General features: G+C 40.6%; 3 protein-coding genes across 42 annotated transcripts; 2 read left to right on the top strand and 1 right to left on the bottom strand.

Moving 5' to 3' along the window:
* The first annotated feature begins 3,155 nt into the window (after positions 1-3,155).
* TNFAIP6 (TNF alpha induced protein 6) lies at positions 3,156-22,837 on the top strand. Of its 2 annotated transcripts, XM_054209153.1 has the most exons (7): positions 3,156-3,323; positions 7,554-7,719; positions 15,930-16,067; positions 17,371-17,532; positions 19,491-19,719; positions 20,756-20,796; positions 21,864-22,837. In XM_054209153.1, exons 2-7 carry the CDS (start codon positions 7,626-7,628, stop codon positions 22,025-22,027), a joined length of 828 nt encoding a protein of 275 aa, XP_054065128.1. In that variant the 5' UTR covers positions 3,156-3,323; positions 7,554-7,625; the 3' UTR covers positions 22,028-22,837. The 2 variants fall into 2 exon arrangements, with proteins under 2 accessions (XP_054065128.1, XP_054065127.1); XM_054209152.1 differs by lacking the exons at positions 3,156-3,323; positions 7,554-7,719 and adding an exon at positions 9,818-9,967.
* Positions 22,838-25,264: 2,427 nt separating this feature from the next.
* On the top strand, positions 25,265-56,322 carry RIF1 (replication timing regulatory factor 1). 4 transcript variants are annotated; one of them, XM_054207854.1, is made up of 35 exons: positions 25,265-25,447; positions 26,848-26,926; positions 27,604-27,700; positions 28,494-28,624; positions 29,069-29,163; positions 30,445-30,634; positions 32,738-32,830; positions 32,929-33,067; positions 34,378-34,529; positions 35,317-35,437; positions 36,486-36,659; positions 36,891-37,001; positions 37,253-37,315; positions 38,255-38,355; positions 38,769-38,855; positions 39,253-39,326; positions 39,436-39,616; positions 40,628-40,735; positions 40,977-41,126; positions 42,559-42,658; positions 43,811-44,075; positions 45,810-45,852; positions 46,155-46,357; positions 46,545-46,644; positions 46,989-47,132; positions 47,570-47,712; positions 48,178-48,267; positions 48,349-48,403; positions 49,022-51,811; positions 51,954-52,094; positions 52,333-52,410; positions 52,503-52,618; positions 53,077-53,233; positions 53,508-53,616; positions 54,510-56,322. In XM_054207854.1, exons 1-35 carry the CDS (start codon positions 25,341-25,343, stop codon positions 54,728-54,730), a joined length of 7,008 nt encoding a protein of 2,335 aa, XP_054063829.1. In that variant the 5' UTR covers positions 25,265-25,340; the 3' UTR covers positions 54,731-56,322. The 4 variants fall into 4 exon arrangements, with proteins under 4 accessions (XP_054063829.1, XP_054063831.1, XP_054063830.1 ...); XM_054207856.1 differs by lacking the exons at positions 25,265-25,447; positions 26,848-26,926; positions 27,604-27,700; ... (2 more) ...; positions 32,738-32,830; positions 32,929-33,067 and having other exon boundaries at positions 30,531-30,634; XM_054207855.1 differs by lacking the exons at positions 25,265-25,447; positions 26,848-26,926; positions 27,604-27,700; ... (2 more) ...; positions 30,445-30,634; positions 32,738-32,830 and having other exon boundaries at positions 32,927-33,006.
* Positions 56,323-56,462: 140 nt separating this feature from the next.
* NEB (nebulin) lies at positions 56,463-183,649 on the bottom strand. Of its 36 annotated transcripts, none has more exons than XM_054207815.1 (159): positions 183,526-183,649; positions 182,707-182,811; positions 182,094-182,159; positions 177,642-177,686; positions 176,065-176,268; positions 175,026-175,133; positions 173,321-173,425; positions 172,913-173,017; positions 172,705-172,809; positions 171,861-171,965; positions 169,952-170,056; positions 169,648-169,755; positions 168,779-168,895; positions 168,023-168,124; positions 167,833-167,940; positions 167,634-167,738; positions 166,885-166,983; positions 166,305-166,409; positions 166,095-166,202; positions 165,113-165,424; positions 164,774-164,980; positions 163,999-164,103; positions 163,529-163,636; positions 162,391-162,702; positions 160,990-161,196; positions 160,646-160,750; positions 159,486-159,593; positions 158,348-158,659; positions 156,559-156,765; positions 155,713-155,817; positions 155,460-155,567; positions 154,758-155,069; positions 153,822-154,028; positions 152,170-152,274; positions 151,248-151,355; positions 149,487-149,798; positions 149,139-149,345; positions 148,572-148,676; positions 147,756-147,863; positions 146,635-146,946; positions 146,239-146,442; positions 145,791-145,895; positions 144,886-144,993; positions 144,200-144,511; positions 143,295-143,498; positions 142,837-142,941; positions 142,634-142,741; positions 141,135-141,446; positions 139,871-140,074; positions 139,412-139,516; positions 139,209-139,316; positions 137,711-138,022; positions 136,806-137,009; positions 136,347-136,451; positions 136,144-136,251; positions 133,527-133,838; positions 132,622-132,825; positions 132,163-132,267; positions 131,960-132,067; positions 130,714-131,025; positions 129,809-130,012; positions 128,942-129,046; positions 128,132-128,239; positions 127,295-127,606; positions 126,683-126,886; positions 124,558-124,662; positions 123,950-124,057; positions 122,708-123,019; positions 122,093-122,296; positions 120,926-121,030; positions 120,644-120,751; positions 119,954-120,265; positions 119,378-119,581; positions 119,079-119,183; positions 117,347-117,454; positions 116,859-117,170; positions 116,172-116,375; positions 115,873-115,977; positions 115,624-115,731; positions 115,136-115,447; positions 113,876-114,079; positions 113,553-113,657; positions 112,922-113,026; positions 112,518-112,829; positions 112,129-112,233; positions 111,781-111,879; positions 110,582-110,683; positions 110,284-110,391; positions 109,119-109,430; positions 108,878-108,982; positions 108,689-108,793; positions 108,004-108,108; positions 106,919-107,026; positions 106,718-106,831; positions 105,895-106,092; positions 104,917-105,021; positions 104,251-104,355; positions 104,055-104,159; positions 103,466-103,573; positions 102,666-102,779; positions 101,999-102,196; positions 101,218-101,322; positions 100,827-100,931; positions 100,407-100,514; positions 100,015-100,122; positions 99,009-99,116; positions 98,254-98,358; positions 98,058-98,162; positions 97,762-97,860; positions 97,421-97,531; positions 97,169-97,273; positions 96,362-96,466; positions 95,830-95,934; positions 94,603-94,707; positions 94,184-94,288; positions 93,622-93,726; positions 93,020-93,124; positions 91,464-91,568; positions 88,660-88,764; positions 88,393-88,500; positions 88,088-88,192; positions 87,348-87,452; positions 87,121-87,225; positions 86,740-86,844; positions 86,506-86,616; positions 85,901-86,011; positions 85,325-85,426; positions 85,102-85,200; positions 83,576-83,674; positions 80,351-80,461; positions 80,117-80,221; positions 79,227-79,331; positions 77,835-77,939; positions 76,887-76,997; positions 76,321-76,431; positions 75,588-75,701; positions 75,345-75,449; positions 74,882-74,986; positions 74,153-74,257; positions 73,492-73,584; positions 70,986-71,078; positions 69,430-69,522; positions 68,878-68,970; positions 67,578-67,670; positions 66,971-67,063; positions 65,686-65,778; positions 64,813-64,905; positions 64,100-64,192; positions 63,445-63,537; positions 62,829-62,921; positions 61,766-61,858; positions 61,390-61,482; positions 61,047-61,139; positions 60,233-60,340; positions 59,734-59,917; positions 59,193-59,285; positions 58,386-58,535; positions 57,982-58,091; positions 56,463-57,323 (listed from the first exon to the last, which is right to left on the bottom strand). In XM_054207815.1, the coding sequence occupies exons 3-159, from the start codon at positions 182,124-182,126 to the stop codon at positions 57,150-57,152; spliced, it is 22,098 nt and encodes a 7,365-aa protein (XP_054063790.1). In that variant the 5' UTR covers positions 182,127-182,159; positions 182,707-182,811; positions 183,526-183,649; the 3' UTR covers positions 56,463-57,149. The 36 variants fall into 36 exon arrangements, with proteins under 36 accessions (XP_054063790.1, XP_054063792.1, XP_054063791.1 ...); XM_054207817.1 differs by lacking the exon at positions 91,464-91,568 and adding an exon at positions 90,712-90,816; XM_054207816.1 differs by having other exon boundaries at positions 182,778-182,811.
* Between the last annotated feature and the right edge of the window lie 18,341 nt (positions 183,650-201,990).

Genomic DNA, 201,990 nt, shown 5'->3' with positions numbered 1-201,990 from the left:
AGAAGGCTCTGGGGAGACCTTCCAGCCCCTTCCAGGCCCTCAAGGGGCTCCAGGAAAGCTGGGGAGGGACTCTGGAGCAGGGAGGGGAGCCATGGGACGAGGGGGAAGGGTTTTACACTGCAAGAGGGGAGATTGAGATGAGATGTGAGGCAGAAATTGTTTGCTGTGAGGGCGGTGAGCCCCTGGCCCAGGTTGCCCAGAGAAGCTGTGGCTGCCCCATCCCTGGAGGGGTTCAAGGCCAGGTTGGCCGGGGCTTGGAGCGACCTGGTCTGGTGGGAGGTGTCCCTGCCCAGGGCAGGGGCTTGGGACGAGATGATCTTCAAGGTCTCTTCCAACCCAAGCCATTCTATGATTCTATGACTCCAAGGGTTGTCATTTCAGAAGCAGTAGGAATAATCCATGCCATTATAAAACAATTTCCAGCCAACTTGTGCAACTGGGCACTTCCAGGATTATGACGCAATGTCAAGAATATTAGTTAGCACTGTACTGAATTCTGTAATCGTGGTATTGCATGCGTAAGGCAATGATCAGAGACACCAGCTTGTTTCTCTTGAGCTCACAGGATGTGAATGGTGCCCACGCATATAAGCAAATCCATAACCTAACTCCCCACAGAAGGTTAGAAAATGTGTGACAGAGATCTAATACATCATACTAAATGAAATAAAATAAAACACAAAAAAAGCTGATAAAATACTGAGTCACCATGGCATTAGGAAAAGACAGAAAATTGATTTCCTCAGAAGCCGAAGCAGACAGCAGGAGGGAGGAGAGAAAATGAATGTGCAGTGGGGTAGGAAATGAGTGTTGCAGACATAAAGGGACATCTTAAGCAATGACTGCTGAGACTAATCCACTGAGTATGTTATCACCATATTCATCTATCTGGGTTTCAGAAAGGAATTTAGCATAAAACTGCAAAGCAGATTAATGTGTATGGTCAGCTTTTGTGGGACCGGAGGTACTGCCCTTGAGCTAACGAGGCGCCTGTGAGACCACAGGCAGATTCTGCCGCTGCCATGCCAGTGTCCGGGATGGTGAGCTAACATTTGGTTTACCAAAGGACATCCCTGTGGAATATCTCTGTATTCAATTAGAAAATCTGACATACCACACAAAATGAGGACTGAGGTAATAAGAAAGCAAATGACAAGTAATAGAGGGAGAAGTAGGGAGAAGGAGTAATAATGGCTGATGGCTTTTGGAAACAGGAATGTGCAGAACGCTGAGGCTGTCCAGATGAGAGACGGGGTTTGACTCCAGCGCGTATCTGAAGGGAGTACCAGTGCCTGGGGAGCCTGGCGATGGGCTTCCTGGGAAACCAGCCTGGGACACAGCATGGAGAGAGGTTTGTCCCAAACCATAAACATCCTTTTCCAGATCTAGGGCGTTAGTCTGCAGTTCCAAGCTTGTGACCTCCATCCAGTTGGGACTCACAGCGTGGGGGGACACCCTGGGCACGGGTATGCGAGCTTCTGAAGAGGAAAGCAGACCTTAGCCTGGTTTTTGTGAAACGAGCGGCTGGCGGTGCAGTAATGCTGCAACCTGGGGCAGCAAGAAGGCATTAGACTCAAGGAGTCTGAAGGAAGTAGTGGAAGAAAGAGCCTGAACAGGTAGCCCCTAGTGAATTAGGGATTTTCCCGTTGCCTTGGATTCTATGCCCTTCCCCAGACCCTTTATGCATTTTACATAGCTGTATTTCTGTAGCCACTGGATAAAACAAGTGACGAGTTCAGTGGCCTCCAGGTTTTCCAAAGTGCTGAGTTTAGGGAGGAGTGAGGCAATGCTGGGCTATTCACTTCAGTTCCACCCTGGGTCTAATAAATTCCTTTTTAAATCTGTCTACCAGGAATATCGATCAGAAACAATGCATCAAGAGCACAGAGCAGGAGACATTTTGATGACCGCTTATAAGGCCCATTTTTCCAAAGTATTTAGATACCTGGCAAGATTTTCGGAAGTATTTGTGTGCAAACTCATGGGAGTATTTTGCTTCCGAAAATTCACTGCCTGCCTATGTACATCTTAGGGTACGAAAACAACTTCTAAGATCTAAGATGTTATGAGATGGACAAATGAATGGGGTTTAAAGTAAAAGAGGTGAAAACCAGTGGTCAGATATTCAGCATGTATATGCTCTGAATGCCCATTAGAGGCTCACTTAATGGAAAGGCTCTTAATTCACACACTTAAATTAGATGCTTGGAGTTAGATAGTGTGAATAGCTGTGCTATATTGTAAGCCAATTAAATAATTATAAACATAGGAGACTAAAACAAGCCCTTATGAATGCTTATTTACTTTAATTATGAGGAAAAAAATAATTAAAATAGTGACAATAAGTGTTTCCTTTGTAGGCAATACTTTCAATTTTGCAACAACTTATTTGCAATAATTTGCAACTATGCAAGATCTCACTGAAAATGTAATGTGAGTAACATGAATTTTTGCTGTGTTCTTTAATTTAGTTATTAGTTCATTGTGTCCACTTGGTGTATTTTAACTGTTGCCAGGACAGGGATCATTCTCACAGTGCCACAAAACTGAGTAGTCACATAATTAGTGTAAATACATAAACCGGCAGAGAGAAAAAACATTTTTTCCTTTTTGCTGAAGTAATTATTCACTGCAGCTTATTAACTGCCCTTGGTAGGCATAAATAATAATCACTGCTATTTCACACATGGTAGGATTTCTTAGAATTACCCATTTTTTAAAGCAAATAAGCTTACAGGAATGTTTATTTCCCCGAACTGCTCGAACACAGTCTTCCATGCAAAAATTGTCTCCATGTGGTTGAATGAGCACCAGCGATTTGGCTCTCATTTTGCTTTCACCAATGTAAAAATAGTTAATATACAATGTTTTTAAAAAGCCTTGTAATGTAAATACTAGATGTTTCATATAAGTTTGCCAGACACTAGTATTTTTATGGACATGCTTACTAAAAAGAAGCACATCATCTTTTAAACCTCTGATTATTAGGTCTTTTATGTATGTATTACAGGCATGTATGTATCCTTAAAATCTTCTTAATGTCTGAGCACATCCTGGTGCTCAGCACAGCATAAATGTTGAGTTGATGGGATAAACCAATATTTTGGTGGGCAGGTTTTCTTCTGGGAACCAAAATATTTGTCTTTTGAGGTCAGATGTGACTTCAGTGTGACCAGCTGCAGGAACACGGAGCAGCAGAACCCTCCCCGGGATCTTCTTCTGAAGCAAGTTTCGTTTCCCAGCAGGCAAGAAGACCTTTCTGTAGTGGCACCACTGGATAACCGCTTCCGAAACATAGGTGCAACGTTTTCATCTGCTTGAAGGTATTTGAACCTACGCAGCTTAGCCACAACGGCATATGCCAGTCAGCAGTCCGTAGATATATTGTGGTGATTCTCTCTTAGCGTTTCCCTTTAAAGCTGCTCCACTTTGCCTAGAAAACTAAACAGTCCTTCTATCCGAGAGAAGGAAAAAAGCGTCATTCTAAGAACGCTGGAAGAACAAGGCCTGGGTCAAGTTTTTTACTACATTGGCTGTTTGATACGTGGTATTCAGTGGACAAAACTCAAGTGTTTTAACTATGATACTGAGGGACCAAATTCTGTACATCTGACTCTTCGCATACATTAATTTTGCAATTGAATATTAATATTTTCACATACACACACACGTACACCCCAAAAGTTGTTGCAGTTTGCTTTGCGATGGCTGGAGTTGCAAGGTATTTTTTCTTTTAGGAGTTTCCTGGCAATCTTTGGAGCCTGTTTGTCTTGGCGTCCCCCTACCATATTACCCATTCTTCAGTATCAGATTCTAGAAACTGTGTTTAAAATATTTTGTGATTTTTCAATATATTTGTGTAGTCTAGTAAAATGTAAACATAGAAGAACATAATGAGACACTTTTAAATTTTATATCTGTATATATTTTTAATTTTGATAGATTCAACTGTTTTATTTAGAATTACTGTCACTATAGGATTTCAACTGACAAATATTTTAACTTGGCAAATGTTCAGATTTTTTATAAGTGAATCCATTATACTCTCCTAACATCTGCTTTTAATAATCCCAAATGTTTTTGGTTTGTTCAACTTTCACATGAAGTTTTTTCTTTGCTTTTTTTTAACTAAAGCACCATTACACAGCACGGTTGTTTCTTATCTCATTGATGTGCTGATAAAAATTGGCATCGATTTCAATGAGAATTAGACCAGAAGACAAAGGAGAGTAAGTTTTAAAATAGTTATAAGACAAAATACTCTCTGAAAGGTTAACTTAGCACTGTGACAATAAATAGTAAAATCATTGGCCAAATAAGTTCTCACGTTATAAAATTCTTCTAAAATTGCATCATCTGAAGCATATAGGGGAGACAAAAAGTTAGGAAATGTCATTAGAAATTCCTTCCGTCTTTAAGTACAACAAATGTGCGACAATTTAGAAAACCTGTTTTGTAAATTCATCATGAAGTGAGTTTCTCACTAGTCCAAAACATAAATCTAAGAGTTCCCTCAACTCTTTTCCACAATACACCATTTCTGTAACACTTTTCAGCTTTCACTGAAAGAAACAGAAAGCATACAAGAAAAGAGAGGTTGGAAAAGCGGATTAATATACCCAGGTAGGCCTACCAAATCTCATCGGTTCCTTTCATTTTGGCTGCATTTTCACACTTAAAGCATCTTCTTTTCAAAGGCATTTTGCATGAAATAGGTATTTTTAAAAACTATTTATTTTTAAAGGAAATTTCACTAACAGCAAACGCCAAACTAGGATTTTGTATAAACCGAAATGCCATCTGGAAAATATATGACGCAATTCTGCGCTATCTGACACGGCAGAGTCTTTTGTTGGAGTATTGTGTTTAGTTTTGGCATGACACTTCAAGAAGGATGCCGGCCACCCGGAAGGAGTACAGGGGAGAGGAACAAGAATGATCAAGAGTCTAGAAAATATGAGCTACAGGAAAGATGAGAAGAAGAGCCTGTTTATTTTTCAGGAGAGACCTGAAGCGAGGTAGAGTAACAGTTGTAACATAACTTTCCTGCTACAAAGAGGCGGTAAAGAATCCACGACTTTAAGTCTGCTGAAGCAAAAAGAAGAAATAGGCCAAAGTCGCAGCAGGAAACATTTTAGTTAATACAAGATGTTTTGATTAAGGATGGTATTTAAACTGTTAGGAAGAGTTAAGCCCCAGGAGGCTGTGGAATTGCCACCACCGCGGGTTCATAAGAACAGGCTACGCAAGTATCTGCCAGGAATAATTCAGGTGTAATTATTTCTGCCATGTGGCAGATGGTTGGGATCTGATGGTTCTTAAGGTCCCCAAGGAGGTTCTGGAGTATGGGACAATCCTTCAACTTGTACCTTGACAGCTTCAGTTCATGGAAAAAAAGAAGTTTAAAATAAGATTTATTTAAAATGAGCTAAAAATAAGATAGCGCTGGGAGTGGCCTTCTTTCAGAGAACACCATCCAAGCTCCTGCTCAAACATCATCTCAAAATAAGTTAAGTGTTCTGTTTGTTTGGCTGTTCTGAAACTTCTCTGGTCTTACGGATTGAAATTGACTTCTGCTTTTCAGCCTAAATTTAACTCTATATGGGATGAGATGGGATGATATTGTTGTTGGGCTAACGTTTTCCTTTCTTTCTTTAGGTTAAATAGCTCTTCTTCCATTCTCAGGTTTCCCAGTAAGTAAATTCAATCAGTGTGGTCATATTCCCCCTTTCACATCAGCTATTTTAGGTTTTTTTCTCATAAGAAAAACCTAGCTTTAATTGTTTTGCTATCTTTTTCCCTGCATCCCTTTTTCCTACACTTTCCACCAAGTAATTTTTTCTGAATGAGATTACAGTTTCTTGCAAAAGACCCCTCCCAATGAAAGGCTCTTCCCTGCACGCCTTTCCATTTAAATACGTCATTCTTGGTGTCACTCTCAAAGCTATAAACACTATAATTGTAATGTATTCTATATCACTGATAGTAATATATGAATCTTTGAATACAAAAGCTAGAAATATTTTTACCATTTTTGTTCATTTATAAATAGAAAAGTGAAAAGTTTAGGTGCTTAATATTTAAATTAATGCAAAAGAGATTCATGACCCACGTAACACTGCTGTTGTTTTTTTTTAAATTCCTTCATCCTCAGTGGTTCATCCATTAAGCTACTGGATTGTTTTTCCTTTGTGTCATTGCAATTAGTTTTATATCGCTGCGGGCTTCCCATCACAGTTTGAGAACTACCAAGTTAGGGCTTCACTTCCAACACCAGTCAAAACCACAGAATAACTTTCAAACTGTATTTCTTAACACATGTGTGTGTGGAAAGAGTTAAGGAAAGCCATCTCCCTCTCCCCCCACAATTTATATAAGATTTGTCTGGGATATATTTAAATGTGGAAAACTTGGAAGAAAACTTAAGAAAATACTGTCAGATGAATGTCTGGAAGTGCCCATGTACAGCTGTGGAATATCTTCTTCTTGGTGAGGGGTTCTGCTAGGATTTGCAGATGAAAACTTTCCTTTCCAGCTCACTTGGGAGGCAGATGTGTAGGACTCAGTGTCTGAATGTGTTACTTTATTGACGCTGCAAGTTGCACAGACTTATGCCTGGGCTGAATCTGAAGCATATGTCTAATGTTACTACAACACAATAGCAAACATTAAGTTGTTTCCTCAGGTATGAAAATATTCACCCTACCCAATTACTCGTCACTATAAAACATGTACTGAACCCTGTAAAGCTTTTGTCACCGTCCCACAAATTAATTTGAGGGATTATTCAGAGGATATTACAACAGACATCTGAATTCTGGCTTCAAGATTGGGTGACCTCTCGTGATCCTCAGTTATTCTGTGATTCCGTGATTCATAAGCCATTGTATTTCTTTGGACTTATTAGACAGTCTTGTTCCTCCGGGGAGGTATGTATTCAATCAAACATTAGACCCTGTATAAATCAAGAGATGCTGTCAGGCGCTGTCATTATTAGAACTGTTTGTTACTTTATGTCCTTTATTTATTAAGTTGCTTTTTCTAATTGAAGCCTTTCACCGTTAGCAGTTAACTTCAGTAAAAAAATATTTTTTTATTCATTATTGCATGAGTGTCTTTCTCAAGAATTTCAGTATGGTAGTCCATCACAAATCATCTCCAAGTTGGTGTTCACTCCTTGCTTTTATGAGTTAGTCACTACTAGCACATTTTTGTGATCTTGTGGGATTGGGACGCGCCTACCACAGAACAGAACAATCCCCTGTGGTGTAGACATCTGGCTCTGATAGAAGATCGTTAGGCTATCAACTCACGTTGCAATATCATCCAGAGGAATTTGCATGGAACGGCAGAGAGAAAAGGTGGCCTGTGCAGCGATAGACATCCATGTCATACTTCTTCCAGAAAGAGAAATCTTCGCATCAGCCTAAGAGGATTCTCTTTGTCTGAATCAGTAGTTTGTCTTTTTGGATTACCAGTGAATTATATTGCTGTTGGATTTTCACTTTCCTTTGGTTTTCGTTGCTTCCCTCATGCCTCTTTATTGTTTTTAGGTTCCCAGAAGATACCATGAATATGTCACAACTCCAAACCAGCAAAGGACAAGTGCCAGTCTCCTTCAGCTAATGAGAAACGAATGCTCCAGAGCAACACACTCAGCACTGTCTCCTCAACTCACCACCACCCCATCGGTTTATACTTATGTAACTCCTGTCCCAGGTAACCTCAGATACATGTCTGGGATGTTGATGTTTAGAAAGCAACAGACTTCTATCAGAATGCTTTCACAGAGTAATGTCAAATTAGGTCTCATACAAAAAGCTTGGACTCTTATCTCTTGGGCATTACCATAGAAAACAAGTACAAATAAAGCACCAAGCCTTGTACCTAGAAGGAAGAAATGGAGTAGGGCTCCTACCTCTATGCAATGAGACAAGTCATTAGGACAAGAGGAAATGGCCTCAAGTTGCGCTGGGGGAGGTTTAGATTAGATATTAGGAAAAATCTTTACACTGAAAGGGCTGTCAAGCATCGGAACAGGCTGCCCAGGGAAGTAGTGGAATTGTCATCCCTGGAGGTATTAACAAGCCGGGCAGACGTGGTGCTGAGGGTCATGGTTTAGTGGTGGCTTTGTCAGTGTTGGGTTGATGGTTGGACTCAAGGATCTGAAAGGTCCCTTCCAACCTAAACAATTCTATGACTATGATTCTAAGTCTCTGAAGTGCTTTCTTGTTTTGGTGACAGAGGAGCTGTAACATATGGTGCGACAAGCAGTGTGGTGGGACCATCAGTGTGGTAGAGACTCGTGAACAAACTGGCAGGCAATGTCCCTGGTCCCAGCATCCCGCTCTGTGATAGCTCACCAGCACAGGAAAGAGGACAATAAGCCACTAAGCCCGGAATGTCCCAGGCTGGTCAGAGAGAACCAGCAGGCTGTCATCAGCTTTCTGGGATACCTGAGTGGAAAGTCCCAGTACCAGGCCGTGACACCAGTGCACATGAGCTTTGCTGGGCATGAGAAGACACGTATAGATTGTACACCTACTGCTGCACACCGCAGGTTCAAACCGAGTGGGTAAGGCATACAGCAGGAATGTATGATAGGTGAACTTCATTGGAAGAACGGGTTTGCTCTCATCAGTGAGTGCTGAAGAGTGACAGGTCAAGACATCGGTACTTTGGTGGAAGATGCCTTGCTACTGCGACGCAGGGGAAGGGCTCTCTCTCTCAACTCTTCTTCCCCACAGCTCTCCCCTTCAGCAGCTGCCTGAGTTGTAGGTGGGAGGAATACGTGTGTGTGTGTGCCTGTGTATGCAGCGTAGCTAGGCATTCATCGCTTTGTGTTCAGACTGGTGTGGTGAAGAATATCTTCCTCATTGGTACAACAGTCATCTATGTAAAATATTTTTGAGTAGGCACAGAGTCCTCCACCCTTTCCTTTTCATTTATTTTAATTTGATTGTCTTCATGGTCATGAGCACAACTTCTTCTGTAGCTCCTGACTCAGAAGTTACGAATGTTATCAGAACTGGAGAGCAGAGTCTTCCAATGGCTGCTCGGGAGCGTGGAGCACCAGACCATTTTCCATCCTGTCATCTTTCCCCCTTTCTACTCTCCCACTCATCCACAAGGAGCAGCTGCAGTATTCACTTGCAGCCAGAAGGGAAGACCGGCAGACAGCTGTCACGCTATGAATCAGATTTTAAACTGTGGTTTGGAGGGGAAGATTTTAGCTTTATTTCCCACTTGCAGAACAAAGAGCATCTGTTTTTGACACTTGCAGTTTTATGCTGATCTGGGAGTTTGACTTGCAATTACAGATTCCATGTCGGGAAACTCAGTTCAGATAGCCAATGCAAAATATTCTCCTTACATTTTTTCATTGATTAGTCACTGTGAAATTAAATCCAAATTATACATGAAAGAACAGAATGCTTAAATGAGAATAAGAGGTAGTATGTGTGATTCTCTTCAGTCCTGTAAATGGTGTGACTAGAAACTCTATAAGCAGATAGACTGGTTATTAGTTTTATTGTTTTATGGAATTTGAAGACAGTGAGTGCTGAAGAATGAACAGACTTTGGCTTGCAAAGTGTTCATGTGTGCTGCAGTAGTGAGGGATAGAACGGTTTCTTGGACACGCTGGGAATGGAGGGAGCCAAAAGTGAGTCACATGGACGACTGCAGACATCACATTTAATTGTGTAATAATACTACAGCAAGCACAATTGGAGCAGGCTTGCTGACCTCACAGCTGAAAGCACTATTTAAGATCTGGCTACCAGATGTTCCAATAGGATCTAGCCAGCAGCTAGCAGAGGTTACCCTGAGTGTTTTAACAGGGAATATTTACAGCCTAATAGTTCGGAAGAGATGATTGCACTAATTTTCGTTTCTGCCCTGCTGTGGGACAAGGCTCAAGCATGGGGATTCAAGGACGGAGTGCTGCATAACTCCATTTGGTTAGGTAAGAAATACTTTAATCATGAATGTTTTGCTGCAAAAGTCACTGTGTTTGCCTAACAGTATAAAGATGAGCACCTAGCAGTACAAAATTGAATCCTGCATTAATATTAGCAAAATCCTTTTGTTATTTTATCTTTTTTATCTGAGTAGCGACTGTAAGTTTTGTCCTTATGAGCTTACTATTTTTACTACTTCTCTGAAGTGCAGGGAAAAGTAGTTATGGAATATTTCATCTGAATGTATTTTCCTGCAGCATGAGGTAAAGTGAAAACAGCATTAAATAGTAGTTGCTTCTAATGAAGGAAAATGGGTATGAAAAGAAACATTTGCCAAAGGAATGAATTACTTTCTGCATGAACATACTTCAAATGCCTGGGGTCCTACATATGAAACTAAATGATCTGGAAATAATAGCAATAATATTTCCTAGGTTTCCAGGAAAGTACAAAAATGTGTATGTTTTGGCCGTTGGTTTGTTCACATCATTAAACAGTGGAGAGAATATTCCAAAAGGGCTATAGAAAATGCTGTGGGAATAGTTTCTTATACTTCAAGTGGGTTTAAATAGCTCTTAGAGTTCCTTTATAGGTCTTCATAATTATCCAATGCAACAGAAAAACATATCCAGAATATAGTCACGTAAAGGAGCCAAAACAAGAACATACACTGAGTGCTCCGTTTTATAGACAAATATTCACAAACTCCTTTTACCTCTCTAGGATGTTGTGTATTTCTTTAAGGATTTTAAGGAACTCCTGTAGCCGGTACTGTTTCTGTTGTGCTTAGATGTTTCGTGAGGGATTGGGGCCACGCTCTATTAGCTGGTGCAGCAACCACGTGACTCCGGTCCCTTCTCAGAGGACCACATAAACTAACAGGAACATAAATGAGAAGGAGAAGTGATCTATATTGTTTTCCATTTGACTGCACATTTTTAACGACTTCCCTTTCCTTCTAAACTTGGAACGCGCCTGCTGTGTCCCATAGTTGTGGAAGGTGCTCAGGTGGGGGAGAGCTCCGAGGGAGGACAGCTTGGCAGCTTCGTGCGCCGCCACCTCAAGGGGCTGCTATTCAAAAAAATGATGACAGAGAAGAGGTTTGCGCGAGAAGCAAGCAAAGCTTGTATTTTTGTCGGGAATAACAGGAAAGAGACACAGAAGATAGGTAGGACTGAGGCTGTGTTAAGCCCTGATGGTAGGAGCAGACAAGTTGAATTTAATACGGGCTGTGATGGGTGCTCTCATATGGAAGGGATGTGGTCGGAGCAATGAGCAAAGGGGCTTGCTGGCTCAGGCCGTGGTTTTTCTGTAGCTGGTACAGGCTGTCCCTGCACAAGTAGTTGGACTTGATGATCTGAAAGGTCCCTTCCAACCTAGACAATTCTATGATTGTACGATTCTAAGTGAGGAGTACATGGCCAAGCACAGGTCTTGTCTGTGGTTTAACCATCCTCACGCTCCCTGGCACAGTTTTGCCCCGAGCCAGCCACTGGTCTGCTAGAGAGTACTCCAGTGCAGCGCCAGGGAGAGCTGGACCACGGACTGTCCCTGGATGAGACCCCCCCGATGGTGGGGAAGGGAGCTCAGGCACACGCCGTGCCGCTTGCACTCATGGCCACAGAATGGGCCCTGCGTGTTTTATTTGCAAATATTGGCATATCCACGTGAGCGCGGCAATCAGCCACCCTGGATGTCACCTTTAGGGGCTTCTACAACGTAAATGCGAATTTGTGATAACAGTGATCATTTAAGCAGTTTTATGAATTGAAGTCAATTTGAAGAAAAAAATTGCTATTTCTTTAAAATGAAGAAACAGAGTGCTAACTGGAATGCATAACAAAATTATGCTTTTCTACACCTTTAGCATTTACCATGAGAGTAAATAAAAATAAACCCTGGGGTAAAAACTGATGACTAGCTCTAAATAAACAAACACGTGCAAAATCTGGAAGCGCAGTGTGCAACTTTGAAATAACCACTCCACTTTCTTATCTCCAGGACTCTCTTGAAGCTCCTTTAGAAATGCACCATTGAGTGTAACTACAGCAATAAAGTTATTGAAACAAAGCTCAAAATGCAGTTAATTGAATTACCAATGGAATTCAATGACATTATATATAAATATATGAAGAAAAATTTGGCAAAATCACAGCCATGCAATTACGCATCTTTGTATTTAAAAAAAAAAAAAAAGGTGTAACTTGAACAATAAACCCAGTAACCCCAATCTCATACTCAGCATGCATGAGTATTAAAGCAAGACCCTCTCCCCTGAATAAAATCTAGGAATGCGCAGCAACATCCGAGCTTTGCTTATCTCCTCTTCTCCTGATAAAGCATTATCAAGGCCAAACTGAAAATGAAGGGAGTTTTCCATTTTAGCTTTCTTCCTCAGGAAATCATTAGCACAAATATAAAATCTTCAGTTAATGCCAGTCAGAAATGCTCGTGTCTTTTACTTTTTGTCTTGTTACAAAGCATCTTTTGTTTCCTCAGTGAGCATGTAGCGCTGCTGCAGCTCACTCTATTGCCTTCCTGTTAGTGTCTTTCCTGTGTGAATGGAACTTCATTATTGCTCATTTTTGACACAAGCATATTATAACCGAAGGTTTATTGTGAACTGATGAGAGGATCAGAACAGTCTTGCCCAAATATGCTCGTATGTTTAGTCGAGTGCCAGTTCTTAGTGCCACAAGGTAGGTTTCCCAGGACAGCTGCTGTGCTTTTTGTGTTCCGAATTTCATCCCCGTTCGCACATTCCCGTGCGTCAATGCGGTTTAGAGGCCATACCTACTCCATTTGGTAGGCGGTTGGAACGAGATGATCTTCAAGGTCCCTTCCAACCTAAACAGTTCTATGATTCTATGATTTGGTGGAGTACTCCGAGTATCACTGTGTGCGTCAGCAGAGGCCCGTGCCAGTAACTCTACATGGCCATCCCCTGCTTAACAATTAAATATTTCTTTTTATTTAGTATTTAGTATTTGTGTCATGCATATTGAGGGAACTGTATTAGGCCAAATCTCATTCTTACTGTGTTTGTGCAGAAGAGATTGGCTACCTATTACCATCTCCCATGCTGTGGGTGAGTAGAGGGTCACTGTCCTTGCAGGATCCTGCTGCCTCTGGTCTTCAAGGAGAGATTTTAAGAAATGTGAGTTGGAAGAAACATGCCCTGTCAGCCAGGTAACCCATGATCTTTTGAGTAAGAACCAAAGAAAAAAAAGTGGGTGGAGAAACCCCTGAGACAACAGTCCCAATACGCAGGTTTTCAGGCAAAGAAAGAACAAACTTTGCTGAAAGTTCTCCCTGTTGCCCAGGAGGAGATTTCCGGCAGGTCAGATAAAGAGAGCAGCCTTCAAGCAGAGTCCCCATCAGAGAAGATGCCGCGCTGAGGCTGGGGCACGTCGTACTCTGTAGTGTTGGCCCCACGGTGTATGAACGGTCACTGCATTTACAGTGGTAGGCACGCGCTTGGGCTCGCAAGTAAAAGCAGAATTTCATGCAGGTTTATCTACACGGCCATGATATCGCCTCCATAAAGACTTGCAGTAATTTGTGTGTGTGTGTGTTCATGTATGACTGTGAATATTTGTATATATGTATACAGATATATAAATATGTGAATTTATATTAATTGTTAATAAGTGCAATGCTTTGACCTAGGTCTGTTTTTGCTGGTGCAGTTTATCTTTCTGCACAGCCCCTAACGTAATTAAGAGGGAGGGGAAAAAAATGCCCGGCCAGTTAGATACAAAAAGATCTGATCAGTTAATTAGGATATACTGTTAGGGAATACTGTATCGTTAAACTGTGACACACCGAGCCAGCATCAAATCGTGAAGCTTGGCAGAGTACGTGTGTGTGGTCTGTATGTTTCCAAAGGCTACTTTTGTCACTTTACAAAGGGGTGAGAGAGATACAGATTGGTCATTGCTCTCAGCAGGGTAATGCCACCCACCAAGACCTTGCAGGAAGACTCAGTGGTGCTGCTGTTGGTAGAGCAGCCCTTGCAGATGCTGCGGAGAGCAGATTTTCCAGCAATATTCTGTAAAACGTGATGCCTGTCCATACTGGCATTTTAGCGTCAATAAGCGGGGGTGGATACCTTTTGAGGGATAAGATTTGAAAACAATATTGCCAGGTGAAAAAGTCAGGAGAACAACTGAAAATGAGAAGTTTTTACTGTCAGCTCCAAGAGTGATGAGTCTAAGCAGTGGCCGATCCCTGGTGGCACGTCCAGCAGCACTTCCAAGGAAGGGACGGGGTGGGTCTCGCAAAGGTGGCTGCCGGAGCGATGGGAGCTTTTACCAGCAAACATCACTGACAATAAGCTTTGAGGCTGCTCTTGCTTTGGCTGTGGCTGGCCACATTTGCAAAGGTGACAAACCTTAGAATTCAGCTGCCATGAATTGTCAGTTCCAGGTTGTCCCCGGAGCGTGCAGTGAGGCTAAATGGTGCGCTCTTTTCTGTAGTACTCAGATTTTCAATTCAGGCACACCGAATCCAATACAATCGTAGTGTAAAGAAGCAGTGAGTGGATTTACCAGGTTAGACACGGTAGACTACTGAATGAATGAAAAATAATACTTCCTATGAATAATTTTTTAATTAAAATAGATTTTTTTTTTTTTAATATGACATACAATTATTCCACAGCTGTTAATTTTTGTGACTCTTCTTTGCAACAGAGCTGGCTTCTTCAGAAAGATTAAGATTTTTCCTGGGGCTATATGTTATCCCATGCCTATGCCAGTGACATTCCCAGTGATGTTACAGAAAGCAGCTCTCCGTCTCCGAGACTCTCGTCAGCAATATCATTTACTTCACTGGGCATGAGGCCAGTGACTGTGTGGGTCCAAAAACTACATTGGCAAACGTCATTCTATATCTAGCAAGGGTTCTCACCATTGCTAACCACAATTCAGTGGTGACTTTATTTTTTTTAAAAAATATCCTAACCTAGCCAAAACTACTGACTCTAAGTATGTCCCTAGAAAAGACATTCTTTTTTTCCCATGATACAAATAACTACTGTGAAAAATGCTTCCTGTTTTGCGTCTTTTTTCAGCCATTTTGTCTAGCGATAGCTACAGACAACCATTTTTCTCGGATTATACTAAATATAAGAAACATCTAAACAAAAATGCCATTCAGATTACATATGCAGATTGGTTCTGAGACAGATTTCCATACATATGGCATCAGACAAGCGAAACACGAAAAGATTATGAAACTTGCAGTAGTACTGACAGTTTCTAGTTTTCCCTGGAAAGCTGCTTTATATTGTACTTGCAACAGCAAGGAAAAAAATAATGAAAAAAGTGTATTAATTTTCTGTGCAGCAAAAATGTCAGCCAGCAATTGTTCTGGTCCTGCCCTTTGTGACACAAGCTCAGATATTTTTATTTCACATTTTTATTCTCATCGGTTTCTGCCTCTCCTCTATCTAAGTAGCTCTGATTTAACTCCTCTGGAGATTCAAAACAAAGCTCTGATTCATCTTACAAAGGCACTTATAGTTACATCCAAAAGAATGCTGTGGTAGCAATCCAGAAGGAGCTTCCCCTGAGTCAGGACACACAGAACTAGTGATGCTGACACCAGCCGATCGTTCCCATAACTACTGCCTTCTGAGTAGTCCTAGGGGAGTCCTTCCCTGCATTTGTTGATTTTCTGTTGTTCAAAACCTCACCAAGCTCTGACTAGCTCTGTTGTTCAAAACTTTTCCCAAAAAAAACATACCTTTGGGTTGCAAAAACATGTCTTTGGGTTGGGAGGGACATATTTTCCTGACACTTTCCAAGTGGCATAGCCACTAGCTGAACGTTTTGTTTCTCATCTCATCTGGGCAGTAGCCCAAAGTGCAGGTCTGGGGGAAACTGCTGGAGGCGGTGAGAGCACGCCAGGGGATGGGCCAGCTGGGATACCATACTGAAATCATTTATTGCTTTGGTCCCACAGAACGAGCAGCTGGAGTGTATCACAGGGAGGCACGATCTGGGAAGTACCAGCTCACCTATGCAGAAGCAAAAGCCGTCTGTGAATACGAGGGAGGACACCTAGCCACGTATCAGCAGCTGGAGGCAGCAAGAAAAATAGGTTGGAAAAAAATCACGGCTGTTTGCTTTTCACCTCGCTCGTTCATAATGTTGCCGGCCTTGTATTTTCATGAATGCTGTGAACTCTGGGACTGGGAGACTTGTAAACTCCCTGGATTTTTGCCCAAGTTGCATGCAGTTTCCCCCCTCAGTAACAGAGCATGACTGCGCTACCTACGGAGCTGTCGGGGATAACGTCTGCACACACTGCATGCCCCTGAGCTCTGGGTGCAGCGCAGTCCCGGAACCAGTAACACCCAGCGGAGAGCTGTTTGGCTGAGCTGGGAAGCAACGGTACCTCCCCAGGTACAGCACCTGGGGGCTGCAGGGGAAGGTGTTTATCCCCAGGGAGTTTCTACAGTAAATGTGCATTGCTATTTTTCATATCATCAGTCAAGATGTTGTCATAATGTTTATTCCAGCTGTACTTGCTCTGAGAGTGGTGTGCTTGAAGCGAAAAGCGGAGCTGAGTGAGGGCTCTACTGTATTCCTATCTGATTCCTAATAAGAAATTATGAATTCATTCAGAGCATTGGGAAAACAATGGAAAATATCCTCCACTCTAGAAATTTGCAGGCTGCGCCGTTGAGTCAGAAGCTGGCTCTCAGCACCAGCACACATGTAAAAAGGGTACTTTTGTCTTTTCTGAGTAGCTCATAGTCCTAGGGCGCCACAAATATGTTCCAGTCCGTCTCCGTGAAAACATTGAATTGGTCTCTATCAGACAGCAAATAACATTGCATTCTTTGGCTATTGTTGTTAAGTTCTCAGCCACAAAATGCATTAACAGGATCTTTTTGTTTAGCAAGAAATACTTGAGGTATTTCAGGTATTTAAATTTAAAGTGTTTTAAGTAAAAACTTTGTTTTCTTAGCTCTCTTTCGTATGTAGTATTTTATTCACTCTCAGAGCTTAATGCTGCAAACTCTTGAGATAGGATGACTTCAAAAGGGAGCCAAAGAACACACTTATGTAACTCATCCAGCATATAATTTGATTACAAATGCTGGTACAGCACTTAAAACTCACTACCCGGGAAAATATATAGTCCATCTGCATCTGATTTCTGTTTTCAAATGAAGTACCAATAATCATATTGTGGAGAACACAATGCAATTTTATATTCTGTGTTTAAAATTATCCTCTCACAGTACTGTTCTTTCCTGTAATTCAATTTCTATTAGGCCAATTACACCCAAGTCATTGATCAGCTTGAGTAAGGCTTTACCTACTAGAATAAAAAGCAGAGTTTCTTGCCCAGGACCCATTTAGAACATCCATGTCACGTTTTCTCCCTGTTGCAGGTTTCCACGTGTGTGCTGCTGGCTGGATGGCAAAGGGCAGAGTTGGTTACCCCATAGTAAAAGCTGGTGCCAACTGTGGCTTTGGAAAAACGGGTATTGTTGATTACGGGTTTCGCCTCAACAGAAGCGAGAGATGGGATGCCTACTGCTACAACCCTAACGGTGTGTTTAAAAACAACCCATTGCTCTTCGGGTCTAAGATTATGACTACACTCCATGCTATCTGGCTGCGCAAAGGCACCCCGGCTCTGCATGAATTAGCTTCAATGCCATAAATATGCTGTCTGAGGAGGGGGGTGTATTGATAGAAATGTATTTGGAGCCTTGCACCAAGCCCCCTCTGCCGTTACCTGCAGCTGATCTGGCTTGCTCAGCACTCCGTGTCCCTGCGCTGCATTGCACCACATGTAACTGGGCCTAAGCAAAGTCCTTTCAGAAACTAAAAATACAGTGATATGCTGTTGTTGATTAAAAAGGTAAGTAATATTTCCACGTGATGTGTGAATGTGTTGTTTTCTATAAGAGTGTTTACAATTAGCCTACAACTTCATCTAAGTAATCTGAATTGTTTAACATAGGAACCATTTTCCAGATATTTTGCCTGTAAACAGGCTAAATTTAGCGTTAACCCTTATTCCTTCTTTCTTGTGCCCGAGATAGAACAACTTTTGAAAATGCATGCTATGTCTGGGACTGAAATACCTGACAGATCCAGCTCCCAGCAGGTGTGGGGGGTTGTGTGTGGGGGTGCGGGGGTGTGTGTCAACTCTATGCGCTGCTTGGCTCTCCTGCTCCTCCAAGCGCACTGCCCTGCCTGGCAGAGCCAAAAGCTGGAGTTGTCCGTGACGTCTGTACAGCTGTGCACATTTTGTTTGTGCTCAGAAGGCTGAAGCTTGTTTATGTTAGCGGGGCAGTTGTTAATCAAATAGCTCTGTGGGGTGGGGGACGCTCACAGATGTTCAGCATACAAAGAGAACTGCAAGCGGGACTACTGCATTCGCTATTACTGCATGTAAGCTGTCAGCCCCACTTTCTCCTTTGTCAGCCTCCTCCTCTGGGCTGAGAGGTAGTTACTTTCCAAACGCACTGTTTGGTTAGAGGACAAAAGGAAACCAGAACTGCCAACACTCAGCAGCTTGAGTCAGCCCCATGAAGGATATGTATTCACGCTTGATGGACAGCCTGCTAAAAAAAAGCCTGGCAGAGTTGTCTGCTTTGCAGGTGGGAGACAAGTAGCCTGGGGGAACAAAGACAAACCTCGGCTTGAATTGAGCCGGTGCTCTTCTCTAGGATGCTAAAGATGTCAAGAGGAACTTGCGGAACTGTTTGCGTGTTTGAAATCTACATCCAACCTAGCAATGATCTGCAGCTGAAGAGTACAGGACAATGTACAGACTGAGGTTTAATCACACTATCCAGCCTAAGGGACCCAACTCAGGAGCCCTGGATCACCCTTAGAAAGTATCTCCCCCTCCCCCAGGTCTGAACATAGGCAACTATGACAAATCCTAACGTCAGGCCGTGTGAGGTCCCCAAATTGGTTTGTCCCACCATCAGGGAGCTGTTAGAGTTCAAATGGCCACTGAATCAAACCAGAATGAGTGTTTTTCGTCCCAAAGGAGACATTCCAAAGGGAGTGAAGAGCTGCAGCAATAACAGGAGTACAATGCAGTGTGTGAGATAACTAGCCTTTATACGTTTTCTTGAGGAAGACACACTTTCAGGAGGTTTTTGAAGAAGAAAGGATGAAACTGAATGGCAGGGTGACTTGGAAATACAGCTGTAAAGCTTACAGTTTGACATAGCCAGAAACCCCAAATGCCTTTTTCATAAAACACTTAGCTCTGGCCCAAAGTCCACTGGAGTCCATGAAAGGTTTTCCTCTGAATTGAGTGAGTTTTGGATCATGCCTCTTGTTTCCAAGATACCAGCTCCCAAAAGCTAGCAATGACTGACGTTTCTTGTGAATGCTGGCTGCTTAAATATATGAAAAGTGCAATCACCCCAGATGTTCCTATGTGATTTTCTAGGGATCTTCTGGGTCAAAGTGCACAAAGATTTAAACCATAGCCATATCCAGCATGAATGCTTAAGCTATGATGTTTTTATTTTTCTCTCAGGAAAAGAATGTGGTGGAGTCTTCACAGATTCAAAACATGTTTTTAAGTCACCGGGCTACCCAAATGAGTATGAAAACGAGCAAATTTGCTACTGGCATATTAGAGTAAAGTACGGACAACGTATTCATCTACAGTTTCTAGAGTTTGATGTTGAAGACGACACTGCTTGTATGGCTGATTTCTTGGAGATCTATGATAGCTATGATGATATCAGTGGCTTTGTGGGCAGGTAAAGCAATTCCACTTTTAATATGCAAATAATCAAATTATTTGATTTTTTTTCCCAGAACATTACTTCAGAAGAACACTGTATTGCCTTATCCAATTACCACCTCTGAAATGCCCATAACACTTGTAGCAATAGCGCCTGACGTATCTTTCCTGGCAATTTACTGTCATTAACACAGGCCTGGAAAGAGTTTCAGAGAATTGCACTTTGCCCTTTTCTGCTTTGTTAAACGACATGGAAGAAAACTTTTTGCTTAACTGCTTATCATAATTCTCTATCATTATACAGGAATAACTCCTAGCGATCTCAAACAGTATTTTGTATTTGCTTTAATTGAAAGGAGGGAGGCAGGGTGTTAAACTGTTCGCAAAAATGTATTTCATTTAGATTACTATTTGCTACAGAAGTATAATATTTTCTAACAAAATTGCAACAGAACAAGTGTTATATATCATCTCTCTTACTAGATTTAGTTTCCCTCTTTGCTTAATTCTCACTTTCGTTTTTTCAGTGTCATCTTTCTGCTTGTTCTTTAGCAGTCATGTTTTGGTACGAAGTACCTCAATTTTCCAGAACAAAAAGTAAACCAGAAAAAGTGATAATAAACACTTCTCAATTCCTGCCACTTTTCACATCCTCTCTACAAATCATGTGTAGCAAAGCAAGGATATAGTCCATTTGTTTTGCCTTTACAGATAAATTTGACAATGTTTTTCCTTTCTTAGCCTTGGGCCATTGCTCTTTTCCTTAGCGCCTTGTTAAATTGCTCTTTCTCTTGTTTTGCATCATTTACTTCCTGCATATATTGAAAAATGTTTCCTGCATTTTTCCCTCCCCTCAACCTTACTATAAGATAATGACAAAAATACATTAGGCAATTGCTTTAACGTATAGCAGAGAAGTAAAGACACTGCGTACCTGTAACCACTTTAGCCCCGGAAGCCACAGCTCCAAAGCAGAGTACAGCCTGCGAGCCACCAGGGCTGTGGCAGATTTCCTGCGTTGTTTAGTCGTGACCATTTCTATTTTTTCCCAGGTTTTGTGGAGATGAGTTGCCAGACGACATCATTAGCACAGGTAATATATTTGCGCTCTTTATGGTTAAAAAAAAAAAATCAGCCCAAAGCACCTTTTCTCCCTCCTTTCTAATAATATATGGTTAAGATGCCCATAGACACAATCTCTGCTTCCTGTCATAAATGGCTATTCAAAACTGCCAGCGTGCTCTTTCATCAGTGCAATTACTTCTAAATAAACGTAAAAGTAAAAAAAGCCTAGTTAGAAGATAACCAGGGTGCATCCTGCTGGCCTTAGGGAGGTAGTGCATCTACGCACGTTCCTGAGCTTTCACACCGCAGATCCGGCATTAGTGACGGAGCCCACCTATGCACACAGCCTTCATGCACCAGTTTTTCCCATTTCAAGAGCAAGGATTGCAAGAACAGTTCCAAAGCCGGTTATAGACATTATTCTTTGTGTATGTTTAAACAGCAGGTCGAGGTCTGATTACATGTAAATCGAAGCCACTTTTACCTCTCTTTGCTCAAGCATCACAAAGTCGCTGTAGCACAAATGTGACGCGAGCCACCCATGTGGGGAAGCAGCCGTGTTCCCTGGGACAGTCTACGGACAGTCTGCGCTGAAACTTGCGTTACCACACTCCAGCCACAGCTGTAATCAGCAGAAAGAGAATAGAAAAGTTGAATTGTGCCATCCCTGATCTCCCCGTTGCCTGGTGGAGACGAGCAGATGACACTCGCGGGAGAGCGATGCAGCAGCTGCACCGCTGTGTCACCTAGGGATCCATGAGGCTCTGTGCCAGCTGTGTCTCACACACGGAGTGTGACATTTCACAGGTGGAGTGAAGCAGAGCAGCATTTTAAAGAACAGGAGATGCTTTGCAGAAAGCACTGGGTACAGCAAAACTTTATCAACCTCTGGGTTCTGCAAACAAAGAAAACTGATGGGAGTCTGCCTGGTTTTCCATGGGGCTAATGGAACCAGAATCCTCCCAGCCGGGAACTAGGCAGACCAGGCAGATTGCGCTAAAGGTCTCAGAAGCAAGCAAGCAAGAGCACTTTAAAAGTAACTCTGAAATATGCCACCTGAAAACCTAACCTTTGTTTTTCTTTTTCTTGTCCCAGGCAATGTTATGACCTTGAAGTTTTTGACAGATGCCTCAGTGACTGCTGGTGGTTTTCAAATTAGGTATATGACTATGGACATGCCTTCAAAGTTAAGTGATGGGAAGAATACAACATCCCAAGGGAAAACAAACTTCTTATCTGGGAAATTTGGTATTATGTGAGCAGAGTAATGAGATACGCTCAATAAGAAACATGTTTTAGAACTCAATTCAGATTCCTGTTTCTTCAGATAAGACATTTTCTTCATAACTTTCTGACTTTTTATTTTCTGCTTTTATATAAGTTTTGTTAATAAAGTATACTAGGAAATAAATTATAAAATATACTTACATGAATAATAGAAGACTATTTTTTCATTACAAGTACTGTAAAAATCTGAAGAACTCATTGTTACCAAAGATTTTAAAAGTATTTTTCTATATAAACTGCTCCTTCTCCTCATTTCTTGCACCATTTGATCAAAATTTTTGTGTGACTGTTTCAATTTTTTTTTTAAATTTAATTTGCTGTTCTATCCTTATTTTCCTTTAGAGTAAGCTTATTTTTAAAATACATAAATTCACCTTGTGGATGGCCTAGAAGCCACCCATGTGATTGTCTGAAGTCAAAAGACTGGGAAGCAGCATGAAAAGCACAGAGTCAATTATATTATCATCATAATTTTGTTGTGAGATGAATCAGAAACTACTCAATTAATTTTGTCAGGGTTTCCTCATCCAGAGAAGAGATGTTCAAGTCCTTTTACTTCTCTGATTTCACTTAGTAAAGAATCAAATGAAATCAAATGAAATTGCATCAGAAGCAATTGCTAATCGAGTACCAGCAAATCTGTTCGGAAGATCCTGTCGAGATGCTGTATGTTGTTTACACGGGTTTTAAAAAGGCTGTACTATTTTGAATTGATGAGCATAAATCATTCTCCGTATGTTTTTAACTTCAGTTTAAATTCCTCAGTCTGAAGCAGCATTAAAGCTACCTCTGTTTTAATCGTGTCCTGAGTTTCCAATGAATTCTTTTTATTTCTTGAGAACTTTTCAGACTTTAAAACATTTTTCTTGATTTAAAGCAGTAAATAGATTTTAAGAGTTTCTTTCTCTCGCTCTGGATGGTTTCCTGACCCCAGATCTGCTGAAGTCTAATGCCCGCTGAGAATCTCCCTGTGAATTATATTTTTGTTTGGAGCACTGGGAATTCCTCAGACAGAGTTTTGCACAAGAGGGGGAGAATCTTAAGCTAGTAAGACCCGTCTTTGCTTTATTTATTCTAATTCTCAGTTCTTTAAATTTATTTCATCTTTGAGATTTTATTGTTGTAATTTCACTGGGAATACGATCCTGCTTCCCAGCTGTACTGGAGAGCAATGTTGCCGTTTGCACTGCAGCTTTTCTCCCTGCCATTTCCAAGAATTTATTAATGTTTTATATAATGCTATTATTTCCTGTGAGCGCCAGGAAATAAAGTTCATATCACTAGGTTTAATGGGATCATGCTGCACCTACAATCTACTGGCGCTTTTTAATCCTGCCACCAGGTGGACTGAATAAACCTGTTCACATCCTCCCGTTATAAAATGTCATTCCAAGATCAGCAAAAGTGTTTGTTAATAAGGAAAACACATGAAGAGAACTGTTAACATTTTTTTTATGACCTAGGATGGTTTTTTCATTGGTTTTGGAGTTGTTCTGTTGTTTCTTTAATTGAGAAGCAACAGGTCTTGAACGGATGTGGATCAGAACCAAAGGGTGTAGAGGGAATATCTGCCTGTCCAGAAAGCCCCATGGAGCCGGAGTGGTGACGCTGTTTGGGGAAGAGTTTCTTTCCAGGACAGGCACTCCTGCTAAGCATCTCCAACGCCATGACGAAGCCCTGCGGATGACTAAAGACTCAGCCATTAACGTTAGTGCTCAGGCCCATCACTACCCCTGAGAAAACGGGCTTCTCCGCACTTCAGATTTGCTGCCACTGCCATTATTTCATACTACACCCACAAATGCCCTGAGGTAATTCACCACACGTCCGTTACTTGTCCCCTCTCAGTGGCTTTACCTACCATGAGGTGGGAATTACCGTGCACAGCCAGGCACTAACGTCTCCCACCCGGAGATGATGACAGCAGGTATTGGGCAGCGTGTGGTGCTGCAGCCATGGCAGGGAGCGAAGACCCAAGGACACTTTTCCCTGACATTCGGAAACCCTGCACCTACTTGGGGACCAAAAAAATCCCAACTGGAAATGGCTGTGGGGCGGTTTCTGCAGAGCTTGAGCTCCATTCTAGCTGCTGAGCAGCTCTGGGAGTCTAGAGACTATATTCCAGTCACAAATAAATGATTTGGCTGGGGAGGTGGGCACATGCCAACCTCATAAAGTCCAACAAGGCCAAGTGCAAGGTCCTGCACGTGGGTTGGGGCAATCCCAAGCACAAATCTGGGCTGGGTGGAGAATGGCCGGAGAGCAGCCCTGAGGAGAAGGACTTGGGGGGGCTGGTGGATGAGAAGCTCAACATGAGCCAGCAATGCACACTGGCAGCCCGGAAACCCCCCGCAGCCTGGGCTGCATCCCCAGCAGCGTGGGCAGCAGGGCCGGGGGGGGATTCTGCCCCTCTGCCCCGCTCTGTGAGACCCCCCTGCAGCGCTGCCTCCAGCTCTGGGGCACCAACAGCAGAAGGACACGGAGCTGTTGGAGCGGGGCCAGAGGAGGCCCCGGAGATGCTGGGAGGGCTGGAGCCCCTCTGCTGTGGGGACAGGCTGAGAGAGCTGGGGGGGTTCAGCCTGGAGAAGAGAAGGCTCCGGGGAGACCTTCCAGCCCCTGCCAGGCCCTCAAGGGGCTCCAGGAAAGCTGGGGAGGGACTCTGGAGCAGGGAGGGGAGCCATGGGACGAGGGGGAAGGGTTTTACACTGACAGAGGGGAGATTGAGATGAGATGTGAGGCAGAAATTGTTGGCTGTGAGGGCGGTGAGCCCCTGGCCCAGGTTGCCCAGAGAAGCTGTGGCTGCCCCATCAAGGCCAGGTTGGACGGGGCTTGAAGCAACTTGGGCTGGTGGGAGGTGTCCCGGCCCAGGGCAGGGCGTTGGAACCATAAGATCTTTAAGGTTCCTTCCCACCCAAACCGTTCTACGATTAGCACAGACAGAGCGCTCCTGTCAGGGCCGGGGCCTGACGGCCGCCGGAGATGCGAGACGGACAGCCCCCCGCGCCCACTCCACCAATCAGCGACGAGGGGCGGTGCCCGCCGGGGGCGGTGCCCGCCAGGCGCGGGAAGCGATCCATCGCTCGGCGCTCCGCCGCGCGCGGAGAACGCGCGTGGCGCCGGTTCGATGTCCTCCGGTTCGGCCGCCGGCCCCGCCTCCCCGCGCTTCCCATTGGCTGGACCGGCGCAGCCCGGGCTCGCGCGCCGCGAGTCCCGCCCGCCGCCATCTTAGCCCGGGAGGCGGCTGGGGTCGGTGCTGGCGGCACTGAGCTGCTCGGCCCTCGCACCATGAGCGCTCCCGCCGCCTGCCCCGGCTTGCAGCCGCTGCTGGAGACCCTGGAGGATCCGGCCGCCCCGCTGGGGGACCTCACTGACGCGCATCTCACTATCGCCAAGTGAGTGCGGGCCGCCGCCTCCTTCTCCTGTAGCGTGAGGGGAGCGAGGGGGCCCGCGCCTCCTGAGGGAACGGCGGCCGCCCTCAGCCTGTGTGGCCCCTCGACGGCGCGGAGGGAGAGGACGGTGTGCATGCCCGGGCCGGCGAGCTCGGCCCACGTTGGCCGGGCCGCGGTCGGAGAGAGGGAGCCTAGGGCAGGCGCTGGTGCCGTGGCGGGGCAGGCAGGGAAGCCTCTGCCCGGCCTGAAATTCGCGTGGTGGGGAGGGCTGCAGGGCTCGGGACTGCGTGGCCGCCGGCTGTAGGTCGTGGGAAATGTGCCGGCATGGAGTGGGGGAAGGAGAAGGGAGGGAGGGAGCGCGTCTTCTGCGTGTGTGCTCATCCGAGAGCCTCCTCTTACATTTCCTGGGGAAACTGCGGAGATTGTGGGGAATAGTAACTTTTTCCCTCCTGAAAGAAGACTTGCATGTCAGCTATATGATTGATAAGGTTAGATTTGTTGTGTTTTGGAATGATCGCGTCTTCTCTTAGTTGCATTTCCTTCTGGAAAGTATGTCTTAACCATGAGGTTCTGCTTTTACCTGGATCTTTTGAATTTGTTAGCATATATGTGCAAAGGCATTATGTCTTTCTGTCGGTATCCCCCTTGAGTTCCTGCCTCTCAGTTTTGTAGTGACTTTTAAAGTTCTAACTGCTTAGATGTCAGTGATACTGATCACACTGTAAGATTTTACAGGCTTCTAGTAGTAACTGCCAAAAAAACCCAGTATAACTTAAAAATAGTATTAAGAGATTTCTCAGGTTGTCTTCTGGATGATTGCACTTAGTATGGTTGGTTTTTTGCTCTGTGAAACTAATAAGTTCACGTTTTACAGGACAAGTACAGCTTTTCTGTATGGATGTTCTTCAGATATATGCAAAGTCATCGCTATTAGTTGTCAAACCAGAATTTTCCCAGAGTGGGGAGCTTGCACTCTAGAACTACTTTTGAGGAATGTGCTTTTTAAGCTTATATATTTCTGTGGAAAGTATATCTAATTTTCATCGGTCCTTTAGAGTTTGCATATTAACTTTTAAACCTTTTTATAAAAAATGATTAAAAAAAAGTGAAAGCCCATAATGTTTTTTACAAAGACACAAAATGGGTCATTAGTGACTTCATTTTTTCCAATATACTAGGACGTGCGTACTTTATAGTACAGCGTTTTACTGATACGTCAGGCGAACTGCGGTCACTGGCATTTTTGCTCTTAAACTTCTTCAGTGTTGTATTTTAGCTTTGTAAGGAAAGAAATGTCTCCCTGCTAGGTAGTGAATTTTTTTTAGAATAGAAGTTTAAAGTTACGTCAGTTATATCATGTTTGACCTGTGAATATTGCTTTGTTTCCCTTCTGCAACTCGAAGTCGCTTGACGGGTGAGGAAGGCAAAGAATTCACTGCAGATGTCAGAAAACACTTTTCTCAACTTTGCAAAGTGTTTAAGGTACGTCTTTTCCATTTAATTTTTTATACTTTGGTGAACAAAGATATGTTTAGGTGGTCAAGCTTAGTGGCCATTGTAAGACTTGAATTCAAGTTCATTTCATAAGAATTCAAGCTAGTGACATAGCAGTAAGGGTTTGTTGGCAAAATATATCTTCCATGTTACTAGAAAATACTACAGAAAAAATAAAATACAGGGTCTCAGATATGTTCAGGCAGTGTTAGGCAGTCAAATCTGATCTTTCAGACAAAAGAGAAAAAGTGTGTTCTGTCCACCTTTAGAAACACTTTGTTGAATCGGAATATGCAGTAAATGTCAAATTTTTTTGATCATTAAGGTAGAGACTGTTCTTAGCCATCTCTTTTTCCTGTCTTAGATGTTTAAAAACAATGGGGGTGTGAAGTGGTAGTATGCAGCAAGTGAAGAAGTAAAGAACTTCGGATGTTTAGAAGTTACTTCAGTAAAGATGTCTAATTACAGAGAACAAAAATGTCTTCAGAACGTCAAACTGTTTTACTGATTTGGAGTGTATGTAATTAGGAAGAGTTTCCTAAATGGGTGCATTTTTCAAGTGTGTGTGTTTGACAGCTCTCGCTTCATTGAGCAGAAGTGTTGGTATTAAGACCATACTTCACAGCTACTTCTGTAACCCGAAACTTTGTTTATGGTTTTTTCAGGCACACATTTCTAATCAAAACTCAGAGCTAAGTAATGCAGCATTACAGGCATTAGGATTCTGCGTTTTTAATTCAAACATTACATCTGGATTATCTGGTAAGCAAACAAACTTCAGTGTGGATGCCGGTTGTGTGTATGTGTATATATAGATCAAAGTTCTTTCTTTATGTCTTTGTTAGCATATACTTTAATTTTGACCAAGTTCACTGTTCCCAAGTGGTGCAGTGGTTTTGTCTCTACTATGAGAAGTATGATCAGTTCATTATTTCCATCTTGTACAAAAAAAACTAGTGTTTTTTTTCATGCTGTTATACTAACACTGTTTTACTGACTTCTAATTTCACTAAATGCTTTGGTAGCAGTTAGGTACTGTAATTAGTTTTATGGAATTTGTAATAAAAAAACAAGTCCAGGCAGAAAAACAATGAAGAATGCTTTCTTGTTTGTGGAATTGGGGTATGATGGTAGTGCTTATCAGTGTTTTTCAGCCTTTACCTGGTGATTCCTGGTTGTTACATTGATTCATAGAATCATAGAATGGTTTGGGTGGGAAGGGACCTTAAAGCCCACCCAGTGGCACCCCCTGCCCTGGGCAGGGACACCTCCCACCAGCCCAGGTTGCTCCAAGCCCCGTCCAACCTGGCCTTGAACCCCTCCGGGGATGGGGCAGCCACAGCTTCTCTGGGCAACCTGGGCCAGGGGCTCACCACCCTCACAGCAAACAATTTCTGCCTCACGTCTCATCTCAGTCTCTCCTCTTACAGTTTAAAACAACTTCTGTTTGAATGGATCTTTAGTAACGTTAACTGAGCAAAATGACCCAAAACTTGCTAAGACGCTGATTAGAATTAAATGAACAGAATTTGAGTGCTGTGTATTCTGTTTTCAGCAACTGAAATACGAGACTTGCTTTCAATGGTGAACAGTGTTGCTGTAAAAACTTCAGACAAAAACACTCGCACTCGGGCACTTTGGGTGATCTCTAAGCAGGCGTTTCCTTCTGAAATTGTTAAAAAGGAGGTAAGTTTCTTTGCTATTTTTTGTGTGTGGCCTCTTTTCCTAGGGAGATGAGACTTGTGCAATCTCTTGGTCATTCTCCACTCAGTAGGTTTTGAATCTGAAGATCGTTTTCCATCAGATTTGACAGCCAAGTGTAGGGCCTAAGTTCTTGGAAAAAATCTAAGGGCAGCTACAGAGGGAGAAGAGCCAACAAATTATTGCATCTCTTGAGGGAGAAGCTGTGGTGTGAGCAATTCTGTTAGATACAAGCGAAGCAGCATAGGGGAGAAATGTGAATACTCAAGTTTGATCAGACTTACTCAGTTTGCTGTAACCTTAAAACTAGACCAAGCATAATCCAAACACAGGGCACAGTCCTGGGAAACATAATTTCATAATTTTGGCTCCTCGTGGAAATAGTTGTATTTAGATGCACACTCTAATGTTGTCGTCTTATTTCCTCAGGTGTCCAGTATAATTTCTACCCTGGAAACAATACTTACTAAAGGAGATGTACAATCTATGGTGGTTGAATACGAAGCACTAAATGTTATTATACGGTACGTGCGCTGCAATTTTGTTAAAATAGATGCTTGGGTTTTGGGGCAAACTATTGAAACAGTGTTAGTGGCACAAAGTATTCTAAAGAAATATTTTTTGAATGCTCTTTGAACTGTTCATTATGTTCAAGACTGTTTCCCCACAGAGTTTTGTGTTACAGTCAGTAGAAAGAACAGAGTGAAATGATGTAAACTACCATCTCTGTTTCTGTCTATTCACCAGCGGTTCTCCTGAACCACTTCATTTGCAAAATATGCCATTAATGATAATATGACAAAATTATTCTGACACCGAAAGTAGTCAATATTCAGATAAACTTCCATTGCTTTAATTTTTAATGGCTTATTAGGAATTACTACCAAAGTCTCATGTGTGCTTCACAAGTCACGTTCTTACATTCTAGCTTTCATTTTCAGCATCTACCCAGTTGAGAAATTCTCGGCCATTATATGGGTTTTTATTTAAAAATGTCCCAGTGGTCATTTACAAATTTTACTGCAATGTTTCTTGTAACACTACTGAGGGTACTTCTTAGGACCAATACCAAGAATGCGTTGTTTTGGTTATCAGTGCTAGAATAGTCAGATTTTATCTTTACTTAGTGTTAATACTTATTATTAATTTCATTTCTTTATTAGTAAATATGTTGAGCTTATATCTTTACTCTTATTTAAGTGTTCTCTAAGCTTGTTGGCTTCTGTGTGTGATGGTGTAAAGATATGGAATTGTTTGTTATACTGTGCTCTAAGAGCTCAGGAGCAGAGGGATAAGGTAAGAACACTTGAGTAGGCTAACATCCATTGAGCCTGTGCAAACCTGTGCTGCTTCAGGGTTTGAGGAGTTTTTCAAAAGCGGGCATATATTGTTTTCAGCAAACATGGCCTGTTGGAGCTGGTCTGAACCTCTAAGAACACACAGGGCATGGTTAATATGCAAGCTTTGTACTTGGTCACTGATAAGGAAGTTATGGTGTGTTTCCTTCAGGCTCTCAATTCAGCTCATTTGCCCAAAAAGTTGTGAGAGAATGGAAAGGACAACTGTAAATGTCAGTCTTTTCTGCTTTTGGAGGGGTTTATCTGAAATAACACTTCAGCATTGCGGTTTTCAGTGAACTGTCAAAATACAATTGTTTAGAAAAATAAAAAAAATTATTTAGAATGGTTTCCTGTAAATCATAGGTTGGATTAGAGCATTTATTGGTGAAACTAAGATTATCTTCCATGTCTAAGCAGTATGTCTGTTGGAGATCTGTAATACTTATGTTTGTTTTTTGGATCTAGCTTGGTGGAGCAAACTCCAGCCCAGATGGGAGAGGAGGCTGTGAGGTGGGCAAAACTGATCATTCCTTTGGTCGTCCATTCAGCTCACAAGGTGCAGTTACGAGGTGCCACTGCTCTGGAGATGGGCATGCCACTGCTGCTCCAGAAACAGCAGGAGGTAGCGGCTGTCACTGAGCACCTAATGACCACAGTAAGTTTTTTCTAGAGGCAAAGTCAATTTTTCTACTGGCAACAGGAGTAGTAATCAGGGTTGTTGGTTGGGGGTGGTTTAATTTCATTTACAGTCTAGATAGTGGCAGCAGAAAGTTACTGTGCATTGACAGCAACTTTTGATGGCTGCAGTTTCGACAGAAAAGTTAATGTAACAGGAATGTAAATACAGGACAACTGTATAAAAAAAATAAAATTAAGCTTCTGACGGGAATCATTGATCAGGAAAATAACTTGCTGTTTTTAAATGACCTTTATGCACCTGTCTTGATAGCATTAACTCATAAATATCATTAAACTTTTATTGTCTCTTAAAGAGGACTTGCTTACTGAACTAGAATCAGTAGAACTTGGTGTGGCAGTAACTCGCATCATCTAGCTTAGCACTTCCTTCTCAAAACAGGGCTAGCTTCAAAGTTAAGGCCAGGTTGCTCAGGGCCTTGTCCAGTTGAGGTCTGAATATGTTAAAGGATGGAGATTCTACAGCCTGTCTGGGCAACTTGTTCCAGTGCTTAACCACCCTCATGGTAAAAATAGGATTTGTCTTGTTGAAACCTGTGTCTGTTGCCTCCAGTCCTTTCAGTACTTCTCTGAAGCACCTGGGTTCTTCCTTGTAATCCAGCTAATAAGTAGTGGAAGGCTGCAATTATATTCCTTCCACTCCAAGCTAAGCATGCCTAGCTCTCGTCATGAGGTCTGTCCCCCTAACCATCTTAGTGGTGACCCTCTGCTGGATTCACTCCAGTTTGCTGGTAGCTCTGGTACTTCAGTGTGGCACAGTATTCAAGAGGTGGTCTGATGAGTACCAAGTAGAAGGGTCAGTTCTTTTGACTTGGTTCTTGTGCTTCTGCTAGTGCAGTCCAGTATGCAGGAGCACATTACTGACTTCACATTAGAATTCTTCTCTGCCACTTTTTTTTTCTGCAGATGGTCACATAGCTAGTGAGTCCTCAGTGGGTACCAGGACATGGGGTTTGTCTGTCCCAGGTATAGGCCTTTGCCTTAGAATTCTGAGGTTTCTGTCAGTCCATTTTTCAAGCTTGTAAAGATCACCATGAATGGTAAGCCTTGTCCTCCAGCATATCAACCAATACTTCCCCCCGATCATTGATTGTGTTAAATCGTATCAGCCCTTATCAACCCTTCGCAAATCGCATACATAACCGGGGCTCTGAACTGCTAACCACCAGCCTTTGAGCCCAACAGTCCAGCCACACACCTTGTAATCTTAACTAGTTTGTATCTCCCTAGTTGGGCTACAAGGAGACTAGAGGAGACTGTCAAAAGCCTTGCTAAAGTTGGAGTGCAGAACATCTGCTGCGCTCCCTACGTCTGCAAAACCAGGCCTTTCCTCGTAGAAGTCAGTCAGGTTGGAAAAGCGGGTTTTGCCCATGGTAAAACTATGCTGGCTGTTGGTAAGGACCTTCTTGTTCTTCCATATGCCTAGAAATAGCTTCCGAGGGAATTTGCTCCATAATTTTTCCAGGCATGGGAGGAAGATTGGCTAGCTTGTAATTCCCCAGATCCTCTCTTTTGCAGGTTTTTTTGTAGGGTTTTGGGTTTTTGTGTGTCTTGCTCTACCCTGTCATTGGGCATCTCTACCGGTTGCAGTGACCTCCCAAGAAATAAGAGTGTGGCTGTGTTGTGTCATGAGCGTTTTTGATGAAGCTTTTCATGTTTCCTCTCACTTCCATAACTGTAAGCTTACTTATTTTGCCTTATTCACTGCTGAAGTGAAGTATCTTTACAAAGAAACCCACGCAAACAAGGTGGTTTTTTTAGGTTCACAGTGTGTTTTTGACTTGAGAGTTAGAGAGACTACAAGTATTTAAGTAAATGGATTTTGATTTGTTGGTTGCCATTAGCAGAATAATTGAAAAATGAAAATAATTGAATAATGAGATGGTAGCAACATTGGACTGATTTACCAGCAAATATTATGTGGTACAGAATTAGATCCTTTTAATCTAGAAATAGCATAGTTCCAGGTTGGTTGTGTCTGCAAACATTGGTATGAGTATGTAGTTTTTTAGAACACTTTGAATAGATTTCTTGTAGAAATTATGTTTCTTTCTGTCTGCAGAAATTAATTTCAGAACTTCAGAAATTGTTTTCTGCAAAAAATGAGACTTACGTGCTAAAATTATGGCCGCTGTTTGTCAAATTACTTGGAAAGGTAAGCAGAAAAGCAGTAAGTTTTACAGTCATGAATCTTTAGGGAAGGATTTTTTTTGACAACATAAATATCTTAATTCTGAACTTCTTTATCTTCAGACTCTGCATCGTAGTGGCAGTTTTATCAACTCATTGCTGCAACTGGAGGAACTTGGATTTCGTAGTGGCTCACCAGTGGTAAAGAAAATAGCCTTCATTGCGTGGAAGAGTCTAATAGATAATTTTGCTCTAAATCCAGGTAGATTTAAAAAAGTTAACCTGAATTGTTTTGACTACTGTCACTTTACAGAAGTGGAAGAGAATATTCTGTCTAATAGTGGTCAATACTATGGTACATACCATTGGATATACACATAGTATGTCTGTGGTATGTACACAGTGGTGTATACTGTGTGTATATACAAAAGTAAAACTCAAGTTTTGTGTTTCTGTTTTTTTTTTTTTTTTAAGGAAAAGTGACAGTTTGATCAGTAGCTTCGTCTTAATTTTTCTGCTAGGAGAAATGAATAGAATAAAATTAACAACTTTTGTTTTGTAACGCTTTAATTGATCCAGACAGCAATGAAGTAGAGAGTAAAACGTTCTGTAGATCTTATTTTGGACTGTGTGGATTAATTGGAGAAGAGCAATGCTTGAGGATTCTAGAGGTGTTAAAAAAGATACCTTTAAAGGTATAACTGAGACGTGAACAGGTCTTTTAAGTGCAGCCTGTGTCAAAGCACACAGTATTATTTTTTTTTTTTTGAACCTTGATTGTGCTTCTCCTTCATGTGTATCCTAAAGAGAAAGCTAAATGTGGGCATTTCTTAGTTGAGCTGAATTTAACTTAAATAGTGATTTTAATTTGTTTCTTATCTGGTCATGTGTTCTGATCATTGTTTCCCATAAATTAAATAACAAAGAATTTGACTCTATCAGAAAATAAAATCCCTGGCATAATTGGCATTTGCTGTGCGTGTTCCAGTATGGCGAAAGCAGTCTCTGTCAGCAGTTTCTTACGAATTGCAGGTGGGCAGGTTCTGATGCTGCTGAGCTGGCTAAAAGTTGTTGTTTTCTTATTTTCTAATGCTTGCATAGACTTGAGTAAACTTGTGTCCAGGCACACTGTGCTATTGCTGCTTCAGTGGGAAATGATCATTTGCAGCCTCAGAATACTCTATTTAAGATCATTTATTCTCATGCAGTGGTAATGCACATATTGTGAAGTGTTTGGTTTTTCTTCTGCTGTGGCAGGTAGGGCTCTCTAACATAGCAAGCAAGAGTGAATTTCTTCCTGTGTATGTTGGTGTTCAGTAGATTTCATTTCAGTCTTGGTACTGGAAAAAAATACTTGCTATTTCCAGGATGATTCTAGACAACAATTAGAGCACTAAAACAAGTCTGAAAGGTTCGTGCATTTACTATGTGTTTTAGTTCTACAAACTGTTAATTGCGTTTTAAGCTAAAATATATTAGGAAAAAATCGTTTAAAAGTTTTCCTTTTTTTCTTGTTCTGTGATTTAATTATTTAATTCTGTTGCTTAATAATATGCTCTTTTGGTCTTCAAGATATATTGTGCAGTGCTAAAAGGCTGAAACTGCTAATGCAGCCGCTGAGCTCGATCCATGTGAGAACAGAGGCTTTGGCACTGACAAAACTGGAGGTCTGGTGGTATTTGCTCATGAGGCTAGGACCTCAGCTGCCTGCAAACTTTGAACAGGTAACACAACTGAAAATAGCCGTGACATCGTTAGCCTATCTTAAGTGCGTGAAGCCACGTTTCCTCTTTGTTACTGTAACTTATTCTGTACCTGCTTTGTCCTTCTCTAGTTTATTATTAAAATAGAACTGTCTTAAGGAACCAGATCTGACTTACCTATTTGCATGCTCTGTGTGTGTGTTGTATATAGCAAGAGTGCTTGGGACTATGTGTGCAATCTTTTTAAAGTTCCGAAAGATTTGAGAGCACATCTGCATGTCACGTGAGCATCTTGGAGAACATCTCCGGTGAGAGCACAGCTATAGTAAACATAAGCACATTGTATACAGACTGCTTTGTCCTTTTGCTGTGCAAGTGTTGCTTTGGAAAGTCTGCTATAGGGAAACGGATCACAGAATATTTAGAAAGATGCATAGAGAGAAAAATGATCCAGGTGTTTCGTTACTGCACACATTGTAACTGGAATGAACAGTTTCTGTTAGGATTGCAAATTTCATTTAATTAAACTTCAGGATGGGAGTAAAGGAAAAACAATTACCCTTTTAGATATGGTTCAGTTGGCTCATTCTGACATGAGTTATTGTTTGATCTAGCTGTTTCTAATTCATGTCTTGGTATGCATGTTTTATACAGCATCTTAAAAATATTGTTAAAAGTACCCAGAAGCTCTGAAACACTGATGCTGTGAACAACAGTGCAGTCCATGCAATACTTGAAATATGTAGTTCTTTGGGGCTTATGGTTTGTATGGCATACCTATTTTCACTGTGGTTTGATATCTTTGCAGGTTTGTGTACCGTTAATCCAAAGTACTTTAAGTTTAGATTCTTCTGCTCCATTGCAAGGAACTCCCTCGCGTGTACCAGCTAACCAAAATTTAGCCTTGGCAACCCCTACACCGAAATCAGGTACTAAAGTACAAGCCTGTTTCCAACTCTATTCTAGATACAGCAAGTAATCTGTTCTGTTTAATGTGTTTATGCTTTTTCTTTTGCAGTATATTATTACTGAAAACAGTCATTTTTCTGCATGTTCATTGGAGAGCTCAGAGGTAGAGATTTACATTGGGTAAAATTAAGCTGTTGCAGTCAGTATTTCAAGTTTACAAAATCGTGCTAGTCAAATTGTGTTGAGGACCAGTTTTAATGTCCTGAGTTGTGTTCTTTTTTGCAAGGGAGCATTGGTTTGAAACCTACCACATAGATGAATACATGAAAAACACTTATATATGCCATTCTTATTTCTATAGCATTTTTAATTTCTGCCTGAACAGTAACCAGTGATCATAATACAGTAATTCTGATGCTTTAACTACATGTGAAATAGCACCTATTTGAGCTTTACATCTAAATGCCTGAGATACGGGACTGCCTCTTTTTCTTCTCTGTGTGGAAAGCCTAGCGCTCACAGCTTGTGTAATTCTAGACTGCTGTAATTAGAAGCTTCAGGTATGTTGTGGAAGTGTTCTAGACACATAGATCTTCATTTGTTCCCTTTTTTTTTTAAAAAGTTCATCTTAGTTCTGTGAGATCATAACTGAGGTTTGCACATGAGGCCTCTTAAACTTGTGTTCAATGTAAAAGTTTCTAATGGAAACTCTCACAGCAGTAGTTACTATGCAACTAGGCTATAGTGTAGCATGTGACTTCCTCTATAACCACAACTTGCATGGAGGCTTTTGTTGCCAAAGTGAAGTTTGGCATCTGAGACTTTGCAGTCTTTGGAAGATAAGTATTTTAGCTTTCAAAATACATGGTTATGACTGTGATATTAAACACTGCATAATAGGAGTGCGTGCTAGATGCCTGTCTGGCTGTTAGAGGTCCCTTTTAGCCCGTGCTCTTCTATGATTCGTGCTTTTCATGTTGACTTTGGGATTTTGGTCTATTGGATCTTTCCTTTTGCTTGATTGCAGGTGAAATATGAGGCAATGTAATTTTTCTGCCCTTGCTCTAGGTCCTTACCCGTTTGCAAGTGCGGTCACACCAAGGATGAACTTGAATTCTAGTACAGCAGGAGTGGTGGTGTTACCTTCCATTCAGCTTTTGGGAATTGAAATGCTGCTTCACTTCTTGATGGGACCAGAAGTTGTAGATTTTGCTAAGCAAAACAAACTTGCACTTAGTTTAGGTATGTGAGTTACATTTTTTTGGAAGTACTTTCGTGTAACTTTAAATCCAACAATGTTGGTAATTTCAAGATGTCTACTAGCATTAAATGCTTTAAACATTTAAAACTGTAAGTTGTCATCTTTGATACTAGAAATTTTTATGTTAAATACTTGATTAATTTTCTAAGGCTTATCTTGCCGGTAGACTGCAAAATAACAGATTTATAGAACATGTTTTTTTGTTCTCCTAGAGCCTCTCCAGTACCCACTGATCAGTAGCCCTTCTTTTTTTTGTAAGCATGCCAGCACACTTATAAATGCAGTTCAGGATGGCTTTATTGCAATTGGAAAAGAAGTTCCTGGTAAGAATTTAGTGGTCAAATTTGATTTCTTTTCTGGAAAATAAAATGGGGGAGGGAAATCTGATTAAAAATATCCACTTTCTGTAATATTCCAGTGTTGCCATTAAACAGGACTGGTCTGACTTGGTTTGAAAGGTTATGACACTCTGGGCTTACGTCAAAGTCTGTGTTTAAGACAGTTTGTATTTTAACTGCATTTGTGTTTAGTGTTTTTATTACAAACTGAATAAAAATGTTTTGTTATCTTGTAGATTGTATGCTGAATGTTATATGGAAGGACATAAATGGATATGTAAAAATGGCTATTGAATCAGGTAAAAAATGTGGTTTGTTCTTGATCTGTGGGGTTTTTTTTTTTAATTTCTTACTGCTGATCAGTTAGAGGGTTTTTTTTAAGACTAGACCTTAAGTATTACTTGCTTCGTTGCTGGTAAAACTTGGTTTTAGGCATCATCAATAGTTGTTTTTGAGGCAACAACTGATGTTTTTCATGATGCCTGCATCTTTGTGTGACAAATACAAAATCATACTGATCTGATCCAGTGAGGCTTAACGGGGAGGGCAGAGTAGTATCGGACTGCAGGTGGATTGCATGTAGCAGTAAGACATGAAAGCGCTTTAACGGCTTTTCTTGCTGAAGAAATCTTTCCATTAAAAAAAAATAAAATCAATTCCACCTCATCTTTGGTATTGAGAAATTGAGACATTCAGTGTATTACTCAAATAAGTATAAAGTCTTTGTTATGTGACTGTGACTACCTTTTTTTATTTAATTAAATTTTATTTCATAATAAAGCATAGTGTCTTTACAGATTTAGAAAAGATGTTTCCTATTTAAAAAAGTCCATTACTCTGTACAGGCTTTGAAAGAACAGAATACTCTTAAAAATGAAGCTTTAATATTGAAAGATCTAACTGAAAAGCATAAGAGAAATGGATTTTGCATTGCTTGGATGAACACAAAATTTCACAACTTTTCTTAGCATGTCAAAGTTAAGGTTGTTAATGATAAAAAGGTGCTTCCATTTTACTAATGAAACAGAGGGGTTTTTTATTTGAACTTCTCAGTTTCAGTTACACTGTTCTTCAGAGCAGAGACTTGGTATCCAAATATATTAAGTATTTGTTCTATGACTATAAACATACACAATTTTTTTTTTTTGATCTTACGGTGCATTATATTTAAGTTTTGAATGATGGTCAGAGTCACCATTACTTTGTTCTGCTCTAACTGCGAATATTTTTTGTTCTAGGAAATAAGAAAGAAAAGCAAGGGTCAGAAATACTGACTATGTTGCTCCAGGCCTTAAAAAACACTGTTAGATCAAATTCTCTTCCTGTGCAGAAAATACTGGTAAGTTGGATGGATTTGTCTTGTTTTTGAGATCTCATTTCTTTTTGATGGTCTAGATTCTGATTGGTAGCAGGCGTTTGCATCTAACTTACCAGAATGGTCTCTTTAAGAGAAACAACTTTTTTGGTATAAATTAAGTTATGCAATTCTCATCAGGTGGTGGAGTCTTGCTTAAGGGTTTATTTCTCTAAGCGTTCTTCAGATTTATCAGCAGTGTTCAAATAATTGGGTATATGGTTCTAGTACCAGAACCTTCTGCTTCCAAGGACAATTACTTTTATGATGGATTTTTTTCTTTTTGCTAAACAGAAACAATTGTTACAATTTTGCTTTTATTTGTGGTGTTATTTAAAATATTAGGACACTCGGGGGAAAAATGTTTACATATGTTTTTCCTCTTTTCCCCTACTTAGTCTCTCATTGATATTACTGTTAAGGAATTGCCTTCAAAAGTATTGGGATCACCAGCTTATCAGGTTGCTGATATGGATCTTTTAAATGTAAGTCTGACTTCATTCCAGAACTTCCTTTATGCTGAAATGTATTAGGATGTCATATTTGTACCAACATACAGAGCACTTCATAAGTCGTTAGATCCAGACCTTTCAGGAAGTTGTATTATTCCATGTTCCAGAATGCAGACTGTTTCCAGCTCTCCCTTCTGATGAGTAATCTACCTGTCTATAGCTAAAAACAATATGCTGAAAGTCCTGTAATAATGAAAGAGGATTTTTATTTTGAAGTGTTAGAATTGAGAGTTTCTGACAACTTTTAATAGTTGCAAATTTCTGATTTAGAGCTAAATGTAATAGATAGATAAGCACACGTGTGGGGGAGGCAGGTGTTTCATTTGATCAGTGTGTGTGTTGTTTTGACCTCTTAAATTTCACTTACCAGGGAACACCAGCTCTGTTCTTAATTCAGCTGCCTTTCCATAATAACCTCTTGGAATGCTGTGTAACAGATGAGAGGTATGTGGTGGTGTGTGTTTATTATCAGCTTCCCATAGGAGACTTCATAGAAGTTTTTTCCGAACTTCAGCTGAAAAAATTATCTTACCTGTTTCCCTTTCTTCCCTAGATTCTTTGTAATTCTAACAACGCTCGTGGGTTTTGTTTTGTCTGGGCCTACGTCTCCGCTGGCTTTCAGTGAATCTGTGATCGGCATTCTTAATCAGAGCGCAAAGCAAGTGGAAAATAAAGAGCATCTTTGGAGAATGTGGAGTATTGTTGTTAATCCGCTGACCGAATGGATTAATCGGGTACAGTGGCTTTTTGTTCTCTTCCCCATCCTCCCCCGAAAAAAAAGCCACAGGAAAACTTTGTGCTGATCTTTTATCTTAATGTATTTTTAGGAATTACATGCCTTGAAGTGATAGTAAAATTTAAATAAGCCTTTGTAGTATTTGTGAAACTGGAAGGTGTGCAGCACTTTTTTAAAGAGTCTCTAAGTGGAGTATGAACATTTGCAGTGAGGTAGATGAAGGGCGGTAGTGGAGTAGTGACAAGAGTGTGTTTTGTAGTCATTCCAGTCAGTAAGAATGGTCACTCTGAAGTACAGCGTCGGGAATGTTTTTCTCCTTTTTTAAGATCATAAGCATGTTTCAGATGTGCTTCGAGCCTTTACTCCTTGGCATAGTCTTGCTGCTACCGAGGATGGGAACCTGCCCTCCAGGACCTGTTAACTTTTAAATACCAAGAGCCTTGTTTACTTTATGTGACAATACAATAAATACCAAGTCGTGATGTTCAGGACGTAATTAGAACAGTGTTTCTCACTAATGATACACTTCTTGATTGGAAGCTCTAGTGAAAGCCATATAAATGTAATATTCAACAGGTTCTGCAGATTATTTGCTAGAAGTACATTGACTGTAATGTCAGAGCTGTTGAACTAATCCTCGTACAATTATTAGACCTAAAAATCTTAGAATTTGTGAAGAAAGCTTTAGGTGCTCTAAGTAGGTTGCTGTTGTCACTTATTGCAAGTGAAATATTGGTACTGCTTCAGTAGAAAATACATGACACATTCGAACTGATTGTTTTTATTCTTGGAATTAAACTGTTTGAAATTTAGAAACAGTGCTTTTTGTCTCTTTAAATAGTAGGATCAACTTGAACTCTTCTAAGAACTGAAAATAGCTAATTTCAAAATGCCACTGGCAATTTAGCTTGCGCAGATCTTATGTACAAAGTAAATGTATTCAGAACAGCCTTATTTGTCATCTAAATTTTGCAGCTTCATTACTCAGAAAATTGTTTTCTCATTGCAGACTAACGAAGTAAATCAGGGTGATGCACTGGAACACAACTTCAATGCTGTTTATAGTGCATTGTTGCTACCAGTATCGCATATCTTCCCCATTAAGGAATTTCCACAGGTAATAGTGAATGCATAATGTCGATTAGAAACAATGTGGGGTTTATAAAAACAACTGTGAAGTACTATCTGATGGTCTCGGAGTAGAGTTTGTTACAAATATGTTTATACGTTGGCCCACTGCTCCAGGGTTGGAATTCTTGAGTTACGTAGGTTTTGACACAAGAAGAAAACTTAAAGCAAGTTTTTCTCTCTATGCACAGACACTGATATTTATAAACTTTTTCTTTCTGTTGTTAAAGCCAACTATGAAATCCTTGTTGCGCACTTGGTCAGACCTGTATAGACCATTTGCTCGCTGTGCTGCTTTAGTTGCAACAGCAGAAGAAAACCTATGCTGTGAAGAACTTTGTGCCAAAATAATATCTGGGCTAGAAGGTGAAACTCCAGTAGTGAGTATAAACCAGTGATATTGAACTATATAAGTACTTTAGCAGATAAATTTTAAAATTAGATATAAGAACCTATTGTAAAGTCTAATGTAGTACTTTCTATAGCATAAAGTGTTTTGGGTGAGACTTAAAGCTGTAACAAAATTCTTTGTACTAACAGCAGTTGGAGTTAATCTAGAAATGGATTGGAAGAAGGGAGTAAAAATAATTATAAAGCTTAAATACTAAAATAGCAGTTAAGCAATCTTTGGATTTGTCTTCTAACTATTTAAGTAATAATGGTTTAGTGAGTGTCATCATCATGTTAAATATTTGTCTGATTGAAATGTGTGTGTGTGTATATTAAGTAACTTCAGGTTGAATTACATATACTCCAAAACTAGGCATTTGGATTAGGAAGGTGGTTAGAGTAGCACTGTAGTATTCAGAGGGTGTAACTTGCTGTGTTCCTGGAACTGTCAACCTTGTACGCTAAAATATAAAGATTTTTCTCTTTTATAAAGCTTTAGAAGTAAGCTTTTGAAAGGGGAAGCCTTACTGTCTCAGTCTTGCCTGTTTGCAAGCCCACATCATACGGGCAGATGGAGTGTCTGTAGGTGTTGGTGAACGTTAGCTTTGGAATATAAAGTCCTTCATGCTTCAAAGTTGACTATCTTTTGAAAAAATACTGTGAAAGGAACAAATAGATGAGAAAGAGACGTGGAATCTGGAGAATTACACTTTTATAACTTGTTGTATCCTGATGATAAACTTCAGTTTTCAAAAATGAATAATTATTAAGCATGCCAAGTTTAAACCATTTAGAGCTTCAGTATGTAAGTTATATTGAAATTAAACTCTTTTTGGCCCACGGTATCAGTGTTCCTTTTAAAAGCAAATTGTGTTTTATTTAGAAGAATTTATGATGGGTTGGGGGAGAAAAAACCCACCCTTGAGCCATCTTTTTGAATGTCCTACAAATGGATGGTGCTTCCTGAATGTTAATGACAACCTTAGTGTTGTGCCCACAGTGACTTTTCTGAAAATCAGGCTTTGGTACAGTAACTGAACTTAAGCACACACTGACATTTGGTAACATGTTTTGTAGGCAGCTAGTGCATCAAACCTTAATACTTTTGATGCATCTTCTTAAACTGAACACCTTCTTACAGCTGCCTGTTGCTGTTTTGCTTCTTTAGATAGTGTAGATGCTTATGTTCTATTTGTATAGTGTGGGGAGACTCAATCTTCAGCTTCTGTAACTGTGTGTGTTTTGAAATGTAAACTTTTCTGCATTTTACCTCATAATACAGACGAATTTCATCCACTTTTAAATTTAAAAGTTGCTTGCGTTGCTGTCCTGAATAGCCAACTTGATGGTGTTTTTTTTTTTTTTTTTTTTGGTCACTGTTGCTTTTTTGGGCTTTGCTGATGACTTCTGTTTCCTCCTCAGATGTTATCAATGATGGATGGTCTCACCCATATTATATCAGTTATGGTTGACTGCATCAACTTTGCACCATATGGTACTAAATATCAGCCAAAAAATAGATGTAAGAAAATACTTGAATGTTGAGCGTTTCTGTCTTTCTTTCAGAGCTGGTTGAAAATTAGAGTTGTAGATGCAGAAGTGATGACTGTAGGATATCAGTGGCCTGTGCATGCTACACATTCCAGCTAAGCACTGAAGGCGTTGACAAAAAAAATCATAAAAAGGAGCTAAAAATATCATCCAGTACACTGAGTATCAGATCTCTTCTACTCGTTGAGCAGTTGAGTAGTTACTGCACAGCCTGACAAAATACATGTGAAATTGATGGAAATGTTGAGGCCGCTTTACTATTCAGTCCACTGTAAAACACAGCTGGTTTCTGAAGTTGTGTTTGATATTTTGGCTATGATTCCATTTTTGCATGTGAAATCTGCTGCTCTTGCTTTGTTCAGACACAATCCCAAGCAGTAATGCTTGACCATAATCCACAGTCTAAATACTGTGGTAAACCGATGCCTAAAACCAACGGTAAACTGGGAACATGATGTTTGCAAAGCTACTGCTCCTGAAGCTGCTTTGCATAAAATAGTTGAGAATAGGTTTAACAGAAGACAAAAGGTCATTGTATGTAAAATGTTCTGTGTTTTGTTTCCTCCTCCCACTTACAACTACTAAAGCTGAAGAAATAATTTGCAAAATAATGTAATTTAGTATACGACTTGAAGTATTTCTCTGCCCCATATGAATTTGTTAAAGTAGTAAGATGTTGTGTTGGACTGCTGAAAGAATGAAATGCTGTAATTGGAAATGTTAATGAGGAAAAGCATGATGGAAACTTCACTTATAAATAAATGAACTAATAGAACTTCCCCTTCCCTCCTCACCTGGTCTGGAATTTATGGGTAGCAGCCAGTACCTGTAGAGTTGTAGCTGTCCTTTTGCAAGTAGGCATTAAAGATACTTAAGAGCAGAGTCATTTGTATGACCGACCATAAATATAAATAAGAGGAATAGGAAACATATCTGTACTGGAATGATAAAATTATGCATTAAAATGTATGTCTTCTGTTAGATCTGTTTTTAAACTATTTATGCGTAGATGTAGTTTGGGAATCGGAGTTCTGTTTTTCCTGTAGACAAAGTTCAGATGTCTTTTGTTATGTGTGTGGTTAAATAGCAAGAAGACTTAATTTATTTTCTTTTTTAATGTTAGCTCCACAGACACCTACAGATTGGTCTAAGAAGAAAAAGGAACCCCTTGGAAAGCTTGCCTCTCTATTTAAACTCCTGGTGATGTTACTAAACTCTTTCCATGTGTTCAGTTCCAAAGAAATCTGTTCAGAAACATTGGTCTCTGTTGGTCCTTCAATTATTGCTATTCTTCACAACATCATCAGCCACGTTTCATTGCCTTCAGTGATTGGGACTATGTTTGCAATTTTTTCAAAACCCCTGGCAGTGTTTTATGAAAAAACAAAGTAAGTACTTGAAGAATGGTTGGAAAACTGGATTCATTGTATTGCTGCATATTGGTGAAATTTTGTGTGCTCTGTAGCAAGCGGTGTATTTGAATATAGCTCAGGTTTTTTCAGAGTTTTGGCACTAGTATGCTAAGGATTTTCAACTCCTGCCAAGCCTCTCGCTTTGAGAGCACCATGTATTTTACTAGATTCAGCCTAGTTAGTAGGTATTATTTTTGTAGTGCACCCAGACACTGCAGAAAGAATGGGTCTGTAAGGCAGAACTTGCTGTTTTCTACAATTCCTGCAAAAAACCTGGGTGCTGGGACTGAGCGTGGGGGTGCCTGAGCTGCGGTGACTGCATGGAGCTGCCAACCGGTGCATCGCAGCCCTGCCCTCCGGGAGTTCGTCGGGACTCAAAAACCCGCACATCTGAGTAGCAGTCTCCGTTGTCATGCTCTGCTTTAGAAATAAACCCGCACTACCTGGTCACACAGGAAAGGAAACCTGTAGGACTTCTGAAGGCTTGGTATTTAAAATTGGTGTCTCTTTAGAGTTGAGTGTATTCTCATCTCTGCAAGTCTGAAGTGTTTTGCTGTTTTCACTGCAGTGAAATTACTAAGAGTAATTTGGTTTCTAGTGGGCAGGAACTGCGTAAATTTTTGTAGGAAAAAGAGAAATCGTAATTATTTGAAGTGCACCCTGTAAGTTTTTAAGCAGAGGGAAGTACCGAGAAATGCTCGTCTGTTGCTATGCATGTTTTTATATGGCTTTGCTTTTTTATTTTTTAATTATTGTAGGCTTCTCTTCCCGGGACAGGATGGAATTATCAGGGGCTTGGTGGGAGGGGGCCGGCAGAGACTTGTCTCCAGTTTGTTGATGGTGCAGGAGATGTACCCTTGGCTCAGGATAAGGAAAAGAGGTGGAGCGCAGCTTTGAGGGCTTTGGGAGGAGAGGATGGGGTAGGACGCAATGGTGCCAGTCAGCCCATAAACATTTTCTTGAAGGTTTTACTGAAACTTGAAGCAGGACTGTTACCACTAATGTAAAATTCATCAGGAGTCCCTGTCTCGAAGGCAAGAATCCGCTTGTTCCTGTGTAAGGTTGAGTTGAATGCCACCTCTCTCCATCTCCCATCTCATCTGCCTTTGTTTGAGCATTGTCTTTCTTAGGATAATTCATTAAAAGGGAGAAGTGAGTGTTGGATATACATTTTTAAAGGTAGGCATATGCAAACAAATACAAGTTTGGGAACCTCTTCAGGCTGGAGGTCACAGGCTTATAAAATGGAATGACTAAACGCAGTTTTCTCACATTTTTCAGGATGATGTGGGTACCTAGGGATTTATAGACATGAAATTGCTTAGTTTAGGTGGTACTTCAGCTTTTTAATGTGTATTTTTCTGGGGCCTGGGAAATCTGCTCAGTGAGAGGGTTAAGCACAACACAAGGCAGTTAGAAGTTAATTCCTAAGTAAACCTTTAATTTTAAGTTTGTAATAATTACTACTATTCTTTCCATTAGTTTCTCTTAAAGTTAGCATGTGAGCGTCAGTGGGGGTTAAAGGATAGGCTGACTTGAAACTTCACATCAGGAATCTTTTAATTGCCCAATGGGAGGCTTGTTTCACAACATTATTTCATCCAGTCGTATACTAAAACTAGTGTGCGGTGCTCAGTGCGTTATGTGTTTAATTCTTACACTTGGGATAAGTGAGGCAGCAAAACATAACTTTTTTGTTTGTTTTGACAGGCTTGCTGATGTACCTAAAGTATACAGTGATCTTAACAACAAGGTAAATTTGCTAGAGAAATAGCTGGGGTTTGGGAAAATGTGTGACACTAGAGTTTTGCCATTCATCCTGTATTCTAAAAAAATATTTTAAAAGTAATTAAGGTAGAGATTTGTTTTCAAATTATTTATTTTTTACTAAAAGGGTAGCTAAGGGGAGGACCACTAGGCTTAGCTATTAGACTTTTTGTATGGTGTGGCGCTTAAACTTGTTTATTCAGGCCATGCTATTCTATGGGATAATAATGTTTTAAATAACATTTTAAACTTCTGAATAAAACCCCTCTTGTTTCTTCTCTCCCTCAGCTTGAAAAACTCCTGTCCGAGATCATCCAGTGTTTACAGTCTCACTGCACTGGCTCGTATGACAGCGATCTGCTAGCGCAGCTTTCTCCGTTGCTCTGTGTAATATTTCAGCACAAGAGCAAACAGATACGCAACCAGTGTGCCCACTTCTGGAACGCGACATTCGCTAAGACGACGTCATTGACGTACCCTGAAGAGTTAAAGTAAGATACATATTTTTTCGTATTTATTTATTTTTCAAGGAAGAGATTTTGGGTTATGTGCAAATGAATTGATGTTGTTCTGGTTACTATTTGTATTCTGCTTTTTGTGCAAGCTGGGATATCTGCTGGTCTTGTTGTGTACCTCTCCCCCTCCGCTGTAAGTTTAAATTTCTTTTTTGTTGAGCAGGTCTGTGTTAAGCCAAGCCAAAAAGAAAATCCCACTCTTGCTGCCTGGTTTTGAAAGCATGGAGATAGCCGAAGAATGCAGTGGCCCGTTCTCTGATGCGGTAAGGATTTTGTTGACCCCAATGGGCGCTTCACGGTGTAGAACTTCATGTCAGTTTTGATTTTTACTGTGACCGGCCTGCGCTTGCTTCATGTTTGGAATGATAAACTACGCTGGGAAAGCATGTCGGAAGACTGAGCAGGTTCTGAACAGTTTATGCATTTTAAATTTGGGGGTTCTACTAGCTTGTTTGAAATAATTAAATTTTTAAGTTGTCCTCTACGGAATTTAGAGGAAAAAGGGAGTGTGGGACAACTTAGTTGTCGAAATTAATACGTCTCAGGATGGGTTTGTTAGCTTGGTGTTTTTTCGTACGGTGCATTCAGTGTATTTTTATTTGACTAGATGGAAAACTCACAGCTGGATGCAAGGATAAGTGGAATGGAGGTAAAGTTGGGTCAAAAACGAGACTCTATATTGGCACAGACGAATGAACTAAAAAATGAAGTAAAAGACAAGTCCAGTAATGTGCAAGTAACATCTGCAAAGGTAAGATTACAGATAGGTGTGATAAAATCAAATCCATTCTGTTCTGGAGCAGAATATCTAGAACGGTGCTGTAGATTCTCAGGAAAAATGAACGGGCTTTGTGATGCTGGAATGTTTTTCTTTCAAACGTACGCTGTATAGCACACCAGTTCCTCTGCTAAGCTTACGGATTGGTGAGCTTTAAGGGGGGATGATGGGGGGCTGCTCGACGGGTGGGAGGAGCAATTCGCACCTCGGTGTGTTTGCAGGTTGGGACAGATTGAGGTGCTGAGGTCTGAAAAGTGCAGCCCTTGGAAGTGCAGAACCTGACTTCAGGGCAGGGAGGAGGGGTTGCAGCATCTCCTGGGTGGTGTTGGGGTGTACCTGAACTACGAAAGCACTTCCAGCTCCTCTGTTTTGTTTGTAATCCAGTGGGGTTTTCTTTTTCCTTTCTGTAGTTGAAACTAGAATTTTCATCTTCGAAGACTAAAAGTGAGAGACTTCTGGAAGAGGAGCAATCTGTTGACTTTGTGTTTATTCCTCCAGAAACAAAAGAAAGAATACTAACAGAACATCAAAAAGAAGTGCTTAGGTCAAAGAGGTCTGTAATTTATTGTTTTAAACTTAATGTGAAATGTCATTACAGTGAGCCTGTTGGAATGGCATAATTTCAATTCCCATATCTCAGACTACTAGAGGCAATTAAAACTAAGTCTTACTCTTCCAAGCAAGTTATAAAGTTTAAAGCTAACAAAGCTCCTTGCTTTATTATTTTAATGCAACAAATTATTCTCTGATCAGCATCTCCTATTTTGATTAAATATACTTGTTATGTGTTTGGAGTTTGGTAATTTGGAGTTAACATTTTACATCGTGACTCTGACTTGCAGTGTGACATGGAAAATGTTGTTTTTCTTGAATCATTGAAATCAAAGGGTTTTTTTACCTGGAGTTCAGTCCATTTCATACAAGTATCTGCTCTTTTGTGATGAATGCATTGCACTACCCTATCCTTTTCTTTTTTTTTAAAAAAGAATCTGCCTTACCATTTCTGGGTTTGTTTCAGAGTTGATATTCCTGCAATGTACAACAATTTGGACGCATCGCAAGATACTACCTTATTTTCTCAGTATACTCAAAGCCAGGAAGATTCTTTGTGAGTAAAGGCAGCCACTATATACAGTAAAGGTGTCCGTCTTTTCTGCTACACTTCTAATCTGAGGAACTTCTATTTTAGGGGAAAATCACCTGTAATAGAAAATGCAAAAGAAGATACTAAAACCAAGCCTCAGGTAATATCTCCTTGTCTAATGGTAATTAAGATATCAGATTTATAACGATTCCATTGATGTCTTCTTCATATTAGTAGCTCTGGTAATAACGGCAAAATGCTTTGATTACCGTATATGATATGGCTTTAAGGTTGATTTGGAAACTGTTCAAGCCAAAAAAAAAAGTACCGCAAGTGTATCAGCTCACAGGAATAATTTATTTTCGTTGTATTGATTGAGCTGCAAGAGTCTTTAATTTGTAAGTCCTAAACGTGGATCTGTTCAGTTTTGGAGAGGAGTCGGCTGCACAGCTTGCTTGAGAAACTGCAGTGCTGAACAGGCAGTAGGTAAAATATGAAAAACCTTCTATAAAAACTGCTTTAGTAATAGGTTTGTTTATGTCTCTTGCAAAACTCAAAATGTTTTTGCAGTTCTTTGTGTTTTGAGATTAGATGACTTTTAAAAAAATAATAATCTTTGCCTTTTATAACTACCAAAGAACAGATAATAAAATAATTTGAAGGAAGGGTGGTTTGAAAAACCTTGTGGCTGTGGTGTTTTCTATTCCACCAGAGCCGGGTTGGTATGTTATGTTCATATCAAAATTACAATCCTTTGCTGTTCATATTTTTGGGACAGGAAGAAAATGCAAGGAGTGAAAGACGCACCAGCAAATCGGATGAAATCGCAGAGGACTGCAAACCAGATAATCCACTGGAGAATGCTGCCTGCGTGGAAAAGTCACCCGTTACTCACATCAAGGAGAGCTCAACTTCCAACAGTGAGGGAGAGTCACAAAGGGATGTGGCTGAAGCAGCTCCGGAGGAGCCATCGGTTGGAGAGGGATTAGAAAAAAGTACTGTGGAAGCAGCTTCAAAGGAGCCCTCAGTAGGGAACAAAAACACTTCAAATGTCAGCAGCAGTTCAACGTCAAGTGACATCATTTCCGGAACACCGCAGCCCGTGAGCCGACGGCAGTCTTTTATTACTTTGGAGAAATTTGGTAGTTCAGAGAACAGACCCTTTAGCATTTCAGCATTAAACAGTTTCTCCGAGATGTCTGGAAGTGCTTCTGTGGCAGGGAAACAGGAAAACACAAACGTATGCAAGACTGGTGCTAAACCAGAGAAATCTGGAGAAGATAAAAAGCCTTCAAAATTTGAGACTGAACAAATAGTTACTGCAATACGAAGGCTGACTCGCAGGCAGAGTAAAATGGAGCACCAAGGAAATAAGCAGTCCAAGCTGTTGGTTAGGTCAGAACAAGAGAAAAGCATGCAAGAGTCTTCTGCTTCCAGCAGTATGGAAAACAGTCCTGAACTCTCTTCTACAGTAGAAGACGTGGAACATGTTCTCCTTGCTCAGTCCCAGGCTCTCCATTCGACAGAAGAAGAAATTAAAAAAGTTGAAGATACAATAGCGGAAATAGAAAAGGTCCGGGTGTTAGATATGGATTCTAAAGAAAATACACCCCCAGAGACGACCGTGTCACCTGACCAGGTAACAGGGGACGATAGTCAGGTTCCACATGTGTCTCCTAATCAGAAGATACCAAGACGTTCTTCAAGACGACGGTCAGAAACCGTAGAAAGTACATCAGGCAGTCAAGATAAGGAAGATGGCCACCAAAAGAGAGACAGACGTAAAGACGATGAAAAATCTGGGCAAAAGAAGGTGCCGCAGGCAAAAGATGATGTATCCCAAAAGCAGAAAGCAGTTTCTGGGAAAACTACAGAAAATACAAATAAAAAAGAAAGCAAGCTACTGGAGAGAACTGCTGCAGAGGACATAAGCTCAAAGGAGTCTCCTGCTTCAAGGGGCCTTGACGAGGAAGTGAACAAAAGTGGTAGGAGGTCAGAAGATAACTCGAAGACTGACACAGAAGGTCAGGACTGTAGCTCGAGCACAGTAGATCAGAGGAAGATGGAACGCCCGCGATACCACACAAGACGAGCTTCACAAGGGTTGCTTTCCAGCATAGAAAACTCGGAGGCTGATGGCTCCGAGACCAAGGAAGAAAGCACGAGGAAGAAAAGATTGGCAAAAGCGAAGAGCAGAAGTGATTCTCTTGAAGGTAAATTGAAAGATCCACAGCCAGGAGGCCGCAGCCATGAGGCGTCTTCCCACAGAAACGAAACCAAGAATGTGTTGGAAACAAATGAAGGTGAACTAAGCCCTGAAGTCGGCACAGATGCTGAGTTGACCTCTGAAGTGTGTGAGCCAAAGCACCAAGAAATGCCTGCAGATCCTGTCAAAGCTGTGGCATCTGCCAGCTCCAGGGATTCGTCTGATGCACAGAATGCAGATGTGGAACAAAAGAGCAGTACATCGATGGAACCATTCCCCAACCCCTGTGTATCTGATCCGGATTTGAAAGCACCAGAGGAAAATAAACCTGTTAAGAAGCAAACAAATTCAGAAGACAGTTGTCCAACTGTTCTGCCTCAACAAGTACCAGGAGGAAATGCTTCAGGTGGTGATCTCTCTTCTTTGCAAATACCTGAGTGTCAGCACAAAAGAAGCAAAAGGGTAAAAAGACTAAGGAACTGTGATTGCTGTAGTACAAAGCCAAAGCAGCGAGTAATGTCAGTCGCTGAACCGAAAAATGAGAACACTCTTGAGCTGAACGAGCCCCAGGCCACCCCAGTTCAGACGCCTGTCAATACATCGGAGGTGTCTGGTAATTCCAGTTTGGACGAGAGCTTGTCCATGGCACCGTGTGCCATGAGCACTCCATTGCACCTTCCTAAGGAACCCAGGGCCTTTGACTTGGAAGGAGAGAGAACATCTGAAGATGATCTGCAAGGAAGTAGTGTTGTAGCGCAGGAGGGTGTAGAGAACCCAGAGCATACAGCAGGTGAAATTACCGACTCCGTGGTGGAAACGAGAGAACCTGCTGATCAGAGTGACCCAACTGAGCAGCGTCTGTCTGAGCGTGGTGCAGAAGAGCCTGGTGACAGCTCTGTGCTGGCAGGGAATTGCAGCGAAGAACCATCGGCTACAGAAAAGGAAGAAATAAGTCAGAGTGAACAACTGGAGGAGATACCTGGGGCACTGATTGTTGCTATCAAACCTGAGAAAAATCAGGTGGATGAGCTAGAAAGCAATCAGGGTGATGAAGAAGCAGCTGAGAGTACTGTAGGAGAAACCTGCGTTATCCAAGATATAGAGATGAAGGAGGAATTGGTGAAAACTGAAATCACAGTGCCTGAAAGTGCAGCTTTAGACAAAGAAGATGCTGTAAAAAATAACAGTGTGGATTCACCTCAAAAGCCGGAAGACCACAATTCTTTAGCGTTAGTTAATGAAAGCCCCAACGGGATGCAGGCTCGCTGCACGTGGTCTCCCTCAGCTTCTCCATCCACTAGTATTTTAAAGAGAGGAGTTAAAAGAAATCAAGATGATGATTCCCTGTCACCTGCTAATAAGGTATTGCGATGCGGTTGTGTGTTCGTAACGGGGAGGTGTAACGGTGTCTGTAGAGTTCCAGATGTGTTGGATTACTGGCTGTATTTTTCAGTCACTGGTGGTTTGAGTTCATACTATAAAAACTGCTTCTCTCTAAAACCAGATTCGCCGAGTCTCTTTTGCAAACCCAATTTATCAAGAAGGACTGGCCGATGACATCGACAGGAGGAGTCCTGTCGTTAGGTCCCATTCTTCTTCACCATCTTCCCGAAGCCTTAAAATTTTATCTAATATTCAGGCTAAGGTAAGTTCTGTTACGTATATTCTGTATGCCCTGAGCACTCGCGGTTCTCGCTTAGCGTCGGTCACCTTGTGTCAGTGTGTGTTCAGCCACTCGCAGAGAACCAGGGAGCGTAGAAAGGGTTGTCGCGGGCTTAGCCTGGCTCATTCTGTTGCCCTCTGAGGTGTAGGTCGGTAGAATCTTGCCGTTAACTGAATTCCTACGATCCTGAGAGATCTTTTTTTCCTCTTTTTCTATCCAGCATATTACCACTCCAACCAAAGGATTTCTGTCCCCAGGATCTCGTAACCCTAAATTTAAGAGCTCAAAGAAGTGTTTAGTAAGAAGTGCTTTGGTTATGTATCTCTTATTTTTTTTTCCTGTATTCAGTTGTGTGATAGTTAGTTTAATATTTTTTCTGTATTATTCAAGATTACAGAAATGGCGAAGGAATCGCTGCCTTGCCCTGCGGAATGCGTGTATCCCGCCTTAGTTGGCTGCAAAGCACCGGTTGACGTCATTCTACCTCAGATCACATCGAACATGTGGTAGGTGGATTGGTGCGCTTGAAGGTGACGTTTTACCAGAAACTGAATTCTTTACGCAGCCCGCAGAACCAAATACTCAGATGCAAAACGTGATGACTTGGAGACATTTTTATGCCACAAAGGAGGGAGGTTGGTTTGGTGGGGGAGAGACATAACTTTTTGTAAGGCTATGGAAAGCTTGCACCTGGAACACGGGGTGCTTTCTCCGTTTGACGCGGTGGAGCAGACCGATCTTAACGATCTGTGACGAAGCTGTTGGAGCTTTCTGTGTATTGAAGACAAAGTGGGGATTTTGGGGAAAGAAAAAAATCTACATTTGAAATGTACGAAGTGTTTTTCCTTCACTTATGTGCTTGTGAATCAGCATTTATGTAGGATTTCTGTCTGCTCCGCCGTGCCAGGCAGAAAGGACGTGAATTCTAGCATCATAAACCATTTTTTTTTTTTCCTCCCTGCAGCAGCGCCAGAGGCCTGGGGCAGCTCATTCGGGCAAAGAACATCAGGACGGTGGGTGACCTGAGTACTCTGACAGCATCCGAGATCAAAACCCTGCCCATCCGCTCTCCGAAAGTTTCCAATGTTAAAAAAGCCCTGAAAGGATATCATGAGCAACAGGTAACGTTTAACTTTCGTACCCAAAAGGCCAATATTAGCCTGACGAACTGCTAACGTCCAGCGTGAGGAATAATGGGGCTTCTGTTTTTCCCCCGTTGAAATAGCGCTTTAAAACATAATCTCTACCTGTCAGAGTAACGCGGGAAGTCAAGGTAGGGATGTGACTTAGCTACAATATTATTAACAGGGATAATGACTGTATTTATTATGAGCTTAAAACATGTCCCACCATGCAGTCTTTTTTTCCTCTCGTTCTCTCACAAAAACTCTTCAGGTAAAATCTCGAGGATTTGAGGAAATGTCAGCGCTTGAGGATGCAGAAAAACCTGTAAATAACGTAGAGGATAAATCTCTTCCTGTAGATGAAGAAAAACTTGCAACAGGTACCCATTGCCCGCTTCCTGCTTAGGCTGCGGTTTCGCTGCTTTAATTCTCCCCTCGTGGCAACACTTGGTCGATTTTATTTGTTTTGAGCGTTATTAGCTATACTGGCACAGTAGATGGGTGATTGAGTCGGCCACTTTATGAAGCTCTGTAGCAATGGATTTTTAAAACTTGTTGCGTATTTTGAGGGAAAGATGCTGGTTTTCCCTGAATCAGCGTGCGTAAGTGCGTGAAACACAGATTCAGCTGGGCTCCAAGTACTTATTTCTCAGTCTCAGCCGGGTTTGTCTCCGGGGCCGTTCAGCCCCGCGCGGTGGGTCTGGGCACGCACAGAAACGAGCAGCATGACGCAGAGATAGCAGGGTGGCGCCTCATCCTGAGGCGGGTGTGGGACAGAGCGGGGACGATTCCCTGTGTATTTTGGATTTGGGTGCCTCAATTTTAATCTGAATTCTGTGCGTTTGGGGAGTTTGGCCTGGTGGGCTCACCCAGGCATCCATGGTTGTTCTTCCTACGTGACTCTTGAAGCATTTGCTAAACTGGAGAACAAAGAACCCAGGAGTAACTAACTTCTCAGTTGTCCCATTTAAAAGTTGGGCTTTGGGATAACACATCTCAAAGGACAGTGGCAGAATTGGAAAAGGATCGAATACTTTCATTTCTGTCCTTAGTTTTATTGTATGATCCTGATGAACTATGATGGAAGTCACCCTAAAGAAGGGTAGCATGGAGTTCTGAGGGCGGCCTTGGTCAGAAACTCGTGTCATGTGGAACAAATACTTTGTAGACTTTGAATACGTTGTTTTGTACAAAAGCAGCGGGAACACACCTCTGCTCAGACTGAAACCCGCACTCAGCCTGCCCTGCCCTGCCCCCTTTCCTGCCTTTCCAGATCTGCTGGAACCAGTTGTCCTGAACGCGGATGAGCAGCCGGCAGCAGATCTGCTGAGCCAGATCGACGCGCTTGCGGCTCAGCTCGCCTCCGAAGATCTTCACGGCTATTCGGGAAGCCAGCTCTTTGAGATGCAAGAAAAACTCATTGGGATGACGAACTGTATCATGAAAAACCTGCAGTCCCGCTGGAAATCGCCACCCCGTGAAAGTTCCGATTAGTTGCTTATTTCTAAGTAAGGAGGATTTTGTTACAAATTCCCCAAAACCTGCTTTTCTTACTGATGAATTATTCCTTAAACTGTGCATTTTGTACTATAGAAGATTTTTTTAATATCTATATGAGCAAAATGTATTGTGGTTTCCTCCCCCCCCCTCTTTTTTTTAATTCTAATTTCTGGGAATGCGTATTCCCTGTTGGAGGTGTTTGTACCGTATTGCTATGCATATTTCTTTCAGGTAGTGAAAGAAAACTTGGATAAAGTTGTGCAATAGCAAAGACTGTGAAACCAAACCGACACAAATTTTATGGTTGTTTTTTTTTTTTTTTCCAAATCCAAAGTGTTCTTAGTGCTGCAGACTCTTATCTCGCAGCTCTGCTCCGCCGCTGCCCCCCTTCCTTTCCTCCGAAGCTGCTGCCCCGGACAGACTCTCTCCCTCCCCAGCACCGTTTTCTACGGAGATAAACTGTGCTTAATTCCTTCCAGCAGCGGCAGCTCGGGAAGCTGGTGTTTGATAACTGGATGCCATCTGTTTTTGCATGTAGTTTTGTAAGAATTGCACCAAGAAGCTGATAACACACGGCTCCCGCACCGGCGAGAGGCTTCCCGAAACTTCTCAGGCTCTTTCCCATCTCCTTTGTTTGCAGCAGTTCTTCTGTGGAGAGGAGTTTTTTCCTTGGGGAAATGAATGGATTTGACGAGAGCTCTTTGTATATTATTGTACAGACTTATCATGGCAAATGTGGGTTAATAATTTATGATTTTGAGTTTTAATTGCATGGAATGCATTGCTGCTTCTCGGAGACCTTCAGATGAGTTCTCGGGTTTTACTCTGGAAATGGAATTTGTATATATTGGACTGTAGCTATCAACACGGACATTTATTGAAAGAAATTGCTGCAGGTGGTTTTAGAACTTACACATGGACAAATAAACCAGCAAATAGTTCCCAGATTTGTTCATGTCCTTGTGGTTTGGTGGGTTTGGGGTTTCCCCCCCCCCGCCCCCTTGTGATGTGTTGAGCCCTCCTGCAGCTTGGCTTTGGATGCTCAAGGTTGGGAGGGACCTTGGAAGGTCATTGCTGCTGCGTGGTCCTCAGGGCCATGGGAGTGCCTCGTCAGCAAGACCTGAAATACTCTAAATATTCTTTGCCCTCATCTCTCGTGAAGAAAAAGGATAGGACAGAGGTGTCTTGGAGCAATAATGTCAATGGCGCCAGTTCAACTCCTGCACCCTGTGCCCTGCGCAGCCGAGGATGTTGCTAACGCACCTCAAAAGGGTGTTCACATCCAACCACCACCCTTCAGTGCTGGCAGTCCCGAGTCCTGCTCTGAGGAAGGACGTGTCCCTTTCCCGCTGGCTGTGCCCACCCTGAGGCGCTGGGCATTCCCTTTCAAGAACGCCCTCGGGTTAATGCTGCAGCTCCTGCTACGTTCACTTGGTTTTAATCTTTGGTCTCTCTGGGACACAGTATCCAGGGGTTTCTTATTTCCTCCTTTCTTGGAGACTGGCTGGTACCAGGCGCTTCAGCAGACGAAGCAGAACCCGCTGTGTTCAGGTAGGAGACAACCTGTGCGCTTCAGCCACAGCCCCTCGCGGTCGGACCTCTCCTGGGGCCGGTGCATCTGCTGTCGCTGTCTGGGTTCTTGCCCTTTCTCAGTAACGGTTTTCTGAACAAAACCACTTTGTGACGGATTCCTGCCCTTCCGCCCGAGTCAATACATCAAACGTGCTGCAGGAACATCAGCTTTATTCGGTCACTAATTTACAAGTAACAACAGCTTCTGACCCAGGACAGGTGCATGAAAAACACGTGCGGAGCAGCTCAGCAAGCGGCAGGAGAGGCCTTTGGGTTTGTGGGGCTGGGTTTGCCCCTCCCCAAGCTAAACGGGGGTTTGAAATACTAAGCCTAAATATTGCTTATATGGGAAAGAAGTGAATGCATTCAAACACTTTAGAATGTTTGAAAAATACTCCTGTTGAGGGAGAATGAATAAAGTAACAGCTGGTGGTCGTAGTCTGAAGTACACGTATAGAACTTCAGCGAGGCTGAACTGGGTTGCAGTTCGAGCACCGTTAAACATTGGGATGGGACGTTGAACTGTTTGAAAATCCAGGCAATGTTTAAAAAAAACTTTTTTTTGGACTCTGGAAGAAACACAGCTCTCATGAGGAAGGCCCAGGACTGTGTTTACAAGAAGTTTTCAAAAATCTTTTGAAAGAGTGTTTCCAGAGTATTTTACTCTGCAGTTACTTTCCCCCCCCCCCCGCCCCCTCATGGTTCCTAAGGTGCTCTCAGCATGGGAGACGATACGGCACTTCAGAAAACGTGTTACAAACCCTTTTCTAAGGGTTACGTTTTGAGAAGTGCCGGCAGGTCTGTACCACACAGACGGACCTTAGGCAAAGCTGCGCTCTGGTTAGACGGCCTCCACGTAGTTGGCGGGCAGCATCCCCGTCTTGCCGGTTCTCTGGACAGTCCCGTACATCCAGCCTTCATCGATGGCCTGCACGTTCACTATTGTGTCGCCATCTTTGAAGGACACCTCATCAGCGTCGGCTGCCATGTAGTCATACATGGCGCGGTAGGTCTTCTGGCAGTGTGAACGGGGAGGGAGGCAAAGAAGAGACACGTTCATACCCCTGCGCCCACTCGGGCTGACGCTCAAGTGTAACTACCGCTGTTTTGACTCATTGCAATACCCCATTGCATTGCCTGCTCTTTTAAATCTGGTTTTTAAATGTTTTTTTTAAATGTCTCTTCTCAGTAACTAAGTCCCTCAGTTACCCACGTCCACAGGACCTGAGTCACAGCCTGGCTCTCGGTGACACTGAACAAAGTGTTTCCAGAGTGTATTTGAGCAGCATCAGCTCCAGGTGGCTCCAGCCATAACTTTAAGGTGGTGCCTCCCAGGGGGTGGTGTGGGGAGGCGATGCCATGCCCATTGGTGTATCTACTCTAGGATCCAACCTCAGGAGGAGGAGGAAGTGTTAAAAGTTTTCAATTATAGGCGAGGGCCTGTCCCCCTGCAACGGATCTGTGACTCCTTCCCCTGGTTTTGCACCAAGCTCCAGCCCAACAGGAGGACACCCGACCACCTCACTCCTGGATGAATCGGCTGAAGCGTGATGGAGCCACACGCCGGCCCCTGCTGGAGCCCTCCCGCGCTCTGCTCCTTTGGCAGGCGGCCAGCTTTGCTCCTGCAGCAAGTTTGGGATTGTGTCTTACTACACGTGATGCGTGTTACTTACTCCAGCAGTAGAGGGGTGAGAAGGAACCGATGACACCGTGGTTTGCTGGGTGGCAACTGACGATGACCGTTGTTGTGGTAACTCTATGGTTTTAGCGTGTTTGTAGCCCACTGCAAAAGGAAAATGTATTGTTTAATGCAGACTTGGCAATAGGGTTAGAGTTGCTCTGAGTAAAGCTCATGCGACAGGTCGTGCCGTGGGTTGCATCTGCCTTTCACCCACTGAAATACAACTTTACATCTCTTGGTTGTGTCCATAACTCAGTGTTTCCCAGGTGTGTTTCTGTGCTTTTTCCTGGCTGAAGGAATTGCTGACCGTGAGCCCATGCCCAGCACCGCCCCGAACAGGGTCAGGACACCATTTGTCTCATTTGTGAATAAACGGCACTTCTGTTCTCCCCGTACCTGTGGTGGTGGTGGTGAAGAAGCCCCCGTTGCTGTAGTAGGACAAATGTTGATCCACGGCGTCCGAGGGTTCGGATTTTTCCTCGCCGCCACTGAGGCTCAAGGCACTGGCGGAGCGGGAGTGCTCCCGGCTGCGGCGCTGGGCTTGGACTGCGAGGAGAGAGCAGCGGGAAACCATTTACGTCTTTGTTTTGTAAGGAGAGGCACGCATGAAAATACGTTTAAATATACACACCCACCCCCCCCCACACACAGAGGTTACTTCATACGTACACACATATGTGTGCGCACACACGTTCTGTGAAAACACCCGAAGTGCTGTACCATCGTTACCGAACGCAGCCACGTTGTGCTCGTCTTGAGTAGAAAAGTGACGGAGCTAAGCACAAGTGGTCACTGTATTTTACAAAGTTTATGGGACAAAGCGCGTGAATTCATCAGTCTGGTTTTATGGTTACTCAGTGGCATTTGCCAGGGCTTTCTTAACATATTCTACAGACACCGTGCTGACGTTCTACTCAAAAAGGCAAAATTATTATGTCCCTTTTATCTTTAGAATATTTTTTTTTTCTTTCTCCAACCTCCCTCCCTTTACTGCTGGCTACTTCTAAAATTTTGATTCCAGTTATCCCATGCTTTCCTTCACCAGCTGCCAGAGATCTGAGCCGTGCCAGGGACCGTGTTTCTCTCATTCAGGAGTTTAAAAAGAAAAAAAAAGGGTAAGTGAGGGACAGTTTTAAAAGGAAGCACACGTTAGTATCCCCAAGCTGCCGGTTTTGCAGACACAGTGCAGCGTGTGGCACAGACCAGAGATCATGTGTAAGCTTCTGGACTGAATGTTGTCTTCTGCTGGGTCGTAGTCAAAGACTGAGCCGGGGTTTGTGCGCCACACGCGGAGACCTGCAAGAGAAAGAGCCTTTTCTGAGGAGAAGCTGTAGCTCAGGCGCCTGTTAGAGAGCGGGAGCAGCAGGCGTAAAGGAGCAGGAGTGAAAGCGCATCTGAAAAGGGCAAGTAGTATTTCATAGACCTGTGTTTCCTAAATCTATAGCACAGATGAAAGTTATACAAAATAAAAGCCTAATCTACATCAGGTGAGCTAAGGTATTTCCCTAGGATGCCTAGAGATGAAGTTAAAAATGTAAGTAAGAAATGTAAATGTAGAGTTACATTATGAAGGCGGAGCACAGGTGACTTACAGCTGCTGCAAGAGGATGTTTTCAGAATGGTCTGATGGAAACGTCACATCCAAGGAATGACAAATTTGAGTTGCTGTGGCTGAGCTTAAATAAAGCAGCTCATCCAGGTCGGGCTGTGGTTTGTGTAAACGAAGCACTGGTGTTCTGCTCACCTGTGAGAGTCTCTTGATCCTGGTCCACGCGCTTTCGCTCCATTTCTACTACTCGCCTTTGAATGCCCCTGTAGCTGATGTCGCTGAAGTCCTGCATGTTCTTTTTCACGCGTTCTGTAATGGGGTCGGTAACTACAGGTGTGAAACTACCTTTGCTTTTCTCAAAATCTTCGTGGTATTTCACCTGCAATTAAAATGAAATGTCTGTTCTCCGCAGCTTTGAGTAACTTCCATCCCTGCTTACCTCAGGTGAGTTCTAGCGGAGGGGTCGCTGCTGGTCTCGACTTTGGCTTTCTCCACCCCAAGGAGCAATGAGAGAGCACCTGACCCCAAACGTGCCTTTCCTGCAGCCACTTTTGCCTTTAGTATTTAAGAATTTGGGTAACCAAATTTGGTACATGTACATCCTCCTTGAGCTGCCCACCCCGGAATGTCTCAGCAAAAAGGTTTTTATTTAAATCACTTGCCAAGTTAAAAATACATCTATAAATGCTCTTACTGTAGAGATATGTTTCTGGGTCTCTCGGACACGCCGCATTTCAGGTGTATCCAGTACATACGCAGCTTTGCCTTGCACTTGTTTTCGGAAACTGTCTGAATAAAGCACCTGCAGATGGGAAAAGGCACGTGAGCGCAGGGCACAGAGCTCCTCCGGCGGCGCGAGCAGGGGGCTGTACCCACACACCCTGGCACAGACGGGAACAAACAGGCGGCAGCAGCTGCGTCGGTGAATAACATTAGAATGCAAAGCGAAATTCTTTCTCATGAGACACGGACAGCTCTGGCCTTGATCCCAAAGGTTCCTGTTCTTAACTAAAAGTTCCTTACCTTTTTTTAACCGTGTAACGACAGGCGGAGGCCGTGCAGTGGCCTGAAATGCCCCTCACTGACTTTGCTGAAGTTATCAGTCAGACACACCGTGATTACACCTGTATTTATTGCTGAAATACTACATTTTTTGCTGTATGTACTGTTACTGGAGAATGGTCATTTTGTATCTCCTACGGTATAAGATCAGTAAAAACAGAAGATGTTTGCCACTGACTCGAAGGCAGCATATGTTATTTGAAATCCAACTGGTGTTTATAAAACAGCCCCCAATCTAAAGCAGCGACTCACGCGAAAAGAAATACTCAATTGCAGCAGAAAGTAAAAAGCAAGAATTAAAGGATTGGACTTTAGTATGGTCACTGCCTACTCCCAGCCTAGCTAGCTAGGTAGTTAACATCTGCGCTGTTAATTTGAGACAGGATTTCGGGGACTGAAATGGTACTTTTTAACGTATTTTCATTTACCGGCTGAACAGAACCTACCGAGCTGATGTTTTCTTGATTGCGTTTAGCTCTCTCCATCTCCGGAGTCATTGGTGTTGGAGTTCCTTTTGCCAGATGTTCCTTGTACAAAACCTACAAAAAGGTGTCCATAAATCAGAGCGGAATAAGTCAGTGACGGTGTTAGTGTTTAAGCATACTCATCACTGCAGGGGTGGAAAAGATCTCGGGAAATAAAGCATCTAAAAAGTTATTTGCTAGAGCAGAAGGTAAAAATCAAAGGGAAAAAAAATAGGCAAAGAAAGGAAGGAAAACTGAGAAAATAAGGCTCAATTAGAAGTGGAGGTTATTTTTAGTAGAAGGCGGTTGTCTCGTCTTTCAATACCGAGCTAATGTGTTCTTGATTGCGTTTGACTCTCTCCATCTCGGGAGTGACCGGGGTGGGGGTCGCCTTCCCTAAGCCTTCTTTGTACCCAACCTACAGATCACAAAGTAACCCAAAGTCACAAATGAACAATTAAAAACTGCAATGTTACTGGGTTTAGAGTAAACACCACCCATTATGAAACCGAAAAAATAGGTCAGAGGAAAAATAGTATTAAAATGTTAATTGACAACAAAATCTTTTAAGTACGATAATTTTAAGAGATGATTTTTCTAAGTTTGAGGGGAAAAATTACAGGGTTAAATAAAACCAGGCAGACGTTAAGTTATTAAAAAAACTTCTCTATCACATCCCCTCCACTTCTTGCAGACAATACCGAGCTAATCTGTTCTTGATTGCGTTTGACTCTCTCCATCTCTGGAGTGATTGGGGTGGGGGTCGCTCGCCCCAGGTTCTCTTTGTACAACACCTGTGGGATACAGAAGATGCATCCGGCATCTTAAACCCCCCCCAAATCCGAAGGATTCAAACACAAATTCTTACTTTGTTACCACATTTCAAAAAAGTCACTACTGATTATGATACGCAGCACTGCACAAAAGCCAAACATCTACTGCTGTGAGAAAGGGTAAGAAAAATAAACTGTAAAAGAAAAGCTTGTTATTTTTCTGGTTAAAAAGAAGGGCTCTATCCAGCTCCAACTGCGCCGCCGGCGCCACAGGCTGGGGAAGCTGCCTGTGCCCCGGGAGAACTATCTATTGAAAAATGTTTTAGCCACTGTTTTATCTGTATTTGAAGAAATCTGTGGCCGTGTTGGGAGGGAGGAGGCAGTTTTGTTGCCACACTGACCTTGGGCAGCCAAATAAAGGAGGGTGTCGAGGCCGGGCGTCCGGTATCGCTGCACCATTACGCCCACTCACCTCCCCGGGCCTTCGGGACACCTAAAAGCTCCTGCTGATGTGCCGCCCAGAGCAGGAGCGGCCGCCTGCCTTTGTGTCATTCTAAGGCCTCCTAAGTCACCCGCCACAGCGACGCCACCTCCCGTGGGTCAGAGGCGGGACTTCTTGGTGTGCGTGCGTGGGTTTCTTGCTGCTTTGGTTTTTTTTTTTTGCTAAAGTCAAATACCCCCGAAATGCCAATGAACGCTTGAACACTAAGCACAGATTGCTAAACACAAATACCTTCACCACAGGATGCTAATCTCTTACGGCTGTCTGGACAGAGCCCCCAGCGCTACGAACTGAGCAGCAGAAAAGGCCTACACGTCTGGATCAGACTGTTAACACCAAAGTCATTTTATTTTAGAAGAGGAGCGATTAATTTGCAGAAACAAGTATTTCCAGTTTTCAAATTAAAATCAACTTTCAGCAGGTAGTTAGATTGTTACTTTATTAAAATATAAGCACAAAGGCAAAAAAATTAATCTGTTTTTAAGGTACCGAGCTAATGATTTCTTGATTGCGTTTGACTCTCTCCATCTCTGGAGTGATTGGTGTTGGGGTCACTTTCCCCACATTTTCTTTGTACAAAACCTACAGGATACAAGGGAGTATCCAAATGTCATTAAAAAGGCACCACAACCAAAAAAAAAACCCCAACACAAAAAACCACCCACAAAACCAAACCAACATACAATAAAGCTTTTGAACCATGACGCTTAGAGGGCATTAGCTCTGGGGCACACTGCTGCTCCCCAAAGGAACCACGGGAGCTTTGCCGTTAATTTACTTTGGATGCCAAAATGACCCCCGTATGGACTCAACACTGCACGAAAGCACAACAGTAGTGAGAAAGGGTTAAAAAAAAAAAAAAAAAGGCAAAAAAAAAAAGCAAAGAAACAACATCCACCAAACCAAAGGTCAAACCTAGCTCTAGTAACATCCCGCTTCAGACGGTGTTAAACAGAAGATCCTACGATTTGTTTGTAAGCGGAGAAGGGGGGAAGTTTATGGCAGATTCAGTTTATAAAGTTAGAAAGCAGCGACTGCTAAACTGCTACAGTTACGTTACACACGTCAGTCAGAGCTTTGGGAACGGGTTTCCTGTTAAAAGTACCGAGCTAATGATTTCTTGATTGCGTTTGACTCGTTCCATCTCGGGAGTGACAGGTGTTGGGGTTGCCTTCCCTATGTTTTCTTTATACAACACCTGGGAGACATAAGAAAGGAGCCAAAGAAAGGACAGTAAATAAAAAGCTGGTTGGAGAATAACTTGAAGCCTAAGGCATTTTTTTTCTTGTCTTTATTTTCTCAGGGCCCAGGTTAAAGGCGGCACTACCAGAGAAGCAGGGTGTGGCGTACTGGCTTTTTAACTACAGGATCACTCATAATAAACAGTGTAAGTACCACGTAAATGAGACCACAAAATACCATAGTGAGGGGCTGAGAGTGTTACAAACATGTAAATTATTATTTTTTTTTTAAAAACAGAATGTCAGCATTGCAGAGAAAATGAGTGGAGGCTGTTAAATGTTTTTAGGATTAGAATGGGGCAGTAAAATCACTCTTAGAACCCAATAAAAATGGTAACAAGTTAAAGTCACCACCGTAAATCTCAGTCAGACAGAGTAAAAAGTCATCACGTGTGTGAGCTGCTTTAGAGCTGGGGTCGGCATTATTTTGGAACAAGCGTTACAATGTCCATTCACTAAAACTGTTAAAATGTTCCTTTAAATCGAGTTAAAGGGAACTTTTTTTTCTTAGCAAAGTACCGAGCTACAGATTTCTTGATTGCGTTTGACCCTCTCCATCTCTGGAGTGACAGGGGTGGGGGTTCCCATCCCCACGCTCTCTTTGTACAACACCTGCGTAGGAACAAGAAGCACCCAAAAAACATCATCACAACTCAAGAAGAATTACATCCGACATAAATGCAAATATTATTTGAGTCTGCTGGAGCTCAGCCTGCTCTGATCTGCCCTAAAAGCTCCCCCAGGAAGCAACGGAGACTGGATTGCACTGGGAGGTCTGAAGGCCAAGAGGTCTATGGCTTTCTCTTCGCAGGTGTGGCAAATCCAATGCAGAAGCCTCTTACATCAAATACATTTTCCTGGTGGAGGGCAGCTTTTTGACTAGCCCTGAAGCCTGCCAGAAAGGCAGACCCTCCCTCTTCTATAACAGCGTCAAAACAGGAAACCGAGAGGATTTAAAAAACCCAACAAAACAAAACACCACCACATATAAAAGGAAAAGGTTGGAACAGGGAGCAAAATGGTTAAAAATATTTAGGATAATGTGAATAATTAAATATATGAGGAAGTGGTAGGTCAGTAACATTGGAAAATATAGTACAGTGAAGAAGAAAGGATGGTTTTATAAGTTGATTACGTGGAAGTAAGGAGTGGAATCGTTCATTTTTAATAAAGGTTAAAAAGTTCTGTTTAAGTGGAGTTAAAGGGAACACATCTTTTCCTCCACAAAATACCGAGCTAATGTGTTCTTGATTGCGTTTGACTCTCTCAACCTCAGGAGTGACAGGTATTGGGGTTCCTGTCCCCAGCTCCTCTTTGTACAACACCTGTGGGGTGACACGTATTAAACAAAGGAAACGGCAGCAGCACACAATCCAGCTCGCTGAGAGAACAGACCCACTGATTGTCAAGGACGCTCCGAGCCAAGGCTTGGAATAAAAGAGAAAAATTACAATGCTCCTCAAAACTATAAAGCTGAAGAGTAACACGCTGCAATGACCTCTGGCAGAAAGCTAGAATACCTCCCCTGGTCGCTTCTCGGGAGCTACAGAGGAAAACTGTCTGTGCAACAGCAGATCATGAAAGACCTCCTAAAGGCAGAAAATCTCAAATACAACACAAAAGGAACACAGAAATCAGCTCTGTTTCATGTACCCACTCCATAAACATCACCGCAGGTTACACTGGCGTGTGTTAGTGCACGGTTACGCTGGGGTCACTTCCCCAGATCTGCATCAGGTGCTGAACAGTTTAGTTTTCATGTGTAAATTAAGTAAACTCAAGAAAAAAGCCCACCACTCAAAACAGAACAAGGATTGTTGTGATTAACAAAAGGAAAAATGGGGTCTTTTTGAAGAATTAAAAAATAAAAAAAGATAATCAGACTCAAAAGAAAGGTGGAATTAAAAGTTATTATTAAGAGGACGTAATAAAAAAGAGGAACAAGAATGTAAGTAACAATTATGGAGGAAAAAATCTCATAGGGACCAGGATATTATTTTTGTGTAAGTTGATTATAGGGGAACAAGAATTTTTTTTCGGTCTGTGTTAAAATTATTTTCAAATAGATTAAAAGGGAATTTTCTGCTTTTCAAATTAAAAAATACCGAGCTAAAGTTCTCTTGATTGCGTTTGACTCTCTCAATCTCAGGAGTGACAGGTGTTGGGGTCCCTGTCCCCAGCTCCTCTTTGTACAACACCTGTGGGGTGACACGGCTGCGTTAAACAAAGAGCAAAGAACAAGCAAACAACAGGAACGCTCTGTTTGCTGAGAGAACACACAGAACATGGGATATTTTTCTGAGCTGTCCTCATTTAAAAAATCCGTAAAAATAAAAAATAGTTTAAAACTCCGAAGACAAACACTAATACACCGGTATGGCGTCTACCAGAATGCTAGAATACCTTCCTGACTTGGTTAAGTGCTTCTCAAGGTGAACATTTAAAACTGGTGAGTATTTAGAAGATTAAGGTCTTATATAAAGTAAAATAAAGCATATTATTGTCTTTTTACCAGCAGTGAGGTAAGCTTTTTCCTGACTGTACTTGAGTCACTTGAAGGTTTTTCGGCACACACACCGCGCTCAGCCAAGAGCCATCCACTCCCAGAGTGAAACGCTACACACCGTCCAGAGTTTAGCAGCAAGGAATCTACCTCGCGAATGACAGGAAGGACGCTGAGACGTGACCATAATACAGGCGTACGTGTGAAAATGGTACCTGAGGAATTAGAATTACCGGTGCTCTCCTCTCTTACGTGACACTTACCTCACCCTGAGAAACGTCCTAACGCTACAAACTTTTTTACCCTGCAAACCTGTGCTTCCAACGTCTCCAGAGCAGTTTACACCCGCTGGAGATTTGGGCCACTGTCTCTGTGCAACAATATTAAAGACTTCCTGAAGGAAGAAGGCGGCAAATACAACGCAGAAGGAATAAAGAAATCAATTCTGTTTCAGTTACCCATCCCATAAACATCACAGCAGGTTACACTGGTATCACGGCACTCTTAGACTGGGCTCATTTCCACAGATTTGGATCAGGCTATAAATAGTTTAGTTTTTATATGAGGTAACACCAGGAAAAAACCCAACAAACCAGGGATTGAAATGATTAACAAAAGGAAAAGCACATATTAAAGAAGAAAAAACTACGTTCAGAGTCAAAAGAAAGATGGGAACAGGGAATCTAAAAGTTATCATTAGTATGAAGATCTAATCAAAAGAAAGTAAGTCACAATTATGGAGGAAAAAATGTCCAAACATGGGGGATAGGGTATTCTTTTTTGTGTAAATTGATTACAGGGAAACACAAGAATATTTTTTTGGTGTTAAAATTATTTTTAAATAGATTAAAAGGGAATTTTCTGCTTTTCAAAGGACAAAAAGATACCGAGCTAAAGTTCTCTTGATTGCGTTTGACTCTCTCAATCTCAGGAGTGACGGGTGTTGGGGTCCCTGTCCCCAGCTCCTCTTTGTACAACACCTACATGGTAACACGGGAGTTTTAAAAAAAAGTTAAGAACAAAAAAAGCCCCTGCTTTTGATGGAAGTAACACATATAATTTTTATGCCCACTAAATATAGCAGAAAGCAGGAAAAATTAGGAAGTATAAAAGAGTTAACAATTGTGATAAATTCAGATGAAATCTTCTGATAGCTAGAAATACTGCATCCTAATTCTCAGATACGCTTCAACAGATAATAAAGCATTACGGGAATGGAATTTAGCAAATAAAAAACACAGTGTTTTTTAAAAAGAAAAATACCTTAAGCTTCACAAAAAATGCTTTAAAAATTAAAGGACATGAAGCATCAAGTGTTATTATTAAAAAAAATCTTTTTAAAAAAAAGGACATAAAATATCACTAACAATGACTAAAAATTTTAATAGCAGGAAGGGGCCGTTTCTATGTTTGTAAGTTAATTAGAGAGAGCAGAAACTTTACAAGTGTTAAATAGTTATAGGGAATCCTTTCTTAAATTACAAAAAAAAATACCGAGCTAAAGTTTTCTTGATTGCGTTTGACCCTCTCCATCTCAGGAGTGACAGGCACTGGGGTGCCAATGCCCAGCCCCTCTTTGTACAACACCTGTGTGGCAACAGGGAAGCATTAAAAAAAAAAAAGGAAGGGAAGGAAAGGAAAAGAAAGGAAAGGAAAGAGGAAGACAGGGAGGAGAGAGAGAGAAGACAAGGAATTTAATATAGTGAAACTTCAAAGTAGGAAAATTGAGTTTTGTCAGCCTTGTTCAAAGGCTAGCAAAAAAAAATAAATAAATCACTGAAAATAACCAGCTAATATTGTTACGAGGTTTGTGGTCGTCTCACCTGGGTGCATGTAAGTAACGCCAAGAAGACCAGCGGGGGTGTTGGTGCAAGCACAGCTTGTGCCAAGTTACCCCAAAACCCTGCATTTATGTCTTTTTGCCCAAAGAAGTTTCCTTACTCAAACAATAGGCCTTGAACGAGCAGCTTTGCTCTAAGATTTCCAAATAGGCTCACCAGCGGGAAAGAGAGCCCAGGCGACCTCACAGACAATTACATGGAGCAAAAAGTTTAACACTGTGGCTTCTCTGAACTGTCCTATTAATCTCGTCAGGATTGAGTTTCGTATCAGTCATGTCTGAATTGGGTCAGAGTGAGTCAAAATGAGTGCTAAGCTGCGCTAACTGAAACAGAAATATAGAACAAAATTATGACATAATGGTGATTTGACTGGAATGCGTCAGGAGTAGAAACAATCTGGACAGAACGTCATTACTACAGTAATTTTTCCTTACAGATGTCATTTTTGTCATTTTTTCATATGGCGGTGATATGGGCATGCCACCCAGGTTTTCTTAGAAAGACCTGCAGGATATAAGAAAGCATCCAACACAGCACAACCAGGAAAAGAGACAAGACAGGCTGCTTTGCATTAGATGGGAAGGGTTAGGAGTTCATTTTTCATTTGCAGCGCAACCAGCGTGGGGAGTCTGAGGACCATTAGAAGGATCGACTTTGTTAATGAGGAGGAGAGTGAGATCACTCAGACTACTACGATTTCATTGGGAAGAAAAATAAGGCACTGCTTCACTGCTTTAAGGAAATGAGGTTAAAATCTCACAGCTGGAATGATTACAATTAAGTTAGACTGAGTGAAAAATCAAAATATAAGGATACTGAGAGGGTTTTAGTGATTTGATTAAGAAAGGGTTGTTCAAAGTTCAGCAAAGAACTGAAAGAAAAATTTAATATGGAGGAGTTAAAGGGATTTGATTTGCATTTCAAATGGTAGGGTGTGTTTTATTTAGCAATACCGAGCTAATGTTCTCTTGATTGCGTTTGACCCGCTCCATCTCTGGAGTGACCGGTGTTGGGATGCCAGTCCCTAAGCCCTCTTTGTATAACACCTGTGAGGTACAAGAAAGTTTCCACAAAAAAAGCACTCAACACAGGCAAACTCATCAAATCTGAGTGTTTTGTCAGTTACGTTTAGCGTTAGGATTACTTTTCAATTAATTTCACACTTGTTCTAGAGGCAAATATTAAGGAAGGGGCTGATGGTTGGTTATTCTGTAAATACATAACTACAGATACTAGAAGATCAAGGGTTAAGATAAAACAAACATGGAGAGAAAAAACATGTTAATGTCACAGCTTACTTCCAGTTTGGGTTCTTAAAAGAAATGCATGTAAAGTTGTAAATCACCAAAAAAAGTTAAAGCACAAAAAGGTGGACTATAAATGAGTTAAAAATATTGCCAGGGAAAAGACAGGATCGGGGTGAGATTCTAAACCACTGAAGAAAACAGATTATATGTTAGGATGTTATGCAAAAATAAGTTGTTATAATTTTTTTTTTTAAATACCGAGCTAATGTGTTCTTGATTGCGTTTGACTCTCTCTATTTCTGGAGTGACAGGTGTTGGGATACCTGTCCCTACGTCCTCTTTGTACAGTACCTGCAGAACACAAGCACCCAGCAAGGTGAGAACTTCATATTCCTTTCACAAATACAGTACATTCGGATAGTTAATTTACCTGGTTTATAGGTAAATATAATCTGAGATTATAAGTAAATACGTGCACAATTTCTTTTCCTCAGTGTGCATCTTTTTAAGCACAGTCACCAGCTCAGCAAAGTACTTAAAGTGGATGTTGAGGTGCTTGAACCCATTGAAGCCAATGGAGTACTTCACTGGAGCAGGAGACAACTTCAAACACTCTGCGGACCTGGTGTCAGAAGTAGGTACGTTCTGCTTTTCATCTTAGTTTAGGAAATGGAACAGTTTTATTTTTCAGGCAGTCAGCATTCCTGAAGGGTTTTTTTTATGGTGCTAACAATCAGCTGAACCTTCTACAGACATGTTTAATATGAAAATACTTAGTTGTGGGCTCTATCTTATTTTGATCTCTGTGACTATTTGGTTGGAATTTTGCTCTGTTTTGTCTCTAGTAAGAAAAACAACTGAGTTTTAGCTCTCGTATCATTAGATTTAACTGAACCTGTAGTTGTCTGATTTAAAAAATTGCATTTTTCATGAAAGGCCTTGCATAGGAAATGCCTGGGTTGGTTTAAAACCTAATCATGTAGAAATACATTACAAATGCACTACCAGTTCTTCTTGCATCTAGTAAAATACTTGCAACAAAAAGAGCTAACAAAAAAAAAAATTCACTACTTTATGTCATTGAAACAATGAAAAAATACAAAAATAAAGCACTCACAGCAAGGGAAAACCAATTATGTAAATGAAAAAATGAAGAATCATTTGAAAAAACAACTCAATTGTGCAAAAGTGAGCTGTAAAAAACATTAATATCATAAACAGCTCAAAAAGGAAATAGTACTTACAAAAACAGGAATGGAAGATCTTAAGGTACTCGTTACGTGGCTGTCACTGCTCCTCGGCGTTGTATAGCAAACAGCCGAGGTACCGACCATGACAAGACCATATCCTGCCTCAGTTCTGTATGCAGAGAGCAAAGTAAAGCAGCAGCGGCTCAAAACCAGGAGAGCACGTGGTGGTTATTTAAATCCGTACTTAACTAGATCGGGAAGAGCCAGGTACTGTTTCCACTTAGAACCATCACTAGGTTTTGTGACTAGAAAAAAGGCTGCAATTATTTTTTTCCACAAAGCTCTCTCTAGCCGATCCATTTTTTCTCCAGACTAATTGTAAGACACCATCTGGGTGTTCTTTGTTTCTAGTTCTGTGTTTAGAAAAGATCACAGAAGTAATCCAGGGAAGTGGCTGACTGTAATGGTCACTGCAAAATTCAGATAATTGAACTTCCCGCTGCTGCATATAGGGATTTTAGACATCTGATCTCTTTTCAACAAAAAATACCCACAAACATTACCAAAGTTTGGAGCTTGAGCTCTGCATGAGTATACAGGTAAATCGGAAATATTGGCCTTTACCGAACTGATGTGCTTCTGCGTCTCCTTGACACGCTTCACCTCTGGGAGATCAGGAATTGGAGTGCCTTTCCCAATACCCTCCTTGTACTTAATCTACAAAGATGCAGAAAAAAGCAAAAGGACTTACATTAAAGCACAGCTGATGCAGGCACGAGTAAAAGTCCCATGAGTAAAGAAACACAGCTCCTTTACGCTTTACAAACTCATTCAAATCTCAGCTACTAAGTGTATTCTCAGAGAAGGAAATCATCAAGGAACCTGTTACAGAGTGATGATAGCTAGCCTGCCACACTTCTACAAAGCAGTTTAACGAGAACTCAGCTCAGGGAAAAAGGTAGTGTCTTGTTTGAGCCAGAATTTTTCAATTGAAGCTTAAAATTTGGGTATCTAACATCTCCCAGGAGCTTTATTTCAGCAAGAACCAACCCCCTAATTTATAACAACTGAACCATTTCAAGGTTTCTTACACCAAGTTCCAAGAAATTGCGATATTAAAAATTTAAAGTAATTTCTAAAAATCTTAGCCTAATGTGAAATAGGCACCTAGATTCATACGTGGATATAGAAAGAGCATTATCCTGATCTCGAGAAGACTGAAAATGTAAAAGACCTCATTTAACACGAGCAGAGAGCTGCTGTTAAAGCATTCCCATCACCTTTGCAAGCAACCCGTTAGAGGGTAACTTCAGCTGCTGCTGAGATGGCACTGTTTGTGGCACTTCACTGAAAGCGTTTTCTAAACACAAGTACAAATACCTTTAACCTGACACCATTTGGTCTTTTTACCAATGGAAGAAGGATTCTGTAAAAATCTATCATATTCAACAAAGGTGGGAGTCATCGCACAACATTTTAACAATTACAGTGCTGCGTGCATTTCTACTTTAGCGTAACAAAAAAAAAAGGCACAGCATTTCACAAGAACATATTTAACACACTATGCATGAAACAAATTGTGTGAAAAGTTAATATTTTTTACACTAAAATGATGTTAGCGTTCAAAAAAGCATGAAAAAAGATTTACAAGTTTCAAAAGAAAAGTAATACACACAATTATTCCCATTTTAGAGTGTTACAATTTTTTATGTACTATAAAGGCTTTACGAGACATGCTTTAGTAAGGCTTTTGACACCGTTTGCCCTGGCATCCTCAGAGACAAGCTAATGAAGCATGGGTCAGATCAGTGCACAGGGCCAGGGACTGAAAACTGGCCAAACGGCTGGGCCCAGAGCACTTTGACCGGTGGCACAAGGACCAGTCCACTGTGGTGTATCCCCAGGGGTCAATACTGGGGCCAAAACTGTTTAACATCCTCGCTGCTGACCTGGATGCCAGGACACGGTGCACCCTCAGCAGGATTGCAGATGACACAAAACTGGGAGGACTGGCTGATACACCCAGGGGTTGTGCTGCCACCCAGAGGGACCTCGATGGGCTGGAGAAATGGGCTGAGAGGTATCTCCTGAAGTTCGAGAGGGGGAAATGCAGTCCTGCACCTGGGGAGGAATAACCCCAGGCACCAGTACATGCTGGAGGCTGACTGTTTGGGAAGCAGCTTTGCCGAGAAGGACCTTAGGGATCTGGTGGACAACAAGCTGACCACGGGCCAGCAATGCAGCCTCATGACAAAGAATGCCAACAACATCCTCAGCTGCATTAAGAAGGGCACTGCCAGCAGGTCCAGAGAGGTGATCCTTCCCCTCAGCACTGGTGAGGCCACATCTGGAGTTCTGCGTCCAGTTCTGGGCTCACCAGTACAAGAAACATACGGACTTACTGGAGGAAGTCCAGTGCAGGACTACAAAGATGAGTAAGAGGAGCTTCTTTGGGACGAGAAGAGGCTTAGAGACCTGGGAGTCTTCGGCTTGGAGAAGAGTAGGCTCAGGAGGAACTTAACAAAGTGTATAAATACCCAGGGAGAAGGAATGAAGAGGAGGGAGCTACTCTTCTCAGTAGGGCTTGGTGATGGGACAAGAGGTAATGGCCACAAATTAAAAAAAACAGAAAATTCAATCTGAACACAGGAAAACAACTTTTTTTTTACCATGAGGCTGGTCAGACACTGGAATAGGTTGCCCAGAGAGGCTGTGGAGTCTTCATCCTTCAAGATATTCAAAACTCGACTGGACATGGTCCTAGGCAACCTGCTCTGGCTGATCCTGCTTGAGCAACAGGGTTGGAATAGGTGATCTCAAGAGGACCCTTCCTACCTAAATGATTCTTTGATTCTGTGATAAATACACTATGTTTGTGAGGAGATTAAAAATGATGGCAAGAGCTTTCATGTTTTAGAAATGGATTGTAAGTAACAAATTGAATGTTAATCATTAGAAATATTACTGTTTCAATGACAAGAATAGGAAAAACTCCTAGAAAGTAGCCCTTAGATGCATAGATTATTGCCAATCCGCTGTTAGCAACATTTAAAGAAATGAAGGGTAAAAAAAAATGTTATTTCAAGTCGAATTAGCACTGGTAGAGTATTAAAAATGAATTCTTTTGTACCGAGCTAATTGCATCCTGGGTTCGTTTAACTCTCTGCATCTCTGGTGTCTTTTCAATAGTAGTTCCAGTCCCAATATCTTCTTTATATAAAATCTTAATATTTAGAATGAAGACAACAAGGTTAAGCATATAAAACACAACATTATTTCTTCTAGAGAGTGAATACGGACTCATGACAGTGATTTGCAGACACCAGTGTAGGCGGAAAGCCGACTTGGAGGATCATCTCCAGACACTGCCTCATTGCCTTATCTACGGTCTGTCTGTCCTGATACGAGTGCCATTTGTGCAAAAAAGGGCCTGATATTTTATATTTGTAGTAATGCATTTTAAGTAGAATGTCAAAACATTTGTAGGCCACTTCTAGGATTGAAGACTAGTATTTGTTTAAGTACAGGATTGATTGTTTAACTGTATCACAGCTACGTGCCTGTGAAAGAGTGCCATCAGGGCACTGCACAAAAAGCAGTAGATAAAAAGGGGTAGCAAAAATCAGCTAAATCTACATTGAAAAAAATTTTGTTTGCAAAAGTTCCTATCCACTTTTAAGCAGATCAAGAACATAAGTACCTATAAGATAAAAGCCAAAAATAGTTATTTGATTGAACATACTAAACTGCATTTTTTTGGAATGAGAACTGAAAACAGAAAATAACTATACCGAGCTGAAATTCTTCTGGTTTTCTTTCACACGCAGCATTTCTGGTGTGTCTTGTACAACTGTAACTTTTCCTTTGCTGTTCTGTAGGTCCCACTGATACTGAAGCTGTTGAAAAAGTTAAAGTAAACCGTCAAATGTTGACCCTATGCCATAAAAATTTACTGACAGAGTTTTCTTCAAAGATGAGAAAAAAAATATTCAAGTATACCTTACAAGGAGGTCATTTTAACACCACCATTAGTGATATAAAGATGCATCACAGTTACAAGTAATCTCATTTAAATTAGCAATAGGGGATCTTTAACTAGATTCATTGCAAGATCTTGACAGGTGCCAGTTTGTCTCTAAAACAATTAAGTCTCAACAATGAAAGGTGAAGATTTCAAGTCAGATTGTGTTCTCTTACTGACCATATACAGTCTCGCAGGTGGCCCCACTGACAGCAACAGACAACTTCTGCAAGTATAATTCTCTACTACTTGCAAAGGAATTGTCAAAGCACTGCAGCAGAAAGTTTATTTCAAGAAAACTATGGAATCATTCTGGTTCCCTGTGTAATACCCAAGTGGGCTGCTGCATACATAGCAGACCCTCCAACTGAAGATCCCTGAGAATATAAAGGCAGCCTAGTTGGGGTTAGAGTGTGACATCGGGACCTTATTAAACGAAAAAAAAGCTTAACATTTTTTATTATTTGAGAGTAACAGTGTTTATTACTTATATACATACTGTGCTAAAGTTCTTTTGATTCTCACGGACTCTCTGCATTTCTGGGGTGTCTGCTACAGGCACGTAGTATGGCATGGTCCTTTCTGCATCTTCCTTATATTTTTTCTGATAGAACATATAAAATGTATTCCATTAATACAAAAACAGTAATAAACAATCTGGTATTACTTATTGTTGTATAATGCCCATCTTTATGGAAATGCGAGTACTGTGTCTGATACAAATTCAGATTATGCTTCTGTGTAAGATTTATTTTAAGATTTACTTAAGATTTATTAAAATAAATTAATTTCAACATTGAAATGGAATTTCAGAGTAAAAAATGCAACATCACAGCTCTAGAGGAATTTGTTTTTCTGGGGTATCTCCTGACTGTTGTGACAGGTAGTCATTTAGGTGCTCCACATTAGTATCCACTCAAGATTCCCACCTGAACAATGATTAAATTGTTTCATTCAAGTACCTGGCTTGAAAGATTCTTGACCTGCTGGGCATGAATAATCTCCGGAGTATCGACAACACTGGTGTAGTTGGCTTTCTCCATTTCTGCCAATTGTTTGTATTTGATCTGTTGGGCAAAGCTCACATTTAAGTGCCTGAATCATATCTTGACAATAATTTTCATTTAGTTTAATCAGAAAAAAATGTTAATAAATTTTCCATTAAAGAAGACATCTGATGCGATATGTAAGATATTCACACAGACCTGGCTGGCAATGTCAGTGGCATTCTTTGCTCTCACAAAATCTGGTGTCTCCAAAGCCAGTTCTGTGAGACCTTTTCCTCTGATTTCTAAGTCCAAGGCTTTTTTGTACTCTTTCTGCAGATGAAGACGGTAAATAGATACTTTGTCAATGTGAATGCAATACTCTTAGCAACTTCAGATAGTTTCATGACCACACCAAAAAACAGGGATACTACTAATACAAATTCACAATGAAACACAAAAATTATGTCATTAAAGTGTGTACTTTCTGACTTAAATCTTGAAAACGAACAGCCCTACGCCAGCAGTAAATGGAGGACACAACAGGCCAGCTGTATTAAGGTCACTCTTCCTTCTCCCACCAGTAATCTCAAAGTGTAAATTTATTAAATATGAAATATTTATTGTACCAGTCCACCACCTCAATAAAGTAGCTGTTAGGTTTGCATTCTGACTGTCTGCTGGCCACCTCTTTCCATCAAAGTGGGGAAGACTGTCTCGGCCATCGGTCCTGCAGCTGCCAACTGGGCATCAGCCTGGGGCAGGGGAAACTGTTCAGGAGCACGGCTGGTGGTTCTGACTCACCCATCACGCATAAAGCGTTCAAAAAGGGCACAGCACGTCTCCCAGAGCACAATGACAAAGTTCAAACTAGTGTCATACAACCACAAGCATTTATCAGTTGGAGGCTGTTACATCCATTCAGGTATTTTCCAGATAGCTTTTGACATACCTCGTTCAGGATTTGAGTTGCATTCTTTGCTCTTAACATGTCTGGAGTCTCCTCTAAAGCTGTTAGTCCTTTACCTCTGACACCTTCCTCCAGATCCTTCCTGTACTCTTTCTGCACAAGAAAGAAAACGAAAACTGCAAAGCCAGACTAAAGAGAGTTTTTCACTCTGCAACTTTGTTCAAAAATTCAAAAAAAAAAAAAGAAGAAAAAAACTCCAAAAGCTCCAAAAGAAAAAAGAATTTTTTAAAACAACAGAAAATATTGCATAGGGCTATACAAGAACTACGGCAACAGAGCAGAGTATAGTAATTATTGTTCAAGGTAAAATGCAAAGGCTCACACACACCCCCCCTGCCATGGAATGTCAGAAAGGGGTACACTAAATACGAATACAGTTAATGAACAATGAAATAAATGTCCACAACAAATTAGATCGCAATACAAAATATATGTAAACATGCTTAATGTGAATGGTTAGGAAAATGAAAATGTGAAGAAATGCTGCTGAGAACACTTAGTGGAATTATTTAACTCAACAGAGGAAATAAGCACAGAATAACTGCTACCTCGCTTGCTATTTTGGTTGCATATTTGGCATGTAGTAAGGATGGTGTAGTCTCCAAGCCAGTAAGGTTCCTGCCCTTAATGGACTCTTCAAAGTCCTTCTTATATTCTTTCTAATGAGAGTAAGAAGAAAAAAAAGCAAAATAGCAAATATTTATTACATTATTTTTAATTGCGTGAAAAACTACAGGGAGGATGGAGCAGCAGTTTGATATTGATGTCGCAATGATGATCTGCTACAGTCAGTGGGCACCTAAAGCAATAAATCCTGTTTCTACTAAAGCCCATGAAACAGCTCATTACTTTCAATGGAAATATAACCTGACCCTGCCTTTTTTCTTTCTTTTTCTACTTATTTGTATATGCAGGGGAAACATTCAATGGAACCGCTCAAACATAATGACTAGTGGCCTTATACAATTGTTTTTCAGCATGTGTGACAAAACAAGATTACACTTCAAACAACCAGAAAAGTACTGCTTGAGGAAAAAGACAGGTCAGTGAAGAACACTACGACAGTGGAGAGAAACAGGAAATAAATGGGTTTCTCAAAAAGAGAGGTCTGAGGTGAAAAGACTAAGCAGGGTGCTTTCTATGGGCTATGATAACTGACACACATACTCTACTTGTGTTACAAAAGTTTAAGTGAAATGTATTTCATATTACACTTCTTCTAAAGACTTGAAGACTTTCTTAAGCTTCATTGACTGATAACCTCTTGATGAAAAATTACAGGTAATATACACTTCATCGTGACACAGGAAAGCTTCATGAATTTTAAATGCAGTATTTCATAACCAATATAAAGAAATGTGATATAGCTATAATTTTTCAGTCTATCAGCATCCACCAGATGCAAGTATAACTGCCCGTCTAAATCACTGTGAAAGTTTAAGTACAAAAAATAAATTTTAAAGTTTTTTATCTATCAGCGTGGATTTTAACCGTACCTCACTCTGCATGAGCTGAGCTTCCTTTGCAGTAAGGTATGTTGGAGTTTCAAAGTCCAACATAGGTTTTCCTTTTTCCTTCTCGTACTTTTCTCTGTATTTCACCTGAGAAGAAAAGAAAACAAGTTACCCTCCTAAATAATCAAGGAACCAATTCATTGACTGGTATGTGCCTACTTTGGCCAACAGATCTGTGGTAAAAATTGAATGTCTAATACTGTTTACCTCCCTGAAATCTGTATATTGACCATAAAATATAAAATCAAAGGTCAGGCTTGCAGTAAAATGTGTGTGGCCTACTAATTTATTTCCTGTTTCTTATTCCTGAGAACAAGCAGTGTCAGCTCAGATTTCAAGAATTTCCTGATCACAAGAAGGAAGACGGGTAGCTGTAAAAATGGAACTTGAAGGCACTCAGGCTGCTCGTGACCCTGGCTGAGTTCAGCCAGTTACACGTTAATGGATCGCTGGAGTGTTAGTGGCAGGGCTTGAAAAGCTGCAATTTAGCGACTTGCTAACTAAGTCTGTGCGTGAGTGTCCAGGAAGTAAAATGTCCGCAAGGATGAAGATATTCTTGTTTCAAGTTATAATATTCAGCCTTTAGGGCACCAATTTTCAGACTGCTGCATGAGGTGATGCTATGCCTTTGGGTGAGAGACCTGGAGGTCAAACTGGAGCAACAAGCACCATCTTTAACTACAAACTGATTAACAACCGTTTTTCTAGTCTTTGCTATGTAACCTTTCTGCTCTCCCACGCCATGCAGCAGAACAATAACTATGGCCCTTTGTGTTCTAGCAGTAATTTCTTTCTGGCTTTACAGTCACTAAACACCTGGAACAGAAAAGATCAGAGACCAAATTGGAGTATGGATTTCTCTGGAATGATCACCCTTTGCTGCATTCCAGAGGGAAACGACGTCAGACACATTTAACAGCAGCAGTAGGTATCGTTTCGGTTAAAGCAATTTTGGATGCAGAAAAAGAGTGGCAGAGCCTTTCTTTGTATCACTTGAGGCTAGAATGGATAAAGCAGTTGAAAATATACTGTCAGCAACAACCCTACTTCTTTCAATTTCCAGTTTCTGTGATTACTGTGTCCTTTTTTTCTATAGACAAAATCACCCTGATAAATGTATTATACTGTGTAAAGAGATCCATACACAACAGACGTAAGTAACTCTGAGGTTTCCTCTAGAATGAAGAAATCATGCAGATGTTTTATAGATGTTCTGATCTTGCAAATATTTCTCATTGACTTGTTTACTCAGGTGTGGAGTGTTTATAATACAGATAGAGATTGTTATACACTGGAGAATCTGCAAGAATGACTTCAGTGATGGCGACCAGCACGCAACGAGCGGGGTTAATGAGAAACACACGAGCAACTTACGTGGCTCTGTAGTTCTGATGCCTCCCTTAGATGAACCTGTTCAAGATTATCTGGCACCACATGGTAGTGACCCTTACTCTTCTCATATTGCTTCTTGTACTGGTACTGAAGGGAAAGTGTCAAAAATCATCTCAATAAAAAAAAAAATCCCTCAGCAAATTTACTTCTTAGGTCCAATCAAAGCAACACTTCAATGGAACATCAAAGAGAAATTAGAAATACAAAAAGCAAAACAAAATCAAGAAGTTTAACTGCCAGTATCAAGATACCACTTCTAAAGATGTGCGTGAACAGGGGTTTTTTTTGCCAATTTTGATTGCAACAAAGATTTTTTTCAAAACCAGTATTCAAAAAGAAAAAGAAAAAAAGAAAACACAGTGGATACATGAAAAGGCTGCAACAGGCAATAATTCTTCTCTTTTCTCAGAAAAATTATTAATTATTTTGTTAAGCATAATTCTGTATATCTACAACAGGGCTATGTTAAACATAAACATGAAATGAAAAAAACCAGACAAAACCAAAAATTTTATATACAGTAAGCGTAAAGAAAAAAGTAAAAAAAGAAGAAAATGGTATTTGTTAGTGTAATGCAATCAGTTAAAATGTAATAAAGAAACAATCCACCAAAAAATTATTAGAGGATTTAAAACATTAGCAGTTCTACAGCTAATAAGGATTTCACTTCCCAGAGGACAAATGTGGCAGAGGTGCTAGTTCACTAGGAAACAGTCATTAGAAAGTAGAGGAAGAGATCACTACCAGGTGATGGCCCATGAACAATAACAGAGGGAGTAATTGTTACAGAAATAGTTAGCAGAGATCAGTTCAGAATGGAATCAATCGGAACGGAAAAATCAAATGGATCTGGGATTAGTTAACGAGCTTACAGCACTGGCGAGCTGGCTTGTGCTCAGGACATGGTTCATGATCAGCGATTCAGACATGTCTGTGACAGGCTTATGAAGTTTCTTTAAATCCGCCTTGTATTTCACCTGCAGGTAAGAAAGGACAAACAACAATAAAACCTGTGATGTTGAATGTATTAATAACATAAAGGAGGTCTTCCTTAAAGAAATGTGAAACTTTTAATTTCCCTGGAGGAGAAGCATAAGTAAACATACCTCACTAGCCATGTTGTGAGCATCTTTCATGGTCTTGTAGATTTTAGCCTCCTTTAAATCATACTTTGGCTTTTTACCCAGCTCTTTGGAAAAATTCTCCTTGTACTTCACCTAAATGAAAAACAACCAGGTATTACAACTGTTCTTGACTACTCACTTGCTGGCTGCACAAGGCAAAGAGACCCTGCTTCAACGCTGATGGTAAGCAGCAGAATGAAAATGTGGTAACTTGAAGGCGTCCCCTGGAATAAAGGCTATTTTAAAGATGACCTGACATGGAAAGAAAATATACATCTGTATTTACAAAATAGCACTTGCAATTTTTCTTTCAGTGCACAGGTGATATCTCCTCATTTTAAAAATAACAGACGTAGTCAAGAGAAGTATGTTGACAAAATACAGCTAAATTCTGACTCTCAGAGATGAAGAATTTTTCACTTGATGGGAACTGTGCATAGATAAAAGATATCCAATTTCACAAAGAGACAAAAACCGACACAAGCGCAAAGAGTATTTAAAAGAACTTTTTACGTACTTCTTGGAGAAATATGAGCTTTACAAACTACCTCAAGACATACGAGCACCACAGAAGATGGCAACGTATCAAATACTTTTATGTATACTGTTATAAACATATTGTGTTCTGTATAAATCGGAGATGAAGAACGATGTTAAAAATCACAAACAGAATAGTGACACGATTAATTACTAGGAATTAGATTATGCAAGAGGCTTAGTCACACTTCCAAACCACATTAGCATCAGCAAGGCAAACCACAGGCATGTAAGCCATAACACTCCAGCAGACCCAGGCTGAAGGCACAGAAACGTTGGTAGCAATAAGAGTTTTGCTAATGACTTAAATGAGGGCAAGCCCTTCTTCCATCATGACTTGTCCCGTCCCACTGCTGCAGGTGCAGCTAAAGGCTAATTCCTCATTATTTCTTGGAAACCTACAAAAGGGACAGTTTGAGTAGGAATATTTTGGTTTTATTACTTTGCATAAAATTGTTTCAGAAGAGTTACCGAAGAGTGCAAGAAAAACTCGAAGTATTAAAGATTAAGTTGTGGCTTATCTAACTGGATCCCATAGTTAGTATGTACGCCCATCGCCGTTAGAGTAAACATCAGTAGAAAAATTCTAAGGATTCTCTTATCTTTCTACTACTAATATTCTACCAAGTCCATGAACAAGTGAGGCAACGTTTCTTTCTGTTTACCACTCCACATTTCCTTGGAGATACTTTATAGGAAATAAGCTAGCAACCCCCCTCCCTCGTCTAAAGAAGAAGAACTGAACAACGGTCATCAGCCTTTCGGAAAGAATTTGATCTTGTACAGGACCAAGATAATACTTACAAAAACATGCAGAAAATATAAGACTGTGGCTGATGAAGTAAAAGGAGTAATGGTTCTTCAGGAAAAAAAAAAACAATCTCCCAAGCAATATTTACGTGAAAATTCAAGTGAAAGAAATAAAATACTGAAGAACTGATAACTAAGTTGAGGAATGGCTGACTCATGCTAGGGTTTTTTTAATGACGATTACAGAAATGTAAACAGATAATGTTATATTAGTAAAAGAAGAAAGACGATTGAATGCAGTATTAAATCACATTCCACAATCACATTTTAGATTTGAATTCGTTGCCATATTCTTGTCCATACAGCACCATATGGTTCATGCTGGATACCATGGTTGCTTTTTGCTTTGCAAATTACGGCAACGTTCAGCTAAAACACACAGTGAAACAGGCAAATCCACAAATTATAGAGCTGCTGTAAGAAAACAAAGAATATTAACATTTCTGACATAAAGGAATCAGTATTGGTTCTAACCTCACAAAAATTAAAATCAAGCAGAAGTATACTAGAATCTGTTAAGTTTTGCAAGCTACACAACATACGATGAAGATCAGACCATCATGCCAAAGAGTTCACTTTTATGCCCAGAAGAAATGTTACTGGAAGATCTATGCAAAATTAAAAGCAAGCATGTCAGACAGGAAGATGAAATACAACTGAAAAAAGGCAAGTGGATAAACAAATGGACATGAAGTTTTGTAAAGAAGAAGTTTATGTGAAGAAATGTCTATGGAAAAAAAATGTTAAAGATTATGCCAATTATTTTTTACTCCCTTACTGCCTCTACAACAGTTAACCTTCTCTCAGGACCAAATCAATCTCATCAAAGAACGTTTGTAAGACCAAGAGAACTGGCTAACATTGGAGAAAATGCACGGAAAAGGAGGATATCATCACTGAATGCAATTCTTCTTTTCCTTGTCGTTCAATTGTTCAGTTTAAGAATCCTTGGTTCTTCTGAAAAGATTCTTGTTTTTCCTGACAAGCACGATGGCTGATATGGAAACATGCGACAGCTACATGCAGCACTCATGCCTAGATGTGGAAAAACCATAATCCCCCTTTTTTTCATTTGGAAATACATGTAAAAAACTGAAATGGCACAAATCTGTTTGCTGCCACTTCAAAAACTGCTATGCAGCCATTGTTTTTTCTATTTTCCAAAGGTTTTGAAATGTCAAGAAATATAAGAAACTACCTGCCCTCCAATCACTACAGACTACACTTCTCAGAGGCTCGGGGGCTGATTTCTGTCATACACTATGCTTCCATCTGCCATTCCAGCACAATGTAAACAGAAGAGTTTAAATGAAGTTTAAATAGAAGTTTAAATTGACGTTTGAATAGTTGAAAGGAAGTTCTAGTGCGAATGGCATGCATATGGTATGACTGTTCACTAAAAATTACCAGCACCATTGTTTGGGTCTGTCACACACACATATTTCTGATTTTTGCACAGTTTCACGAAAACCAGCTCAAACCGATATGTCTGGTTTTAGGTTTTGGGGTGAAAAAGGTGAGTTTTCACATTGCATGAATGCATCGGAAAATTTGATTAAAAACACTGGAAGCTCCAAAACCATTATGAAGGGCACAGCACCATTGCACGTGGCGTTTCTGAAACAGACAAATTCCCCACGTGCAGAATTCCCGTGCACTGTCTTTCCAGAGGAAAAAAAGGAGGTCACATCCAAATGAGCAGTCTCACAAATTTTGCCACATTCAAGACCTTTGACACAACATCAGTGCAACTGGTGTATCATAAACCCTTTAACAGCTTGGAATCGTAAGATGATATGCAAGCAAGAGACAGATGCACAAAAATGGCATTCCCAGATGTGTCACTTAAAATTATCTTACATGACTACTTAGCATATTAGCTTTCTTAAAGGTTCTCATCCATGGTGTATCATAAGATGCAGCTCCATGCCCTCTCATATGCCGTTTGAGGTACTCTGCCTATAATGCGTAGCAAGAAAGCAAGATCAGAAATTCAAACAATTACAGGATTAAAGCACGAATGGGTCAGAAAGAATCAAGTTGAACTGAGGTCCTGGTGGAAAAAATTAATACAGGAAATAGGGAGCATATACTTCAAATTTGACCATTGCATTGAAGAAAGCAAGCTTCTATTAATACAGCATATTAACTTCAAAATAGAAGATTCTTTTAAAGGCACAAAGTAGAAAGAAAGTGGCTGAAAGAAACTGAATGTCCATCTCATAAGTGATGGATGATAAGAGTTAGGTAAAAGGCTGCTTCTTTTAAAGCCAATACCCAGAAAAGATTAAAAAACAGAGAACACGGCTAACACTTCAGCCTTAGTATTTAAAAGATCTTGTCATGGCATCGTTTTAAGGAGATTCTATACCTCCATTACTGACATTTAGTAAGTCCATAGAAAAGTTATTAAAAATCTTTAATGCAAGAGAATTCCGTTTGTATGCAAGTGCCTATTTTAATTTAATTTCTTCAAAATATACCACACAAGTGAATAAGCAACATATTTGTGTCCACTTTACCAGGACAGGTACTACAGTTTCGAGGCTTCTTAACACTTCTAATTCCAACAATCCTTCATTTTCAGGCAACCCTTTTCTGAAAACCATCAGATTGCTTGCAGAGGTAATGACTGTCCTCAGTTTTAATCTTTAGGACATACAGATTTACCCAACTACGCAACTGTGAACCAACAGCGTCTTGTGAGAAGGCCAGTTTAATTCTCTGCACATCAACTGTTTTCAGCATTAACAGAATATATAAATTTGTAAGCGACAAAGATATTCAGGTACCTCTATACTTCTACGTTTTAACTTTCCATATTCCATAAACATTGGAAAGTGGACATTGTAGAATTATAAATGACATTTTTAAGAACACGGAAACATAAGATTTTAGAGATGACAGAAGAATTAAAAGAAACTGAGTATTAGAAAAGAACACAAATAAAATTCAGAGGAACTACATGTCCCTTCTCCCCACTTCTGTGAATCCTCTCTCCAGCCGGTACAGAGGGGTCACTTCTGTTCCCACTGAAACCCGCCCCCAGGCACCACTGTCTGCCAGCCCAGTCTGTGGGAAAGCGACTGACCAGTCTTGTACGCATTGCACCGCTATAAATGACCATAAGAAAGTGGTGAATCACGTCTGACATAGCTGTAAGCAGAATCAGACTCTCAATTCAATGTTTATTTAACAAAGAAATACCTTGCATTGGGATTAAATTTTTATTTTAACAAGTTCCCTTTCAAATGTTTCCTTTAAAATATTCCCTTATCCCCTAATCTAGAAATAATTTCAGTTATAATACCAGTATTACTCTATATGTTAACATCATGTATGATTTCTCTTACTCTTTCAAAGTTTCACAAACTTTTCATTATTACCTGGCTAGTTAGCTTGGACACTTCCTTTGCCAGCTCAATATCTGGACGTCCCAGCATGGTCACACCAATACCAGCTTCTCCACGCTTTTTATATTCAATCTAACAAAGAAAAAAATATATAGTTTAGTAGTGATGACACTCCCTTTTAATTATTTTACTGACAGTGTTATTAATAGTAAAATTACTGATAAAGAATTACACAAAAGTTTTAAAAATCACTTACATCACTAATTAACTTGGCAGCCTGAGTTGCTTTCTTAATATCTGGTCGATCCGCTATAGGTGTGTAGTGGAGCTTTGACTTGGCATCTTTCTTGTATTCAATCTAAACCATAACAATAGGCACAGGAAAGAAAATCACTGAGGTGTGTTCATGAGGAATATACCTAATAAGGTCACAGCAATGTTGCTGGGAAAGCGCCTGAGATTTTTTTAAAATACAATTCACAAGGAATGGATTTGGGAATTTGCTTGTGCAAGATGTCTACAAATGAAAATATGCGCATGTGCAATTCCATCTGTATTTGAAGGAATGAAAAAAATTATTGTGTGATTTGCATTAGATGACTATAAGTCTTAGCATGTGACTAAACAGAAATATGATTTTCAGAGAAATCCTTTAATTCAGTGTAATGTTCAATTTGTAAATATTTGCAGCTCTATCTTTCAGAATTATACTTGATCATGGAGGCTGGGAGGAAATCCAGAAGCATCTGAACTTCTGGTGTTGTCAGCTGACGGTGACTGAATTTGCTTACAGAAGCTACTTAATTCATGAAAACACACAAGCCAAACTTACTGTACTCTGTTTTTTAGCAACTTCCATGGCATGTTTCACTTCGGGAGGCTCCAGCATGACAGAATAATTAGACTTCCCTTTCTCCTTCACAAACTTCTTTTTATAGTTTGTCTGTTAAGAGCAAAAAGAACCATGTGTGATTTTTTGATTTCACATGGAGGTAAATGCTACCAAAACTTGGAAATAAGGCCACTGAAACAGTTAAGATAGATAAAACGCAGTCTATTCAGTCTCAACATGTATGGTCCCCAGCTTGTTTGTCATCATTTGCACTTCAGATTACAAAAGCTTGTTAGTTGGAGATAATGATTTGTGTTTAAACTGTGTTCCGTGAAAAATAAAATCTGAATTAAGGGCACCCATCAGCACTCCAGACTTTTCTCTACTCACTTTTCTCCAGCGTATTTCAACAGATTCCCAATAAAACACGATTAGCTCTTTGTTAAAGTCTCATTCTGGTAGAAATTAATCTTTTCTGACTCCTTGGGCATTTTATGATGAGACTCTAAATGTGCTGCATGTGTACTAAAACATGCGACAGTCTAATCAATTACAGGCAGCAGGGAATAATCTCACCATAAATCGCTACCACACTGGTTACTTACCTCACTGACATTCTTGGTCACCTCCTTCACATGCGCAGTGTCTCGTGTCTCCGGCAGGGTTGTGTAAGACCCGTGCGGGAGCTGCTTCTTGCTATGTTCTTTGTATTTATTCTGAAAGCACAGAATAACAATTGGTAAAAAACAGCAATGCAAGGTCCATGCCCCGTTCTATGATTCCCCCCCAGTATTAAAAGTATGTACTTAAAAATAAGAAGTAACTGTCCGATGTTTTACCTCAGATACAAGAGAGCTAACATTCTTAGCCAGGAGGATCTGAGGTGTATCTGGAACGACATGGTACGTTCCTCGAGCTTTGTTGTGCTTCTCTTTGTATTTTATCTAGCAGAAAGAAAAGATATCATTTTAAGCAATGTGTATCTTGTCTTGTGGCAATTTAAAAATAAATTACTATAGTTGTGCCTGCTTGTTAGTGCAAAAGTTTGCAGAAAATCCCACATTTCGATGTTTTCCCAGATAATTAATTCCAGTTTATTTATTCCTATAGCTGTAACTTGGAATTTTATTTCCATTATTGGAATATATTATTCCAATAAAGTAGTTTACGTAGTAAGTAAAGTCCTAGCAGAACAAACCAGTCAGTGTGCAAGTACTTACATCACTCGCCAAAATGGCATTATTTAAGGCCAATACTGTGTTTTTATCATCTGTGACAGAGAGTTTGCATCCCTTTAGGAATTCCCGGTCCAGTTTGTATTCATACTGCAAGAAGAAAAAACAAAGATAAAAGAAGAGAGTCTCAAATCTTCTACAATCTTTTTTTTTCTATTCTGAACATAAGAGATGTGAGGAAAGGGACTATTCGGTTGTTCTGATTTTCTTACATCACTCTGCTGCAGAGATGACTTGGCTGCTTGAACAAAGTCAGGTCTATCAGCAATCCAGTGCCAATGAGCTTTGGCTGCTTCGTATTTCTTCTTATAATCCAGCTTTTTATAATGAAACAAGAAGAAAAAAAATAAGTTAATTGGAAGTCGTGTACTTTACACATGACATTCACACAGACGCAAATTCTCTTTCAATCTGTACCAATGAAAGAGAGAAGAGGTAAGAAAGTGCATCTACATCAGAGTAGGGCTTTCCTCTGAATCATGTACCATCCAGTGGGAGTCCATTTACTCCAGTTTTTCCATAGCTACGTGAAGAATGGAATATAAATGACTGAAAAGATGGTGTGACTTTGAAGATGAGTGCTTTCAGTTCCTTGCCAATTGAAGTGAATGTTGGGGCACCAATAATAGAAGAGCTTCCCATGAAGCGCTCACTTTGTCTACAAGAACATCATCACAGAGAATTTCTGGGACAGATATGTCTCTGTCAGGAAAACAGAGGGGGACTAGAAGAAGAGTAGATGTGTGACATACAAGGAACCTCAAGTGACCTCAAGGACACCTTGCAAGAGTGAGCACTTTAGTATGAAATAAATTAACATATATTTTATTCAAGCAGCAGAAGAATTAGAAGCAATGTCCAAGCTCAAAAAATTTCAATGGAACTCAAAATCACTCTCGTGGTCTCCACTGCCAGTCCCAAACCCGTAATAACACTAAAGTACTGAACTCACGTTGCTGTTCAGCTTGTAAGCATGCCTTGGAGTCTTAATATGAACTGAATCTGCTACGACATTGCAGTTAGATTTATTCCTCTCATACACTTCTTTGTATTTCAGCTAGAGAAAGACAAACATAAAAAATGTTTACAGAGATAATATCATCATCAACAAGAAAGGCATCAAAATATGAAAAACATAATACTAAAAATTGCTCCTGTCAAGATAAAATTTTAACAGAAGAAAAAGAAATTATATCAATAAAACTTGGTAAAAGTTTTAAGAAGTAAAAAGTAAAAAAACAAGGATAATTTACTTACATCGCTTATTCTGTCCTTGACCTTGCGCACATGCAATAACATAGGTGTATCATGGATTGTAGTATAGCCTTTAGGCTTCGCTTTGTTATATTCCAACTTGTAAATAATCTGAAGACAAAAATTATAGATTATATTATTTCTTGACATTATTGGTGTCAATTGAAAAAAATCATGATGAGAAACATTAAAAATGCCATATTCTTAATTATCACACTTCAAAGGTCAGAACTGAGAGGAAGAGGAATGCTCGAAAGGGACCACACTTACATCACTAATCTGTTTGTTGACTTTTGTAGTCCTTAAGTGTTCTGGAGTATCCACAACTGTAGTATATTTGTCTTTCTTCTTTTCATAGTCCTTTTTGTATTCAACCTGGTGATTGGGAAAGAGCGTATGTTAACCACACAAACCAAGACAAAACACCTACAGGAGATATGCTTATATTCACGCACAAAATTGCAAAATCCTTCCACCAAAGCCAATGGAAGCTCAACATGCACAATAAGTTAAACTTTTCAAACCCTTTATTTGCCTACGAGGCTGCTCATCTATTTGCGTGATTAATTTTACATTTATTTCACTGAGTGTAAAAGCTTCACTCCTATCCTAAATCTCCAAGGCTGAGCTAAAAAAGCAATCTTGGCAGATTAGTGACTTTTAAAATTTGTCACTGGACAATAGCTCATTTTTAAATATTTGTCAAATCGAGAGAAACGTAAAACGTCTTACACAGTACAAGAAAAAACATCCACTGACTATATCACAATGCCAGGCAATTTTAAAGGCTTTGATATCAGAATTTGTACCTTCATAATTTCTTTCTTAAAGATCCCCTTGCCCTACTCAGGACTCTAAGCCTGTTTTCACAGAATTCAGTGAGAACAGACTGTACACCAAGAACGATAATTCACTGTAGAAGCCTGAGGGCAGGTGGAAGAGGTTAGAAAACATTTTTAAAAAAGAACTTTCATGCTCATCTCGCATCAGAATATAAACCCATGCTTTTGAAACAGGACTACGACAGACAAAATATAAAAAGTTATACACAAACAACAAATCATAACATGAAGTCAACTCAGATGAACATGCAGGTCAGGCAGAATGCTATTTTTTTTCTTCAAACATATTCAAACTTACCTGCAAGGAGTATTTAATGAGATAATAGAAATCCACGGATAAATTGAACAAAAATGTCTAGTAAGAATCTTCAGTACCTTATTACTGAAGAATTTTATTAACTGTGGTAATAGTTACAAAGAACAGCCCTCTCCCTCTCGTGTAACTGTTTTCCACTGTTGCATTTCCAGTTTATAATTTAAATGTTATATGCCAGTTGAAAAGAGTAAGGTTACTGCTAGCAGCTGTGATTCCAGAGCAGAAATAAATATGTATAAGATATTTAATAAGCCACATTTTTATCCAACTGGTACAACCAAAATATATAATCTGGAATCCAGATTAAATGAAGGTAGAATATGGAAAACTAATGCTTCACAGTAATATCAGAGTCACCACAGGCTTTCTTTTACATCATCAGAAATATAAATGTTATACTCTTTGTTTTGTATGAAAAAATAGGTGAATCATACTCACTTTCTACCTTCTGATTCTTATTAGAATTGGCAAAAGGAGAGAGTGGGTTTTTTTCATAAATTGTATTATGTGACTGCATGGGGACTGCTTTGTTAGCCTTGCTTAAAAGCAGAGGGTAGAGAAAGAAAGGGATGAAAACATGATTTACTGACCTGTGCACCTATACCTTTCTAAGAGCACTCAGCAGTGAGACATGACTCTGCTCTAGGCACAATCTGACACCGTTCTCAGATAGTGGTAGATAAATGTTGTAATCTACTCGCCAAATTTCTTAATCATGTTCATACTGAATTAAGGGACTTGTGTTATGAGAGGTGGTCAGTCCAAGAAATGGTGGCAGAATGAGAATTTGGTTACGAAAATATCAGGAACAGCTAACATACAATATCTCAAATGTATGGAAAATTGCTCCTCATGCAAGTATGTGAATTATTATATGGAAGTATATATAACAATTACGTATAACAAAAGGAGAAAATGGAGGCAAAATCAGCCTAAGCTGAGTGAAGTCCAAGTTACAGTAAATATTGTTTCAGATATTCTGTTTTCAAAAGTTTTCTATCATAGCCAGCATTCAGCATATCAACAAAACTCTGGAGTCTGATATCCGTAGAAATTTAGAGACCTCCCAAGCATTAAATATTAGAAGTCCAAGCAGCTAATTTGTATATATATATATATATTTGTATTTATAATGTCTCCTACAGCAGCAGTTCTTCGTATTACCTGGCTCCATAAGTATGTGTTGTAGAGTGCTGTCAGCATATCTGGCCTCAGAATTTCATTACATCCTTGTTGCAGGAGCATCTTGGCAAGGCATTTATATTGTCTCTGTTCATGCAAATGGCAACGAAGCACAGAAGAGACTTATGAACACCATAAACAACAACACTGCTCTAGATCCCAGGCACTTTGAGAGTGGAGAGATTTAGGCAAGGCACCATATGTATTCATTCAGATGTGCATACAACTTACATCTATATAATTAAGAATGTCAAGAGTATATATTAAAGGATTTATATACAATCCCATTAAGGAAATTGTGAAATTTTGGGGGGGGAGAAAAGAGTAAATTATAGACTAAGGTGAGACACTCAAAAGCCAAATATGTTACTGTTGCTTGAGTAATGACTGAGAAGATAATGTTTGTAAAGGTCATTAAAAGAGAGGTTATAAAAGAAATGCATGATACAACATGCATTTTTTAAAACCTCTCCAATGACTTCAAGAGGCACGAGATTTCTGATGTCAATTGATGCACAATATATGAAAGTACATACAGTAGAGATTAGCTCACTCAAAAAGTAATAATTCTTTTTGGGTGGCAAAACAGAGACTGTCTGATGAAGTGAACTAAAACATCAGAACATCACAGGTGAAACCCGTGACACCGCTAGCTAGAGACACGTCACACAGATGGAGTAGCTGTGAGTGAACCAGGCACTGTCTGGCAGCACCGGCTCGTGCTCCTACAGTACCTGACTGCTCAGTGTAGTCCCCCACTTGGCCAGGAGGTTCCTAGGGTCATCCACAATAACGCTGTACCTATCTTTGAGCTTCTCATAGGCAGCTTTATATAACTTCTGCTCAGAATGGCATAATACAGTGTAACAAATTAAAAGAGAGTGAAGACACAGAGAGATCATAGTTCTAACCATTGAAACCTCTTTACATGGACTATTTTAAGGCCAGGATTGAAGTTCAGACCCAAAAGAGAAAAATATGTTAAAAAAATAAAACCACAGAGAGAAAATATTTCCAAATAGCATATACATTTCTACATTTCCTCTGGAAGGCCTAATCTACAATTTAAGGATGTCTATATTCTGTCTCTGCCACTCTTCAATAAGCCGTTTTATGATGGACTTTCTTCGTGAAAAATAACTGCTGAAGCAACTCTGTACGGAACGAGGTTCTTGATTTGAGTACAAAGAGAACACAATGAAATGCAAGGGTAAAATAAAAGGTTATATTATCATCAGACATTTTGTAAGCAAAAACTATAATCCCTCAGCGTAAAAACGATCACAGAAGATACTGAGGCAAGTTCATTTCAATGTATGGAACCCCCATTGCTAAAATTTTACTCATTTATGTTTCTCATGTTAAATTTTTCCTTATTTGCTCTACCGAACAACAAGAAGACTGAATACTAACAATCTTCTATAACAAATTCTGGCTCACTGCTAATCAAATTGAGCATGAAATTATAGCAACGGTACTGGAACCGTTGTGAAACAGTTTTTCTTACCTAGGACAGATAATACTGTGATACATTTACTGACAGGTAAACAATTTAACATAATGTCTGGTGAAAAGGAATAAAATACCAAGATCTGAGAGTCTAAATATACGCTGCTATAATGAAAAGCATCAGAGTCTGGTGTGGAACGCCAGCTCTAAGCTGATGAGAATTCATGTAGCACCCAGTGCTTTTCAATGGGCTTCGTCTCACGACAAACTCCAATCACCAAACTCCATTGGTGATTTTAATCTTAAACCCGCGGGCATTCACCAGCCCCCTTTGCTACTATGAGGTGTTTATTGTTTCTTTAGCACTGCAGGAGAAGAGTAAGAAAAATTAAGTAGCAGAGTGGGAGAATTCAAGGCAAAATATCTGAAATGAAACGGAGCTACGGTAACTTCAGACATAACATTACCTTTCTAACACTGATGAAGGTTTTTAACAATGTTTCAGGAAAGCAATTGTGATTCTCTCTATACCTTTTTCACATGACAATCAACAACCAGTGTTACTAAGCGAGCAGCATTATTTAAATCAGCAAAGAAATTTCTTTGCAATGACAAAGTAATGGAACAGGGGTCAGGATTTCACTTTTTAGTTACTGTAAACCTGCCCTAATACTCAGACAATAACAACAACCTTGTCCTTCATTATTTTAGTCTGACCTTAAGACACCTTTAAGCCTGAATGTATTTTGATTTCATAAGGAAGATCAGCCTTCAAGTCGGTATTAACATACACACACTTACTACTTCAGTATGAGACTCTACAGAAATCTTGAACACTTACCCCATCCATCAACTGAGTTGCATATTTAAAATGCTGGTTAATTGGAGAGTCAGCTACATACTTAAAATGAGACTTAGTCTTCTCAAATATCTCCTTGTACTTACACTAAGAAAAAAAAAAAACAGATACAAAAAAATTTTCCAGTGTTAATCCAAAGAAGGGTAAGGCAATGCAAACATAAGATTTTTAGAAATAATCTGCAGCAAAACCATGGCAGAATTATTGCATATGTGCATTTAACATATCCATAAAGAAAAAATAGTTGTAAAGGCAGTAGTTTGCAGGATGGATCTACCACATCAAGAAAGCAATGGAAATTTCAAATCTTCATAATTTTAAAGCTAGAGTTAGAATCACTAGAAAAAGTACTATGGAGCTGATAGCTTTGCAAAGAACAGAGGGGATAAGTAAAAGATCATTTTGCCTATGTTTTCTTTTATAGTAAGAGTTTAAATTTTATATGCTATACATTAAGTTCTACCATGAGTCATTTATATCGAAGTCTAAGTCAAAATTGAATTCTCCTGCGAAAATTCTCCTTACCTACAGCACAAGCAAGCGTCAAAAGAACATTTAGCAACAATTCCAGACGTTTTACTTACCCCACTGTAGAGCACCTTATTCTTTTCTGCCAGAGCAAAGCTTGGAGTATCCCATGCATAACAGCCAGTGCCCCTGAGCCATGTCAAGTCTTCCTTGTATTTAACCTTTAGAAAAGAAGTAAAAGGATTCAGTTTTAAGCAACACCAAGCGGTAAATTACAGTTATTCATACTTTTCTGATGGACTTAGATTATTCATATACCTAATCTATCATTAGCTATCAGAGTCCCTGATTGAATTAAAAAACATTTATTCTTGTACAATTAAGGGGTAATCGTATATGTACAGATATGTACAATTAAAGGTTGTTAAAGGGTTAAGAAACACATCTAAGCAAATGCAACTGAAATGCACTAAAACTGTTCTGTTAATTTCAAAAGGAGATGGGCTGCAATTTTAGCCATCTGATTTGCTCTGTCATTTCACAGATCTGCCAGGGGAAAGTGTAAATCACTAAAAATTTCAACTGCCTTCCCTTTCTCAAGAAATAAGACTTGGTTTTCATGTTGGAGACCTACTTACAACTTTCAGCCTCTCACATCCAGGAACTATTTGAACTCACATCACTAATAGCATCCGTGACTGCACGATGATGGAAATGGTCCGGACGGTCTGGGATCGATCTCCAGATTCCCAACTGACTCATATAATTTTCCTTGTATTTCACCTACAAAGAAAATCGAAGAATGAGGTAAAACAATTTGAGAAGAGAACACTCTAGACCATACAGTTTCAAGACGTTCCTTTTTCTGAAACGTCCGAACTAAAACAGTGGAAATGAGATTAACTTGCATTCACCTTTGTAACATCAAAGGTAACCAAGTGTATAATATTCCAGAGAAGGAAAGAAGTTAATATTAATAGTGCTGATCATATTTTTCTAATTATTTGACACACTTAAATAGAATGATAGCATAAATGGCATATTCTAGGTTATTAAATGACAAACACTAATTAGGAATGAAAATGTTGTATACATACACTGCTAATATCATCGGTGACCTTTCGATGATAGACAATATTCAAAGCATCTTTCACTGTGTGGTATTTGCCCTTGGCATTCTCAAAGGTTTCTTTGTAGCGCAACTGGTAAGAAAAATATCATATAAAAGAATATATTATATTTATCTGTCAGGAATTGTTTTAGTTAAATTTCCTGCCTCTTGGGAATGACATGCAAGGATATGTTACTGTCCAACATCCTAATGTAAGGCCTGAGGAATTCTAAGAAGCTGCAATTGCCTACAATCAATTGTAATTTGACTGAGACTTATGGTGAAAATTAGAGAGAAAAGGAGCTGGTACCTCTAAAGCCACATTTCACCCTATTCGCTTTCAGACTGAAGACTGAGGAAAAAACATCCATGAATCACAGGACTACTCTCTAGAATAGCAAAAGTGACACTTTTGGCATAAAAAACCTATTTATGCCTTCTTCCATGTCCTGGTCTAGAAGAAAGCAGGAAGATCATTCCAGTCTTTGCAGAAAGACTTTCTCAGAAGAAATTCAGATGTGCAAAAGAACTGGGATGCGCCTTAGCAGTATTTAAAAATCATTCTTACGAGAGCAGTAAGACTAATCACTAGAACAAAGCACCAGCCCAGCACATACCCTTTCAGGATACAATGTGCAATCTGAAATACATAGCAAAGGCTCATGAATGAGTAGAGGACTCTTAGCCACTGTCTGAGATCACAAATCACTATTCCGCTTGAAGGAAAAATCAATTTCACCTTAATAACTTTATGTGCAGCAGCTCAGATAATTTTTCTCTCTAATATGAGCACACTCTCTGTGACATGCAACTTCACTTCTAACACAAAACTGAGATGAAAATATCTGATAAAAGATGTTCTATCCTGGCTCCGGCATCAATCATATCACTCTGCACTATTTGGAGATTTCACGTGTAAGCAAATTACTTCAAGTCTATTTTTTCTTTGTTGTAAGACCACACTTCAGCACAATGGGAAATGAAAATTAATTATAATAAATGCGAAAAGCACTACAGTGACAGACATCAAGTAAAAACTCAACAATTGCTGTAATATCAAATGGAATTGTACATGCAAATGGGGCGACCTAGTTTATGACCCACACTGAGATACTCTGTGCTTTGCATGCTTGTTCCCCATTGATCCTTTTCCTGTTCTTTTCCCAAAGAACGCAAGAAAAAGCAGCAGTGAAAGTGTTCATAGACTACATACATCACTGGCATTCAGGTAGGCTCTCTTGGCTCTTATCAAGACCGGTGTGTCAGGGACTGGCGTGTATTTGTCCTTCATCTTCTCATACTGGGTTTTATACTTTTTCTAAGAGGGACAACAAAAAGGAAAAGTTATATCTTTAACCTTAGAAGCATTTGCTAATCTGGCATTATGTTAACAACCAGGGGTGCTACACTAAGTGCATAACGGCATTCTTGCAAAGTGCTTCTGTCAAGGCTTTGGGAAACAAGCTCAGCTGCTCAGCTCTTTCTAGGGCTTCCTGGTCTTGCAGCCAGTGTACCTCAGACTGCAGACACTTAGAAACAGGTATCTTATAGAATACTAAAACTTATTTTAAAAGTGTACTCTTTTAACACAACTTATACAGCAAATGTGGAACTTAAGCATAACAGACAGAAAACTAAATGACGGGTAAACAGATCTGAGCCTTGAAACCATCACTAAAATTAAAAATAAAGCTTCTAAACAGTTTGGCATGGTGGTACCAAACAAAAAAGCCCACATATCTTACCTCACTGACCATGTCCTTTACGTGCCTTGCATGTGTAAAGGCTGGAGTCTGACTACCAGCATGATGATGGGGTCTCTCTTTTGTGGCAAGTTCCACATACAAATACTGCAGTAAGAAGAAAAGAATCAAAACCCATCCATTTCAAGTACGACCTACTTTATCTCTCTGAAAAATGTCTGTAAATTCATATCGTATATATAACCACACGATTTACCCCAGAAAAAATAATGTGGCCTCTCCTCTTCCCTACTACCTCAGTTCATCTTTCTCTGTCAGTACTCTTGATATCCCGTAACTGCCAGTACCACGCTCACAAACCAAGAAGTCAAATGCATGTGACATTAATGACCTCTCTGCCCTACACTCAGACCTAGCTTTAGATAGAGGCATCCATAAGGTCTGTTTTTCTCTGGTGAGTATCTTCATTTCGTTCTGCAAGTTTAAAAATTCCACAAAATTTGTAGCTAATAACTCAGATAATGAACTACTATATTAATAAAGAAATGATGATGAATAAAAATAGATGGATAAAATTGCTCATTCCTCTGATGAAGACGTTCAGAAAATTAGAGCGTAACTGTACCAGAGCTCAATGCTCTATTTCAGATGGACAAAGCTGAACACATCCATTACAGACACAGTCAACACAAAAATTCATAGCCACTTAAAAATGAGCAACAGTCATTTTAAACATCCTATCTAGGAATTCTACATTGCTTTGAAATGGCCTGGAAAGATTTTGCTGTACTTCAAGAGTACATTAAGAGGGATTCCCTGATTGCTTTTCGATCAGTACAAATTTTTCACCTGGCTCTGTATTTTTTGTCCTTCCTTGGCTCTTAAGAAGTCAGGTGTGTCAAGGACAGAAGTGTATTTTGTCTTCAGCTCCTTGCCTGCAGCTCTGTAAACCAGCTGGAAAAAAACAGGTCCATGAATTATTTCTTCTGTTACAGATGTTCATTTAGCAGCTGAGCAGCTTTGCAATTATAACATCTCATGCATTTCAGTCTGAGCTTAATTATGGCTAACAAAGATGTGCAAAAATAATAAAGAACTTACTTCACTCAAATGGGTTTTTAGTTCCTGAACTGCTCTGTATCCAGGAGTATCCAATACCACATTGTATTTAGGCCACATCTTCTTTGCAGTATCGGTGTATACATAATTAGACTGCAAAAAGAAAAGCAATATTACTTAGGAAGCTTTCCTTATTCTTAGTAGTGAAGAAAATTTTACAGTGTAACCTAACAGTGCTTTGAAACAACTAACTAGCTGCATGGCAAGAAATTCTGTCATAAGTCCTTACTCATTTTCATGTACTTGACTTCCTGGAAGGACACAGCATGCACGTAAATAAATCAATTGTTGTTATACACCGTTCTCAGAAAAAAAAATCTTACCCAAAGCTTACGCAGGTGACGAGCACGGACCATATCAGGAGTATCATACAGGAAGCAACCCAAGCCCTTCAACCACTTCAGATCCTCTTTGTATTTATTCTATGAGGCAATCAGAAAAAGAAAACTCAAAAGTTAACTTTTGGGATAGTTTCATTAATCAGTCCCTAAACACAGTTACAAAGCATTTATCTATTACAGACTAGAACGCAAGCAAGAGAAGCCAAATTCCATTTTCAGTATAAAAGCACTAGGCCTGTTGTATTCAAATACCAGGTCTCTTAACAGAAGTCACTTACATCACTTGTGATGTCCCCAACATGGCGGCAGTGCAACACCTGAGGAGTGTATGGCAAGGAAATCAAGTGTCCCTGCATCTTAAAGAAATCTGACTTGTAGATCAGCTGAAAGACAAAGAAAAAATAGCATTTCACATGTCTGGTCATGCTGAATATTCTAAATCTCTTCTGCTTTTTATGTTAGGAAGACACATACATCACTGACAGCTTCCTGTGTCGCTCTGACTTGACGGATCTCCGGTGTGTCTGGAGTGGTATGAATCTTGTCCTTGTACTTGTGGTATGTTGCTCGATACAGCCTCTGTATCAAAGGAACAGCATTCTACACGTTAAAAACTTAAAATGGCAAGCAGTTTGGCAGAGTGTAAGCACTTCTCTTTTAAGGGCAGGTTTTTTGCTAGGTAGTGCTTAACTACCAGAGAAAAGGGAGCAAGCATACTATTTTCTAATCAGGCAAAGACTTTCCACAGTTGTTTTTGATAGCGGTATCTCTAAAACATGGCGAATCAGAGACTCTAATCCTACAAATACATAAATCTGTATGTTTAATTTTCATCCTACTAAAGCCAATGACCAAAGAAGTGAGTACAGATATATAAAACCTAAAACTATCGAGACCCAGTGTCATACAGATACAATATTTTTATGCAACTTTAATCAAGTAGCATCAGATCGGTTAATAAAATTGGGCTGCAATTGATTTTATATTACGATAACAATTTTACAGGATTACAGAAAGTTAGGGTTATCAAGAACCTTAAAAAGCCATACAGCCCAACTCCAAGCCTGGATCAATGATTCCCTTGCCATTCTTGATGGATATTTGTCTAAAGTGCTCTTAAAAGCCTCAAAGAACAGGGATCCTACAATCTTCCCAGTCAACGTACTCTCATCATTTGTATCTTGGGCACTACAAATACAAGCGAAAGCAAATACATAGATTTACTGTACCTCATTAATGACTTGATTCACTTTCTTCACATTTACAAACCCAACATCTTTAGGTCCCAGGGTGTAGCCTTTAGCTTTCATGTGTTCATAGGCTTCTTTATATTTCAGCTACAAAGTGAGAAAAGGAACAAATCCAAACAGAAACTAAGTTTGATTGTGATTCTCCTTACCCAGCGGTGCTGACAGTAATTCATGCAGTATAAAGATCCAGATTTTTAGAGATAAACAAGTGAGATGTAGCTATATCAGAGTTAAATACACTACACATCATCTGTATTTTTACTGTTATCATGTGGCCCAAGATTAATAACATTTTAAATTTCTCTTGCATCTAATAAGGTATTCGCGTCTGCCTGGGGAAATTTATATTTTGATAGCAATTACTTCAGAAAATTATTTGGTTTGGTAACATTTAAATTCTGCTAAGGCAAACATTATCAATGTTTGGGCTTGCATGCACTAATAAGTTCTAACTGCCCTGACCCGCCACACCTGGGACATCAGGCCTTGCCTGAGCTATGCTGTAAGCGCATCTGTCTTCAGCCCTCTCTCTGCCCTCATTTCCTGCATGGACACTGGTCCTATGTCATTGGTAACTTGTCTCTAGCCCTGTCTCCTGGATTTATCTTGGACCTATATTGTAGGTAGCTCATCTCCAATCTCTGCTCTGTTTCCTACAGCTCATGCCTGGATCCCCCTGGCTGGACCTCGGCCCTGGTTTCTCACCTTGTCTGGGACGATACAAGCTGCTACCATCCCCCTGCTCTGCCGACCCCATTCAGGTACAGTGTGACTTCACCCTGGATGATGGACCACCACTTATATCGTGGTGACCCTCAGTTCCTGGCTCACGCATCCACATGGAACTGCCCCGCTCTTGTTGCTCTCTGACAAGCAATCTCGTATCTCAGAAATAACTTTCTCACACAATTGCGTGCTCATACAGGATGGGCATCAAATATTCCCTTGTAACTCGTGTTGTACAAGGATGTAGTACGTTACTTACATCACTGCCGATGTACTGGACTTGTTTAGCATGCTGAAAGCTGGGGGTATCTGTGGGAAGGCTGTAGCCAGTGGGTAGAGCATTCACACCAGCCCAGCGATACAAATTCTGCAAGAGAAGAGAGAAAGAGAGAGTTTGTGACAACTGTGTGCAATATTTGCGAGCATTCATTAGCTGCATAGGAAATCTCTTAATCGTAATTGGCAAAAGATTTCCCCCACATCTGCATTATAATGCATACTGATAGCTTAAAGGAGGGCATTTTCCCACTTTCATTTCAGAGCTGTGAAATCTAGCTTTTTTATCTGAAAAGCTAAAGACAAACATTGACTTTATAAGAATTTGCTTTTTGAATATCAGAAACACCATGGACCCAAAAGTTTTATACTTACTTCACTCTGTATTTTGTTTGCATGATATGCCCGCTCCAAATCTACTGTTTTATCAGTCGGAATCATTTTGCCTTTAACATTGTGCTTATATTCACCACGATAGACAGCCTGAAGAAAAGGAAAAGTAATTAGAGGAGAGTCATAATTGTGATGTTCTCTCACAGTATGTATTGTTTGCATACATAAGGGAATTTCTCTTCAAAAAAATGTATGAAAGTTTTTTGGAATCAGGCAATTAATGATTTTCATGATTATGTTCTCATATCTTAATAAAGGCATAGGCAATGAGTTGTAGATAACCAGCAATGATTAAATGATTAAAGAGCAAATTATTAAAAAAATATTAAAAGTCACATTTCTAGAACTTGTGAGGTGATGGCATATGCGATATCAGAGGCGAAAGGTGATACAAAAACTTACTTCACTTAAATTCAAGCCACTGAGGACATTCTGGACATAGACAGGAGTGTCCATGACCACAGTGTAGTCATTCTTCATTTTTTCTGCCTTAGATTTGTACTTAATCTGCAGAGAGAAATTCAACAGCTCTAATTAGCACGGCTAGTTATTGTCAATTGAATTTATTATATTATTATATTTACTGTATTTACTATTTATTTTATTACTGAACTATTCTATTAGCAAACCAGCATTTAAACAGAAAGTCTATTGAAATTATATCTACTTCTAGAGCAGCAAAGTTTAAATAAGCATACATTTTCCAGATTACATCTGGAGTAGAATAAAGCTATGCCATCCTTTTATGACAATGGAGTGAAAAAACTAACAAGCAAAAGCAGTATCCACTCACATCACTGCGAAGATCATAGGCATGTTTGGCATGGAGAATTTCAGGAGTGTCCCAAACAAAGCAGCCAATGCCTTTCAGCCAGTTGAGATCATCCTTGTACACGACCTAAGGTAGCAGAGAAAAGAAGCAATCTGTAAGACTTCCACTGGGATCTAACCCCTTATTGCTAAATCAGTCTCAAACACAACTGTCAAACGATGGCAAGTAAGGTTTCCAGTATTTTGACTTTTTTTTTTGTTTGAAAAAATCGTAACAATTCCTTTTGGAATGTAAATATTTTTTCTTCCTTGCTTCGATCTGGCTAATAAACAAAAAAAACCCAATTATTTTTAAAAAAACTATTTGCATATCCTACTGCACAATGATTTACTGAGAGATCGCTGGCCTACTCCTGGGGTGACCTAGGCAAGGCAAATGCATAGCAGCTTTGCACCATCAGGATTTTCTCAAACTTCCAAAGTTTCCACACCTTATGCAAGCAAATAATAAAGGACAATTTACAGACAGAGTTGCCCGAACTGGTAGAACTGTAATGTTATGACCCAATGCCTACACTGATAACACTGAAATTATGCACACTAAGCCACATCTCAGCTACGCACTTATTGCCAAGTGTTATGAAAACATGATACAGCTGCTGTTTAGCAATGCGTAACACAACGGATTCAAGTGGCAACTTCAGAGTGCTCCGAAGTTTTTCCTAAATTATTTCCTCTAACAGAGCATAAATGCAAAAATCTTTTTAAAAAGTGAGCCATGAACACGTGATTTGTGAACTTACGTCACTGAGTTGGTCAGTTACTTTTCGAACATGGGCATTGATTTGAAGATCTGGTAGACAGATCCATTCATGAAGATGGGTGCGGTAATCAATTTCACTGACTTTCTTCTGCGCATCCTTAGCAGAAATTATGTCTACCATGTCTGGAATAATGTGGACTTTGGCTTTATTCTTTTCATAGACTTCCTTGTACAGACGCTGCAGAGTTAAAACAGCACATTAATAATGCTCACAAATAGTCTGAAACATTAACTGTTGATAAATTTGAAGCAAAATTGTTGATATTTTCACAGAATGTTAGTGGGAGAGCAATCACTTTGTCTATGACTAAAATTTACATCTTGCCTGCTCAAAAAATAATTTGTAGAACCTGATCAAGGGTGATAAAATACGATTTGTCAAATTTTCATTGTACTCACATGGTAAAAGGAGGCAGACTACGTAGTGCTCCCTTTTATACAAAAACATACTCACTAAAGGTTTAGCCATGCAGGCAATTTAACAGTTGAGTCCCAAGCCTGAAAAGGCATTCGTAGGTGTATTAGAAAATTCAGCAAGTGCATGTGAAATGTGGTATCTGAACGAAGGCATGTGGATTCTTTGAGCAGCCTCTTCTGAGATAAGCATGATTTTATCAGGGAAACACACATCAGAAAACAACACTTACATCAATATTAAGCTTTCCAACTCTAAGGCACCTTGCTGTATTGGGATCATCCTCAACACCTCTGGGTAGTGTGTAGAGTGCTTTAAACTTGTCATATTCTTCTCGGTATTTCACCTAAGCAGACGCAAAGAGAGGCAACAAATAACTGACTCCAACGAGTCAACTGTATTTTTGGAACAAAATTCATCCGTAAGCAAAATACGTAGTCAAGTTCAACAACCAGAGAAAGTCTTTGAAGCAGGATCTTTGTTTTCTATTTTATTCTAAGTAGCAAAGAAAGCACATCGTAACTATGATGTGAAAATAATGACAGCCGATGAGAAGACTTTAAAAATAAATAGACGTAGAATAAACTCTTTATTTATTGTTCCAGTTCTTTCATTTAAAGATATCCATGAAGAGAGTGATCTCTCATAAGCCTCAGTTCACTAAAGCATAAGATTATGTTCTTCCATACTCGGTAAAGCATCATTTAAAGACATTTGGTGTTTTTCTGACCTGGATGCTTATGCAATTTAGACTAAAAAAACCCACCTAACCAGACATTTTCAAGAAACTGTTACTACAAAACGTGACCTTTTTTTCCATGAAAAGAAGCAGCAAAGGACTATCTATCTGTTATCCAAATGCTTATCACAGAAAAGTGATTATCTACAGATACTTATCATATCTAAATTAAAAATGGAAGATAATTAAAAAAAAAAGACTTTTTTACACCTATAGTGTGTGCAAGGCATGAAGGATTTCATTGCTAGAATTGATGATCTGATAAAAAAGAAGGAAGTATTTTATTCACTTACAATACTAGCGTTATGCTTCAGTTCTTTTGCACGTGCTAGGGATACAGCATCGGAGGGCAATATATAGCCAGTAGCTTTCACTTTTTCCCAGGCTTCCTTGTAGAGATTCTGTGGGGAAACAGAAAGCTTCTGTGAGTGGAAAAATTATTCTCCTGGATAATAACCAACAACCAGTAGAAATCAAAAGCCCTGCTGTTTTTATTTACATGCTGTAACTATTACTCAATATCAAGAGGCTGTACACTAGTTTAATCTTGAGAGTGCAAATAAAGGGTGACAAAAATGCGTTCTACCTATTCATGTCCCATCTCTTAATTTTAATTAAGGTCTTAATTTTGTTCAGGTGGAATTTTCTTCAGGGAATCCGTTTATTAGTGCATGTATTTTGACACGACTGGAACTACAGTCAGAAAACACGTCCTCCGCATGAAATACAGCATCTTTCCCACACTCAAGCAATGTGGAGGACTAACACTGCTTTTGATAAGCTCAATGCTTGGACGGTTATCTTCAGAGTGAACAAACAAAATAAAATAAAAATCCCACACAGTAGTCCCTTAAGAGAAAAAAAATGTGTAGAAACACTTACATTGCTAAAGAGATGTTTCAAATTTTGAACTCTTTCAGAATCGACTGTTTCAGTCACAGTTGTATACTTGTCCTTAGTTTTGTGGTAATCCTCCTTGTATTTCACCTGGAAGATGAAAGACAGACTTAGTTAACTTCTTTCAATTCTCAGAAGCAGCCGGGGGAAAAGCCTGAGTAGAAAAAGCGGGGCGACGTACATCACTAGCGTTTATACCACTCTGCAAAGCAGTCACGTAGAGAGGAGTGTCAGTAACAACGCCAAAGTTCTGAAAGTTCTCTTTTCCTGCAGCTGTATATTTTATCTAAGGAAACAAAACAAAGCAAAACAAAACAAACATTAATGCTGAAAATGACCAGGAATTCCCTGCCAGCTTCCTTTAAAATCAGTTCTACACAACTGAAGCCCAAGATTACAGCCCAGTTAAAAACTACTTTAAAAGTGACAGGCCATAGAAAATAAATACTGAATATATAGCCAGTATGAACTAAGGAATAATGAAAATTGCACAACGCTGTATAGCATCTAGTAGGCTAAGAGCACAATTGGCAAGGCAAGAGACACCATTTTCCCAACATAACTGTCTCACTGAAGTATCTTGTGCACAGGTGGCACACAGAAAAACAAAGTGTTATCCTCTCGCTGTCAAAACCCACAACCTCGCTGTCCTTCCTAAGCTTTCTGTGCATTCAGTAACAAAGGCGATCATGTCTCCACAAACGGAACTGAAAGTGTATTGTAACAGTTTGAACAAAATATTTCTGGTGTAATAGGAATTAGGACAGGTGTGGGTTCCAGTGAATCACAAATGGAAGAAAAAAAATAATCTTACAAATATTTCCTTATTTGAGGAAAACATGCTTACTTGGCTCTGGAGGTCATACGATTTTTTAGCATGCAGGATTTGTGGAGTATCCCAGACATAACAGCCAATTCCCTTCAGCCAATTTAAGTCATCTTTATACACCACCTGGAAGAACACAGACTATTATGTTCGAAAGGAATTTGCCTTCTGCTTGAAGAAAGTAGTATTTGTTTCTTCTCTATATTCAGTATCTTCCACTTGTGCAAACTCAATGCAGAGGTTACCTGTGAATCTGAACCAGGCTCATTCAGTAATTCCCATTTATTTGGAAGTTTCGAAGACTAGCCCGTTTCACGGTTTGACTGAATGATTTTTACCCACAGGATTTGCCAGGGAAACTAAACCAAATAATACAGCATAGTAATAGGGCAGGCAATTTACACATCATCAAATTTTATTAGGAAGGTTGGTTGGCCCAAGTTGAGATATTGTTGACTATGTAACATGAAAAATTGTCATGGTTCAGTGTGCCATTCACTCAGCTCAGACTCTGGGGGCTGACAGAACCCCAAATGAAGGAAGAGAAGTCTTTTCCAGACCCACTGGATCCAGGAGGATTGTGGATGCTGTCCTGGCCCCTGGGCAAATTACAACATTCCCAATTGCAATACTTGAGGATCACTGCGGTGCAGAACATTCTGATTGTACCACGGTACATCCACGTCTCGTCTCTGCTTTCTATACATCTCACCCAGTTGAAAATAGATTTTGTGTTGATAGCAGTGACCCTTGGGAAGGTTTCATAAATGTTAACTTAAATTTTTTCCAATTTACGAGTGAATAATAAATAACCCGACCATTAAAATGTCCCAAAGAAAACTGTAAAAATGTAATTTCTGGTACTATGCTACTAAGCAATCAAAGACCATGGTTATCAATTTCATATATAAATACCATGGAAGATATTTGAAAGTATTTTATATTTAAATACCATAGAAAAAATTACTAAAATGTCAAACAAATAAATGAAACACATACATCACTCAAAATTTCCTGGGCTCTTCTGGCTTGAATAACATCATTTTCTTCAGGGGAACAACTCCACTGGTGGAAGTAAGTTCGGTATTCAAGATCGCTGAGGATATACTGGCACTTCTTGGCTAGTACATGATTCATCATGTCACTTGGAATATGAACATTTGCTTTGGTGTCTTCATAATTCTTTCTGTATGCCAACTAAAAGGGAAAGGTTGGGGAAAAGGTGAGAAGAGAGAATGGTGGTTTTTTGCATATTTTTTACTCTAATAGGCTACAGGTTACAGCATAATCTGAGGTCTGCTTTCTAGATTTAGTGGCTAAAATCCCATGGGACTCAACAGGATGAAATCTCAACTTTCGTATTAATCGCTATTTATTCTGATATGTGGGATTATACTAACTTTATGCCCTGCATGACATGCTACATGTACAGTGGTGACAATAACAAAACACCAAATGTGCCTTCACTTTTCCAGCTCTTCAATTCCTATCTCAACTCAAAATTAACACTTTTTTTTTTGTAAAGCAAAAGAATCCCAAGTCCTGTAGTATTTCTTACTGTTCAGGTTCTTAAACTGAAATAGAAAAAAGTTCTTTTTCCCTATTCTAATATGTCTAATAGCTAAACAAATCCCTTTCTAACCTCCTAAATCATTTCAAGTTCAATTATTCAGCCTACATACAAAATAACCATTCAGGAAATAGAACCATGTTGAAAACAGTTTTACTGATATTATTAAGCATTGCATTATCTATGTTTAAATATGTGACACTAAAATAAAGAAAATGGAAAATACCACACCAAGACTAATCCTTTCCTTACCGCACTCCTTATTTTCTGGAATGCCAGGGAATGAACGACACTGGGGAAATCACCAATCTCTTTTCCAGCCAGGTAATGGCCTTTCAGCTTCTCATATATTTCCTTATATTTAAGCTGCAAAATAGCCACGTGGAAATTTTAAAGTTCATTCTAACAACATACAGGGGGAAAAAAGAGGAAGAATGGAAAATTCATACTAACCTCACTATTTATGTAGTTCGCATGCTTTGCTCCAACAAGTGGAATATATTTCTCATCCAAATTGTACCCAATGGGCTTGCTAATTTCCCAAGCATTTTTATAAAGTTTCTAGAAGAAAAAAAACCCACATACAGGTTTTGGTAAAAAACACATTATACTTTCCAAGAAACCTGTCTCTGCCAATTATACACATATGGAATATGATTCCTTTTATAAAGTAGTTCCTTATGCCATGAATTGTCCCAATAAAGAAAACAAAGAATGTTCATTTTGAACTCTCGTTCAGCATAAGGCAAATGGAATAAATGTTCCAATTCAGGAACGCACCCAAGCACAAATTTGCGGTGATCTCTGCTTTCTTTACTAATTTTGGAATTCAACATTTCTCATCCAGAAGAGTAATAAAAATATCCAAAATGTAGATATGAACTCTTGTTTAAAAGTGCAGTATAGAATTGACATTGATAATCTTACAGATACATGTGCAAAATTGTGAAAAATCTCCAAGTAATACTATTGTTATTTATAAGAGCATTAACTGTGTCAGTGGCACTTTTCTAATACATCATATTTTGTTAAAAATTAAATATATTTACCTTCAGACTAAATTATGAAGCGCCTATTTGTTTGAATGAGTAGTCACTTACGTTTTCAAAAAATACATATCCCATTAAAATTAGTGAGGCTCTTCAAAAGTAACTGCTTAATAATGTAAATTGTCTACAATTTTCCTCTCTTACACAAAATAAATGTAAATTTTATCAGGAGTCTAGGAAGATATTATTGGATGGAATTATAAAGTGGTTTTGTCATACAAAATCTACTGCTACTACGACTACGGTATTACTACTTCCAAGCACCCCACAGCAGTGCTTTAAGATCAGTTCAATAAGAAAAGAAATTATCCTTATGCCAATGATTCAAACTGGGAAAAACTGAAACACAGAGATTAAATAACTTTCCCAGTGCCACCAGTAGACTAATGACAGAAACTGATATAGAATAGTTTTCTGAAGTCCACTCCACATTCTGTTGCTTTCAAAAGAAACAAATTAAAGCTTAGTTAGATATTTATCGAATCTTACATCGCTGTATAGTAAGGACATGTCTCTGGCGTGGTTCAGCGCAGGAGTATCATCAGACCCAATATACTGGCCTTTCTCAAGGTTAAATGTTTCTTTGTATTTTATCTATGAAAGAAAACAAACACAATATTAATTCCACAGGAGAAATAAATTATCCCAGCTAGTCCATCCATTAGAAGTAGACATTAATTTTCGGTTACGCTATCATATCTTCAGTAATGTTGTGTAGTACATTCCAACCAGTATAATACGCAGGCAAATGTCATCAGCACATCACACTACACAATCCACACCATCTTCTAGTGAAATTAAACGTACCGATCAGCAAATACAGGTTAGCAGCAACACCAGGAACTCCACTAGGACTATACAACTAACTGCTGTTCACCAAGGACAGGACTCAATTTTAAACTACTATAAGCAAAATCTATGTAAACTTGAAGTAAGGGACATGCTATATTCTACAGAAAAATGCAAATTATTTTGGATAGCAATATTGTGTTTTTCATTTCTATCACTTCTTACTAAACTTATTTACCCCGGTAAAAGTCTACTATTAATGAAGCATGCATATGCGCACACGCACACATGCGTAAGGCTAAACACAGTATAGTTTAGCAAAAGCAATTATGTCATCTACTAATTCTAGCAATAGAACAGTTTGTATTTTAAAAAAAGTACATACATCGCTCTGATTGACGGAGTTCATCTTTGCCAACACAATGTCGGGAGTGTCAACCACACTGGTATAATTGGAAAAGTTATCAAGGGCTTCTTTCGTGTATGCTCTCTGCAAAGAGATGAAATATTTTCTTAAACACCGTGCTTGAGAAAGAGGAGCTAATCGCAGAACTGCTCAAATATTTTCTCTTACCTTATTTATCAGTTCTTGTGCATTCTTAACTTTCTTATGCTCCACCGAATCCAGAGGAATCCAACCACAGCCACGAAGCCATTCCAAATCAGATTTATAAATATTCTAAAACATAAAAGATAATAAAAAAGGAAAGAAATTATTTAATTCAGGGTGACATTTTTCAGTCTTACGTAATATGGACAACATACTTAGACGAAACTAAGTGGAAATTACATAGTATGTAAGTAACATCACTTACATCACTTTGCAGATCGTAGGCCTTCCTTGCCTGAATACAGTCATTCTGGTCGGGATGGCACGTCCATTCATGCAGGTATTGGCGGTAGTCAATATTGCTGACCAAGTTCTGACATTCCTTTGCTGCTACAACTGCCACCATATCCGGAGGGATGTGAATTTTGGACTTTGTTTTGTGATAGTCTGATTTGTACAACCTGTCATTCTGGATCTCTCCTGCGTGCTCAAACCACACCAGTTTGGGATCGTCTCTCATACTGGCAACTCCAACATAGTGACCTCTTTGTTGGATGTAGTCGGCTTTGTATTTAAGCTGATGGAAGAGGGGAGAAATACACATAAAATCAACACTGATTCTATCTGCTCTGTTCTTAACCTGTGAACAGCTATGGTTTCATCAACACAAAGAACAGATGAAACCGGGAGTTGTCAACTGCACTCTTAGGTTTTCAGGACATGACCAGATAAAAATATGACACAAACAGTAATGTTACTTTGCATAGTCCTTCTACTTCAAAATCTATAATTTTCTAAATAAAAAAAAAATAATTTCAGTAAACAGTATTTTCAACATAAAAGGAAAGCCTTGTCAGAAAATGTTTGCTAATAAGCATTTTGCCTCATTTTTTTAACATATCTTTGTAACAAATTATTTCAGACTGTCTGAAGAGTGGATGCTTATTTAAGGTACCTACATCACACTGTTTTGATAAAATGTATATTCAAACTAAGAGACATGTAATAATTTCAACATCCATTACGCAGAAGTTTAAAATGTAATGTGCATACCATCTTACAGTTTTTCAAGGAGGAAGCCTCTGTAATATGCCCAAAAGTGAAATCAGAGCCATTTATTATAATCATAATATCACTTCATTTATTTAATGTTTATAAAATATGGAAGTCCACCTCAGTTGATTTTGAAAGGACTGTTTGTGGAGAAAGTGAAGGTGGAAGGATAATCTCACCTTTCAGACTGGTATCTGTAAAACCCATAATAACAAAGATGGCTGAATGTCTGGAGGACAGTGGACTTCATGGGCCATGAAAAGTCTCCTGGACGTTACCCCTAATGGAAAGCTTTCTATACCTGCTGTTGAATTTCCAAGGCTTTTAACATTTCCAGACTTCCAAGCCCTTGCTTTCCTAATGAGAAAAAGTATTACCTCACTTTGGACATCATTTGAGCGTTTGGCATGACAGATCTGCACAGTGTCAGGAGGCAAGAGGTAACCAGTGGCTTTTTCTTTCTCCCAGCCTTCCTTGTATAAATTCTGTAGAAAATGAAAGTGAGGAGGAATTCAACACTACTATAATGATAGTTATTACCATGTATATGTAACCTATATTAGAGTAGAAGAATAAAGAATCTTTCCTTTAAGACATTCTTAATAGGGCAAGTTTTCTAAATTCCTCAAAAGAGTTATTAATGTGAGTAGAAACTGCCAAGGAGAGATCACGTACCTGATTAAGAATTCTGGCTGCCTCTCGGGCCATATCTAGCTGTGGGGTATCTGTGAGAGTATAATTTGACTTGACCTCATTCCATTCTTTGTGGTATTTAATCTAGAACAGAGAAAGAAATTACTACCTTGCAGCACCATCACAAAACTGTGAAAACATAATAGCAAGACCTGTATTTTATGCATGAAATAATGTATAAACCCCTAAATTTGCAAAGCATTTAGGCATGACATATTAAATATACATCCAAATGGGTATTTTTTAAAAAAAGGAAATTATACAAGACAAGAAATTACAAAATTTTTCAGAGAAAATTTTGAAAACTTCTTCCAAGGCAGCTGGATGGACAGGGAAGAATCGTCAGAAGTCAAAGTTATGCCACCTCTTTGGTCTACAGGGATGTACAGCCAACAGCCAAGCAAGAAGTGTCCAAACCTGGGCAATAGATTTTAAGCTTTTTAAGAGCAATTCTCTTTATTCAGCATGATCTCTATGTGAATGCAGCATTTGAGCATCTCCCAACCACAGACACCTACAGAGTCATGTTCCCAAACGTGTGTATGTGGTTGCATGGCAGTATGCCATTCAACTGTACCATTGTTACTGCCAACCTTTCACCACTGTTTGAGTTCATGTAAGTGCTCAGCTTGGCCTGTCTCTAACAGAAGCACATAGAAAAAAAGAAACAAACTCAGGAAGTGAGAGGAGGTCATGTCATTTCATCCTCACAGACCAGCTCCTCACAGACTAGCCTCAAAAACATATAAAGAATGGCAAACTGACAGCACACCAGTTTTGCTCATGTTTATTGTTACACGGTAGTTAACTAAAAAGTGCGAACTCATATTGGTGTAAGTGAGAAGGATTAAACATTATGGTTGACAGAGTGCAAGTGGCTATTTATGTTCGTGTTGTCAATGATCACCAATGAGATCAGCCAAGACTGAAAGAAGGGCCTGGTTGCAGAACTACCACTGGCTTTTCACATGTCTAGGAAAGATGTTATTCTGCTTGAGGAGCTTCTTCCCTCATAAGTGATGGAGATGAGCTAGTGAGGTCCTGTTCGTATTTATGTCATACATTCTCAGAATTCCCAGAGACTGACCAGGAACTCTTTTGCATTTTTTTTAAAAGATAAAATCCTACCACATAACTATACAGACCAAGTTAACAGCCCGGAAACACGCTAGCAAACTTACATCACTAAGAATTTCACCGCTATTCTTTGCTGTGATATAATCAACTCTGTCTGCCACTGGAGTAAATGGAAGAGTTTCAGCTTTTGTACGGTACTTTCTCTATACAAGAAAAAAGATGAACAGTCAGATTAGACTGGGATATTTCATTGCTAACACAGCAATTCTGAATACATAGACAAGACAAGAAAGTTTACACGGGAAGAAAATCTCTCCATAGACAATGAATGCTGTTGAAATACTCCAGTTATATTTTTTATTTTAAAAAATATTGATGTATTCAATCATTAAAAATACTTTGAATTACAAATACCCTTAAGAAAATTTTAGCATGGGAAAACATTTTGTTACCTCGTTCAAGAGATCTCCGGCATATTTGACATGGTTGATTCCAACTGAATCATTTGGCAACCATCCAATTCCCCGTAGCCATTCTAAATCAGATTTGTAAATAGCCTGGGGAAATAAATAGGGTCCATGCTGTTAGCTATAGTTTCCTGTACAATCCAGCAAGATTCATAAAGGCACTTACTTCTACTGGTTAAAAGGAGAGCAGTTAATTCCAACATGAGCACTATATCTGACTTTATCACACTCCAAACTTGGCAATATGTAACAGTGGCATATACACATGCATTCCCAATAAACAGTAACGCCAATTCACTGAATTCAGCAGAGATTCCCACTACTTAGAGCTGAAGCAGACTAAGAGGAGACAATACAGTAATAAGTTAACTTACATCACTCTGAAGATCGTAGGCTTTCCTAGCTTGTATGACATCATTCTGATCTGGAAGACAGATCCACTGATGCAAGTATTGACGGTAATCAACATCACTGACCAAAGACTGACCATGTTTAGCTGACAGGATAGACAGCATGTCTACTGGTAGGTGGCACTGTGTCTTCCACTTGGCAAAGTGTTTCTTGTATTCTAGTTCGCTCTGAACTTTGCCTATGCCAAGGGCAAACTGCATTTTCGTATCTTCTTTTGCATTTGGAACTCCAACATAATGTCCTTTCTGCTTCTCGTGTTCCAGTTTGTATTTATACTGGGTAAAGAGCAAAGAGCACCATTACTAACAGTTATCACGAAATAGCTCTTAAACCATGTGAAGAGCTCAATGCCTCTTTTGGCACTTACGTCACTAGCAATTTCCCTAGAAGCTTTGGCTGCCTTGATTGGGATTGCATCTGCTCTCAAATCATAACTCATCTTCACCTCATCCCAAGCTTCTTTATACAGTTTCTGAAAAGATAAAAAAAGTCACGCATATGTTAAATACTCTGGCATTTGCCATTAAAGAAACACATAGTTTACTGCCATTGGTTTGCTGTAATACCATGAGAATCTTTTGTGCATTACTCCTGCTCCTAGCCATAAATACTGCTGCAAATCTTACTGCCTTTCAAACATGTACAGTACCTGCAACACCTGTTTTGCAACCTCTACAGCATAGAAAGATATTTGTAAAAGTTTAGAAAATATTTATATGCCTTGGGCTCTCATCCATTTCAACAGAATATCATCTCAGTGGGGCATGATATTAACAATTTTTAAACAACTGTATGTAAGCATTTATTTTAAAATGTCTGAATATTTTAAGAATACTCAGCAGAGGGAAGGGAATGTTGCATGCCCTGTACGAGGACAAACTTCAATGAGACTTATATCACTTAATCTTCAACTTTGTTAGAAACATCTTAGAATGTTAAAATTCACTGGATGGACATACTAGTTTATAGAAATGTAGAAAATAGAATGATAGGCATACCTGGCTATAATTAGCAGCATTAGTCTTGGCTAGGTTGATTTCTGGTGTGTCTGGCATAATATGGATCATAGTCTTGTCCTTTTCCCAGGCTTCTTTGTATTTTGGCTGTTAAAATAGTTCATTTTGTGATATTGTAATTATGGATTTTCACTTGTCAAGAACATAAAATCCCATAAATCTCTCCTGAATTACCATCTCCAAAAAGTAAAATGGCTGGAAAAGCATTAACTTAAAACACCACTGGTCAATTTTATATTTTAGCAGTGAGATTTGTCTTTAACCATTTATAGCCTCCAAACAACTTTAAGAACATTGTGACGTACAATGCTGACTTGTTCGGCATTCGCTTTAGCCAGAATAACGTCTGGGGAGTCAACAATACTGGTGTATTTCAGGCTTTCAATAGGCGTACGATACACATTATCACTCAGGAGATCCTGGGCATGCTTCACTCTCTTAACTTCTGGAGACTCATTCGGCAACCAGCCAATTCCACGGAGCCACTCCAGGTCTGACTTATAGACAGCCTGTATCAGACATGGTCAGAAAAGGACAACATTGTGTTTAAAATGCCTGTCAATTATTTTAAACTATACAAAGCAGTTTATGTTTTAGAAAAAGTCAAATCAGCTACAGCTAGATTAATCCTTTTTATATACAAGAAATGTTCAGTGTCATAAGTGAAACACAATCTGGGAACCAGGTTTTAAGTAGTTCATTTCTTACACAATACATTCTAAATCTTGTGCAGTTAAATAGAGGGGAAACAACTGAACAGGATTGCCGTTAATGATGATGAGTATTAAGATCTGAAAAGAGTCTTCCTGTCCCATCCAAAATACTTATTCCTCTAGTCACTTCGACAATTTACAAGTCCAAACAAAAAAATCAAGCTGCCTACCCAGAAATTTGACAAAAAGGACAAAAAAAAAAGGTAATGGGGATTGGAGGAAACTAGCAATAACTCCTGAAGTGGTATCAGGCAACATTATTAAGTTTTAATCAAGCAAATCCTTCAGCAAGGAATGTGAACCTCATCTCAAAAGCTCGTAATTGAAACAGAGGAAAAGTGACTGATACTGACTGATAAGTAGCAAAGCCAAGTCAGGAAATCAGCTGCACTGATGACTCCTGCTTTGAAATCAGCCACTAAAACATCCTAACTGCTATCTTACATTGCGTTCTTTCAGTTAAATAATTTTCCAAGTCGTCTCAGTTATACATATGTAATAAAAGCCACCTGATCCCAAAGCAATAAACCGAAGTTATTTCATAAGTCAGATCAAAGTAAGAGAGACAAATCCCTCATCCTCTCCAAATCACAACAGTCCAAAGGCATATGTAATATAGCAGTTTCAACAAAAGCTGTTATAAAATTTAGAGGTAAACCCAATACTTTTAAAAGACAAAAAGAGCAGATCATAGGAGTAACATGAAAAACTGAAGAGTCTAAAGATAAATCTTTAGATATTACATAATATATATTAGATAGACATATATTAGATAATATCAGGTCATCAAAATAAGGCTATAATATATTAAATAGCAACAGTAGTAACTACCACATCACTACTCATACGCACATCACTCTGTAGGTCGTAGGCCTTCCTTGCGTGGATCACGTCATTCTGGTCGGGCAGACACGTCCACTGGTGGAAGTACTGGCGGTAGTCAACATCACTGACTAGCGTCTGGCACTCCTTGGCTGCCTGCACGGACATCGCGTCGACTGGAATGTGGACCTGGGCCTTGGAATCATGGTACGCCTTCCTGTAAATGCGGTCGTTCTGCAGCATCATGGCACGCGCAGCCCACGACAGTTTGGGATCCTCCTGGGCAGTCCGGCACCCAATGTAGTGGCCTTTCTGCTTCTCGTGCGTTTCTTTGTACTTGTACTAGAAAAGCAGAAACAACGTAAGTAGCCACACATTGCTCACCTGAACGTGATTAATGAACAAAAAAAGCTCTCAGCTTCCTAAGCTGCAACCCTTTGAACTGAACTTCACTCGCTTCTGCTGAGCAGGACACAGGGAGAGACAGACACAGCAACCACATTAAGAGAAGACTGTACCTCACTGGCAATGTCTCGGGAAGCCTTGGCGTGTTTGATGGGAATGGCGTCAGCTCTTATGTCATAGCTTTTCGCCTTGGCCTCATCCCAGGCCTTCTGATAATGTTTCTGCAAAGGAAATTAATCACCATTGTTACATGCAGTCAGGACTCTGATACTAATGTCTTTTCCTAAAACCTACTCTGGAAGAGCAATTGTCACACTCTTGATTTTGTAACACTTCACATGCATATCATTTTATTCTCTTACGTTGCTGATGTTGAGAGCATTGACTTTGGACTGCAGCATCACAGGAGTATCAGAAGGTATGGAAATCTGCGTCTTATCTTTATCCCAGGCTTCACGATACAGACGCTAAGGAGAAAGGAAGCACAATGACATTTCACTATGGCCTGAACACTGAGAGAACCTCACCAACAGGAATTCTTAGCTAATTCTGACTTGAATTAGTTTCCAGTCAGCCATTCCCATGGCAGAAATTCTACTCCCCATCACAAAGAAAAGAAACACCATCACACAAAGGAAAGGTACGGGAAAGGTAAGCTTACGTCACTCATCTGCAAAGCATTGATCTTGGCCTGGACAACGTCTGGCGTGTCAGTAATGCTGGTGAATTTCATCTCATCTGGCCGCGTGCGGTACAACCTCTCATTCAGGAGCTCCTGGGCTTTCTTTGCTTTGACCACATCTACAGAACCTTCTGTCAACCAGCCGATGCCTCGCAGCCACTCCAGGTCTGACTTGTACACGTTCTACAAATAAACCAAGGGTTAATGACGTTGCAGAGACAACTCTATGTGCAGAGCGGGTTTGTACAAGGCTTTCCCCAAGCTCCTTCTCATACAGCTACACAACAAGCAGCGAATGAGACTGTGGCGTGCCCAGCCCTTCCCACGCACAGCTAAACCCCTATTTTGCACAGCAAGGAAATTACCGGTCTTTTAAAGATACTTGCTACATGCAAATCAATGGTGCAATCTGCAAGCATACATTCAGCAACAGACCAAAAAAACATCAGAAACATATGCTTTGTTTCCCTTCCATGCGAACTGCCTGGAGTACTTCTGGAGCCCAAGCTGAAAACACTACTGATCTGGAAAGGATCATCCAGATGAACTAAAATGAACATACTAGGACCGACTGCAGGCTCATGAACCTGCATTTGAAAAGATACTTGCGCAGTCACTAACAAACGGAGCCTGTCATAAAGCTTTTCTACAGTTATTCTCACTCACATCACTCTGGAGGTCGTAGGCCTTCCTTGCATGGATCACGTCATTCTGGTCGGGCAGACACGTCCACTGGTGGAGGTACTGGCGGTAGTCAACATCACTGACTAGCGTCTGGCACTCCTTGGCTGCCTGCACGGACATCGCGTCGACTGGAATGTGGACCTGGGCCTTGGAATCATGGTACGCCTTCCTGTAAATGCGGTCGTTCTGCAGCATCATGGCACGCGCAGCCCACGACAGTTTGGGATCCTCCTGGGCAGTCCGGCACCCAATGTAGTGGCCTTTCTGCTTCTCGTGCGTTTCTTTGTACTTGTACTAGAAAAGCAGAAACAACGTAAGTAGCCACACATTGCTCACCTGAACGTGATTAATGAACAAAAAAAGCTCTCAGCTTCCTAAGCTGCAACCCTTTGAACTGAACTTCACTCGCTTCTGCTGAGCAGGACACAGGGAGAGACAGACACAGCAACCACATTAAGAGAAGACTGTACCTCACTGGCAATGTCTCGGGAAGCCTTGGCGTGTTTGATGGGAATGGCGTCAGCTCTTATGTCATAGCTTTTCGCCTTGGCCTCATCCCAGGCCTTCTGATAATGTTTCTGCAAAGGAAATTAATCACCATTGTTACATGTTACAGGATTCTCTGATACTATTGTCTTTTCTTAAAACCTACTCTCAGACTTAACAGCTTGGGCACTCTGTTGGCCCACTGTAACTGTCAGCATTACAGTAATGATCCTGGCAAGTGTCTTAATAGAAAAGTCATGTCTTTTAGTAGGCGCAAAATCTAAAACACAAAGAGGTGCCTGAAATATTCCTGAAAACACATCACAAGGTCCCTTTTAACAGACTGCTGCAGACCACATGCATGAGCTCCCAACACAGGCCCCAGACAGGGAGTCCAGCTGACAGAGTTTACGCCTCCATGATCAACACTGAATTCTGCATGACCCTACAACAGTCAGACATTCTGCTCACACACACCTGATTGCAGGATCATAGCTACTGGTGACAAAACATCTGTTCTACCGACAAAACGTATCCAGACCCTACTTAAGTTATGAAGCCTCCTGACAGCTGCTAGAGACTTCTTTCTTTACCAACGTTTTTTAGCCCTACCAAGAAAGTGAGTGTAGGCAGAGAGGCTCAGGCCATCGGTGAGACTGAACAGAAACCAAACTGCCTTCATGTGTCTAGAGACACCCAACCTGTCCAGGACATCAAGCCTAAGAACATGAGAGCTCCTTCTTTAGCAGCACCTGGGACCACAGAAGCTTGGTCAGCCCACTGGGTCAGCCCAGTTATCATTAGTACAGGTGGGTAAATGAAGTGATTTTTAGTTCATTTTTGATGACCGTGGAAATTCAGAAACTGAATGCTATTGCAGGTCAGACTACAAGGAAATTAGAAAAACGCAGTAATCAAAGCAGGAGCAAGACAAAAACAGGGTAAGTGAAATGTCTGTTTCAATAACACTGGAAATATTCACACCTAATTCAATCACATGAGGTATTTTTGAAAAATACTTAACATACTATCAACATCAAGAAAGGCTGGGAGTAAATACAGTTTCCAGGCAAAGCCCTAGACAAGTCCTGCTGAAAATGCAAAATGGGAAATGTTTCCAGCTTTACAGAACTCCCAGTGTGTTAGTCCCATAAAACTAGTGAGTGAAACAACAAAAATCTGCAAAACATGGCAGGGTCGATGAGTCTACAGACTCCAACAACAACTCCAGGGAAAGTATTTGCCAGTTTTTGTCAAAGGGAGGAGGAGTTGTGTGGAACTGCACACCGAACTTTGGAGTTCGCTCGCGAACACACAGCCTATCAAGCAAGGCAGGAAGCTCCATGAGTCACCCTCTCAGGAATCTGCACAGTTTAGGACAAAAGAAGAAAGTGCTGCCACATTCCATGGAAGCAGTTCCATGAATTTCACATTCACACAGACTGAGAGAGGATACAATGGCATGGATTCCAGAACACCACCTCGGGCCTCCTTGCATAATGAATGTCTGGTCCGTAAACAGTGGTTCATCAACAACACACACTGCCTAAATAGCCCCTAGATGTAAGGGGGTCGCTGTTTACAAGCACATTACAAGACGGTGTTAGTACACCAGCATTTACAGCAAAATCTAAGAGACACAGGCCAAACACTGGAAGAACAATTGTCACTCTTAATTTTGTAACACTTGACATGCATATCACTTTATTCTCTTACGTTGCTGATGTTGAGAGCATTGACTTTGGACTGCAGCATCACAGGAGTATCAGAAGGTATGGAAATCTGCGTCTTATCTTTATCCCAGGCTTCACGATACAGACGCTAAGGAGAAAGGAAGCACAATGACATTTCACTATGGCCTGAACACTGAGAGAACCTCACCAACAGGAATTCTTAGCTAATTCTGACTTGAATTAGTTTCCAGTCAGCCATTCCCATGGCAGAAATTCTACTCCCCATCACAAAGAAAAGGAACACCATCACACAAAGGAAAGGTAAGGGAAAGGTAAGCTTACGTCACTCATCTGCAAAGCATTGATCTTGGCCTGGACAACGTCTGGCGTGTCAGTAATGCTGGTGAATTTCATCTCATCTGGCCGCGTGCGGTACAACCTCTCATTCAGGAGCTCCTGGGCTTTCTTTGCTTTGACCACATCTACAGAACCTTCTGTCAACCAGCCGATGCCTCGCAGCCACTCCAGGTCTGACCTGTACACGTTCTACAAATAAACCAAGGGTTAATGACGTTAAAATAGGCTAAACCCCTATTTTGCACAGCAACAAAGATACCTTTAAAGATACTTGCTACACACAAATCAGTGGCACAATCTGCAAGCAATCTGCAAGCAAAATGCAAACAAACATTCTACAGTGGACCAAAAAACCAGGGCTTCTTTCCATGTGAACTGCCTGGAGTTCTTCTGGAGCCCAAGCTGAAAACACTACTGATCTGGAAAGGATCATCCAGATGAACTAAAATGAACATACTAGGACCGACTGCAGGCTCATGAACCTGCATTTGAAAAGATACTTGCGCAGTCACTAACAAACGGAGCCTGTCATAAAGCTTTTCTACAGTTATTCTCACTCACATCACTCTGGAGGTCGTAGGCCTTCCTTGCATGGATCACGTCATTCTGGTCGGGCAGACACGTCCACTGGTGGAGGTACTGGCGGTAGTCAACATCACTGACTAGCGTCTGGCACTCCTTGGCTGCCTGCACGGACATCGCGTCGACCGGAATGTGGACCTGGGCCTTGGAATCATGGTACGCCTTCCTGTAAATGCGGTCGTTCTGCAGCATCATGGCACGCGCAGCCCACGACAGTTTGGGATCCTCCTGGGCAGTCCGGCACCCAATGTAGTGGCCTTTCTCCTTCTCGTGCGTTTCCTTGTACTTGTACTAGAAATGCAAAATGAAGTATTAAAAGAGGTAGGGAATCTGGGATGATTTTCCCATAATTTCACATTGCTACTGATCACGAATATATTTTTTATGTTATGAAATATACTCAGTAAGAGTTTAGAAATGTCTAACACATTCTTTCTCCACAGTTTTTGTTTGGTTCATTTTTTTTAATTTTCTAATATATGCTTAATGTCAGGATTTATAATTCAATGTTCCTTTTGGAAACTGTTGCCATTTTCTCTCTGCAGTGAATTCATTTCAGCAGGCTTTCAAAATGAATCTGAACTACCCTGGGTTTTATATTGTACATAGCTTAGTACTTCATTCTTGTTTCTCAAGATAACTGAAAATAAATATAAAGGAAGAACATACGTCACTCGCAATGTCTCTTGATGCCTTTGCGCTTCGGATTGGAATTGCATCAGCTCTCATGTCATAACCCTTCTTTTTGGCCTCTTCCCAGGCCTGTACATAAAGTTTCTACACAAAAAAAGACAGAAGATGGCTTCTCAATATTCTGAAAAACAGAATTTCTACCTTTCATAATTATTTCTTTAAATTTTCATGATTGTGTATTTTAGATGTTTATGGTTAACGAAATGCTTACTTAACTTCTGAATTTCCATTATTTAGTATATGTTTAAACATTCTTACATGGCTAACATTAGCTGCATTGGCCTTCGCTAACAAAATTGTCGGTGTGTCAGGCATGACGTGAATTGTCTTTTTGTCTGCATCCCAGGCTTCTGTGTATAAACGCTAGGAGAGAGGAAAACACATTCCTTTAAAAAGTTTCTTTACATATGTGATGATGGAAAGACTGCAAATTTGAAAGCAGTATTTAACAAAAATATATCCATGCTATAAAAGTAATCTTGAAGCAGAGCAAGATACATATAAGCAAACTAATATATTTGTCCAAAGAAAGTATTTCACAAACTGCAAGTGGTAGTTCAAGCAAGCTTTAAATACCCTGACTTAGCAAAGCTTCTCACTGAACAGCTTAGGAAGAAAACTCTGTCCTTCCTCCTTATTCCTCAGGCTAAGTTGGCACAGCAATTGATCGATTTAGGACTGCTGTAGGAGGAAAACTACATTCCTTATTCTACCGTATCTGTATGAGTTGTTTGATTGATGTTTCTTATTAAAGAGGAGTAGGCACTTTGCGACTTTCATCCTCCAGGTCTGAGATAAACTGCAGAAGCCTTACTTCCAGAGAACATAAGCTATTTCCTCATAACTTCTTCATCATAGAGTACGACATTCAGTCAACAATACGTTACTATAGCAGCTGCAGTAAAAGCCTCAACATTCCACTACTTTCTATTTCATAGCATGGTCATGGCACCGCCACCGCTGGACATACCCTAACACCTTTCTGGAACATCACTTCAGCAGATTTCACAGCATTGTCTAAGAACTGCAAAAAACTTTAGCCTGTTCTGTCAGAGATGAGCTTTGTGTAGTGAAGTAGCAGTAACAAAATAGAAAAGCCATACCAAACAAATATTTAAAAGTAGGATTTTAGCTGGGATGGGAGAAGAGGGAAATTCACCAAAATTTTTAGTATGATTCTTGAAAAATATGTGCTTCTGGTGAATTTTTTTCTTGGCATTTTTGCTAAGTGTTTAGTTCAGACAGAGTCCTGAGATAAGAGCTTTTCTGTGCAAAGGCTGAATTTAAACATTAATTTTCTCTATGTCTACAAGAAAAGTGTTTAGTCTTACTTTGCATTTTGTATTTTTCACCTCATGAACAAGTTCTATTAGCTAGTGAGCACACTAGTGATTTTGAGAAAAAACAAAACACCACAAATCTCACCTTGTTCATTATCTCAGCATTTTGCTTAGCTAAGACCATGGCCAAGGAATCTGTCACACTAGTAAATTTAATTTGGTCTGCTGGTTGACGATACTTCCTTTCACTCAGGATTTCTCCAGCTTTCTTAGCTTTCTCAACATCCATGGAACCAATAGGAACCCATCCGATACCTCTCAGCCATTCCAGGTCTGATTTGTAAACAGCCTGAAAAGATTTGGAAGTTCATTATATGGGTGCAAATGTGATAAAATATTAAAATAATTATAAATCAGGATATCCAAGTCTATACAAACAATTGTATATATTTATACATAGTAGCAGAATATGGTTTTTAAAACATATGGTTATTTTTGAAGAGCTAGTAAAATAATTATTAAGTAACAAAAGCGACAGAGTTATTGAAATACTCCATTAATACCGGAGTTAGACACAAATTATAACTCAAGCTAAGGACTGAGAAAATAGGATCAAACATAAATTTGATGATAGAATATTAAACATTTAACCTCTATCAGTATGACTGATACAAGCAACTAAGGCATATTATATATATTTTAAAAATTATATTGTACAAGACCCAGTGTATTTGATTATGTACTATAACAATTTACTCACATCACTCTGTAGATCATAGGCCTTCTTAGCATGGATAACATCATTCTGGTCCGGCAGGCAGATCCACTGATGCAGATAGTGGCGGTAATCAACGTCGCTGACCAACTCCTGACATTTCTTGGCCAACACGATTCCCAGCATGTCCACTGGGCTACTGAAGTGCGTCTTGGTCTTCTCAAAGGCTTTCTTGTACTCTCTGTCACTCTGGATCTTGGCTACGTGCATCGACCACATCATCTTGGGATCATCCTCTATGTTGCGGGCCCCTATGTGGTGGCCAAGCTGCTTGCGATAGCCTTCTTTGTATTTGTACTGAAATAAAGTATATTCATATTCACACGGTACGTTTTTAAATTAATAAATAATTCACATAGTCTAAAATAACCATTAATATTTTGTTTAGAGAAAAATATGGTTCAAGACTTTCTACTGTTCTATTATTTTCCACATAAAAGGGATTTTTATTACAGATATCATTATCTCTGATTTTTTATATAACTATATGACATTTTCAATTACCTAAAAATTTAATGTCACATACTTCCGAAAATGTTTAGTATTCCACATTCTTTTAATATTAATATTAAAATGTAAAGATTAACTTACTTTAAAAGCTTATTACAAAACACCTAGATGAAGACAGTCTGAGTTGGCCTTAACACTAACAGTTGAAACATCAATCTTCATAAAAAAACAAGGAGCACAAAAAACTTATCCTTTGTCTCTTAGTGATGTTTCCTCATCCCCAAAGCAAAACCTGTCATTGCATTTTTTTCCTATTTTTGTATTCGGACATCTTACATTTCAATATGACACTTCAACAGAACTATTTTTTTCCTTGGGAAAATACAATGATTTAGAACTTTTAGAATTCATTTACTAATATATTTATTTTGGGGAGAGATTTTAAAGTATTTCCTATTTTGAATTAGAAATTATTTTGACTTGTACGCCTTATTGATCATCCTACTTGAACATCCACGGACATCAGTGGAACTATTACATGGGGCATAGATATAATCCTCACATTATTTTATTTATTTATGACTGCGATATATACCTCATACATAAAAACAACGGCTATCCATTCCTTTCACGTACTAAAGGCATGCAGTAGAAGCACTGGTTTTCAGCATTATCTATTCTATAAACTCAAGGTATTACATTAACAAATAACGGAACGAACATTCTGATTGTTCTCCATTACCAAATCCATACAGACAGATAAAAAAACCTGCTTACATCACTGGCAATCTCCCTGGATGCTCTGGCAGCTTGAATAGGAATGGCATCAAAACGCAAATCATGACCCTTCTTCTTCGATTCCTCCAAAGCTAGTTTGTACATTTTCTATGAGAAAAACAGTCACATTTTTGTTTCAAAAACAGAATCACACTTCAGTTAGCAGAGCTGTGCAATAAAGCACATTAAGTCCTTAAACAATATTGTTAATATTCAGACAACATAAATATCTGAACACAGCCCTATCTTCTCTAGAAAATAAAAAAATGCAGATTTCAAAGGTCTTGTAATTGTGTTGTAGATGCTTGGAAATTGGAAATCATATAGGGAAGGCAAAGAAAGGAATATTCTAAGAGTTACATTATTTATTTCCATACCTTGCTATAGAAATTATTTCTCATTTATGGCAGATAATATATTTTAAAAGCCCAATTACATACCCAGGAGGTAAATTCTAGCAAAAGAACAACTCCTATTTTAGCAGTGGAGTGGGCAAATTGTGAAACTAAACAACTTGACAATATAATAATATTAATTAAAAGTCAGAGATGACAAAATTGTACTTGTCAGAAAACCTTTAATTCTCTTAGCTCTTCAGTTTTACTCACGTGACTGTAGTTTAATTGGTTTTGTTTAGCTAGCAGGATTTCTGGTGTGTCAGGCATGACATGAACCATGGTCTTATCTTTATTCCATGCTTCTGTGTATAAACGCTAAGAAAGAATATAAGAAGAGATTAATATTTCATTACAAAACAAGTTAATACCTAATTATTCAGCTAAAACATAGAGCGTATGGGGTAAAATTATAGGAAATACAGCACGGATAAACTGTTACGTATTTAATCATGTTGGGATACCATTATTAAAAAGAGAATTTATCTGAGGAGATTTAACAACACTTAGAAAATTGCCACATTACTTAGAATAGTGAATAACCCAAAAGCATTATCACTGCTCACTGGACAGACATGTCAAAGAAAAAATTAAAACATAATATACAGAATATCATCACCTGGGCCCTGACGGGATGCACCCGCGAGTGCTGAGAGAGCTGGCAGATGTTATCGCTAGACCACTCTCCATTGTCTTTGCAAGGTCATGGGGAACAGGAGAGGTGCCTGAGGACTGGAGGAAGGCTAACGTCACTCCAATCTTCAAAAAAGGCAAGAAGGAGGACCCAGGGAACTACAGGCCGGTTAGTCTCACCTCTGTCCCTGGGAAGGTAATGGAGCGACTCATTCTGGATGTCGTCTCCAAACACATAGAGGAACAGGAAGTTATTGGAAGTGGTCAGCATGGATTTACCAAGGGCAAATCATGCCTGACCAATCTGATAGCTTTCTATGATGTTATAACGGGTTGGCTGGATGAGGGGAGAGCCGTAGATGTCATCTACCTTGACCTTAGCAAGGCTTTTGACACTGTCTCCCATAACATCCTCATTAGGAAGCTGAGGAAGTATGGGCTAGACGAGGTGACAGTGAGGTGGATCGAGAGCTGGCTGGGTGACAGAACCCAGAGGGTTGTGATCAGCGGCACAGAGTCCAGTTGGAGGCCTGTAACGAGTGGTGTCCCTCAGGGGTCAATACTTGGACCAATTTTGTTCAATATATTCATTAATGACCTAGATGAGGGGACAGAGTGTATCCTCAGCAAGTTTGCTGATGATACCAAGCTGGGAGGGGTGGCCGACACTCCGGAGGACCGTGCTGCCATCCAGCGTGACCTGGACAGGCTGGAGAGCTGGGCAGAGAAGAACCTAATGAGGTTCAACAAAAGCAAGTGTAGGGTCCTGCACCTGGGAAGGAAGAATGCCAAACACCAGTATATGTTAGGGGCGGACATGCTGGGAAGCAGCTCTGAGGAGAAGGACCTGGGGGTCCTGGTAGACAGCAAATTATCCATGAGCCAGCAGTGTGCCCTTGTCGCCAAGAAGGCCAATGGCATCCTGGGCTGCATAGGGAAGACTGTGGCCAGTAGGTCGAGGGAGGTCATTCTCCCCCTCTACTCTGCACTGGTGAGGCCACAACTGGAGTACTGTGTCCAGTTCTGGGCTCCCCAGTTCAAGAGGGACAGGGAACTACTGGAGCGAGTCCAGCGAAGGGCAACCAAGATGATTGTGGGACTGGAGCACCTCCCTTATGAGGAAAGGCTGAAAGAGCTGGGACTCTTTAGCCTGGAGAAGAGAAGGTTGAGGGGGGACCTGATTAATGTTTACAAGTACCTAAAGGGTGGGTTTAAGGAGGACGGAGCCAGGCTCTTTTCAATGGTTCCCAGCGACAGGACAAGGGGCAATGGGCACAAGCTAGAACATAGGAAGTTCCGTTCAAATACACGGAAAAACTTCTTTACGGTGAGGGTGACAGAGCACTGGAACAGGCTGCCCAGGGAGGTTGTGGAGTCCCCTTCTCTGGAGATTTTCAAGACCCGCCTGGATGCAGCCCTGAGGGATGTGCTTTAGGCAACCCTGCTCTAGCAGGGGAGTTGGACTAGATGATCTCTAGAGGTCCCTTCCAACTCTGAAGATTCCGTGATTCCGTGATTCCGTGATCACAAAGTTGAGTCTTCCATTACACGGCCTAATAGTTTTGATGGAAACAAACCGAGCCCACAATTTGGAAATACATTATCTCTGAACTTTAGCATTACTTGTGATCATTGTATTTCTACTCCTGTTTCCAGGGTTTGGGCAGAGACTGCTGATGTGTTACTTAATCGAATCAAGACTCACCTTATTCATTGTCTCTGCATTCTGCTTGGCTAAGACCATCTCTACAGAATCAGTGACGCTAGTAAACTTGATCGTGTCTGGAGGCTGACGGTACAGTTTATCACTCAAGATCTCTCCTGCCTTCTTGGCTTTTTCAACTTCCAAGGAACCAATGGGGACCCAACCAATGCCCCGCAACCATTCAAGGTCAGACTTGTAGCAGTTCTATTACAAAAAATACACAGGTTATTTTAGTAATAATAACCCAGTTTACATGGCGCATTTTTTCACAGTTAAGTAACCTACCTATCAACTTTTCATTCAAATAAACTCAAAACCCTAGAGAAAATCTTAGAAAAAATAACTGCATTTGATCTACATTAAAAGTGAAACCATTACCCAAGTTTCACAGAATGGCAAATAATAAAAAGCCCAAATTTTGGTATTACAGAATTTAATTTAAATATCAATTCGTTAACATATCCTATTGAAGACGTAAATTTCAGTTAGCCACAAAACTTAAAAATAAGACTTGAAAATCTGGTTCTACCACACTGGTATTTGATGACCTGGTCCACCTATGTAAAATATCAAATACATTCCTCACCAAAAATTAAATCAAAAAGAACTCACATCACTCTGTAGATCATAGGCCTTCTTAGCATGGATAACATCATTCTGGTCCGGCAGGCAGATCCACTGATGCAGATAGTGGCGGTAATCAACGTCGCTGACCAACTCCTGACATTTCTTGGCCAACACGATTCCCAGCATGTCCACTGGGCTACTGAAGTGCGTCTTGGTCTTCTCAAAGGCTTTCTTGTACTCTCTGTCACTCTGGATCTTGGCTACGTGCATCGACCACATCATCTTGGGATCATCCTCTATGTTGCGGGCCCCTATGTGGTGGCCAAGCTGCTTGCGATAGCCTTCTTTGTATTTGTACTGAAATATAAATCAAGATACTATATTTCTGTATCACCTCTAAATATCGCTTACTCGTATTAAATACTTGTAATAATAAACTCTCAAAATTTCTCTATAACCTACAGTCAAAAACCCCAAACTGTTAAAGCAATTCTGGAGCTTATAACCATTAAATTTTTGAGATATGAGTTAGAACCAAAACAGAGATTTTTAAGTAACTTTTTTGAAAAAACACTCTCCACTAATATCAGTGAGAAATAATTATCTCCTTATTAAATATATTTAGTTCATATTAAATATAATAATACACATACTGTTAATATTTAATTAATGATACAGGTTTATGAGCTATAAAATATAAAACTTCTCAACATTTAATTTTCACAATTAAGTCTTTAAGCATATATAATAATTTGCTTCCAAAAATCCATTATTTGAGATCACAGCTTAATTGAAAATGCCTTTTACAGAATTCAGTTGATGACTTTCAGGTTGCCGAGATCAGATGTTGCCACACAAAGATACAAAAAAGTATTTTCTTACATCACTGGCAATTTGCCGGGACGCTTTGGCAGCTTGAATGGGGATAGCATCACTTCTCAAATCATAGCCTTTCTTTTTGTCTTCTTCCATGGCCTGTTTGTACAGTTTCTAAGTGAAGAATAAAAGAATGGGATTCATGTCAGTAAGTTCCATGTATTACATTCTATACAAAACAAACTGCTTGTGAGCAGATGTTAAAAATTATGCTAAGATTTATCCTAACTCAGCTTTATCTAACTTTCTTAACTCAAAGCCCCAGATCAGTAGCTGATACAAATTCATATCAAAGGAACGCCTTTGCTAAACACATTAGCTAATGATTTTTTTCTTTCAATACTTTAAATAAGATAACATTGACTACAATTTTAGAGATAACTACTCTTCTATACAAGTAGAGTAAAACTTACTTTTTGAAGCCACCCCTTACCAATGTGAATTTATTTGCTTAAACTAACACTGAACACTGGGCTCAAGAGCTCTTCAGAATTGTGCTAGAAATTAACTTTTTGGTATTTCCAATGTTGGAATTAATTTTGTGCCTTCCCAACAGTATGCACGCTGGCAGAAATTACTCCTAAAATCCACTGGGACGCACAGCTTTTCATGGAATTTATTCTCAACAGTGTTCACTGACGTATGTATGCACTACCGAACAAATATGCAAACAATGTTTTTAAAGGCACAATTTTGAGGATAAATATTGGGAGTTACTTAAAGAAACTGATGGTATCATCTATATAAGGTTTATTAGAATACTGATGACCCAGACATGAAACACAGCAGTTACACTTGGAGAGCTAACACACTTACCACGCTGTAGTTTTGCATGTTCTGTTTCGCCAGTGTGATTTCAGGTGTGTCAGGCATTATGTGGATTTGTGTCTTGTCTTTATCCCAGGCCTCAGTATATAAACGCTGCAGGAGAAATAACGTATGTTAAAGGTGGGGAAAAAACAGTGACTACTTGGAGATGTCCTAAAACATAAGAATTACAGATCTGTACTCTAAGTTAAGTCTAAAAAATCCTTATTCCTTATATAGCAATGAGATTTTATATTCAATCCTCTAGATACTTAATGTCCAGGTTAAGAATAGTAACCTCAAAGAATTCTGTTAAAAAAATGTTTAGAAAGATGCACAGAATGCTAATCAGACACATAGAGATCTAAACTCTAAAAACAAGGCCTGTTTGAAAGAGGAAATGTTTTTATTGACATAAGTAGAATTGAAACGAGGGCCACAGATTCAGAAAAACTCTTACATTTTAAGTACTACGCTGAATTGTTTAATATATGGCTATTTCAAAGACTACCCTAAAACAAGTAGTTTATTAAATACTAGATTAATAGGTAAACTTGATAAATTATTAGACTTATTAGACAAATTGTTATACTAAAAATTAGATGAAAGTTAGGTAACACATCACTAGATATACAGTAGGGTATGTGGAAAGCTTCACGACTGATAATTCCAATTTAACCTGGTAACTTGGAAGATATTATTAAATTAGCACTTGCTGAAAAGAAGTTACCTGTTGATTACCAACAATGTAACTTACACTTTTAAAGTCTCGCTGTGCTGAAATCTCACACAGCAACCACACATCTGTGTTTTAGCCCTGTCTGCAGGGTTTGGGCAGAGACTGCTGATGTGTTACTTAATCAAATCAAGACTCACCTTATTCATTGTCTCTGCATTCTGCTTGGCTAAGACCATCTCTACAGAATCAGTGACGCTAGTAAACTTGATCGTGTCTGGAGGCTGACGGTATATTTTATCACTCAAGATCTCTCCTGCCTTCTTGGCTTTTTCAACGTCCAAGGAACCAATGGGGACCCAACCAATGCCCCGCAACCATTCAAGGTCAGACTTGTAGCAGTTCTATTACAAAATATGAAGACAGCTGTCTCATTAATATTGCCAGTTAAATATATCATATATACCATGCAACTAATGCTTCCTTTCTGTAAATTGTCTTCCTCCTAGTTCAATCTGCAAAACAATTTCTGTTAGCAACCTAGATTCAGACGCCATATCTGTATTCAAGAGGCAATCATTCACCCAACAACATGTCGGGGAATGGTAAAGAGTAATGAGATTAAAACAAAACCCTGAAAGTCAGTATAAACTTTTCCTGTAATGTTTATTCACAACAAATAAATGGTCACGGACTAGGAACAGAGTGTCTTAATTTAAACCATTTTCTCCAACATAGAACAAAGGAATTATCTCCACTAAATTCAGGCAACGAAAAAAAAAAGTCACACATGGCATTTCCTCTTCATATGCAATTAATCTGCATATAAAGGTATTAGGATTGTCTATTATGAAGGACTATATGCAGCTAATTCTACTATTTGTCTAAATGATTAGCTGTACATAAACTCTCATAATACACAATGATCCTTACACACAGATTCATTGACTTCTAAAAAACTTACAACCTTGCTTGGTACAGGTAAAGAAAAACACAATGTGAAAAACCACTATATGAGAGAGACAGTTCTAGCACCTTCTATAGCTTATACGCGAAGGAAATTACATACACTTTGGAACACCAACGCTTATCAGCAAGTACTCACATCACTCTGTAGATCATAGGCCTTCTTAGCATGGATAACATCATTCTGGTCCGGCAGGCAGATCCACTGATGCAGATAGTGGCGGTAATCAATATCGCTGACCAACTCCTGACATTTCTTGGCCAACACGATTCCCAGCATGTCCACTGGGCTACTGAAGTGCGTCTTGGTCTTCTCAAAGGCTTTCTTGTACTCTCTGTCACTCTGGATCTTGGCTACGTGCATCGACCACATCATCTTGGGATCATCCTCTATGTTGCGGGCCCCTATGTGGTGGCCAAGCTGCTTGCGGTAGCCTTCCTTATACTTGTACTACAGGCAAAAAAAAGTTCAGTGAGTATTAGTTGAGTTTTCTTTATATCCCTACCACCCCCTGTGACACAACCTCCAGAAAACTTAGTATCTAAAACCACAGCGACTTCAGACTAAGAAAGAATTCAGCTGATGAACTGCAGTGTACGGCTACAAAAGGATTCATATAACATTATCTGCCTGATATGACCTTCACATTCTTGAGACACTCCCTGGCCTAAGAGCTACTACTCAGTAACTGAGAGTAAAAAAAGTCTCCAAATTATGGCAGCAATACAAAAGGCCCAAAGTTCAATAAATATCCACTACATAAAGAAACAGAAGTGAACTTCAAGCACAATAGCCAAATAAATTCCCATTCAATCTACTGAGGTTATAAAAACCGGAAGAACATAGAGACAGACCGAGAAGTTTAAACAGAGACATCAAACGCATATATGGAACAAATTTCGATATTAATAGCAAATAAAAATAAAAAATTTATTTACTTTTACACTGCCTCTATTTATACACAACACCTTGGTTTCTGTTTCCTTTCCTCATGTCCAGCTCAGCTGTGGAGCTGCAACATCAGGGCCATGCAGACTGGCAGTTCGGGGGCAGCACACCACCTCAAAAGTACAGGCTGTTGCACGAGGAGATGCCGCCACGAGCCCAGCACGGACACCGCTTTGGAGGATGTCCATCACGCAGCTCCCACACTTACACCCTACACCATCTACGCACGCCCTCGCAACAACACACACCCATAACGTGCAGGGACAGCTACAGGAAGACCCTCCAGAGCCAACACATTTATGGACCAGCTGAATGGCTATGACAGGCAAGTGCTTTGTTGCCTCCATTGGGCTGAGGTTGCAAACTCCGGGCTTCACCAGCAACCGCCTGGAAACTGTGCAACACACTGTGCCACCAAGGGCTCCTGCCTACTTACATCACTTGCAATATCTCTGGAAGCTTTAGCAGACTTGATCGGAATGGCATCTGCCCGCATGTCATAGCCCTTTTTCTTCTCTTCCTCCATCGCAAGCTTGTACAGTTTCTGAAAGAAAAACAAGCATTCCCCTCAAACAACACTTCTGCCTGGGCCATGGCAGTGTCCAGGGAGCAACACTTAACCCCAGCTCAAACACCTACCTCACTGAAGTTCACTCTGTTCTGCTGGGCTAGCAGAATACCAGGTGTGTCCGGCATTATGTGAACGCTGGTTTTATCCTTCTCCCACGCCGCTATGTACGAGCGCTGAAAAAATGAGAACAACGAGAAATAAGATCTCGCAAACACAGGGAAAGAAACTCCAAGAGCAACCTAGCCCACGGAACTGAAGCAATGGGCCTCTACTTTGCACCGACTCAGGAAAGCCTTTTCTTCTCCCCAAACCTTCCAACGGTTCACCCTTTGCTTCTACACACTGCACCCAATCACTCACACAACCACACAAAAGAGAATTTGATCAAAAGCAAGGAACACAAATCCCTGATGCAAGAGGACACAATACACCCCTTGCAAAACCCCGGCCCTGGAAGGAGAGGGCCCAACATCCTGGGAAAGGAAGGCGCTCGTTTCCTTCACATGGCAAACACAAGGCAATCTCACCTGGTTCATGATTTCAGAGTTGTGCTTTGCCAGAACCATAGGCATCGAGTCAGGAAGGCTCGTGAATTTGATGGTGTCTGGGTGTTGTCGATACTTCTTGTCACTCAGGATGAGGCTCGCCCTCTTATTCTTCTCATCGTCCAGCGAACCACTTGGGGACCAGCCAATGCCCCTCAGCCACAGCAGGTCGGACTTGTACACATTCTGAAAGGACAGGCAAGGACACAAAACACCTCAGCAACCTCTCTCCTCCATGCAACCTCTCCTCCTACCAAGGGAAGCTCTGCCAAACAAAACACATTCCCCTCTGTTAACTCACCAGCCACCATGAAGGCACTCCCAGTAAAGCTAAGCCCCCTGGATCCCAGCTCCCCATGCCTACAACAGCACAAGCAGGTGCCAAGCAATCCACAAAGCCTTCCCTCCACCATCTTCTGCATATAAGCCTTAGTGTCCCTGGGATAGAGCGACCACAATCAGCAGTCCCCAGCTGGCAGTGGTACGGGAAGAGTCTTATACCTCACCACATAAGGCTCTTCATACCATTCACAACTGCACACACGGCTTGCCTTTGCCCACTCTCAGTCCTCCAAAAGAACATATTTGACTCCATTGCTCTTCCCCTGCCACACAGAGCTCTAGCCACCTGCAGCAACCCTCCCACCAAGTGCTCAAGGCAATACAGGACTCTTCTGTGACCACAAAGTATGACCACATGCAAACTTCATTCCTGCCCATTCATGACACCAACTCTCAGCAATACAGCATGGCCACAACACAGTTGCAGTCTCACAGAATCAGCCCAGACTTATGCTCCCCACCTGGACTTCCCCCAACAAAGCAACAGAACACAACACCACAAGAGAGACTTCTGGCTTTCACACAGCCAGTAAAGAACAACTTACATCGCTCTGAAGGTCATACACTTTCCTGGCTTGGACAACGTCATTCTGATCGGGCAGACAGGTCCACCGATGCAGAGGGTGCTTGTAATCCACGTCGCTGACCAACTCCTGACATTTCTTGGCCAACACGATTCCCAGCATGTCCACTGGGGTACTGTAGTGCGTCTTGGACTTCTCAAAGGCTTTCTTGTACTCTCTGTCACTCTGGATCTTGGCTACGTGCATCGACCACATCATCTTGGGATCATCCTCTATGTTGCGGGCCCCTATGTGGTGGCCAAGCTGCTTGCGGTAGCCTTCTTTGTATTTGTACTGCAGGGTTAAAGAAGCTCAGTAAGTGTCAGGACAGCTGTTCTCCCTTCTGACACTATTCTCCAGCAGCACCTGGGAGCAAGCGCTTTGCTAATGGAGCCTGGCAGGATCACCATGGGAAGAGGTGTCTAAGCACAGCATATCCTTACTCTGTCCTACACTTCCACCCCACACTTACACTGGGCCACAAGAGACACATGGAGGCTCACCCAGAAAAAGTGGCACAGCAACCTGCAAGCAGTCCAGGAAACTTCTGGAGTGCATTGATGACTACTTCCTAGTACAGACGATGGAGAGCCTGACCAGAGAAGAGTCACTGATGGACCTGTTGCTCACTAATGAGGATGAACTTATCGAAGAAGTCAAGACTGGAGGTAGCCCGGGCTGCAGCAACCATGCCCTAGTAGAATTCTCAGTCTTGAGGGGTACAGGACAGGTAAAAAGTAGAGTCGGTACCCTAAGCCTCAGAACGGCAAACTTTCAGCTGGTTTGGGCACTAGTGAGTGGGATCCCTTGGGAAACTGCCCTCAGAGATAAAGGAGTGAATGGGAGCTGGGAGATGTTTAAAGACATTTTTTTTAGGGCACAAGAGCTCTCAATCCCAACATGCAGGAAGTCAGGCAGGGGAGGCAGGAGGCCAGCTTGGCTAAGTCAAGACCTCTTTAGCCAAACTAAAACACAAAACCAAAATGCAATGGCAGTGTAGGCAGGAATACACATCCTGGGGAGATTATAGGGATATGGCCTGGGAGTGCAGGGAAGGGATCAGGAGAGCAAAGGCACAGTTGCAGCTGAACTTGGCTAGGGACATAAAAAATAACAAGAAGGGTTTCTTCAGGTACACAGGACAACAAAGGAAGATAAAGAAAGTGTACCCCTAGGTCTCCCCTAGTTTCACCATGATGAGCCAAACGGGAGACCTGGCTACAACTGACATGGAGAAGGCTGAGATACTCAACAACTTTTTTGCCTCGGTCTTCACCAGCAAGTGCTCTAGCCACGCTGCCCAATTCACTGAATCCAAAAGCAGGGACTGGAAGAATGAAGTACTGCCCACTGTAGGAGAAGATCAGGTTCAAGACTGTCTAAGGAACTTGAATGCGCACAAGTCCATAGGACCTGATGAGATGCATCCGCGGGTCCTCAGGGAACTGGCAGATGAAGTTGATAAGCCACTATCCAACATATTTGAAAAGTTGTGTCAGATTGGAAAATGGGAATTGGTCGACAGCTGGATGAATATGAGCCAGCAGTGTGCCCAGGTGGCCAAGAATGCCAGCATCATCCTGGCCTGTATGAGGAATAGTGTGGCGAGTAGGACTAGGGAAGTGATCATCCTCCTGTACTCAGCACTGGTGAGGCCTCACCTTGAGTGCTGTGTCCAGTTTTGGGCCCCTCACTACAAGAAAAACATTGAAGTGCTGGAGCGCATCCAGAGAAGGGCAATGGAGCTGGTGAGGGGTCTGGAGCACAAGACTTATGACAAGCAGCTGACGGAACTGGGGCTGTTCAGCCTGGAGAAAAGGATGCTGAGGGGAGACCTTCTCGCTCTCTGCAACTCCCTGAAAGGAAGGTGTAGTGACGTGGCGGCTGGTCTCATTTCCCAAGTAGTAGCTGATAGGACAAGAGGAAACATCCTAAAGTTGCGCCAGAGGAGGTTTAGACTGGATATTAGGAAAAATTTCTTCACCAAAAGGGCTGTCAAACATTGGAACAGGCTGCGCAGGGAAGTGATGGAGTCGCCATCCCTAGAGATATTTAAAAGATGGGAAGATGTGGTGCTGAGGGACATGGTTTAGTAGTAACTTGGCAGTGCAAGGTTAATGGTTGGACTTGAGGATCTTAAAAGTACCTTCCAACCATAACGATTCTATGATTCCATAGCTGCTTTCCAGTATGTAAAGGGGCCTACAGAAAAGATGGGGAGGGACTCTTTATCAGGAAGTGTAGCCATAGGACGAGGGGTAATGGTTTTAAACTGAAAGAGGGGAGACCTAGATTAAGTATGAGGAAGAAATTCTTTACTGTGAGGGTGGTGAGACACTGGCACAGGTTGTCAAGGAAAGTTGTGGTTGCCCCATCCCTGGAGGTGTTCAAGGACAGCTTGGATGGGGCTTTGAGTAAGCTCATCCAGTGGGAGAGGTCCCTGCCCATGGCAGGCAGGTTGAAACTGGATGATTTTAGGATCACTTCCAATGCAAACCATTCTATGATTCTATGATGATATGACTTTTTCCACTGCCTCTTTCTGAAAGCTCAAGTAAGACTGAGGAGAGCATGCCTCCAAGGGCTCCTGCGTACTTACATCACTTGCAATATCTCTGGAAGCTTTAGCAGACTTGATCGGAATGGCATCTGCCCGCATGTCATAGCCCTTTTTCTTCTCTTCCTCCATCGCAAGCTTGTACAGTTTCTGAAAGAAAAACAAGCATTCCCCTCAAACAACACTTCTGCCTGGGCCATGGCAGTGTCCAGGGAGCAACACTTAACCCCAGCTCAAACACCTACCTCACTGAAGTTCACTCTGTTCTGCTGGGCTAGCAGAATACCAGGTGTGTCCGGCATTATGTGAACGCTGGTTTTATCCTTCTCCCACGCCGCTATGTACGAGCGCTGAAAAAATGAGAACAACGAGAAATAAGATCTCGCAAACACAGGGAAAGAAACTCCAAGAGCAACCTAGCCCACAGAACTGAAGCAATGGGCCTCTACTTTGCACCGACTCAGGAAAGCCTTTTCTTCTCCCCAAACCTTCCAACGGTTCACCCTTTGCTTCTACACACTGCACCCAATCACTCACACAACCACACAAAAGAGAATTTGATCAAAAGCAAGGAACACAAATCCCTGATGCAAGAGGACACAATACACCCCTTGCAAAACCCCGGCCCTGGAAGGAGAGGGCCCAACATCCTGGGAAAGGAAGGCGCTCGTTTCCTTCACATGGCAAACACAAGGCAATCTCACCTGGTTCATGATTTCAGAGTTGTGCTTTGCCAGAACCATAGGCATCGAGTCAGGAAGGCTCGTGAATTTGATGGTGTCTGGGTGTTGTCGATACTTCTTGTCACTCAGGATGAGGCTCGCCCTCTTATTCTTCTCATCGTCCAGCGAACCACTTGGGGACCAGCCAATGCCCCTCAGCCACAGCAGGTCGGACTTGTACACATTCTGAAAGGACAGGCAAGGACACAAAGCACCTCAGCAACCTCTCTCCTCCATGCAACCTCTCCTCCTACCAAGGGAAGCTCTGCCGAACAAAACACATTCCCCTCTGTTAACTCACCAGCCACCATGAAGGCACTCCCAGTAAAGCTAAGCCCCCTGGATCCCAGCTCCCCATGCCTACAACAGCACAAGCAGGTGCCAAGCAATCCACAAAGCCTTCCCTCCACCATCTTCTGCATATAAGCCTTAGTGTCCCTGGGATAGAGCGACCACAATCAGCAGTCCCCAGCTGGCAGCGGTACGGGAAGAGTCTTATACCTCACCACATAAGGCTCTTCATACCATTCACAACTGCACACACGGCTTGCCTTTGCCCACTCTCAGTCCTCCAAAAGAACATATTTGACTCCATTGCTCTTCCCCTGCCACACAGAGCTCTAGCCACCTGCAGCAACCCTCCCACCAAGTGCTCAAGGCAATACAGGACTCTTCTGTGACCACAAAGTATGACCACATGCAAACTTCATTCCTGCCCATTCATGACACCAACTCTCAGCAATACAGCATGGCCACAACACAGTTGCAGTCTCACAGAATCAGCCCAGACTTATGCTCCCCACCTGGACCTCCCCCAACAAAGCAACAGAACACAACACCACAAGAGAGACTTCTGGCTTTCACACAGCCAGTAAAGAACAACTTACATCGCTCTGAAGGTCATACACTTTCCTGGCTTGGACAACGTCATTCTGATCGGGCAGACAGGTCCACCGATGCAGAGGGTGCTTGTAATCCACGTCGCTGACCAACTCCTGACATTTCTTGGCCAACACGATTCCCAGCATGTCCACTGGGGTACTGTAGTGCGTCTTGGACTTCTCAAAGGCTTTCTTGTACTCTCTGTCACTCTGGATCTTGGCTACGTGCATCGACCACATCATCTTGGGATCATCCTCTATGTTGCGGGCCCCTATGTGGTGGCCAAGCTGCTTGCGGTAGCCTTCTTTGTATTTGTACTGCAGGGTTAAAGAAGCTCAGTAAGTGTCAGGACAGCTGTTCTCCCTTCTGACACTATTCTCCAGCAGCACCTGGGAGCAAGCGCTTTGCTAATGGAGCCTGGCAGGATCACCACGGGAAGAGGTGTCTAAGCACAGCATATCCCACTCTGTCCTACATTTCTGTCCCCCCCAAGCCTACACTGGGCCACAGGAGGCACATGGAGGGCCAACAGAGCCACTCCAACCAAGCTAGCTCAGGGAGCAGGGGCAATGCATGCCAGCAGACCGGGTCTCCACACAACCTAAGCCTCCCCATGGAGAAACAACCTCAACAGCTGGGATGCAAAACTCGGGGAAACCCACCAGACTGCTCCAGCAGGCAACCTGGGCCTCATCCTCCACAGACCTGACTGCCCTCACCCACACCGCCCACACCAGCTGCACATTCCACTGCACCAGGCTCTGCTGCACAGTGCTCAGGACTAATTTTCGCAGCCCCATCTGTGTCCTCATCTGCAGGCCTGCAGCCACTAAGCTTGGGAAGTGACAAGGGCCAACACAATACGGTTTCCCTCACCTCTTACTGAAATGTAAAGTAAGACTGTGGAGAGATTGAACTCAGGTCCATACAGTAAGGGAACAAACATGAACCACAGAACCTTGCATTAAAGAGTAAGTCCAGCTCCTGCAGAGCCCAGGCCTGAAAAGATGCTCTGGGGCACAGTAACGAGTGGCTTACTGTGACTGGACCAGATAAAAATGATAAATATCCAGGTTAAAACACAAAACTTGCTTTGGGTTTCCTTTCCTCATGTCCAGCTCAGCTGTGGAGCTGCAACATCAGGGCCATGCAGACTGGCAGTTCGGGGGCAGCACACCACCTCAAAAGTACAGGCTGTTGCATGAGGAGATGCCGCCACGAGCCCAGCACGGACGCCGCTTTGGAGGATGTCCATCACGCAGCTCCCACACTTACACCCTACACCATCTACGCACGCCCTCGCAACAACACACACCCATAACGTGCAGGGACAGCTACAGGAAGACCCTCCAGAGCCAACACATTTATGGACCAGCTGAATGGCTATGACAGGCAAGCGCTTTGTTGCCTCCATTGGGCTGAGGTTGCAAACTCCGGGCTTCACCAGCAACCGCCTGGAAACTGTGCAACACACTGTGCCACCAAGGGCTCCTGCCTACTTACATCACTTGCAATATCTCTGGAAGCTTTAGCAGACTTGATCGGAATGGCATCTGCCCGCATGTCATAGCCCTTTTTCTTCTCTTCCTCCATCGCAAGCTTGTACAGTTTCTGAAAGAAAAACAAGCATTCCCCTCAAACAACACTTCTGCCTGGGCCATGGCAGTGTCCAGGGAGCAACACTTAACCCCAGCTCAAACACCTACCTCACTGAAGTTCACTCTGTTCTGCTGGGCTAGCAGAATACCAGGTGTGTCCGGCATTATGTGAACGCTGGTTTTATCCTTCTCCCACGCCGCTATGTACGAGCGCTGAAAAAATGAGAACAATGAGAAATAAGATCTCGCAAACACAGGGAAAGAAACTCCAAGAGCAACCTAGCCCACGGAACTGAAGCAATGGGCCTCTACTTTGCACCGACTCAGGAAAGCCTTTTCTTCTCCCCAAACCTTCCAACGGTTCACCCTTTGCTTCTACACACTGCACCCAATCACTCACACAACCACACAAAAGAGAATTTGATCAAAAGCAAGGAACACAAATCCCTGATGCAAGAGGACACAATACACCCCTTGCAAAACCCCGGCCCTGGAAGGAGAGGGCCCAACATCCTGGGAAAGGAAGGCGCTCGTTTCCTTCACATGGCAAACACAAGGCAATCTCACCTGGTTCATGATTTCAGAGTTGTGCTTTGCCAGAACCATAGGCATCGAGTCAGGAAGGCTCGTGAATTTGATGGTGTCTGGGTGTTGTCGATACTTCTTGTCACTCAGGATGAGGCTCGCCCTCTTATTCTTCTCATCGTCCAGCGAACCACTTGGGGACCAGCCAATGCCCCTCAGCCACAGCAGGTCGGACTTGTACACATTCTGAAAGGACAGGCAAGGACACAAAACACCTCAGCAACCTCTCTCCTCCATGCAACCTCTCCTCCTACCAAGGGAAGCTCTGCCAAACAAAACACATTCCCCTCTGTTAACTCACCAGCCACCATGAAGGCACTCCCAGTAAAGCTAAGCCCCCTGGATCCCAGCTCCCCATGCCTACAACAGCACAAGCAGGTGCCAAGCAATCCACAAAGCCTTCCCTCCACCATCTTCTGCATATAAGCCTTAGTGTCCCTGGGATAGAGCGACCACAATCAGCAGTCCCCAGCTGGCAGTGGTACGGGAAGAGTCTTATACCTCACCACATAAGGCTCTTCATACCATTCACAACTGCACACACGGCTTGCCTTTGCCCACTCTCAGTCCTCCAAAAGAACATATTTGACTCCATTGCTCTTCCCCTGCCACACAGAGCTCTAGCCACCTGCAGCAACCCTCCCACCAAAGTGCTCAAGGCAACACAGGACTCTTCTGTGACCACAAACTACATCTCCACACAAATTTAATTCCTGACCATTCTTGACAAAATGTCAGCAAAAGGAAAGCTGTTGAGATCTCTCATGAACAGCAAAATGAGAAATTTAAGAGTCCTTGATGAGAAAGGTTGAAATTGAAAATTTCTTGTCAATAGAAACATTGGGGTAATTATTTTAAACTGGAATAGTGTAGAGATTTAGTTTAGATATTAGGAAGAATTTCTTCACTGTGAGTCATGGGTCACTGGCCCAGGTTGCCCAGAGAAGCTGTCCCTGCCCCATCCCTGTAGGGGTTCAGGGCCAGGTTGGACAGGGCTTGGAGCAACCTGGTCTAGGGGGAGGTGTCCCTGCCCAGGGCTTGAGGATGAAATAGATGACCTTTACGGTCCATTCCAAACCAAACCATTCTATGATGCAGCAATACAGCATGTCCACAAGACAGTTGCAGTCTCACAGAATCAGCCCAGACTTATGCTCCCCACCTGGACTTCCCCCAACAAAGCAACAGAACACAACACCACAAGAGAGACTTCTGGCTTTCACACAGCCAGTAAAGAACAACTTACATCGCTCTGAAGGTCATACACTCTCTTGGCTTGGACAACATCGTTCTGATCGGGCAGACAGGTCCACCGATGCAGAGGGTGCTTGTAATCCACGTCGCTGACCAACTCCTGACATTTCTTGGCCAACACGATTCCCAGCATGTCCACTGGGGTACTGTAGTGCGTCTTGGACTTCTCAAAGGCTTTCTTGTACTCTCTGTCACTCTGGATCTTGGCTACGTGCATCGACCACATCATCTTGGGATCATCCTCTATGTTGCGGGCCCCTATGTGGTGGCCAAGCTGCTTGCGGTAGCCTTCTTTGTATTTGTACTGCAGGGTTAAAGAAGCTCAGTAAGTGTCAGGACAGCTGTTCTCCCTTCTGACACTATTCTCCAGCAGCACCTGGGAGCAAGCGCTTTGCTAATGGAGCCTGGCAGGATCACCACGGGAAGAGGTGTCTAAGCACAGCATATCCTTACTCTGTCCTACATTTCTGTCCCCCCCAAGCCTACACTGGGCCACAGGAGGCACATGGAGGGCCAACAGAGCCACTCCAACCAAGCTAGCTCAGGGAGCAGGGGCAATGCATGCCAGCAGACCGGGTCTCCACACAACCTAAGCCTCCCCATGGAGAAACAACCTCAACAGCTGGGATGCAAAACTCGGGGAAACCCACCAGACTGCTCCAGCAGGCAACCTGGGCCTCATCCTCCACAGACCTGACTGCCCTCACCCACACCGCCCACACCAGCTGCACATTCCACTGCACCAGGCTCTGCTGCACAGTGCTCAGGACTAATTTTCGCAGCCCCATCTGTGTCCTCATCTGCAGGCCTGCAGCCACTAAGCTTGGGAAGTGACAAGGGCCAACACAATACGGTTTCCCTCACCTCTTACTGAAATGTAAAGTAAGACTGTGGAGAGATTGAACTCAGGTCCATACAGTAAGGGAACAAACATGAACCACAGAACCTTGCATTAAAGAGTAAGTCCAGCTCCTGCAGAGCCCAGGCCTGAAAAGATGCTCTGGGGCACAGTAACGAGTGGCTTACTGTGACTGGACCAGATAAAAATGATAAATATCCAGGTTAAAACACAAAACGTGCTTTGGGTTTCCTTTCCTCATGTCCAGCTCAGCTGTGGAGCTGCAACATCAGGGCCATGCAGACTGGCAGTTCGGGGGCAGCACACCACCTCAAAAGTACAGGCTGTTGCACGAGGAGATGCCGCCACAAGCCCAGCACGGACACTGCTTTGGAGGATGTCCATCACGCAGCTCCCACACTTACACCCTACACCATCTACGCACGCCCTCGCAACAACACACACCCATAACGTGCAGGGACAGCTACAGGAAGACCCTCCAGAGCCAACACATTTATGGACCAGCTGAATGGCTATGACAGGCAAGCGCTTTGTTGCCTCCATTGGGCTGAGGTTGCAAACTCCGGGCTTCACCAGCAACCGCCTGGAAACTGTGCAACACACTGTGCCACCAAGGGCTCCTGCCTACTTACATCACTTGCAATATCTCTGGAAGCTTTAGCAGACTTGATCGGAATGGCATCTGCCCGCATGTCATAGCCCTTTTTCTTCTCTTCCTCCATCGCAAGCTTGTACAGTTTCTGAAAGAAAAACAAGCATTCCCCTCAAACAACACTTCTGCCTGGGCCATGGCAGTGTCCAGGGAGCAACACTTAACCCCAGCTCAAACACCTACCTCACTGAAGTTCACTCTGTTCTGCTGGGCTAGCAGAATACCAGGTGTGTCCGGCATTATGTGAACGCTGGTTTTATCCTTCTCCCACGCCGCTATGTACGAGCGCTGAAAAAATGAGAACAATGAGAAATAAGATCTCGCAAACACAGGGAAAGAAACTCCAAGAGCAACCTAGCCCACGGAACTGAAGCAATGGGCCTCAACTTGCACCGACTCAGGAAGGTCTTTTCTTCTCCCCAAACCTTCCAACGGTTCACCCTTTGCTTCTACACACTGCACCCAATCACTCACACAACCACACAAAAGAGAATTTGATCAAAAGCAAGGAACACAAATCCCTGATGCAAGAGGACACAATACACCCCTTGCAAAACCCCGGCCCTGGAAGGAGAGGGCCCAACATCCTGGGAAAGGAAGGCGCTCGTTTCCTTCACATGGCAAACACAAGGCAATCTCACCTGGTTCATGATTTCAGAGTTGTGCTTTGCCAGAACCATAGGCATCGAGTCAGGAAGGCTCGTGAATTTGATGGTGTCTGGGTGTTGTCGATACTTCTTGTCACTCAGGATGAGGCTCGCCCTCTTATTCTTCTCATCGTCCAGCGAACCACTTGGGGACCAGCCAATGCCCCTCAGCCACAGCAGGTCGGACTTGTACACATTCTGAAAGGACAGGCAAGGACACAAAGCACCTCAGCAACCTCTCTCCTCCATGCAACCTCTCCTCCTACCAAGGGAAGCTCTGCCGAACAAAACACATTCCCCTCTGTTAACTCACCAGCCACCATGAAGGCACTCCCAGTAAAGCTAAGCCCCCTGGATCCCAGCTCCCCACGCCTACAACAGCACAAGCAGGTGCCAAGCAATCCACAAAGCCTTCCCTCCACCATCTTCTGCATATAAGCCTTAGTGTCCCTGGGATAGAGCGACCACAATCAGCAGTCCCCAGCTGGCAGCGGTACGGGAAGAGTCTTATACCTCACCACATAAGGCTCTTCATACCATTCACAACTGCACACACGGCTTGCCTTTGCCCACTCTCAGTCCTCCAAAAGAACATATTTGACTCCATTGCTCTTCCCCTGCCACACAGAGCTCTAGCCACCTGCAGCAACCCTCCCACCAAGTGCTCAAGGCAATACAGGACTCTTCTGTGACCACAAAGTATGACCACATGCAAACTTCATTCCTGCCCATTCATGACACCAACTCTCAGCAATACAGCATGGCCACAACACAGTTGCAGTCTCACAGAATCAGCCCAGACTTATGCTCCCCACCTGGACTTCCCCCAACAAAGCAACAGAACACAACACCACAAGAGAGACTTCTGGCTTTCACACAGCCAGTAAAGAACAACTTACATCGCTCTGAAGGTCATACACTCTCTTGGCTTGGACAACGTCGTTCTGATCGGGCAGACAGGTCCACCGATGCAGAGGGTGCTTGTAATCCACGTCGCTGACCAACTCCTGACATTTCTTGGCCAACACGATTCCCAGCATGTCCACTGGGGTACTGTAGTGCGTCTTGGACTTCTCAAAGGCTTTCTTGTACTCTCTGTCACTCTGGATCTTGGCTACGTGCATCGACCACATCATCTTGGGATCATCCTCTATGTTGCGGGCCCCTATGTGGTGGCCAAGCTGCTTGCGGTACGCAGTTTTGTATTGGTACTAATTGAATGCAGAAACAACAATTATCCATATTTTTCAAGCTGTAGTGTAAATTTCTCTGTTGATAATATAGTCACTTAAATTTTCATAGGTAATATACTTCAATTCTGTTTTATATTCTTCCAAGAATTTTAGTGTTTTATTGCATGTCCAGAAGGTATTATCTGATTTTTTTAATAGTTATATATTATCTCATAAATTATTGTATTTAACTTAATTAACTTTATACCGTTAAGAGTTATACAGCCTCTGGGTTGGGCAGCAATATATGCCTGATAAAATTTTTGATGTCTCCTTTTAAATAGAAGACATATTTTCCCAAAAGTGTGTACCAGCTCTATGCCCCATTATCGTTTTCACTGCGTAAGACTTACTTCACTAGCTATGTCTCTGGATGCCTTTGCTGACTTGAGGGGTATAGCATCAGGAGGAAGATCATAGCCTTTCCTCTTCAGTTCTTCATATCCTAACTTGTAATGTTTCTGTTGGAGAAGGATTCAAAATAATTAGTGGAAATAAAGCTCTCTAGAGAGTTTTTCAATGCTACAACTTTCCTCCCAACTATTGAAAATAAAGTATGAGATTCCAAACACAGTCTCATTCATCAGATTAAATACCTTTAATAATGTGTATTTTGTAACTGATGATATACAATATTTTAAAATTACTATCTGTATGTTTTCTGATTAACTCATTTGAGATCAAAGTTTTCTTTTACTTAATTTACCATTCTGAATGATTCCTAGTCTTCCAGAGAGGTGAATAATACAACCCCATGATTCTCTACATCCAATTTCAATTGCAATTATTTTTGTCTTCTTGATTTCCTATGACAGAGCTGCTAACTTTTCTTTATCTTTGCATGTAGTCTATATTTGTTCCATTATAGCCAGGAATTTGATGTAAATTACATAATCCTATGTAATTCTAAAGAGGGAAGTCAACATAACCAGACATTTTAACAAGAATGACAGGCTTACTAAAAAGTACTAAACACGTATCTACAATGTTAATATGATCAGTAGGGATGAAAGAGAAAACTGGTAACTTGTGTCGAATATTTTTGTGGTATTTTTTATATTCTAGCAGCTCCACTTCTGCTTTATATTTTAGCAATTCCCCTCGGGCTTCTCGGCCCATAACGATTTTCACACAAAAAGATCACAGGTGTGCTTACAGCTGTTAGAATTGCAAAATTACTGTACTGCATTTTAAACTAAAGCCACAATAGGTAATTTCAAATTCCATAAAAAAAAAATAATTGTAGAGACAAACTTACATCACTTGTGTTAATTAAGTTTGATTTAGCCAGCAAAATTTCAGGAGTATCAGGCATGATGTGAACCTGAGTCTTGTCCTTGTCCCAAGCTTCTCTATACAGTATCTGAAAAGAGACACGAACAAAAATACCTTGTCTGATAAAAGGCTCCCACGCATAGCAGTAAATTCAGCAATGTCAAGGAAACAGCATGATGACAATAGATTTCCATACTACAGAGTAAGTGTCTTATTTGCAGTTATTACAGAATAAGTTATGCAACACTAAAGACCTTAATCTTCCAAGCAAGGCATAGTACTTCTTGACAACTGAGCAGCAAGGCACTGATTGTAAACATCTGATGTTTGTTTATTTTAAGCACATGTTCTGATATGGAGATCTTTTTGACAAATGTATATTAATGTATTTATTTACTGAATCATATATTCTGTCTTTAAAGGCAACTTACATTACTTCTATTTTTGGCATTAGATTTTGCTAAAACGATATCCATGGCGTCTGGGATACTTGTGAACTTAATAGTATCTGGGTGCTGCCGGTACTTCTTTTCACTCAGTATTTCAGAAGCTTTCTTGTTCTTTTCAGATTCCAAAGATCCCAAAGGACTCCATCCAAGGCCCTTGAGCCATTGTAGATCTGCCTTATATAAATTCTGTTAAGGGAAACAAAAATCAAAACCATACTGGATTATTTCCCTGTTCATTTATTAAAAAATATTAAAAGACCAACTGTTATTTCAGCTGTAGTCTGATCTATACTGACATCAAAAGAGAGTTATTAAAGACACTTTTCAATGAGCAGTAAAAATCTCACAAAAATTAAATTAAATCCAGAGGAAGCTTACATCACTCTGAAGCTCGTAGACCCTCTTTGCCTGTGTGACATCATTCTGGTCCGGCAGACAAGTCCAGCGGTGTAGTATCTGTTTGTAGTCTATATCACTAACCAATTCCTGACATTTCTTAGCCAGAAGGAAGCCTAACATATCCACAGGCATATTAAACTTTGTCTTCCACTTTTCAAAATCTTTTTTGTACTCCCTCTCACTCTGCATCTTAGCGACTTGCATAGACCACAACATCTTAGGATCATCCTGTAAGCTGCGGAATCCGATGTGATGTCCCTGTTGCTTGCGGTAACCTTCTTTGTACTTGTACTAAAATTATAAAGATTGCATTATTGAAATTACAGTAAGAAACAGACAATGGTAAAATATATAAGCAAAACATCAGGATATTCACTCAGCTTAATGTTTCTCGTTACCAATGAAAAGACCATCTTGTTATGGCATCTCATGAAAGTTTTAGTAGCCCCTTGATTAATGGGCATCACTTGGTGCCAGTGAATGCTCTCCCTGGGAATGAACAGAGTCCCTGGAGAGGCAGAGCACGTGGCTATAAACAGCCGCCTGTGTCATCTGATTCATACAGTCGTACTGTTCAGAACTCCCAAAGGCTGACACACTGAAATATTTTGATGAATAAAATAATCAGCAATGAAAAATGCAGATGCTTAAGCATTAGAAACATTTCCTAATGATTAATAAAATCTCTTCCATAAATGCAGGAGCTGTATTCATACAAGTTATGACAACAGCAATACATGTGTCACCATGTCTACTTCAGAGCTGTAAAAGGGATTTCTCAGTATGGGCACTGGGATCAGCTAATTGAAGCAAATTTGCTGCTACTCTGAAAATGTAACATCCAAAAGAGCAGACAACCCCTAACTCTGTATGACTAGCCACTTCATGGATGGATCAAAATCTTTGGAACTGTCAAGATGCCAGAGCAACCATTCTTGAATTGTTTTCTTCACTGGCAGACCAGGAAAGAGCTTTGTCAGCAGTTTTGCTTTCTAGTCCAAGGCACTCCTTCGCCGAGAGGTGTATCTGGATTGAGTGCGGCTGTAAATTATAGCAACTAGATAAAGTGCAATTCATATTGAATTAGAAATGTTGCTTACATCACTTGCAATGTCCCTTGAAGCTTTGGCAGATTTCACTGAAATGGCTTCAGGTGTGAGGTCATAGCCTTTCTTTATCATTTCCTCCCAGCCAAGCTTGTATAGTTTCTAAAATGGAAAACAATATTAATTAAATAGTCTTAGTAATACATACGTCACCTTCTATTTAGATATGCTAATGATCTTTGGGGTTTGAAACATATCAGGGGAATCTGAAATATATACATCTGGGATAACTGAAAACTTTTCAATTGGCTTAACAAAATTTTAATTAATAAGGCTGTAATGTAGCCATTTAATAGTTAATTCAATTGATTTTAAGTACCAGCACTTGCAAGTAAAAGATACGCCCCTGAGCAGTCATGCAAAGCAAAACCTAAGTATTTTATATTGGAACAATTGTAACTTTCTCATATTTGAAAGCTGTCAGAAAACTGAGAATTGCTGCATGTATTTCTTTTCCCATATCTAAGTAAAAATATACTCAATGAACTTGTAATTTTATAGGAAGGAATTTTTCATGGTTGATTTCTAAGGTAAGCACAGGGTATAGACTATGCACATCCACATTTCAAAAACAGGACTTACATTTTCCATACATTATAATGTAATTTAGGTTGTTTGTTACCCTGAAGATGCTACCTATTGCTACTCTGAAAATATTACTCACACAAAAAATTTTGTCTTTGTTCTAAATCCCCTATTCCATTTCTTCTAACTTATACAAATTACATATTTTGAAATGGGAGGCACCTTTACATTTGAAGAAGGTAGATAGTAACTTAAAATGCAATAGGAAGTATTAAAAAACTCTACCTGACTGTAGTTCGCCTTGTTCTGTTTTGCCTGTAGAATATCTGGCGTATCTGGCATCACATGAACCTGAATTTTATCCTTCTCCCAAGCCTCAGTATAAGCATGCTATTGAAAAAAGTAACATCAGATGTGTTAATATAAATGACAAATGATGGCTCTTTCGAGGTTTTCACCATCGCCATCTGCGCACTTTGGATATGGATGGGTAAAAAGACAAAGCTGCTGACTGAGATATATTTTGCTACACAATGACCTAATTCAGAATCAGCTGAATTAGGATCCAGTCTTGCTTCCAATGAAGTCCAATTATCAAGATTTTCAGGGCCAGTAATTTCTATACACAAATGAGAAGAATAGACGTTGGTGAGGTAGAAATGAGAAAAGATTGATTTAACCAACTCTATTTATCAGTAACTGAGTGTTTCATTAAGAAAAAAAATTAAAAAAGAGGAACCTGTAAATGACAGTTATTTTTCGTAGGGAAACACTGCTACATAAAGGCGGTGACTGTTTACTGAAATGGATTCTGTGTGAACGTTTGCCTAATTTTTCCCCATAAATACTCACTTTGTTCATTATATTTGCATTCTGCTTTGCAAGGACCATGTCCATGGAGTCATTCTGTTTTGTAAAGGGGAACATGCTGGGATGCTGGCGGTATTTACGATCACTCGCAATTTCTGTGGCTTTCTTAGATTTCTCCACATCCAGAGAACCAGCAGGACTCCAACCGATACCCTTGAACCACTCATTGTAATCCTGCTTGTACTCATTCTGCCAAACAGAACACAAAAGGATAGTTTAAAATTTATAATGACTCACACAAAATAATTTTGTTGTTTCCAAAACACAGGCATAATGAAAAAACAGGGAAAAAAGTAACAGCTGTGACTGACAGAAAGAAAACAAACTTACATCACTTTGTATCTGATTCATGTTTCTGTACAGTTCTAAACTCATTGCATCTGGCAGAAGCATGTACTGGTGAATCAGTCGTTTGTAGTTAGTATTGGTTACACGACCTTGTGCCTCCTTAGCTGCCACGATGCTGAGTGTATCAGAAGGCGTTTGGTAATGTGTCTTGCTTGTCTCGTAAGCTTTCTTGTATTCACGATCAGACTGCATCTTAGCCACTTGCATGTAATGGACAAGTTTGGGATCATCCTGAAGGCTGCGGAAGCCTACAAGTTTTCCCTTATCTTGTTCATAACCTAATTTGTATTTATACTGTGAAGAGAACAGAGACAGAGATTTTAATTCTACTTAATTTGTTGAATACGCAGTATCTATCTTTTAACAAAAAAAACCCACAAAACATCACAAAGCATATAGAGGTGGTGGCTTTGTCCACCTACTCTTACGGTGCACTCTAAAGCAAAACAGATTTCTAGCATCCCTTCTAAAAGAAGTACATTTAAAACATTTTCTTAATAAATGAAATTTCCTTACAATAGTTTATTCTGCTCCTGCATGGGGTTCGATTGCTTTCTAATCTCATTCTAAATGACACAATTATAATATGAAACATAGTTACAGAAAGCAAAATGCAAAGGAACACATAAGATCCTGTTTGCTGAAGGCAGTTCTTTGGAAAAAAGTGCACTTTTTATTCTTTTCACACTATAGTTTAGAGATACCCATATTAGCTCTAAGATGAGCTATCACAAACACTAGAACCAGGACACATTAACCCACACAGTTCTCTGTTACTATTGCTATCCTGCTTCCAAGATTTGGCTTAGGGAACTACTTTTGTGGGAGTCTGCACCACACTTAGAACGCTTGAGGTCCCATCTAAAGACTAACCATAAAATCAGAGATCAAATCACCGCTTCCATTAGGTTCACTTCTTCAGATGGTTAAAAAATTCAAGACATTTCCCAAGATCTTTTGCATTTTTTTGTTTAATAAAACCAATAGTTCAAATTCTTAACCCCTTCCTCAATCTCTAATCAACTCTGGACAATGAACTACACAGACCAAGCATCAATTCCTTTTTCCTTCACTGCTTACTGCTTGGAGAGAACTCAGAATGGAAGTATCTGCCCCTCAGACTTAGAGGAGTGGCAGAGCAAATTGACTTTGCAGTGTCTGCAATATCCCCTATGTTTTAAAAAACCCAACTGGCAGAATAAACAGCATGTCCTTAGGCCCTAACTTCACCCCCCTCTCAGGCTGGATTTGCCCCTGCCACATCCCTCATCACTGATACACAGAGGATTTCAGAATGGTCCTGATTCCAGACACTTGTATTTCCTGCACCAAGAAATTTAATGGGATTTTCAACAAAGGAATAAAGATAACTGTACCACAGCAGTAAAAATAATTTAAATCCGCATCTGGTTTTTTTCAAATATTTCTAAGAACAATCAGTAGTTTCTACCTAAACTACAAATAGACAACATACATTTATAAAGTATCCAAGCGCCATCACACTGAGGAATTAGCTTTTTTTCTTTCTAAAAGTCCCTCATACATCTCCTTAGCTTTCTAATAAAGTAACTGTTCTTAACCCTGTTAGAAAATGTATTAGAATATATATCATATATGTCAGAATTATTTACAAGCAAGACAATAAAGAGACTTTATATAATTGGCATATAAAATTCAATTCTGTCAAGAAAGGAATGTTTCACAATATCTGCAATGGATCATTTTTTTCTTTCGAGAACTTACATCACTAGCAATATCCCTAGAAGCTTTGGCAGCTTTAATAGGGATAGCATCAGCTCTGAGATCATACCCTTTCTTCCTAGATTCTTCAAATGAAAGTCTGTACATTTTCTGTGAAAAGAAAGAAACATCCTTTAAAAAAAGCAAAATACACCACAGCTACTGAAATAAAACTCTATTCATTTTATGTAACTTGAAACACAAACTATTCATATGTTTAACACTCCTTGAACAGTTGTTTAAGGCACTCAGGCACACAGAAGCAAATACTCCTTCAAAATTAACTGCAATCCTAGTATCATACAGCAATGCAGCTGGACCGCACTACAAGCACTGCCAGTCATCTATAACAAAAGGGCAATAAATTGCATTTGTTTCCCAGATGCACAAATATTGGTGAAAAGCTACATCTATAAGCATGTCAGCTTTTAAAAAAATGAGATAAACACGTCTATTTCTGTGCACATTAAGGATGTGCACAATCACAAACAATACTTTATTTAGCCTATGCTGATTTAGCAACTGGCTACTGAAAAATCGTCTATAATATCATCTGTTACTGAAAGAATAGGTTCAATCTGCAAGAAAGAATTTTGAATCCCATACAAAAAACTGCGCATGGGGTAATAAAGTAATAAATACAGTAAAAACATGGATAGTACTCAAACTCTACTATTTTGTGAGTAACTATTATATTTTAATGGCCCACGTGAACACTTCATAATCTGACTATAAATACTATAGCTTTTTCTTGGCAACTTTTGGCATTGAACTTTGGGGAAGGAACAGGGAAAAGAAAAATTAATAGTGTTTTATGAAATTACTCCAGGTTAGCAAAGTGAGAATTAGGGAGACTTTTGTATGCTGTCATCTCACTTATTTCTAATAAAAAAATAAGAGTTTTAGTCTTACAAACAGTACTCACATCACTTAAATTAAATGCATTAACTTTTGCTAAAGCAATCTGTGGAATATCTGGTGTGATGTGAACTTTCTTTTTGTCTTCTTCCCATGCTTCTTTGTACTTGTGCTGGAAGGATAGAAAAAAAGAGATGTCAACATAAACAAAAAATTAAATAAAACAATTTAAAAGGATATTTCCTATTTGGAATATAAACTTTCTTTACAATGATGCAACTACTAACATGGTAGGAGCATTTGACTTTTTATTTTGGAACTTAAAAGCAGTGTGAAGCAGGAATAGCTCTTATGAAGTTAATTGTGTGAAGCTGAAACAAAAGTGGAAGAAATACCAATCTTGCAAGTGTATTTTATTGCTGTCTCTTGCCCAGCAGTGTGTTCAAGCACATTCAACAGCACAAAATAACAGGTTTCAAAATGTACTGGGTCTGGCTGGGATGGAGTTAAGCCTCTTCATAGCAGCTTGCGTAGAGCTGTGTTTTAGGATTTGTGACTAAAACAATGCTGATAACACACGACTGTTTTAGCTGTTGCTGAACAGAGTTCGCCCAGGATCAAGGCCTCCTCTGTTCCTCTCTGTCCCCGCAGTGAATGGACTGCAGGGTGTGCAAGACATTGGGAGGGGACATAACCAGGCGGATGAACTCAAGTAACAAAGACATACTCCATGCCATATACATCATGCTCAGCAAATAAAAAGGAGGAAAAGAGGGTTTAGGGATGTCACATATCTTTTGCTCAGCAAGTGGCTGGGCATCAGTCTACTTGTGAGAAGTGATGCGTGATTGCTTTTGCATCACTTGGGGTTTTTGTTTTCTTTCTCTTTTCTTCCACTTCACTTTTGCTTATTAAACATCTTTTTATCTTGACCCACAACTTCTCTTGTTTTTACTCTACACTTCCTGTTCCCCCATCCCACTGGGGCGGAAGGGAGGAAGCGAGTGAGTGGCTGTGTGGTGCTCAGCCGCCTACCGGAGTTAACCCACAACTAAAAGCCAAGTCAGAAGGTACATACAAAAAAATTGTTACAGGTGGAACATTATTAGTTTATCTCCTGGAAAATAAGTATCAGTTGAGAGAGGCAATAGAGCTTTTCTTAGGGGAGACAGAGCTAAGGGAAGTGCACATAAGATTCTGATGGTCCCTGTAACTACAACGCAGATGAAGTCTAGACATTTCTAAAGAACACCAGAAGATCACATCAGTTCAGCAGGAGAATCAGAAAATAAATATCTCATTATAAAAGCACTCATATCATGTAGCATTTTCATATTAATGTAACAGGCATTAGATGAAACAGATGACACATTTAGAAGTTTAAATCCTATTTCTGAAAGAGATCACTCTGGTATTCTTAGCCCCTAGATTTAAACTGTGAGAAGTCTACATTCAGTTATGTTGAATAAACTTTATTAATAAAATGTAACCCCCAGGTCTGTCTTTATGTGTATTTCTTAGAAATACTAGGGTCATGCTTTGCTTTCAGGTATAGCAAAGGTCTATTAAGAAGAAATACAATGACAGTCAAGCATATTCTTAGCTGCCAAAATCAACAATTTCCAAAGCTATGCATACAATAGGACTGGCTATTACATCAGGCATAGCCTGTTTCTTACTTCTGCAAACCTGAATGAATTTTGATGAGCACTTTCTTACCTCATCCATAATTTTAGCATTATTTAAAGCTAAAACAATGTTCATGGAATCCATAGGAACAGAATACTTCAACTTGTCTGGATGCTGGCGATATTTCTTTTCACTAATAATTTCCATCGCTTTTTTGTTTTTCTCAGCTTCCAGGGACCCCAGTGGCATCCATCCAACACCCTTCATACTTTCATCATATTCTGCTCTGTACTGATTCTGGAAGCAGAAAGAAAAGAAAATAATCAGATGCATGAAAAAGTCTTTAAATCATGACACTTCTTTCTGTGTTTAATGAATATTAGATTTTGAATGCACTTATTCTAAAAAGAGGCAAACAGTATCAAGACGCATTCAAGGTTTATTTAGAAACTCATTTGCTGCAGTGGTGTCTATTTTATTACTCTGCCTTTTATACAGTGTTCAGATCCTCCTTATGATGTATATCGTTTGCTCGCATGAGATTACATTACTCTTGAACCACTATACTGAGAAAAAAAAGCCCTCTTCTCTAGAAGTTAAATATCCTAGAAAATCTGAGACTATAGCTATTTAGCTGGTTTCCCCTTTTTGTGAAAAGATATCTTTTTGGAAGTATAAGATAAAGCTGTTAATGAAAAGTGAAGCTTTTCCTGTCTTGGCTGCACACAAGCATTACTCTTGAGGAGACTGATGGGATGCGTAAACAGTAAATATCCATTTTATTTTATACATAACATTTCTTATTTCTGAGCCCAAATTCTTTAGCAATAGGTGTAATGTAATATTTCAGAGTCTTAGGAAAAAACAATAGCTATCATTGCTGCAGGTCTCATTTCATTTACTACGATTAAGTACATAACTGAACTAATTTCACTAAGAAAACAGTACTATTTATCTTACAATGTGCTTTCGTAAACTAAACATCATTGTATTCAAAATGCAAAGATGGAAGAATCTCTCACTTACATCACTTTGTATCTGCATCATGTTTTTGGCTAATTCAAGACTCATAGCATCGGGCAAAACATTGTAGGTATGGATCAAGCTTTTGTAGTTTGCATTTGTAGCCACTTCCTGTGCTTTCTTGGCTGCCACAACACTGAACATGTCAACTGGAGTATGGAAATTAGTCTTTGCCTTCTCATAATCTTTTTTGTATTCACGATCAGATTGCATTTTAGCCACCTGCATGAAGTGCACCAGCTTGGGGTCGTCTTCAAGGCTGCGGAACCCAATATGCTTTCCTTTCGCTTTTTCATAGGCTAGTTTGTATTTATACTGACAGCAGGAAAGAGAAAGGACATCAAAAACTTAAATCAAAAAAACGCAGTAGAAGTTCAATCTTACCTCTAAAAACTGAAAATATTTATTCTTTATAATCACAAGATTTCAGGTTTAGTCATTTAAATGTATTCAGTCTTACAAAATAGCCCATTGAACACAGGCACATGAAGCTCAGCAGCTTGCTGAACAAAGAGCAAAAAAGCACAATTCAGTGTTATTCCACTGGAGAACAAATACTGGAAAGGTTTATCTCATCAAGCACATAGCTGAAACCTAGACAAGTCAAGATACTTGAAAAAGCACATTTGAGCATAACAGAGCACTTTGAAAACGTTCTGCTTGTCTTTATAGCTGCTCTGCATACCATCACGCAATCAAACTCACATCACTTGCAATGTCTCTGGAGGCTTTGGCTGCTTTTATTGGAATTGCATCTGGCTGCAGGTCATAACCTTTCTTCTTGTCTTCCTCCCAGTCAGCTTTGTATAGTTTCTAATTTAAAATGCAAAAGAGAAGAGGTACTCTATTATGAAGGCAGAACTACTGAAGTACCCTACATCTGAATTTAAATATTTTCAAAAAGGACATAAAAATTACACACAGACATTGAATGCCCACTGTGAGCACGGTAACTCACATTACTCATGGTGATCTGGTTCACTCTAGACTGCAGAATTTCTGGAGTATCTGGCATAACATGAATGCTGGTCTTCTCTTTGTTCCATTTATCGGTGTAGAGCCTCTGCAATTACAAAGTCATATTTAGCATTGAAAAGGCATTGCACTTATAAAATAAGAGCTTGCTTTCATTTTGCTCATTTGCAAGAAATAATATTTTACAGTACAGTAAAGTTCCATAAGCACGACAAATAATCTTCAGAAACAGAACTGCCAAGTGGCAATATTACATTCCTCGTCTTTCTTTAGTACTTTATTGGGGAAACTTGCAAAGTATGTGTTGATAACTAATAAATACTGAAACCGAAATTTTCAGTCTGCGTTCTTCCCTGCTTTAATGCAAAGCACAAATTTTGGTTTTTTTCACACACCCTCTTTCCATGGAAAACATGGAATATGTATAAGTGGTGTCCCAGATAACTAGGGACACATTTGTAGAACTCCGCTTTTCAATAAAACTTGCACAAAACAGACAGAATGTCAGGGTTTTTTCATCTCACTGATTATGAATACTCATAGCAGAAAAATAGCAAAGGTTACCAAAGCATTATAGATCTGGAGAAGACCTCTTTAATCACAAACACAAAAGAGAAATCTTTAATCTTTATAAACAGAAAATGAAACTACCTTAATTATGAATACAGTCTGAGGCTTCCATCATCTCTTAGTGTCCAGTCTTAACCAAGCAAACCACAACACCCATTTGAAATTCTAAAGACTTCAGTGAGAATGCAGCTGTCCTACAATTTTGCAAGACAAAGACCCAATCTCTGACTTAGTCATGATCATTTGAAGAAATTCTCACCTTATTCATGGTCTTGGCATTTTGCTTAGCTAGCACTTGTTCCATTGCATCCATTGTAATAGAATATTTCAGCTTGTCGGGGTGCTGGCGATATTTCTTTTCACTGAGAATCTCTGTAGCTTTTTTGGCCTTTTCTACATCCAGTGACTGAATTGGTATCCAGCCAACTCCTCTCAACCAGTTATTAAAGTCTGCTTTGTACACATTCTTTTAAAAAATAAACAAGGAAAAACACAGTGAGACAAGGAAAATTAGAACGTCCACATACATAAGACCAGGTAAAACTTCTTAAAATGTAACCTGGTCATCCATTTTTGAAGGAAAATGTAGACAAGCATGTTATAACGTCTATTGTTTTCCAAATTCTTTGCATAACATTAACAACTATTGATTTGTTAGGGATAAAGAAATTCTTTTCACTAAACCAATGTGTATAACTCACACTACAAACCAAACGCACAGACCTTACAAAAAATTTTGAGTGGTAAATATGAAAATCTGACAAAAACATAATAATTTTTTTAAATTACATTCTTGTTTGTTAGTAGACTCAGTTTGCAAAAGAATTAATTCAGAGAAAACCAACTTCTCCTAATCACCTGGTTCTGCACCATCTTGAATAGACACCATTCCTATTTAATCATACTTTATGACGGGGCTTTTAGAACAGATAAAGGTACAGGAATGCTGTGGAAATAAACCTGTTCCTGAACTGCAGTGTTAGAAATAACAGGGAGAGTATCAGAGTTTGAGAAAAAGACCACATACTTTCATAGCATGTGTATACAGGGCAAAATCTATCCTCAAGTATCATGTTTCTCTCCTTGCAAACATCCTGAGTTAGACAGCCAAGCAAGCTCAGCCAATTTAGCCAGGCTGGGTAAAAATACAATGGGCAAGCAAAAAACTTGAGAGAAAAAATTCTGTATTTGAAAAGAACAGTGTCTAAAGGTCAGATCCTCTGTCTGTGGACCAACGGGAATATGCACATTACCCTCTCCAAACAATGCTTAGAATCTGAAGAACAATTTCAACCAGATTATTAACATTTTGAAGAATTTCAAATTTGTCAGAGGACTGTTAAAAAAATGCAGATTAAACGAAATACTTCCTGGATAAGCAAGCAGACTCTAAAGTTACAATAGTGAAAAAAATGGAAACGAGTCACAAAACCCAATGGAAACTACAAAGCTTTTGCATGACTCCTTATCATGCATGGCATATGCATCTGTTAGAGGATAAAGGCAGGAAGGAAAAGCGAACAAACTAAATAAGTCTCAAATCCCTAGGTATAATACAAACATACAAAATGTACATTTTCGGTAAACTTAAATAAAATACAGTCAGAATTTACACTGTACATAACCTACAATCTCTGACAATACAAATAATAATCACAGTAATAACTGGCAGGGGCGTTGGACTAGATGATCTCCAGAGGTCCCGTCCAACCCAATGGTTCTATGATTCTGTCATTCTATGAATAACACGCTGTAATTGCAAATCCAACTACAAAAAATAAATGAATTGGAAAAACATGTTCATTTGCTGAGAATTAGCCAGGTATGTAGAGAAACAAAGAAAGTTGTTATTTGCTAGTTAAGTACCCTAGAACTTATCAACTACACATAATTTTGATAATCTTTGGAAAACACAGGGTTCCAGATCAGGCATTTACATGTCAATCTACTGTTAATCCAAAATAGTTAATTTTTTAGCCTTAAAAGGTTAATAATGTAACACAGTCACTCTGAGAAGAGAAAAAATGAGCTGATTAATCATTACATACATCACTCTGAAGCTGCATCACATTTCTTGATAGCTCCAAATTCACAGAATCGGGCAAGAGTGTATAATCGTGAATCAGCTGTTTATAGCCAGTGTTTGTAACTGCTTCCTGGGCTTTCTTGGCAGCCGTCACGCTGAACATATCCAAAGGAGTATGGTATTTGGTCTTGGTGACTTCATAATCCTTCTTGTATTCACGATCCGATTGCAGTTTGGCCACGTTCATGTAATGAACAAGTTTAGGATCATCCTGCAGGCTACGGTATCCAACCTGTTTGCCTTTATCTTTCTCATACGATTCCTTGTACTTGTACTAGAGAAAAAGGAAAAGAAAGCTTTATTGTTTTTCAGACAGCACAGGATTATTTAGGTCAAAAAAATAAGAGGATTGCAGGATTTCTCAGCGTGTCTTGACCCCTGGTATCGATCTAAATCTGGATATGCAGTTACATGCCCTCTCTTGCCATTGCTTCTGCCATATTACACTTTACTGCCATAGACTTCTAACTCCCAGGAACATTCAGCTCTTCATTAAAAGACTAGCATAATAATATATTATTGAAAAGCCCAAGACTACTAAACAACTGGATATCCCAATATTCAGCTACTGGGGGGGACATGTTTAAGTAGGGAATGGAAATAATTTGCAAGCTTTTGCTAAAGTTAGTGAATTTATTTGTGTTCCAAATTTCCTTTCAGAGTTTGTGTCAGACAGCACACCAAGCTTCACTATCGCCAATTGATGTAGCTGCCTGAGAACAGCCACATTTCTGTGCAGCTCGTGAATGCCAGACAAGCAGAAGTACAGGTCTCCAGCAATTAAGAATACAGCATAGATAAATTATAACAAAGGAACTTTCAAATAAGCTGATGAATACTTGAAGCATGTATAATAAGCAGCCCCAGCTCACCAGCACTCACACACATTAAAAGGTATTTCCAACTAAACAGGTTTTTTCAGAGGTTCATGTAAAAATCTGAATTAATTTGTTACTTAACAGTATCAGGAGTTTCAGTTCTCAGAGCTAAGTGTGTCTATACCATTATATGTTGACAGCATATGCTCTATAGCATAATATGCTACAGAAAGCTGGAAGGCAGTAGATGTATGTATTCTACTTCATGAAAATTATACTTACATCACTTGCAATATTTCGAGAGGCTTTAGCAGCAATAATAGGAATGGCATCTGGTTTCAGATCATATCCTTTGGCAATGGTTTTCTTCCAGTCTGCTTTGTAGTTAGCCTTATAGGGAAAAAAGGTACCAGTTCACAATGTTACATGTAGCAATTTTAACACAGTTGTTTAAGCCTATATTTTTGTTACAGTTACAGGAATCAAAATATTCAGTTTAGTCTGTGCAATTGCAAAGAAAAACATTAACCTGTACACAAACTATGGTTATAGTATGATAACTAAACCTATTACTAATATAGAAGAGTCCTTCAAGACTACCAGTTTAATGTAGCTAAATCATTAACTCCATAAGCAATTTTTCCAATTTTTACGTGGAACAACTCTATCAGTAGCATTTTTGCCCTTCCTTAAGCAACACCCTTTTTCATTTGACCAAACCTTCAGAAATTTTTTCCTTTTAGCTTCAAAATCAGGCTTGTGGTCCTAAGTGACTGAAGAAAGCAGTCTGGCTGACTTTTTGTCAGCAGTGAGCGTACAGACAGACTAATAGTATTTCTAGGCTTTCTACAGGATAGGATTAAAGGAGATGTCAGCTTTTACCTAGTTCCTGGAGGCCTGATAATGCCACCAAAAATTTTAATATCACTAAGGCAATAAAACTGACACAATCAGTGGAGATCTTTATGGTGTTGGATGGATGCAAGAAGTGATGGAAAGCAGGCAGACTAGTAGCTGAATGGCAGAAAAAGGCATTACTATCTTTCCACTGGATGACTTAATTTCTTTTGAAATATAGGAGCACAAAGCAACATACAGTGAACTTGTCCTGCTTGCCTATGCAATGTATTTTATATAAAAATGACATAAGTCTTCCTACCTATAAGAATTTGAATAGTGAGTCATGCTGGTTTTCTCATTCACGTTATCCAAGTAGGTCGGCAATAAAGCACTGAAATGTGTTTATGTTCATGAGTGCTCAGACAGTTTAAAAATTAGCTTAACAAGCATAAAACTCACTGACTTCTAGAAGTAAAAGTTCAGCTGCATTCAGAGCTTGTACATTTCTATATTCAGTATCATAGCATGAATGAATAAAAGTTGTTTTTTCTACTAGTAAATGACAAATATATTACTGAACAAACTATTGGTCATATGCTCACATCACTCAAATTGAAGGCGTTGACCCTGGCTTGAATAAACTGAGGAACATCAGGATCCAGGGTGTATTTGTGTTTTACTTTTTCACCCTCTTGCTTATATGTTACCTGCAAGGAAAAATAAACAAATATTGTTGACAAGTACAAGGCAGGTAACGTTAGTGTTAACAAATAGAGACAATGCAACAATGCTTAATTCTTACTAACAAATTGCAATTGTACTATTTTTACAGTTTTTAAAATTTAAAGGGTTTTTTAGATGGAATATCAGACAGTAACATTTAAATCATAAATATGGCAAAAAAAATAAAATCACTATATTGCATTAATAATGAAAAATTTCTTACATCACTCAGTTGTTTGGTGTTGTGCTGAGCCAAAACCATTGGTATTGAATCTGGTATACTTGTAAATTTGATGGTGTCTGGGTGCTGACGGTATTTCTTTTCACTTAATGCATCTCCAGCCTTTTTAGCTTTTTCAACATCCAGAGAACCAAGGGGACTCCATCCAATACCCTTGAACCAGCTGTTATACTCTTGTTTGTACGCATTCTGAAGGAGAGAAAGCCAACATGGACCAAGATTTTCCCACAGAACTGTAATCATTCTGTTTAAAACAATAATCGCATAGTCTAGCTAATTTGTTCTACATTAGCAGGAAATATTTATAAATCCTTGAAGAGAACAACAGCTATTTGTTATGATTCCCTGTGATTTCATAAAGAAGAAAACAAGCTGGTTTTTTCATCATGAGTCATTTCTTATAAACTGTAACATCCCTTCGGTATTTACTGACCTTCCTTTTCTTTACCCACATGAAAAATTTCATGAACCTTCAATTCTTAATAACTTCTAAACTACCAAACGGTGACCATTTAACATGGGTTAATTTGTTCTATGTTTCAGCAGGCTCTACAAGACTTGGCCTTATGCAAAGGTTCACAGAGCAGAGGCTCAGTTTTTGGTTTTCTTCCTATAGTTTTTCCTACAATAAAATATGCAGAATTCACAGACTGCAAGTGAAAAATTTATCCTGGCTACAAAATATGCAGAAGGTTATCCCATATAACCATTCAGACAGGGTTAATGCACAGTCTGAACGCAAGATTATTGTGGACACTCTTTTTTAAGACCCTTCTGTGTTCTGAGTGGTTCTCCACAGGGATCCATCCAGAGAAAAACTGCACAGTACACAAAGAGGTGCAAAGTGCAACCATGTATGCCCAAATAACCATTTGAAACTCTGTACCTGCAAGAAGGACCGAGAACATTCTAGGAGAGATCTCCAGAATGTATTTCTAATAATATCAATAGTTATTTTGTCCACTCCTTCATCCTAAATAGTTAATAATAGTCCAACTACACTATCATATCCATCTCATGTGAAGATAAAGCAAGACAACTTAAAAGAAGTCTTAAAGAATAAAGCAAAATTGTGTTAGTTGCAAAATAAAGTTTTCTGAGGAAATGTGAAAAAAAAAAGTTAATTTGAATTCAATATTCCAGCAGTCTGCTCTCCACTGATATGCCAACATCAAAATCCTGTTGAGTAGAACTCACATGGAATTTGGTATTTCTAAATGCCACCACCAGCTGATAAAACTTTTAACGATCTTCCCCAAGACATAAGAAAACCAGACCATTCCCATACAGTAATGGCAATTTGCATTGAATATAAACTATATATTCTATTTTTCAAAGTGTGCAGGAAACCATCCATCAAATTGCAATCATTGAAATACTTACATCACTCTGAATTTGCATCATGTTCTTTGCAAGCTCAACATCCATGGCATCTGGCAGATAGGTGTAGTGACGGATCAGATTTTTGTAGTGGGCATTGGAAGCTACATCCTGAGACTGTTTAGCAGCCTGGATACTGTACATGTCAGGAGGTGTGTGATAGTTAGTCTTGGTCTTCTCATAGTCTTTCTTGTACTCACGCTCAGACTGAATCTTTGCTACATTCATGTAGTGGACAAGCTTAGGGTCATCTTGCAGGCTTCTGAAACCAACCTGTTTTCCTTTAGCCTTTTCATATGCTTCTTTATATTTATACTAGAAACAGAGGAAAGAGATCAAATGTACTGTGGCATGGCTCTTGATATCCACGCTAATGCAAAAGAAAAGAAAAGCTCTCATGACTTTCATTGGAAAACGAAGCTGCAAGCAATTCAGGAAGATAAACTCTCCTAAATGACACACTCAGTGACTGTACCTACACTGGCTTTTCTGGCTCCACCATCTAAGCCTGTACGTGACAGGTTACACACACCACAGTAAGATTTATCAACAATTAGCTTTTCTTGTAAGGAAGGGAAAATGTTTCCTAAGCATTCCTGTGTGGAAAGGTGTGTATGAAAAATGTCAGAATAATTGAGACAATCCTTCTCAGTCATGTGAAAGCAATATCAAACAAATGCAGTACGACTGGACAGCTTCCTCTAGTTATATGAAACCACTGAAACATATCCCACTTTATATAACTCGCACTATAAGGCCTTATGATTCATGTATAAGTCATGCTCTGCGGTATAACCAAAAGCACCCTTAGCACCTCTTATCTCATGGTCTGTAAATAGGTGCTAATGTAGCGTATTTTCTGGAAATTTGTCACAAAATGATTGCAAGAACTACTGATTTCATTTCTCCTGTGAAAAGTGAGTAAAGAAACAGTGCAATAGCATTTGCCTATCTAAAGCAAACAAGACAAGCATAAAAAAAGTTCTATACAAACTAAGCCTTTGGGAAAGACTAAAAATCTCTTTCTCATAATACTGACTCTAGTGACACTTGTGCAACATATGAGGTCTACCACATGGCCCAGAACAGACAACTTTTTTATTAAATGCCTAAGAAAAGTGTACCCGCAATAGATACTTACATCACTAGCAATGTTTCTTGAAGCCTTGGCTAGAGTAATGGGAATTGCATCAAGTGACACATTGTTCCCTTTAGCTATTAGATCATGGTAGCCTTGTTTATAATATGCCTAAAAAAGAAAATCCATATTATTCTAGAGAATCAAGTAATCACATTAACTTTATTCAAGCTACTCCTAAGCTACTCCAAGCAATTCTTTAGAAGCAGATGCAGCGGAGATCATATACAACTATCCGTCTTCACTTATGAGAACAGATTTATCTATTGATTAAATTAATTAAATGATTACATTATTAAATGGTATCCAGTTGGAAATTCAAATGATACCAAGAATGAAAAATTACAGTGATACATGTTGATTATATAGAACTGCATATCAGTGAAAGGAATCTGCAATATGAGTGCATCTGTTAACGTATTACTCAAAAATTCAAGAACAATGTGAAAACATGTTATAAAGAAGTCACTTACATCGCTGATGTTAGCTGCATTGTATCTAGCTTGGATAAACTGTGGAACATCTGGGGTAAGAGTATATTTATGTTTAACTTCCTCTCCAGAAGATCTGTATAGTTTCTGTAAAATATATGATATAGAAATAAATCCGTCTTTCCTTCTATAGCTAGCCCCAGCTCACCGTAAATTAACTGAGGGTTTATGATTGATTTTGCCAATAACTGTACATTTGCACCTATCTCATAAAGATCGAGGCTGCACTTTTCATACAAATTGTTGATCTTATTGATAGAAAGAACGCACCCTAAAAGCTCTATGCAGTCTTTACGCAGTAAAATTAAGCCCTTTAATGGACATAAAAACCCATTTCTGAAAGAGTGGGATAAAACGGGATGGTAGGAGAGCATAACATAAAACAAAGCTTGCTGATTTATAATAATGGACATATTGTGATTCATCAAACATTCTGTAATTCATTCACTATTGTAGGTGGTAAAATGTCAATAAACAATGTGAAAATTTCACATTTCTTAAATCAAATGTATTTCAAATACACTTAAAATATAAATGTACAGAATCAACTGATTTGAACTGAAAAAGCCACATGATTTCCATAGAGATTTGTAGACTTATACCAGGAAATTCGGGCAAAATCAGAGCACAAAACCATGACGACACAGAGAAACGCTTCCAGGCTAATGGTACTTAAAAAAAAAATTAAAGACAATGCTCAGCTCTTCAGTAGATACATCTCTAATTTACTCTAACACCCATTTCTTTCTCTACTTACATCATTGAGTTGAACTGAATTCTGTTTGGCTTGGACCATTACTGGAGAGTCCACCACACTTGTAAATTTAATGGTGTCAGGATGCTGACGATATTTCTTTTCATTCAAGGCATCTCCAGCTTTTTTAGCTTTTTCTACTTCTAGTGAGCCAATGGGGATCCAACCAATGCCCTTCATCCAGTTATTATAATCTGCTTTATATGCATTCTAATAAAGGAGTGAAAACAATGTTTTAGAAGTTAGGAATTAGAAAAAACACTTCAGGGGCCTCTCCTGAGTCTTCACAGCTTTTGCTTAAGGAATCTCAAAAAAATTCTGTTCACATGAGGTTTTACTTACATCACTCTGAATCTCCATCATATTTTTGGTCAGCTCCACATTCATTGCATCTGGTAAATAAGTATAGTGGTGTATGAGGTTCTTGTAATTAGCATTGCTGGCAATCTCTTGAGCCTTCTTGGCACCAACAACATTGACCATATCCATTGGAATGTTGTAATTAGTTTTTGTTTTCTCATAATCTTTCTTGTACTCTCGTTCAGACTGCAGCTTGGCTACCTTCATATAATGAACAAGTTTGGGATCATCTTGGAGGCTCTGGAATCCAACGAGTTTCCCCTTGGAAAGTTCATAGGCTTTTTTATAGTTTACCTGTTAGAATAGAATAGAACACGGAGAATATAATCTTAACTGTAGTAACTTAGCAATAAGTAAACTAAAAGCAAAGGCTACACTTTGTTTTCTACAAAGAGTATCCCTCACATTTAAGTCAATGACTATACATCTCAATAAAACCAGACACATATCTCTTTACAATTCACTGCTACACAAATCAGTTAATTAGCTTTCAAAGTAGTATTATCTCACTTGTACTGATCACAAGAGGGAGAGGAGTCTTAAAATACTAAGGGACTTCTGCGAGGCCACCCCCAAGAATACCCAAAACCCAGTGAGTCTTTCATCTATGATCAGGCCTATAATTAAGGACAGAGAGAATTCAGGGGTCCATTGCTCATGGAGCTGTCACTACTGACCTGCTCCTCATGATCTTCCTTAACCATACCAGCATGCAAGGGCAGTCTGTTTATTCACAGAGAATTACATAATGAAACAGGCTTTTCTAAATGTAATTATACAAATACATTAGTGAAGCAATGAAATGCCAACAAAAATATAACTGTGTTAAATGCGTCCAATAAAATGCTCAAAAAAAAGGCAATAGAGAACTTATCCTTCAGATATCCTTAATAAATGTAACTGCAAACATTGTTTAAGTAAACTTTTTTGAATTAAACTGTTCCTTTAGGAAGGATGCACTTACATCACTGGCAGCCTGCCTAGCAGCCTTGGCAGCTCGGATAGGAATAGCATCACTTTTTAGATCATATCCCCTTGATTTTAATTCTTCCAATCCCGTTTTGTAATAGTTCTAGAAGAAAAGGTGAATTTTGAATGAACGGTTTCTAGCTAACGGAAACTTCACATTGTTGATTCATTGTTGAATCGAGAGCTGGATTCAAAATCTACTTACATCACTAATATTGTAGGCATTAACTTTAGCCTGTATAAACTGAGGCACATCTGGAGGGAGGTGGTACTTGTGAATAATTTCTTCACCTTTGGATTTATACAGTATCTGCAAAGAAAAATAAAGAAAGAAATTTAGTAGCCCGATGTTTATAGATTGTAAATGCTTAATAACACTGTGACACAACTCAAAGGTCTCATGTGACCTCCCTCACAAAGAAAGACAGAGACTGAATCCTAGCCCTTACCAACCGAATCGTATGAACTCCATTGCCTTAACTGGTGCAAGGAATACATCAAGAATGATGAACATAACTAAATTACAAACATACACACTAAAAGTTGCCATGAGCAGCCACTTGAAAAACTAAAAAAAGCAAACTGATTTCCAGGTGATCTTCCACTGGAACATAACTGCGACCATGCACAAATGGTTTTGTGCTTGTGTGTGTGTATATGCACACACACTCACCTACACATTCATTTCAGGAGCTCTCTTAAAACTGGATGATAAAGGGAAGGTGGCCACAGTGCACAAATCGATGATGTCAGAGCGCAGCAACATGTTTTCTAGGTTTACTTACATCACTCAGCTGCTTGCTATTGATCTCTGCTTGCTTCTGTACTGGAGAGTCGGTCACTTGAGTAAATTTGGTTTGATCAGGATGCTTTTTGTAGGTGTGCTGAAGGAAAACAAGGAATATATTTGCAGAAAATGTATAAAAGCAAAACTATTTTAGAAGACATAGCAATGCAGCATTACTTGGGGTAGCCCCCACGTGTGTAGATAAGCACTGTCATGCACAACGGTTCTTATGTTACTTTTTAACATAATCAGAGAGGAAATAAATTTGTTAAAGTATTTTTAAAGTATTCATGTAAAATATTTTGAATAGGTATGTAAATATAATTTATAGTATATTACACTGTATATTGCATATTATATACAAATACATATTTAAAGTATTTTCCAAGTATTGATAAAGTAAATAAAACTAGTATTAATAAAGTAACTAAAGTACTTTCAAAGTATTCATGTAAAAATATGTTTACTGAAGCAGATAAATGCTTGTTCATTCTTCGTTTTGGTACTATTCCTCTAATTTTATGTTTTTACTTGTTAAAGATTGTGCTATATCTGTCTTGATCACTAGATGTCACAAAAGGCTCTAAAATACAGATGAATACGGTTTTTAGGGGTGCATATGGTAACAAGGCCACATTCAAAATCACTGAAGTTAACAGGAATCACTCTGTGAATTTCTACGTGCCTCAGAAGCAGATACTCCGCATGTAGTTGGCTACTTGATAACCACTACTGTCCTCTACTCACATCTTTACACTGCTCCAACTTCTTAATAGCTTCATACTCTTGAGTTATGGTCTGAGGGAAGTAGCATTTTGTCTTTTCCTCCTCATACTCTGCTTTGTAATTTTTCTAGGGATAAAATCAACATTCAGTAAGAGATCATAACTGAGTTTTCTGTGAAATGAAAGTATGACCGTGAAAACAGAATGATTGCCACGCTTACATCACTCTTCATAGCTTCAACTTTCATGCAGTGTGTATGATGTGGGTCCTCGAAGCTGCCCAAATAGTGTCCTAAAATATTCTTTTGGTATGCATCTTTATATTTTACCTGGAAAAATAATCACAAGTTGATAAACAGAAGTAATCAAGACTGTCAGGACGGGACGACATAACACTAATCAAATACATACATCACTAAAATTCTTCAGAACAGCATCAGTTTGGAACTTTGGTGTGTCACAGTAATTCATGCTGTTTCCTCTTGATTGTTCGTAGGCTTCTTTGTATAATTTCTGCAAAAGAAAATAATGTCAGATAATGCAGTACTTTTCACTGCAACTCACTCACAACACACTAAAAATGACAAAACTGTGAAATTATTGCAAAGAAAAGCTTTCCCAGAAGATTGAAAAACAGATGGCACTTTTTTCCCAATCATCTTTTAAAACAAACTTTTCTTAGTAACTATTAGGTTTGTAAGGGAAGATGGAAAGGTATGACTAATGGTTTTTTAACCTCTGACACTTTCCATACAGATGAAAACAGCAAGAGGAAAGAAATAGAGAGCGCCATTACAGTGTGTAACCAGAATGTAATATATATGAATTTTCAAAAGTACCACATATTTTATCATTATTGGCACAGGTTGAAGTTCCTTAGAGCCGTAAGGGAAGAACGGTCATCTTGTGATCCATTTTCCACAGGGATCTAAATGAACTATAGAATAATTAGCTATCCCCATAACATGCTACAGCTATTGTTACACTCTGCTGCAGAGAAATGACTCGTTATCTATACCGTTCTGGCTGGTGGTATCTCATGACAAATATTGGTCTATAAAACTAAAAATACTAAGAGATCCAAAGGAGAAACCTTGCGAAGAAATGATGATTTTGATTTATTGTACACGACTGAAAATCATCCAGCTGTACTTTGATAATACTTACATCACTCAGCACATTTCCTGCAGTTTTTAATTGCCTCAGCAATGGGTTCTCTGTAGCAGGAAGCACATTATAATCTGCAATAGCTTTGTTCTTTTCATAGTCTGCTCTGTATTTTGTCTTTAAAAAAATAAAAATAAAAAGGGTGAAGTTCTAAAAATCAGTACTAGCCTCTATCACCTTGAACTTTTCGGGAAAATTTCCCCTGGTTTTTTAACTTATGATTCATGACGGCAAAGGACCATAAAAGGCACTCAGATGACAGGAGTGCATGGATGCCCTGGGAGGCAGGGTGAGAAGATAACTTAGAGCTATTTAGGAGATGTCCCCACCTCTAAGCACCTCTCCAAACGTTGTAATTTTTCAAATATCACTTGACATCTCAGAATAATCACATTCTTACAATTACTGACATAAGATTGTCTTTGCTAATGTATATACTGTTACAGAAAATGCAGAAGCCACATAGATTCTGTATTTTGAACAAAAGATGGGCCAGCAAAACATCACTGAGATACACTGAGCAAAGATGAATAAATATGAAAATACTGACCCAAATTCAGCTAGCTTAAGTTGGTCGGGGTTAACAGTATTGATTTGTTCCAACTAAAGATCAGGCACATAACATAATCAAAACAAACAATGAAGCAAATTCTACTTCACTGAAAGAAAATACTACTTCATGGGTACTATTGTTGAAGATCATACGCATGGCTAGGAGTTGTTCCAAGCTTCCTGGTGGAATGCACACAAGAATACATCTTTTGCATCTAGGAAAATATTTTTGGCACTTGACAGAACAGTTTCAGCACAAACTGTCCTGACTTCAGAACTAAACTCTAGCTAAACAAATGGGAGCACGCATAACATACCTTACTGACGTTATCTGAAACTCGCTTATTAGCTTCATATTCTGGAGTTTCAGTCTGCATAAAATAGATTTGGTCTTTTGTGTTTTCAAAGTCTTCCTGGTATTTTCTCTGTTAGGAAAAGAGACAAACAGATACCAATGTATCAAATGCACTTAAGTTATAAATCAGACATCCACAACAGTAGCTTATTAAGGAAAAGAGAAATACCACAAATGGAGCAGACAAAATTAATCAGTATTTTCCACATCAACCTAAACAGAGGATAAAGCTGCTCATTTCAAGATTCTCTGAAGAATTCACTCACCATACTTATATTTTCTGCATTCATTTTCGCAATTGCAACATCATAGCATGGAGTTTGACTCCACTTGCCTTTGATCTTGTTTTTATAGTCCTCATGGTAAATAATCTATAATGAAATAAAAAAAATAAAACATAAGCCCCAAGATACAGCATAATCTTCACTTGGCAGATTTGTTTTAAAAAGTCTTCTTTTTAAAGTTGCTTCACATTTTACATCTGCCTTATAACGACTTTATCAGTTATTGTCAAAAACACCTTAAATATGATATGGCCTAAGGACTCCAGTTATTTCTCTTAGTACCTTCCCTGACCAGAAAAAAGGAAAAATAAGTGAAATAAGTCCTTGTAGAAGACAGTTATTAATAAGAAATTCTCTCTATGAGACATCACTAACATAGTCCTCTAGTTCTGTTTTCTGACTGGTCACATAATACTGGGACATATCCTTGCCCTTTGGTTAAGCCAGAATTTATTGTTATTGCTGCTGAAACTTGTTATACGCAAATCCTTTTAATATATGGATTGCCTGGTATATGTGATTTCTATTACGCTATATTCAAGCACACAGAAAATCAAGTATCAACTGTTTAAACAGACAGTTCCTGTCTGTCTAATAACAAAATATCTCTCCAAGTTTTGAAAATGCATTTGTTCCAAATGCATTTGCAGCCACAGTTGCATTGCTTATCACAAAAAATATAACTTCTCCAATGCCTTTTTGTTACCACATTGATATAGAACAAATACACTAAAAACAACCTTAAAAAATATATCTACATTTTATTGTATTGGAGATACATATATAGCTTAATATTTTATTTATTTCAAAGATTACGATACTGATTTTGCTTTTTACATGCCTAAAAATTCTCTTGATGACAATTTAGCTTTGAAGCTATACAAGAATAGGATTACAAGAAATTCTCTCTAAATTAAATACTACTTTCTTTCACTTTCCAAATGGGTTCACGACAGTATTTTTTTAGTGGCTTTGCAACCATATGTGAATACTGTAACTCCGTAATCTTAAAGAGCACATAATTTTCAATGCACAGCAATAAAATCACGTGTGTCCTCATCATAATAACTAAATTCTGAATGGAGTTAAAATCCTGTTTCTGTCTTATAAGATTATGCAACTTAGTTCCAGTTTCTTCAGCAAAAGTTGGTCTTCCTATATTTTACTTCACCTCCTGCATTCCTCAGCTGTGATTTATTCTAGGTATACCCAAAATGCACTGAGGACTGGTGCTAGAGGCTCTGTTAATTATGCCACACAGTTATGGAATTCAATGTTACTTGTTAATTTGGTGTGCAGATCAGGAAATGCTTATCTAATTTGCCAGACCTTCCCACTCATTGATATATCCATGAATTTAGGAATGCTTGGGATATGTATGTGTACAATGGTTTGACACTGCAATGAACATTTAGAATGTATTCTGTGCAGTTGGCCTTGGCAACTTTTCAGCACAATGGGCTTATTACTTGTAAGCAAGTAGCTCACTCCAAAACCAGACACATATTTAAATGCCATTGCTGACACTTAAGAGAACAGCGAAATGGATATTATTTACTATTTTCTCCTGTAAACACAGAAAGCGTAAAGCAGGAGACAAAAAAAATAGTGAGAATGGGAAGTAACGTGTGTCTGGTAGAAGCAGAAATGTTTGTTGAAAACTAAATTCACTGATAAGAAAATTAATTTTCACCTTTCACCTGAGACTGGGCAGGATTTTCTCTAAGACATTTGAGGAAGAAAGGAACTGACTTCCGCCACTGAAAATCAAAGGGTTCTTCATATGAGCTCTGGTCTTTTTTTTTGCCTTTCCTCTCTTTAGGTACCTTTTTGCCCCTCTAGCTCCAAAAGCGAGGTTTCTACAGAAAGAACAGCACTGCATTCTACTCACATCACTCAGCTGCCTTGTCACTTTCTTGGCTTGTTCCACATCAGGTGGATCTGGCAGAGCAGTATATTTAGATTTTCGTTCATCGTGCCCTTTTTTGTAGACAATCTGTAAATATGAAAGAAGTAAACATTTACAGTAACTACCAACTTAAGCATCAGAACATTTATTCTTAACTCTGCTAATGCCACCATTCTGTCCCCAGCTACTGCAGCATAAACTCTTTCAATCAAAGTATTCTGGAGGACTACTTTCTCTTGATAAGAAACAGTGAAAAAGAATCAGTTCCCTGGGAAAATTTTCAAGTATATTACTCTGTTGCTCCTGATAAACATGGACTAATGAACTTCTGGACATCTGCAAAATTCACTGAAATCTTTAAGTGAGGCCTGAAATTCTCGGCTGAAGAGCTCTACGTATCTAAGCATCAGCAAATCAGACAGCCTCACAAATTCCTGACTTTTTTTATCACCGTTTTAGAGAGACCGACTTGTAGACCCACAACAAAGAACTGGGCTTACATCCTGTGGAGAAACCCTGAGAGTTTCTCCACACATTTTGAGAGATACTTGAGGTCTTCTTACTGATTAACTCAGATGATCTTTAATAAATTAATTATTTCATTCATTCATAATCTGGCATCAAATTGCCAACAGATTTATACTCTAATATAGAGTACATACTTTCCTATTGAAATAGCACTACTACCAGAGCAAGCAGCGCACACGTGAGCGTTTTTATTTTCTGTTCCATTATGAAGTTTTTGTATCTAGTCGAAGTCCACCACGAAGACTACCAAGTTACACTGCAAGAGTGACCCAGCTGTCAATTGGGCTTTGATACTTACATCACTCAGAGCCTTCTGAGCCTGTGCCACCCTTCTGAGCTCTGGACTGTCATTGTATGGATAGAATAATGTTTTGTCTCCCTCCCAGTCTTCGGTATAGAGTTTCTAAAAAACAGAAAAATGCCAGAATACTCATTATGAATTAATCTCTGACTTGGAATACTTCTTGCACTTCAGCTGCCTAGACTTGGGATATTTTTTTTCTTACCTTACTGAACATTGCTGTGTTTTTTATTGCATTCACAAGCTCTGGAGCATCAGGGGGAAGTAGGTACTTGTCCTTATTCTCCTCCCAGTTCTGTTTATATAATACCTGTAAAGAAAGATCAGCACCTTGGTTACTATCATTAGAAAAATAGTTATATTTGTGAATAAACTGTAACTTTGGTAAAGATTTTTTTGAAGTGAAAGGCTCAAACCAGTGACATTTGAAGACATGAATTGGAAATATTTAAGATTGTATTTATACTTGCCTTACTAACTTCTGTGCAATCTCTCCCTGTACATCTAAACTGTCTAAAAACATTGCTTTAGTGCCCTGAGCTCCAAACTTTATTCATATCAGTAACCTCACGAGCCACTAATCTGGCCTTCCAGAAAGTCGGAACTCGCTCACCTTGCTCACTTGCTGTGACACCTTCTTTGCATGTTCTATATCCTTGGCCTTTTCATCAACATGGCAAATAGTTCTGGCAACTTCACCAGCCATGCGGTATTTAACCTAGATGAATGCACAACAAAATGCATTTATTCTTACAGCAAAAAATGACAGTTTTTTAAAAAAGCAGAACATTGGCATTTTGGCACTTAATACTACGAATACCCAAAGCCTGAATTCAATAAAGCATTTAGGACGAGTTGTTCCTCAGAAATGAAGCCTATGGAAATAAACAGATTTGGTGAATTAATTGAGAAAGAAATGCAGCTTTGAGACAGTTTCAAGAGCTGTGAATCCCTGTTAGAGGTAGTGCCCTTCTGTAATCACAGAGTTCTTTCTAAGAGTACTTCCACCCTGTATAATGAGATAGAGAGATCCCCATGCTATGCGGTATATCCCAATTTCACAGCCCATTACCACGTAAACACTAGCTGTACTGCCAAAAGCAATATAGCCACATCATTACCATGGCAAACCAGCAGCTTGGGCAAAAAATCATCCTAATGCGGTTATACCTCTCCCAGCTTGACAGTAGGCTCAGTCAGCATCAGTGTATGGATTGCTGCATCACGTTCCTCAATATAGCCAAAGTCAGGGGTGGCGTAGAATTTCATGCATGCTCTTCTCCTGGCCACCGGTTAGGTTAGTTGACTACCCTCTCAGTTTTAGGGGTTCCCATTCCTAGGGACTCAACTCTCCCTATCTACCATACAAAGAATTAAGAAGCATTTGTAGGTGGGTTTCAGTTTCCCAGACTGTGATGTGATTTGTTGAAGGTAGACTAGCGTTGCTTAAAAGAAAGAGGGGAGGATGAGCCAGCTTCCAGAACTAGAGGCACTGCATCAGTGGGACAATCGCACCTGGGCTAGCTTTCAAAGGCACATCACTAAGAGTGGGATTCACACAGAGGGGACAACACATCTTGGAAATTCCCATAGTAAATGACAAGATCCACGGAAATTCATTTTGCAACACACTGAGAATCCAAGCATCATTTTTTCCAGTATCTCTTTAGGAAATTGACTTTCAGTTACTTTATGAAAACAAAAATGTTTAAACACATTTTAAAAACAAAATTCTAGGGTTATTTACCCAGTGCACAACTTAACAGAAAATCATCAGGCACAACATTCATGATGACTGCAGGGCATAATGTGTGGCTGCCCCATCCCTGGAGGGGTTCAAGGCCAGGTTAGATGGGGCTTTGAGCAACCTGGTCTAGTGGGAGGTGTCCCTGCCCAGGGCAGGGGGGTTGGACTAGATGGTCTTTAAGATCCCTTCCAAATCTAACTCCATGATTCCATGAATCTTCAAATGCAATGATATGGGCATCACCACCATCTCCCGTGCCTGTAGCTTCTGATCAGAAATTTTCAAACCTCTTCAGGCACAATGAAGCAGGGTGATTATTCACCTAGAAAGGAATCATCACATCTCCCTTCCTGAAAGCCCTAAATTCCAACCAACATCATAGAACTCAAATTTGACATATAGTCTGTATTCCTTACTCTTGTAATCTGATAAAGTTTCTGTTAAACATTCAGATTGTCTTATCACAGTATTATCAAGAAATGATCACTTCTTATCCAACATTTAAAATTGTGATTCAGTTTGCTTCTTTACAACTCTGTAAATATTTTTTCTTGTGACAACTGCTACCTACCTCACTGAGCTGGTCTTGCACTTTTTTGATTCTCCGAATTTCTGGGGTATCAATTGTGGAAGCATACGGCTTTCCTTTTTCTTTTCTAAATTTTTCTTTGTACTTGTTCTGAAAGAAAATAATGACAAATGTAATTAAGACATATCCTAAAGCTCTGGCAGAAATGTATCTCGCAATTATTGATTTAGTTTATCTGGTTAGTAGAGGAATTTTGGGCAGATTATTGAATAATAAAAACTAGTATTACTCAATTACATTTGCAGAGTTATGCTTATTTTAACCAACTGACTTTCTTCCATCTGACACAAGAGAAAAATTCCATTTCTACCTTTAGCCTGTTTTAGGTCATCTTTGGTTGATTATATTCTCCTTAGGAGCTTGATATTGATAAATTCACAGTTATTTGTTTCAATGACAAAAGATAAGGAAAATATGGTGATGAGGGTAGCAGTTCTAGACCTATGATCTCACATAACCCTTAAACAGTGAACACTGGTAGGTAATATACATTAAAATTTAGGAAAAGCGATATGATGCCATCTGCATCTGTGCAGAGCAGTTTTCCACTTTTCACAATATCGTACTCTATTGGTCTACTGGACTGTGATAGCCTGTACCAGGAATTTAGGTTGGTGCTTGTTCCTATATATTGTGCACAAGGATTTTTCTTGGATATATATATAGAGGGATAGAGATACATCCTATTATAAAAAATATTGAGGTTTGCTATTCAATAGACGTTAGTCCCTGTTATCTCCCTTCAGTTGGATATCCAAGTCAGTGCAGGAGTCGTATTAACTGACAACTCTGATAACCTTCAGCCATCTGCCTCAAGTCACTTTTTGTGCGCTTAAGCAGCAAATGGGCAAGAGGAGCTAATTCAAAGAAGGAATCTTCCTACTTCAGGCAAATAACATTAATACATATCATAAAATGAAGTACAGGAGACAAAACAGTAGCATGAAAGTTTGCAATAATATGGATTAAACATCTTTAAAGTTGGTGTTCCTCAAGAAATAAAAGACAGGTGACAATTTACCTCACTGAATAGGTCCTTCATTTTATTACTGTGTTGCAGATAAGGTGTCAAAAACTTAGATGGGTCCACTTTTGTCCGTATTGTCTTCTTTCTGACTGGAGGTGCTGCATCCTCAACAGAAGGTTTTTCGCGCTCAACAGTATAGGTAGTAGTTTCAGGACCTCTGATGTCTGTGCTAACAGTCTCAGTGATCTCAGTGATCACCTGGGAACACAGAAAAAAATAATTATTTGCTTTATAACTGTAAATCATCATTTTACAATAAGCATGCAGCAGTACCTGCTGTTAGCCTTATAACAAAACAATTGTTTATAAAAAGTTGTAATATATTTCTAAAACTTGGGAGGGGCTTGTTTCTGAAAATATTGCATTTTGTGCAGAAAAAAAAGCTTTTATTTTCCTATGATAACTCATAGGACAACATGACGCTAATGCATTAGACTATATTTATAGCCGATGGGAAAAGGTCTAATCACTTTAGCTAGAAAGACATTCATACTCACACGTAATTCTTCATCCCACAATACTGTTTTCAAAAACAGACGCAAATCAGACACAGAAATAATCAGTCATGCTATTGCTCCCTTTAAATCCCGTCTGGCTACAGATTTTAGAACCCCTGATGAACGCAGTGGATGAATTGATCTTCAAAATAATAAGCTGGCAGTCTTCCTTCCAAAGTGTAGTCCTAGATTATTTGCTCAAACAGTATTAATCAAATCGTATTTTATTAAATTAAAAATTTAGGAAGACTTTGGGAACAGATTCCTTGTTTGGAAGGAAACACACTCACAAAGTGAAACGTTAAGCCTTTGTTTCCACATAAGCCTATGCCATAAAGAATCTTCCATGGTAACATAGCAGAGAGTTGCGTTATATCTACATTATAAGTGAATTTCAAATTATGGCAGTAACTCCTTGGTGATTCCAGTATTTGTTACCAGTGACATGAAAAAAATCTGCAAACCACCATCTTTCAGTGAAATTACACAAGATGAAGGGAATAGAACTGATACATTGAAGCTGGTTTCAGGCAGAATCTTTTTATATTTTTCTTCATAACAAGGTTAAGTATAATGTATATATGTGCTTGTTGTTCATATGTACAGATCTAGTCACATTCACATCCACAATAATTCTGTTCATCTTTAACACTAATGTTTGGATTTTGTCAATATGGTACCCAAGTAATCCTTCCTGTCTGTGTTTCTTGTTGTTAACACAACCTGCTGTTTCATTTTGTCACCTCATGTGCACAGCTGCTGAGCAGGAGCAAACGGAAGACTATCAGCAAAACACAGGGTGGGACAGAAATTAGCACAGTGCTTTCCTGATGGACACATCCACTCCTTCGAATGGAAACCAGAGTGGCAGATACGATACTCAGAACAAGCTAGGAACCCTCTAGCTTGGGGTGATCCCCCACAACAGGGTCCTGCAGAGGAAATAAAGTATTAAGAGGCAACTGTTCACTGATATTTGTATGTTTAATATGAAAAATTAGTCCTCAGAATATAAAAAGCCACTAATTTAGCATAATGTATTAACACTGCATGCAACATCACAGGGACCTTTACCTCATATGGTTCACCCTCCTCAATAACTGTCTCCTCAATGTAGTACTATTAAAAACAAGAGAAAAAAGTCATTGTTAGGCCAGATCATACAGAATAGCAAATTGTCGCTTCTCTTAAGCTGTTGTAAAAACACACTTCTGGAGAAATATCACTGTAGTTCATAGTTGCCTATGTAGTCACATTTCCATCCTTGGTAATTCTGAACATTTGTTCCTTTTTTTTGCATTAATGGTCAGATTTTTTTTTCCCTACATTCCGCAATTAAGCATCCTCCCAAGTAATTAATGAAGGATCACTATCTAATTTTAGATGGATCACTATCTAATTATAGACCTTGTACTACTGATCACAATTCTGAGCTCAGCAGCCCAGTTCCATCCACTTTATTGTCTACTTATCCATCCCACACCTCATAAATTTGGTGATAAGAAGACTATGGGAGACTGTTTCAGAGGTCTTCCTAAAGTAGTCAAGGTACGCAACATTCACTGGTCTCTCCTTGTCCATAGCAGCAGCGAACTCATTATAAAAAGCAATGAGTTTGGTCAGCCATGATTTGCCCTTGATAGATCAATGCTCACAGCTCTCCGTGACCTTCATGTCTTTCACGTGTTTAGAAATAGCTTCCAAAAGGATTTGCTCCATAACCTTCCCAAGGACTGAAGTGCGATTGACCAGCCTGTAGTTCCCTGGGTCTTCTTTCCTGCCTTTTTTGAAGATGCGCATCTGTCTTTTTCCAGTTGCCAGCAACATCCTTGCATCACTATGAGCTTTCAAAAATTATAGCAGCTGTGCGATGTCCTCAGCACCCCTGGATTCATCCCCTCTGGTCCCACTCAACTATGTACATCCCAGTGGATTAAGTCATCCCTAACTCTTGTCTTCCTCTGCTGGGGCTACTACTTCACTCCCACGTCTCTGGTAGAAAGCTCAGAGATGTGGAGAAGTGGATGACCATAGGACAAGCCTTATCAAACCTGAGGCAAAAAAGACTTCAAGTACCTCAGCATTTTGCCTGTTCCTTGTCACTAGCTTCTCTGCCCACTGAACTATGGTCCCACACTCTCTTAGCTTTCCTTTTGCTGCTGATGGCACTTGCAGAAACCTTTCTTACTGTTCTTCACTTCCCTTTATGGCTTCAACTCCAGCTGAACTTTGCCCATGCGTGTAGGAATGGAGTTGATGTCTTATGTCTTTATGTTCCTCCCAAGAGGCCTGCTCCTGCTTCCACCTTCAGTATACTTCTTTTTTCGTGTGTTTGAGCTCAGTCAGGAGCTCCCTGTTCATCCATACCAGCCTTCTGCTGTTTGACTTCTGCACATTGGACTGAACTATTCTTGTGCTCTGAGAAAATTGTTCTTGAGGATCACTCAGCTCCCCTGGGCCCCTTTGCCCTCCAGGACTGTTTCCTGTGAAATCTTCCCAAGCAGGTCCCTGAACAGGCCCAAATCTGCTCTTATGAAGTTCAGGATTGTAATTCTGTTTATCTTGCCCATTCTTTGCTGAATCTTCAACTCACTGTAGCCATGGCTGCCCTTGACCTTTGCATCTTCCTCCAGTTCTTTCTTGTTTGTGAATAGCATGTCCAGCAGAGCACCTCTCCTAGTTAATTCATCGATCAACTGCATCAAGAAATTTATCATCGATACTTTCCAGAAATCTCCTAGCTTGCTTGTGCCCAGCCATAGGCCCTTCCAGCAGATACTGAGGTGGTTAAAGCCATCCTTCAGCACAAAGGCTGTGCCTGTGAGGCTTTCTCCAGCTGCCTGAAGAAGTTCCCAGGGTGCTACATGTACTCTGAAATGGCAGATCTGCAGGTGGAGCACGGACCTTCCTCCTGTTGCCAGAAACCACGAGCTTCCTGCCTTCTCCAACCTGACGGCCATCCTCCATCATCCATTTAACCAGGGTTTCCAACCGGCACTCCTTCCTTGCCATCTGTGGCTCTGCCTCTTGCTTTTCATGCAGGTGCTGTCAACCTCTTCTTGACCTTCTTCCATTGTGGTGTGAAGCCTGCTCACCTCTTCCTTCAGCAACCTGCAGTGCAACTGAGCAACCTGACCAGAACACGTCTCCCACTGGAGAGGCAACAAGGGCTTCACATCCCGGGTGGCCACTTGCCTTTCTCTCCACAGCAGCCAGGAATCGACGGCACCAGAGTCAGCTCCAACCTGAGCCGCTGCGCAAATGCAGAGCCCGCCACCGCCCTGACTGCCATTTGCTGAAAAGAATGTCGGAAAGGTCGTACTGGTTCCTGAAGCACCCACGGAAAAATTTAAAAAAAAACAAAAAAAAACAAAAAAAAACCCCAACCAACCTAACAAACAAACAAAAAAAAAACCACAAACCACAAAAAACAGCAAGACGAGAGCTGAGAAGAAGTGGGTGCAGATCGCGCCTCCCTGAGGCGCCACACAGCAAATGGCGGCCGCACGATGGCGCCGGCCCGCCACAGCGCCAGGCTTCACCGCCCCGAAGCTTCGCCCTCCGCCTCCCCTCGCTGCTTAATGAAGAAAAAAAGAACCCAAAAAAACATTTAAAGGTGTTGCTCCACCCGCTGTAGTAAAGAGCAGCTATTTTAGTCAAGAGGTGTTTGACTTGCCACTGACTTCCGGAAAGGAGAAAATGTAAAATGTGGGTTTTATCTTTGAAAAATCTCCTCAGCAAAGATTTGCTCAGGGTCACGTGCCAAAACTGTGGGAACAGAAAGCCCTTTGAACCAAGCCCTAAATAAATTCTCATTAAAATTTAAGCCCTTTTCCCAGAGTTGTCCCTCAAAGTCAGGTTTACGTTAACTAGCCCATACTTTTGAAGTTGTCTCATATTGGGCTGTTTCGAGGCAATTTCTGCTCACTGGCCCCATACCGTGTTTGACCTGTCTTCCACAAAGTCTCAAGTAACTCAGCAGAAGAGGTTTGTCTGTTCCACTGTGGTTTTTTGCACATCACAAATGGCTGCAATGTCCAGAGGAAGAAAAAATAGTACCTTAAAATCCTCAATATTTTCTCAGCCGCTCATTATTCAGCAATGATTTTCTGCTCTTTCAGAAGATGAATTTCTGATAGAACTCGTACAGGTTTAAAATAGGCGATTCCTACAGAAGTGGAATTCTATTTAAGAAAACTCTGGAAAGGCTTAAGCTGCCTTAAAATTGTACCAGATGCTATTGTTCCTATTTTATTTAACTTCTCACTATGAAAATCTCGAGGGAAGCTACTAAAGCAGCACCATTCCGTTCTGTCCTCGGAAGGTGGTGACTGAAAATTAAAAACAAATAGTGAAACAGAGCTGTGTAGACAAAAAGCCCAACATACAATAATTCCAGCAGCAACAAATAAACACTGACAGCAAAGAAATATACATTTTGTTACAGAGAGCACATAATGCTCAGGAAGCATAAAAGCAATTTCAAGTAACATGGTAATAGGAAACTTAATGAAGGACGGATGTCTTTGTAACTAGGTGGTACGAGGCCTTTAAAATGGACTTTATGAGCGGTAACACTTATTTTCCAAAACACCTTTAACTGATTCAACTGGTAAACCATTTGACTTTACTTCATTCACGATTTGAAATGTATAAAGTTGGCAGTCAGGGCTCAATGCTGACACACTGCCTGAAATCAACAGTCCATTCAATATAGTGTGGAGATAATGAGTTGTGGGATGTCTACATTTGTATTATCTTCTCCTTTTCCTCAAACAAAAACTGAGCAATTTCTTATAATCACTTGTGTATTTCATAAGATGTAGTTTCATTTCAAAATAGTTATAAAGCAGCAGGTAAGACCACACTGTCTGTTAACCTCATAAACTGTTTCAACAGCGAAGTCGTTATTCCAGTGACACTTGCTCATGATAGTAAGCTGTAGTCCCACAGTTCCTGGGGATTCTTTTAATCAAATTGCTGAGACTAATGACCTATCGGCAAATTAATCCCTGATGCAACTCCGCGGACATCTACAGGTTTAAATCTAGCTCCACCTCTGCAGCTTCTAAGGCTAAATTGGTTAACGGTGCCTTTGGTGGCACAAACCCGCTGCATTTCTGCATTGCGTTGGGCACAGAGGCAAGGCTCGAAATTGTCTTCCAAAGTCTTCTCTAGCATGGATTGGATGACAGAGGGCAAGCCAGGAGCAGGAGGGAAAAGAGATGGCCCACTGCATCTATAATTACGCAGAAGAGTAACCACGAAACCTCGCGATGGGGGTGTGAGATGGATACAATCCTTATTTAAACAGAGAAACTATGACAGGAACCAGAAAGATTTTGCTCCACTGTTGTTGGTTTTTACTGGTCAAACCGTTTAATAGGTATCTATCCATACCCTAACCTTCAGAGGGCAAACAGCAAGTAACCATCTATGTTCATGAGCAACATCTCATTAAAGTGATTAATATATTCATTTACAAGGCAGGAACCAAATATTGCTACTCTCAGATTTTCTTCTTACCTCCACAACTTCCTCATATTCTTCTTCCTCCATTTTGAGGGTATTTGTCTTTCTCTCCCCCACTCACTGGTCGTGCAGCAGATGAAAGAGTGAATATACAGTATTAGCCCAAGACTGAAAGTACTATAAAAGCTACTAGTCTAGTTCATAAAGAGCCTGGGTCATGGTTAGTAACTAGTCAGATTATTGCAATGTTGTTGGCTAATTAGTGAAAGAACTCGAACAACAGAGAGAACTAAAGTTGGCATCTGGCATTACTTTGTTTCTGACTATTATGGGAAAGCATTGCATTAAGTTTCAAACATACTGATATAAATCACCATTTTGGACAAATACTTTATTCTAAAAGTTGTAATACCGGTACTGGAATTCAATGAAAACAAAAAAGAAAAAAATCAGAGGAAGGGATTTCTTGAAGTATGATTTGATTTTTTTTCATCACAACAAAATTATTTAAAGAATTTTTCTTTTCTCTATGACTACGTTCTATACAATTCCATCACATTATTCAAGCTTCTGTTTGAATGGGATCTTTATCTGTATATTCTACTATATTCATTCACAAGTAAAAGCATAACGTAGAAAAAGATCGTAAATATTCTTTTTAAGTGACCTTAGGTTAATGAGGCAATTTCTTCTTCCAGCATTAGCCTATATAGATGCTATGGTTTGGGGATTTTTTACCTCTTGTGGCTTTTTTCTCTATATTTCTTCAGACCTGGAAAATATGAAAATCCATATAGTTGGCTGAATTCCGAAGTACAGATTACTGTCAAAACCTTTAAACAAATTAATTAACACAATGATTTTGCTATAAGGCAAAGCTACAATTTTCCACCAGAGACTGCAGCCCTGTTTCTAATGTTGGTAGGGGATGAGGCTTTGGAACAGCTGTTCCTGAGTCCAAAGATATTTGCCGTGTAAGCTAATACTACCAAATGACGGGGTGGTTTTGTTTAGCTGGCTAAACTGCAATTCCTTCTGAGGCAAGTGAAGTCTAGTAAGACAGGTTAAATATAGGAACATAGAATACTGTCCCTTTTTAGTTCCAACGTGTTGAGAAAAATTACCCCCAAAAAAGTCAATTTGTTAAACAAGAATGTTACCTATTAAAATAAATTAAGGATAACTCAGTAAGTGGCATGCCGTGTGAACAAGTAGGCCAAAGTTTATGTAGAAACCCAAGAAGTAGGGATTGCATATGAGGATACAATCTATACAAACTGTCACTATTCTAACCTTCAGTTACGCTTCCAAAACGCAATTCCAGGTCCTTTCCTCTTACTGCAATTTGCAACCAGTCATCCAGACAGAAAATCTGACTTCCACAGGCAAGGCACGACAACTACTCCCAAAAAAATTACAGAATCAGGAAACAGCCCAAGATCCTATTGTAAGGAAAAGAAGTCAAACACGATTAAAATGTTCTTACCAGCAACATCTAGTAAATATTCCTAGGAGCAAAGCCTCTCCAGTCCTCCCTCCTGAGCAGCACTGGGCGAGAACGAGCCTGGTGCATCAGCTCCTAATTACGCATGTGGCTAGCACAGCCAATCTGGCTCCAGCCCGCTCGAGTTTCATCCCTAAATATACTTGGTGACCCCGGAGGAGGCCACCTGTTCTCAGCAACATGAAGGAAAAGAGAGCTGGGCACTTCTGTGCTCCCAAGGAATCCCAAAACACACCAGAGCTTGACTGAACTTCACCAGGTCTCTGCTGAAATGGATCCCTAGGCAAATCCAAGGGAACACTCAAATGAAAAAAAAATGCACATTTTCATCTTTCAGAGTTGGCAATAGTAACAATAAATTTGAATTGACAGTTTCATTCCGATATTGTACCTGAATCAAAACTGTCTGAATTCAAGAATCTCTGAACTTCAAGAGAAAGGAGAGAGGAGTCTGGACTTTGAACTAAATTTTTACTATAAAGCTGTCTTTAATTTCATCCCTTAAGTATACCTGAAGTGCTTTATCAACTTAACTTGATGCAAATCATGTGCCAATAGTTTTATCACTGCTTATGAAATGCTATGTAGCTGAACACATGGACCCAGGAACACTGGCTACTTGCAAGGAAAAAACTTGCAAGGAACCCGATTAACAGCCAATATGCCTGGTGAAGAAAGACTAAGAGTACAGCATAAACAGATTAAGTGACAGGGGAGCAATTCTAACACACAAAGTATTTTGGAAGGTCAAGAATTACATGATGTCATGTAACTGACATTACATGAGTCAGAATCACGGTGACGATAACAGAAGTGACCTCTTAGGTCATCCACTCGACTCACATTATAGGGTTGGCTTTAGTTCTTCAAGGAGGTGCATTTAAAAGCCAATATCAACAACGATCTCTTTTCAAATACTGTATCACATAATTCAGTAAATGATTGTCAGGAGCCCTTGAGAGACACCTTCTTGTTCCTTAACTCTTTCCAGAAGTTAATATTTATATCCAGATGAAATATCATATCTCATTCACTACTGCCAAGTATTTTATATTCTGCACAGAGCTGTAGATCCTTCCCTTTCTCCTTTAGGCAAGCTCTATGCCTTCTATTACTTAGCATTTTGCTTTACTAGGCAATCCTTCCCCTTTTAATCTTATTTCTGTTTATTTAAAAGTCCTTCAGTTTCTTAAGATCTTTTGAAGATGTCCAGAAATGAGTATAACATGTTGATGGAGCCTCACAATAGCAATGTCAGCTTAACCTTCTGCTCTCCAGTCCAGATCCTGTCTGTGTGCATTCCAGAAAGAGCTCACAGAGTCGCTTTTCTCCTGAGTACTGCTTTTCAGTTGATTGGATGCATAATGTGACATCTACGTAAGTGATGGCAAACATTTATGTTGTGAAGCGCCAATTTTTTTTATTAAATATGTAATTCATTATTGCCGTTTCCAGCTCAAATCTCCATTGATGCCAAAATTAGCGGCACGTCTGGTGACTCACCATCCCCCTTCTTGGTTCTTTTCAGCAAGTCTGGGTTCATGGCTTCTTTTTCAGACTTAACGGTTGTACTTTACATTGCTTTTCTCTTAAATGGCATTCCCCCATAGTCACTGCTATGATATTGGATATTATTATGCCTCATTCCAATCACCCGATTTAAATCAGGTTTACTAGATCAACAGAAACTTCTGTTCCTCTGTCCTGATGGTTATTCTGACAAAATTAGCAAGCATTTTCAGATGGGATGCAATTTTCTGTGCAGTTCTCTTGCAAGTCCCTGCAAGCAATCTCTTCCTTAGTGATATACTCTGCAACTCCTAGGTTACTAGAACATCACCTTCAGATTCTTTTACAGTGCTGTTCAGTATATCTTATTTAGAAGGACAGCAAACAAGGCCAAAATTACATGCAGGATGCAAGTGTCACTATTTCTGAAATACGTCTGTCTGGTGCGAAGCATGTCAGATCTTTAGTAGCCAACAGTTCAGGACTAGAAGCGAAGCATGGAATAACACATCAAAATTACAGAAGGGGTTTAAGAACCAAAAGTATAATTGCTGAAGTGAAAAGTCGCACAGAACATAAGATCTGTGTTCTGACATCAGAACATGAAGAGGGGAGGAGAATGCTCATAAGTCACCTACGGCTGCCAGCAAATCTTTCAATTCTTACATTTGCTGCTTTATTCCTTCAGCTCCAAATCTCAGGGAACAACTCTGACAAAACTACCAATACTAGCTTCATTTTTGTTTAAAACTGAAAAAAAAAACCCACCACATTTTCTTTGATTTCTCCTCAAGCCTACAATTTATTACTGAAAATTTAGTCTTTGCTTACTTAAGTGCTTTTATCTACATACAACACACACCAATAAATGGCTTTTTTGCACACCTGCCTATATATAAATACGTGGTTATTGGTATATTTATATATAACAACTAAACACGTGCACAGATATCTTCACATATGTCTATACATTGGTCTTCACTGTGGAAATAAACTACTATGCTCATTGTTACATTTCATAACAAATTTCTCAGGACGGTTAAAATGTCAATGATACATATTCATATTGAAATACCAGCAAGTATTGCATGCTGAAGTAGAGCACGCATGAGGTACGTGGAATACTCATGGTTAATATTCCTTTAACGTTTTTTAATTGCTTTATTGTGAAAATTTGTGTCTGTGACTTGGATTTCAAATCCCTGTTTGCTGGAATATTCTGAGAATACTGTCTGGACTTTTTGAGGGACAAATGTTTAAAGGGCATTAGGAAAATTCTGCTGTAGGTGACAGCCTGACAAGTCCGACACAGGTTAGCACACCGGACCAGATTCTTTTATCCACAGTACATAAATATGCATGTGCTCAGCAGTTTTGAACTAAAAAGAATAGTACAAAATGACTAAGGTAGAGGAAGATGTTGTTTTGCATTTAAATGGCCGAAAATTTTAAAGCAGAAAATATTTTCTTTTACTCAACTTTTTAAAATATCGCCATGTTTATCAAACAGTAACCACTCAGGGCAGGGGGAAAGGAAGGCAATAACATGTGACCTTCTCTAGATTTATGTAGAAGGTATATAATACAAGAACTGTGAAACAGCAGCCTACGTTTACTCACTCCCTTCAGCCACACAGCATTCACATACGAAAACTCACCGCTTTTTTCTAGAACTGCATGTAGTTCATTTTGGGAGGCAGTCTTCCACCTATGAAAAATACATAATTTAATCCTGGAGCCTGATCAATGTAGAGGGCAAAATATAGAGGATCCGTACGTAAGGCCCAAAGGGCAGACACACTGTAACTCCCTAACCCCCGAAAGACCAAACTATTACAGAAATTCTAGTTTTTACAACCTCCCCCCCAGCTACTGACGTTTGTGTGTTGCCTTGATCATTCATTCCCTTGTATTTCTGTTATAGTGCCTCTCTCTAGATCCCCAAGGGAGAGTTTGGGAGAATTTTAATAAGCCAAGGCTAGATCCCACATCATGAAACCCAGGCAGTACATATCACTGAACTGCAAGCCTGCGCTTGTTTCTTGAAGACGACGACTTCGAGACTCGAGGGACTTTCTGTCCATCCTTGCATCTGTCTGACTGAAAATTGCACAGGAAATCTGTTGTGCCGGAGATTACACTGGCTTCTCTGTGCCTTGCCCTTTGTGTGGATAAACTTACTGACATCATGGGTACTATATTTAATCTCCTGAGGTAATCAGTAGACCACCCGGACTTAACAAGCATTGTATCATTGAAAAAGGACATATTTTGATACATATTTCTGTCATTTTTTTTAACTACTACTATTAAGTTACTTCTCGTTCTTTTCACCATTCCTTTCTGCTTACCAGATTTTGCATGGCAAAGCTGGGAAAAAAAAATCTTGCACTTCATTATTTAGAGGGCTCCCACCTAATCTAATCAGGTGTCCAAAATTTTCCTTTAGAGTGCAGTCTCCGTCAAAAATCTAAAAGTGCACTGGAGACTGTAAGACGCGAAATGTAGTTTGCTTATGATACATAATCTGCAAGACAGAAGAATGCTGTAACAATCAAGAAGCTTTAAACATGAAAGCCATTTATAGCCTGGGATGAAAGCATTAACTGAAGAGCACAACATAGCTTCAGAGCCCTAAAAATAAAGTAATTCTTGTTAGAAAAGCTGTTACCAGCCTCTGCTGGGAGGCCCATAAGCTATATTTGTATTTGCACTCCAGGGATCCAAACGATAGAGGAAACAGGTGTAGAAAATGCAAGTCATAGAAATTCCGCTAATAATGAAAAAGGGAGCGAAAAGAGAATTAGGTAAGGGGTTTCCCTCACCCTGCTGTTCTTACAAGGGCTTACTGTTATCCAGTGTTTATTGTACCTTCCTAAGAGGTGGGAGAGAGTCCTCTAAGTAGGTGGGGAATGAACCATGACCTATTACAAGTTGCAGTAATCACATCGGGGCGGTGCCAGCACAAATTACAGACACTCAGGCCTGCATGAACATTGTAGTAGACCATTTTCTTGTATTTTTCCCCAAAGAACATTTACCAGACTGAGACCCTGTACAGGCTTGACTATACATGGTTTCTAGATTCCACGTGGACCTGATGATGAAGTCCACACCTAAGGGGCATTCTCCTTGTTTAGAGAGCCTCGGTGGATTTGACTTGCTGCAGCATGAGAAGCATCTGAGGAAACCATTTTCAGGAGCTCAGTACTGAATCTGTATGGCACTGCAGTTGGCAGTGTAGTGTTGATTGAGCAAAGAAATATCTGCACTTGGAATAAGTGCCATACATTTCTGCAATTTCTGTAATTCTCCTGCAGCCTAGTAACTAACTAAGACGTGGTTTTGAGTCATTGAGCAAAGGAAAAGGCATGCTCTCCTAGGACTAAAAGTCTTTATTTCTCAGTATCTGCCTTATTTTTCTTCTTACTAATTATCATGCAGTAAATGTGGCACATCATTTTAGAGGTACGGAAAAGCCACATCACGAGAGCTTCAGCTATATTCAAGGAAAAGAAAAGCTTAAACGAGTAAGTTGAACTTGTGCGTTTTTAATGGTCTGACTGAGCTTTCTGTTCATAAGCTGCAGGTGCAGATGCAAAATTGGCAGATAAGGATATGAAACATAACAATGTGTTTCGCTTTTTAAAAAATTCAGGTGCGGTCTATGGTGCAGACACGTGTGCAAACATCTCTCTCTCGTAATTGTTTTGAAACTACTAAGGAGATCTATTAGCATATGAAACTGTGAGGCCTGGGTGGAAGCCTGAGTGTTCAAAATCTGATAAAGGCCTCCAAAATGCAGAGGATTTTGATGTGTTGTTGACAGAGGTGGCTGAGAAGAGAGGTTGTTCTGGAAGTACCTTGTCTGGTGCAGAGCCGGCAGCCACAGCAGCCGGCAGCCAGGCTGAGCTGTTGGCCCCGCTTCCCCACGGGGTGGTTTGACTGCGAGGAGCCGCTGCCCGGGACCTCTGCAGTGGGGGCCGGCAAATTCTGGTCTGATGTATAGAAATATTGTGGCAAGTGGGGGAAATTTTTTTAATGAAAAATACAAAGTGAAGGGTTTGGTTAGACAAATGCAAGTAATTGCCTTAGAATTATATATATGTGTATGTATATTTCTCTGAGACCTACCTTCACGATATGACAACTGGCAGTACATTAAGCCAACCTTTTTTCTTCCTCACGAAAGCAGGCAAGGAGCGCACGCGTTGTCAGCGATTGGGTCTTGGGTTAGGAATGAAAATTTCCAACCGACAGGGAATGTAGTTGTTTGAACTATGGATAATCCTTGGAACTGACAAGTTGCATAGCACTGAGGAGTAACGCTCACCGTCTGTGCTTGGAAGACCTCTAGCCCCCAGCCACTGAGCCGTTAGCACTGAGTCCCTGCACACAGGCTGGAAAACTATCCACAGCTGCGGCCATCGGCCACGGCTGAACCGCCATGTCCGTGTCCCCATGTCCCAAAGCTGTGAGGCAGGTGAGAACCTGAATATGACAATATCATAGACTCACTGTTCTGTGGTGATTCCTGAACACTGGAGGCAAGTCAGTATCTAATGATGAACGGTTTCCTAGTTCGTTAACACCTGACTAATTAACTCACTGGGAATATAAAAAAAATACAAACTGAAAAAAAGCTGCTTCCCTTCATCCTGTCCTGCAAGAATTGATGCCTATGCATTTGTAAAAGTAATAAGGTGATTTTTTTATATCTTGTTAGGTTATCCATCCAAGTGAGACAAAGATTTGCAAAAATTATTTTTTTAAATGGAAGTACCATAGAAATGTGTTTTTTTAGGAAAGGATACGTGTTCTAGCAAGATGAACTTCACTTTTTACTTTGGTGCTGCTTGTCTTCTTTCTTAAAGTATTAATAGAAAATATTAGATCATAACAAATAATATACTTAGAGGCCATGCAATCAAAATGCCATTAAGTCATCTACAGTGTCTTATTTTCCCATTTATTTTTTGATACTGACAGGTCACTACAGGGTGAGTAGCAGCACAAGCCGGCAGCTCTGTGGTGTGCGAACCAAACGCTACGTACGCTGCCATGAGTCAAAAAGACTTTGCTGGAAGAGGAGGAAAAAAAAGGAATATTGGTATGAAACCAAAATTCATTTCACACTTCCTGATGTTTCTGGACAGAGGAGGAACTGTCTTCTCACCAAGCAAATTGTTGGGTTAGGAAATCTGTCTATGTGACAAGCTTCTGTTTACTGTCCCCCCTCACCCTCTTAGTGAGATTGCAATCTTCGCTTTTTTCTGTCAGGTCCAAGCTGCAAAATGAAGTCCAAATAAATGTTAACCCAGTCCTTGATGGTCTTTGGATATAGGACTGAAGTTTTTAGTACAGAATGGCATTAGGAAAAAAATCACCAAGGTATTTCACTTCCCTCCTCATCTTACATCTAGGCAACTCACATTCAAGCAGCAGTCAAAATCACCGCCCCATACTGCTTCAGATGATTGATTATTATTTGAACTCACAGGGTAACACGTATGCACTGACATGTTGGTCGCTTGCTGCAGGTATCTCTCCTCAAAACCATAAACCAGCTACTGTTCTCACACAGAATATTTGTTTTCGTTGTCCATTCATGCAAATCTCGCATGGTCACCTCTGTTAGTGTCCAACCAGGATTATTTCAAACATTGAATCAAGAGGGGATTCAAAGGGGAAAAACCAAAACCAAACCCAAACAGAAAAGAATGTGAACAAGGTGCCAAGTTATTTGTTCATTTTTTTTTCATGATGAGCTCTCATGAAGCAAAGAGAAATCAGATGAACAAAATGCACCTCAACCTAACTCTCCCAACTACTTGTAGAAACTTAAAAATTAGTATAAGATTTTAAAAAAACAAACCCTAAAGATATAAAATCACAGTGTAAAAGCTACCGTATATTGCCACAAGATATTCACACAAAATTAACAGTCAGCAGCAGCCTTGTTCTGTTGTTTTTTTCCCAAACTGAATCTGGTCATTGGCATGAAGGGTAGTTCTCCTCACATGACAGCGTCTGTCACAGCCTCCACCGTTCTTTACTTAGGTCTTCTGAGAGTCTTAAAAGAAAACATTTATCAACAAGATGATGTCAAACACCCTAATTTATCTCTCCTACTAATGTTCCCAAGACAGCAACAGGGCTTTTCACATAGGCACTGAGCAGAAAGAAGATCCACTGAAGGAAGGTTTCTTCAAGAACACAAAACCATCGCTGATTGTATTGATCACATTTTCTAACATGAGCTTATGGGGTAAGCTTAGACACAGCACACAACTCTCTCATCTGTAACTCAAAATTTCTAGTTTTCAGAATATTAAGTTAGTATAAACTATGAAAGGAAGGGGAGATTCCTCTCAAATCTTTTCTTCTTCCTTCTATTTATAAGATAAATAAACTTTTATATTTTTAGAACAGAGGTACAAATATCAGCTGTAAATGCCAATGAACAGCCATGACTGGCAGCCAGAAATTCAGTTCTTATCCTGTCTCCAGCACTCGTCCCTTTGGGCGAGCCTCTGCCTTACCACTGTGCAGTAAAGATAACTCAGATCTTTTATCTGTTGACAAACTTTTTCATTATTATTACCACTGTTGCAAACCATCAGCTTACAGCAACTGCGGCGAGATATGCAGGTGTGATACGCACTCTTGTAAGCAGAGTGATCTACAATTGAGAGCCACAGACACCCGGTGAACGGTTGCAGGGGGAAAGCGGTGCGGTGGCAGACAGGTCTGCCCTGCAGGGACAGAGATCCTCTGGAGTCACACAGGTCCACGATCAGCAGGGAAAACATAATTTCTCCTTGGTTGTCCACCTCGGGAGCAGGTACAAGAATTGTCCCACCTCAGTTCTCAAAATGCTGCTGGCCGTTATGACACGATCCAGTTTTCTCACAACGCGCCAGTTTAATTTTGCCTCAACTTTTCAAACCTATCTATTCGTTTCCCCCTGTATGCGTTCTTCCCCTGGCTTCTCTCTGAACCCAGCAGAACCTTACTGTGGATTTAGAGGCACAGTCGTTGTGGTTTCTTATGCAACTGAGCTGAAACAATTTATTGAGAAATCATAAGCCAGTCCAGGTTCATTTATATCCCAGCCCACGTTCAGATCGTTTAATAAGTCTTCACATTAAGTCTATTATTTCTAACAAAGCTTGGCAGCAGGAAAGTTGCATGTGGCTTTAACAGCATTGCCAACTTTCCACATCACCCCAACAGCAACCAATAAATGGATGGATAAACACAGCTGTAACATAAAGGCATTCCCTGTCGTAAATCCCTTGGGATGAAGGGACAGGGCTGAACACACTCTTTGATTTCTGCAAAAACGGTGCTCAGTCCCTTAATTCTGGAATCACCTCTGCTGCCGTTTTAAGTTCAACAACAATTGCACCGATATTGATGAAGATATTCACGCCCTATGTGAGAACAGAGAGAATAAATCAAATATTTACTACTTAGGCCCCCACACCTTTTTTTCACCAAGGACGTGCTTTCTTCCAAAAAGGGAACAAACTATGAACAGAAAGGTGTGATTGAGATAACAGTCCTTTGAGCTTTTCTTTTCTTGGGCAAAAGAAGAAAAGTGCTTCTATCAGTCTCCCTTATGGCATCTCACCGCTCCAAGGGGTTTTTGAATTTGTGCAGGGTTCATTTGTAAAGTCTCTAGTAAAATGGCATCAGGCACTGCCGCCCGATCCCTCTCCCTCGGAGCCCCGCTGGCTCCCCTCTGTTGCAAACTAGTTCCCGCAGTAAAGGGAAAAGCAAACATGCAAGTCAGAAGAGACATGGGCTTCTACAAGAATTGTCCAAGGGCAAGATCACACAAGCTGCTATAAAAGAAGGTCAAGATTTAGATCAAAGCTCAATGATACGCTCAAGAAATACCATAACAACTAAATCACTCCATCAATATACAATCCATGTGTCCGTAGTCTTCTTGACCTGAAGGATGCTAAAGTGCACGTCTAAATCTCAGTGTTACAGACTTCAGCGAACTTTAACCTGTGTCCAAGAGCCATTTTTTTGGAATTCCCTCTTTAACTCTGCTTGTTTAAATGGAGCGTATGTATATGAAAGGTTACTAACACCTCCAACTGTAAACCGTGGGGGAAAGATTGCAACATGCTTTGCATTCCTAGCTTACATTGCTGAAATGGTATCTCATATCCTGAAATACAATCTGCAGTAGTCCATAAAATATTAAGACTACTTGCTCGTTGTGGCCAGTAATACTTTGCAGAGGCAGTTCCCGGTGGCAGAATGCTCCGTGAAAGGTCATTAACACAACAGAAAGGTCATTAACACAACAGCCACCATGAGAAATTCCTCCCTGGCCTATTATTAACAGTGCTAACCCATCACCAGGAATCTGCCGTTGCTCCGCTGCTCAGCTCTGCAGCGCCACTAGACAATAAGATAACCACTTCATTACTGAAGTCAATAAAGTGACATTTAATTGCAATAAGGAACGATACCATTGCAAATAATGTCCTCTAACTCATTTGGCATTAGGCCATTCTGTCCTAAGAGCAGTTTCCTCCGTGGTGTAATTTGCAGGAGCTCATGAGCTAACGCAGCCTTCTGCAAACTGAATTCCTCCCATTGATGCTCCCTCGGCGACATAAATGGGGATCGCACCTGAATAACTCACACCCAGGACAGAACGAAAAGAAACAACCAGGAAAGTACAAATTATAAGACTGAAATTCAGCCTCTGGGAAATTATTTTCTTCACCCTTACGTTACGCAGCCTTTTCAGCACTGGGTATCACGCCGTCAGGATAAGAACTACAAGCCCTCGACTGGTCTCATGTTGAGGTGAGCCACGGTCCTTCTGCTCACCCCGTGCTGTAGCTGCCCTCTGAGCCCCCCAGCCCTCCCCACACACGTGGGGAGTTCAGGGCCATTTGTCTCATGTACGCATCTTTTAGCATCGTCTCATTCATCTGTCAAAAATGACTCAGGCTTCTTCATGCGTTCTTTCTCTACAATAAGGGAGCAAGGGGGAGGAAAACTTAATTCGTTAAATAGTTTTCATTTCAATGAGTCTGGCAGACTTTCAGCTCATTTCCTTGAAAATGATTCCATGGGAGGCTAAACTCCTGATGACTTCATGGGTCTTTTTATAAAGCAACATAATGGCGAGGGACAGACAGAAGCAGCTGCAGAATCACCCCGGCTTCGGCAAAGACGCCCTGAGCACAGCGGCCTTCAGCAAGCCCACCACCCCGGCGGCTGCCACCTCGAAACCATCAGTGACCAGACGCAGAGCGTGTCCTTGTCACCCCAGAGCAGGGCAGGTTACCACCAGCATCACGTGGGACACGCTGGTTTTCAGGGGAGGAGACGACTTACCTTGCATTTGGGAATGTCTTGTGACGGATCTTGCTATACTCGAGCACGTTCTCAGCGTACGTTCGTCAGAGTTATAAAGTCATAGAATTGCCCAGGTTGGAAGGGACCTTTCAGATCATCGAGTCCAACCATCAAGTCTGGGATGGTTTAATGCAGACATTCACTTCACAATCTGCAAGTTAAGCATAAGGACACAACACAGCGATGGGGTTCCATCAAGTTCAAACACTTTTCACCGCAGCACATCATCTTTGGCGTTAGTCAGTGCACGCTCCTCTTCCATGGGATTGCAAAGGACGTGAACAGAAGTCTAAATACCAAGTGGCTGGAAACCCAACAACCCTGGGGCAATACTTGCCGTTCCATCGGTGAGGCGCAGGCAGCTCTGCACCCCCCGCCTCTCCTGAGACTCGCAGCCGGTCTCGGGCTGGATCCAGCCCACGGCAGGTCGAGAGTGATGGAAATCCACTGTCGAGAATATCATGCTGAAACATACAGGAAAGATTCAAAAGCCTTGAAGAACACTCTTGCAGAAGTGTTTTTAATCCACAGATTTCTGAGTAACAACCATGGAACAAATATTTCTGTTCGTTTAGTTTGTTGAATTTTTTTGGCTTAGACACTGGAAAGCAAGTAAATCATTTTCAGGTTTGAGTGGAGTTGTTCCTACAATGAAACTGTCTGTTGAAAGCCAGCAAAACCTGTCTGTTTAAAAACAATCCATCTCCTTCACCCTTCAAAAATACCGGAAAACCCATTGATCTCAAATTTACTGAAGAAAGGCTTTTTTTTAAAAAGCAGAAACAAGACAGACTGAAGCAAGACTGAAGACAGCAAGGTCCCGCACGTGGGTCGGGGCAGTCCCCAGCACAGACCCAGGCTGGGCGGAGAACGGACGGAGAGCAGCCCTGAGGAGAAGGACTTGGGGGTGTCGGTGGATGAGAAAGCGCGGCAGAAGAGGTTCCCAGGTGATGACCGAGGGCAGGGGACAATCGGGGAGCAGCCGGGTGCGGAGGAAGCATCGCGGGCACGGCAGGAGGCAGTGAAGTCCCCATGAAATCGCTGTGGGACTGTCTTCTATGGAAGATATAAAATAAATAAAATAATAAGATAAAAGATCTAAAAACTAACTTGAGTAAGGGATTACTAGTCTTCAAACCAGCTCATTAAATTACTCTGTGACGTTGTCAGCATCGATTTGGGCTGAGAGGTGACCGAGGTTTTAGCAGCACTGACGAGTCAGAGGAAGGACGATGGTCTGCAGGACCAGGATGGCACAGGGGAGCCCCGGCGGGGAGAGCGCTGGTTTTGTGACACAGAGCCACCTGAAATCCATTAGGCTCCAGCTCCAGAGCGAAACCCAGGAGCTTGTAAAATCAGTTCCAAAAACAGAACTGAAGAGCGAGCCCGTGCAACTCCCGGCTTCAGCTTCAATAGATTAAGAGAGGAGTTTGTGGAGGTTAACTGTGCTTTAACTTTCATTCATGTAAAATCAGAATAAAGTGGTTTTATACATGAATACCTGAGGGACTAAAAAACTAGTTTAATGTCAAGCTGAGGAAATTTGAAGTTCAGTATATGTTATAATCTTCACTCCAGATGATAAAAATAGGGGCTGCTACAGCCGCTTCCTTAAGGTGACAGCTCTACAAGCACCATTTTCTAAGGGAAGGCCAGTAGCGGTGGCTTCATGGTCTTAAAAGTATTCCAGTCATAGAAACACCCTACTCCTGTGAAACGACGGGCTCAGATCCTGGCAGGGGTTCTTTTCGGGGCAGAGGAAGTCGAGCCCCACACAACGACTAAGGCACTTGCTCAGGAGAAGCGCTCACCTCCTTTCCCAAGCTGCTGCTGCACTTTCCTCATCACAGAAGTTAATAAACGATGTCGTGCCCATTCGGAAGGCGCACAATGAGTGTGAAAGAAGGACCTTTCCTACCGCCCAATGGAGGGAATGGAAGGAGCCTGGAGCTGCCCGGAGCCGCTTCACTCGCCGCCGCAGGACTGCGGAGCCCCCCTGCCCCGCGGCTGGTGACTGGGGGTCCGCAGTGTTCTCCTTCCGAAGCCATCCCTGAGCTAAAACACCTTTTCCCAGCTTTAATAATTGATGCTTCCTATTGCTGAGCTTCAAGTGCAGCTGCAGCTGCTTCCCCCCACCCCGGTCCTTGCAACCTGCTGTTCCTTCCGTGATATCATTGATGCACTGAGCTTATGCGTCACCTTTCCTTTTAATATACTGAGGATTCACCTTATCCAGCCATTTCATCAAAAAATAAGATCCAAGAAAATAAGAGCCTATTACTAATGACCGCAGCAAAGATCAAGCTTTATGGATTTGTTGCATGGCTTAAACTTAGCCAGACTTTTCTAATGCAAGTGACAGGTACATTGAGACAAATTTGATTATTTTTTTTTTTAAAGGTAGAATTTTAAGAACCCTAATCCATTCCTCCTTGCTTGCTTTTGTGCTGTGTTGCCGGCAGAGATTTCTGAAGCTGGGGCTGAGGCAGCAGCTGCCCATGGCACAAGTGGGTTTTCCTCCCAGCATCGCCCGGCCTCTGCTGCGGGGATCAGCTGCTCCGGCCGTATCGACGGCAGGACCGGCCTCGGCACGCTTTGTCGCTGTTGTGGTTTGAAAAACCCACAGCAGTTTATTGTTGTTTAAACAATTATTCTCTCACACGATGACCCCTCCCCAGCCGGGAAGGGGAATCAGGTAAAAACAAGGAAACCGGATGGTTGAAATACAAACAGATTTAATAGAAGACTAAATAATTAGCATTAATAACACTAAAGAACCAGCATTGATCCCGACACCAACATACGACACCCCAGGACTGTCCCCAGCCCCTTCCCCAGCAGAAGCCGTGCGCTCCCCGCAGGGACAGCCAACGGGGGACCCTGCGAGCGCTGCGGCTGCGGGAGGGAGGGAAGGGCTCAGGGCTCCGGCACCGGGGCGAGGGGGGCTCGGGATCCCAGACATCACAGGAGAGTGAGAACTCCTCAGCAAACTTTCTAATTTCTATGGAATGTGACATTCACATCCTGTTGGCAGCTTGGGCCAAGTGCCCGGGTCTCGCTCCTCCTCGTCCCCACACCCGGGGGACTCAAAAACACCAAGACCTTGAAACCCGCACCCCAGAGCTGGCTACAAAGCAAATATTTTCCCAGATTCAGACACCAGAGTCTTCTAAAAGTGCAGTTTTCCCAAGCATTACAAGAGACCTTACTGCAAAGTAAAACTAGCAAAAGAGAGATTAGTGCCGTGTCACCCAAAGCAGGGCAGTCGTACCACTCGCAACACACCACTGTCGTCCCAGACACTTTCTGCTTCTCCCTCTGAAGGGCCCAGTTACTAAGGAAACCAACAGCATTTGCCCAGGCGAGGCTTAGTAACAGTAGAGCGCGAAGGAAAGTAAGTTTATATGTGCCACAGTTTGAGAAATAAGGCAGTTTACGTGACACATCCTACCCACACAGATGGTATGACTCAAAACCGCATCTCCTTTAATCTGGTCCTGTTTTTCCCCCCATTCCCTTCTGCGTAAGAGGGGATCTGTTCAGACAGGCTGGCACACGAGGACATGGAGTGACAACCCGGCAGCTGGGGACACGCACACCCCTGGCAGCGCTGGGGAGGGCGCTGGGGTCCCGCCAGGCCAGGCAGGCAGCGCGGCTCCCCCGGGCTCTGGGCCACCTCCACACACAGCGGGGCAAGCGGCGGCCACCAGTGACACCGCCCCATTCCCACGGCTTCTCAGGAGCCCTCCGTCCCAAATAGTCACTGCAACCCTCACCTAAACCAACAGGGCTTGTCCCAAGACTTTTCCCTTAATTCTACCAAATTCACATCAATGGTTTATTCTGCCTATGGACCCTGGAAGAGAGAGGCCTGAAGCAGCTGCAGGTGTTTCTCTGGGCGAAGGCAAAGCTACCACAGATTTTTAAAATAAAAACAGGGTTTTGAAATTTCACGCCTACGTAGGATTTCCTTCCCCTCCCAACATACCGTGCAGCTCCGTGCTTTGGGTTTCTCGCTACTGGTGGGTGCATTAGTGCAAGTGCTCAGGTCTCGTTCCTTTTGAGGTCTACGATGATCTGCATCACGCCGATGGTTTCAGCCCTTGCCCTTTACTCAGGAACCTCCTTACATCAGTGACAGCCTCCGCCGGGTTCCCTGTTCACGGGGTTCCGCTGTTAACATCACGTTGCAGGCTGATAAATAGAATATTGCCATAAAAAAGGCCACAGACTTCCTATCCACGCGACAGCCCAGGGTCTCGGTCTCAGAGCTTCTCTGGCCTCGTCACTCTAACTGTTACGTTGTGATTAGACATTAAAACATTAGGCTAACACATTACCAGCCCCACACATTACCAGCCCCACACATTACCAGCCCCACGTGAGATGCTGAGCCCAACGCTATGCCAGAGTGGGGCCACTCAGCCCGTGTCTCAGTGTAGCAGCAAACCACTACCTGGGCACAGGCATCGTCTAAATTAATTGAAATTATACTGTATCCGAAGGCAGGCTCAGGAGCTAAACCAGCACTAGTGCGACAAAGCGACACGGACCCTCCCAGCATCTCCAGCTCTTTCAGTCCTACCTCCGTCATCGCTCTTCCTACCCTTGCCAGCGCCAAAAGCAGCAGTTTGAGCAGTCAGCACACCGATTTAGCTATAAATTATTCAGAAGGTTACAAAAAACCAGTAGTTTTATCACAACTACGTCCCCAAGTGCCACACAGGCTTTCGTAGTGCTGCAAGGGACGGAGAGGGGAAGGGGATTTCTGTTGGTGGCAGCACCAATAGAAGTCTTTGATCACCTTGGATACAGCTCAATTCCCACCAAAAAAAGCTTCTAGTTTTAAGTATTTGCTAATAAAAAGGAGGATCCTGCCCCCGTCTGGCCTCCCTGGAAGGAAGCAGCCCCAGAGCAAGAAATCCTTCGCAGCGGCTTCGGAAGGGGAGCGCTGGGCAAGATGCGAACGCTGGCTCCCGAGCCGCTCTCCGCACCCAGAAACGGGTAATAATTCAGGTTTTGGATCAAGGTTTGACTGGCAGAAAAGCAGAGATAATTATAATCTTTCTGGAGCAGCTCCAGTCACGCTATCGTTTGTTTGGGGGGTGCAGATGGGTCCAACTGTGCCGTGCGAAGGGGAATATATAGGCTTCACCATCTGCTGCCGATGTGGGAAGGGAACCGTAGTCCCCTCAGCAAATCTGCGCCCACCGCTGAAAAACAGAAAAACAATCGCTGTATTCGTTTTGCCTCCATAAAGCTCCACCACAGCACATATTCCACATACTCTGTATTACGCTTCCAGGCAGAAACAGCTTTTGAAAAAAATTACTCAGCCTGCAAAGCGGAACCGGCCACAAGGAGGAAGGGGGAGGAGAAACCGCTGGGTGAAAATCCAGAAGGACCTCTTGCTTTCAGAAAAACAGAAATACGGTTTCATTTTATATCTTAAATTAGCTGAAGGCTAGACACCCTCCAAACGCCTTCCCCCACTCCCTGCCCCAGCCGCCCTCTGTCCCGGACCTCTCGCTCCTTTGCTGGGCTCAACATGAAATAGCGGCTGTCGCTGCTGGCAGGCAGCAAAAATCACAGAATCATGGAATGGTTTGGGTGGGAAGGGACCTTAAAGCCCAGCCAGTGCCACCCCCTGCCCTGGGCAGGGACACCTCCCACCAGCCCAGGTTGCTCCAAGCCCCGTCCAACCTGGCCTTGAACCCCTCCAGGGATGGGGCAGCCACAGCTTCTCTGGGCAACCTGGGCCAGGGGCTCACCGCCCTCACAGCAAACAATTTCTGCCTCACATCTCATCTCAATCTCCCCTCTTGCAGTGTAAAACCCTTCCCCCTCGTCCCATGGCTCCCCTCCCTGCTCCAGAGTCCCTCCCCAGCTTTCCTGGAGCCCCTTGAGGGCCTGGAAGGGGCTGGAAGGTCTCCCCGGAGCCTTCTCTTCTGCAGGCTGAACCCCCCCAGCTCTCTCAGCCTGTCCCCACAGCAGAGGGGCTCCAGCCCTCCCAGCATCTCCGGGGCCTCCTCTGGACCAGTGTAATCCCACGGAAGAATGGGATTTTCCCACCTTATCTCAGTTAAGAGTTACCTCACTAATAAACATATTTTGTGCATTATCCCAGGATTCTCCTTAAATGCACCAGGAACAGTAAGAGTTAATGGCCTAAGCACAGGGTAGAGAAGCTGTTCTGCCTGGGTTCTTCCTCCGTGGGATGGCGAAGAGGAGCTGGTTTCTCTCTGCAGCAGTTTACCTTTAGGGAATAATCCACCACTGAATAAAAGTGAGGTCTGGCTGTGGCAGTTGATCAGCACACGGATCGCCGAAGGATTCCTTGTACAAGACACGCAGAGGGCAAGCGACGCTGGGATTCGCCGGCCACAACTGGACTTGGGTTGCTGCTGCCAGAACCAGAAAACAGATCTCGTATCAAAGATGTCCACATCAGATGACCTGAAGGCCACTTTGTCTCCACGTCTTACATACATTAAAAAAGGAATACAAACGGGGTAACTTCCAAAATCAGTTACTCAAAAACTGCACGTCTGAGTTCCCGTCTGCTGCAGACGAAAAGCTCCAGAGGCAGTGGCTAACGCTTTTTGGATAAAATCAGTTGTTTCGATCACCTTGTCTCTTGCATAAAAAAGCACAGGTTCATATTTTACGCCAAGGTCCAGAGGGGATCCACAGAGCGTTGGTGTGTGGAGGAGGAAGGTACGTGGGTATCTGAGTGCCTGTAAAAGAGGGTCTCAGTGGTCTTAATTAATTGTTAGCAACTCCCAGCACACAGCAGGCAAACGGTTACCACCGAGAAGCCTCGCCCAGCGCAGCAAAGATCCTCCACGACCCAGCAAGGTGTGGAGGAACCGTGCTACGGGCTCCACCTTGGCCACCACTGGTCGTGAGCAAGTGCAGGCACGATACGAGGATCGGTGCCTAATTACGACTGTATTAACTCCCAGCTGGTTTGATTTCTCTCTCATGCCCCTGACTGACGCGTGCAGGAGCTGCTCAGTGGGGAGAGAAAACTTAGTTTAAAAACGTGCTTTGGAAAGCAGCTTCCCCTTACCATGTTAACATGTTCGTAAGAAACTAATCATTCTCGCTTTGTTCCTCGAGACATGTTTTGGGGAAGTCCGGGTGAAAATTTAGATATTGGAAGGTCTTACGAAAATTCATGTATGAAGCAAAGTTCAAGACTTTCCTTCATTTATCAGCCAGCCCATCCACTGCAGCGTAAATAGTCCGGCACCTTTGGCATCCCGGAGCAAAACACATCCGACACCCGGCCCATGAACTACAGGCTACGCTGCTTCTAGGAACATGCTACCAACAACCGCAACTGTACTCAAGTATGTTGTCAAATATATTTAAAGCCTTTCAAAAAGGCCCCCAAACCAACAAACACTTCTCGACCAACAAAGCAACTGGATTATTAGTTGCTGACTACAGTGTATACAACTGAGCGTTTTCTAAAAGCACAAGCAAATCCTATTGCAACCGCGTGGGAAGATCAGTCACAGCATCCCCCGGCTGACC

Source organism: Rissa tridactyla, chromosome 7 (genome assembly GCF_028500815.1).
Source record: "Rissa tridactyla isolate bRisTri1 chromosome 7, bRisTri1.patW.cur.20221130, whole genome shotgun sequence".
Classification (NCBI taxonomy): Eukaryota; Metazoa; Chordata; class Aves; order Charadriiformes; family Laridae; genus Rissa; species Rissa tridactyla.
The sequence above is the reverse complement of the archived record's forward strand: the minus strand, read 5'-3'. Positions and strand labels throughout refer to the sequence as shown.

Coding starts and splice junctions, on each gene's coding strand:
- RIF1 (XM_054207854.1), top strand. CDS start 25,341: ATGAGCGCTCCCGCCGCCTGCCCCGGCTTGCAGCCGCTGCTGGAGACC. Junction 26,927..27,603: donor AACTTTGCAAAGTGTTTAAG/GTACGTCTTTTC, acceptor TGGTTTTTTCAG/GCACACATTTCTAATCAAAA. Junction 29,164..30,444: donor GCACTAAATGTTATTATACG/GTACGTGCGCTG, acceptor TTTTGGATCTAG/CTTGGTGGAGCAAACTCCAG.
- TNFAIP6 (XM_054209153.1), top strand. CDS start 7,626: ATGAGAAACGAATGCTCCAGAGCAACACACTCAGCACTGTCTCCTCAA. Junction 17,533..19,490: donor CTACTGCTACAACCCTAACG/GTGTGTTTAAAA, acceptor TTTTTCTCTCAG/GAAAAGAATGTGGTGGAGTC. Junction 20,797..21,863: donor AGACGACATCATTAGCACAG/GTAATATATTTG, acceptor TTCTTGTCCCAG/GCAATGTTATGACCTTGAAG.
- NEB (XM_054207815.1), bottom strand. CDS start 182,126: ATGGAGGAAGAAGAATATGAGGAAGTTGTGGAG. Junction 143,499..144,199: donor TGTATGACCTTCAGAGCGAT/GTAAGTTGTTCT, acceptor CTGTCCTTTCAG/AATGTGTACAAGTCCGACCT. Junction 106,832..106,918: donor CGAACTACATAAATAGTGAG/GTTAGTATGAAT, acceptor GCTATTTTGCAG/CTTAAATATAAGGAAATATA.